At 39.8% G+C, this 247,734-nt stretch overlaps 8 protein-coding genes and 1 long non-coding RNA gene across 16 annotated transcripts; 4 read left to right on the top strand and 5 right to left on the bottom strand.

Annotated features, from left to right (window-relative positions):
* The first annotated feature begins 7,328 nt into the window (after positions 1–7,328).
* LOC137169709 (G-protein coupled receptor 4-like) lies at positions 7,329–13,011 on the top strand. Its single transcript, XM_067573031.1, has 2 exons — positions 7,329–8,363; positions 10,872–13,011. Exon 2 carries the CDS (start codon positions 10,914–10,916, stop codon positions 11,934–11,936), a length of 1,023 nt encoding a protein of 340 aa, XP_067429132.1. The 5' UTR covers positions 7,329–8,363; positions 10,872–10,913; the 3' UTR covers positions 11,937–13,011.
* An 18,087-nt stretch (positions 13,012–31,098) lies between these two features.
* LOC137169265 (kinesin-like protein KIF3C) lies at positions 31,099–60,003 on the bottom strand. Its single transcript, XM_067572338.1, has 8 exons — positions 57,896–60,003; positions 41,864–41,965; positions 41,589–41,711; positions 39,120–39,238; positions 37,566–37,682; positions 37,202–37,310; positions 35,956–36,101; positions 31,099–34,529 (listed from the first exon to the last, which is right to left on the bottom strand). The coding sequence occupies exons 1-8, from the start codon at positions 59,297–59,299 to the stop codon at positions 34,442–34,444; spliced, it is 2,208 nt and encodes a 735-aa protein (XP_067428439.1). The 5' UTR covers positions 59,300–60,003; the 3' UTR covers positions 31,099–34,441.
* Positions 60,004–66,629: 6,626 nt separating this feature from the next.
* Positions 66,630–87,017, top strand: rab10 (RAB10, member RAS oncogene family). The gene is made up of 6 exons (XM_067571737.1): positions 66,630–67,347; positions 75,039–75,099; positions 77,287–77,425; positions 80,411–80,500; positions 84,625–84,726; positions 85,884–87,017. Exons 1-6 carry the CDS (start codon positions 67,221–67,223, stop codon positions 85,968–85,970), a joined length of 606 nt encoding a protein of 201 aa, XP_067427838.1. The 5' UTR covers positions 66,630–67,220; the 3' UTR covers positions 85,971–87,017.
* Positions 87,018–91,576: 4,559 nt separating this feature from the next.
* On the bottom strand, positions 91,577–101,652 carry lats1 (large tumor suppressor kinase 1). 3 transcript variants are annotated; one of them, XM_067571890.1, is made up of 8 exons: positions 101,440–101,652; positions 100,407–100,895; positions 99,996–100,116; positions 97,616–99,075; positions 96,221–96,803; positions 95,045–95,227; positions 94,806–94,912; positions 91,577–94,722 (listed from the first exon to the last, which is right to left on the bottom strand). In XM_067571890.1, the coding sequence occupies exons 2-8, from the start codon at positions 100,758–100,760 to the stop codon at positions 94,210–94,212; spliced, it is 3,321 nt and encodes a 1,106-aa protein (XP_067427991.1). In that variant the 5' UTR covers positions 100,761–100,895; positions 101,440–101,652; the 3' UTR covers positions 91,577–94,209. The 3 variants fall into 3 exon arrangements, with proteins under 3 accessions (XP_067427991.1, XP_067427993.1, XP_067427992.1); XM_067571892.1 differs by having other exon boundaries at positions 99,996–100,113; XM_067571891.1 differs by having other exon boundaries at positions 100,407–100,868.
* Positions 101,653–103,108: 1,456 nt separating this feature from the next.
* nup43 (nucleoporin 43) lies at positions 103,109–108,777 on the bottom strand. 2 transcript variants are annotated; one of them, XM_067572268.1, is made up of 8 exons: positions 108,757–108,777; positions 106,260–106,382; positions 105,542–105,619; positions 104,911–105,073; positions 104,622–104,757; positions 104,362–104,513; positions 104,130–104,246; positions 103,109–103,657 (listed from the first exon to the last, which is right to left on the bottom strand). In XM_067572268.1, exons 2-8 carry the CDS (start codon positions 106,332–106,334, stop codon positions 103,428–103,430), a joined length of 951 nt encoding a protein of 316 aa, XP_067428369.1. In that variant the 5' UTR covers positions 106,335–106,382; positions 108,757–108,777; the 3' UTR covers positions 103,109–103,427. The 2 variants fall into 2 exon arrangements, with proteins under 2 accessions (XP_067428369.1, XP_067428367.1); XM_067572266.1 differs by lacking the exon at positions 108,757–108,777 and adding an exon at positions 107,365–107,603.
* pcmt (protein-L-isoaspartate (D-aspartate) O-methyltransferase) lies at positions 108,201–115,885 on the top strand. Of its 2 annotated transcripts, none has more exons than XM_067572269.1 (8): positions 108,201–108,353; positions 111,753–111,857; positions 111,950–111,981; positions 112,481–112,585; positions 112,750–112,870; positions 113,812–113,897; positions 114,155–114,324; positions 114,901–115,885. In XM_067572269.1, the coding sequence occupies exons 1-8, from the start codon at positions 108,299–108,301 to the stop codon at positions 114,911–114,913; spliced, it is 687 nt and encodes a 228-aa protein (XP_067428370.1). In that variant the 5' UTR covers positions 108,201–108,298; the 3' UTR covers positions 114,914–115,885. The 2 variants fall into 2 exon arrangements, with proteins under 2 accessions (XP_067428370.1, XP_067428371.1); XM_067572270.1 differs by having other exon boundaries at positions 114,155–114,381.
* Positions 115,670–125,095, bottom strand: lrp11 (low density lipoprotein receptor-related protein 11). The gene is made up of 9 exons (XM_067572265.1): positions 124,289–125,095; positions 122,817–122,974; positions 120,943–121,084; positions 120,546–120,671; positions 120,188–120,391; positions 117,900–118,067; positions 117,733–117,789; positions 117,522–117,614; positions 115,670–117,396 (listed from the first exon to the last, which is right to left on the bottom strand). Exons 1-9 carry the CDS (start codon positions 124,842–124,844, stop codon positions 117,242–117,244), a joined length of 1,659 nt encoding a protein of 552 aa, XP_067428366.1. The 5' UTR covers positions 124,845–125,095; the 3' UTR covers positions 115,670–117,241.
* A 1,589-nt stretch (positions 125,096–126,684) lies between these two features.
* map3k5 (mitogen-activated protein kinase kinase kinase 5) lies at positions 126,685–199,270 on the bottom strand. 3 transcript variants are annotated; one of them, XM_067572262.1, is made up of 31 exons: positions 198,246–199,270; positions 184,120–184,259; positions 175,473–175,496; positions 175,147–175,170; positions 170,324–170,517; positions 168,164–168,332; positions 166,542–166,648; positions 159,013–159,183; positions 156,606–156,718; positions 155,131–155,290; positions 154,018–154,171; positions 153,763–153,870; positions 152,279–152,331; positions 150,635–150,730; positions 147,914–147,995; positions 145,888–146,021; positions 143,361–143,488; positions 142,667–142,803; positions 140,429–140,534; positions 138,601–138,758; positions 135,885–136,062; positions 135,045–135,062; positions 134,325–134,502; positions 133,529–133,697; positions 133,222–133,407; positions 132,159–132,264; positions 130,985–131,228; positions 130,710–130,822; positions 129,526–129,647; positions 129,102–129,178; positions 126,685–127,891 (listed from the first exon to the last, which is right to left on the bottom strand). In XM_067572262.1, the coding sequence occupies exons 1-31, from the start codon at positions 198,682–198,684 to the stop codon at positions 127,831–127,833; spliced, it is 4,149 nt and encodes a 1,382-aa protein (XP_067428363.1). In that variant the 5' UTR covers positions 198,685–199,270; the 3' UTR covers positions 126,685–127,830. The 3 variants fall into 3 exon arrangements, with proteins under 3 accessions (XP_067428363.1, XP_067428364.1, XP_067428365.1); XM_067572263.1 differs by lacking the exon at positions 175,147–175,170 and having other exon boundaries at positions 198,246–199,269; XM_067572264.1 differs by lacking the exons at positions 175,147–175,170; positions 175,473–175,496; positions 184,120–184,259; positions 198,246–199,270 and adding an exon at positions 173,437–173,538.
* Positions 140,561–146,039, top strand: LOC137169220 (uncharacterized). 2 transcript variants are annotated; one of them, XR_010924415.1, is made up of 4 exons: positions 140,561–140,703; positions 143,335–143,418; positions 144,814–144,905; positions 145,904–146,039. It is a non-coding gene; the product is annotated as an uncharacterized lncRNA (long non-coding RNA). The 2 variants fall into 2 exon arrangements; XR_010924416.1 differs by lacking the exon at positions 140,561–140,703 and adding an exon at positions 142,802–142,880 and having other exon boundaries at positions 143,339–143,418.
* Positions 199,271–247,734: the final 48,464 nt, after the last annotated feature.

Below are 247,734 nucleotides of genomic sequence, written 5' to 3'. Positions count from 1 at the left end.
TTTAGTTTACCTATAGAAGGGTGCACCCAGTCAAAACAGGAAAATAGTTGAAAAGAACTCAGTGGTTCAAAACCAAAAGAAAAAGTGACAGAAGAAATAACTTGTTGCTAAATTGAAACTGAGAAACTGTGGAATTAAACTATTAACTGCACTTAAAGTATTTTTATTTATTTTGTTTATTTTGTTTATTTCAAAAAAAGATAATACAAGGTACCAGTTTGCAGCTTCTTGTCTCGTGTGGTCATTTAATGTTGCAAATAACCATTTCTGCCTCCTGTCCGAATCTGGTATCCTCTGATTCTGGTCCAACATTATTAAAATCCTTACTAAATAGTAGTGTTAGAAGCCGAGTGCTACACATTACATTAATGTGTTGCTTAGATGTAGTCTTATGGCGTGTATGCAGTTTTTCTTTAAGCTGCAACCCTGGTGGTGTAAAACTGATGTGGGAGCAAATAAAAAATAAATATAAAAACATAATTAAAATCAGTAAGTAGTCTTACTTTCATATCTTATAAGCAAAACAAGTAGGTGCGTAAATCAGTCTGTTTTAGGATATCGGTATACAACAGCACAATGACATGGCTTTGACATTACTTGCAGCCAACAGGATAAAGAATGAGATGAAAAAGACAGGAGGGAGCCCTCCTACACAGGAGTACACTCCTGCTGAGGAGCTGGTTCTCTCCAATAATGACGAATGGAAGGAGTGGAAGGGGGTGTTTCTTCAGACCCTGGTGGAAGTGTCAGCTGTTCCCAACAGGCCACATTTGTACAGGGTATGTGTCAATGAGTCAATGTGAAACTACTGGGTTGCTAATGAAAGACAATTATACAATATACTAATTATTGTGGGAGTAAGTAACTTGTATTTACTTTCTCTACAGTTGATGGGGAGACACTGGTGTTGTTTCAGGTTGGAGCAGACAATGTGAGGTCTCTCTATAAGAGGACTTTAGAGCTTGATATTGACTACAAGAAATATATGATCAAAAAAATGATACTTGAGGTGGAGAAACTGGAGTACGAAAAGAAGGTACTTCAGTAAAGTAATTTATTTCCAGGCATGGGAAACAAACTAAAATGTATTTTTCCTTTTTTCCCGGAACAAGAGAACAAAAGATTAACCTAATTAAAGAAGAATGAATAAAGACTAAATGAAAACACAAAAAAGGCCTGTTTGTGTGTGTTTATGCAAAAAATTGCTGTGTGATGGCCTCTCTCACAGCCCTGCCTGTAGGGTGGTCTAGTATGATGGGGTCCACTACATCAGAGTGTTGTAGGCTGACAGGAGGGATCCTCTCCTTCTGTATGGTGGCTATATGGTGGAGTACAACACAGGCCGAGATGATCCTGCAAGCCTGGTCTGGTGCCACCCTGAGCCCATGTAGGCAAGTGAAGCTGGCCTTCAGTATCCCAAGTGTCATCTCAATCCTGACCCTGGTCTTGGTAAGGGCCGTGTTACGGTAACAAAATTACAAGCATTCACATGGCTGCCACATCGTATTTGCAGCTGTTCTCTTCAAGGACCAAACGGGCCTGATAAACCATAGACATATGCCTATCATGCTTTGTTCTACATGTTATGTGAGTGAAATAATGTGTGTCATTGCTTGTAAAGTAGGTTGCCCTGCACTGACAGCTCTGGAATATGTCTCATTTAACAGAGGAAGACAAAGTGACACAAAAGTTGATCAGATTAAGGTCACAAAATGACCACCTCTTTACTGGAAAGAGGCACACTGCCAAGAAGGCCTGGTTGTGAGTTTACTGATTTATATCTGTTTTCTTCATGCTATTTTGCTCACCAGCACAAGCACCCGCATGGTGTGACAATCAATGCAACATCACACTATCACCATTGTCCACAGACCCACTAAATTTGGGGACATGATAAGCCGTGTGCCAACCAGTGAACAGTGAGGAGTATGTGTACCTCATGTGACCAGCCTTGTGTGTACTTTGATGGCAGGATCCTCATCAGGGCCTCCATTGATGGACGGCCCAGCCTGTAATCAGGCATGAGGTCTTGGCCATCAGAGTACACATCAAGGACTGGCACATGGGGATTTAGTTGCGCATGTATCTGTGCCGTGTCAACCTACAAAATAAAAGAAACTGTGTTACTTCCCACAATTTATCTTAATGGTATAACAACATTTGTCTGAACTACCTGGAACATGAAATGTGTATGACATAGACAACATAAAAACTATTATATGTTGAGGCTATTATGTGTGCTTTCTTTTGTCTACATGGCTGAGATATACTCCACCTTCTGTGTAGGCTTGTGCATGTGATGTATGAATATAACTTACAATGTCATTGTTGTACAGTCTGATGTATGAATATAACTTAAAATACTTGTTTTCAACATTTTAACATTGTTTTTTCACTAACTCCTCAAATAAATCTAAAAATCTTTTAATGTTGGCTTGCCCAGCCTGGAAACGTTCTTCCTCCTTTTGGGCCTCCTCTTTGAGGAAGGCCATTAAAGCCCCCCTGGAGGTCCGTTGTTTTTTGGTGGGTGGGGGACAGGCAGAGGTGGATGGCTCATCATCCGCTTGTGTGATGGTGCCACTACTTGTGCCAGGCTGTACCAAATCTTCTTCTTCCTCCTCCTCACATGCCTAGCTACAAGTAGCGGCCCCAGCTCCAGGGATGATGAGCCACCACTGGAGGCTACGTCAGCCACAGGCTCATGGTCCTGGGGGGGGGTCTTGATGCAGACATGGCAGCCATCAATGGCGCCCACACACCTGGAGAACACTGGACTGTTGGCCAGCCGTGCAAATCCCTGACCAACTTTGTCCATTGCTCCGGCAGTGGGCAGCCTGATGACCTCCTGGCGAAGGGCTGCAATTTTCTCTACTCCAGTGTGCACCAGTCTGCAGACTGTGGACTTGAGGACATGAAAGGCCCCGAACACCACACCGTATGATAAGCCGTGTGCCTCATGTGACCAGCCTTGTGTGTACTTTGATGGCAGGATCCTCATCAGGGCCTCCCATGATGGATGGCCCAGCCTGTAATCAGGCATGAGGTCTTGGCCATCAGAGTACACATCAAGGACTGGCACATGGGGATTTAGTTGCGCATGTATTGATGCCCTGTCAGCCTACAAAAGAAAGGAAACTGTGTTACTTCCCACAATTTTTCTTCATGGTATAACAACATTTGTCTGAACTACCTGGAACATGAAATGTGTATGACATAGACAACATAAAAACTATTATATGTTGAGGCTATTATGTGTGCTTTCTTTTGTCTACATGGCTGAGATATACTCCACCTTTTGTGTAGGCTTGTGCATGCTATGTTTGGCAAAATGCTGTGATGTCTGATTAGACAACCTACAGCTATCAGTGTGTTTGATGTATTTGTGATGTGTTACTTCAAATACTATTAAAGCAATATATTTGTGTGATTATTACCTCTAGTAAAAGTAACGCTGTACACCTCAGGCGTGCTCTCCTGTGTCCCATGCGCTCCTGCTCCTGCTGGAGCATGTCCCATACTGAAATCACTGTGCTAATGACTGTGGTTGTATTTGACATACTTCTTGTAGATCACACAAATTTGGTCGATCATTATCTGACACTTATAAAGGCCTGGTATCTGAAATTCTAAATGAGTTGACAGGATTCAGCTGGCATCACAGCTGATAGTTTGTGAAAACATCTAATTACATTCAGCAGCTGAATTGCTGATAACAGTGATTGGATTAAATGATGCTACTCATCACAGTGACAGAGTGAATGCCATAGCAAGGCAAGGTTAAGGACAATTCAGTCATTGCAGTCAATGGGCAGGTAGCCAATCATTGTGGCAAACAATGACAAGTGACTCAACAACAATGTAAAAGCAAGTACATGTGTACACAGTATCATGAAGGTGGGGGTGGGGGCAACTACAGTGGAAACCGCTTCTAGTGATCAGGATTACAGTGATCAACCACTTATATGGATGAAAAAGCTTGGGACAGAAATATTCCTATACAAATGCTTTTTTAAATAATTTACTTATAGTAATGAAGTAGTCTGCTGCCGTGTTCATTTTGGGTCTTTTAGATGAATAATAACATAACATTAACATAACATTCCGTTAACATTTTTATTATAGCTTGTGTTTTTATTTATGAAATAGCCTATCCTGTTTTTATGACACTTGTGTGGCAGTAGCTATATTTTTCTCTGTATGTGGGCTATAGCCGTTTTTGTGCCTAAAGACAATTCCTCTTAGAATAGACTATATGAAAGCCTTTTAACATTATATTACTCTGGAAAAAAAACTCAGCACAACATATAGGCTTACTAACTTCACACAATAAGGCTGTTTAATAACTGTTCATTTTGCCAAAATGGTCGATAACTGTATAGTAGCTAAACACTGTCAACTATGCAGGAACCCACCTGTTAACATACTGCATCCTTCTTCATATCTGACAGGATTTACCGTTCCAAATATAGTAGTGATTTTCGTAAGTTTGGCAGAAAATTCAGCAGACTTTTCTTTGTTGTGCCATTTTTGGGCACTGCTTTGATATTTTCCTTTCATTCTCTAAGTGTCTCTGACAGCGGTGCCGATGCTGTCACTGAGCTGTATTGATTTGAATTTCCCGCCAATGTATGAATTGGACCAAAAAATTTATGTTCAAAATACAGACAATATCATGACCTGAACCCTACGTTGCAGTAAAAAAAAAGATTCCACAGTCAAGTAGAATTTATTACCAGAGCATATTGTTCAAGAAAATACCAAAGATCGGTTCAAAGTTTTGTTAAAACAATATCTCCAAACATTTCAGGAAACTAATGAAAAATGGTGCAAGAAATAAAATGTAAACCTGTATGAAAGTAGAAATCACTTATATGCAGAGAACAAGTAACATATTTACACACCCTTTTTCTTGGAATTACATGTGTGAAAGTGCAGGATAAATAAATATATAATTTTGGGATGTCATCAGAGAAGCATTTATGTTGATTAAGAATGACTATTTGTATGAAGAAAGAAAAAAATCAAGTTTACTATGAATTCTTGAACAATTGTAGTAGATTTATAATTTGTCTTTGGCTTTAATATCCTGTTGAAAAACAACAATTTAGTTTCTCTTCTGTGCGTACTTCATTTTTAAGTCAATGATATGAGCTGGTGTGCTTGTTGTGTTCACGTGGTTATAGTATGTTGACTGTATGACTGCTGGACACCAGGAAGAATTGCCAGTGATTGTGCCGGTGCTACTGGGGAAGGAAGGAAGGAAAGAAAGAAAGAAAGAAAAAGGTAAGCTGCAGAACTTCAGAAGAAAATGTCTGTAAATTGATGCAGTGCAGATTATTGAGCTGCACAGAGAAGCAGATAATAAAGCAGTTTAGTGCAGCTGTGAGACATCTACAACATGACCAACAGCTCTCATTAACACACTGTACTGAGAAGCAGAGACAAGATCATAAAACACTGAAAAATATCTGGACAGTAAAGACAACTAGCGAAAAGCTTGCATTGGAGACTACAGTAAGCAGACGACAGCTGGTATGAAATGATTTAGGAAAACAGCCACTCGATGAATCCAGTGTTGGTTTGAGCCGTCAGAGGCTAACGACAACTGAGCTAACGGAGACGTGGAGGACAGCTCAGCCACAGAAACACAACCAACACAGTCCTGAAGAACAAGAAAATCTCCCAGGTCACTTCCACTGTTCATGTTGTATCATTACTTTAGCCTCACTGTGTTTTTACAGAGCTTGTTAAGTCTAATTGAGGCAACAAAAATCTGTTTATCTAATCTATTTAATATTTCATACTCTCCATTTTACAATTCATTCTCTCTGTTTAATATTTTGTGCTCTCAGGTTAACAGTTCTCACTCTGTTTAATATTTCATGCTTACTGCTTAACAATTTGTACTCTCCATTTAACATTTTATGCTATGGTTTGGGTCCACTTTCCCTTAGAGGGAAGGGTCACTGCAAATCAATACAAAGTTGTTCTGAGTGATCACCTTTATCCTATGATGAAACATTTCTATCCTGATGGGAGTGGTCTCTTCCAGGATGACACTGCCCCAATTCACAGGGCACGAGGGGTCACTGAATGGTTTGAGTATGAAAATGATGTGAATCATATGCTATGGCCTTCACAGTCACCAGATTTCAACCCAACTGAAAACCTATGGGAGATTTTGGACCGATGTGTAAGACAGCACTCTCCACCACCATCATTAAAACACCAAATGAGGGAATATCTTGTTGGTGGTAGGCGTAAAAATCAGTGGGAAGAATGAGATACTTATCATCATACTTGATCTCAAACGTACAAAGTTTATACTTATGTATATATATTTAATATGTCATAGGATGAAGCGATACTACCCAGATAGCAAAATTGCTGTGGCCCAGATCTGGCCCACACCCGATACTTTCGGCACTTTCATCCGGCCCACATACCGCATGGAATGATGGCACTTGAGCAGTCTGCTCCTGTTTGCCAGATCTGGGCCACAAGCAAGCCATATGTCAACCAAGAACAAACCAGATAAACCAGAACTGGCCCACACCCAGAATACACATAACACATAAGAGCATTGTATCTTTACCAAAAAAGGCCCACATTTCATTTGAGATATTTGGGCCATATTTGCTATTTTACCTGTGGGCCATTTCAGGCTCACATCCATTTTTGTCCGGGCCAGAAGGCGGCCAGCAGTGCCACATCATTGCCTGAAGTGGCCCACTTCCTTATGCTATCTGGGTGTTATGGTCAATTATACAAATACATTATACAAAAATACAAATATACACATTTCAAATATAAAGGAATAGATCAGGTAGGTACTTAAAATCAATTTGAGATGTTACATTAATTTGCATCGAAAGACAATTAACTGTTAATTAGTGAAAAGTTAATTTTGTTAAAGTCATTTAACAATTCAATTATATTCATTATATGTGTCTTTTCTCTGTAGATACGTGGTTGTTGAAGTGTTTCAGGAAATGATCAGTGTGGTCACTGAACTGAAAGTATAACAGTCCTCATGTAGCAGTGGCGGTATACACTACCTTCAAATTAAACTTGTGACAAGGTTTGTGTGAGTGGTCACGTACACAATAGTCAAAGGGTTTTTGTGGTTTAAGTGAGAATGCTGTTGCTAGAAAAAAAAAATCACATGAGCTTGTTATCTTTTCAAAAAAGCATAAAATTTTGTTACTACACATCAACATCATTGGGAATGAAAAAGAGTTCATGTGAAAAGTAACTTTCACAGGGTCCACCATTTTAAAAATATCATGCACACTTCACAACCCTTGAACTTGGAACAATCACAGAAATTCCACCCACAAGTTGTGCTTTTAAAAGTCAACTCCGGACATATGAAAGCTTTCCTTGTAAAGAGTTTGACACAGCAGAGTGAGGTGACTTTAACCTGCCAGGGTGTGATACAACAGTTTTACAATTGACTGCAGTCTTGCTATAAATTTGTGTCTTTAAAAGCAATGTAGTTCGACATTTGTGATGTAGTATCAAATTTACAAGCAGACAACATGACTTAGGTAAGTAGCAGCAGTAGAACATGCCTCCCTTCAGGTTTGAACCTGTAAGCTACACAGAGTATCTTTGCAATAATGAAGATAAAATATCAAGACAGAGAGCACAGAGTTGCACATAAACCTGTAGTAACAGATTTTTTTTACTACTTGCAGCAGCAACAGTAAAGTTGCAGCCAGAAAATCAAAACAGTGAGCTAAAAGATGCTATCAGGCTCTGCATCAACCCTTTTCACACACAAGTAGTTGTGTCCAATCCATTGTTAATATAAAAATACTGATTATAGCTGCTTTAAGAGGTGAAAAAGCTCCATTGTGATGTACATTTACACTATGAAAAGACATGTATCAATGTGAAAGTAAAATTGAGAAATAAAGGTTGAGGTATGTGACGTGCTTTATGGCTGTCTCCCCACAAAGTTTCAACTTCCTTTAAATACAGTGTAATACCGGAAGAATATTCAAGTTATTTCAGCATCTCAGGAGTATAAAATCCTCATTATATCTGCTCCATCACAGTCGAGTGTTTCTCTTCAAACCTTAAATCTACTTCTGCCTTCACCTTTTTTTGTAGTCATCCCTTTCTACTCTCTACTTGCTGATACTTCAACTGTGGCTGTCTTGTCTCTATCTTGTGTAGTAATTGTTTGAGAGCATCATGTGGGATTGTAGTGGTTTGACTTTATATCAGCAGCTGTGAAGAGTCTCTTCTGAAGCTCGTCCTCTGACCCTCCTGGATTGATCTGTGGAATGTGTCTGAAACTCTTCACCCACTGGATAGATTCAAAATCAAGACACACCTCAAACCAAAAACAACAGGTGAGGTCATTAATGATTACATTTCTGGTTGTAAGATTCTGGAAGATTTTGTCTCCAGTGGACTGCTGACAGGGAAAGACGGCATGCTTGAGGCTGTGTGAGTCAGCATTGCAAGAATAATTAGGCTAAAAATGTTGAATCTCTGCAGGGCTGAATGTTTTTCTGCGGCTCTCCCAGCAGTGGTCACTACTACAGGCTGGAGAGTACAACAGAGAACTGCTTAACATGAAGAAAGAGGGAAAATTCACAGGAATGTACTGGTGGACTATGAGATCTCTGAAGCATAGCTTCGCTATTAGGGAGGCAAGCTATGACAGATGGATTTTGGACGTTTGGAAAAAAGGACATTTAGGATGAGATAAAATGAGATAAACTTTAATGTCCCAAAGGAAATTTGTCTTGGGCAAAAGTACTACACAAGTTACAATCAAGTGATACATGACAAAACAGTACATGGACAAAAATATACCTCATTACAAGACAATACATGACAAAATATTTCCTGTACAGAAACATACCTAAATGACAAGAAGACGCAGTGGTGCAGTAGTTTAAAAAAGTGCCGAGCTGAACTACGATCACACAATGCAATAAAAGATCACTAAATATTAGATTCACTAGACAGTTCTGTGGTGCATACATGCAAAAGGTAGTGCACACAGCTGTGATCAAACAGTAAGCAATACATGACCAACATGATCAATGTAATTCAAAAGCGACCACTCAGACACCAGTTGATTACATTCAACTAGAACAGATAAGATATTGCAACATAACCAAAGACCATAACCATCAGATGTTGCATGTAACCCAAGATAACATAAGTGAAACATGGATCACATTGTAAACAATGGATGAAATCTTAAAAATTCATACGACATACTACCTAGACTAAAAACTACAGTGCCTTCCACCTTATAGCACCTCCTTCACTGTACTTGAGGCACTACTAAGGATAAGTTATTGCACATAACCCATGGCAAAAAGTGAGACATTATTCACTTTGTAATAGATAAAATCTAAAATCGTAGAAGATACTACCTAGACTAAAAAACAACTGAGCCTACTTCCTTATTACACCTCCTGCACTGAGCTTGATGCACTACAATCGTGGGGGTTCAGCTGGTTGTTTATTGAGTAGTACAATAGAAGTTGGGACGAAGGAAAGCTTGAAACGGTTACTTTTACATCTGCTAGCTCTATAACGTCTGCCTGAGGGTAATAATTTATAGTCAGGGAATAAGATATGTGAGCCTATGTGCCTGTCTGACCATCGTTCTCTAATAGGATGCAGCACATTCCCTTTCTTGACAGAAATGCTGATGTTTTGCTCTTTTAAAGCCTCAAGGTTGTATAATAACAACCTGGCTTAGTTCAGTTTCTAATATTAGCAAACACATAGTTTGCTCAGATGAACAAAATGAGTAACTGAAGGTTGGATCAGCTGTGTAAAGCAGGCCTGCATTGGGATTATGTGATAAAATGAATTTAAATATTGTTTAATGTGAAAAATAGACAATGATTACTAGGGATGTGCAGATGGTCCAGTATTTGTATTTGTATCTATATTTGTTGAGGCAGCAAAATTATTTATATTTTTATTTGAATAAAAGTGGAAAGAGTCTTAGAAATCCTGTTTTTGTTTTTATTATGCTTTTAATTTTAGAAAATTAAAGTGTTACAATAAGTGTTCATGAATAAACTACCTTAGAAGGGAGGTCACCACATCGGGTCTTGACCTGGAGTCTCCCAGATCATAGATGACTGCGCTGACTACTGAGCTAAAACTTTACTCATTGCAGACAGACCTCTGCCTATTTATAAACCCATAACACAGAGACGGTGTGTAATGTGTCGGGAAGAACATCAAAGGTGATTACTGTTTTGCACTTTTCATTTATTGCCTATTTTTTACAACCTACCTTTGCTGAAAGGGAGCAACAGGTTATGGAGAGTACCTTGAAAGCACTTTGCTTGTGTCAGTAGCTCAGCTTTATCTCTGGGGAACACTCTCAATGCCGGGAGTGATGCTCAAATAAGGAAATGTGCATCATGCAGCAGGTGGATGCGACTCCCCTCGTTTAGAACAGCGGAGCAGAAGACAGAGACTGAGAAAGTAATGTAACTGATCTGCACGCTGGTATTTGACAGGGTTTTTTTTCTTCCCGAAAACAAGTAATTTTTAAAAATATTTGTATGAAACAAATATTCATAAAAAAAAGACTATTTTTTACTAGAGCTGAATAATGTATTTGTATTTGTAATCACCCCTAATGATTACCTTTAGGCTAAAGGAAAGAGGAAATCCCACACTAATTGTAAAAAGCAGCGATAAAAGCATATGACATGAATAGAACAGTCTTCACAGTTATAGGCCCATTGTTAGTAAGAGGAGAAGAACACTTAGTAGCCAGACTAATGACTGAGTAAGCTCATGTCACCTGTGTCACTTTAACTAAAACTGACAAACTGTTCCTATGAAACTATGTGTTTTCTTTACACTTGCAGGTGAATTTCCAATCAGAAAAGTGACAGAAAACTGAAGCAACAATGAATGCCACAAACACATCAAACTCAACTCAGTGTGTTGATATTGGTGCAAGTGCCATTAGTGACCTCCTGATGGCTGTTTACATCCTGGCTTTTATCTTTGGTTTGATCTTCAATGTGCTGATGCTGGGTCCCATTTTTCGAGAAGTGCAGAGGCAAAATGTTATGGGCATCTTCCTGCTAAACCTGTCCCTCTCAGACATGCTTTACCTCTTCACCATACCCCTTTGGATCAGTTATTATCGACAGGACCATCACTGGAACCTAGGTGTTATGAGTTGCGGTTTAGCCGGCTTCATCTACTACTCCAACATGTATATCAGTATCTACCTGCTCTGCTGTATCTCTGTGCACCGCTGTCTGTTGGTCATGTACCCCCACCGCTCCAAAGCCCACTGTACATCATATTACACCTGGACACAGTGCGCTATTGTCCATGTTGTAGTGGTGGTGCTGCACATCGTGGGGCTGATCTATGACAATCTCAAAGATGCCCATGATGAGAAAAACAACAATGACCGTTGTTATGAGACCTATCCCATGCAGAGGCCTGTTGCCTTGTTCAACCTGCTCCGAGTGGGCTTTGGCTTCCTGCTGCCCCTGCTGGTGTTGACTGTCAGCTACTGGAAGATACTAGCAACTGTAGGCCAAAGTCCCGGCCTGAATGCCCAAGCTAAGAGGAAGGTCCGCATGCTGTCTTTTGGGGTAATTGGCATCTTCTCAATTTGCTACGCTCCATATCACATTATCCTGCTCGCACGCTCACTAGTCTTCTACCAGAGTGACAACACCGAACCTGATGGAAGTTACTGCCAGTTTGAACAGAAGATGCATTTCTTCTTCTCATGCACACTGGCACTGTCCAGTCTGAACTGTGTGGTGGACCCTCTGTTGTATGCATTAGTCAGTAATGGAGTCCAAGAGGAGGTGACTCTCTGCTGGAGGAGGAATACAAGGACACAGACAGAGGACTATGCTCTATCTACATATAGCAGAGGACAGCCTAATAGCAATTTAATATGAAAAGTAAGCTGTATATGTGATATGTGGGTAGAAAAATCCACCTGTGCACTTGTATGCATGTGTGTGTGTAGATGTGCATACATATGATTATGCGTAATACTGTCGCTGTACTCATGTCTTCGTCTTTAGTGTTAGCGAGTGAGTAGCTGGATTATTTATATTCCATCAACCCTTCGTATACAGACAATCAGAAACCACATTGCCTCATTTGTCTGTTTTTATCTTCCCTCATATCCTGCACATAGAAGAGGGGGTCAAATGCATCTCAATTATTCAGTTAGGGGGAGCAAAGTTATGGTTTTGCTGTCTCACTTTTTGTCTTTTTAAAAATAAACTTATCATCATACAGTCCCTGCAATCAGGTCATTATATTTCAGCAGCCTATATCAATGATCATTTTTCTATTTTCAGCAACTGACAAACACAAGTATAAAAAAATCTGATGTTTTCCGACCACCCCTTGAGTGGTTTCAGTCCAACCCATCGTGAGAGACAGACAACTTGTTTAGACTTCTCCAAAATACTCTGCTTTAGTCTCAGTTTTAGTCAGATTTTGGTTGGAATTATTTTTAAATATGATGACGCATCACATGTAATGATCCCTCATCCGGTTTCTCTGCGCTGTGCTTTCATTATTATGATTATTCTCTCATTTTCTCATGCAGGGTAAATGAGAGCTGCAAGTTTACTCTAAGGGGAAGTAAAGTCTAGTCCTCAACTACAATGGCCCCTTTAAGTCTTGAGGAGTAAAAAACACCTTCTGAGTTGTGCATTAAAATAGTCCTTGATTTGAGATAATGTAGGTTAAAATGATCTGTTTCTGGAGTTATGATTATTCATTCCTGTTTAATGTTACAACTACATCAGCTAGTGGTGCTAATACCTACCACTAGAACCTGTGTGTGGGATTGGAATTAGATAGTTGTTGTGAGTCCATATTATTTGTGCTTTGTTGCAATAGTTAGACTTTGAAGATGTCTTGTTAGTATTGAGAACAGCAATAGCATCAAAATTGCACAAAAACATGCTTTTCTCCAATGCAAATATTAAAACTGTTATTTCACTCACCTTGTTACATCCTCGTACTTATTTATTTGTTCTTGGGTGATGTCATGATCCTGTCACAGTCTGGCTTTATGTCCCTTGGTTGTCATTCTCCACCAGTCCACCAGTTGCCCTCTGACTTTTTCCCTGTTTGTTTAGACTGGACCAAGTGGGAGAAGGACAGATATGTTGCAGATTATATTAAAGGACCACTTGAGATTTTATTGCATGTTGCATTGAACCTTTGTCCTGACATTTTACTGCCTACTGCTTGATTTGAAGAGCGTACAGGACTGAAGTGAAATCTGAAATACTTTTGCCTTCACCTGGGGCCTGTACTACGAAGCAAGTTCAACATACACGGGATATATTTTTGTTATAACCCTTTTTGTTACTAACCCTGACAACCACAATAACGCTAAGCAGTCACATGATGGTGGTTATCAACTTGGTAAGTCAACCCTGGTTTTCCCAATCTAGCCCTGAGCACGTTCACATAAAAGGGGTGGTGTTTGCAGCATATGACCACTCGCAAACATAGACAAGTCTACTGGCAGCTGAGCAGCATACTTCACAAACGAAGAACAAACAAATATGATAATATTAAACAAATATGAAGAATTAAAACACATCATCCAGGCAAAGAGCAACACAGTTGTAGCTACCAAATGCAGGAAGGACAGCTGGTAAAAAATCACCGACTGCATGAATGTGCAAGTTAGTAGGCTTATAATATCACTGCACCATCATTAGGGCACCAGTAGATCTGACTATAATTACATTTGTTTATTCCATTACATTAATGTGTTGCTTAGATGTAGTCTTATGGCGTGTATGCAGTTTTTCTTTAAGCTGCCACCCTGGTGGTGTAAAACTGATGTGGGAGCAAATAAAAAATAAATATAAAAACATAATTAAAATCAGTAAGTAGTGTTACTTTCATATCTTATAAGCACAACAAGTAGGTGCGTAAATCAGTCTGTTTTAGGATATCGGTATACAACAGCACGATGACATGGCTTTGACATTACTTGCAGCCAACAGGATAAAGAATGAGATGAAAAAGACAGGAGGGAGCCCTCCTACACAGGAGTACACTCCTGCTGAGGAGCTGGTTCTCTCCAATAATGACGGATGGAAGGAGTGGAAGGGGGTGTTTCTTCAGACCCTGGTGGAAGTGTCAGCTGTTCCCAACAGGCCACATTTGTACAGGGTATGTGTCAATGAGTCAATGTGAAACTACTGGGTTGCTAATGAAAGACAATTATACAATATACTAATTATTGTGGGAGTAAGTAACTTGTATTTACTTTCTCTACAGTTGATGGGGAGACACTGGTGTTGTTTCAGGTTGGAGCAGACAATGTGAGGTCTCTCTATAAGAGGACTTTAGAGCTTGATATTGACTACAAGAAATATATGATCAAAAAAGTGATACCCAAGGTGGAGAAACTGGAGTACGAAAAGAAGGTACTTCAGTAAAGTAATTTATTTCCAGGCATGGGATTACAACTAAAATGCATTTTTCCTTTTTTCCCGGAACAAGAGAACAAAAGATTAACCTAATTAAAGAAGAATGAATAAAGACTAAATGAAAACACAAAAAAGGCCTGTTTGTGTGTGTTTATGCAAAAAATTGCTGTGTGATGGCCTCTCTCACAGCCCTGCCTGTAGGGTGGTCTAGTATGATGGGGTCCACTACATCAGAGTGTTGTAGGCTGACACTGTATGGTGGCTATATGGTGGAGTACAACACAGGCCGAGATGATCCTGCAAGCCTGGTCTGGTGCCACCCTGAGCCCATGTAGGCAAGTGAAGCTGGCCTTCAGTATCCCAAGTGTCATCTCAATCCTGACCCTGGTCTTGGTAAGGGCCGTGTTCAATTTTGTGGCCCTGCATCAGAGTTAGGCAGGAGTACCCCCTGTCACCTAGCAGCACTCCACTGAACTGAAGATAAAAAGGAATACTGCCATCAGTATCAGTATCAGTATCATAAAATGCAGTTTAAGGAACATAACCAAATATAATATTCAATGTACAGTTGCCATACCCTGCTCAAACCTGTGGCACAGTGCAGACTCCCTGAAGATACGGGAGTCATGGACTGACCCAGGACACATTGCCTCCACACTGGTGACCATGCAGTGATGGTCACAAGTCATCTGCAAAAGCATTTGAGGGTAAAAAAAACTTCCAACAGATAACAGCATAAAAGTAGCATCCATGTGCATTTGAAAGGACAACATGGTGGAGAGAAAGATAGTCCAACCGTGGTGTGTGAATATTTGCTAAGGGGAATGATGTTTCATTATCCAGGCTGCTGCATTTTCTGCAAACCCTTAGTGTCCATGCAGGCAATGTGCTAGTATGACTGGGTGGGTGGATAGGTAGGTAGGTAGGTGTACTATACTAAATGAAAATAAAATTAAAACAAGTTGAATACAAATTCTAACTTAAGGTAATATATTGCTATTTGCTATTTTGCAAATTTAAAATGTGCATTGTGTATTGCAAATTACCATTGCAAGACTTACCTGAACATTGAGGCTGTGGACTGACTTGGATTCACATAATCAACCTCATTCTCACCCAGACATGCAGAGATGGGAATGTGGGTGCAGTCTATAGCGCCGCTCACTCTGGGGAACCCTATGAAAGGAGTAGGCTGCATTAATATACAACAGTATACGTCATAGGGTCTACATGATCTACAACTTACCTTCTTACAGGGCTCCGGGAACTAGGAAGATGTTGAAGGTGTTGGGTGTGATGAGGTACATGTCTGTGGGGTCTGTGTTCTGTCAAGATAGCTAGCAGCTAAGTTTACAAGAATTTGCCAAAGCCAATAAGTACTCATTGGCCAATAAGTTCTTATTGGCTTTTTACTTGCAATGTTTTTGTTGCACTTACAGTAACAAGCGTAGTTATCAAATATATCTTTCACTTGATCCCATTCATGTGATGATTGATAGTACAAAAAATCTTTAGGATGACAAAGATACAGAACATAGATGTATGTAAATGTTGTATATGTTTCTAGCCTTTAACATGAAACATGATCAGTGGCAGATAGAGATGTCGTCTCACAAATTAATCTTTGGGGTGGGGGTGGCTTCTGTGCTGCTGGTTTAGATTTGGAACACATTTAGCTACTTTTCACTACCTGTAAAGCTAAGTTTGTAGTCTGTGTTAGCGTTATCACTGCTACTAGCTGCCGTTTTTTACTGGAATATGTGTCATATTTTTTTTGTTTAAATATTGCTTTGTGGGATTGACATTCATATTTAAATATTGTTGATAATAAACCTGCATCAAATCCACTGATTGGCGGTACCTTATTGCTGCTTTAACTCTATACGTCCATTTTTGCTGAGCTAAGCAGTGGTAAATTTCACCAGCCACCACTGTTGACATGTCAACATAATTAAGATTTATTCATATTCATTAAACAATACAAACTTATATTTGAGTAAATTTACAATTTGCATATTTTATCTTCATTTGACTCTAAGCTTTTTTAAATCCTCTATGTGTATTTCTTTATATGATATATGAAGTTTATAGACTTATAAACAAAGTTCGGGAACCAAAGACCACGCCTTGTACGCAACTCATTTCCGCACCACAGGGTATTTAAACACACCATATCCGCTCCTCTTCCCTTCGTCTCAGCTTGCAAGCACCCTGTGACACACCAGCATAAACTTAAAAAACTTCTTACTCACATCATGGACCTCGAACTGCTCCTCAACGCCTCGGACGAGGACTTGTTCGAAGTACCGGAGTCCCCCGGCGTCCGATCTTTCCGGCAGCCTCGCCTGCGCTCCTCGGTTTCCCTCATCCCGGCCTCTCGGCCCTCATCATCCGTCGACGACGGTATCGTCGAGCCCTTGATCCCCAGCGGCTCCAGGGGAAGGTCCCGTACTCGGTGTCCGAAGGAAGCTACTCATTCCCGACGCTCACTCCAGCCTCGCTCGAGATCCCGGAGCCCGCCCAAGAGGAGCAGCCACCGCGCGCAGCGCTCTCCTCGCCACCAGCGTACCGACCGCTCCTCGGCCCCAAACATGTCCGAGTGGACCGTCGCTCGCTTAAAGCATTTCCTCAGCCAAAATAACATTCCCTTCCACCGCACCGACAACAAGGCAAGACTGTTTCAATTATACACGAATTCCCTGCAGGACACCACTCTCTCCCGTCCATCTTCCCACGGTCTTCCGGGTTCCCGGCGTCGCGCGCGCGACGACGTCCGTGACGTCACGGCTCGTCGCTCCGCCAGACGCACACCCTCCTCCTCAGCAACCTCAGCCTCTCCAGTACAGTCCGTCTCTAACCCTATGCAGGCCCTCTCTGCTCCACAGCCATTTCCTCCTCCTACTTTCTCTTCAGCCGCACTTACATCCCACGCATATACATCCCACCACCCCAGCATCCCTTCCTACTCTCTGGCACCTATCTCTGCTGCCCCTTCCCTCCCGGCCATCTCAGCCGCTCCTCCACCCGCACCAACCTCGGCAGCCGGTCAGACAGCACAAACAACAGCGGGCCCCAACAGCTCCACGAGTTATACCCAACCTTTTCCCCCCCTTTCTTCTTTTCATCCTCCCTGCCTCCTCCCCTACCCCCCTCCTCCCCACCACCCGCACTCTAGCATTACCTGTACTACAGCACCTGCACCTCCTTATCCAACCGCCTCACACACGGCCAGCCTCGGCCTTTTCCCGGCCCTCGCACCTCCTTCCAGCAGCTACACCCTGGCCACCGCCCAGCCACCAGTGCGCCCCCCAGCATCCGCCCGGCCCTCCCCTGTGTCTCCCACCCTCAGGCAGCAGATTCTAACCGGTAATTACATTGATCTCGCTCAACTCATTCACCCTACATCAATCAATCCTCACATCCCTAGGGAACTGCTCACCTCATTCGGCCTCTTAGAACTTAAACAGCCACTTCCTGCCCGCTCCAAGGACCTCACAGTCGCCGAGTTCACTTTTGCTTTCTCTCTGTATAGGGACATAATTTGTTCAGCCTTCCCCGACCGCAGGTCCGAGCTCGATGATTACTTGTCATTAATTCTCGACCTGGCCTTGCGTTTCGGCGGCAACGGTTTCTATACCTACCATATCCTCTTTGCCTCCCAAGCCGCCGGTCGCCTCCAACAGTTTAACCAGGGCACGTACTGGGGAACACTGGACCACGAGCTATATTGCCGAGTTTTCGCAGCCCGCGCTTCTCTGCACTGCGAAACGTGTGGCGCCCCTTCCCATCCCGCCGCAGCATGCACCCTCTCCGCCCCCCTGCCCCACGCCTCCGTAACAGACAAACGAAGTCCAGCCATGCCATACCACTTGCCATCGGCAGCTCCCCCACCACCCATCACCCCCAAACCTGCCTTAGATCACCCGTCCATCCTCGGCCCCCTCCCCAAAGGCACGGACAGGAGAGGGAGACCTGTCCTCTACCAGGGAGGACGGATGATCTGCAATAACTTCAATGACCTCGGCTGCAGCTCCTCCAGCTGCAAATTCCTCCACACTTGTTCTTTCTGCGGGGGAGCCCACGCCAGAGTCACATGCCCACACAACCCGACAAAGCAACAGCTGTAGTCAGGGCGGACATCACAAGTGCCTTCAAAGTCCTCCCCATCCACCCCGACTACTGGCACCTCTTCAGGGTCTCCTGGAAGGGCGCACACTATTTTGCCGTGCGTCTAAGAGCAGCCCAAAAAAAAAAAAAAAAAAAAAAAAAAAAAAAAAAAAAAAAAAAAAAATAAATTAATTAATTATAAACTCCCGTACGTCATCCACCTACTTGATGACTTCCTCACGGTCACGCCACCATCTTCGCCCCCGTCATACGGTCTCGCCACAATGATTTCCGCATTCACTGATCTTGGCGTTCCCCTATCTCCAGAGAAAACAGAAGGCCCAAGCACATCCTTGGAATTCCTCGGCATCACCCTCAACTCCATTACACTCCAAGCATCTCTGCCCACTGAGAAACTCCACCGCATTTCTCTACTCATTCAAAACTTTCTCACAGCCAACACATGTACCAAACGTCAATTACTCTCTCTGCTGGGCCTTTTCAACTACGCCACCTGCATCATCCCTCAGGGCCGATCCTTCTTGTCACACCCTCTCTCCATAGCCACCGCCGTCCCATCCATCCACGACCACGTCACGCTAGACAGCGCGTGCAAGATGGAACAAAAAATGTGGCACCAGTTCCTCTCTTCCTGGAACGGCATCTCCTTCTTTTACGACGACCACGTCACAGATGCCAATGACATCCAGCTATACACCGACGCCGCCCCTTCAGTCGGCTTTGGCGGTTACTACGGCGGCAGATGGTTCTCCGCCGAATGGCCACCCGACTTCTCTTCCCTGGCCCCTTCCTCCACCATTTCGGAAATGTACCCGATTATCATTGCCGCCATCCTTTGGGGGCATGAGTGGTCCAAAAAGACCATCGCCATCCACTCTGACAACAGTGCCGTTGTCGACATCCTCAACAAAGGCCGGTCACACAATCTGGACATCATGCAGTTCGTGCGCAAGCTCACATTGGTTTCAGCCCAGCACCAGTTCATTATCCGAGCACTCCACATTCCAGGCCACAAAAACGCAATCGCTGATTCACTCTCTCGTTTCCTTTTTCAGAAATTCAGACAACTAGCTCCAGCCTCCAACCCTTTTCCAACTCCAGTCCCACCGTTTTCAGCTACAATCTACAACTGAACCCGCAACTGGAACAACTGGTCACCATTTCCCGGGACAACATCATCAACAGCGTTGCCCCTCGAACACTATCTTCGTACCTCACCGGCTGGAATTCCTTTAAAGCCTTTCACGTCTCCCACGGACTCCCGTTCCCTTCACTGGACATTCTTAACCTCTCCTGCTTCATTACATTCTCCCACACTCAACTCAAGATCAAGTCTTCCACCATACAGACCTACCTCAGCGGAATCAATTTCTTTGTCAAATTGATTTCCGGAGCACCATGCCCAGCCTTGTCCCACTCTCATATTAATATGCTGATCAAAGGTCTCCGAAAGGCGGAACCGCACCCCGCACCAAAACGTTCACCCCTCACGTCGGACCTTCTGGTCCGATGCATTCACACACTCCGCACAGGCTACTCGTCTCCTCACATAGACAAAACCCTAGAGTCCATGTTTTTACTATCCTTTTTTGGCTTCCTACGCTGCTCAGAAATCACAGCTCCTTCCTACTCCTTTGATCCAGCACTACACGCCACATTGTCCGACATCTCTTTCCACTCTTCAGATACACTCATCTACTACCTCAAACGCAGCAAGACCAACCAGTCGGGCCAACCTCAACCCATCTACCTTTTCCGCCTAGATTCATACATAAGTCCTTACGAACCCATCCACGAGTACATCAACACAAGACTAGCCAACCGAGCTTCCTCTCAAGACCCTCTGTTCATCACGGAAACGGGAAGGGTAGCAACACGTTTTTGGTTCCATCACCACATGCGCTCAGTACTCGCCAGATCCGGAATACCCCCAGACCAGTTCTCAGGACACTCTTTCCGCATCGGAGCCGCTTCCACCGCCTCTAGACAAGGCATTCCCGACAACATCATCAAAATCCTCGGCCGTTGGTCATCCCCCGCCTATCATACCTACATCCATCACGACCTGGATAACATTAAGCAATCCCATTCTCGCCTCTCCGGTTGAAGTCTCTTTGGGGGCCTCGTACAGATGCCGGATCATCGAGACAGCACCCCCACCCTGAGTCTCAACCCCCTGTTCCCACTTACCTCCCCGACGTCGACGCCTCTCCTCCTTTCATCTATCACTCTCCTGTCCACTCCCTCCTTCCCCTCTTTCCCGCCTGCTCTTCTTTCTCCCCATCCCTCGACCCTCATCCCATTCGACCCCTACCCCCTCATCCCGCATCCCACGACCTCGACCCTCACCCCCGCATCCTCACACCCCCGACCCTCTCCCTTCCCCCATCCAACCTTCCCTCTCCAACCATCCCTCTAACTATCCTTCCTCCTTTTCACCCTGCCTTCCATCACACTCCCAATAAACCATTAAATCCATATTCTAGAAGGAGTGGTCTTGGTTAGTGAAATGAAGTTTATAGACTTATAAACAAAGTTCGGGAACCAAAGACCACGCCTTGTACGCAACTCATTTCCGCACCACAGGGTATTTAAACACACCATATCCGCTCCTCTTCCCTTCGTCTCAGCTTGCAAGTCCCTCCCACCCGACCCCTCCGCTAACTTTCCTCTCTTCTCTGCTCAAACAGGAACAGGGGGCCTCGTACAGATGCCGGATCATCGAGACAGCACCCCCACCCTGAGTCTCAACCCCCTGTTCCCACTTACCTCCCCGACGTCGACGCCTCTCCTCCTTTCATCTATCACTCTCCTGTCCACTCCCTCCTTCCCCTCTTTCCCGCCTGCTCTTCTTTCTCCCCATCCCTCGACCCTCATCCCATTCGACCCCTACCCCCTCATCCCGCATCCCACGACCTCGACCCTCACCCCCGCATCCTCACACCCCCGACCCTCTCCCTTCCCCCATCCAACCTTCCCTCTCCAACCATCCCTCTAACTATCCTTCCTCCTTTTCACCCTGCCTTCCATCACACTCCCAATAAACCATTAAATCCATATTCTAGAAGGAGTGGTCTTGGTTAGTGAAATGTGTGTGATATATCTTTATGTGTCTTTATATTGTAGTGTGTTTCTTTTTTGTGAAGCTCTTTGAATTGCCTCATTGCTGAAAGGCGCTGCAAAAGTAAAAACTTGCTTTCCTTCCGAATTGGTCATTCGTATGTAGAAATACTGAAATGCAACAGCTCCCGGGCTCCGTAATGATCTCTGAACAGTTTTTTCTTTGTTTGTGATGTTGCTGCAGGTCGTCTGCTTGCTGAGTGAAAACAGGTGAGCATCATTAAACTCTTCAGCTGTAAGTGATTCACTGACTGCTGAAGAAACTGTTCTGATGACGTTCACTTATAGTGGTTTCATTCAACACGTTGAGCTGAAATAAAGGAAACTGATGTTATTTCCACCTCTGGTCTGTTACTGTTGATTTTTCTGTAGTTTGATGTTGTTTTTGTGAAATTTCCTAAGGTTTGTTTCTGTGTCATTTAGTTTGTTAATAAACTCACTTTTTTGCAGAAGCACTTGCTGACAGTTTAACTTTATTCAACATCTCTTACAAAGTTTTCTGCACTTTTTTATGCAGGGCCAAAAACTCCAGAGAACAATGTTAAAAGCAGAAAACAGACATGTTGACTTAATCCTCTTGGATTAAGTCAAGAAACGGCCACCTGCGCTAGTCTAGATTAGTTAGATTGAGGGGGCTATGAAAACCAAGAATGCATCAAGAACAGTTTATAATTGGGTGGATCAGGACAGGAAATGATTATTAGAAGGGCTTTATCACATTTGAAATTATATTTATAAAAACATTATGCAGCCCCCTAAAATGGTAGGTTACCTAAAAACCTATTATTGGGAGTTGCGAGAAAGTTTCAGATCGACAGAAACACAGAGCCCTGTCCCATTAACCATAATAACTATTCTCACTCCTGCCTGTATACACATGGCGCGAGAGGAGAGGGAGAGCCGCTGACAGCAGCATGCATGAGAATACATTACAATAATTGTGTATATTCCAGTTGTCTTTTGCGCAGTGCTGCTGTTGCGCTGTGCTGCTATGTCTGCCTGTGTGCTGTCAGTGTCCTCTTCTCCTTTTGCACCACTACATTATCAGTTATGAATTTGTTTTTCGCTGTGTGAGAAAATGGACATGTGGCATGAGACCATGTGAAAAGTGTCAATTGCTTGTGTCTAACAGTCAATGCGTGAGAGTTGGCAGCCCTGTTTATAGCCACATTACACTTAAAAGACCCGACTCTGATTTGGCTCCTTCGTAAACGTCCCATCTCCACAGCCATATCCTGTCCGATCAGTGAGCTAATATAATGTTAGGCTTGCAAATCGGTTTGGCATTTCGGCAACAGTACAATCCTACTTTTAGCTAATTTAAAGTTTGGCTAGAGTCAGTGGGCTAAGCAGGTTCATTCAACATATGCGAGCCTATCTTTCTCTATGTTCTGTCTTCAGACAGTGATCACAGTCTGAAGATAATGACATGTTTTTCACCTTTGTAAACAGTCAGACTCCTGTGTGGATTGACAGCCAAAGCATGTTGTGGCAGACGATCAGCAACGGGTTCGACTGAACCAACTCAAAATATGGTCCAAAAATTTGATTCTTTTATATTATATTTATTATTATTTTTATTACTTGTTTTTGTCAGTTGTTGAAAATAGTAAAATGATCATTGCTATAGGCTGCTTGAATGTAATCACCTGATTGTGGGGAGTGTGTGGTGATAAGATTATTTTTCAGAAGACAAAAAGTGGGTTATCAAAACTATAACTTTGCACCCCCTAATTGAATAATGGGGATGTATTTGCTCCACTTGCTCCATTGCTCAGGTGCCTATGTGCAGTGTAATAGCAACATGCAGCCTCCTGCAGGAACAGTCAGCACGTTACACGTTACGTCACGTCATCAAAGTGTTGAACTCCAACATTTCTGTGATGAAACAGTGTTGTTAGCAATATATTTACATTCAACACATTATTTATTTGGAAATTTTTAAAATAGTTTTTTGTTTCGCTTTTTTTAAAAACTGGCAGTTTCAGTTTTGACAAGTTGTCGTATTAGAGCTTTCATACGAAACCTAAAAAGAGGCTGTCACCTTGAGCACTTCATTTAATCAGTTATTGCTTGCAGGTTTAACTTGTTTTTTTTCTAATGGTTTGTCAGGTTTTATACCTTGTTCCTGAAGAAACAATATTTAATTTTTTTTTTTTTTTATTGTTTAGTTTGAGCTTTTTATGAACTATGAACAAAAGAATAGAAATAAGTAGTAAATAAAAATCAGAAAGCTAACATTTATGGACATGTCCAAAATTATCCAACTTTTGGGGTTTGGTGTTTGGAACCTTTTCCAAAATTTCTGGAAAAACAGCTCCTCCTAAAGGGGTTAATATGAAGTGGAAGCTTTTTTTTAGGCTTATTTATCTAAATGGAAATATTCTGCATCTCCAACATATGGACACTGGATTAGAGACATTATATATAATGTACAGTTTGATATGATATTCTATGAGGGGATCTACAAAGAAATTCACTGATATTTGGCAACCATTCCTATGTTTTATAGAAAATATGAGAGGTAGGAAGATTGACTACATGTACACTGAACCTCCTCATTTATGTATCAATATTGAATAAGTTCTTTTGTTTTGTTTTTTTGGACCAGTCTGGTTGTTATTTGGGTTTGTCTGTATGTTTTTATGAACTGAACAAAAGAAGAGAAACATCAGATATAAAGATCAGAAAGTTAACATTTATTATGGAACAAGAAAAGGAGGATGGAGGTTGTGGTGGCAGTGGTGCTCTGACATTACAGACCAATATTTACAGTAAGTGCATCGGGGTCAGTTTTTGAACGAGTCCAGCCTCTCCTCTGGGCTCTGTCCTTTGCAGCCGTCACCATCACCATCTCACTCTCAAAGCTCAGTGGGATGGATCCCGTCTGGTCTGGGAAGCTGTTGTGCACAGAGGGGCTCAGGGTTGGCAAGGGGCTGGGCATGCTGGGCTGGGCTGAGGACAGCTCTGGAGGTTCCTCCCACAGGATGTCATTGTCAGGGTTAGGGTCAGAGAGGGAGGGAGGGTTGAGGTGGGGCCCGCCTTGGGCCACAGATGGGGTTTTGGGGAAAGGTGCGAGGTGGGAATATGGGCCCGAGGGGTACCATTTCCCCATGGGGATACTAGACCCCCTCATTGAAAGGGCCATGCACTTCCTCTTCATCCCACATGCTGTCAATAGATTGTAAGATGCTTTCCTTGTGGTCCATTCCTGAAAGAAGTATAATATACACACACCCTTCTATGATGGCTGAAACTCACCAAAGGATTTCAAAGCTCACTGGAGCCTATTTATGTCACCACACTGAAAAGGGAAGACTTGTGGGTAGCCACAGAACCCATTTTCATTCGGATATCTTGAGGTCAGAGGTCAAGGGACACCTTTGAAAATTAAACGCCAGAAATGCCAGTTTTTCCCTTGCCAAAATTTAGTGTTATTTTCTGAGCGTTATTTAGCCCCCTTCCCGACAAGCTATGTTGACATGGTTGGTAACAATGGATTCCTCCCTGGTCATGTAGTTTCATATGATATCAATATCTTCACTGTAACCTTGAAACTGAGCCTGCTAAAGCCTCCGAAAGACAGTGATGTCACCTGCAGACCTGCCAGCAGGCCGGCGACACTTTGGAACATTATTTAGCCCCCTTCCCAACAAGCTTATCATGATATGGTGATGGTGATGGTATGGGTAACAATGGATTCCTTAGGTCGTGTAGGTTCATATAATACCAGTATCTTCACTGTACCTTCAAAACTGAGCCCGCTAGAGCCTCCAAAAGACAGTAACGTCACTCCACGGATACCAGCATCTCCCAGGCAATGGAAGGGATAGTGATGTATTACCAAGGTAATCACAAAGTCCGCCCACATATGATCGGCCCACACGATGTAATCAACTGGTATAAAAAGACTCTGCCCAGGTGGGTATCTGAGGGCAGTGTTAGAACAGTAATTGAATGGCAAAGACAGCACAGAAGACTGGTGGTAGCTACAGAAGAAAAAAAAACTTGCGGTAAGGAGAGAAAAACAAGCACGGGACGGAATAACAGGGTTTCACTTCCGGCAAGTTTCTTAACTGGTTAATTAGGCCTAATCTAACTGATATGTCAACATTATTATCTGTCTTTTGGAGGCTGTAGTGGCTCAGTTTTAAAGGTGAAGTGAAGATGCTGATATCACATAAAACTGCATGGACTGGAATCTATTGGTACCAACCATGTTATGATAGTGTGGCCCGGGAAGAGGTTTGTTGAATGACAACGCCACCCAGGACTCTTATAAGTACGTTTGAACGGGGTGAACAGTAGAAATTACAGAAGGGAAGAAGACTCAAGTTGAATCATTTATTCACAAATTACTCAATCAATATGGATGCACAATGTAAGGTTATTAAAACTACTAATCTAAAATCAAGGCCTTGTATAAAATGATTAAAAAAATACAAAAGATAAAAAGTCTAATAATTATAGGGTGAAGGAATTAAGTCTCTTTTGATACAGAGCTTGCCAGTTTGTTGCTGCGTCCAATTATCCGACCACTCCACAGACAAGCCACCCTCTCCAGTCCAATAGCTCTGTAGATGTGCATCCCTTTCTGCTGCTTCTCCACACTCATGCACCGCTGCTGCTACCTGAAAAGTAGAGAGAAGAAACTGCCAGTGGGGAACCAACGCCTGTTCTTACACCAGTCCTCGCCCACCCCTGTTCCACTGTACTTGCACCTTATCTGGACAGCTTGCCCCAGCTGTGGCCAAGTGAAGATCACAAACTACACTCACACTAGAATTCAACACAATACAATGGACCAGTGAATTTCACCTGAAAAGGTGAAGTAACAATAGGGAGCAAAGCAAGCACTTGGTCTCCAGGACTAAAAATACAGCGCTCAGCTTGACAATCATACAAGTGCTTCATTTTACCCTGAGCTGACACCAGCTTCTCCTTAGCCAGCTCCCCAGCTATTTATAGTCTGTGTCGAAACCCATTAATGTAATCAATCAAGTTTTTAGGAGGTTGCGGTTTCACCCAGTTACCAGACAGTGCAGCCAAAGAACCTCTTCCCGTGTTCCCGTGTGAACACTAATTCATTTGGGCTAAACCCTGTACTCTCCTGTGTCACCTCCCTCGCTGCAAGCATCAACCAGAGCAAACTCTCTTCCTAGTCTTTAACCAACTCTGTGCAGTATGCGCACAGGATGGACTTTAGGGTTTGGTGGAAGCACTCCAACGCCCCCTGACTCTGAGCATGATAAGCCAAGCTTTGATTGTGCTGGACACCTGAGTTGCTTCAATACCTGTGCAAACATATGAGAAGAAAAGTTTGACCCCTGGTCCGACTGAATGACTTTTGGAATGCCAAATATGGATATAAACTGGGAGAGTGCTCGCACTATAGAACTTTTTTATTGTGCGCAGAGGATACGCGACAGGATAACGAGTTCTCTGGCACATAACAGTGAAAAGATCATTTGCACCGGACTTTGAGCGAGGCAGTGGACCCATGCAGTCAACTATCATACATTCAGATGGCTGGCTGACTGCAGGTATGGGACACAGTGGCACAGGTTTTAGTGTCTGGTTAGGTTTGTCAGTCAGCTGGCATGTATGGTAGGTTTTAATAAACGCAACGACATCTCTCTTCATACAAGGCAAAAAAAAAGTCTCAATGTAAGAGTTTGTCACAATCTAATAAAAAAAGTTCCTTGAAATGGGTTGAAACTCTAATAAAATGTGAACATGTATTACCTTATATTTCCAGAAAATGTGATAGAATCATTGAGTGGAAAAGTTCACTCTTGAATTTGAGAATAGTAGTTTGATAAAAAAAAAAAAAAAGAAATGTCAACTCACTGACTTTTACCTGAGCTTTCAACTGCATCTCTTTATAGATCTCATGTTGTCAGACTGATAAAATCATATGTGGAAATTTGTTATTTTCAGTGAGTGTAGAGAAATGAATGTACCACTTTATCTAAAGCAATTGTATATTTTTAACAGATGATGTAATTATGATATCAAATGAACATGTAATCATTATATCCTCTTACCTCATGTGTAATCACATTGGTATTCATGTAGTTCTATGTGAGCATCAACAACATTTGAAGCAGGTGGCATCAAAGGACAAAGATCTGAAATAATCTGAAACTCAGATGTTTTTCTGCTTCTCACTTATTAAAAAAATATTGTAAGGGTAAAATAAGATTAGACTACATTCAATTAGATGAGAGGTTTTGTTAAAATTTTCAGCATGGTCGGTTTGTGCTGAGGTCCACTGACCTAATAAAGGCCCTTATAAACATATTAGTACAAAATTGTTTGTGTGTGTGTGTCCTTTATAACACCAGCAGGTGGAGCTCCAAACTAATCTGTTGGTGTAGAAAGCTTTCGGTTTAATAAAATCTGGCAGCCTTTCCAGAGTCGGGGTGAACCCTGCTTCTGCCAACACATGCTGGATCCGGTCCCCGTGATCCTGAACAAGAAAAGCAGGAACATATAGGTAACAAATAAATGAATGAAAAATTTGATGGATGGATAATATAGTAGGTGTAGGTTGGCTGAAGGCTATGAGACAGCAGGACAGGCTGGTAAGATGTTTCTCAAGATCGATCTGAGGGTTCATCAGATGATGAAAGAATTTGAAAAGAAAGAAAAAAATAAAACAGTTTCACAGTGTTTATTTTTTCTGCCTTTCTGCTCAGATTTGTGGTTTTTCTTGTGACGAACTGGATAGTTTTACCTCTTCGGGCCCCTAAAAATCCTTCAAATTGAATAATCCAATGAGAAAAATCCCCCTTTGGACAAACTGATCACAGCACTTGTACTGAGGGGTCACAAGTAGACAATGCTTCATTTCACGGGGCCATGAGCCAAAAAGGTTGGGAAATACAGATATAAAAATCATTAATGCTCTCCCTCCCTTACTTTTAGACTTTTAGGAGGACACATCTCTTTTACACACTGTGTGACCTGTCATCTATTGCACCAGCTAGGCATGTGTTCACCAATATTTTAGAGAAATCTACATTAAATTTACAGAGAATCTTGTTAATCTGAAGTTAAAACTGTCGCTGAAGGCACATCACAGACAATGTTTTCATTCTCTGTGGCCTAAATCAATTTCTTCTCCCCAGTTTATGTCAGCCTGAGTTAATAATGAACAATAGAGGAGATAAAAGTGGGGCAAACTTGACCAGTTTAACATCACCAGATATAAACAAAATACATACTGCAACTATAGACATAAATCTGCTCAACTAGAGGCAAAAACTAGTGACTAATATGAAAGATAAAGTCATTTTCAGCACATTGTGATCCCCACATTTTTATCCTGTTGCAAGTACTTCACTCTCTTGAAAGATTCTGTATTTTACCAATTAAAATAATGTTACCTTTGAACTGCTACAGAAGCTGCATAATGAGGATTTAGTCTCCTCTTCCAGCAGAGGGCAGCATCAGCTCAGTTAGCAACTCCTGACTATTGGTCTCCATGCTGCTTTGCCACAGTATGGCTAGTTGTAAGACAATACCAACCAATCTTTTTCCCAGCTGGGATGCTCTTCTGTGCGCAGCAGTGCAGCATTCAGTTGCATAATCTGACGAATTAGAGAGGAACAAGGATCCTGCTAGCAGCTGGTGATGAAGATGGGTAATCCAAGAGTAAATAAAAGTTACTAAAAAGGGATAGAAAATGATGGATGTCTAGATAAATTACAGTAAAGAGGGAACAAGGTCATCAATAAAAATGCTCTGTTCAGTGTCACTGAGATGTTTTTGGCCAATAAAAACACACAAACAACTCATTTTAAAGCAAGATTCTACATTGTGGTTATTTTAACAGAACTCACTTTATTTTCTATATTATGTAGTAATTTGTTATCATCTGATGGAAACTTCGAGAATGGCTGAAATGGGTGTGTGTGTGTGTGTGTGTGTGTGTGTGTGTGTGTGTGTGTGTGTGTGTGTGTGTGTGTGTCACCTATGACTCACCACTAGACCTCATTATATGTGAATGTGTTGCACATAAATCACAGACTTCAGTGTAGTGCATCTAAAACATATAAGGTGACTAATCCTGCCTGTGTGTGTATCAGGTCTGCAGGTAAAACGTCTGACAACTGTCTGACTCACAGCTTGAATATTTTTTTTTATTAACGCGACTATGTGTAATATTTAGGAACACTCTGCCTATTTAGATCAGACATCTTAAATCTCTTCTTAAAACACTCTTACAGGAAAGTTTATGAATATTTGTTGCTCTTGCCATTTAATATTTTTATTTAACTTAATTTTATCTCCTGGTGTTTTATGATATCTGTGTTTGTTTTAATTTGCTTCTTTCCTCCTGTAAAGCACTTTGTAAATATAATTAGAAATATTTTATATAAATTAAGTTTATTACTGTAAGTTTATTGTTATAGAATATGACATTTTGGACATTGGTACCCCTCCCTCCAACTTATCCAAAACTGAGATAAATGGGCTGGAAAGCAACAAAATCTTCAAACTTCAGAATAAGCTGAAAGATACTATAGTTACAAAAAATACACAAATAGTAGCTTTATACCCCAACATGACTTAATATTTTAATTTTTAATCTTTTTAATAAAGAGAGTTTAATGTACAGACAGAATGCCAGATACTAACCAGTTACATCTTATTAAATGTAAAGATTTAATGCTTTTCTGTGTAACATTTTGACTGTTGGACAAATGAAACAAGAACTGAATTTGGGTTCTGGGACATTGTTAAAAGCATTTTTTTGGATACTTTGTAGTTTAAACAATGCAATTAATCTATAATGAAAATAACCCTTCCTTGCAGCGCCAGTCTCATTGTGAAGGAATTTTGTGATTATCAAATGGACTTCTTTGTTTCTCACTCTTTTAATTTACCTTCAAATTGTAACATCAATTGATGTGTGTTTTTTATTGCTTGTTTGTATGTATATATAGATTTGATCTCTTTTTTTTTTTTGGTTATTTGGTAGCTATTTTTGATCGTTTTTTAAAGTCAAACTTTTGTAATAACGGTGGTTGCATATATGGAAATCCTTGAGTTGGTCATCACATTATCCTTTTTGTAAAGCCTTACTTGAGATACTGTATTTTGGAGCTAGTCGTACTGTATTTTTGTTTGTGTGGAGCATTTTCTGATTTGTGTGCAGCTGGTCTGTGCTGTATCCTAATAAATGAAATATTATTGCTCTTGAGAACAGCTTCACACATGCCTAGACTAAGTGTACAGTGTATTGATCAGAGGGAATTAAACGTGATTGATCAACCAGCAGGCGCCTGTGACTGTGTCTTTATTGGATTTTTTTAAAATTCAGCCAGACATGAGCTCAGCCCGACTGGCCCACCATGTTACATACATACATATACATACACCCCGCCCCCCCCCCTCCCCTCCCATCCCATCCTTTTACTGGCAGGTTACCATGGAAACAGGCTCAGTTATCCACCTCCTCCACAGTCGTTCCTCACTTCCTGATTGTCTTTGGATCCCTGCATCCATCCATCCCCCCTCTCTCCATCAGCATCCGAGTTCCTCCCTCCTCCCCGCCCCCACAGCCCTCTCATACACACACGCACACGCACACGCACACACACGCGCACGTTTATACAATATTTTACAGACCCTGACACAGAACAGAGATGTACATGGGTGATTTTACTGACTAATATAACAAATATGTCTATACATGAACAATCACATTTTCATCATAATTTGTTCCTAAATTATTCAACCCAATCACGTTCATCCTTTCCTTGCAGCAATGGTCATGAACATTTTGAGGCCATAGAGATTACTGATGCTGCATTACACAGACTGAATGAACAGCAAATTGAGACTCACATTTAAAGGAACAATCTGTCATTATGTAGACAACAATGAAAATCTTTACTGCCTCACGTTTTCGCTTGAACATCAATATTTAAAAATATTTCCAGATCAATGTCCAATATGTTCTTGCATTGCACGTTGTTCCAGAAACACTGAAAATCATTATACTCTTTCATGTGCATGAATCTTTACTTCATTAAAGGTATAGTTGCATGTATTTTAACCTCTATAGAGGTTTTTACAGTACAGACATGAACATTTGGATGAAGCCTCAGAGCATTTCAAGTCACAATTTTCTTCTATAATAAACTGGGTCAATTATGTAGCCAGATACTGCTGACTAAACACACACAGCTTCAGTGTACATCTGCAAATGGCTGATACAGCGGGGGAAGTAGGTTAGTACTGATTTACATTTGTTCAAAACAATGTGTACCACAGGAAGCGTTTGTTTAGCTATTTGTAACCCTTTAAATTAGTTTAAACTACTGTTAGATCATTTTAGTTGGCTACTGTATTTGCTGAGAATAACTGTCAACAGAATATTTTCTGACACAATCTTTAAAGTCTAATATTTTCTGGTTTTAGCTTCTCAAATGTAGGGATTTGCTGCTTTTTTTTTGGTTTTATATTATTATAATCTTTTGGACTGTTTGGACAAAACAAACAATTTGAAGACATTACCTTAAGATCCCAGAATTTCAACCTTTTTTTTTTTTACTATCTATATATTTGACATTTTCTAGATCAAAGGATTGATTGAAAAGAGCAAGTTGCAAGTTTTAGTCAGTAAACCTTAAAATAACCCATAACTGACAGTAAAGTGTCTCAAGTCACCTTCTCAGCAACATGTTTCTAATGTGTTATCAAATACTATCAATGCTATGTTTGGGGTCATGAAACATTTTCTTCACACAAGGGGATATTATCATTGGTCAGGTATTTTAAGAAGACATGTAAATCCACCTAAAATATGTTCTTGTTCTTTCACGCTGGTAAATGTGCTTTGGGCTCTGCTACACCCAGCAGGGGGTTCAGCTGCAACTGGATCTCTGGCATCAATAATACAGTGATAAATTAGTCAGGCTGACCCCCTGTCTGCTCCTCTTAACCTCTGTGAAGTAAAGAAACATGTGACACTAAACTGTACACTGCTGTCTAATCCACAGGTGCACTTCAACCAGTCTGCCTCTGAAAAGATAGATTCAGTTTTTACAGAATTTCTTACCACAACAGCCATTTTGAATTTATGTCATGTCCACATTGATAATATCACAGATGCCACATTTCAACATGTAGTACAAAAACGGTTATTTCTTTGAAGGTATATGGCTTCACATGTTGAGGTAACACACCTGCACTGGCTCACTATAGACACTTGGAAGCAAATGCATACTTATGTATTGAATAATGTTAGTTTTATGGTGTATTTAATACCTACTGTACTGTATGCCCAACCTGAATGTTCAAAAGTAGCTGCTGTGGGAATAAAGTCATCATCCTGACTTCATCATCATCATTCATACTGATAGCTACGGTGGCCCTGAAAGCTCAACGCAGTGCAGTGTAAGAAAACACACGCAAAAGCACAAGCAAATAAACATCTTCATCAACTTGACAACAATAAAAATGCAGAAAAGTGAGAAAACACAACTACATACAGAAACACTGCAAGTCGCACAAAGACAACAGAGATGAGCCCCTTGAGGCAAATTTGTGATATTGGGCTATACAAATAAAATTGACTTGACTTAAGTTATAAGTTAAGTCCAGGGCTCTGCCTTTAACCAATGCATATTGATACAAATAACTAGAGCTGCATCTAATGATTATTTTCATTATTGATTAATCTGACAATTATTTTCTCGATTATTCAAATGAATCATTTGGTCTATAAAATGTCAGAAAATGGTGAAAAATGTTGATCACTGTTTTCCAAAGCCCAAGATGACGTCCTCAAATGTCTTGTTTTGTCCCCACCAACAGTCCACAACCCAAAGATATTCAGTTTACTGTCATAGAGGACTAAATATTCACATTTGACACATTTTGTTGTCGTTTCCAAGGTCCAGAATGAACTTTCACGCTCAATTAGTATCACTGTAACTAAAATCATTTTGAAAATAGTATATGCCTAAGTATCTTTGTTTAAATAAGGTTATTTTAAGGCAGTTCTTTTAAATTAGACATTGTGAAGGGACAGATGATTGATGGGAGATAACAGGTATGATAAAGGTCTTCATTCAGGTTTCAAACTACCTCATCTGACCAACAACAGAACACTTCATATGTTATATTGTTATTTTCCACTGTTCTCAAACCCAAAAGCCCACACAGACATAAACTCTTTGAAGGAATGTACTATGAATTCATTTCTAAGCCATCTATCCCCCTTCTTTTACACAGAAAATAGACCAAACCTGGTCTGCAAAACTCCAAATACATGAAATATGTACACTGATATCTTACAGGGGATTCAAGCAGCTTTCAGCTCCACACTGGTCACAATTAGAAACACAAACAGGCAATCATACAGCCCTGTATGTACAGTACACACACACACACACACACACACACACACACACACACACTGGGCAGTACTGCTCTGCAGCCAGTTGTTTGAATGTTAAAAGGATGATCCGAAGCTCTTGGTCTCATACATGCAGATAAAGTAGGGCGGTCCAATGGGTCTCATCAATATTTGTTCTACAGAGTTTATGAGGTTTGTTAAGTCCTTTAGTTTCCTGTCACGAGATCATGTTCTTGTCGTAATTTCTCAGGAGATGGTCTTGTGTGTTTCGTGTCCCAGCACCAAAAGCGGAAGAAGAAAAGACAAAGAAGAAATCTGGTAAATAAATAACAATAGAAAAAGTATTTGCTGAAGCTTCCACGTTTCACTGTGCCGCTGCAGGTGTGGCAGTGTGGCACGCTGCCAAGGAAACATTGGAAGAGGAGGAAGTGATGGATTTTGGAGTCTGGCACCTGCAAAAGAAAAGAGAAAATTAACATTAAAACATGGATAATGTAAAATCTCTGCCTTTTATATACAACTTAGACGCAGGTTAATAAGATTACCCAGCAGCACTGAGATTACAACCTGCTGAGCAATGAGAGATAAAACTAGGATCAGATTAGGACAGCCGTGAGAGGGTGTGGCTAATCCTGAATAATCCCATTTAGAGATGCACTGACTCTAAACCATTTACACCAGTCAGATACAGGATGAAGAGGAAAAGCAGCTCTTCTCTGTAGATCGACACCCCCAAACCATGACGGCTGAATTTCATTCATAATTACATGTTTTCTAAAGGGTAAAAACTAAAAAAACACTGAAACTGTTCTCATTGACTGATTTGGGAATTTTGAGGCTCATACCAATATCAATATTTGAGAGTTTAAAAAAGAATCTGAAAGCAATAAATCAGCTGACACTGCTTTTTTACACATAACATTTTCTGGCAATAATCTCTCAGATATGGTAATTAAAGAGCTAGAGATATGTAATGAGGCAGGATGTTTGACAGTTGAACAATAAAAGTCACCATTAGAAATTACAGTAACAGTAAATATAAGATGACAAATCATTTTTAAGAGTAAATTTACAAATTATAATGAGAGACATGTCATCCAGCAGCACCTCTCTCATGTTTTAAAATGTATCAAAACACTATCATTCAATCAGTCAATCACATTTTATGTGTACAGCACTTTTCATACAGGGTAGTGCAATTCAAAGTGCTTCACAGATGACTGACAAGCTGATAATAAGACAGAGCAAATGGAAATTGAAATAATCTGAAACTAATGCACACAATAAATTAAAATTATGAATCTATTAAAAAAACAGAAACCAAAAATAGATTTAAACTTGTAACGAATACAATAAAATAAGTGATTAAAATAAAATAAAAAATGTCATCAAGAATTCTAATCAAAGCCAAGTTTAAAGTTTACATTGAAAAATATCAACACTTTCAGCTCCTCTCAGATCCTCAGGCTTTTGCCATAGCGATGGCACTTCTATGTATCAAAAAACCTCAAAAGAGGAGGAGGAGAGTATAAACCCAGTCATGACCAGAGAAAGGAGTGTGAGGTACATGTTTTTTAGCAGTGGCGCGACTCTAACTCGCCAGTGTGTTCTGTGTTTCGTCTACATCAGCTGTATCATCGTTTCGAATTGGTCTTAGTCGTTTTATTTCACTTATTTTTCACTTAAGGAATCTTGAGCTGTCTTCAGGATGTCAAATTTTATATGACTGTATGAGAAATTTCATTCATGATTTACACAACAAAGTTGTTGCCTATCTTGGCCCAAGACACTCTTGAAAAAAGAGATTTTTAATCTCAGTGAAGTTTTCCTAGTTAAATAAAGGTTAAACAAAAATGTGGGACAGCACAAAACACTCACCAGGAGCGAGACTTGCGGACAGCTCTGTCCTTGGTGGGGGAGCTGTCCAGAGAGGGACTTTGGTTCGACTCGGCCTCCGTTGATCGATCCAGAGAGGCAGTGTTTGGAGGAGTCATGTCCAGCTCCAGAAACATGATGTTCTCAGCCTACAAAAACACGCATACACAAAGTGAGCTGTGGTAAATAAAAGTGTATTATCTGGATCAGAATTAATGAATGCTACCTTGCTCTCTAGTGAAGGTTAATTCCATTCAATTCATTACATGGTTCATTAAAATAAAGGTGTTGCACTCACCACGTTTTGTAAAGTAAAACAAATGTGTTAGTCCCATTTTTGTTGTTAGTCCATGTAGTGCTGCAGCTAATGATTATTTTCATCATCAATTAATCTGCGGATTATTTCCTCGATTAATCGTTTTGTCTATAAAATGTCAGAAAAAGCCTCTTATAGAGTCCAAGGTGACGTCTTCAAAAGTCTTGTCTTGTCTGACCAACAGTCTAAGCCCTGTTAGCCCAGCACCAGCAATTAGTTGATGAACACAGCTGAGCATTTAGCAACCATAGAGCGAAGTATTTACCTCATTTATTTACCTTTGTTAAAAGAAGAGTGAATACTGGACTTACAATCATCAGGTGGCCAGAAACACAAATCAGAATGAATGCTAATGCTGCTCACTCCTTGTAGTCTTGGAAGATGGTTCTGTACATTTTTAGCATATCAAGTCTTCAGCGGAAGATCTTTTGACCCTTGAAAGACAGATGTTCAGTGGAGTATAAACACCTCAATACCCCTTTAACTTTTAAGGACTTTGTAAATTGTTACATTACTTTCTTCTATTTATTTATGGTCTTACTATAATTTAAAATACAACTCCTGCGTAGCGCTCTTTCTCACTGCACTTGTACCTGGTCAGCTACTTGAGAATATGTATTATGGCTCTTTTGAGTCACTGTCCTCTAGTGCTTGATTGTCATGCCTTGCTTGCAAGTTGCTTTGGGTAAAAGTGTTTGCCAAATGACAAAATAAATCAAGTAATATCATTGGGACTAAGAGTGTTGAGCTTTTGCCTTGTGGTCAGAACCTCAGAGGACAGTCAGTCATCCTGAGATGTCAGAGCCACAAAATTGCTCAAAATTGTTACTTATTACAGCACTGGACATGAATGTTCAGCCTTTAAAGTGATGACTTGTCAACTTCCCATTCACACACACTCATGCACACACACACACACACACACATCCCTACCCTGTATCTGGAATGAGCCCCCATCGCTATGGCAACCCTGGCGTACTGGCTGATGGGTCGTTTGTATCCAACTGCAGATGTCGGCCTTTTCTTCATCTGCAAGGATTTACTGGATAGAGGATGGGGGAGGGAAAACAAAACACCAATCAGAAATCAATGTTGAAAATGCCAAAAAGCATCGTCATGAAGCTTTAACAAAGATATCTCAGCTTCTACAAAAGAAACAAGATCAGGCTTTGTGTTTCCATTTGAACACTATAAAAGTCTACTTTAAGGCTTCACTGCTTTATGAGCTGGAGGATAACAAGTAAAACAAGAGCAGCAGTGTTCCAATTGTATCTTAACATCTAAAACCCACACTGACCTTTCAGCAGGGACAAGAGGCTGGAACTTCCACTGATCCTCCTCTGGGTCGAACGTCAGTCTGTTCATGATCTTATTCTTCTCTTCTGGAGGGATGAAGTTCTCTATGATCAGATACCTGCACGCACATAACACACATCAATGAGTACGTTTACATGCATTAGTATCCTGGTTTTAGTCTTGATCATTGGGGATATACCTAAATCTGGTTATTTATATCTCTGTTCTGGTTTCTGATTGTCTGCCTTCAGGTGTGTCTTAATTCCTCAACATCTCCGTCACTCATTTCTGTATCGACTGAGTTAAACATGTTTCAAAACTTGAGGTGAAGGTATGCAAAAATGCCACCTCCAAGTCAGAAGCCAGGGCTTCAGCCTGCTCTGAACGCTTCATTCGCAATGCTACCTCTACCTTTCCTCCTGATGATGTCAGATTGTTCACACATGCCCACAAACAGCCGTCCATTCTGTAGTCTGTGTTGCTAAGGTTGTTGCAAAGGTTGTTCCACGGGTTGTTTGCGTTGTTCTATTGCATATTTCAAATCAGATTCAGGCTAGAACATATACGGATGTATTTGAGAAGTTTCAATTCCAACTAAAGAACGAGAAAATTAACTGAGATCCGACTACTACTGCAGAAAGAGTCAGTATAAGATAGTTAAGGAGTTTTTTTTTAAACTGTAAATCATGCAAATATATTCCAGGAGAACCCAAGAATATAAATATAGACCTGGAAATGTGTATGTTACATCCCCTTTAACTAAGTTTCTGGAGTTTGTGGTGTCTAAGCTGTGTCACTGATTGTCACTAGTGTTATTTCTAATAAAGGAGACATTGCTGAATTGTTAAATTTACTGATTAAATAAATATTTCTATATTAAAAATGCATCAAAAGACTACATGTAATGTGAAAGAAGGTGCTCATAATGATGAACTATTAGAATCTTTCAGCTCATTGGTTTGGCTTTATGGACTGCAACTTTACTCTTTGTTTACACTCAGATTGTTGTTTTCAGCAAAAAAAAGCTCTGAGAATCCCGCTGTACGCTACCTGCTCAAAACCAAACGACAGAATTAATGAGCTAAAGAGCCAGATAACTTACTCAGGAGTTAGTGGAGACCAAAACCGAGCTAAAAGGAGAGTGAATATACGTTGAGGGCCAGAAACACCACTCAAAATGAATGTGAATGTCACTCTGTGACTGCTGGATGTGTAAAAAAAACAACTGTTTGCTAACATGTTCAACATATAAACCTTATCAGGTGATAATATGCCAGTGCTGTGTTAACAGCTTGTTCTGCTGCCCTGCAAGTGGTCAAAAAAACAGTTATCATTTAATATCTTAAATAAATAAGATTCATATTGATGTTTTGTATTTGCTATTCAACTTTACAGATTTTATATATTTTTTCAGCTTCTCTCAGTATTTGGAAAAATTAATTTCCTGTGAAGCATGTTCTTATCTGATGCGAGTGTGCACCATGTTTGCTGAAGCATCAGGGCATATTTGCTTATTTTGCTAATTTTTCGGTGATTTGATGTTTGTTGGACTCACTTAAACTTGAGCTCTCTGGTGAGCTCGTTCTGAGTCTGCTCCAGCTCCTGTCGGCTCCTCACATGCTCATCGTTAACGTCCTGGATCTCCGCTTTGATGCACTGGAGCTTGGCATACAACTAGGAAGAGAGAGAGAGAGACAAACAGAGAGGGTGAGAAGGAGAGATGTCGCCCAGTGCAGTGCAGTCGCTCATGAACTGGTCTCCAACTAGCTGCAGCTTGGTTGCCCATAGCAACAGCAATGGAGGCACTGGTGTCTGGAGAAATGGGCAGCCAATAGGAGCACGGCAACACGGCAGCCCTCCCTCCTCTTCCCTCCTGCACTCCTGAGCTTTCACACCGTTCATTCTTTCACGCTGAGCCCAGGGCTGACTGTGCAAGCTTCACACTGTCTTTAAAGTAGGCTAATCCTGACTTTATCCCTGGTCTAGTTACCCTGAAAGATGACACTGCAGTTCAAAAGTTCATTTTCTTGCAACTTGAACTTGAACGAGCCCAGAGTAAATCAAGACAAGAAAATTATGTTCTTCTATCAACATACCAAAAATCCTCAAAATTGGATTTGTTGTTAATAAAATAAATCTGATATTAAAGGAAATTCTATATAAACTTTTGTGCACAAACGCATTTCAAGACACAAATATGCCCCATGACTCTTTCCTTGCATTCAGACTCTGAGCAAATTTCAGAGTCTACTATCAACATGGATGTACTGTTCTCAAAGAAATGCCTCTGAAAAGGTTAAAGCTTGATTTATAGTTGACAAAAGGGGTCAACAGCAGTCACATCATAGATAACTAACTTTGATTCATAGTCCAGCCTTTGATTTCACCCTTTAATAGCACCTCCATAACGCATGTCCTTCTACTGTTATAATGTTGGATGTCTGTGTTAAACATGGACAAAAATCTAAAACGTGAGGTGAACATATGTAAAAAAGCTCCCTGCATGTCAGAAGCCAGAGCTTCAACCTGCTCTGTATGCTCCGTTTGCAATGTTACCTCTACTTCCTGATCACGATGATGTAAGATTGTTCATACAGGCCCACAAACACCCATCTGTTCTCTGGTCTTGCTAAGGTTGTTCTATGTTGTTGTTCATGTTGTCTACTCGCAGGATCAGATTTTTGTGCTCAAACATGGAAAAATGTATTTGAGAAGTTTTCATTTTGAAAGAATGAGAAAAAGAAGTGAAATCCAACTACTGCTGTTTGTCTACGTAGCCGAGGGGCAGCTTCCAGAAGCTGGCCAATCAGAACAGAGTGGGCTCATTGGGAGGGAGGCCTTAAAGAGACAGGAGTTAAACTGCCTGTTTCATACAGAGGCTGAACTGAAGGGCTGCATAAAGAGCCGGTATAAGATAAATAAGGAGTTTTTTCAACTTTAAATCATGCAGAGATATTCCAGTAGAGCCCCAGAATAAAAATACAGACCTGTTAATGTGCATGATACGTCCCCTTTAAGACAGTGCCTCTTCCCAGGCAACATAAGTAGCCTATAAAACAGCACCAAGCTTGGCCAGAAGGTCTGTCTTAATGACAAACTCAGGGAACAACCTTTCTGACTACTGCACCACTGGCTATAACCCCTTAACGCACAACTATAAATCCAGCTTAATAAGTATTCAATGACTATCATTAATTGGACCTTCATTTTGAACATGACAGAACTGCTCATGAAATGCAATGAATTTGGAAAGGAAATCTGACTAATCTCAACACTTAACCACAAAAAATTCAGCAGAAACAAGTTTTTCTCTCAGCCAACAAGCTTGTTGACTGCCAACAAACTGACTAGGTTTCACTGTGTGAAAAGCTCCAATCTTTATTCTCTTTCTTTCAGAGTGGTGGCACCATGCAGTGGGAGAGGGGTGGATGGCACACTTGCCGATTCAGGGCATGAGGGGAGCAGAGATCAACACAGGATCATTAGTCACATTGTCATCCACACTCACACAAAGGGTTGTTTGGGGTTAGTCCTGCTGGCCGGGAAGTGCAACAAACTGGGAGGAGAGAAGTGCTGTGAGAGGCTTTTTTTTAGGGGTTTGCACGGAGGGATGTAGCAGCGAGTTACTGGGAGATCCTGAGCGGTTTGACCAGGAGGGGACAACAGATTGAGAAGGTTAGCATAGAGAGCATGAACAGGCCCAAGACAGAAAGTGATATAGAGGGACAGCAAAGAGAGGGGGACGGCAGGACAAACCTTCAGGTACTGAGATTTAAGTGTGTGTCCGGACGGAGCATGTGTCCGAGGCAGGGGGTCATTAGGATCCAGGTCAGGGGTTCAGGGGTCAAAGGGGTAAAGAGGGATATACTCACATTAGGAACAGAAAAGGAAAGTGTATTTGTGTTTGTGCATTTAAAAATATCTTTCCTTGTACATACGAGCATGCTTACTGTATGTGCATTTGTATGATGTTTTTCTATATTTTTGTACGTAGACGTGTGTACAGTATCTGTAAATATTTTACCTTCTTAAGTTTCTTGGTCTTGGCTTCGACTTCCTGTTGCAGAGAAGTAAAAGTCTCCCTCAGCTCCAGCGTCTCATCGTCCTGGACCATCATCTGCTGCTGAATCTCCCTCTCCCTGCGTGACTGAGAAGATAAATAAAGACCTCGTTTCAGTTCAACAAACTACTTTTCAGCAGAAACTAACAGTAAAACACAACTTACTGTGCATGTAAGAATTTACATCTGATTAGAACATTGCATTGCATTGATGAATATTTACACTCAAACATATTTACCTGCTCAGCAATCTCCTGTCTTTTCATCTCAAGCATTTTCTGCTGTTCATTGGTGTGATCTATAATGTTCTTTCCTCCGACCAGCAGCTTGCTCTCCATTGCCTAAAATACACAAACAATATTTAGATTAATATTTATAAAGACTCTGTATCCTGTCCTTGTAAGAGTTACTGTGTCTGATATAAGCCTCGTGCTGCTGAAGAGTTGATGACCAACACCACAAACATTTACCTGCATCAAAAAGTAATTTACATACAATTTATTTATACCCTACAAGGTGCGGATGATACAAAAGTAATACCAACAGAATCTGACTTTTGAAGAATATAGAATATTTTGAGAAAAAAAAGTTGTAATTTTATGAGACAGAAGTACTTATTTTGTGAAAAAGGTCAATCTATAATTTAATAAATACTTTAAGCACAAAATACAACATTGGTTATTACAAGATAAGAACTGTCGTGTCCATATGAGCTTTAAATGATACTGTATTGACATAAACATGGATTAACAAAAAATGTATGTTTTCAAACTGTAGCTAGCATTAATAATTGACACAATTAAGACCTTAAAACGTGAAGAGAGAACTCTTCAAGGGCACAGAATGACTTGACTTTCTGGCCACTGAAGCTCCTCGAGGTCAAACTGAGTTCATCTGGACGTTTAAGTCTTTGTGAGTGTTTGTGTGTGTTGGGCTGCTGCAGTCAGAGCAGACATTGTGCTGATGAGGCAGATGGAACTGGAAGTGGGCAGCTTAACATCGCCATGATGACACGAGGACACAACAAGCTGAGCTCGGCTGAAACTTAGCAGAGCGTCACTTCAGATGTGAATCACAGTCAATCTTAGACTGGATGCATTGTTACAAACAGCATTTCAGAAGATGAAACGATATTTATCCTTATTGTTAATGTATAAATGTGTAAGTAAGCTGACGTCTAATAACCTATTAACAATAATTAATGGATTTTGGCTCATAAAATAACTAGAAAACTAATTATAATGAATTGTTATCAGGTGACCAGTTGAACATTTTTAAAATCCAACTGGAATAAACTGTTTTTTTTGTGCATTTTTTGAGTTGAAATACATAAAAACATACATTAAATACAAATCTTTAATTGTTTTATCAGATAAACATAGTATAAAGTATATTCTGTAGGCTGTTTGAAAATATTTCCAGTCACAGGAGCTGATTTTTACAATTTCTTCATGTTTGTTTTGTTACAGTAATGTTTGCCAGACTATTACACAGAAACAAAACAGTGACAGGATCCCAGCTGTCAATCATCTCCAGCTGCTGCCGAGCGCTGCTATCTGTAAACAACAACAAACAAGCTACAACAGTGCATGGCCACCCAACCTAACCCTCCTTGTCCCTAAGAGCATGTCTATCTTCATGGGGGTTTAACAACAACAAAGTTTTAAACCTGCTCTCAAACTGTTCTCCTGCTGTTCTGAGAGAATGTGAGCATTTGAGGGTGTGTGAAGGCCTTTACCAGTTTTGACAGGCTCAACGGGACACGCTTCCTTTGTCACGGTTAAAGTCTTTTAGAGGAATGATAAAGCTGACGGACCGCAATGGGAAGAAGCCTGAACAAAATTCAGTGGATTTTGCTCAGTTGGAGTTTCCAAGCAAGCAGCACAGTGTCAAAACTAAAAGCATGTGAACTTGATCATACAGCAAAGAGCAAAGGAAGCACTGCTGCTCGCTCAAATCTCTTCGTCAAAAAACGATTACACTCACAAATCTGTCCCTGTTGTGCATGCACACACATAACCTTTACCTGCAGACTAATCAAATTTACTTTGCTTTTTTCTAATACTAATGATAAAATGTCCTTATTCACACATTTTCTGCACTAAAAGCAGCAACCATGACTGTACGTGGGTCACTGAAGAACAAGACTAATCAAAACCTAGTATGTGGCTGGACTGTGAATGGTCAATGTGTGAAATTGTGACCAATTTATAACAAGGATAGTCAGTGGTTGTGTCTATAATGTGAATATCCTGGATATTAAATGTTAATCTGCAATTTTGTAGTGGTCCCAGTGATATTCGCTGGTAAACTGTACTGAAGTAGCACATCACATGACATGGTTAAGCTACGTTTAAGTAAAAAAAAAAAAAAGAGGGTATAAATGCAGTTGCATGAACAATACTTGCCACTAATATCTTGGGATGATGATTTGAAAAAGAACTTATTTTAATTGTAATTATAATTATTCTTATTATCTGTAAACTCGCCCTGTTCTTTCATCTGTTTCACTCTGTAGATGTCTCTTGTTTTCCTCTCTGCGTTGAGTGATTTGTCAGAGTGATGGTTATTTGTGGTGCTTTAACTGTGCACGCTCCCTCGTGCCTCTATGTGCCTTTTTTCTGCCTGTTTTCTGGTTGGTGATCATGGAGGCTGTGGTGGAAATTGTGAATGAAAGTTTTGACCTAACACTAAACTGATATAACAGCTACATGAGTCACATGTTTTACCTGCAAGACTCGTGTTTTAATGCTGTTGTTCATCGTTTGCGATGTGAAAATGTCAGAGAAATAAAAAGCTTGCATCCTGGTATTAGTTCAGTTATAAAATCCAAACGCACTGCAGAGCATCCTGCAGGCTGCTGACAGCGCTGCCAGCCAAAGAGTCAATAGAGCCAACACTGGACGGTAGAGAGGAGACGCAGAGATGCTGGTATTTAACACCACAGCTGAGAGCATCAGAGCTCAGAGCAGGAAACACAGTCACTCTGCGTCGCTGCTGTCCTCCATCATCTCGCGCTGATTCATTTTGAAAGCAACAGCCAATGGGGAAACTCCAACTCTTGGCCAGCCAACAAATGGTGTAACTTCATCACTCACTCAGGCACTCACTCACTCATGGACAACCGCGATTATAGGGCTGGTCCAGCCAAAAAGTGACTGCACAGAACAAGATATATGATTCTGCAGTGATGCTGTACATTTCAAAACATCCACACACACATCTCCATTGCAGAAACACAATTCATTTCTATTATTATATTACTTATTTTACAGATTACTAATATTGAGACATTTTCTATAATGAAAGAAAAAACTCAGCACAACTGAATATGTGACAGGTGTGGCGGAGAAAAGTGCAACTTGAAAACAGAGAAAATCTCTTGCACACTGTCTCACTTACTGCTGGAATATTTATTACATTTCAGTCTGTTCGACCTTCATCAGATATACAGGCAGCATCACAATCTTCCATATATATATATACACACAGGAGCTGCCTCAATCATCCACAGAGGACCACAGAAATTAGCCTGACTAGTGAGCACCATGAACTCATCATCAGGTTAGTCAGTGAAAAAAGCATTGAAAAGACCAGAAAATAGAGAACGACACAAGGACAAAAATACCAGTAAATCTCACAATACTGTCATACATAAAATATTATACTGTGGCAACATCCATATCACCCCAAACTCTCCAGAGGGCAAAAATAGAAAATGACAAGTAAATATAAAAAGGGCAAAATTACTGATACATCATAAATCCTACAATGTTATGAAACATATTGCAGCAAAAAACTTATTAAACCCAATCTATCAAAAAGTCAAAAAGGTGAAGGTAAACTAAGGATGATGTGCCAATTTATGAAAAATCTTGCAATATTGTCATACACTAAACATTATAGCTACATCCAAGTAGCACCAAACTGTCAAAAAGTCAAAGATGTACAATGGAAAAGTATAAATAAGAACACAAATGCCATTAAAATAATGAGTATGAAGAATAGTGCAGACTTTGTGGATGTTTTTATTTCTATCTTTTAAAATGAAAATATAAGGTGCAGATTTGATTACATGTGCGTGTTAACTCTGTGAATGACTTAATAGAGAATCATTATCATTTCATGCCTCTGGTTACAGCATCTCTGGTTACCGTGGCGATTTAAGGCCACAGGAATCACTGTGATGCAATCTGTCATTATCTAGTTAATGACCAATCCGTGTCCTGAGGGCAAACGTCTAAAGTGAACATGGAGAAGCAGGAATGAGGAACGAGAGATGAGAAACAAGATAGGGAGGGAGAAAAAAAGAAAAACAGAGGAAGAAAATGTGAGAAGAAGGAGAAAAAAAGGGGCCCAAAGAAGGGCAGTCGGGGGCCATGACCATTTTGTGTTGGCCACATTCCAGTCTCAGGACTCCACACAGAAAGACAATCAGGGTTTAAACTGTGAGCAGCCTATATATTCTCTATCACTGTTCACTTGATTATATGAGTGAACACACAAACACACACAAACTCATGCAGAGAGTACAGTGGAGTCCTTCAGAGGGGATGCAGCAGGTCTTTACAGAAAGCCTCTTTGTTTTCAAGCTGTCTTTGTGTTCTGTGTGTGTCTTTGTATCCTGTCATATTCTGTCAGCTTCATTAAAGGGGTGATTCATGTCAGGGATTTTCTCTCTCATGCATCCCATGTCTCCTCCTGATAGCTAGTAGTTAGAGTCACATACAGGCTTTACACTGCAGGCTAGGAATGGTCCGTGGCTTAAATGGACAACTTGACATTTTACATTTCAGATTTTTTTCTGTTTTTGGGACCATTGTGAAAAAATCCTGTAAAAATGCAGTCAATCAAGAAAATAATTGACAGATTAATGGATAATGAAAATAATCCTTAGTTGCAGCCTTAATAAAGGTTAACAAGATCCACAGTGGGTGTCACAGGGTTCATGAAACTGTGCCAAAACCCCCAATTACATCCACTACACAAATGCACCGACATCCAATTAAAATGGAACAATGTTTAAGTTTAGATGTTCAAGTTCCAAGTTGTTCACATGACAGTCGCTGTCCAATTATACTGCATGTGTCCCTCAGATATCCTAAAATCAGTTTGCTACCTTAGTGTGCAAACATTCCTGTCATATAAGGCAACATATATAATGTCTGAGTGTTACGACAGCTATGTACAGCTTTATAGCGGAGAGGATAGATTCACAAATGACTGATGAAGAGTCAAATAAACAATGTTGTTCAAGTTACAAGCCTTCATCATGACTTCACAATTCCTTATTGAAATCCCGTGGTGCTATTAGCTGTAAGCTATGGCCTTGTTTGTGGCTAATTGGGTGCTAACAATTTTGAGTTACCTTTAAAGGGGGCAACCCCTCAGATCAGCCTCTGTCTCAAACAGGCTGTTTTACCTCCCGTCTCTTTAAGGCCCTCCTCCTGATGAGCCCCCTCTGTTCTGATTGGCCCAGAGGCTACGTTGAGAAATAGTAATAGGATTTCACTTTTTTTTTTTTCTTCTTGTTCTTGTTCTTGTTTGAAATGGAAACTACTACTGTTTACCTCATGTTATTGAACTTTGACCATGTTTAACATAGACATCTATATAAATGACAGAAAATCACAAAAAGCCTGATGTCCCTTTTAAGTTTAGGGGTTTTTTTAGCTCCAAGTTGTTCATATGACAGTCATTGTCCAATTACACTGCACATGTCCCTCAGCTGTCCTAAAAACAGTTTGCTACCACTGTGTTGTCCTTGATGACTGTAACTACTGCAGACTTTTAATCATCAAATAAATTCAGTTCAGTTAATCAATCAGAGCCAAATTTCCTCCAAGATCAGTTGAAGCTGCTATTACATGGTTATTTATATCATGTACAATAATACTGTAATTACATATATATATTTCTGTATATATTTCCCAAGCTGCAGAGTCTGTAGCATGATGGCAAAAAAGAGAAACACCCTGGAGCTTGTAGTGTGCCAGCCTGCATATTTGTGTGTGTATGTATAATGTGCCCATAAGTGTGTGCTAAAATTCTTTTGGCTGTGACTGATCCATTTCCTGACGGGAAAGTGAGGAGAGTGGGACGAGTTGCATATTGAGCTAGCTCATCCGCACGGGCCAGCCAATCACAGTGAGGCCAGGGCCTGCTGGGAGCGACCGCGCTATAAATACGATGTGACGACAACAGGTCTCGTGTGTGCAACAGAGAGACAGAAAGCTCGCTGGGAAGAGACAGAGAAAAAGAAGAGGAAGAAAGGGGGAAACAAAAAGACAGAGACAGCAGACACTGAGTATGAACGACAAGAAAAGAGAACAAAGGTCAAGCCTTCTCTGGGAATCTGCTTCACGTCCTGGTCGATGCAAGAAGCACTTAAGGAGCCACGACTCAAAGCCTAAAATCTCATTACCATTCATTCACTGTCAGTTATCTCCTACATCTTCCAAACACATAAGGGAGATACAGTGAGTGACTCGTAATCAGCAGATCACAAGAGACCAGAAACCACAGATCAACCCAGAAAACATCCCTTTATCCTGCCACAACACAACTAGATATTGACATTAAGGCTTTTACTATTATGACTTGTTTTGTTGTGTATCTATTCAAATCAGGGAATACTTCCTTAAAAAAATGTACAGATTTGCATGTGAGAGTGTTCATTTTTTAAATATACTCTTTTATTCTCAGGTATTTGTAAAAAATGTATCTGCTAATGAATTTCTTTACATCATCAGTATTTGGCAGAAAGGTCACATTTGTTGAAATGTATGGATGTAAAGAAAGAAAACACCCGCACATGTTTACTTAGCTTTGAAATCAGATCATCTTTATTGGGAACATAGAGGATGCTGAGTTTGAATTTGAGGTTTTCTTTACATTTGAACATGTCAACCTACTTGTTTTCTTATCTTAACAACTTTCACCTTTTATTCAGGTGTATAAAACATCTATTTTTATATTTGCTCAGGTGGAATACACATAAAACACACTGCTTAGTGTAAGTAGAATACTATTTTTGTTTGGCAGATTTAGGATTTTGTGACTAATTCTACAAGTAAAGATGAATAAAAGGTTTCTGTTTGAGAGGTCAAAACTTTGGCAACAAAAACTAATCTTTATACAAGCTATTTAAAGACCTACAAGAAAAAAATGAATATAAAAACAGAGAACAACGTGATTCAGTTTGTGGCCTTCAGGCTGGACGTGCGTGACCTGTGCTGACATGAGTTTTTCCTTTCTCCACACACTGTGAAAGTAGTTGAAATTGTGTCAGAAATCCCGACTCTGAGGTTTTTTTTTAACTTAATTTGTTCTTGCTGATCTTTAGCAGCTGGTTTAAAAATTGTTTAATTAATTATTCATATGTTTTCATAATCATTTTGTATAATTTATGAAGTTGGAGTAGTTACATTAGCAAAATATTACATCTCCACTCCATCCAAAATTGCTAATTCATTTCCTTGTACATATCAGAGACAGAGCAGGGTGTATTGTTTAAGAAAAGGTTGCGCTGATCCCATGACTGGATGTGGAGTTTGTGAACACACATATAGACATCCTGTACATACATACACACACACACACACACACACACACACACACACACACACACACACACACTGAAACACACAGAGAGTTGATTCATCAATATTTCAGTGATGCAGTCTTCCATGCTGAAAGATGGAGAGCAGTGATGAGCTCTCTTTGTTCATGAGCCTACAAACACACATATGCACGCACGTACACACACACACACACATACACACACACAAACACACAAAGACCTCTCTCCCCTTGTCCAGACTTTTTCCTCCTCTAATTAGACAGGAAGGCAGATACATAAACAGGAAACAGTCATTCTATCCATAAAGCTGTGCATGTATATGTGTGTACGTGTGTGTGTGTGTGTGTGTGTGTGTGTGTGTGTGTGTGTGTGTGTGTGCGTGGCCTTGTGTAAAATACATTCTGCATGCTTAAATGCATGTGTGCAGTATATTGTGGAAAGCCGATATGTACGTCTGTGTGTGTTGTGCTGATGATATCTCCCATGAGGCAATGGGCATTGTTTTTGATGCAGCATCCTCATTGGCTGAACTTCAGCTGGCAGGATGTAGGAAAAAATAACCCTTTAGGACTTTAATGCACGGGCAACATTTTGAGTCAGTGTCGGTTTCCACAAATAAAAACAGACAGAGAAGTGAAATGAGTTCAGGTTATGTGAACATTCATAATGAACATGGTCTGTGCTGATCTAGAAACTGTACATACATACTGTTATGCTTATTAGTTTTTCATCTGAAGGATTCAGTTATCATCCTGCTGCAGGAGCAAGTTTCCCTTATCTGTTTACTAGAGAGGCTGACAATGCAACATCTATGTTAGGCTTCTTACAAAAAGAATCAAAAGAATTGTAACTCAGTGTTTCCCCAAATGCAAACACTATCTGGGCAGTGTGCCGTGAAAGAGTGTTTCATTTTCAGTCTTATTTTATTAGATTCACACTCTAGAGAGCTAGTTATGATAATATCTTTTTCCTGTTCCCACAAATTAAACTTAAAATCCAACAATTTGATCCGCATTTGCATGCACTTCTGCACTGGTGATATTTTTTAAGCAGCAGCTTCACACATATAATTAAAGATGCATAAAATTGCCCTATTTACCCCACTGCTTCTCTGGGAAGTTGTGAAAAAGTATTTCTGGAAACCCAGAAAATGACTAACTGAAGTAGTAAACAAGGCAGACTGAGGAAAAGTAGAATCACAGAAATTTAACAAAGTTTTTATTGGTAAGTAATTAGTTGATTCAACTCTCTAATTACTTACTAATACAAACTGCTATAAATGGGATCACCTCAGATTGCTGATACTTGCAGTAAAAGTAGAAAGACAGAGAGATATACTGAAGGAAGTCAGGATTGAGAAACAAAAAGCTTTATTTCTGCAGATTTTAACAAGATATTTAATGGGGTTCAAAATTCACTTGGACTTGGAAATATCAGATAAGAAATCTAACCACAAGTAGGGCTGCAACTAATGATTATTCTCATTACCGGTTAATTGGTTGATTATGTTCTTGATTAATCAATTAGTTGTTTGGTCTATAAAATGTCAGAAAACGGTGAAAAATGTCGATCACTGTTTCTCAAAGCCTTGTTTAGGAATTTCAAATGTCTTGAAACCAGAAAATATTCACATTTAAGAAGCTGGAATGAGAGAATTTTAGCAATGACTCAGAACGATTAATCGATTGTTAAAATAGATGGCGATTCGACTAATCGACTAATCCTTGCATTTTAGTCATATTATATAATATTCATCTACTTCTAGAGTTTGTCCAGTTATCTATTTTCAAGGTCATGAAAGAACTCTGAACTGCAGCTTTTAAGCCAAGATGGACGTGAAGTGTTGTTTTGTTAACATCAGCATGCTAACATGCATCTTAGTTTAGTGTGTTAGCATGCTAACATTTGCTAATTGGCAATAAACAAGTACCAAGGCTGCAACGATTTAAAATTAATCACCAACCATTCAAGTCATTTTTTAAGAAAAAAATGTCCATAAAAAGGGAAAGGGAGCCTTTCAATGTGAAATGGATGCTTTCTGAGGAAAAGCGCCAAGCTTGAAACATGTTGCAATCCAGAGCAGCTGCTGATAAAAGCCTTTTCTGTATTCTTCATGCCATTTAGTGCCTGAGTATTTCACTGACATACTTGGGCATTTTTTCTTAAAACCACTGGAAAATAGTGGAAACAGACTTCCCAAATTCTTGGTGTTCCAGCTTCTTAAATGTGAACGTTTTATAGTGTCTTTAGACCTCTGTGATAGTAAACTGAGTATCTTTCGGTTGTGGACTGTTGATCAGAACTAAAAAGGACCATTTTATTTGCAGACACCCTGAAAAAAGAAGTGAGGCAAAAAGAAAGACAGATCTCTAAAGTGAGGAAGAGAGACACTAAGAAGAAGGGAGACAGTTCAGTTTTGACCCAGAAATTGGAACTAAGAATAGTCGACTGGAGGGACGGACACAGCAGCCTCCTTATGAGAAGCTGCTGCTCAGCATGAAGTTCACAACAGCAGCTGCACTGATACCTGACTGTTTCATAACAGCATAAACTGGACTGAGGTCAGAGTCACTGTGTAATCTGTGATCTTTTCCAAGCATGCCTTCAGTTACGATGCTCTCGGGAAACACCTCTGAAGCTTAAGAAGGTTCGTTAGACGGATTTTACGATGATCTCAGCCTTAAGATGCTTTCAGGAAGACGATGCCCTGGAGTGTAATGGTGACAAATTATGTGACTCTGTAGACAAACTGTCCTTCAGAAACAAACGATGCAGAAAGGTTGACAGGATACACTAAATTTCTAAACTGCAACGATTATATTGAGTCAGATGAAAGTAAATCCTTGGTAAATTCATAAAAAAAAGAAAAATATCCATCCTCTTTATCACTAACCATTTGCCACTAGCTTCATGTGAACTAACAAGGCCTTTATGGTTACACAAATATGAATCAATGATACTGTAACAGCTGGATGATACATCTGAATTTTTACAGGAAACCTTATAAGCTCACATTCTTCTACTGTAAATCAATTTTCATGGTATAAAAAATTAGAAAATTTGGCTTATTATTGTCTGAAAGCAGCTGAGAGACTCTTGAATGAACAGTTTCATTTTGGCTTTTTGAGAAATCTTGGCAGACAGCCTGGATACTACATTTCCCCTACTCTTCCACAGTTATTAATGAATTAATTCTGATCATGACGTAGACAGTCAGTACTGATAAAAACCACTCAAGTGTTTCCCAGCTTTGTAAGGAGCAAAGAATCAGCACATCAGTTTGACGCAGCTGCTGCTGGCACGTCCGAGTCATCAGCTTTGCCATTTAACGGTCTGTTGTTCACAGCCAAATACGTCAATGTGGAGAAATCTTCACAGTGCATGACATGGAAGCTCAATTATACGAGCTGAGCAGAACATTTTCACACGAAACACTGACTTTGTAGAAAATTAGGGGCAGGCGGCCTCAAGGCTCGAGGCTTGAGCATGGCAGCGGTCATGATTGTGGTTGTGCTGTGCAGTTTCAACAGACAGTTTTTAAAATAAGTGGTTTTCTAACTGAGTTATTGCACTCTTAATTTCCCCTTAAAATTTTGTCACACACCAAAGATAAATGATTTAAATAAAACACCACTCAGCCCTAAAATACACATTTAATATAATCTAATCTAACAGTGTGTGTTTTAGCTGGATTTATGTGCTTGTTTTTCCTGCAGCCTCTCTGTGTGAACCCGTCTCTGCTTTTTGACACATTACAGCAAAAGAGAAACGGTGAAAACAATAACATGACATGGCTACAAAGGTCACACACTTGATCTGACCCTGCGATGTTGTGAATATTTGTGCTGGTATGTTGACCTGCAGAGTCATCGAGATGTCCCACATCTACATTTACTCATGTGGTACTTCCAGCAGTGCAGACAACAGTTGCACCAACATGGAAACACAAGAATCCACAGATGGAGAGCTGTACCTTGGAGGCCAGTTAGCCAACAGCACCCTGCAGGAACACCAGCTGACCCAACGCAGCTTCACAAGGCTGGTTCCTGACCTACTTGCATTTGTATGTGTGTGTGTGTGTGTGTGAGTCAGAGGACTCAGTTTAAGTCTGATATTATCTGTAATTGGTTATTTCTGAGCTTGTTTCCACCTCCCTCTCCATCCCGAGCATCCCTCTCTCTCTCTCTCAGTCTGTCTCTCTGCCTGGCAACCTCTCTGTTATTTGTCAGGAGAGGAGAGAGAAAAATGGAGGCTGCAGGTCGCTGGTGGTGATTGGTGGGCTAATAACAGTCTCAGCCTATCAGAGGAAAGCTGGGCTGGCTGATTGATCTGAGTGGAAATGCTGAAAGATCACATCAGTGATGTCATGGGAACTAATAAGACGGTTAATAATAAATGTGTTTTTGTTTACTGTAAGGCAAGACTTTCATTATAGAATACTGACACTGAAATTTGGCTGTAAACAATGTTTAATATGAAAAATATGCATCAGACTTGATCTTTTTTTTTTCACCATTTCACCCCCATCATATTCTTATGTTTGGTTAGATAACACAGCAATCCAATCCTGTATGTTTTCTAATGACAATGTTGAAGAAGTCTGCTTATAAATCTATTTAAAAATCTGCCAATTATTGATTTGCAGAGACTCAAAATGATCTTCAACACCACTGTTTTTAAAAGAAAAGGATGGTGTTTGTGGGACTGACTCAAAATAGATAACAAGCATATCAGACTTGGTTTTGGTCTTTTCATGGAATCTGTTGAGAACTTAAACTTTAAGCTTTTGCATCTTTTAATAAAACTAATGAACCAGTGTCTTGCATGGCAATCATTGTTTTGAGGGGTATGCAGGTTTCCTTCTAAACAGACTGACGCATCAAAGGCAGGAAATTCTTCTTCTTAATCATCTTCCTACTCGGGGGAAGAGGAGAGGGGGGATTTGCTGATTCTCTGGGCTGACACCACTCAGCAGCCACCCAGTCAGCATCAAACACACAACGCCAAAGACCCTCTGAGACTGTGCTTTTTGATCACAGAAGATTTTTATACGGGTTTAGCACAAAACAGCATTAGGCCCACAGTGCTTTAGAGGACAACGTGACGGGAAGAAATATGAGAAGCCTCACACAGAAATGTCACTCAGTCTGAGGGACACGGGATCAGGGTATACTACATTAGCTCTGTCTCAGGGACTTTCCTAAACCTCATACTTGCACTGAGAAAAAAAAAAAAGCCACATCCTAGAGATGAGCCAACATTTAGAGAACACTTACACTGCTCTTAAAACTGTAAAGTAGGTAGGTACAAATGCAGCATAAGTGCTCTATCATTTTTTTGTGTTGAGTGTATACTGCTGTGTATATTTATTCCATGAAATAAGCTGCAAATACACGACTACTGACAGTCATTTTGGTTCATGCTCTCATCAACTCCATACTTCATACAGGAGATATACATGTAAATATATATGAAACGCCTGCTTGCTTTTTTATTGTTCTTAAATATCATTCTAATGCAGAGTTTTATCTGAAGTAATGCATAACTTTAGAACAATGTTCGTTGCATTGATCACCAATTTCATTATTTTACATCTGACATTTGCCATATTGTGACATACAGTATATCAATATCAGAAAAATACTATTATTAACCATATCATAATATTGATCTTAATTATTTTTCCCAGCCCTACATGGTAGAAATCCATTGTAGAAAAGGGAAACATATCAATTTGTCCACTGACATCTTCAACAGACCAGCAACCAAACATCTATAACCTTTTCTCAGTTGGAAAAACTCTGTCTCTCCCTGTTATTACAATACTTTTGTTGCTATCGCCCTCTCCACCTACACAGACTGTTTATTATCACAGCCGGATGCATCAACTTCACATTTGTCCTCTGAGAGTTGTTAAACCACACTAGTGGTTTTAGGGAAAGTGGAAACACCAAAAATCTAAAGTACAACACTTTGTTGCTTCTAAAATACACAAAAATTAATAACAGAAAAAGAGGCTAGAAGCAGGGATTTTGACCTTCATTTGTTTCTATAGGAGTGACACTGAATACATCTTTTCCCTCCTCTCATATCCTCACCTTAGGGCCTCGGGTTGTTTGCAGGGCTGCAGCTCAGTAAGCTGATCCAGTTGTGTCTCATGTTGGATGGTGCAGGCTGTATCTACAGTATTATAGACTGCAACCCCTCAGTCACTCTGCGCGGATGACTTATTGACTGGATATGCCCGTGAATCAGAGCAAGTAATTAATGCAGCTCTGACTCTGACTGTCTTTGATTGATGACTGTGTGTTGGTGTGTGTGAGCGGGGTGAAGAGAGATTTGACATTTTAAGCTACAGTGACCACAGTTCCCGTCTGGACATTTGAGACACCCAACCAGACTGTGCATAAAGGGCAGCAGTCACAAAAACAAACATAGTATGAAACACACTGGCTCTGGATATCTGGATGTTACAAGTCTTAACATGAAGATTTAAAGGTGAACTCGACCAATTTCACCCATTCAGATTGGCTGTTGGTCATGTTGAGTACTCGTCAGCCTGTGAAAATGGTGGTAAATGTCTTCTGAGGCTCTGGAGAAGCTTTCTAAAGCCTCAGGAAATAACTCTGATAATGTCATTAGGGTTATCTCGGCTACGGCCGTAACAGACAGTCTGTGTTACAAACTGGCTGCATGGAATTTAAAAGACACGTGCATGGATGGAATATTGAAAATATGCTGTCATGATGCATTATAGGAAATGCAGGACGCAGTCGGAGCTTCACCCATTCTCGGAAAAAAGGTCTCAGCCTCTATTGTTTCCATTTTGACCATCCTATGTCTCTTTTGAGTTCCCAAACTTCATGGAAGTGCAAAAATAAATCGCTGGATTTTCTCTTTAAGCTACAATAATCACTGTTCCTGTCTGGAAATGGAAAACATCAAACCAGACTGTAGATAAGGGGCCACAGACAGAAAACACACATAGTACTAAACACACTGGTACTGGTTGTGGATATCAGGATGTTATCAGTCTAATCTTAAAGATCAGCAAAATCATCATTTCTATTTGTTATGATAACATAACTAACCTGGCAACATTTTTATGACAAAGCCGAATAGGGCAGCCTGGTTGTCTAAACCACTATATTTGGAGTAAAGCCAAAAGTGAAGGCAGCTGAAATGTCAGTAATAATCCGTCACTGTACAGAAAAAGCAACAACGCACAACTGCAGCAAGTAAAGTCACAGTTGAACCGTAAAAGTCGGCCTGTGGGCTGTGATGGATGTTTACAACAGACAATTTGGGTAGTAACTGATAGTTGTTGTAGTCATTTCTTTTTTCTCTCTTCCTCTTTTTTCTCTTTGTTTAAAACCTGAATGTCATCAAAATTGTTCAGGGCCAATATATCAACCGGTAAAAGCTTAATACAGACACATCTACACTATACTAGAAAATATGTTGACTGGTAAGTAACAAGAAATCGCAGTGTAGAAAAGCCGAAGATTAGCTTTGATGTCATCCAGAAACTGTGTCTCAGGAGTCCACACTGTACCTTAAAAGTCAAGTATTAGTCAGGCTGTAACACACACACACACACACATATTGAGGTGTAATTAGCCAGCCAGTGTCAGTGTCCATGATATCCTTTAATAACAGGCTCATCAGATTATCACACATGATAATCTCATGGACCTCTAAATCTGACTTACTGGACTGTGTGAATTGTATGTGTGTGTGTGTGTGTGTGTGTGTGTGTGTGTGTGACAGAGAGAGAGAGAAGATAGAGTGAGAGTCTGGTTCACTGACAACATAAAGCTGAAGTTTTCTGCTAATAGTGAAATGCAGATTATCACCATTATTCGATGTTGTGTTGGCTCTTGATTGGCCCCCATGTAAAGTCAAAGCAGAGCATTGCTATGGTAGATTAAAAGTTCACTCTTGACTTTATAAACAATCTGACATTACAGATTGTGAAACATATTTTATGTTTATGGCTTTTATGTGTTGTAAAAACATGTTATAAGTAGTAAACAAAACAAACTCACCACAATGTCCATTAAAGGTCTAAATCTAAATGGACTTTGTGGTGAGTTTGTTTTACAAAATGCTATTACCAAGATCAAGAATGAACTTTTAATCTCAATTTCTAAATCAACATGGACCAGAAGTCCTTCAAATACTCAGAAAAAATGGAAATGTGAAAGTTGAGTGAGATTGTAGTGAGATTGTTTAGACGATTACTCATTAATCTTTGTAGAGCTGCAATGATTAGTTGCTTAGATGATTCATCGTTTTGAGTCATTTTTTTGTGAATATTTCCTGCTTTCTTTTGTCTTCTGTGGTTATAAACTGAGTATCTTTGGGTTGTGGACTGTTGGTCAGAACAAAAGAAGATATTTGAGGATGTCATCTTGGGCTTTGGGAAACAGTCATTTCACCATTTCTGGACATTTTATAGACCAGACGACTTATCAAGAAAGTAATTGTTAGTTGCGCCCCCACATTTTTTTTTTCCATGTCCTAATATCCGATGACCTCTATGATCTCTTAATGTGAACAATGTTGTATTTTGTCTGAATAAATGAAAGAAGGAAGGAAGGAAGGAACAAAGAAAAAAAGATAAATTCATGACACCAGCTCACTTAGCTCCAGGCTACTGACTGGACTCACAGGTTTGATTGCTCACCTTGTATCTGGCGGTCAGCTGCTCAGTGGCTTCCTGCTCCTTCCTCAGATCCCCCATCATCCTCTCTTTCTCCCCCAGAAGCCTCTGCTTCTCATCAGCCAACAGGGAACGATCTCCTCTGATGGCCTCCTTCTCCCTCTCCAGCCGCTGCTCTTCCTGCTTCACATACTCCTCTGCCTCCTTCTCCACCTCCTCCTCACCCTCTGTATCTTCATCCCCATCTCTCTCCCAGCCCTCGCCGTCCACCTGCTCCTTCTTCTGTTGGCTCCTCCACTTCCTGTGGTTGAGCTGGGCCCTGAGGCGAGCGATTTCCCTCTGGAACTCGCGCAGCAGGGCGTCTTTGGGGTCCTCATTGACTTTGGGCTGGTTCTGGATGTTCTTGGCTCGGTTGGCATAGCGGAGGGTGGTGAGGGTCTCGTCGTAGTGCTGGGGCGCTGGGCCTAGAGTGGCCACCATGACAGTCTTGGCATTCCCGCCCAATGAGTCCTGCAAAAGGCGGGTAAGCTTGGAATCCCGGTATGGAACGTGGCTGCTGCGCCCGTCTGCCAACGCTGAGATCACATTCCCCAGAGCTGACAGGGAAAGGTTGATCTTAGCAGCCTCCTTCAGGCGCTCTCCCTGGACGCCTGTCTTGGCCTGACGCTCACTGCCAGCCAGGTCCACCAGGTTGAGGCGACCAACCCGGATGTGTTTCCTCCCATCTGGTCCGGGCTGGCTGCACTCCACCGTGATCAGGAACAAAGCATGGGACCTGGACGAATGTTCATTCATGTCTGTCGCACCAACTGCCCTTGCCTGGTTGCCGACGTTCATCACCTCCTCAATTTCCTTGATGCTCTTGCAGACACATGACGTGAGGTCCTGTACGTACACCCCGGTGTCGGGACTCTCCCTGAGCTCCAGGGCCCGGGCATTGCCATGGTTGGGATCCAGGAGATCCCGGACCTCCTCCCGATAGATCTCAAGGTAGGAAGCCCGCACCAGGTACTGCTTGTCAGACTGTGAGCGGGAAATGTGTGTGAAGATGTGGTCAAAGGCGTTGGGTATCACTCCTCGTTTCTCTGGGTCCATCCACGCTCCCTGCATGGTGTACGTCTTCCCTGTCCCGGTCTGCCCATACGCAAATATGGTACCATTGAACCCTGCGAGCACCGAATCTATCAGCGGCCGAACGCTCTCATCGTACAAGTCTCGCTGTTTGGAGTTTGCATCGTAAACTGCGTCGAATGTGAATGTTTTCTGGGGCTCGCTGGGTGGTGCGCGAGGGTTTCTGAGGATCACCTGTCCCAGCCGCAGGTCCATCTGTATGATGCCCCCTGCAGGCCCGTTGGACTCCTCTTTCCGGTTCAAAGGGCGGCATCGAACTACCACCTTCACTGACTCGCTGCTCTTATTCTTTGACATGACTGGCTTCTGTTTCTTGTTGTAAACAGCAAAATGACAATTTAAAGATCACCAACAAAAAAAGACTGAAAACCTTTATGATGCCTTTAATCACCCTTGAATACTCTGTCAGTTTCAATGTGTCACCACTGCTTTTCTATTCATTAATAAAAAATCGGTAAGGCTTCTTGATCATATCATAAAGGAAAATAACTACAGTTCCTAATAGCATAGGCTCTAACATTTAACAGTGCAAATGTTGAGATACCACTATTCCTAATGGCTAATTGCCTTTTCTTATTGTCTGTTATCTCAGCCTTCAAACAGACAGACGGTCAGCAGCTCTCACGCGTTGCATCGACGCTCCATTGCAGTCCCGATACACGTCCAGATTCATCCGGTGAAAAAAAATTCCACAGTGCCGATGAAAGAGCCATTAAATTCAGATATTTCACTCATGTCCTCTTGGTTTTACACTCCCTGTGGATCCGCTACACACCGCTGTCCGCATCTTTCTGTCCTCCGCTCATAGATGCTCCGATGTGGATTTGCGGCTCTCGGTTCTGTGCGGAGAGAGCTCCCCTCCAGCACACACACATACTGAGATACACACTCACATACACACACAGTCATTCAACCACCACACCCCACATCACTGCGGAGTGGAACAAAGGATCATGGGAAATGGAGTTTCGTCTCACCGGTGAGTTGATCCTTGTCCAAGGCTGCCACCATCTCGTCAACTACACACAATGTTTGTTCAATTAACCAACTTTAATCTGAACATTTGTGTGTTTATGGTTAAAGATAGTTAAACCCCATAACATAGCTTAAGAAGCTTTTTTGTAGCCTATTTTTATATTTATGTTTATTTATATTTATATTTTCATTTATTTTGCCTTTTTTTATTAAGACACGAATGACAGTATCATAGGACAGTAAGGATGTGTGTATGTGTGTGTGTGTGTGTGTATGTATATTGTATGTGTTTTCCCCCCAGAGCCCTCCCATGTTCATCTCTTACCTATTTATTTATATTTTTAGTTATTTTGTCTATATATTCCTTATTGTCCTATGATACTGTCATTCATGTCATATTCAACAAACATAATAATAATAAATAAAAAAAGTGTTACAAAATCAGCACACCTCCCACTACTTGTACCTGTATATATCCATTGTATGTTGTTGTCCATTTGTTGTTTCTATATGCATGTGCCTATTTTTTCACCCACTTGCTTGCACATAATAGTGATATGTTTATGCTTAATTATCTTTGTTTGGCTTTGTTGTCTTGTTTTGTCTGTATCTCCATGTGTATCGTCGTCGTAAATAACCAAAGATAAAAAAGAACAAAAAATTAAACACAATTACATCATATATTCACTTTGAAAAGAAATTAAATTACATAAAATTATATAAATCAACAGACTGCTTCATGATATATAATAAGTGATACATTTCACAAATCTTAATGCAACCAGACTTATTCAAATTCATCTAGATATGTTAATTTAATCCTTCATGGCTCTCCAGTCAAATCCAGACAGGCCTTTAACTATTGACTCAAATTTCTTTGATCCAAGGTTGTTCAGAAAAGGTTCCCATATTTGATAGAACCTAAACGGTTTGTTTCTCAAAGCTGTGCAAACAGCTTCATTCACTCACACATATTACATTTTGAATCCACTGTACAATAGAAGGCCTTTTATGAGTAACCCACCCACATTTGTAAATACAAGAATATTTCTGTAATATTTGACAACTGCATATTTTTTTGCATTTGAAATAGACTGATGAACCATAACAAGAAACAGCAACAATGATGTCATCTTTGGCTGAAACTGAGAATAATGAAACAAAGTCTATTGGTCACTCTGACAGAACATATGGTGCTTTCACTTTAACATGTTATGATTTATTAGCTCTAAAGTCAAATAAATCACAGGTGTTTCTGTGTGCGTGTGTGTGTGTGTGTGTGCGCGCGCGCGTGTGCGTGTGTGGTTTCTAAAAAGGGACATGAAAAACAAAGTGAGAAATCCTTGTACAACACTTAATCTAAAAATAATCTAATTATCATGACAGTATCAGCCAACAAAAACAGCAATAATTATTCTTGCAAAGTAGTAATATACATGTCATTATATTAAGTGGAGTACTTACAATTCACTGGACACACTACAGCCAAAAACCAAAAACTTAATTAGCTTTAATACTTTAACTCAGAAAGAAAAACTCCCCTGCACAACAGTCTTCATGAGATACACTGTGGAGATGGGACATACCACTCTGGGGAGGGTGGAATAGTCCAAGTGGTGCTGGCCTTTCTTAACAGGTGTAAAAGACTAACCTAGACATAACATGTTTGATCTGAATATACAGTACCAGCCAAAAGTTTCAACATTTTCTCATTTAAATGAATGGGAAGATGTGTCCAAACTTTTGACTGGTACTATATGTCAAAGATCAAAGTCTTAAATATTGACAAACCTATATTAAAAAGGGAAATCAATGCATTGAAGATGAGTTTACGGTTCACTAGATTCCTGTGTGTCATTGCATGAGCCCATTAATCAATATTAACCCTCTTACAAAGATGTAGAGGAGGAGTATGATTTAGAGCCAGACATGTCACAGTCACATATTTTAAACTAACAAATGGTTTTCCCCTTATCATCAGTCAGACATCAAAGCTCATTTCCCACCAGTTCTTACACTATTGTGCTCCCGCAGTGGCACAAATTGAGGACAAGGGGGTCAAACACAGAATTAATCATTACTAAACTTATTCAACCATTTTGTCCAAATATGACACAACAGCGCCACCTGGAGAAATAACTTTGGAAAACACTATGACCTGCAGTTGGTCAATGTCACCAAAGGAGGTCAGGAGATTCATGTGAGCAAAGATGTCTAATTGCAGGCATTACGTGGGAGATCACACTGTGGGGTTTTCTGGGTGATTCCCGGTAAAAAATATAAAAATTTCCATATAACCCTCCCCTCCCGTGATGCCTTTCATGTTGTGCATTAATTCTGATTTAGACTTGACTGAACACAAAAAGGAAAGGCTCAGCCACAAGGGGAATTCAGCACAGCACATTATTCTTGTGACGTGAGAGGCCAGGAAAAGACAAACAATATGCCACCTCACCAAGAAGTGTTTAATCTGGCTGCACAAGCAACAGTGTATATGTCTTCTACCGTGTTTGTTAAAGTTTTATGGACCAGAACCAGAAAATTATCCCTATGTGTCCTACTGAAAATCCCTTTGGCTCAAATGCTCATGCTGTCAATTTTTATGAGCCATTCTCAGGGAAGTGCATAGCACCAGTGTGTTACAGTTTAAGGAAGACTTTCCAAGTGTGTGGGTCATGTGGGTTTAAGATAGGATGCTAGGAATATTTCCCTGTCAAAAGAGTAGAATTAGAAAATAATCTTTCGTTTAATAAATCCATTGTTTGGCCTATAAAATTAGAGAAAATAGTACCAAAAAAATGCTCATTAAAGTTTTAAAAAGCCCAAAGTGATGTCTTGTTGTTTTTGACCAACAGTCCAAAACTTAAAGATATTTAGTTCACCATCACATGACACCAAAAAAGCTGAGAATCCTCACAACTTAGAAGCTGGAACTTGGCATTTCTGTTTTAAAAAACGATTAATGTGATCAAAGTAGATGTATGTTTTTCTGTTGATTGACTAATCAACTAATCATTTTAGATTTACTAAGGAATAAAATGTGTTGTTGTTAATTGTGAAAAGCTGCATTTTTTCCAAGCCAAGCATACCTTTGGGGCATCCTAGTGGCCTAGTGGTTAAGATCCATGATTGCAATGTTCCTAGTTTGATTCTTTACGGGGACCTTTGTTACATTTCATTCACCGTCTCTTTCCCCTCTTGTTTCCTGTCACCTCTCAACTCTAAAAAGACAGCAAAATGCCTCCTAAAATACTTAGAAAACACAAGGTCATCTGGTTTACTTGTCAAACAGGTATGTATGTGTGAAGACTTCCCCCCTTAAATGTGCATCACTGCCAGAACAGTGTAGAAATTTGAGTAGTTGCTGGCTGTTTGCAAGAGTTGTGAGATGAACCCTGGGGCCCCATGCAGCAAAATCCAGGAATGCACCCTGATCTGGGAAGATTTCTGTGTTAAGACATGATTTATTAGCATAAGAAAGACTGCTTAACTGTGGAGAAGATGGTGCAGTGATACAGTTAGAATATAAAAACTAAGGTTGTCTTCTTCATTTAGTCAGTAACACCTTAAAGTGCTACGTAAAGAACATTTGAGAGCTTCACAAAAACTATGGCTCTGAATCAGCTTTGTACCATCTGTTTTAGTCTATGCATGGGCTGGTTTATGTTTAGATGGGTGTGCCTTTTCTATGGTCAGTCCATCACTTTGGTCCAGACTGAAAGCATTTTGAAATGAACAATATTTGCATATTCATAGATTTCTGGGTTTTTCAATGGAAGGAGAAGGAAGAGATGTCATTTTAAGGATTTTTAATGAACTTTTTAATGGAAAAAACTCTGCTTTGATTATTCAAAGCAGAGTATTTTTATATGTCTTAAAACCTGTCAGGAGGGGGATCTTTTAAGTCCCCCTTCACTCAAAAATATGTTTTTCATCTTGTTCCTACAGCTGGATGTTTCACTGCTTCACTGTGCAGAATGATCTATGTGCAGAGTTTGACACTAGAGGGCTGTTTTCACATTAATCTGCTGAAAGTGGAAAGTTTCTCTGTGCTCATTAAAAATCTGATTTTAAGTGGTGGAAGAAGTATTCAGATCCTTTACTGAATTAAAAGTATCAATGCAGCAATGTAAAAATACTCCATTACAAATAAAAGTCCAGCATGAAAAATCCTACTACAGTAAAAGCTTGATGTAGTTAAAGAATTGCAGTAAAAGTAGTGGTTTGGTCCCTCTGACTGATATATTATTGTATATGACATCATTAGATTATTAATACTGAAGCATCAGTGTTAGAGCAGCATGTTACTATTGTAGCTGCTGGAGGTGGAGCTAGTTTCAACTACTTTATATACAGTTAGCTGGTTTAGTCAAGTGGTTCCCAACCTAGGGGTCGGGCCCCTCCAAAGGGTTAACTGTTAATCTTTGATTTTTGGTGAAATATTGGATAATTTTAACAGTTATTAATGAAACACTGTGAGACGTTTAGAGGGAAAAATCACTTTTTGATGGAGCTGTGAACAACTCATAGACATCTGAAATGTGACCCCGACTACACACTGCTTTTTGTAAGACGTCAAGAGCCAAAAAGGTTGGAAACCACTGGTTTCATCTTTGACTTTTTTTAATGAGGGAGAGGGAGTAGATGCTTTTCAAGGTGATAATTAAGCTTTTTGTGGAAAAAACCATATCAGACACAAATAATTATTTCAAGCAGAGTATATTTTACATGTCTTAAAGGATGGGTTCACAATTTTTCAAGTCTGTCTTATAAAAACAGTCAGGTGTCCAGATGAACATTGAGACAGGTTTTTCTTACTGTAATCATTTCTCCTGATCATACTGACCATTAGAAGATTCCTTCATAATACACTTACAATGTAAGTGATGGGGATGAAATCAACAGTCCTAGGTTTGAACAAAAATGTGTTTAGAAGTTTATCTGAAGATAATATGAAGCTTCAGGTGTAACAAATGAGTCAAATCAAGTAGATTTCCTTCAACGTTACAGTCTTTTTATTGCCAAAGTTCCTCTTTTTGTTACTATACTTCCACTGCAGCTCAACAGGGAAACACAGTCTGAGGAAACACAAAGAATCAGATTCTGTTTATTAGTCAAGCATGCAAGCATACAAAGAATGTGTCTTGGTGTTTGTTCCCACAAACGCAACATAGGAGAGTAAAAATAGAACAAGAGTAAGGTAATAATAATAATGAAATAAACAAAATAATATTACAACTAAATTGAATAATTAAAATCTATTTACAGAATGGAATAGTAATAGTTTTGGAATGGGATATAAAACTTGTAATATTAACTGTACAAAGTAAATATGGACTGTGCTACAGACAAAGAAATTAAGTGTATAAAATATATGAAGGGGAAAAGAGCAACAATTAAATGTGATGTTATGTTATGTAACAGTGGAGGTTGAACGCAAAGCACAGTGAAAGTGACAAGTGCAGGGATTAAATTAGGGATGTGAAATATAAATTCCAGCTTGGGAACAGAGCAGTTCAGCTAATAAGGCTTCCTGTGAGGGAATTTGATTCTAAAAAGACTGTAAATGTGTCAGATATCTACTTGATATGACTAACTCAGACTGCTGAAGCCTCATTTAAGCTTCAAATCAACTTTTATATGCATTTTTGCACAAAATGACTGTGTGGACACACTGTGAATTTTGGCCCATATCACTTACATTGAAAGCACATTTGAATGGGGATCTTTTAATAGCCAATATGAACAGGAGGAATGATTACAGCGAGGAAAACTTCTTTCAGTGTTCATATGGACACCTGACTGTTGTTTTAAGACAGACTTGAAAAATTGTGAATCTGTCCTTTAATGTCTGGAGGGGATCTTTAAGTAAAGGACCTGAATATTTCTTCAACCACTGTTCTTTACAATGAGCATTCGGGCCTCACAGAGACGCTTGCATGGCTGTATACTCTTAGTCTTGTTCATTCTTTCCTCTGACTTCTTTTTCTTTCTTACTTTGTGTCAAGTCTGTACTCGGCAGTAGAAAGCAGGGCATACTCCACATTCCTAAAGGAGTGTCTGAGAGTCAAACTACTCTGACAGGCGGAAGAAGGAAAGAGTAACACACACACACACACACACGCGCACACACACACACTCACACACACGCACACACACACACACACACACACAAACAAACTCTCAGTGTTTACAGTCATTTAGGGACTTTAGAGGATAAACGTCCTCACAATTTACAAAGCAGAGGATGTGGGGAAACGCCCGTAACAAGCAGAGAAGTACTTATATATGACATCACTTTGCCTGACTCACAGCTGGGATAGTCACCGCATCAAATGCCAGCTTGCCATGAATAACTGAATCACACCCCGGCGGCCTTAGAAAGATCCGCATGAAACCGGCGGCCATGTTGGATCATTCGATACATTTCGTACGGTGAAAGTAATGGGAAAGTTGAGCCAAAATGCCCGAGGAACGTACGCAGTAACGGTTCTGTCAATCTACGGCACGCCCTTTTACCCCTCGTTGTTTGCGAGATTCACCAATCACATCAGAGTGCTGTAAAGATTGACAGCAGTGGCAACCAATTAGAAGGGTCTATTTTGACAGAAGGGGCGGGGGGAAAGGCGTGTCTGTGGATCCAGGGTGTCGCCGCGGTGGCTCCCATTCGAAGGCGACGGCGGTCGTCTATATTTCGGGTTTAATCTGTCCAGAAAAAAAGGCGAAATAACTCCTAACAGTCGGTGAATTTGACACACTTTCACGTTTTTTCCCCATATTCCTCTCGGTCGAGCTGGTGGCGGGGCTCTGGTAATGACGGGGTGTGCCGAGAATTTGAAGTAGCTCGCCGTTAGTTTGAAGAAAGAGTGAGTCGGTAAAAGAGAGAGAGAGAGGAGCCATTTTGTCCCGACTGTGTGGGAGAAAAGAAAGAGTGGAAAAGAGGAATCACACGGGGAGGAGATCCTATTTTTTTGCTTTCTGTTCTCATGCTGTAACGGGGGGAAAACAGTCGGGCTTTGGGAAACATAACTTGTCGGTGTTCGGGCGCGTTATTTGGGGTGGTTTTTATCCGACTAGCTTGCCAAGCTAATCAACAAATCCCAGATTGTTAACTGTTAACAGGCAAGAAAAGCGGGGCGGTTGGTCCGGTTGGCTAAGGAGCTGGCTTTAGACTTCACAAAAGCGTGCTAGGTTATCAATTTTTTTTCTGTATCTGGCTGGGTGAATACAAGCTGTTTTTTCAATGGCGAAGAAGACGTACGACTTGCTGTTCAAGCTGCTTCTGATCGGAGACTCGGGCGTGGGGAAGACCTGTGTGCTGTTCCGCTTCTCTGACGACGCCTTCAACACAACCTTCATCTCCACCATAGGTAAGAGTGGCCAGGGCCCACAGTCGCTGGCTGGATTATGTGTTGTTACGACTGTTTCTTGGGGTTCTTTAACCCCAATAGGAACGAGTTTGACAGCTACCCTGCAGCTGGAAATGGTAGGCAGGATATCAGCATGGACTAGGCCTGCACAGGTTAGCTGTAAGGCTAGTTTGTGCAGCTTTTCGAGCTCCTAACTAAACCCCTCTTCACCCCTGATAGAACTGACTGTGACTTTAATAACATAACATGACTATTATTTTGATTTAGCCTGCCAGTTATGGCAAGTAAAACCAGTTCAGGTGCTAGACGAATTGCTGTCAAGTTGATCCAGTAAGCTAACTAGGCTAGTAGCAGTTCAGGGCCGTGCCATGTAACTGACAGGCTTTTACATCTCATTATCAACACATATGACTGTACGAATGTGCAAAGAACATACTTAATTTTGAATAACAATTAAGTATGGAAAGAAATCTCTGGATGTTAGTCAAGTAAAGCCCCTTAAAAGCAAGAAGTGGAAGAAGTATTTAGATCTTTAATTTACAAAAAAGTTGTAATACCAGAGTATAGAAATGTTTAATTACAAGTAAAAGTCATGCTATGAAAATGTAACTTACATGAACTGGAAGGCTTTTACTTCTCAATTAATTGTTAAGAGCATACTTAATTTTGAATAACAATTAATTATGGAAACAATCCCTGGATGTTAGTTAAGTTTTTCTCAAGGTGATATAGACATCACTCAAGTGAAGCCCAGAAAGCAAGAGGTGGAAGAAGTATGTAGAAATGTTATTTTCATAAAAGTTGCAATACCAGACAATAGAAATGTTTAATTACAAGTTAAAGTCCTGCCTTCAAAATGTGACTTAAAAGTATTATCAACAAAATATACTGAAGTAGAACTGAAATGATAAGTCGATCAAAAGAAAAATAATCAGCAGCAATAATAATCGATTAATCATGTCAGTGATTTTTTTCAAGCAAAAAACACCACAGATCCTCTAGTTCCAGACTTTGAGATGACATGTATATTTTATAACATTATAATTGACTATTTTTGGGTTTTTGGACTATGAGTCAGACAAAAAAGATATGTGAAGATGTTATCTTTGGTTCTGGGAAATTAAAAGACAGTGATTCATGACTTTTTGACATTTTATAGACTTAACTAAACTAATTAATCGATTAGTGAAAAAACATTTGGTAGATAAATTGTTAAGGAAAATAATTGTTAGTTGCAGCCCTAACTTGAAGTATCAAAAGTAAAAGTACTTATCGTATAGAATGACTTGTGTCTGAACTGTCATTACTGATACTGGTGGTGGTGGTGGAGCAATTGTTGCTTTGTCTCATCTAGAGAAAAGGATCATATATTTTAAGAAGTTCATGTGTTTTGTGAGTAAAATCTGAATATGCAGTGTAACTGTAACTGTCAAACAAGTTTAGTAGAGTAAAATGTACCTTGTTTCCCTCTGAAATGTAGTGCAGTTGAAGTATAAAGTAGCATGAAACGGAAAAAAACTACTACAAGTACCTCAAAAGTATTCCTAAGTACAGCGCTGCAGTACATGTGCTTTGTTACTTTCCACCAGTGCTCAGACGAGAACTATAAACAATTCATCATGGTGGCATCATCAGCTTTTTTCCCCCCTCTGTTGTCTACGCATGCGTCCGACATCATGCTCACATGAGTCAAGTGTCAAACTATGTCAAATCCCTGCACGGCTCGAACGAAGGCTCCATTTACTCCTGTTGCTTAAGATCAGTGCTGAGTAATAATGTAATGTTAGACGTGTTTTGCAGGTCCGCATGAACCTGACTGTTGGCAACGCTTCATATCCTTGATCTCCTGATTGAGCTTTAATTTCAAGCCCAGTTCCTAGTAACTCAAGTGTTGACAACTCCTCCTGACTGTATGCCTAAGAACACACAACCATAATGGGCAGCAGTGTTCCCAGTGGCATCCAGGGTAGATTAGATTTGTTGAGGTACAGCAATGAACCAGCCCTCTGTTGTGAAGCTCTCCGTCACACGTATATATTTGTTTATGGTGCACATGTTTTGTCTTGCAATCTAATGTGTGTATGTTGGTGTTCATTTCTTTCTGGGACCCAGTTTTGTCTCTCAGAAATGTAGTCAGAGTCTGTAGAGGGACTTCAGAGAGAACATTATGGTGATTATGTGGTATATTTGAGTTCAGATCATCATATTAGATCTTCTACTTTAGTCAGTTCAGAGGAAAGATTTGTGATGATGGTCAGATGCAGACTGACATTTTCTCCAGCAATTAAAGACCAGCAGTAACCTTTGCTCCTGCTGGGGTGCTTTCCCCTGCCAAGTTGAGTAGTAAGTCAAGTATTTTAGTACTTGTAAGCATTTACAGCAACTGCGGGTGTTATCTATCCTCACTTTAAGAAAAATTTAATTCAACTACACAGTTTTTATCTACTCTAAAGCAAAATTTTAGAAGACGCTTCAAAACACCTGTTTCACATAGCAGTTCATGTTGTGGTTTACAGTCTGTAAGTGATTGACCTTATTTAAGCGAGGCTCACATTGTCACGTCATCACTACTGTAAACTCAGGGGTTTTTTTCTTCGATTCATCCAAAAACTCAAATAAATGTAGGACAAACATTTATAAGTTATTCAGCAAGTTATTTAAAGTATCCAGCTGACAAGAAACAAGCATGATCACAGTGTCTAAACTGATGCTGTACTTGACAGTCGTTGCTATGATATCATTTAGGAAGTGTTCACTTGTGGGGTTTCCACCTGAGCTTGTGTGAATCTGTGACAAGTCAAGAGATACCGGTTTTCTAGCAAGAATTGCAAACATATAATTGTGCTCATGTCGGTAGGTTGGTTAAAGAGTCCCTTAAAGCTACAACACTGTTCTCATTCAGGCACAAGCTTCTTTCTCGTCTTTGTTCTGCTTCTTCTGTATTCAAAACAAAGCAGCGTGCAGCATGATAAGCACTACTGCTTCATAACTTAAACATATGTAAAACATCATCTTTCAGCACATCATATAATCCAAACTTGGAATAGTCAGCAAACTCTGATCGTTGACAACATGAATATGTGAACTTATTCTGTTATTGATTTTTAGATATTGCACTGCCCAAGTTGACATACTGACTGTCAGGGAAGTAAAGAGCCTTTTGTTTTACTTCTTGAAATAGCCGGAGCCTTTTGAGAAGTATGCACTACCTGGCAGTAAAAGGATATTTGATCAATTTATTGTTTGGTGATAATTCATGTAGGTAGGGCTGGGACGGTATTTGTTTTGTTTTTTTTCCTCAATACAGATACCATGAGAAATAAAACATCAAGCCAGGTTTTCTGTTAAAACTGTTAACTATTTGTACTTGCTTAAATAAATACAACTAAAATATACAGAAGAAAAATAAGGTTCAATTAAAAATGCTGTATTGAATTTCACAATGTTTATTAGGAATATCTGCAATATGATGGGTTCATCACTACCATCTCATGTTTCTTGTCCAAGCATTTATAGATTCTTGGCAAAACTATTTGTCTAAATATATAATGACATTTAGTAAACAGTTAACATTCAACAATCATGTAAATGTAGTAAATAACATCACATAAATAAAAAGAAAGGAAATATGTATTCTTACTGTACATGTAATTGTATATTAGGCGTTACTTTAATGTCTGACGTTTATAACACAAACACATTGACGACATCACTGCTGACTAGTTAATACAGATCAATTTGATGCTAGAAACTCAGATTAACTTAGCTAACTGAATGTTATCTTGTAGCTTGTGGAGGATAAAGATGCGTACTGTTTGCACGACTTTATAACTAACTTAAACAACTTGGAGAAACGTGTTACACGCTAGTATCCATACCAGCTTTACATGGGATGTGTGATGACAATAATAGTCCCCCTGAACGTTAATTCCGCGCTACAGAGTTCTGTCACGTGAGTACAGTCACTTTACTTTGCAAACACTATTAACACTAACATATACTGATATAAATTCTCTGTCTGCTACACTCAGAAACTACATATGAGTATGTTGTTGTGTCACACTGGATGTAGCTTTTGGTAATGAACCTGGAGCCGGAGTTGTTGAAACCTGCGTTTTCATGCGTTGGCCACATTCACTCACATGGCTAGTTTTCAAGTGTGCAGCTACACATCGATTGCAAATCTTGCACAGTATATTCTTCTATGCAGCGTCCGCTTTTAAAGCCATCTGACCAGGCACCTGTTTGGGAATTAAATCCTCGTGGGTTTCAGCACTGGTACTCGCCTCGGACTGCATCTCGGCCTTACAGCATGACAACATGAACTGACATAGCCACCATACGTGAATAACGTGGTTTGATACATTACGTTTATTTTTACCTCTCAATCAAATTGTGCCACTTTCTTTCTAAATATATTAAGTTTAGCTTGCTAATTCTGTCGTACAGTTGCTTTTAAAAAATTTTGGCAAACAATTGTGTAATAACCAAATACCATTTGACGAAGGTGTTACAAAAATGCATACCTTCACATGAATCAATACCGGTATGCTTTAAAATCAGGCAGACCGCCCAGCCCTACATGTAGGTATGCAACAAAAAATATTTTCATCATTGATTATTCCTCTGATTATTTTCTTGAGTAATGTTTTAGTTTACAAAATGTCAGAACAGTGAAAAGTGTCCATCACACTTTCTAATGACATCTTCAAATTAAAGATATTCAATTTACTATCACATACAGTAAGATGAAAAGAAAAGCAGCAAACACTCACAACTGAGAAGCTGGAACGAGGTACTTTTTTGTAGTTTTTGACCAGTTTTCTGTAGATTGACTAATTGATTTGTTTCACCTCTAAATATATGGTTAGTGGGCAGTTTCACTTATAATTTACTAAATATGAGCTTAAGGAATATCAACAGAAGTCTCTCAGTGTATGATCTACTTTTGCTTCTCTATGATTAGTGGTTTCATCTCTTTGCTCGGTATTTTGTTGGCTACAATGGTTTTGAATGTTTTGGCACACAACACTGTGGATGCAACAAATAACTAAAGTAAAGTTGTCATAGCACTGTAGAGCAGCGAATACAAAACGTGTAGTCATAACATTGCGAGAATCCATCTGACCAAACAACGTCATAGAGTTTACAAAAAAATGAATACGCTTTACTTTTAGAAAAGGCCATGACGCATAAATCAGGTACAGCCCTTGTTACTCAAGTCTAAACTTGAAAGTCTGAAGGGAACAAGAACTTAAGGGTGAAACAGCAGAACCAGGACATGTGAAACAGGAGTGTGTTCTTCCTCTGACACAGTACTCATACCTTTGGAGACAGAGATGCACAGCTGCTTCTCAAAATACCCCCACCGGAAAACCCCCCTCTCTCATCACTCACTCATCCTCATTTCCAGTGTGTCTCTGTCTCACTCCCCCCCCCCCCCCCCCCCCCTGTGTATCAGAGGTTATGCATATTAAGAGGGCTGAATATGCATAATGTTGCGATCTGAAATCTCTTTCCACAACACATCATGAATTTTAAATGGAAACTGGCGAGATGGCTGCATTGGAATTCATACTTGTGGAAGGAATGGTTCCTCTGGGATTAAAAAGAAAGCCGGCCATAAAGCTTGTACTTTCTGTTTAAGATGTCCAGTTCTACACTGGGCTTTCATGCAAAGTGTGCCCATTTTTTTCCAGTGAAACAGTGAAACATTCGATAAATGTGCGATTGCACAATACACATACTTTCTTGACAACTTGCCAGCGCACCCCACCAGGAAAAAACAGATTGACTCAGTATTTTTACGCCTCACTAGGAACACACAAATATTACGTCATTCCCGATGAGCCTGATTTTTGGGAATTCAACTTTTGGTTGTCGAGAAATTATATCCGCTTTTACTTTACTATCCCAAATATTTAATGCCAGCATTGCAGAATCCTTGCTCGTGTTTTAATGTTTTGGACGTAAAATATCAATGTAGGAATAGCTTATGTCCCGTTTGCAAAACTTCTCCTGCGTCTTTGTCTCTTTTTGTTGCTACCCGACTATATATTTATTTCCCTCCCTCCATCTCTCTTGGGTGTGCATAATATTTAGTGAGTCACACTTTGGCAGCCAGTTGCTTCATTATTCTATGGCCCTGCCCCACCTAGAGCACAGCTGTTTCTGGGACTTTTTAACCAACCACAACTCCTGACCAGAGCTGAACTGATGGCTCAGTATTTAACAGGAAAACACAACTTCATGGCCAAAAGTAAAAACACTGATGAATCAGCCTTTTAAATGTCCCCATATATGGCTTTATGATCATGACTAGAATGAGAATCCTGGGTATTTTACAAAAGGCTTTACAGTAGAGCTGAATCTATTAGTTGATGAGTCGATTTTAGTTTTTGACAGAAAATTAATTGGCACTGTGCAAAGAAGCAAAAAGTTCATTGGTTCCAGCTTCTCAAAGGTGAATAGTTGCAGTTTTTTTAGTCTTTAATTATGGTAAATTCAGTTTTGGATTGTTGGTTGGCCAAAACAAGCAATTGGAAAATGTCACCATTGACTCTGGAAAAACTTTGCAGGACATCTTTTTGCTATTTTCTGGCATTTTTATGGACAAAATGATTAATTACCTTATCAAGATCCTAGAAGATTAAGATAAACAGATTCAGTAGACAAGCCTAACCCTTAATTTGCAGCTCTAATTAGGACTATTTGTTTAAATTTCACTCGCAGCTGGTAGAAGTCAGATGGTCTAAATCTGAAGAATGTTAATAAAAGCAAATAATGGTTTTGTGGTGCCAGAAATCCTGAAGTTCATTAACAGGGTTGCAGTAACATGATTTGCTCGCCTGTTTCGGGAAATAGCAGTTTAAAAAAAAAAAAAAGATTTTAAAGGAGATGACAAGTAAAGTAAAATATTTAAGACAGCAGGCCAAGAAAAACTTGAAGCCAATCAAGAAAACTTCAGTACAGTCAGCGGTGCATCCTTGTATCCAGTATAATCAAGTCCAACCAATACGGAAACTGAAATAAGTTTAAATAAGTCTTGTTTCCACTGCTGAATAGGCTCTTATTTGTAAAATTCAGAAACACGCACACACAGGAAAAACTGAGTCTGTCCTCTCACTGCACCGTCAGTCAGCTCCAACCTAAAAGGGGAAAAAAAAAAAGAAACTAAAGGCTGCAACGTCATACATCACTTATGCACTTAAAATATGCCAGCTTAGCCATTGTTCCAAACTGTCTTAGGTTTTACAGTAATGAGGTTATTACAGTGCATGTAAACATGCTCTCAGTTTTCCTGCCTTAACCTGGTTTTCTCTCAATAACCTGGTTTGTTTGTTTGTGTGTCCATTGTGAGCCAGCTGCTGATCCCACAGCTGTCTGCTGATAGGCTTAAGCTCCTGGCATGACACTGCAGAATCAGGAAGACATAATGTTATTGTCTCTCTGATGGAAACACTTGTCACTTACTTTCCATTTCCTTCTACAAAACGTCTTTCTGTGGCTGGTTCTGATTCTGTATTGTTGGTGTTTCTTGCCGGGTTTCTGTGTTTGCATCTGTGCCAGGGTCTCTGTTCGTAGACCTTCACTTCTCCATTAATCTCTTCCCTATTGTCAGTGCTAGTGGTGCATATATTTTTGATAGATGTTGTGTACGCTTATGCTTACTATGTCTTTTTGTTTTACAGGAATAGACTTCAAGATCAAAACTGTTGAATTACAAGGAAAGAAGATCAAACTACAGATCTGGTGAGTCAATTATCTGTTATGATCCATGTCTTTTTTGTTTGTAAACCCGTGTCAAGGCTCGGTTTGTACTTGTGTCCAAGCAGAAGTGTGCAGGGCTGAAAAATACACTGACAATATAAGAGTCATCTTTCAGTTTAGCCTGTTTGTGCCTTGTTACATCATAGTGAAACATCTGTTTGACATACCTCCCACAAGCCCAGAAATATGCTAGAACAGGAAATGGTCATCAGTCCATCAGGAGGTCTGCTGCAGGGTTATCATTGTAGTCCACAACTGCTGCTTTTCCCCCCAACTGACAGATTTGAACAGCTTCCTTTACAAAATGTTAAACAGTAAGACTGCAACTACCAGTTATTTACATGAGATTAATCTGTCGATTTTTCTCAATTAGTCGATTAATCCTTTAGACAATGACATGTGAATAAAATGTGAAGAAATAGCATTCACAGTTTCTCAAAGGCCATGTTGATGTCTTCAAATTGTTTGTTTTGGCTCAGTAACAGTCTAAAATGTTGAGGTATTACATTAACTGTCATGAATGAAAAGGAAAAACAACAAATCTTCACATTTGAGAAGCTGGAACCATTAAATATTTGGCATTTTTGCTTGAAAAATGATGGAAGCAATTAATCAAAATAATTGCCAATTAATTTTCTGATGATTGACTAATTGACTTATCGTTGCAGCTCTATTAAACACCAATACTTAATCACCTAAACACTGAACTCTAATTCATAGGTGAGATTTGATCAGATTGTATATTGGCCTGCAACTAACATTATCTATTAACCTTTCCAAACAATGTCAGTTAAAAAGTGAGTAACTATATATATATATATATATATATATATATATATATATATATATATATATCTCTGATACTGTCCAGTAGGCCTCTTCTGCGGTCGCTGAATGTATTTCAGTCTCACATTACTTCTTCTTCTCTTCCTGTCCAAGCGCATTATATCTGGATTTTATCTTCACTATGTAGCCAGAGGCGTGGTCATGCTCGCCACTTGAACAAAGCCAGTTAATAACAATGGATTATTTTAAAGATGATATTGAAACAAAAGTTGTTTGAGTTGCTATTGTGCACCTGGTGATTCAGGCCTTCTTCTCTTTTTCTGTATCAGCAGTGATAGATGGATGTTGGCAGGGTTTCCCCAGATAGGAAAATGTCATAGTTGAGGTGCATGCTAGTGTAAATGTGTGAGGGACATGGTTAGCCTGCAGGGGATTTTGATATATGGTCCAGGTTCAATGTGACTTGTAAGGTTTGGCAGGCTTCTCAAGTCAAGTATAGGCTTTATTTCAACTTTTTCCTCTGGGCCTCAAGACAGATTTTCTGATCAGAGTTGTGCTAGTGAGGCATTAAAGGACCAGTGTGTTAGATTTAGGGGGATCTATTTGCAGAAATGAAATATTCATAAGTATGTATTCATTAGTGTATAATCACCTGAAACTAACAATTGTGTTTTTATTGCCTAAGATTGAGTCCTTTATATCTACATAGGGAGCAGGTCCTCTTCCATGGAGCCCGCCATGTTGCACCGCCATATTTTTACAGAACGGACCAACCAAACACTGACTCTAGAGAGGGCCTTTAGTGTTTTTTGTGAGTTTTGTGGCCACTGTAGGTTCTCCTACACGCTTGAAAGGGGAGGGGGAGGGTAGATGCTGCTAGATGCCACTAAATCCTACACACTGGTCCTTTTAAATGATTAGACTTTTTCTACCTCTATTGGTGACCAAAATGATTACATTATAACAACACGACACCTCTTTAGCACACCTTAAGCGGTATAAATAACGTAGTTACACTTTCCTAGTAGAGCTCTACCAGAAGTACAGAGCTAATGTATCTCAGTGCTAAATAATAGAATAGTAGTACTCTTGTTTGCTTTCTGGGCTTGAACATAACTATTGTAGCTGAAATGTGTTGTGATTTGCATGAATGGAAACGAGAAATCTCAGCATCTTATGAAGTAATTGTTGAGTCATTGGTATTGATCAACAACCCCCTCCCTCAACAATACCCTGCAGGTATTTTGTGGCCAATTTCAGCTGTGATGCATTGAAAATCGTTACTGTTGCTGAACCATTTATTGTTTGGGTTCAGGGGTGGAATAAATACAAGAAAACAAAGAAATCCAATATCTGTGTCTTTGTGTGTGTGTGTGTGTGTAGGGACACAGCGGGCCAGGAACGGTTCCACACCATCACCACCTCCTACTACAGAGGAGCCATGGGCATCATGCTGGTCTACGACATCACCAACGCCAAGAGCTTTGAAAACATCAGCAAATGGCTGCGCAACATTGATGAGGTGAGACTAAAACCTTGTCAGTAAGAGATCATGACAGGATTTTTGCAGTTTTTTTGGGAACTTTGTGCTTTTGCATTTCTTGTTTTTCCTCTTAGCCGTAGTGGAAAAAGTGACAAATACTTAAAGGGAATGTAGCCAGTATGGCTAACAATCTGACTGACCTGTCTGCAGTACGTCTGCACTACGCTGCCTGACTTTTAAAACACTGACTTTGTGTGGAAACGATTTGCATCCACACCAATGTTCCAGTTCGTTTTAGTAGTAACCTCTACTCACAGTGAAACACCTGAACTACATAAAACAGATTCATCTTTGCCCTCTTTTCAGTTGACAACCAACAACAAAACAGCCAACAGCTGAGAAGGAGTAGGACAGACAGCCTGGCTTCCCAAATCACTATTTTATGCTCTCAACGTCATCCAACAAAATCAACATCAATACAGGTTGTGGCAGCGGCTGTGCTGTGTCATCGGCTGAATGAACATTTAAAATGAGCGATCACAGAGAAAGTTAGAGAAGACAGAAAGTTGCCGCCTATGCTGGGCAGCTGCAGCCAGATAATCTGCCGAGCCCGTTCAATCTCAGCTCAGTCCCCGCCTACTCTCTGTTATCACTTATGTTGTGTTTAATACAGCCAAATTCACAAAATAGATGGTCTCATTAACCTACTTTTCTGTTTTTGTTGTCAGACAACAAAGCGAGTATATGACATAGTGATTTTATTGTGGGTCATAAACAATATAATAAAAGGTGAATAAATTCACTCTGAAGCTGATGCACTGCGACGATAAAATCATTTTATAATCTCGACGACGTCTGACACAATCAACATCATTCTGACAACGGCTGCGCTGAATATTAAGATATATTGACATTTAAAATGATCACAGAGGAAGCATGGGGCGACTTAAGGTTGTCCTCTTAACTGCCACGCGGACCCTCACTGAGCAGCTTACGTCATCGTTTTACAAAAGCTCAGTTTTGACCGAACACACTGAAGCACCAAGCCGGCAAGGAAGCGTAGCCTCATGTACGCAGCATTTAGTGACGTCAGACTCAGGCCTGATATTCCAAAACGATTTGGTGATTAACTGTAGAGACAAGCTGTCTGTAACATATGGTCACTTTGTCCTGCTGCTGAACCCACCTCTGTAGGAAGTAACCGTGCCTCTTTTACAGCTTCCATCTCGCTGTTGCTTTTATTTCTATGTAGGTGTTTTATACCACTAACTTACTCTTTATCTTAGTGCTTTCTACTGTCTTAATCCTACTAATTGATAGCTCATTATCTATTAACTGTAATACTGTGTTGCTCAGTATGAAGGTGTGGGGGTGTCAAGTGAAGCAGATTTGTTCAAACTGCCTGGCACTGCTTTGGTCTGGTATTCCATCTTGTAATTTTTCTCTCGCCATTGCTGTTAAAGAGCTTCTGGAAAGGAAACACAAACATTTCCTGCAAACTAAGACCTTCCTAATGTCGTACCTCTGTGTGTGAGACTTTGTTGTAGCGTCTACAGAAGCCAAATAGGATGCAGGGATTTCTGTTCCTTGGAGAGTTGTATGAAAACTAGAGCTGGGAATCGCCACTGATTTCCCACATCGATTTGATTCCGATTCACAAGGTCCTGATTTGGTTTTCGATTCGATTCGATATTGATTCAGTGAGGGATATTTCAGTCACAAGACCAATTCTGCTTGGATATGAAAGAGATTCTCAGAGAACTACTGCTGTAAAATGTACAAGGAACCCTCTAATCTGGTGCATTATTAAAAATATTAATGTTAACATTAAGAATTGACCCCAAAGCAGTTACATTAATATACTTTTATTTAACATGACCAACATATTACAGCACTCAACACAATATAGTACAACTCGACAGACTCTACAGTCAGTGATTATTGAATGACTTTAGTGCAGTATATGAACTTAAGATTTGAAATCGAATCTCCAGGCAACCAGTGTAAATAAATACAAACATACCTGATGTAAACATCACTAATAAGTCAGGAAAACATACTTTGTCTGACAAAGCTTTTCCTCCATTTTGCATATTTGCATATGGCTTTGCTTTTGTCCGACTCTTCTCTGTTTTCATAGTTTTTAAATCCGAAATGAATCCAGACATCTCCCTGTAGGCTCGGCGGTGCTGTCAGTGGAGCAGCTCCTGCCATGTTCAACTCGTTGCATAAAGGCTGGCCACACAAGACTAACGGAGTTAAAGCTTCACGCATCCACGGGAAGAGGCATACATTAAAAGATCGATTTTAGGATTTTATGAATCTATATTGGATCATTCAAACGAAGCTTCGTTTAAATCGGATAATCAAATTTTTTGAACCCAGCCCAATTAAAATAGTCTAGATCAGTGGTTTCCAACCTTTTTGACCCCAGGGCCCTTAAAACAAAGCTGTGTTTACTTGGAACCCTGTGTTTACTTCAGCACAGGTTGTTTACGCAAACAAGTTGTAGCCAGTTTAACAAAAAACTGATTCGATTGTGTCATTTCAATATATTTTTAGAGAATTGAAGGGATAAAATAATCCAGAAACATTAAAGTAATAAAGTTACGATGAGAGTAAAGTCTAAAAATCTATTTCTTTTGCAGAAATACTGATGTTTGTATATCCTGTTAATCCTCTCATGACCCCTCAGATTTATCTTGCGGCCCCTTCTGGTCGGGAACCATTGATCTAGATCACTGAGTGCGAAGTGGAGTTGTTGTTACCAACCAGTTCTGGCATTTCTCAGATAGACAAATGCAATCATTTCCAGATGGAAAGTACCATCAACTGAAAAATCTGGAAAGTAACTGACTCACATACTCTCTCACTCAGCCGGCCTGCCCCCTGATGGACATTAGGTGCTTTGAAATGTTTCTAGATAACCTGTTAATAACCTGCGTATGTGTTTCATTGATTGATTGGTTGTTGCAGATATGAAAATGTAATCTAATTCTACTCTTTCTTCTTTATGTATTTCAGCACGCAAATGAGGATGTCGAGAGGATGCTGCTAGGCAACAAGTGTGACATGGAGGACAAGAGGGTCGTACCAAAAGCTAAGGGGGAGCAGGTAAGATGGTGCAGTCCTCTGCAGCTATTTTAACATTGAAAGTTAGAAAACACAATATGAAGTAGTAGGACAGAGCATTAAAGAATGTTGTAATGTATAAATACACTGTATAATGCACGAAGGATAAATGAGGTATTATTGTGAAAATAGTGTGGAAGATTTACTGTATAGTGGCACTTATAAGCTGCTATTTGTCTTAACGTGCCATAAAGGCTTACTGCAGCAACTCAGCTAGCTGACAACTACTCAAACAACATAGTTTGTTGGGACATATGCCGTCTGAATAGAACACCCTCTGGATAAACAATGAAGAATATATCATTTAATTTTGTGTTTTGATGTCAAAATTAAATCTGCTACGTACAATTAATTTCTGAACCGCTGTATGTAGCAGGTACATGGGAATGGTTTGTACTTTGAATTAGTAAGATTTCTAACTAGAAAGTGTAAAGGTTTCAAAAAGGCTGGACAGTAGATTTGCCTTGAGCAAGTCTGTCGACACCAGGCTTCTTGTAGTGGTGGGTAATTGACGAATTTACTTTGTAACTGATTAATCTTTGAAAATAACTAGTGTTGCAAGGTTGCCAAGGGTCTGGAAAGTACTTGAAAGTGCTTGGATTTAAACAAAAAAATTTAAAAAAGTCAAGACCTTGAAAGTGCTTGGATTTACCGAGCAATAAAGAGGTCTTTAAAAGTGCTTGGATTTATCCTACTGGAATCTCTGAGTTTGAGCCTTGTGCGCTCCGACATCTCAGAATTCGTCCGTGATTCCATTTTTATACATCTGGACTGCTGGTTGATACATTTTCTCCGCGTAGGCTACAAGCATACAGCGATTTGGCGCAAGCTATCATCAAGTATGCCAACCACGACTAGCTATCGGGAGAAAATGATGAATGAATGTGTGTGCTCAATGTTGAAATAATTAATTATGCAGTGTGTTCAGATGCTGCGGTCAATACATTGTGTTTTAATTTGGTTTTTTTTTCCGGCTTTATTGCTGAAACACGTATTACCACTCGTCAGCACTGGTAAAAGGAAGCGCAGGGCTTGGATTAAGAGTCCTTGACATGATCACTGCCCACAACATCTTCAGACCTTCCAAACCCCGTTGCGAGTGGTGCAAACGCTGCAGGAGAAGAGGGAAGAGAGCCGGGATTAGAGCTAAGCTAGCCAAGCTAACCCAGTTTGGACCTAAGACTGCTCCTGGCTAATATCTGGTTGCAGGAAAATGGAATGGACGAAATGTGACTCAGCCTGACCAAGCAACAGGAAATCAGAGACTGTTGTGCCCACATCTTTACAGAGACCTGCCTCCATCATAACACCCTGGATCAAGCTATTGCACTTGACTGGCGGACCGGTACTCCGAGCTGACAGAACACAAGCTGAGGGGAGGCGGACTCTGTGTTTACATCAATGCTGCTTGGTGCTCAAACGCAGTCAAAGTTGATGGACAGTATTTCCCAGATGTTGAACTTTTAATGTGAAGATGAAGACCGAATTATCAACACTATCTTGTTGCTGCTGTTTACTTTACTCCAGACGCATATTCAAAAGATGCGCTACAGTATTGTTTCCTTGGTGTATATTGTTTCATTTTGTTTATTTATTTTATTTATTTAATTATTTCTATGTGTTCTATGTGTGTGTAACATGAAGGGACTGTAACTTACATTTCGTTGTGCAACCCTGTGTTGTAAAATGACAAATAAGTTACCTTGACACCTTGATGTTCACACCACAAAATTATAGCCTTTGTTTTGTGTCACATCAGATAGCGTTGTATAGTCTAAAGCTCATGCTCTGTCTTTTGATATTAGCTAGCTTGCTAAGTTTTGAACATAGAAATAACTGTCACTGATGTTGACCCGACTAGTAAGAAGGAATGAAAACAGATGAACAAGGAAGTGGTCATGGCTGAACTGCCAGTGGTAGACTACTCAATTAGATTAAAATGACTTTTGTGTAGTTTACACGTGCCTGATGAACACGCAATTGTGTGAAGCAACATGTCAGAAATGTGAAAATATGAAGGAGTATTCAGGGACAGGATAGCTAGACAAAGGTATGCTGGTTTACAGCAAATTGTGCTGGGTGTTGTTGGTTGTTGGTCATTTGACTCCCAAAAAATTCAACATTGTGCATTGTATGTAGTGTATTCGTGTCTCTGCATCGAGGCTAGGCCCAAAGTGCGTGCCCTCCTCCCTGCCTCCCCCCATCAAATGTAATGGGAGCGCTTTTTTCCCATACTTCCAGCATTGTTCAGCATGCCTGGCAAATGGCAGTTCAGTGACCTGTGGTTGCTCAACCCAAACTACAAATGGCTGCTAGAAGTCCCAAATGATATATACTTGGCAAAATGCAGTGTCAGCAAAAAATATATCAAACTGGAGACTGTAGGCGAATCCTCTCTCAAAAGCCATGTGAAAGGAGAAAAACACAAGCACGCAGAGAGAGGACTTTCATATGGGAAGCTATGCTATATTTTTGGCCAGACCGCAGAGCAGGTCAGCTCTATAAATGCAAAAGTCTGTCAGTGACTGACTGACTGAGTGATGAAGTTACACCACCAATGGTGGACAGACAGACAGACAGACAGACAGACATGCAGTAGATGTCGAACAGTATATACAAAATACGATGACAAAGTTTCTGATACATGTAGATTATAAAATATATGTGAAGAATGTGGATCCAGGAGGACATTGAACAAGTTCAGCTGTCGCCAAGTGGACCTGAGCCATATGACTTCCTCTCCACCATGGAGACCTGGAAGAGGACCGGCCACAGAAAGAGAAAGAAGAAGAGAAACTCACTCAGCTTGGAGGCCTGTGGGAACAGAAACAGAGTTAGAGAAATGCAGCAGTTATTGGAAAGTTTACAGTTTTATTCTCATCGGAATGACAAACATGGACTCTAAATACCAGAGTTAAGAGATTCATCGAGTCTGAGACCGACACACCGAAAAGATCATGGTAACAGGTGTGAGGCCTGAACTAATCAAAGAATAAACACTAATTATAAGTTTAAGCAAAGAAATGAGTTGAAAGTTTGAATTTAAAGGAAAGGCAAACGTCCTCACTCTCCACGTTTTACAGCTGTCAGCACCTCCACACTTGTGACGTCACAAGACCACACAGTGATAAAAGTTGAGCCAGTTAAGTCTGACAATGACAACTTTATATTCTCTGCCTTACAATCAATGAATTGATTATATCAATATATTGTTTTTAAATGTAGTGGCTAGGCAGGCTCCTGAGCTACACTTATGTCCTTTTGTGTCAGCATGTCTTTCATATGTTTTCTGACTTGTGTATTTTTTATTTATTTTTTTTGTCACTGTGGCGACCAAACTAGTTTCCTCTCTGGTGATAAATACGTTGACCTAATTAAGTTTATCAGGTCTCATTTTTCGGGTTAGGCAGAAAATGAAAATTGCGAAGACATGAATCATAAAAAACAGTTGAATCACTGAATCCTGCTGCAAAAACATCTCCAGGTTTTTACAGCAGTGATCCTTTGCTTCTCTTCTCTTTACGTCTTTGGCAGTTTGTTACAAATGTGCCTGAATTCTTGTGTTTCATGTATTTATGAAGTCAAATGTACAACATTTCTTTAGTATTTTAGCAGGATTTTCCATTATCATCCAGTATGAATGCACCAATAGCAGATGGGGAATGTGTGCGTGTTGTCCGTGGTGACCTCTGCGTTGTGTGACATCACTTACTGTGCATGCTGTCTATTAGTGTATAGACTTCGGTCACTTTATGTAATCTCAAGCGTAACGCTGTGCAATTTCAGTCCGAGCAGAGATCTAATCAGCCAGAACAATTGAAAACATCTGTGTGTGTGTGTGTGTGCAGGGCCTCTGAGATCTCTGGCTCATAAGAAGCAAACTAGCAGTGACTAGTCAGTCTGCAGATTTAGCAACATCAGATACAGATCTGCTTACTCATACACACACACTTACCTGACCAGAACGGTGTGTGTGCACACTTGTAGACGCCAGTGATACCTGATCTCTGTTCTGCACAGCCACTTTATTTTTGGATGACCCCTTGTAAACCGTATCCTCACTGGTGGTTCTAACACTCCTGCCTCCCTTTTTTTTTCTCCCACAGATTGCGAGGGAGCATGGCATTAGGTTTTTTGAGACGAGTGCTAAGGCTAACATCAACATCGAGAAGGCTTTCCTCACGTTAGCAGAAGACATCCTCAGAAAGGTGAGTGTGTTTTCTACTGAAGAAAAAAAAAATCCTAAAATGTTCTGGTTCCAGCTTCTTCAGTGTGAATATTCTCTGGTTTCTTTAGTCTTGTGTGACAGTTAACTGAGCTTGTAGTCAGATGCAAATCATTAGTGGGAGTACATCTAATCTGACTGTAATAACCGCACTCTGCACATTCTGCACAAAAATGGTGACATGAAAAGATCAAATCTGTGTGGAGCAATGAGACTAATGTTAATACATAAAACTAGAGCTGCAGCAATTAGTCAGTCAACAGAATATTACATAATTCATTATTCATTTTTTTTAAAAGAAGAAAATCCTAAAATTTTCTGGTTACAGCTTCTTCAATGTGAATATTTCTTCTTCTGTGACAGTAAACTGAATATCTTTGGGTGGTGGATCGAACAAAACAAAGACATTCAAGGTCACATATTGGGAAAATAAATAATTTAGTTGCAGCCCTATACATACAAAACAAACATAATTGCTATAATTCCTTCACATTTTCCATGTTTTTCCATCATTTGAGGGTTTGACTGGCGCTCTTTTAATTCCGTCAGCTCATTGCACCTTCTTCTTCTTCTGCTAAAGTTGAATGACACCAGACAGGAAGATTATATTATGATGAGCTCAACTGCCAATATTCACATAACAGTAGTGGACGGAAACGCATGCATTTGCATTTTCTTTGTGATTATCTGGAAATTTGGTTGAAATTTGCACTTTATCTTTATTGGTTTTAAATTGTGGATGAACAAACACTTCACATAAAAGTTCATTATTATAGCAAATAATTCATAACAGAAATATGATTTTATTGAGATGATGTTTTTTGTGTTGTCATTACCCTTTTTCTTATTTTGTTGTTTGTATTTATTTATATTTAAAAATATCCATTAGAGACTTCTCTGTAAAGTCTGTGCACCTTTATTGCAATAATTCAAGAGCGGCTCCTAAATCCTGTTCAAATTGACATTTCTCTCTCCACACTTGGATGGAAACTTGTCTACAGAGGGAGGAGGGCTTGTTTATTAACAATAAACACACCTCAGGTGACAGAAGAGTCAGTGTATCATGATGTTCCTCTAATCTAAATGTGTGTGTGTGTGTGTGTGTGTGTGTGTGTGTGTGTGTGTTATGTGCACCAACAGACGCCTGTAAAAGAGCCCAACAGTGAAAATGTCGACATCAGCAGCGGAGGAGGAGTCACAGGCTGGAAGAGCAAGTGCTGCAGTTGAACAACTCCTCTGTTTCACTCACACTAACGCACACAAACACACACACACACACACACACACACACATGCACACACACACATATTCTCTCTCTAACTGCTAACTCTAACTCTCTCGCCCTCTAACCTGTTTCATGAGTTTTCTTGCACACTGACACTCTGTCTCTTTATCGGAATAAAACAATAAACCACTTCACACTTCACGTCTAATCCCCCCCTCCCCCACCCACCCACCCACCCACCCCCTCCATATTCTTCCACTCTCCATCTGATCATTTTTATTTCTGATAAAAACAGAAATCCAGTCACGTTTCTTGTCATTTGTTTTAAAAGGTTGTAAAAAAAGAAAAAAAAAAAAGTGTGAAAAGACAAGCTCATATTTTTAATATTTCCTTTGCCTGAGCTCACCTGGTTGGACACCCTCACCCCCCCTCAACCCCGACCCCCCCACCCACAGCACTCACCTTCAGTCAGAGGAAGTCAAAATAAAAGAAAATCAGACAAAAAAGACAAATGTAGGATTAACATTTTGTACACTTAGTGGGGTTTTCTGTTGTCTAACCGTATTTGGTCATTTACAATTTGTTATCAAGTGACAGAGGCGTGGCTAGCTCCTTTTGTATGTGGGGGTTTATTTTGTCCTGTGCCTTATATGGAAGACAGGGGCGGGGCTGTGTGACGGGCGGAGCCACATCCACCCAATGAAATTACAGTTTAATATTCTGTCGGTTCAGGCTCCCGGAGCCGAGCTGAAGCAGAAGCGTTTGAATTTCTCCTCCAGCCAAGAGAACGGCATTATGTCCTGTTTATTGATGTTTTATTTTTATCTGTATGATTTATTTTTTCTTTTTCCCTATTTTGGGTTGAATTTTTTTTTTTTTTTTTTTTTTTTTTTTTTTCTCCTTGCATGCAGATTTCTTTGGGTTGGAAGCGTTTCTGTAACGTTGTGTAACGTTTGCCACTGGGTAACTGTGGGCGGGAGGTACAGAAGTTCTCTTTGGAAATTCAAACAATTTTGCAGATCCATTAAAAATAAGCTTGTTTAAGTTAACTTGTTTGTCCTCAATGCTGTGCAGTGTGTAGTTTCATGTCTCAACTCGTGTCAGATTGTGAAAAAAAGACATCAGTTCGACATCGAGAGGATTTCTTATAAGTGAGATTTTGGAAGTTTGTGACCTGAGGAGGAGGAGGAGGAGAAGGAGGAAACACTGTAAGAGAAGCTGAGACGTGAGAGTGACCCTGTGTGGATTATTTTTAAAAAACTTCCCAGTTAACATGAACATAAAACATGTCTCATCTGATTTCTTTAACTGTCTTTATAGTAGGAGGCTGACGGAGCTTTCCCTGATAAATATTGGTTTTGCACAAGTCCTTGTTTCTCTGAATTTCAATAACGGAGTGCAAAGTTAGCATTACACATAGAGCAAACTGGTCACATTTATGGGAAGGTTGAAATTAATCAGAATTTTCCTTTAACTCAGTTCCTCTTTACAATTTTATTTATCCCTGTAAGTGCAATAATGCAGCAGCTCACCATCCACATCAACAGATACACTCACAGTAGATACGAAAGAAAGCGACATAATGTCAATCACAAAGCTGAAAACAATTCAAGGTTGTTCTTGTTTTTTTAAAATATGTGGAACTTAATAATTATAAATATCTAACCAACAATCTAAAAAGATACACAGGTAATGAAGCCGTACAAGCATAAAAAGCTGGCCTAAAGTGAAACTGTCTTCACAAAAGTGTTGGAATTCACCTTTAAATAAATAAATAAATAAAGCTATAGACCATTGTCGCAGCAGATACTGAAATTGCTCACTTTGCACTATTTAGCTTGTTTGCCATTTTTTAATGTCATCTAAATGTCCATTAAGAATGAGTCTACCCATGAAGGAAGTACAATTGATGGTCATGGAAACTGCCATCATGTGTTGCTGAGTCCTCTACATTGAGCTTCACTATAGTGGAGTAGAGAACTATTTGGATACAGTCCTCTACTTGTCTAAGCAGGAAAATCACAGGTGAAACTAATGAACATTAAACAATAGCTCTGTTCCGTTAACTGTTTTAAACTGCATTAAGGAAGAATTGATAGTAGTGTTGAAGGCTGTTGTCCTTTTAACCAAATTAACTCATAACACTGGCTGAAGTATTTCAGGTGTCTGACTTTATCCACAGTGTAAGTTACAGTGGTGGAGGAAGTACTCAGATCCTTAAGGAAAAGTACCAATACAGTAATGTAAAAATACTCTATTACAAGTAAAAGTATATAAGTATTATCAGCTTGATGTAGTTCAAGTATTGCAGTAAAAGTAGTGGTTTGGTCCCTCTGACTGATATATTATTATATATGACATCATTAGATTATTAATACTGAAGCATCAGTGTTAGAGCAGCATGTTACTGTTGTAGCTGCTGGAGGTGGAGCTAGTTTCAACTACTTTATATACAGTTAGCTAGTTTAGTCCAGTGGTTTCCAAACTAGGGGTCGGGGCCCTCCAAAGGGTCACCAGATAATACACAAATCTGTTTTCAGTTTTTGGACTTTTACTCTAATCTTTGATTTGTGGTGAAATATTGGATCATTTGAACATTTATTGAAATGAAACCATGTGAGAAGTTTAGAGGGAAAAATCACTTTTTGATGAAGCTGTTAACAACTCATAGACATGTGAAATGTGACTCGACTAAACACTGCTTTTTGTAAGATGTCAAAAGCCAAAAAGGTTGGAAACCACTGGTTTCATCTTTAACGATGTGTTGTATTTTAAAATCTTGTTATATTAGCCATTGTGTTAAATCTTCATCTGAAAAGTAACTAAAGCTGTCAGATAAATGTAGTGGAGTAGAAGAATAAAGTAGCATCAAATGGAAATACTCGAGTTAAGTACAAGTACCTCAAAATTGTACTTAAGTACAGTACTTGAGTAAATGTACTTAGTTGCTTTTCACCACTGGTGAATAAATTCAGGTTTGACTGTATAAGACTTAAAATTCAGTGTCAGTATGTAGTCAGTGATGTGGTGGGCTGTTAAAAAACGTCAGTCATCAGTATAACTGAATCAAGTCGTTTCCCCCTCATGAGCAGCAGCACTGTACAGTATTTTACTGACATAAGAGCTGAACAGGTGAGTGTCAACTGAGATTTTTCAATCTTATTTGAAAGATATATTTATATCTTTTCTTACTCAAAGCAGGTTTAGACTAACATGTTCAGGTAGGAGGTTTTCTTTTTAAATTTGCATCACTCTAGTCAGATTTATGAATGCTGGAAGGCAAACTAAGAGAAAAATGAGTCAACTACATCTTGCACAGTTCCATGACAGCCTAGACAAAACTCAAGTAGAAAAGCAACACAGCCTGCCTCAGGAAAATCTTATATTTGCATGAAATTATCTCAAATTACACCTCTTCCTGGATCACAATTACACACTACACTTCAGTGTTTAAAAGGTTGTTTTGTTGTGCTTGAATTACCAGCATTCAGACTAAAATTGCTTATTTTTTGAATGTGGTTCGGGACACTTAAGCTCCACAGTTGCCCATGTCTGGAGAAGAGTTTATAAAAAATACAGTTTAGTGAACAATCTTCTTCTTGTGAATACTAAACACTTAAGTGCATTAATTTCTTGTGTACCAACTCTTAAAATAGTGCATGGTCAACTGTACATATGGATATTTATAGTGTTGGTATTAATATTTACAGGAGGGCAGATGGAACTGGGTCACTCGCTTGTTTTTGTCTTTGGTGCCCTCTGGTGGCTGCAGCCTCATCATCCTCACCAGCCTTCCTCCTTCCTGCCTGTTCCAAGGTTCAGCAGCTTTAATGTTTAAGTTTTGAACAAACTGTTGACTAGTTATTTCCTCTTTATAACAGTTTTTCATGTCAGGCAGAGACTTTAATCCGTATGGAGACTTTAGCTGTTACCCTGGAATTTTGAACCACCAAACTTCCGCAAACTGCGGTGCTTTTTACACAGAAACTGACAAGTAACTGAGTATCAAAGATAAATGTGTATTTTTCCACACAGAAACACACAAAGTACTTTAATATATACCCATGTTCTCACACACAGAGCATCCCTAAAGCTTACATGGTAACTTGTGGAAATCCAAATGTTCTATGAGGTTTAAGTCCTTTAAGGACCGAGACGTTGTCTTGTCTGAACCGTGTGCACTCTGGAGCAGGTTTTCTTCAAGGATCTCTTTGTATTTGGCTGCTATCATCCTTCTCTCAGTTCTGACCAGTCTCCTTGTCCTTCCCATCTCTGCAGAGGACTTCAGCAGCCCTGTTAGAGAGGCCGTTGGGTTCTTGGTCACCTCCCTGACCGAGGCGTTCTTGCCCGGTTACTCAATTTGGCCCGACAGCACAATAAGAGGAGGCCTGGTGGTTCCAAACTTCCTCTATTTCACAATTACTGAGGCCACTGCGCTCCTGGGACCACTCAAAACTTCAGAAATGGTTTTTACCCTTGTCCTGATCTACGCCTTGCCACAATAACATTGCAGAGGTCTCCAGAGGGTTAGGGTTAGGGTTGGACTTGGACTTCCTGGCTTGGGTTTTTGTCCTGAAATGCAGTGTGGGATTGTGGGATCTTACATAGACAGGTGTGCACCTTTCTAAACTGTGTTAAATCAATTCAATTTGCCATAAGTGGACTCCAGTCAAGTTCTAGACACATCTCAAGGATAATTAAAGCAAACAGGAGTCACCTGACCGCAGCAAACGGTCTGAATAATTTGTAAATTAGATTTCACTTCTGATTTCTAATAAATTTGCAATTTCACTTTGTCATTATAGGTTATTGAGTGTATAAATGTATCAATTTAAAACTGAAACTACAACTCTTTAAGTCTCTGAGTGTGCAAAAAGTGAAGGGGTCTTAATACTTCCTGAATCCACTGTACAAAATAATGTTTGAAGACATCACCTTGGACTCTAGGAGGTTTCCACACGCATTTTGTCCACTATTTTTGACATTTTAGACAAACGATTAACCGAGTAGATAAATGTGAGATTAATCAGTAATAAAAATAACTGCTAGTTGCAGCCCTGCTGTAAATGCAGCAGTTAGACAAAATCTGTAGTCAGATGTTAGTCATATTGAAAAAAAGAATACAGCTAAAATGACCTTTTCATCAATTTCAGCTCCAAAATTGTTACTGGGGCTGCAATTAACGATTACTTTCATTATCAATTAATCTGTTGTGATATGGCGCTATATAAATAAAGATTGATTGATTGATTGATTGAATTATTTTGAAAATTGTGAGAAATGTCGATCACTGTTTCCCAAATCCAAAGGTCACGTCCCTAAATGTCTTCTTTTGTCCCAACCAGCAGTCCACAAACCAAAGCCTGAAGGAGAAAATATTAATATTTGAGAAGCTGGAATCAGAGAATTTTGACTTTTTTCCTTAAAAAAATACTCAAAATGAATAGTTGGCAATTAATTCAGTAGTTGGCAATTAATCGTTGCAGCTCTAACTGTCACTTTACCTGTTTTGTGACAAAAACAGGAGCACTTGTTCTGTATATCTGAAACCAGGATGAAACCATCCTTCTGTTTTTATATGATGATACTAACAACACAACACGGTTGGTGTGCATGTAAAACATGTTTTGTTCTTTACATTCTTTATTTATCACACTCTTCCCTGTACCAAACCTCCCAGAGCAACAACGTACACAAAAATAAAATTCTCTCACTTACATGACAACACAAAACCAGTGCAGGACGCCAGTGGTCACCATTAAGTCCATTAACTACATTCAGAGAGCTTTCCTAAACACACAGAAAGTACAGCGGCTTACAAAAATCATCACATGTAACGGAGAGCGCTTCTCTCCACCTGCAAGTCCATTTATCCAGTTTTTACTTTCAGTACACAAAAAACTCAACACATGACAGTCGGCCGTAGTGTTTTCTAAAAGACGGGAAATAAGAAAATAACTCTGAAGGAAGGTCCGTACACACAATGTAGAGCACTTTAGGATGAAGTGGTTAGGAGCCTAAAAGCAAGGCATTTCTTGTTGATAGTGTAAAAGCCAAGAAAAATTAATTTCATGGTCTTGTGAACATTATTTTCTACATAAATTTTCTATTTAGTGCTTTGGTTGAAAGACGAGCTTAAAGTTGGTCTATTTAGAGTCCTGTGAGTTAGTGTTGTGGGTATTTTAGGTGTATGAGAGACAGAAAGTACACAACATATTAACAGAAGGCAGCAGAGGACACTGAAGAGGGCCTGCCCTAAAAAAAAAAAAAAAAAAAATCTGCGACAGGGAAGAGAACAATATTTACATCAACTCTATACAACTTAATTTATAAATACATTTTAGGTATAAATTAGAAAAATAAAACAACAAAAACCTACTGTAGTTCAATCAGCTACTTCTACTCTCATTTTAAAATGCCAGTCTGATTATTTACCCTCTTTATATTTGGTGAAAGATAACAAAAAAATCAAAAAGGCACAGCAATGAATAATTAGAGCAATTTATCCCTGCAAATTTCTAGGAGTCACATCACTAAATCCCCATCGCAACAGACATTAAAATATAAATTAAGACGATTTTCCAATAAATGAAAAGTCCCACACTCAAACAGCATCTACACACTAGCATCACCAGTTACAATTTCTTAAATAAATTAAGGCTTTAAGGGGTTTGCTGCAAGTCGTCAAGGAGTGCACCTTGAGATTTTCTGCTTTCTGTTCCTCTCAGATTTTCAGGCAGCGCACATCGTACAGCAGCGTCTCACGTATGAACTTGTCACGGCTTGATGACCACCAGATCCAGCTGTGTCGCAGTCTCAGTGTCCACTTGAAACATTTTAGAAGCAGAACGTCTGTTCTTCAGCAGCCAAATTCCTGATAATTGTTTGTTAATAGTTTCATGTTTTCAAAGGCGCATTGAAAACATGTTTGTAGCTCATTTAGATGCTTTGTGGCTTCCTCTGTGACTAATTTTAAATGTCAATATAGCCAATCACACTTGGGCTGACACAAATGATTATTTTAATTGGCAATTAATCTGTAGATTAGTTTCTTGATTAATTGTGAAGATAGTGGAAAAACATCAATTATAATTCCCCAAGTTGACGTCTTCTAATTAAATTCAAAACTGCTTGTTTTATCTGACCAACTTTCCAAATCTCAAAAGTTTAATAACATGACGAAGAATAGCATCAAATCCTCCAAGCAGTGATTTTTTACATTTTTTTTTAGCATTTTGCTTTAAAAAAAAAAAAAAAAAAAAGACTGAAACTGTTATGCGAAAAAATAGTTGCAAACTATTTTTCTGTAATCGATAAATCAACTCATCATTCAGCTCTAGATCAGCAGCACAGTTGTTGTAATTAACCAGATGATACCATGATTAAAGAATGTTTTGATCAGCAGCCTGGAAACGCTGCTGGTTAACAGGAAGTAATTATGAGCCATGATGAAATCAGTTTTTGTTTTTTGTTTTTTACTCATTCCATTGTCTGACAACAGAAACAGAAAAATATGTAAATGAGAGCAACTATATAATGAAATTGGCTCTTTCAAAATTAAGAATTTATGATCAAAGAGAGCAGGAGAGGTTGAACGAGATCTTCACCTTTTGGTTTTTTGCTTCTCTCTTCACAGTTTTGAGTCAAAGTTGCTCGTTGCTAATTATTAAATGAATCTCCAACTATTTCCATAACTGATTCATTCTTTAAGAAAAAATGTCCAAATTCTCTGATTCCAACTTCTCAAGAGTGAATATTTTCTGGTTTCTATGAGAGTAAACTGTATATCTCTGGGTTGTGGACTGTTGGTCAGGACAAAACAAGACATTTGAGGACGTCATCTTTTGGAAGCAGTGATCAACATTTTCCACCTTTTTCTGACATTTTATGGACCAAACAACTAATTCATTAATCAATAGTGAAAATAATCACTGGTTGCAGCCCTATGACAAATCAACTATTTCATTACACATTAAATTTAAGTCAACTGCCAATAAATATAGGCATTTATACACAGTCACAAGTTTACTTTATGCTCCAGACGCAAGCTGCTCTGGCAAAAATCAAGCCGGTGTGGCCACGACGTAGCTGGATCTGGTGCTGCAGAGTGCTCTGATTGCTCCTAAAAACATACTTTCCTATGTTGATGGTTTTAAATGCTGTACCGTTTCAACCACCTTCACTCACACAAACACCCTCCACAAACTCGTTATGTACAAGCAGCTAAATGGGCCTCAGATGCTACACATAGACCAGGTCTCGGCCCTGTGCCACCTGACTACCGGCCGCCTCCTGCACCGGGCCCTCCGAGTCTGCCTCGTCTTCGTTGTAACCCTCGTACTCGATGGGTTTGGGGCAGCTGTATGGATGGCCGTTGTCGTCGAAGAAGCGGCGGAAGGTGAACTCGTAGAAGGCGTGTTCGGGGTGCTTGCCGTTGCGGAACCAGCCGTTGAGTGTGTCGTTGAGGTTGTCCTCGCCGTCGCTGTCGCTGCTCCACAGTTTATCTGGATCCACAGGGTCAAAGTTGGAGGTGTCTGTGGAGTGAGCGATGGTGGGGATGTAGGGCGCCACCTGCTGCCGCAGGTCGCTGGAGAAGTCGATGGCCTTGAAGAAAGGGTGAGCTTTGATTTCATCTGTACCGTTCTTGCCGAGGCGGTCCTCGGGGCCGCGGCACAATTTAACGATGAGATCCGACGCCTCCGGGCTGAGCTTGGCTGGCGGGGGAATGTGCAGCGTGCTCTTCCAGTTTATCACCTGGTTTCAACAGAGAGAAAACATCAGAAACAAACAATGAACTCTGTGGATGCATAACATTTCGCTGCAGGTGCCTCACATACCTTCAGCTGCGTTTCCAGGGGTGTGGTCGCCAAGAAGGGAGGCTGTCCAACAACCATCTCATATAAGATGACACCAACACTCCACCAATCACAGAGCTGGGTGTATCCTGGAGAGAATCAGAGACATTTCACATAAACCACACTGCAAACATTGGCTTCAAATATGGATGCCAACTTATAGAACAGCAAACACCTTAAGACCTACTGCTAATACCCTCTTTAATATTGGTCCACTGTACCTGTACGGAGCAGCACTTCTGGTGCGATGTAGTTGGGCGTCCCCACCAGCGAGTGGGCCAAACAGCGCTGGTGCTGTCTGGCCTTCCTCCTCTCCAGAGGCTTCAGACGGTCTGTGCAGCGGCAGTTACCTGGATCTTCCCATTCCTTACTGAAGTCCATGCTGTCCTGCCTCACATGGTCCCCTGGGAACACACACACACCAGCACAACGCTCATTAATTACTATGTTCATACTGATCATAGTGACTGGTCACTGTTCTTACATTTATGATGATCAGCTACACATGATGTCTCACTATGTTTGAAGAGGGGTTCAGAGAACCTGGGTTTTTAAAGGCTGAAACCATGATCATTTTTTAACTGAAATTTCCAACAGTCAAGTATCTAAATGCTGATTCACATTCTGAGAAATTTATTCTTGGCTTAAAACCAGATTACACTTTAAGCAGCTCTGTGAATACTGCCAGCAATTTGAAGTTGGTTTAATTTCTGACAGCTTATTCAAATTGCTTGTTTTATGTGCACAACAGTCCAAAACCCAAAGATATTCAGTTTACTGTCATATATGGCAATGAAGATAATTAAATCCTCCCACTTGAGAATCTGGAACTAGTGGATGTTTGGCATCTGTATCGTATACTCCCTGGTCCCTTTTTGAACATAGAGTCAGTGACCTGCATACCAACTGTGTACTGTTTGACAGATGCCTTCATCAACATAGTACACACACCTCAAGACTTAAATCCTACTTGACACTCTGCTCAACACTGATAAGATTCTGTTTCTCACTCTCTGCTGACAATGTGCCCTCAAAAATTCAGTCAAGACGGTGTTTCTGCTAAGAGAAACTCAGAGGACCAGTACTGAGTCTGGCAGAAATATCATAGCTGAAACGATTAGTTGATTGACAAAATCAATCAGCAAGGATTTTTGATAATCAATTAAACATTTAAGTAATTTTTAAAGCAAAAGTGATCTGGCCACAATGTTTTTATCCTGAAGAAAATAATGTGCTTCCTGCTGAAACTACCACATTATGCTAACGGTAAATTGATTTAGCTCCTTCTTTCCCCTCGGCTATCATTTTAATACAGGATTTTATATGAGGCTTTAGATTAGAGGGTGAATTTTACATTTTTAATGAACTGTAAGAGTTACTGAGAAACTGACACCTACCACTCTGGTAATACTTGGAATCATGCGTCCAGCGGAAACCAGTGCAGAGGCCAAAGTCGGTGAGCTTTATGTGTCCGTCTCTGTCTATGAGGATGTTATCTGGCTTGATGTCCCGGTGAATGAACCCCATCTTGTGGACGCTCTCCACAGCGCAGGTGAGCTCTGCGATGTAGAACTGCGCCAGCTCTTCTTTGAAGATGCCGAGCCGGATGAGAAGGCTCATCATGTCCCCTCCCGGGATGTACTCCATGACGAAGTACAGGTTGTCTCTGTCTTGGAAAGAGTAGTAGAGACGCACCACCCACTCGTTGTCGGCCTCAGCCAGGATGTCCCTCTCAGCCTTGACGTGAGCCACCTGGTTCCTCAGCAGCACGTCCTTCTTACGGAGCGTCTTCATGGCGTACAGCGCTCCTGTGTCCTCTTTTCTGGCCAAGCACACCTCACCGAAGGCTCCGATGCCGAGGGTTTTGATTCGTTTAAACATGGATTTATCCATCTTGGCTCGCTTTAGCCGGATGTAGTTGGACTCTTTCTGGCAGAGCATCATACGCATCTGCTCCTGGGCTTCTGAAGACAAACCCACCTGAGCACAGGAAACATTCAGAAGTGATTCGACACCGCAAATAATCTCAAATCGTCTCAAAAAAAAGCTACACATAAACACACATCGATTCTTGGTTAGATATTAACTGGCGTTAAGAGAAACAACTCATGAAAACCAGTGCAAAATGCATTCGAAATGAACTACAGATGCAAACACATTGTCCAAATATAATTTTAGTTTAAAGAACAATGCACAAGCAGTGTCATGATCAGTGAGATGGAGAACATGGAGTGGCATGCGTTTCCTTCAGCCGTTCAGCCAACATGCTTTCATCAGAAGATGTAATGCATTTAAAATACAAAACACACGTCTCTCAACAACAGCTTACTTGAATAACTGATGTGTGTGGACTATTCTGTGTCACAGGACAGCAGAGATACCTTTACCTTTTTAGACCAGCTGTTAGTGACAGCGAGGAGAGAAAGGAAGAGAAAGAACAGCTGAGAAAAAAATAGAGCAGCTTGAAAAAGACATCTCAGAGACAGATAATACAGTGATGCAGGGATTAAAGCAAGAAAAGATTTGTGAGCCTTAAAAGTTGACCAGGAGGAAATGTGTACAATGTATTGAATTAAGTATTATATGAATTTAAAACTGTTCTATGCCTCAAATCAGGGATGGTGCCTGAGAATTTTAAGCTCTGAGTGATGACAAGATAGTAAAGTGAAAAAAAGTTTGGAAAAGAGGGAAAAGTACTAATTTAAATAGCAATAAGTGAAACTATTTACCTCTAACTGTGGTCAACTCATTAAGAAAATCATTGATTGTGTTTCTGTGGTTTGATTTCTCACCCTTTGCATCTCACTTTCCAGCTGTTTCCTCCTCCGGATCCGCTGTTGATGGTTCTTTAGGATGTTCTCCACATGTTGCTCCATGAAGAACTTGAAAGCCTGGGGGGAGTACAGAGCCACTCTGCCGGACTCTCCTCTCCGCTCCTCGTCTTTCTTGTTACGGCGCACAGGAACGGGCGATGTCGTGATCTGCTTCTTCTCCTTTTCCGTCGCCGCTGTGCTTTCTGGACTTTCCGCCGGCTTGTCTCGTGTGTTGTCTCCGCCGCTGCGCTCCTCTTCAGCAGGCTCCTCCCTGCCTGTGTTGAGCTTATTGACCCCCGGGTCGTACGCTGGGGGGCACGGTGCAGCTTGCTGTTGACGGAGGCGCTTCGGGTAGGGAGGAGGGGGGCCCTGGTAGCTGGGTACTTCTGCTACTACAGGGATCTGAGGAACAGGGGCTGTCGGTTCTGGGTAGGCAGGTGCAGCTGGAGGCGGTGGAGCTTGCTGCATCCATGGAGGGTGTGTGGGAGCGACGGCGGTGTGCAGCTCAGGTTTCTGGACGCGCATGCTTTTAACTGGCTGCAGGATGGGAGCCTGTGTGATGGCGGTGACCGTGGTGGCGGAGGGCTGGGAGCTCGCTGGGTGGGCCTGTCTCCCGTTTAGCTGGTGGTTGTTGAAGGAATTAGAGCGAACCGGCATGTTGTGCTGCCATGATGGGGACAGATCCTGGTTGCTGCTGTTGCCAGAGGAAGATTGAGGCTGGTTGGGGGCCAGTGGGGCTTGGGACCAGGACTGAGGAGGACCCATGTTGTACATGTCAAGGTTGTGACTGTTTCGGTTGGGAACCATCATAGATTGAGGGATGTTTCCACCGTTGACGTAAGATGGAGAGGATGCAGGTCCCCCTGCCTGCATCTGCTGGTCAGTGGGACTGTGCCGGCTACTCTGGTTGACCGGGTAAGGGGGAGGAGGCTGTCTGCTGCCCCCCGCCATGTAGTCTGGCTGAGGGGAGCTATTCTGAGACCAGCTGGATGGAAAGTTGAACTTATTCCCCCCAGTGCTTTGCATTATGATGGGCTGGTGGCCCATAGGCACTGGGCTGATGCCGCGCTGATTCTGAGGGGCCGGAGCCGGGTACCCGTCAGGCCAGGCTCCCTGAGGTACCGGAGAGATGCGGGGCACAAGATATTCCATGTTGCCAGAGTAGCGCTTAGTTGATGCGTTGCTGTCCCAGGATGGAGCGGGAGGCATGGGACCCCGGTTTGGTGGAGGTGTGACGCTGCGCACCTGAGGTGGCAGGGGAGGGTTGACTCTCTGGCTGTTGCCTGGGTGACCCTGTGGGAAGGCGGGAGGCGGGCCGGGGCTGTCTGAGCGGTACATCATCCCATCCACCATGAGGGGGCCGTGTCGAGGAGCCAAAGACTCCTTAGAGCCCTTCCAGCTCGGCCTCCGCAGCACAGACTGCTGCATATGAGAGGAACCTACACACAAAAAAATGTAAACATACAGTCATGTTGAAGTAAAAGGTGGAGTTTATTCATTACAAAGGAAGCCACATTTTGAATTTTTTGACCAAAACCCCAAAATATTTGATCAAAGCAGCTACTACAATGACTGATCACAATTTAAATGTCTGTACAGGTTTGGCCTGTTTAAAACAGGTTCGCACCATAATGACAACAATCAAGACACAACAGTCTTTATGTGTAACAGCAGGATGTGCCAAATACATGAAACAATGTGCATCTATGTTTTAAAGCCTTGTGTTGTAAAATAGGATTAAATACAGATCAACTTTTAAGATACAGCATTATAGTGTTTGAATTCTTCAGTTACAACCCATAGATCATATCCTTAACAGACTGTTCACTATTGTTGGCTTTAACAGGGTTTCAGTTCACCAGTAACAAAAGTTAATCTAAAACTAAAATAAACATGTCTAAGTACGTCTTTTCCATGTTGTTCCCAGATCTCAGCATTTAAACTGGAAAGTACGATGTGCTCAGTTGTTATTAAGTTGTGAAACATGGTTTGTCAGATACACTTGTCTACATCATTTCCTTACATTGTGTTTAGTTTTATAGTAGTTAAACTTAATGAAAAGGTCCACAACAGTTGTCAAAAGATAAAAAAAACATTTGTTGATACTATGGGATTTTCCAACATACTGTAATTAACGCCCGTCCTTGAGTATTATTACCGATAATTATGAATGAAAATCTAAAGCTCCATTCCCGCTCAGCTTCTTCCAACAAAAGATGCAGTGACTCATACTCTTTGTCAGCAGGTACTGTCATCTCTTTAGCATCCTGAACACAATATTATGGCTGAATGAATACACCTGGATTTAAGATAAAAGAGAGGAAAGCAAGCAGTTAATCCAAGTTGACTGTTTTCGTACCTGGGGCTTTCAGGCATGTAGTGTTGGGGTTGGAAACAGCCATCTGTTCCCTCATCGAGTCCTGGTAGGTCACCTTACCCAGGTAGTCTATAGTTGCCCCCATACTACGACTGCTGGTCTGCTTTAAGACAAGAGAGAACATTTATCATTTTGGGGAATCCATGTGTGACAAGATGAAAGTAAGTTTAACATAAGGCTCAGAACAAGTGCCAACTGAGAAACTACTTTTGTGAACTGCTCAGGCTCGTCATTCCACTTTGCATACTTTTCATTTTTAAAATAATTCTCCCATAAACAAAGTGCGCCACACGATTATTTTCCATGACAGAGTTATGTGCAGAATGACATTCCTCCAAAATCCTTGACAACAACAACAACCTCTCTCTGTGACAAATAAAACACTTGTCTCACCTCCTCGAACCCAGCGCACGGTGGCTCCAGCAACATGTGTTTGTTCACTTCGGCTGAGGGGCCTGAAGTGCTGGGCTCATTGGCAAAAGGCATCAGGGACTTGCGGATCTCCTGTAAGGCCTTATGGTAATGGTTTTTGGGGTTGCTGCAGCGCCCCTGTTGCCTCGGGTCCTCAGGGAGCATTTTTCCAGCTCCACCAATGTCCACTTTAGGTGGGTCAGAAGGCTTGGACAGGTTTCGCAGGCTGTTCCGTATTTCCTGCAGCATTTGTTGGCTGTTGCCGCTGTAGTTGCTGGCGGGAAACGTTTTGGGTCTCATCTGTCTGTATCCTTCGGGTTTCTCCCCCCTCTTCATGTAAGAGCATGTATGATGACGATGAAGGGGATGAAGAGGATGACACTCAGTCCAGGGTTGCAGCACAGGGTGGCAGGGGTCTCTGGAGTCTGACTTCACATCTGCATGCTGCTGACACAAGTGTGCAACACCAATCTGTGACGAGAGAGCATTCAAAGAATCTGTCATGTCACCCAACAGGTTGGACAGATGAGATGTAAGCTACTAGAGAATTAACGTACACAAACAGATAAACAAATACTGTATGTGAAGATTATTACTGGTCAGACATTGGTCAATTTTGACAATTAGATTTTTATTTTACTGCTTTGACATTTAGCTTTAAGCTAGATTTGGTCAACTGAACTTTAAGGTAGAGAAACCTGCTGTAAAAAGTAAATTATTCCTTCACAAAACAAGATCCCGTTCACCTGCTAGCGTCGTTAGCACTGCGCGCTAACAGAGCGCTGCTTCAGCGCAAATCCCCGTTTCAAGTGTGCTCACATTTAACATTGTTTGCCACATTTTCCCCAAATATCTCCAACACAGAGCGACCTATGAGCTGCAAACTGGAGTCATCTTAAGTTCACTTTGCATGAAATCAAACGGCGCAGCAGAGCCTCCGCGGCCTGCGTGTTAAAGGCGTCCATTAGCTGCTAAAAGCTAATTCAACAACCGTTAGCTCCGTTAGACAACTTACCAGACTCTGTAGCTGACACTTTCCGCCACTCTTTTCCTATTTTGACAACAAATGAGAGTTCCTTGACCTTTCTCGGCGACAAAGACGCGATTTTAACTTAAAATGTCCTTGTTGTGCCGAGCTGACTGGCTCCTAGTCGTGTTGAATTCCTGGGATGTCTGAATGACAAGTACAACAGAGACAAGCTATACACAAAAGTACCGCAACACACATCCGGTTAATGTTGTTTTCACACTAACAGCTTGACAGTAAATTTCATGGTGGCTCACAGTAACATCTATTTAAAGTAGAGTTGTTAGAGAAAAACTGAAAAGCTTTGTGTCTCCATCATCTAAATACTCTAGTTCAGTTCTTTTAAATGAACTACATTTTGTATTAAAGCAGTCTGGGACCCTCGGCACACGTTTTGATGTCTACCAGTTAAATGAAGGCTTTTTGAAAGATCGAATAACTTTTAGAGGCTTGAGGAGATGAAATACAGTAATTTACAATAAATGAAGCAAATGTTTGAGGAAAGCTTGAAGAAAAGAAAAAAAGAAAATTGTGTGTCAGAAATGTTTTTCTCTGTTGTCCTATTTTGTCCTGTCATCTCAAGACCCCTTAGATTAATCCAAGGACTGCTTGTAAGGGTCCCGTCCCTCAGGTTGGGAACCACCGTATTAAAGGATAGGTTGGGAAAGGATCTTCTAATGGTCAGTGTGAACAGGAGGAATGATTACAGCAAGAAAAAAACTGTTTCAATGTTCATTTGGGCCTCTAAGACAGACTTGAAAAATTGTGAACATGTCCTTTAAGGTCAAGGAGGTTTCATATAAGATACTACATATAATTTATATTGCAAAAACTCTACTTGACAGTTTTAAAATTGTTGATATATGATAGGTATGATTTTTGTGGACTAGTCAAGGTATCTCCTACCTATTCTTTGTATTTATTCAGGATGTTTTGGACTGGTTTAGACACAGGACACTTGGCACTTTCAAAGAACCGAACATTTACGTTTTGTTTTATTTTGAGCACAAGGATTTATTTTAATAAAATGTTTTTCTGACTGTTGAAACATTCCTTTTTGTTTGAAAATTCATTGTACATGAATTTCCACATTTTTGTAAAACATTAAAAAAGGTTTTAAAAGTTTTTAAGAGTTTTGATTCTAAAAAGAAAGAGGCATTCTCTTTTAAATACTGACACATATGAAACAGGCCGTTATAAACATCACTCACCTGTGCTATTACATTATTTTAAAATCCTTTTTCAGCAACCTTCCAAATGTCTTGGATGAAACTGAATAAAAATCCAGCAGGATCTCAGACACACTAAATAATCGAGGTTTCACATTATAACCTTATACATTAGGTTAGAACTTTAACTTTGAAAGCAAGAACGGAAGTGGAACCGGGAGCGGACTATTGTGTGAAGCTTCGAAAAACTTCTCACAAGGTACCCGGATGCAGCTTGTTGTTTGCACGTTTTCCCATCAGCCTTCTCTTCACCCCTGGACCATCCATTCACCTTGTAGCTGCTGAACAACAGAACTTTGAATCCATTAAGACTTTATATTTTTAATTCAGCAGAGGTCATTTGAACTTAAAGTCTTTGACATGATGTTGACAGTGTTGTATCCCTTGAATTTGTAAATCAACAAAACAGTAACTGGATGCATGGGACATTAGGATAAAGGCTTTTTATTCATTTACTTCCAAACTTTTTTGAATGACATCTATACAAAAAGTACTGTTGAGCTGAAATCTGCCCAGAATGATTTACATGAAACTTGATCCATGACGATCCATCAATTCAACCGCAATAGAAGTGCACCAATAAATGTGTATGCAACATTGTTGACAGACGATAAAAAATAAACCAACATGTCAGAACCATACATTTGAACATCAAAAATGCTCAAAAGCATGGCTAAAAAATAAATTGTTTGTTCTGACTGAAATTGAAAACTAATAAACTCTTCATCCACATCTTCTCCAACTCTTCTAAACCGGGACCTGTCTGTTGACAAAAATAGCCTCTCCGTCAGTCCCGCAGACAAGACATTGTCCGAGTACATCTAAGCTGTTGACGGACAGCGTCTGGCTCGGCAGCATGTGAGTCGTCTCCAGACGGCCTTTACTGGAGTCTCCACTGAGCCAGGCATTGATCAGGGACTGGTTCCCTCCAGCTGGAGCCATCGCACTGCGAGACAGCATGCTGTTGTTCCTGCCACCTAGGAAACCAATTTAGAAAAAAATATTTTAGAACATTCTTATAATTACAGAACTATAATTATGTTGGTGAATAGTTTTCTCAGTGTGTTTAAATGCCAGCCTGATAGCTCTTGGTTATCTGTAGCTCTCTAACTGACTCAGTGTTTTCACAGTCGTTCTGACAAACAAAAGATAACAGCTGTGGTTTTATGACTAAGTATGAGACATATAAATATCCTAAGATTAAGACAGAAGACGCAGTATGTGTCATGATTTTGCTGTCATGTAGAGTTGCCAACTCTTGGTAAACTGATGTCTTATGGATTAAGGCACAAACGGCTCTAATTTCATATCCTCTTTATTTGTAAAATGCTGTTTCTTTGCTGCAAGCTTATTATAATGTTTGTCATCTCACTACTGGATGAAATGAATAGTACTCAAGCATCTAAAAACACACATAAACATTGTGTCTTCATTGTAAATCAGTCTTGCCTTGTAAGAAGGAAGGCATGTCTGAAGGTGTGGAAGTCTCCCAGTGCAGCAGTGAACCGTCCTCTGAGCATGTGAACAGATGATCTGGGTTGGTTGGGTGGAAGTGGACTTCCCACACTGTAAATAAATAACAAAGCATTATAAGTAAAATATACCTTTCCATATATCTCCTCTTCACAATTTTAAATTTAACACTGGTTAATTAATTAATACAATTGAAATAAAAACTTACTTTCAGCACAGTGAGCCTCCATAAGTGAGAAGGGTGTGTTGCCTTGTCTCACATCCCAGACACAGAGCATACCGTCCTGGCCTCCTGTGGCCACGATGTGCTGTTGGTTAGGATGTCTGTCCACGCAGTGCAGAGGAACTCTATCCCCTGACCTGAAACAAAAACAATTTATTAGAATTTGTTATAATAAAATGACTCAGGAAAAAAAGCAGATAAGATTTTCTTTTTCCTTTTTTTGCTTAGAACTGAGGAGATCTTACAGGGAGAGAATCTGGGACGGCGCGTTGCTTTGTTGTCTGAAATCCCACAGCTTAAGTTGGCCGATGGAGTTCACCGTCAAGATCTCTGTTGTTCTCAGGTAAGTCACAGCATGAATCGTGCTGCTATCTGCGTTCTCTAGCGGTGATTACACAGTCCGATAACACGTGTTAGTCACATTACACTCCTTTAAGTCATTCCACGGGTGTATCACATGCTAACAATTGTAATTCTTTGTGTATTGTAATGCGACGAGATGGGCTGGCAACAGCTGCTTAACCTCAGTCATACCTATGACTCGAATGACTCCTTCCTGATCGGCTCTGAAGACGATGATCTTGCCATCTTCACCCACTGTAACGATCTCTGGGCTGCTGCACACAACACCAGTACAGGGAGCGTTGTCACAGGGGTAACGATGTGCTCTTGCCCAGTGTTGAGAGACTGATATTGTCTGCAGTAGAGAGAAGACATAGGAAAACAGATGATTTACCTCACCAAAAGCATGCTACATATCCAGTTAAACAGTTTGTCCAACATTCTCTACCTTGAACCGCATCATATTTGTGTCGCCATAGTCAGGTCTGCTGGTCTGTCTTTAGTCAAATTCCCTTGTTAACCAGGAGTTTATAAAGTCATAAATAACATACCATATATAAAAATATCCAGAGGACATGAGTCATACTACAATTATTTGTAAGTCTTATGTATGTATGTAAAAAATCAGTTTGTAGAATTATGTACCTGAAGCACAGAATGAAAACAGGAGATAACATACAAAAGTCTGTTGTGAATGGTTGTAGTATGGGGTGTCCTCATGTTATAGGCTCATTATGAAATTCCTCCTGCATAAACCAGATCTGGATAAGCTCTCTGTAATGGATATTGTGTATTTGAAAGATAAGACTTGTCCAGTATGTACCTGACTGTTTTGGTGGTGGCGGAAGATGGTGACTGCTCCAGTTGATGATGCTGTGACGATTCTGTCTTGGTCCAGAAACTGTAAAATATAACAGAACAGAAGTACAATTAGTCCTGGACTCCTGGCACATTAAAAAAAATAAAACTAAACAAAACAAACAAACAAACGTATTCATCACAGGAAGCAACACTGGTTATACCAGTGTATATTTCTATCTAGCTCAAGGTGACTTTCCAAAATCCAAAAATATTCAGTTTACTATCATGTATGACACACACACATTCTCAAAAGTCTCAAATTCTCACACTTGAGAAGCTGCAACAACTGAATATTTTGCTTAGAAAATTACTAACACAATTTTACAGTTATCAGAATAGTTGCAGAATTTTCTGTTGATATACTAATCAATTAATCGACTAATCATTGCAGCTCTAATCACTTTTTATGCATAATCCTGTTATTCTGACACATCGATGTAAGGTAATGTGCATTTAAGTTTTTCTGTGCAACAAATACAATGACAGTGACAAATTCTTTATTATTTTGCACTTAATAATAATGTCATCTTGTTTCTTTTAATAAGACCAAGATAATTAATTGCTGACAAGTGCTCCTTTCAAGTCACAATAAACAGCTGAAGTGTTCTGTCATATTCATAAGCTGTTGTACCCATTATAAGTGGATAAATTAGGTACATTGGTCTCCATGAGTGACTTACTTGAAGATCCAGAACATCTCCGTCATGCTTGTGTTCACATAAAAGCTGTGGTTCTCCTTCAAATCCATCTTCCATACCAGAAACTCCATGATTCCCAATGGACCAAAAGGAAATCTTGTTGTCCTGCAATAAACACAAACTTGGATCATTAAAAGTCCAATTTGAGCTAATAACTAATGATCATAATATGAAGCAAAGAGGAAAAGACAACCAGAATTTGATCTAATTGATAGTTTGGTGACAGAAGTCTAATCAGTTGTCATGGTAACCACTGGTGGATCCTTTACTTAGGTAAAAGTACCAATACAGCAATGTAAGAATTCTCCATTACAAGTAAAAGTCCTGCATGAAAAAGTACATAAGTATTATGAGCTTGATGTATTTAAAGTATTGCAGTAAAAGTAGTTGTTTGGTTCCTCTGACTGATATGTATGTAGTCCAGTGGTTCCCAACTTAGGGGTCGGGCCCCTCCAAAGGGTCATCAGATAAATCTGAGGGGTCGTAAGATGATTAATGGGAGAGGAAAGAAAAAACAGTTTTTGGACTTTTTCTCTAATCTTTGATTTTTGGTGAAATATTGGATCATTTGAACATTTATTGAAATGAGACCATGTGAGAAGTTTAGAGGGAAAAATCATTATTTGGTGGAGCTGTTCACAACTCATACACATCTGAAATGTGACCCCGACTACACACTGCTTTTTGTAAGACGTCAAAGGCCAAAAAGTTTGGAAACCACTGGTTTCATCTTTAGCATTGTGTTCGTTATATTATCCATTGTGTCAAATCTTCATCTGAAAAGTAACTAAAGCTGCCAAATAAATGTAGTGGAGTAGAAAGTTCAATATTTCCCTCTAAAATGTAACTTAGTGGAGTGTAAGTATAAAGTAAGTTAGCATAAAATGGAAATACTCAAGTAAAGTACAAGTTCTTCAAAGCTGTACGTTACTTAAGTACAGTGTTTGAGTAATGTATTTAATAACTTTCTACCACTGACCGAAAGGACACCCTACATGTCTACAGTCATGCTCTGACAGTTACAATATGTATAAGTACGCCAATTAGCAAAATCATAAAAAATAAGATATTAATATTAACTGCCAACCTCGTTGTCCCACGAGCCTGTCGCAAAGATATCTGGTTGCTGCAAAGACGAATACGATACTGGCCGCCATCTCGTTTTGCTGATTTTCTGGGACACGTATTTAGCATTTACACACTCCATGGAGACAGAAAGAGTTTCTCCTACTTTAAATTAAATAAACGATTACTGGTACTAGCTTAGCATTCATGGACAACACCGCAGTGTACGCGCCTGCTACTTCGTACGTAACTACGGTGGCCCAATAAGGTCAAACAACCAGATCAACCGAACTTTTCGCTATGGGATTAAATTTGTGTCAAAATAATTGGACAACTTCCTAAGAATCAAACCAAAAAAAATTAAATTGAAAGTGAAAATGATCTCAATTGCAAATTTACAATAAAACTACGCATGAGCAAAACATTTGATTACAAAATTCTCCACTTTTCTCTCATTGATCTGGATTTCTCTTTAGTGGTCCCCCTTTTTCCATTGCTGTTTCTGTGCTCAGACTGTATAAGACCTTAATATACAGTGTATGGTTCAAACCCACTTGGGAAAAAACCTGGTTCTGATAATGATTATTAACACTCATTTAATCCCATACACTCACATTTACTACTAACAAGTGTCGCACTCCACCTAGCGGCCACCGCCTCCGCTACTGCGGCAAATCTGATTATCTACTCAGTGAGCAATGTGGCTTTTGCCTGTGCAATAAACCTTGGTTGAGGCGTATATATATAAATATATCCATTATTTATAAAATGCCACTATTCTAGATCAGGGTGTGTGTTTGACAGGCAGCCCTGCAGTGAAATCATTGTGGATGTCTGGTGACGTATCCGCCGCTTCGCCGCCTGCGCTGGAGGTTGTCAGCTTCATCGGCAAAACAGTTGGCGCAGGCGCGGCACTGACAGCTGCTGTCTACTTACTCCGCAAAGTCTGTCTAATAATGGCCTGGAAATCCGGAGGAGCCAGTCACGCAGAGCTTGTCAACAACCTCCGCAGTAAGTCCATTTGTTTTGTAAAGGAGCAGCACCGACTCCCTCAGCGACAGGTCGCCAGAAAACGGTTAAATTTGGCGGCTGCGGTTGACGGTGGAGCGACAGCTAGCTGGTTGCTAAGATATGTGACATGTTGCTGTTGACCTAGCCTCTCTCCTCTCTCCACCCCTTTCCCAAACCACGTTTACGCTGTTGTTACAGATGCATGCCTCGGTCGTTGCAGAAGATAATGCATCATTTAAGACACAATTTACCTTTCTATTGTGTAGGTTTGTGCAGCTAAACTTATGTGATGGGTTAGCTTAGCCTGCTAGCTCTATGTGCGTCATTCGCGACGTTTAGCTAGCATTAGCAGCCTTGCTAAGTGCCCTGCCCACATTCATTTAAGGCTATCTCTATAACTTACTGTCCACTCTGCTTCTACGGGAATGACACTGACAGCTGGAAATATGCGGCTTTTCTATAGCGCCTTTGTCAGTGATTGATTGAAAACGACAGCATGCTGCAGCATGCGGTCAGTTAATTCTAGTGACTGTGGATGCACAAAAAAGGAGCAATGACTCAGTGTGCCACCCTGCTAGGCGGCTGGTATCTGGTACCAAGTCCACTATCATCAATGCCACATGCTTTAATCTGCAGTCACATGGTAATGTGGTAAGGAGGGGAATTCAGAAAGGATAATTTCAAAAATGTCCAAGTATATTTTAAAAACGACAGTCAGGTGTCTATATGAACACTGAAAGAGGTTTTCCCCGCTGTAATAATTCCTCCTGTTCATACTGACTATTATAAGATCCCCTTCAAATGTGCTTTCAATGTAAGTGATGGGGGCCAAAATCCATTTTGTGCAAAAATGCATTTCAAAGTCTATCTGAAGCTTATATGAGGCTTCAGCAGTCTGAGATAGTCATATCAAGTGGATGAGCTGTGAGTTGCGGTGGAAGTAAAGTAACAAAAAGAGGGACTTTGGCACTAAAAAGACTGTAACAATTAAATATATCTACTTGATTTGACTCATTTGGATGCTGAAGCTTCATATTAGCTTCAGATAAACTTTTAAATACATTTTTGCACAGAAGGAGGACTGTGCATTTTGCTTCCATCTCTTACACTGTGAGTGCATTATGAAGGGATCCTCTGTTGTTCAGTATGAACAGGAGGAATGATTACAGCAAGAAAAACCTGTTTCAATGTTCATTTGGGCTCCTGACAGTTGTTTTAAGACATACTTGAAAAAATGTGAACCTGTCATTGATAGTGTACAACATGCAAGCTATGATCTAACAGATAAAATGTTTCTACCTTGCATGAAGCTAAATTATATCAATATGATATCTGCAGGCTTGAGTATGCAAGCCCACTTTCAATATAAAGTATCTACTGGGTCTATTTATATTCTGTGCAGTCTGATGTAGCATTGCAACAGACAGTTTGGCTGCAGGCATTTTGCCTGAAGCTGTATGGTTTTGGGACAGTGACCAGTCTGTCATGCTCTGTTTTCTTTGAAAGGAAAGGATAATCAGCATATTCTCTTGTCTTAATCTACCTTGGTAGGAGGTATGGTTGTATATTTTAGATTTGAGATTCCGCACATGAGTTTATTATTGATCATATGTTGCAATCCTGCAGGCGGAAATAGGAAATTGATTTAGTACTTTAGAAATGTGAAACCAGCTCCTCAGTATGCAAAGCTCTACAATGTAGGATAATGAAATCCTGGAAATCAGCAAGAACAAGTGAACTAATGTTTCACTGTGGGTCAAAATGCAGAATCATCCACTTTAGATTTCTACAAATTAAACAAATTTCTGTCTAACATTGGTACAAGTACACATTTTCTATATTCTGTCTTCTTTAATTGGCATCTGTGTAGGTGTTAAATAAAGTTAAATATCCTATTTAAATGTATCTATTTTACATGGTTCTTCCTAATTAAACTTTGTTCTGGACATTGACCCATTTACATGAATAGCTTAAATCTAACCCTGAGTTTGCATAAGCTGGATTTAAGCAGGTCACACTCAGGATGCATGCTAATTCACCACCTTCTCATTGTCTCTGTCCTCTTGACCATGACTCAGGACTGGTCAGCACAGGAAGTAATAGTTCATTCAATTTCTATTCCTCATCAACTCTTAAAGACAGTTTTTAAAATTTCAGCAGTTCCTAGTTTTGTGTTGCAGGAATATTAAACGTGTTTCTAAATTATACACCGAGTAGGTCTGAAGTCTAGAAGCAGCATAAAGTTTGATTGCTTATCCTAGGGCTCGCAAAGACAACTTTGTATTCTGAGTATCATTCTGGATAGGATGAAAACAGCCTAAAATCTGCCAGAACAGGTTATCTTAAATTTCAGAAATCACTAGTAGGTGTCCACCTGGCAGCTTGTATGGTTTATTTGTAATGTATCCTAAAGTGGTGCATAGCTGTGAGGGTGAGGGGAGTCGGTAATGAGAGCAGCGCCGGCTGTTGTTGGCTTTTCCTGCGTTTGGCACCAGCTGCTGCTGGAACCTGTTATGAGGGATTATTCCGAAGACATAAACAATTCTTTTGGGAGATTTTTTTTAGTGTCTTCTGTTCTGCCACGTCTGTGAGCTTTTACACTTTTTGTGCAGTTTATTTAGGTGGTCGTCTGTAGACCAACTCATGGCAATAACATATGTTTGGCACAACCTGTATGTATGCTGCAGTCTTGATTTCATCCTGCATTCTTCTCTGATTTGTCATTTTTCATACTGGGCATATTGTAATTTGCAACGTCATTTTCTTACTAATATGTTTTTATATTTTTCATTCTTTTTTTGTCTCTGCATTCTCCCCTGTTTACTCCCTGCTAACACACCATAATTTATATAAATACATACTCTGAATTTTTTAAAAATGAGTACATGCCATAGGAGTGGGTGATATGGATAAAAAACCTTTGTCATTTTATATTGCAGTATTTATATGTATTGTAATGAAGTACAATTTCCGTAAAATCAATTGAAGAACTGTAAATAACCAGACAGGAATGTTTTTTTTTTTACATCACATAGATGTAAAAATCAAAATTTTGACATAAAGCAGTTCTGGTCATTGATTTGGAAAATTTCCCACAACAGTCTATCTAACACACCTGGAGATATTAAAAAGAAAACCACCAGCAGTCTGATAATATCTCTGCTACCTGACATTTTCATTGTTATGATCATATGCCAGACCCCTAACGTACCAGAAATTGGTGATGTTATGACTAATACCCCTGTATTTACTCTATTCTTGCCTGGATGTTATTTTTCCTTCATGCCCTTTGTCACTGTTTGCTTCTGATGTGAGATTATGTAATGTATTCCTGCTCTGTGTTTGTACTTGCGCATGTTTCCGTAATACAAAGTGACACGAACTCTTTTGCACCCTCAGAAAATGGCATTATTAAGTCCGACAAGGTCTATGAAGTCATGCTGGCCACAGACCGAGCCCATTTCTCTAGGTGTAACCCTTACATGGACTCGCCGCAGTCAATAGGTATGTCTGTCATCATTCACGTATCGCAGCACAGTCTGAAATCCCAATACAGCCCCAACTAACCAGATCTGTGCCTCTCTTTTAACCAAAAGGCTATCAAGCAACCATCAGTGCTCCACACATGGTATGACTTTTAAGACTCTTTAACATGTTTCTGCACCTTGTGAATCTCAACTTTCAACAGTATTTTGTAAACCTTCCTCCCATTATTCCACCATTCAGTAGATAACAAAAGAGAAACATGCCAGATTATCTATTCAAAACTGAACCGTATCACTTATTTTTTTAGTGTATTACATTGACAGTTAACCAAATCTAAGCATTTGCATATTTTTATTGAATTTTTAGCATGTTAGCTTCGTCAACTTCGTCAAATATTTGGCTGTCAGGAGTGTCAACAAACTGAAAAATGATAAGAACATAACTTTATGACGGTAACAGACACAAAGAGACGAGTAGGGATGTTTGTCCAGCTGTGGATGACAAACAGATGTCCTGAGTGGTCTTTACTTTGTGGTAGTGAGTGTGATGCAATATAAATGTTGACTGATGGGTCGTAATGCAGTTTCCTTGTTGATGCCCCCCTCCCTCCCCGCCCCCCCCACCTTCATCCACCCACCCAGCACGCCTACGCCCTGGAGCTTCTACATGACCAGCTGTATGAGGGAGCAAAGGCCCTGGACGTCGGCTCCGGCAGTGGAATTCTGTCCGTTTGCTTCGCACGAATGGTGAGCCACACATGACGGGTAAACACATACCATTTCTCTTTGGTGGCATTCTGATAGATTAGACGAACTGTCAGCAAGTCAACATGGAAGTTAGATAAAAATGCGTTTGATGTCGTGTTATTCTTGTACGAACTGATCACCATCCTTCCCTCTGTGCTTTACAGGTAGGACCTAAAGGGAAAGTTATAGGCATTGATCACATCAAAGAGCTGGTAGACGATTCTATAAATAATGTGAAGAAAGACGACCCCAGTTTGATAACATCGGGCCGAGTCACACTAACAGGTAAGACTTGTAGTGTCCGTTTTATTCTATTGTCAGACATTTAAATGGGACAGTTTAATGTTTGTTAGTCCTTTCAGTCCTCTCTTCAGAAGTGATCTAAGCATACAGTAGCTCAGCAGACAGCAGTGCAACACTAAATAATTGAGCAGTGAGAACCTACTTTCACCTGCTCTGCAGGAGGGCAGTAGTGCTGATACAACCAGGCTGTGAAGAAAAGCACTTCTTTTTTTGTCATAGTTTTAAAAAATGACAGCTTCAATGCTTACACAGCCTGTTAGTAGGGGGGGGGGTAAATTTAAAATGTGTGATTTATATTGGTAATTAAACAACAAACTAGGCAAAAACAGTAAAAAGCAATCACTCCTAACGAATCAGAAGAGTAGAAAACAATACAACACAGTAGCATGACATAAAAGATTGTCTACAGACTGAAAGGATGTAGGCTGACACCACAGCTTGTTGTGCCTGCAATACACAACCTTCCTGACATCAAAAAGTCAAATCAGAAGAAGAGCTCCTGTGGTTTTTTGGGGGGTTTTTTGGCTGATGGCAGACTACATAAGCTATTTTAAGACATCAGTAGTAGATTTGGGAGTTAGCAGATGCGTTCTGTACTTTTATCTGAGAACAAAACAAGACGCCATCCTCAAAATATTGCTACATTATTGGTATCAAGGGGCTGAGCGAATATATTGTGAGACGTGTTTTCATCAGTGTCACCCAGCTTCATACGTTTGGTAACATGTGATGAGTATTTTTGACATTTCTTAGACTAAATGATGAATAAATTAATTTTTAAAAAATGATGGACAAATTAGTACAGTCAGATACAGCTTCAGATAAGTGTTGTCACAGCACAACAAGGTTTAAATAAGTATGTGACAGCTTGGTGAGGGTGTCCATCAGTGTTGATGCAGCCTGTGTGTGTGTGTGTGTTTCAGTGGGAGACGGGCGGATGGGCTACACAGAGGAGGCGCCTTATGATGCCATCCATGTTGGCGCAGCAGCACCCACCGTCCCCCAAGCTGTAAGTCTCAACAGCAGCGATGTGAACACTTTAAAATCTGGTGATCAAGGTCACATTTTGCTGATTAAGTTTAAGACAAGTCGTAGAATACCAACGCAAAAATAAAAGTAATGCAATTTTGAGTTTCGGACAAAACAACAATTATACTGGCTTGAAATAGCAGTGCTTGGGATGTCTTTCTAAAACCATCATGGTGAAGGCAAGTTAATTGTATTATCATGTTATTGACCCACGACATGACCCTGCGTCTCTCCCAGCTTCTGGACCAGCTGAAGCCCGGCGGCCGGCTGATTCTGCCCGTGGGCCCGGCGGGGGGGAACCAGATGCTGGAACAGTACGACAAGATGGAGGACGGCAGCACCAAAATGAAGCCCTTGATGGGGGTGATTTATGTGCCTTTAACAGACAGAGACAAGCAGTGGTCCAGGTGGAAGTGACTTCCTTCTCTCCCTCCTCCCCCTCTCTCCTTCTCACAGTGGCAAAGGTGAAACGGTGTGGCTTGGAGCAGGCAATGGATCACAAGGGGCTGCATTTTGCTGCTTGTTGACATTTTTTGCTTCGTCCATACCATACCAGCTAGCTGCACGTTTTTTTTCATCCTTTTTTTAACTCCATAGTTAAAAAACTGGTTCAATAAAACCTGCTTGACTAATTGATTTTGCAGTGATAGTTGTTTTGGAACCCAAACATGAACTGAAATAGCATCAGTGTTAAAGATTATGCTTGGTTTCAGAGAGCATGATTATTTTGTCAATCTGGACACCCATTAAACACTAAAACACAACGTCCTGGCTATTACTTGTTTGATCTTCTACTCTGTGAGATGTAGAAAAACACCAATAACTGTTTGGATTGTATCATGATTAAGTTTTCTTTAACATTTTGCATGTGATTCTAACTTTTAACCTTGTGTTTGCATGACAGGAGGATGGTTGTCTAACTTGTATCCGGCTCTCTTTTTTCTTCTTCTTTTCTAACATTCATGATTTCTGTTTTCTTGCAGGGATGAACTTTGAAGAGGAAGACTGTCCATAAATCCACCTTTAAGTTTGAACCTGGAGAAAACTCGGACGGGGTCAAACAGCCCTTGACATTTCATTCAAAGCATAACAAAAACATGCTCTTTTTGTTTAAGTCTAACTATGGACTAGAGTTTCACGTTGATGACAGCCCAGAAGGGTTGGGATGAAAGACTGCTTGAAGCTCAGCACAGAAATATTGGAGAAGGCTTTTTGTTTTTGTTTTCAGGCCTGCATCTTTTGGTTGTGTATTCTTTTTAAATGCTGGATTTTAGGATTTTAGTTTTTTTTTTTTTTTTTTTTTTTTTTGTGGTTTCATCATTTGAATTGCAATCAGTCATTTTTACAGTATTACATTTCAGCAGCATCAAAGCTGAATGTAGGAAGAACGCTGGACTACAACGAGGAAAGCCTGAGCCTTTTAGATAACTCACCTAGCTACAGTGTGTGTGTGTGTGGATCATCTAACTGTAGACTTGTCTGCTAACATATGAGCTTTTCCCCCCCGCCAGCAGTAGTAGGAACACACTAATAGGCAACAATGGCTGATGTAACTCGCACACGTTTGATGTGCAGCACTCTTAGGTCATTCTACACATAGAGTAAGCAATGCATTGAATCATATTGGCAATGCCTACACTCCAAAGAGAGCGGAGCACTAATTACACCAACACACACACGTGCACATACAGGGCCGTGCTTTCCCCTCAGTGATGTGTTGCTTTCTGCCGCTGCCAGTTTTTCCATTAACAATTTGTGCAGGCTCTTCTGGTGACTGACACTAAATGGGATAGTCACTGCTTTGCCAAAATAAACTACAACATATGAAGCAAATGAATGTCTGTTTTCTTGAAAAAAAACCACATAAAATTAAAAAGCACATTTAATTTTGGGATCTAAGTGATGGATGATATTTGGCTTTCACAGTTTCTGGAATGGCAAATGAAAATAAAGAGATGCTTATGTTTTTGTCTGCCTTTTGTTATTGAATGTTTTGTGTGCAGAAGATATTCTATAATGTAGTCGTAGAGGCAGGCTGGGACGAGTATGGGATGAGAAATGCTGAGGTCAGGAGTCCACATTCCTGCAACACAACCCCACCCGCATGAGAAATTTGTGACTAGTCACCAAAAATAGTTGCAACATTTTCTGATAACTTCATTATTTTCAATTAATTTGCTTTTCACTGCTATGAATATAATTCTAGTGAAGAAATACAAACTTGATCATTATTACTGTCTAAATATAGTAACTAAAAATATGACAATAAAAAAACTGTAATTGTAGAGAACATACTCTTCAGTTTTTAAAATTCCCATATTCCTAGAAACAAGTTAATGTCCTCAATAGTGGTTATGTTTTGTGCTATAGATGTGGGATAAGGTAAATCATTGCAATTTTATAAATCACTGTCAAGCAATCACACCAACTTTACATATATATATATATATATATATAATAAACTTTAATACCTCACATAAAAGACAGCACTTTGAGGGAATACATCTGCGCAAACATACTCCACATACATATGCTTAATAAAGAGAAATAAGCAACAGAATCAGGCAGGAGCAGGATCTGACCAATAGAGTTTGCTATGGCTTCATATTTTTATAGGACAATTTAAGAAGAGCTTGTTGCTGAATCCTATTCAGCAAAAAAATAACCACTGGCATAGAGAAGTGCACTATAACGCACTCCACTACATCTGTGTCCTCAGTTCAGTTTCATTCAAGGTAAAGTCTAGAGCACAAATGTGACACATCAGTGCCACTCAGTGGCAGAAATACAGTATATTTCTGTGCCGCTCTAGTCAGAAAAAATTCACACTACTTGAGATAGAAATATATCAAAATGACCAATACTGGAGGAATAAAAGTAATTTTAATAAAAGGGACAGAAGAGCTTCTTGTAGTATCCCATGGAAAAAGCGTTTGATAAAACAATATACTAGACAGCCGTATGTCAGTGTTGAACTGGGAATGTGGAATCTTTCATCATGGATTCACAATCAGATTTTCTTAAGACAACATAAATATGAACTCACAAGCATCTGAATATGTGTAACTGGCTTTGAAGGCAGCGTCTCAGCAGCAGCAGCAGATTGGGGAGGTTCAGCATGGACGTGTTGAGAAACGTTTACGATAGCAGAGAGTTTCCAACCTGATATGAAATAAATTAAGAGACACCAGGCTGCAGGAAAGACAGAGTGCAAATTGAAGAAGTCCTGGTTCAGGCTCTGGTGACAACGCCCTATTCTGACCTGTGAACGAGAATTTTCTGAGATCTTGGTGCTCTTTTTATTTGCTGCTCCTCTCTGAGTGGCTACAGGTACATGCCGTTGATGAGGTAATCTGACTCCTCGGTGGTTAGGGGTCGGGCTTTTTTCAGCTTGTGGCGAACAAGTCTGAGCCGACAGCCGATCATGAGCAGCAGCAGAGCGGTGATGATTAGGCCGAGTGCCAGTGGAAGGATCGCACCTGGAGGAGGAAAAAGAGGTGATAATGGAGTTTTAGGAAGATGACAAGTGGAGCCAAATATGACACAATAACCACAAAAAGAGGTCATATGGAGGTTGATATGAAACTTTCATGTTAAGTCTTACCTGACTCCGGGGCTGGATGTCCTTCCATCGCTGAAAACGGTTTGGAGATGGGGACGTCACTCTCTGCTTGGCTCTGAGAGACTTTAGGAGCAGCTTCAACAAAAGTACGAATACAACTTAGAGTTGGAAATAGTCAACTGTCAACACTGTATTACTGATACGTCAAGGAAGAATTTCTTTCAAGTTTTATTAAAATTCATCGCAGCTTTACCTATTTCAGTCGGCTTGGTGATGGGAGGAGCGACAGTTGCTGGTTTGAAAGCCGGTTCTGGAAGATTAAAAATTACTATTTTTAAGACGAGTTTTATGTTGTTGCAGCTACAAAATTAGGTTAAAAAAAAAGAAAAAAAAAGAATTGGACAAGAAGTATCTTCTCACTTTTCTGTATACATTCACTGACACAATCCGATTCCTGGAGGAAGTTGTTATGGTTGCCCTGGCAACCACCATACAGAAAGTGTTTGCATTCCCCTGCAACCCGGTCATAATACCAGCGTGGGAAGGTGCCTTTACAAGGTCCTACGACTGGAGCCGCAGCACACGGATCTACAGCAACAGAGAGAAGGAGCCAGACATAATCAACTGATATTACATGTATTGATCTATGATGAAAACTGATTTACAACAATTTCGATAAACAAATAATAATTATCAAGCAAAAAATGACAAACATTTGAGGATCTACTGCCCACATTTACTATCTCTAATTGAACAATCTGTGTTTTGGACTGAAGACGTTACTATGGGTGATGGGAAACTGTGATGAGAATCTTTCACTTTTTGGGATATTTTATAAACTTAACGATTCATCGATTAATTAAACATATTGAAAAGCCAAGAAATAAATTAACAATGAAAATAATTAGATAAAGCTGCACTAAATCATATTGTTATATTAACAATAAAAAAAAAATACTGTACAATGTGAAAATGGCAGCTTGTAGTGAAAACCCCACAGAGAATTATCACTCAACTCTACGGAGTGTTTTAGCTTCTTTCAGCTCGCTGTTTTGGTTTTACAAACCACAACTTGGCTGTTTTGATTCACTCTCACAGCTCTCATCAACTTTGTTCCCACCCTGTGCAGGCAGTTGTTTTTTGAAACAGCTACAACAAACTGACTGATCATTAGCCGTCCAGCGCTAAAGTTAGCAACTAGCTGGTGAACATTGTGGAACATTTAGCAGCTTAGAAGCCAGATATTTGTTGGTGGAGACCAAAGCTGGACTACAAAAAGAGATTTAATATTACACTAACATTCACCAGGTAGTAAAAAACACGACTCCAAATGAATGCTAGTCTTACTGCATGTCTAATTTATTTTGTATACATTACTTCACCTATATAACATATACATATGTAACTATAGTTACAGCTACCAGAACCATTACTTCTGCACATAGTTTGCTTTTCTATTTTTTACAACCCACAAGTCAGGTCATGTATATATAACATATATACATATTATATAAATATTGTAATGTTTATAATGTATATAGATTGAATTCAATTTACTTGACTTTTTATTTTGTTTGTATTCATTGCGCCTAGCTCTTAACTATTTCCTTGTTTTCTGCTCTGCTGTAACGTGAATTTCCTCTCTGAGGATCAATAAAGTCTTATCTTAACGCACTCAACATATCAACTTTGTAAAGTGATAATATCTCAGTGTTGTGTTTACAGCTTGTTGTGTTGTCTCCAAGTAAAAAAAATGGATTAATGGTTTATGATGCAATAAGATAAACTTAATTGATCCCACAGGGAAAGTGAAGTTGCAGCTCTAGCGGAGTATCAGTGGTAAAAGATTCCCATCAATAACAAACCCACAAACAACAGACTGCAAAGGTCAAAGTATTTCTGAAACCTTTCTTTTGACTTCTCCTCTCTCTCTCTGTCTCTCTCTCTCTCTCTCCTAAACAAAGGTATCCATCTAAGTTTGCCAAGCATTTGGACACGGGACTAAGCATTTTGAAATGAAGAAAAGACTCCTGAGAATGCACCTTACCCCAAGTAATACCCACGGTGAGGTGGCAATGGGGGAAGAAGCCCTTTTGGTCTGTCTCAGCCTGATTCAGGGATCAGATGGCAGCAGGGACAGAGGTGCTTTGTTCCAGCACTCAGAGGAGACGCAGCATAGAGCTGTTTTCCCAGGGAATGTAGAGTGGCCCTGTGGCTTCGCCAGCATTTTAGCTCAGTACTATGACTCAATGGCTTCCTACAGGGGCTCCATCTGCTTCTATGTCAAAACACGTACTAAAACCCTCTCTGCCTCTTTACAAAGGGATACTGCACTAATGACACAGTAATGGAGGATCATATTGTTAAAGATTCCCTCTAGAAATGCTTTATGACATATAAAAATACTGTTTGAATAACAATTTGTCTTTTCAATAAAAAAAAGTTAGATTACTTTGTTAAAAATTCTGCACATACATCAATTTGCACAGTGAAGGAATACATTTTTGTGAAATGTGTGAAGGGAGGCTTTTAAGCAAAAATGTGAACAGGTACAGCTAAAATAAAAGAAACGCTTGTAGATTCTCATCCTATTATGTGTGTGGAATCACCACTCAACCATGTGTTTGTATTATCACACTCTAGAGCAACATTTTCAGGTGTCTTTGTGTAGTTATTTATTGCCCTTCAATTTCAGAGTATATTGCTACCTTGACTGGCTGAGGCCTCCTGCTGACTGGGACTTTGTGCAGGAGTGGCTTTGGCCCTATCTTGAGGTGGTATGATGTTCTCCATGGTCTTCCTGGGCCCAGCCTGGAGCATGGAGCCATCGGCAGCTTCCTCTGTCTGAGCCACAGGCAGATGAGGGCTGGGTAGATCAGCAGTGTGAGTCACTGACTTCCGGCTGTTGTCAACTAGAGAGAAAAACAAGGAAGTAATGGGCAGGTACATATATATATTATTCTCATGCAAAATGCATGTGCATAGAACTTTATAAAAGACATTTAGCAGGTGCATTGCTGAAAACAAAACATGCCATTTCAATTGTAAGCAAGAATAATTTCTTACAGTTAGGACAGAAGTCTTCATCAGAGCGGTCTGGACAGTGTTGCTTCCCGTCGCAGGCGTAAGTGATGTCAATACAGCAACCGTCATCACACTTGAACTGGTAGTTTGAACAGTGACCTGTACACACTGTGGACACAGACAAGCACGGCTACACATCTTGCACTGTGACCTCAAAAACTCAGTGAACGTACCATGATTAATGCTACAATTTAATTCTAACTGACTGAAATAGCAACTCTGGATACTTTTCATCAAAGAAAGTCCAGCATACAGAAGGTGCAATACTTCACACATGCACCTCAACACACCGAGGCCTTAACTTAACATGAACAAATTAATATAAAGGAGCTTAAAACAAAAGACTGCATCAAATATGTGGTTTTGGTGAGGGCATCACCTTCTGCCTGGTGTTTTGGTGCCAGCACGGTAACAGAGACGTTGTCGGAGCTCTTCTGACCAGCTGTGTCAGTAACAGTCATCTGGAAGGTGTAGACACCCTCCTGGAGACTGCTGATCTTCAGCAGCCCTGGATGAGTCACCTTCAGCACACACACACACACACACACACACACACACATACACCCACACACACACAAAAGGGTAAATGATGGGCACCAGTTCTGTTATCAACTTTGATTTAATAGCACAAGCACAGATTGAGATTTTTATTTTTGTATTTTCTTCTTTATTTATCATAAACATGCAAAGAGGATGAAGTGGCACAATAAGATACATAATCCCATTATAGCATCAGCTTCAGTTTTTAAAACTTTACTGCCTTGGGGAAGTTTTTTTTTGTAATTAACATAACAACTTCAATCAGTTCACCCACATCATGAAAATAGTTATTTCCCTGCTTACGCCTATTAATGTGCAGCCATGCAGACAAGATTTATCCTCTGCTAAAACTTCTGTCTCCACCGCAATATAATGGAGGTCAAAGGAATTTTCTTTGTGGTGCTCAAAGCGTAAGAAAAATACATTTGAAATATGAAATCTTTGTTCACAGTATATGTAACTTTATATCACAATATTGATGTATATCAATATATAATACACTTTCAGGAAAATTCATTGATGAATTGGTAATGGATAAAATACAGGCAGAAAGGACTTTTGGCAAAGTATACTTGCAATGTCAAAGTACTTTTTCTCATTGATACATAAATCTGATAAAAAGCCAATATTGCCATAAAACAGTCCAGATCACTGATTTACATCATTGCTCATTATGGCAAATATATCCAGGGATGTTAAAGGTAGAGCTGCAGCAGTTAATCAATAGAAAATTAATCGCCAACTGTTTTGGTAATTGAATAATCGTTTTCAGTGATTTTCTAAAAAAAAATGCCAAAATTCTCTGGTTCCAGATTCTTAAATACAAATATTGTCTGGTTTCTTGAGTCTTCTATGACAGTAAACTGAACATCTTTGAGTTGTGGACTGTTGGTTGAGACAAACAACATTTGAGGACGATTTGAGGGCTTTAGGAAACTGTGATCACAATTTTTCACCTTTTATTGACATTTTAAAGACCAAACAACTAATCACTTAATGAGAAAATCATCAACTGATTAATCAATAATGACAATAATTGTTAGTTGCAGCCCTAGTTAAAGGGATACTTACCATTGTATGAATGGTATGGCAAAAATCTCCAACCCTTATATTCAAGACTGAACAGCAACATATCTCTGGCTCACTATATCTCAGTGACTCACAGTCATTCACAGACCTGCTGTAAAGTGTTTTCTATTGAAGGTAGAAAATAGTGAAACTTCAGATGAAAGTGACATAAAAAGCAGGACCTTTTTGTGTTAGAAGCTTCACATGTTTCCTCTAAGGCTATGAATAGAGGGCAGGCTGCTGTCCTTGAGGCACATTTGGACGTAATAAAATCTTATCTCAGTTGAAACAGCAAAGTATTATGCAGCTCTGGACACAAGCCACCCTGTTGACTTAACTAATGCACACACACAAATGCAATTCGTCCGTGAGGACGATTAGTGACTCTCTTCATACTGCAAATGCAAATATTAGAATCATCTGATCCCCCAAAGTAGATAATAGAGTTATTCCTGTGTGTTCTCTTTAATTCACTCCTTGTTTCCTTCTGTGTACAGTGCAGCTCATTGGAACAGACCAGAGCAATATTTTCAACTTTCACTCTCACTTGGAGCTCTCAAATTAAACTTTAGAGTATTTGTCACTTCACTGTAAGACGGCTTGGCTAATAGGGTTCACTGAACAGACTATGTATGAAACACAGACCTTCATATTGATGGCTGTGTCCCCCTTGACAAGAGTCCATTCATAGTTGTTGATCCCAACGTCGTCCACACTGTCCCGGCCGTCCAGCACGGCCCAGTCAGTGGGCAGCTGGATCACCACATCCTGTCCAGCGTCACTGCGGGGGGGCTCATCCCCATCTGCAAAATCAAACAGGAAATCCCTGGTTATATGGAAGATGTGTGATAATCTAATACATGCCTTACTTATTACAATTTTACCCTTTTCGTCACTTGACACATTAATATTTGTTTTATTCCACTGCTGGTTAAGAAATAAAATGTGTTCTTATTACTGTATTGTTGCAGTAAGATTATTAAAAATAGAGATATCTTTATTATTTTTCTGGGAATATTGTACTTGTTATTTCAGTATTTGTGTAATTGCACTAGAATAGCCACTTTTCTTGCTTTTATGAAATCATTAGTAAATGAATAGAGGAGATACTGAGGTCATAAAAACACCTGCTACAGGTCTCAGTGTCCGGATCTATCTTTGCAAGGCCAGAACCAAAAAGGCAAATCATTAACCTGCCCTGCCTGCTTTATCAAGATAAGAAGCAGTTGCTAGTGACTCGCCCAAACCTGCTGACATATAGAACTGTTAGAAAGCTGATATAAAACTTATTATACTGTCTTGATGATCTTTTTCAAACATCTCATCCCTTTTATTAGAGAGATTAAACTGAGACTGCACAAGGAGAGTTTTCTTACGGGTAATAAAGTTTTATGTTCCAACCTTCGACTAAACATTAGGAAAAAAACAAGCAGAAATTACTTTCAGGGCATTAAACAATACCTCACCCTCCTCCTGTCTCTTCTATAAATACATAGAGGAAATATTTCCGGTATGGCCTTATACAGTAAACAAAGGTATATATCAGTGATTGTGATGAATTATAATATGGCAGCTCTATCCTTTGTTATTATAAGAACAATAACATGGGAATGAATAATTAAATAACCTTCCAGTAACCAACATGAGTCAATTCATATTCATATACTTCACTCATTCTCCATTACAAACAAATGTTAAGTGATTGCTTCTCTATATAATATGCATGTTGATAAATCATGGAATATTGAAACATTTACTTACACTTACACTTGATATTTAATATTAATTTAAGCTTTAAATGAAGAACTACATGGCAAAATGTTACTTAAGAGGATAAATACATTGTAACTTTTACTTTGGGTAAATTTGATTAGTGTGATTAGCAGTGTAATATTTGGCCGTGCACTTAACCAGCATGTTTACTTGGTTATTTATCACCATTTAATTAAGCTTTATGTTGGGCCCATAGGGAAGACTGTTCACTGTAATCCAGGCAGTTTTTAAAATAATGCAAACATACAGACGAACAGTGAGTTATATACAACACGGACATTTGACTACGTAATGATCAATCATATTGGCTGATAATTTTATTATTAAATGTATCCGGCCTTCACCTTGTGTATCATCCTCATCAGGGAGCCCTTCCCCGGGCCTCCGGATGGAGGAAACAGGGAGGTGCCCCTGCGTGGTGTTTGGAGTCCGGCTGTATGTGGTGAAGCCCTGCTGTGGAGCGAAGGAGCAAACGTTTTTATTCCTGTAGGTGCAGTTGAACAGGTAGCAGTTGAGACTTTCCCCGGGCTGCCTCAGGTCCTCCTGGACCACCGCCACGGTGCAGTGAGGCTGCGAGCAGCAGGCGTGCAGACAGTCCTTCCAGGTGTACACCCTGTCCGGAGCCAGCAGGAAGGTGGCCCCGTGCTCGATGGAGGCCTTGGCCCGGATGATGCGCTCTCCGACGGCGTTGTAGTCGCCCACACAGGAGTCACTCACATCGCCTACCCTGTATGCCTGGTCCTGCTGGAGCTGCTTGCGGAATTCCTCCAAGAGCTCCTCCACCCCTGTTATTTTGGATTTTAGGTCGGATATCGGTGAGGTCCGAGTGTCGATACGTTGCACCGCGCACAGCAGCACAGCACAGGCGAGCAGCCGCCGGTGATGCTGAAGCAGAGCCATGTTGTTTACGCAGTGAAACGGCGTCTCCTTCTGCCTCCGGCTGGTCTCCGACGCATGAGGGTCCTCACAGCAGAAACGGCCTCCCTACATGAAATATAATAAATATGATACTCATGTAAAACACGACAGCTTACTTAATATTCGTCTGTAAATATTAAGCTGAGCGGGTGTCGGTTTGTCCTCTGACGATGCTAAAAATCCGTCGTTGTCATGGTGAGGAGGAGACCGCCGCGAGACCTGAACGTTTGGCTGCTTGGCAGAAACCACTGACGTCATATGATGAATAAATATGGCAGGCGGAAAGGCAAGTGCACCTGTAGCTGTTTCTGTCTATAGTCTGTTTGCATTACATAAACACTGCAGGCTACACTGAACGGCTGCATTTTAAAACGTTGAAAACACACATTAACGTAAGGGAGACTGGGAATAATGGTAACATATTTATCATTAAAATGTACATTTTGTATATGTTTATTATTGTGCTGTAATATTTTATTGAAAGAGAAAAGTATCTTATTTTGTTTTTTGTTTATGAACTGAAAATGAAAATCATGTCACCTAAACATATGTTAAGAACAGTATTAACATGTGAGTCCATTTTTAATACATTTTATTTTAAAAAATGATGCAAATGGGTGACAAATGAAAGGAAAAAACTGAATAAAGTGGAGAAACTGTTTCTGTACAGTCTGTAAGGGTTTTGATGAGTCTGAAAATGACGTGAATCATATGTTATGGCCTTTGCAGTAAGAGTGGAAAGAAACAGCCTATACTGTATTTAAGTACAACTTTGAGGTACTTGTACTTTACTTGAGTATTTCCATTTTACGTTACTTTATACTTCCACTCCACTACATTTCAGAGGGAAATATTGTACTTTTACTCCACTACATTTATTTAACAGCTTTAGTTACTTTTCAGATGAAGATTTGACACAATGGATAATAAAACAAGCTTTTAAATACAATACATCGTTAAAGATGAAACCAGTGGTTTCCAAACTTTTTGGCTTTTGACGTCTTACATAAAGCAGTGTGTAGTCGGGGTCACATTTCAGATGTCTATGAGTTGTTAACAGCTCCACCAAATAGTGATTTTTCCCTCTAAACTTCTCACATGGTTTCATTTCAATAAATGTTCAAATGATCCAATATTTCACCAAAAATCAAAGATTAGAGAAAAAGTGACTGAAACTGAAAACAGATTTGTGTATCAGAACATTGTTTTGTCTTCTTTTCTCTCCCATTAATCATCTCATGACCCTTCAGATTTATCTGGTGACCCTTTGGAGGGGCCCGACCCCTAGGTTGGGAACCACTGGACTAAACTAGCTAACTGTATATAAAGTAGTTCAAACCAGCTCCACCTCCAGCAGCTACAACAGTAACATGCTGCTCTAACACTGATGCTTCAGTATTAATAATCTAATGATGTCATATATAATAATATATCAGTCAGAGGCACCAAACCACTACTTTTACTGCAATACTTTAACTACAACAAGGTGATAATACTTATGTACTTTTACTGTAGGATTTTTCATGCTGGACATACTTTTTATGGTGTATTTTAATACTATAGACTATATTGTATTACTATATTGGTACTTTTACTTTTGTAAAGGATCTTAATACCTCTTCCACCACAGCTGGGGGCTTCCAGATGGAAAGACTAGTTGTTTTTGTTGGTTTTTCCTTGGATGTGTCATCCATGTTTATTTCTATATTAGTAGATATTTTATAAACTAATACCTGGCTATACCAACCCATTCTTTCAGGAATTTTCTACCTTTTCTATTCTAATTTATTACAGTCATACGCAACAAAACATCTCTCAGACATTTCTTTCACAGTTTCAAGATGAAAAGTTTTATTTAACAATATGACACAAAAATCTTGAATCATTTCAGATATGAAACAATACGGACACACTGCTCATGATTATTCTCCCTATTTCTGACATCATGGTTTAAAATAAAAAAGGTCAAGGCTTCCGTATGAAATTTGTTTGTATTTGTATTTTGTATTTTCATTTTCAACATACATCTGATTGAATGATCATATCAACACAAGCAAGATAAACAAAATTTAGTCAGTGTACAACAATATAAATGGAGCAAATGATCTGATGTAAAATTAATTAATAAATGAATATTATCTCCTATGATTTGTGACACTGGAAAATGACACAATACTATACAATTCATTTTCACGTGTTCGTTATAGACTTAGTCCAATCCACATGGAGGCTATTTATTATGTTTATCTATGTATTTTTAAAAGTACATAAATGTCATTCACATATAATTCTATGACACAATATTTACATATTTCTGAAAAATAAAAATGTAGATTCGTATTATAAAAGGAAATGTGAAAAAAAGCATAGACAATTTAAATAAGTCTCAGGACAGATAAAAAATAACAGGGCATGCATTGACATCCTTCAGATTCCCATAACAATTAAATTAAAAATATATTTAAATAGAGTAGTGATAAGATACCTACAATAAAAACATTAGTACAGATGTAAGAACAAAACTTTCTTTTTCTTTTTGATGTAGTATTTTGTATCTCAGGCTTGTATTAGAAAACGGTCAGTCTCCAGTTTTGTAAACGTTACATCTTGTAAAGACAGGAGAAAAGGTTTTGACACTTTTCAAGATTTCAAAGCTGGGCTTGACTTTTCTCACTACTTGTCATTTTTAACGCACCTGTAACAAAAAGCGGTGTCATGTCCATCACGCATAACAAAACTAGTGGCACTTCTCAGTGATTCGTGCTTTCAAAATGACCTTTTTCGCCAAAATCCTTATTTTTTGGTCGAGGAGTTTCTTGCGTGGTTGGAAAGCTGCTCAACACACATGGCAAACACAGGTTCTTCTCCTAAAAGTCTTGCTCTTATAAATACTGAGGTAAAGAGGAGAATACTGAGTTGTTGGGACAAAGGCCCTGGCTTCTCTGAGTGGTTGTCCTCAGGTCAGGCTTCAGGTTGGCTTCTGTCTGTAGTCTGTGATGGCCTTCCATAGTTTACACAGGATTCCACCTCTGACCAGGACAGAAAAACAAACAAAAATAGAGAAGACTGTTAGAGTGTAATATACAACCTTCAGAAACCAGTAACCTTTAGAAATCACACTGTATCTCCTGTAATTCACCTTTTCAAGTACTTAAAGGGGATGTATAATTCACATTTTCAGGTCCATATTTATATTCTGGGGCTCTGCTGATGTATCTTTGCATGATTTATAGTTAAAAAAACTCCTTATTCATCTTATACTGGTTCTTTACACAGGCCCTCAGTTCAGCCTCTGTTTGAAACAGGCTGTTTTACTTCCTGTCTTTTTAAGGCCCCCCTCTGTTCTGATTGGTTAGCTTCCAGAAGTTGCCCCTCGGCAGACTTCCTGAATTTGATCCGAAATATGTGAGTGGACAACATGAACCCGTGGAACAAACTTAGCAACAAAGGCTATCAGCAGATGGCCGTTGCACGAACAATCTGATGTCATCACGAGGAGGAAGTAGAGATAACAAAGCAGTTAGAGCAGGTTAAAGCCCTGGCTTATGCAAGGATAATTTTACATACATTCACGTCATGTTTTAGGCCTTTGACCATGTTTAACATAGACATCCATCATCATAACAGTATGAAAATAATTGGTAGCATTTGTCAATTAATGGGTGAAGCGAAATTTTTACAACATCCACTCAACATATCACCTTAAGTTACAAACTGAGTCTTCTACATAAAAGAGAGTTTAAATCATACTAATTTAGATACTGTGGATTCAGCCTATTTCGACTGTAAAATGGTAACCTGGATCTATTTGGAAACTTTCAGAACCAGAAACTGCCTAAATTCAGAGATACAAATGTGGTGAGGAAAGCTTCAGCTCACAGATATGTAATCAATGATGATCCTGATTCAGCTTGATCAGTTATCCACCTGAATATTCCTATTAACACCACCTACACAATTTCTGTAGGCAATTAATTAATCAGATATTAGCTCTTGCTACCACAAGGGGTCATTGTACTGCAAGGCTGCCAAGCACAACTTTAAAGTGAGAACAGGAAAATAAATCAATGACGACTCACGTTATGCAACAGATAGTTGTCACAGCTTCACTTCCATGTTTCTGTTATTCAAAGTGCTTTTCAGCTTAGAGTGTCAGCAAGTATTTTGTGACTACTTATTGAACACAGAAGTGAAACTGTTACCAATCCTGTTAAAAAGACAAAAAACCTGGTGTATTACCTCAGGCTTAAACTCTTCAGATCATCTCTTGTTACATCGTGGAGGATGTCGTTCAGTGTATACTCCTCATTGAGTATCTAAAGAAACAAAATAAATCAAATAAGTACTTAGAACACATATATTTTACACCAGCTGGACTTAATAATCATACATGACATTCAAGAAACTGTAGAATGCGTTTTACATTATTCTATTGTGTGGTTTCAGCTAGTTATAAATGGACTTTTTAATGTTGTTTGGATGCCATATTGAAATCCTTCGTTTTATTCACTGAGGGAAAACAGTCTTAGAGAGACAAACACAAACTCTAATATCTCAAACATATGAGCGTGTTCTATATAAGTGGGTCCTTTCACTGTGCAATTATGAGCAATTAGCAAATTAAGACAAGGTCCTGCACCAGCAGGTAAAAGCAGAGACTCACCCTGTCTATGGAGTCCTGGTCAGCACCGTAAAGCCTCAGCCAGCTGCTCAGCTCTGGGTCTTCATGTCCCGCTGCAGGTTGACTCGTCTGTCCCTCCTGGCTGCTTGATGACGTGGAGATGTCTGCCGTAGAAGATAGTTAACAGACAGTAAGAAGCATGCACACATAAATATACAAATATATGCATGCATGTACATTCAAACATTCGTAAATATATGTAACTTATCTATAAATCTCATCATTTTGTCCAAATAATAATTATTTCATGGTTATATCACACAAATTAAGATAGTGTCCAAAACTCTGCAACAGAGCCGGACCAATACAATCCATTGGCTCATTACAAATACATTGGTACTGGTGTATATGTGGGCAATATGCAATTCGTAAAATGCAACAATAAAAATATTATGGGCTATTTTCAGGTGTATAAAAATGTGTATGTAAATATTTAAGGATATGTATTTTTTTATATGTATCATTCACAATAATTTAATTTGCAGTGATGTTTACTGTTACAGTTGATAAAACATTCTGTGGTTCACCTGTAAAATATCCTGCTGCATACATATTTTAATCATAATTCTTTGATAACCAAATTTGAAAGATCCTTGCCAAAAAAATGCTTATTTAAAAATCTAAATTTCACAAGGTTATCAGGTTTTTATTACTCTATTAAATCCAGAATCTGCCAGGCTCTACTTTACAACACTGAGGACCAAAGCAGGTGTCGCCAGTATGATCCTTTAAAAAGGTACAGAAAAAACATTTTCTCATTCAGAAAAGCCACTATCATCACAGCTTATCATCACATCAGCAAGTCAGGATGGTGTTTACATGTAATCTCAGATCAGATTAGTGATTTACTTTTAGAATTAACAAACACAATTTGCACCTCCAGTAGGTGATGAGACTGCTGTTTTTTACGAGCTCTTTTCCAAACCAGATTCATGTCACAACTTGATTTGCATAAATTACTCAGCGAGTCAGATACAATCTTTTCTCTGCACCGTTAATCATGTGCTGTATGAAGTGTAACAAGCATTTTGATGTATTTATTACTGAACAGCCCACTGGATGGTAAGTGGAGTGTACTCATTGAGCCATAAACATAAACACAGAGTATTATTGTACAGAGTATTAGTAATGGTAGTAGTAGCAGTGAATTAGATGAATGTACGTACCTGCAGTCTCAGATCGTAGCCTCAGTAGTCTGATCTCCTGCTCTCTCTCCTCCAGCACTTGTTGGAGGATGGCCTGGTACTCTCTCTCCTTCTCCAGCAGCTGTTCCAGCAGTCTGGAGTCAAACAAGCAGGAGGATTTATTTATTTAAGGAGATTTTTATTAACAGAAACTGAATAATGAATAAAGTGACTAATAATACATAAAAGCTGACAATTAAAGATCTTTGCTTGATTAGTGGTTGATGTATCTAATCACAGTAGATGTTCATGGCTACCTATTGGTCTCCAGCTTCATCCTGCCAAGCTCCATGCTCATAGAGCGCTGTGCATTATGGGACTCGTGCGAGACGGTGGAACTGAGAGTGCTGACTCCTGACGTGGCCACCGTGTCGTCGTGAGCAGCGACAGGAGGTGCCCGGCTCTGGTTGGTGGAGTTTCTCTCAGGCTCAACGTCATCATCGACGTCCTCCTGGTCGGCCGCGTCGCTTTCTGAGGCCAGGCTGAAGTGAGGCGTCAGCTCTGTGCACAGACACAACTCGTCACCTCAATACACAACCCATAATATAAAAAAACATTTTTGATGTTATTGCCTTAAATTTGTGTTTTTAATAATTGCAGCCAAGAAATGTACTGAGTAGGATGTTTTAAAGTTGAAAAATGAACATGTCACTACTTTCTAGCGAACAAACTATGGAATTGGCTCATATTTACACCAATACCAGTATATTTGCAATGAGCTAATTAACAGAAAATTGACAATATAGATAATTTATTGATTGTTTAGTCATTTGAAGTGCAAAATCTGAAATCTTTCACTGGTTCCACCTTCTCAAAGGCAATATGAGTTACTTCAGACATCATAATATCATGAGGAAGTGACATACGAAAGCATCTACAACGAAATGTGGTTTTCAGAAGCCAAATGAAATGAAACGAGCAAGCAAAACCATTTTAGAATTTGTCCAAAAAACATAATTTTGACCAAAATAACAGTCAATTGATAGTGCAGAGATTAACAGTGGTGGTTTAATTTCTGGTGCAAAATATATTCATCAAAATGTAAATATTTATCTTAAACATTTATGCAAGATTCTGCAGAAACATGCAAACTGACAGATTCAGCTGCACATCGGTCGTGGAAAGACTACTGTGGAGCTGCATCTACTTCTCCTTTCTCTTTTGAGCTACAGTAATGCTAGTACCCTCAACATACTTATTGTTAACATGAACTGCTCATCTCCTGTGCTCACATGGATGATTTTGGCATCATAGTTAACATTTCCAATCCTCCCAAAACCCCCTTTCCCTTTAACAAAAAGCTGTGATTACACCGTCTTCCAGGTCAAACTGTGACTCCAGCTCCTGTATTCATCAGACAGTCAGTGATGCCCTAAGGGACCCATGATAACTTATTTAGAGGTACCCTGCTCGAGACACTGATGATATTACCTGGCACCAGGATTGTGATGGCGGTCTGCACAGCTTTGCGGATGATGTTGTCCAGGGCGAACATCCAGTGAGGCTTGATGTTGTGGTTTCGCAGCACCTTGTTTACCTGGAGATACGAAGATTTTGATGGTCAGAAACATGCATTCGTTGTATTTTCATGCTGTATTTATTTCACATTATTGGCGTATTTCATATTTTTTAAATTGACTTATTCATCCATTTTGGTTTACAAATTTTTTTATTCTCAAAACTCTAGTTAAAATGGTTCATACTCCCCCTCTACTCTGAATTATATTTTATTTTATTCTTTCTTTGTCACAGCTGCACATACCAGATTCACCAGATGTTTTATATTTCACTCTTAATTACTGTGCTTGTGAAGTCATGCACTACAAACCACACTATGAATCCTCCCTGCTGAGTGTCTCTCTCTCCCTCTCCTCTACTCTAAAGTTGCCCTGATGACCAACAGGAGGCATCAGAGCTTCATCTCCCTGCACGATTACGCAACACCCCTAACAAATATGAAAACAACCACTTGCTCTTGTGTCATTACATCTGCATAACTGCATTTCTGAGGGGCAGAGATTTTTAACAGAATGTGCAATTAGTCCTGACAGATTCCCCCTTTATAAACCCACTTCAAGTTCACAAGTTATCTGTCTGATCTTTGTACTGGAGGAGCAGCAACAAGGCAGCCTGCTGTTGTCTACAGCTCCTGTAAAATGACAACAATTATACTGAAGTGTTCAGAGCTCCTGGTTCCTGCAGAGGCTAAGAGCATCTCTGCCTACAAATGGAGGATAGATAATAGACAAGAAATCACAAGTAAAGGCGCAGTAGAGTAGAAAATGAGCAGCCTGTGAGGAGAATTACTGCAATAAATAAAGTCTCAAAATAACAGTTTGGATTGTTTGGGGCTTGGGTTTCATATTTCTAATATTTTGATCAATAATTCATAACCTCAACGCCATTAATTGTGAGATGAAATGTATGTAGGATTTGTCATAATGCATAATTTTAGGTGTTTTTTTCTGCACATTTCTTCGTGTTTGCTACTTACAGCATCTTGGAAGCCGAACAGCACAACCTGCAGCTGACTGATGGCAGTGCTGTCAAAGTCCAGCTCCAGCTTGAGTTGGGACAGCGTGTTGGAGATGATTTTCCTGTCAGCCATGCGAACAAATTCGCCCAGACTGACCACGAGAGTGGAGATATGCTGAGGCTTCAGCTTCGTTTCCTCAGAACCCTGGAAGGTAAAGGGTGAGGGGAAGAGGAGAAGCTGAGGTCTGTATGAGGGTTTTACATTTGACACTGTAGAAGTGTACATTTGTTTATCTGCCTGATTGTATCTGTCCATCATAACCAACCTGTGTGAGGGCCTCAATCAGGTTGGCCACCACCTTGTCCTTGTCCTCAGTGAGGATGTGGTGCAGGGTGGCTCGCCTCTCGCTGTCCTTCCGCAGCATAAAGAAGCCTGAATCCTTCTCATCGGGAGATGGAGGAGCACTGTGGTCTTCAAAGTTTTCCACTGGAATGCTGAAAATAAAATAAAATCAAAGATGCAGATTCACAGACAGTTTGAATTCAAGTGAATACAGAAAAGTGAATATAAAGTTCAGAATATATGTAAAATGTTTCAATTTCAGTGCTCACAATTCAGTGTTGCTTAGATAATTTGCAGCCTATTCTACATATAAAAATAAAAAATAAAATATAGGTACAGTCTGTGTGTGTGCTATAACTAATTTTGTCCAAATTTAGTCAAAAATTAAAGTTAAATCTTAAATCTTCTCCTTTTAAACTAATAATCAAAGTTCATCGACATACTAGTTTATGACAGCGTAATGCAAAAATTGCAAAACAACTGTGTGGTCAGAAAAACAATTAATATGTTTTATTTGAGCATTTTCACACCAAAATATTCCATAAAAACACATGTATCCAGTGTTTCCTCTGAAATGTTGCCTCCCAAGCTGCATTTATACCATCTTGGGACATTATTTGCATTAGAATCAATTCAGCTTAGCATTTATCAATGCTACAACCATCAGCTAACCAACATAACTATATCATGTCAATCTAAGGTGAAGCAAAAATGATGAAACGACTGCTATGATCTCATTCACAGCAACAAAGAAAATGTGTAGGTTCCACTTGTCTAACCTAAGGAAGAGGGACCTGGGCCCCTTGACATCCCTCTCGCTGTAGCACTTGACGCTGGGCTTGAAGATGAAGGGGTTGGCGTTGAGGTCGTTGTCAGGGGATACGGAGCCGTACTCACTGCTGCTGCTGGTGTCCTCCACCACCACCGGAACCGGCAGGGAGATACTGCGGAGGTACTCTGAGAGAACCAACATAAGAGAAAATAAAACCTTAAAAAGGTGCTTGTTGCATAATTCAGACATGAATAATCTTCCGTGTTGCTTTATAGGACATTTTTTCTCTGCAAATCAGGAAGATCTGCTCTTTTATTGCAAAGAGAGCTAAAGCTTACAAGAGTTTCTGGTAATGGCAGAGGTTGAAAGGAATGAAAGTGCTGATGGAAAATGTGCTTCCTTTTCATAAAAGACTAAAAGGGAAACTTCAAACCTGATTTCACATCCTCAAACTGATGCCAAAGAAGGGAGCAGAAAATTACAGCCATTGTGTATAAATGATGAAACAGGGCTTATAAAGACATCCCAGCATTTGGACAGAAGTCATGTTGTGCCAATGTCTATTTTGAGTTCTTGGAAAGGGCAGAGTCGTATGAGACAGGTGGCAGAAACAGAAAAAAACCCTGTAGCCTAGATACTCTTCAGGAAAGCAGGCAGATGTTTCATGAAAACGACATCAAGTCCCCCTAGTGGTAAATATGTTGTAGAAGAAAACAAAGTAACTCACCTGACCCTGGAGACAGAGCTGGAGGGGTAGAGAAACATAAAATATGTGTCAGCAGTTATCAGAACATGATTTCTATGTAAGACAGATAGAATAACATTCCCAAGTAGGCAGTGAGGCACAAGCTTTTAAGATTTTTTTCACATCTGTTGTTCTGGTGTCAGCAATCGTGTTAATGTCACCGTTGTTGGGCGGAAACTCTATACAAAAACCCGAGAATATTCTGAAATCAAGACGATGGCTATTAAAGGTGTGCTCATACTTTTTAGGAGAAAAAAACAGATACTGTTCAGGTACATTTAAAGACACAACACACAACAGCCATAATACACGGTGACATTTTTAGGATTCAAGTAACATCGGCTATCAAACTCCTGTTTCCTTGAACTCAGTTTCATTGTGACTGGTTGATCAAGGCCATTTGCATTAGTATAAAGATGTTGAACATTTCTCAACTCTCTGTCCGCTTTGCTTTAAAGGAAGAGTGACATTTGGGGAAGTATGCTAAATACATGTTTTCTTGCAGAGAGTGCAGAGAGAGGATTGATACCACTCTAAGCTATTGGTATTGATCTTCATATCTAACTAATAAAAGCAAAACAAGTTTCCCAAAATTTCAAACTATTCCTTTAACTTATTTCCTGATGTTTGTGTTTGCTTTCTTATACCTTTTCTTGTTCAGTTAATACTGATACTTTCATTTTATGTGAACCCCAGGAAACCTACAGCAACCACTGCACGCAAGCCAATGATGAGCCAAATTAAGAATAAAGCAGAAAAACATCAACAAAGTCTTCTCAACTATTAACACAAACCTGCTGAACCAAACTGAACTGAACTCACCTGTGAAGTTACCCTTATTCTTCTTCTTACGGCTGGTGACGGTGAGGAACTCGTCCGTGAGAAGGTCGAAGGCGGTGGCTCGACGGTCCGGGTCGGGCTCAAAGCAGCGCAGGATGAAGGCCTTGGCCTCCAGCGACATGGACTCTGGGATCTCTGGATGGATCTTAAACATGCCCACCTGCAGAAAAAAGGGGCTTTTAAATACATTTTTGCACAGGAGGAGGACTGTGGATTTTGGCCCCCATCACTTCCATTGTAAGTGCATTATGAAGGAATCTTGCAATGATCAGTATGAACAGGAGGAATGATTACAGCAAGAAAAACCTGTTTCAACGTTCATTCGGGCTCCTGACTGTTGTTTTAAGACAGACTTGAAAAATTGTGAACCCATCATTGAAGTTCAAAGTGAAGTTTGGCTATGAGACTGTGCATCAAGCCTGGCTGTAGCTTCAGGCAACAGTTGGGAGCAATAACGATCAAAGTTCAAGCGTGAGACTCATGACAATGAGAATGCTAGAAATTCCCATCGTTGCTGTTGAGGAATGTTGACTTAAGATTAACAGAGAGATGCCCCTCCCTTGAGACATTCCACGAGGATGAGTGAAGAGTATATAAAGACTGTTACTAGTTTGGAAAACTTAATATAGCAAGTGCAGACATAACATGAGATCCCTTTTAGAGATGAAGACAATGTGATTACCTGCATATTCTACAATAGCTGTCCAGAAACTGGGAGGACATCCCAGTTTCTGTTTATCATTTGTGTGTTTTGTTTACTCTAAGGTATATTCAGCACTGTAACATACAGTAAGCCTCCCTGTTTAAACGACCTTTATTTAAATTACATTGTATGGAAAAATCCATGATTCGGAGCTTTGAGAGGAGTGCTATAATGCTTTCCAGACAACCCTTAAAGATCTTCACTGTCCGTAATGGGCTACACATGGCTAAGAACAATATTCGATTGGTGTGCAGCACTTTACGTTTCCATCCAAAGCAAACACACACACAGTAAATTGAGATTCCAAACAAAGACACATGCACATAGAAACTGGAAAAAATTGCATGAAGGATTCTGTGAAGGTTCCACTCAATGAGCTACACACGCTTGTTTGTGTTCAAACAAATGTTCGTGTACACACAATATTTGGAGTGTCTACTGGGGATGATCGTGTTACAGCTCGCAGGGTTTCCTAATGTTAAGGGAACAAATATCCATTGTGTTAGGATGAATTGTAAATCCTAATAATAAATAAAATAAACTAAATAAACTAAGGTGGTGACACAATACAGGTGCAAACTGCTAATTCAAAGGTTTTTTTCCCATAAAAAACATAACATAATGACATAAAAAGGGGAACTGATAAGTGCAAACACCTTGCTGATTATTTCATTTGATGGAAAATTTCTAATGAATTTAGAGGGAAAGCAACTAACAAATTACATAGTGAGCATAAGACAATAAATGAACTGAAGACAGTACATTTTAATGGTCCAGACTGGTGGAAAATACATTACAATTGCTACTATTAACAGATTTTCCATATTTTTCATACATTAGTCCAAAAGTGGGTCAGTTTGAAGTTTGATAAAAGTTGGTGGTGCTATCATGGAGGTCTAATGGAAAAGCAGCTGTGCACAAATAGTATCTTTAATCAAGAAAAAAAGACATCAACTAGACTGAGGTGCTGTTAGTGTTAGTGTCATGCTAACATGGTGGTAACAAGATAACACTGTCATAAGGCAGCGTTTCTGTCTTGTCTTACCTCCTGCTTAAAATCACTAAAGATGAACACTGTTTTTTGATATGTGTGCAACCATCTACTATCTGTTATCATGTGACTGAAGTTCCACACTTTGGACATGTGATGAAAACTGAACCAGCTTCTTGAGCAAAGTTCATTTACAGATAATTCTAATATTAGCTCCTGCTGGATGGTAATGTAGCTGGATATGACCATCATTAGGGGTCTATAATGGGAAAAAAAGATTACATAGTATATCAGTTGAAATAACACAGAAAAGGAGAAAATCAAAGAATAATTACAAAAGAGGAAAGCAAAAAAAAAATAAAAAAAATCCTTACACAATGTAGGAAAATATTTTTCCATTATAATTTATTATACCTACTAATCATAGCATGACTTTTGATAAAAAGTTCTAACAATTCAAATAATCAACAGATCTTGCATGACTTCCAGTTTATCATTTCTGTCAACTGGACTGAGCATTTAATATAATGTCAGAGATTTGTTAAACTAACTGTTTGATCTTCCTTAGAAATCTAAAAAGGAGAAGCATTTAGTTTGTCATCAACCTCGTGGTAGAACAAGTCAGAACTTAATTCAGTTTCCAATGCAGTTTATTATTGGTGCGTTGCAAAACAAGATAAACAAGATGTCCTGGCTTTTGAAGTTCATGCACAAATCAGATATAATAACCGCAGGAATGTGTTGGTAAACTCTTGATAGTCAGTTGGACAACTTAATAGTTAACTTCGTCTAGAAAATTGTGATTTGTATATCTGTATATATATATATATTTGTATATAAAATATCTTGTATATCAGCTCTAAAACTAAACTCAACACATCCTCTGTTGAAATGGCAGAATAGCTGTAGGCTATTGGCCTAAACTTTCTGGAAGATGCCTGATAAAAAAAAAAATAAAAAAAAAACACATTACCCAGTGGGATGATGGGATCTGTGTCTCTCACCTTGAACATGGCAGCCTGTGGTTCCCCCAGTTCATAGAAAGGTGGTTTCCCAGTTGCCATCTCTATGATGGTGCAGCCCAGAGACCAGATGTCTGCTGGCTTGCCATAGCCCCGAGGACCTTTGTCTATAATCTCAGGAGCCATGTACTGTAGTGTGCCTGAAAAAACAATAAAAACAGCATAATAATAAAAGTAAAATGTATGTAGATATGTAGACAGATAGCTGATGGCGTTATCAGATATATTCATATATCAGATATATTAGAATCTGCATATGTCAATTTATTGTTTAATGGTTTTTGGCAGCTCCTAGGTTGTCTTTAAGGTGTCATGCTTTATATGATTTTGATAAGATTTAATTCTGATCTTGATGACACTGTTGAAAAATAAATTTGTTTTTCCTCCCTGATCAAATAAGAAGAGTTAAAGAGCCAATCAAATAAATAAGTAAACAAATGAATGAATTAATGAATGAGTAAATGACTGACTGTGACTGTCAGAAATGAGCAGGAAAGTAAACTTTAACTTATCTTTCTTACATGCTGTCTACATGTGTCAATAAAAGAGACAAAAGTGCTTCAAACGTTCCCTCTGCTTCAGACAACATAAAGGAACTTTTGCTATTTGTGGCCAACTGTTTTTATAACTGTTCCAGGTTTAATACTAAGGAAGAAATAAGAGTTGTAGATTAACTTTCTTATTTGAGACAAGCTATAGCAGCTGTGTCTACAAAATAATATTTAACTGTACTTGAATATATTTTCAAAGTGACAAATATCATGTGACCTTGAACCTGATGATTTTTTTCAGTATGTCGTTTATATTCTTGATTAATTGATTAGTTGTTTGGTTTATAAAATGTCAGAAAACTGTTTCCCAAAGTCCAAGGTGACGTCCACAAATATCTTGTTTTGTTCTGACCAACCATCAGGAACCCAAAGATATTCAGTTAATCATCATAGAGGACTAAAGAAACCAGAAAATATTCACATTTGAGAATCTGGAATTGTTTTCTGAAAAAAAGACTCAAAATGATGAATCATTTATCAAAATAGTTGCAACAGCATATAAAAGAACCTCGGCTAAATGCCCAAAATAACTTGCATTAAGCCTAATTATTCTAATTATTCATTACCTCTGTCCTGAGGTGATGACACAGTTTTTCAAATAACCAGTCAGGTTACAAAAGCTTTGATCGGGCTTATGGCCTTGTGTGAGCAACAGCATGTTGTTAGTTAATCTCAGCTCAGTCCAAAGTAATATTTTCAGCTCCTCACTGAAAGGACTCTTTTGTTCTAATAATAGCCTGCTGCGTATTTGCTGCTTTTAAAAGCCTGTGAATTGAGCTAAAAACAGGCAGTGACACATTTATAGCAGACCTGGGCTATAAAAAGGAGTAGCCCAGTTTCCTGAAAGAGCTCCACCATTCAGGGTAAGTCCCTGTCTGCTCCAATCGGCTGCCAGATCGTCTAATCCAAGAGGTCAAACTGAGCTGTAACTGGCCGCTGTGGTGGGGGACTTCACACGGACACTAACCTGCCTGATGTGGCTGCAGATTCATGCCAAACCCAGTGTCTCTGAATAGTAACAGTCAGCTATTCTCAGTAATATCACTTACTGGTCAAAGAGCTGAGACTGAATTACTGCTCTGAAACGGTGACCGCCAAAGTTTACAGTTATCTGTATGGGGTTACCTCACTGCTCAGTTTCTTGTTCTTTCATAAAAAAAGCATGTTTTGTGGGTTTTCAGGAACTTAACACACATCTCACACATTCTTTGAGGGGTTCGTGCAAACACGTAGATGGGAGTAAATCAACCAGTGTGTACCTGTGAAAGTCTCAGTGCAGGGGTTGATCCCGGCCAACCTCTTAGATGTGCCAAAATCTGATATCTTCAGGACGCCACTGTAGGTGTTGATGAGAACATTATCTCCCTGCAGATTGAAAAGACATCTGTTATTAAGCTACACCCATTTGACTTGCGAAAATTCCAAGGCAATGATGGCGCTGAGATAACATGAGGTGCCTGTAGATCTTTGAAAACAACAAACAGCAGGTTACAACACACCGTGTGGGAGGACGACGGCTTCCCGCCAAAACAAGGTGATTAACATTTCTGTGCTGCTAATGACGCTTATATGACCGCCTTGTGAAATCAAGCGGAAGGCAGAGGTGTGTTGTGGACACATGAGTAAAAGGCTGCTGACCCTAATGACTCTCTGTGATGGGAGTCTTATCACTGTTGGTTTGTCACAACTGAGATAACAAATAGAGCCTTTTATTTAAGAAAAAAAGGGGAAGTTAGGATTACTGTTGTAGCCAAAGAGCTGTAAGGAAAATGCTGAAATGTTGTGAGCAGCTGGGATGCTCTCGAAAGGCATTTGCACCAAATCAAATTTACTGTGCATGCAGAGTCACAAGGAAGGAGTTTTCAGTGAGCAAACACTGAAGCAGATTCAACTCAAACCGTCAATAATTTTATCCTGAAACTTCATCTTGTTTCCAAAGAATCTAAAAAATGTTCCAGACTTGAGATTCTTTACTGCGTGTGTCTGTGTATGACTGTGTTTGTGGTTTTTGTGTCTGCAAACTCATTAATATCTTCGAGAGCATTTTTTCTTTCACTGTTGCATTTTCTTGTATTTTATTTAATCATGTACATGTTTCCTGTTTCTGTACGTATTGGGTTCACAATTTTTCAAGAATGTGTTAAAACAACAGTCAGGAGCCCAAATGAACACTGAAATATATTTTTCTTGCTATAATCATTCCTCCTGTTCATACTGATCATTAGAAGATCCCTTCATGATGGCCAAAATCCACAGTCCTCCTTCTGTGCAAAGATGTATTTAAAAGTTTATCTGAAGCTAATATAAAGCTTCAGTCGTCCAAATGAGTCAAATCAAGTAGATATCTCTCAACGTTACGTCTTTTCAGTGCCAAAGTCCCTCTTTTTGTTACTATACTTCCACTGCAGCTCAACAGGGAAACACTTAGAGGAAACACAAAGAGGGAATTTGATGCTAAAAAGACTGTAAATGTGTCAGATATCCACCTCATATGACTAACTCAGACTGCTGAGGCCTCATATAAGCTTCAGATTAAATATTCATTCTCATTCATTATCATCATTATGTGTACAGCATTATGCTGCATTATACTGCGTTGTATTTTTATTGCACATATATTATTCTCACACATTATCATTATTATCATAATGTGTACAGCTTATTTTTGCATTTTATGTTTTTTCAAATTTTCCTGTATTGTGTTGCTTGTTGACTGTGCTACGCTATGTGCCTCTGCAAATTGCCCCTGAGGGACAAATAAAGTGTTGAATTGAATTGAATTTAAATGCATTATTGCACAAAATGACTGTATGGACACACTGTGGATTTTGGCCTCCATCACTTACATTGAAAGCACATTTGAAGGAGATCTTTTAATAGCCAGTATGAACAGGAGGAATGATTACAGCAAGGAAAACCTCTTTCAGTGCTCATATGGACACTTGACTGTTGTCTAAAGACAGACTTGAAAAACTATTGAACCTGTCCTTCAAATGAAAGCAGATAGTGTTTACTTGTAATCCCTTTGCCTCATAAACCTCTCGTAGCTGTCATAGTGGAAGTGCAATCTTCTTCTCTTTAGTTTTTGCAGTGCACCTACCAGAGATCACCTGTCAATCTTCTGTCATCTTTTCTCCTGGATTTTCATGTTAATGTACCTTGAGTTTCTGTAAGTGGTGCATTCTTACTTCTCTGTTCACCCATAGTAGCTCTCACTGTTCATGCTAACTACCCATTTCTTCAACAAAATGCAAATATTAAATGCATTATCTCCTGTGCACCAGAGATTTTTTTCTAGGAAAGACCTTCTAGACAACTCTACAGTCAGTGTTAACATTTTCATGAACAATCTTGAAGGTGGATGACTACAGTATTGTGGTATTCAATGATAATGACAAGAACCCTATAACTTTATGAAAGTTAGCCTGCAAAAAGATAATGATGGCAGGAAGATGATAAGAAGAACTTTAATTGTGCAATAACCTTTGTTCAGTTACCTTGATGTCTCGGTGTGCTATCTGATTATCATGCAGGTATTTGAGTCCCTCCAGGATCTGCCGTGTGTAGAAGCCGATGGTGGGCTCGTTGTTTTTCAGGGGTCCCCACTTGGACCTCAGCAGTGCAGACAGACTCCCTGGACGCAACGGGACAAAGTGCAACAACAATCAATACACTCAGTCTGACCTGAGATTAGCACCACAGTTCTGATTAGTCTGCAATTCAGAGTCAGTATGCAGTGCTCTTCTACCTCACTACTGCTGCAGAGAAGGTTTTAGTGAAGATTTTGACAAAATATTAAGAGTAAATATTGGTTTTATTGTGCTTGGACTGATTTTATGGTTTTGGAACTATAAAGAGCAAAGACTGTTCACTGACATGGAAGAAGAGTGTTTATTTTTGTAGACTAACTTTTAATTATTCTTGTAAAAGACGTACGACACAACAACATCTACAGTATGTCACAGTATATTCTGCATTACAGATATTTCCAGAATTCAGATGTATTAATTTTAGAAAACAAAATCTTCACTAACAACTTTCTAAAACTGAGCTATAGCATGATTTTAAATTGATGTATTTAGAAAAACACAAAAAAATAACTAATAAAAACTAATCCATGAGTTTGTGCAATAAAAACTATCCAATCATTTCATCCTCCTAACAGTCAGACCGTGACGTCAGGTGTCTCACCTCCAGGCACCTGCTCCATGAAGATCTTGATGAAGCCGTTCTCGCTGATGGAGCCGAGGTACTGGACGATGTTCTTGTGCTTCAGGTGCTTGTGGAGGGCGATCTCCTCGTGGAGGGGCTGAGAGTACCTGACATGAAAACAAAAACAAGACATGAAAACACTGTTCTAGTCTACAGCAGACAGGAACACATGACAATGAGATGCTTTCAGTCCAACAAAACTGGTTTCAAACTGTATATGGATAAAGTTAAAGTACACAACACTGAAGGAGGTGAATCACTAAAGAACTTAGTAAATACTAAATAACAGACAATATATAGTTTTCTCTTTTTATCATCTCTATACATACAGTTCTTTGTGGTTCTTTATCTCCCTTTTGTGAGTTTCTGAAGGCTTGGAATTGAAACTTCCTGTTAAGTTTGTTAGAATGATTAATTTGACAAAGATAAGAGATCCCAATTTTATTGGAGAATGTACTAAAAATTGTAGATTTCTTGATTTCACATTTGGAGTAGACACTTGCAGAATGTTAGACATTAGAACATGACATTACCTATTGCATTATTTACATCAAACTACATAATTATTAGAAGTAAACTAAAAAAGTAAGCTTTAACTTTGTAGTCTACCAACTACCACATTACACAGAAAATGATATTAAAGCTGCACTAACATTCAAACAGAAATCTAGATTATGGCTGCAACTAATGATTATTTTCATTATCAATTCATCTACTCATTATTTTCTGGATTTTAATTGTTTGGTCTAAAAAATGTCAGCAAAACACAAGTCCCCGAGCCCAAGGTAGCATTTTTGTTATTTTGTGCGACCAACTGTCCAAAACCTAGGTATTCGGTTCACCATCATCAAGGATGAAGAAAACCAGAAATTATTCACATTTGGGAGGCGGGAACAGTGATTAATTGTTAAGAAATGATTTAAATGATTAATTGGTTATCAAAATAATTGATTTTCTGTCTAGTGACTGATCAACTCATCGTTTCAGCTCTAACCTAGATCAAAAACTAACTAAATAAAATAAATCTTAAACTATAATAACCTGAGAAATGACTGAAGAAACTGTAACTGTGCCTTTTCTTTATGGTGACATGGATGTACATGTAGGTCGGGTACAAACACCAGACTGTGAACCAAAAACCTAAAGAATAAACCCCAAAAACAAAAGACTAAACGAGGAAAACACTGAAACTGAATCTACCATAACAACAGTTACCCTTGAACAGTGAAAGAATGCCTGCCAGCGATTCAGCTCCCTGTATGAATCACATCCTCTCTCTCTCTCTCTCTCTCTCTCTCTCTCCCTCTCTCTCTCTTTCTCTCTCTCTCTCTCTCTCTCTCTCTCTCTCTCTCTCTCTCTCTCTCTCTCTCTCTCTCTCAAGATTTCAATCCACTCCTGAATTATTTACCAAAATTCTCAACTCTCTTTGCAGCCGAGCACTCTGCTGACTTGCTGATGTGATGAGTGGAAAAAAGTGTGGCAGTGGAATCATCTAGTCTCTGAGAGTCTTGCAGTATGAGATGAGTAAGTGGAACTATGCAGAGACAGTGGTGGGAATATGAGGTGGAAAGGGTGGGAGGAAGTCTGCCTTCACGGCTCTCCACTAACCAGTCACTCGACTCGTGGATACCAGCCCAGTGAAAGCCAGAAACCACCAGGGACACTGCTGATCTGTGCTTCACGCTCTCGGTTGGAGGAAAGCCGCACTTTTCTTAATGATGATAAATAACAGAGCTGAACAGGAGGAGGCATTAACAGCTGAGACACCTGTTAACATTCAGGCTGTAATTTAATCATAAAAGTGTAAAATTTGTCTTGAGAGCAGTTTCCCATCAAAAGAGGTTATCCACTTCTGAACATGAATGTGTGTTATGGCAGCCTGCCAATTACATTATGAAATGTTTTCTGTGCAAATACAACATTTGGGTATGATGAAAGAGGAAAAGACGATGTGTCACTGAAAGTATTAGGATTCATTCATAGATAGTTGCATGAAATCTGGCCAATAGTTTTCAAGAGAATTTGTCAGCGATCAATGACCCAGTTCCAAGATCCACCCTAAAGCCCGAAGCACTGAACCCTCACAGACTTAAAAAAACGTGAGCCAAACGTCACCAGTGACATCAGTGTAAGTGTTTAAGTGGAAAAGGGTGTGTGAGGATTTGACTGGTGATTTTCTACATTTTTCTTATTGTCATCAAATCACATGCAGAGCCAAACCAACAATGAACTCATCCTGTATCCAAAGCCTGATATATCATATTCCTCTGTGCCGTAAACCTCCGTTGTTGTCCAAAAGCTTTGTTAGCTTGTTGCTACATATCACAACCTCTTGACTTTGCACAGAAGTTCTTTGAGAAATTAATAATATAGACTGAAAACATGACATTGTTTGATAGCGAGGTGAACAATACAGAAAAAAGACACTTGTAAGTATCATCACATGACTGAACAAATAAGGTAAAAATCCTCACAAAAATGTTTCTCCTGTGTGTCTTTGTCTCACCTGCTGTCTCTCTCAGGAATCTCTTTGATGGCCAGGCGGACCTGGTTGCTGAGGTCTCGGCCCGCGTACACCACTCCAAATGTGCCTTTTCCCAGAACCACCTTCTCTCCGTGCTCATCGTACTCATAGTCGTACTGTGGAGACAAAGGCAGTAAAGTGATACAGGGATGGTTATAAAGGTATGATTGGGACTAAAAGTCAGGATATCTCGGCTGCTTCGATTTTGACCGTTCTTTTTAAAAATCTCTCTGTAGCAAGTCTCTGATCATTATGAAAGCGCAATATTAAAATTGTGGCATATGCCTTTAAGTCATTAAGTTATCTGAGTTGCTGCATTTTTATTCAATTAAAAAATAGTTTTGGTCTTATTATGTTACTGAAATCCAGCTACAGTATATAAGTATTTCTCAACCTGAATAAATCTGCACATTATCAATTAATTACAATGTAAACACTAAAGAAAGCATGGCATTATTGTTCCTTAGCCTTCAAACATTTCAGAATAATCATCAACCTGCAAATTGTAAGTTAATGCATCTACTTCCTGCTTTTCTTTAAACTGGATCGTATCATTTTTCACCATTCTTTGTAAGGATTCAAACACTTTCCTTCTACTTTTCTGGCATATTTGTGTTGGACAAATCTAACAAATTAGTGCCTTTTTTTCCCTGCCAGACAATCAATAATCTCATTCCTCTTTTGTTAATTAACTTCAGTGGATGGTCTGTTCTTTGTTATCAGATTACTTAAACCTGTCACATCGATTCCTCTTGGAGAGAGAGACCTAATTAATTAACTTTTCTGTCTGAAACAAGTGATTAGTGTTTACAGGAAACAGACTTAGGTTTTAGGACAGATTATGTTGTAAAGGCACATTTGAGGCTGGAGACAAACAGACCGTGAATTTAGGCTTGTGTTGGACAAATACAGTTATTAAATGAGCTCTGAGAGAAACCTGTTAGACATTTGATCTTTGCCATGCGGCTGAGTCAAAGAGGGTGTGGCAGCATTACAGGCAATTAGCTTGTGTTTTCCCGAGGCTCTGCTGGAGAGACAGGTGAATGCAGCAGCAGGTGTCTGTTCTGTACTGTCAAAGCTTTACAAAGCACACAACCAAAAATCCAGGTCTTATCCCAGCAGGTTGCTGTTTATTTCTGTGTGTTTGTAGCTGAGTTTCAGTCCAAGTCATTATAATGCAAAATGTGATGAACTAGAGTAGAAAAACAAGATGGAAAAAGTGATCAAACAACTTCATATGAGCCTGAGGGAGACATTCTGCAAAAAAAAAAAAGTGAATACAATGCATCGACATAATGATGTCATTGCAGTTGAATATGTTACATTTCTTTGCCTTTTGTCGTTTATTAGAAGCATGAAAAATAGTTAGCTGGCACTTGTCTGTTAAAAGATGGTTTTCTGGTAGACGCATCATTTCAAGTCCTTTTGATGGAAACCCCTACATTGCATCATATTTCCTGTGACATTTCAAAAGAAAAATGCACAGCAGAAGCACAACAGGATGTAACAATACAATGTACAAAAACAAACAAATAGTAAATATTTTATTGGCAGGAAAAGTTATGGATTTAGCCAAATCTGTGCTGGAGGAAAATCCAGTTGAGAAAGTGTTTATAGATGCAGGAAATGTCATTTTTACCATGTAAAGCGATTCAAAAAATGCCCTGTATCTTAAGGGAATATAGTATTATTTACACATGTATATGAGGCTTTACTGCATTCAAAAAAAGCTTTATTAAATAAAATATATGGGCATAAAAGTAGTGGAACTGTGGGCCTGAGTTCAGATATTTGGGTTGTTGTTGAGATTGGTGGTTGGTTGGTGGTGGAAATGCACCACTAGCTCTGGTGCAGGTTGAACCCGTGACTGAACTTGAAGATGGAATTTTAGATCAATTTAAAGCTTCAAACAAAACTCTACAATATGTAAATATAACTTATGTTTATAAGTCTAAAAAGCCTTTCTGGGCCAATCAGAGAGTGAGAATCCAGTCTCCAGCTGACTCACCTCTAAGCCGTCGGTGTCACAGTCTCCCTCCTCCGGACCTTTCCAGGCCTCCTCTGTTATGCTGTTGACCAGATCACAGAATCTGCCAAAGAGAAGCCCGGTCAGTCCAAAATACAGATGACTTTGAATTCATGTAGCTGAGTATAGGTATGTAAAACTGTGTTTTTATAAAATAAATAAAATTAATAATCTTAAACTTGATATTGAAAACATTTAAAAAAGGACCATACCAGTTGTTTTGCATGTTGTAGGTAATTTACAACTAAAAAAATCCTCCTACATTATGTTTTATATTACAACAAATTTAAGTTTAACAAATGTGGATGTACTTTGTCTATTGTGCAAAGGATCCATTGACTTTCTTCATTCATTTCCAATCTATTAGCACATTTTTGAAACTTGAGTTGTGTTATCAATCACATAGAGAACAAAATCTTCATTATTTTTTAGCTAAAGCAACTTCACAGTAGTAAAGTGTTTACTGTGCCGACATTTCAAATCAAACTAAAACACAAACACATTGCTATGATACTTTAATGGAACCAGTCCTCGAGTCCTGACAACTGCAGTATAAATATCTCCCTGTCTTTAAAATATTGCAAAAAATAATCATGGCTCGAGTATCAGCCTTACATTTTTTATCCAGAGTGAATCACATAGATCCATTTAAAGTACAGAAGCTGCTCATGTAGCTTGAGAGCCATTTAGTACATATTGTGACTGAGTGACAGTATTTGGCTGCTGGTCTTATCTAGGAGGGGTTGCAGTATGTTTACATGCACACCTCCCACACATAAACATACAAATAATGACCTCTACCACCCGCACACAAGCTGTGAATTAGCACGTTGCCTCGTCATGCTGTCACACATGGCACGCCTGCAGGTGCTCCGCGATACACGTGTGCTTGTGCATGTGCACATGCCGATCACGCATATGCACGAGCTATATCAGACTGGATCTCTTCCTCTTCCTCGACCCCTTTTTGTCTATATCTTCCTTCCTTCCTTCTCACCACATCCCACTGTCGCTGCTTTTCTCTGTATCATAAGGAGAGCAGGCATGACAACAGCAGGCATGACTCACTGACTCTCACCCTCCAGATAATAGAACTGCAAGTGCTCGGGAGCCTCTGATGTGAGACTCACAAGTCTGAACACTCAGCGCTTCACTGAGCAGCCAGCGAGGAACACAACGGTGTCGAAATTGAACAAGGTGTGTTTGTGGCGACAGGGATCTGTGAAATTTCCCACCTGACTACTGAGCTAACATGAGTGCCTGAACTAGGGAGGGGTGCAACTACAGAAGAGATAAACTCACTTGGACAGGAAACAGTTTATAGTCTTTGTAGGTCGACATAAAGGTTTTACGATCACAGTAATTATCAAACTGATGTTCCAATGAGGGCAGGTTTAAAGAAATACAACTGGGGCTGCAACTAACGATTATTTTCATTATAGATTAATCTGTCGATTGTTTTCTCGATTAATTGATTAGTTGTTTGGTCTATAAAATATCATAAATAACTACTTACTATTTAAATTACTAATCGTTTATCAGTTATAAGTTGTGAAAAATCTCTTTGGCTTGTGTTTATCCTTTCTATTTGGTAAGAATGGAGTTGCAAATGTTTGGTGATCCATTAATAAATGCTTAATAAGTTTTTAATAAATGAATTTTGATCCAGAGATGAGAGTTTTCACGACCTGTCAACGAAAAGTTGTTCTTATTAACAGCTTATAACTGATCAATAATGCCTTAGTAAATGATTGTTAACCATTAATAAAGTGTTACCGTAATATTTGACTTACAGTAACACAACTGGAGGTCTTAATTTAACTTCCCACTTATGTGACCGAACAGAACAACAACCTTTAATAAGGTTTTTTAGGTCTTCTGGAAAAAGAGGTAATTTGTAGGTAGTGTATGTAAAAATCCGGTATATAACCCATTTTTCCCTGTTAATGTAATCATTATTACATTATTGGATTTGATAACTCAATTAGTAAAGTAGCTGTTTTAGCCACATTTTTGTTTTTTACTAAAACATCTTCACAAGTATTGGATGAACTGTCATGAACTTTTGGTCCACACACATTTAATGTCCCTCTCAGGATGAATCTTTATCACTCTGGTGACCCTCTCACTTCCCATCTATTTCAATACTTTGGTTTATGACCAAACACCTGCAAAACTAATCACATTCCCATCAGCCTCAGCAGTACTTTCTGTTTAGTGCTAATCAGCAAATGTTAGCATGCTAGCACGCTAAACTAAGACGGTAAAAAAGATAAAGATAACTTTCTAAACTTCACCATGTTAGTTTTGTATTTGTGAGCATGTTAGCATGGTTACATTAGCATTTAGCTCAAAGCACAGCTGTTTAGTTTATCCATTAACAATTATAACTTATTTTATTTATTTTTTATTATGCAATATATAAAATAATTATTATAACAATAACCACAGAAGATTTCCAGCATTATATTCAAATCTCCTTTTTCAGAGTGCCATAGTTAAAATTGTGAAATGGTGACAGTTTCACTGGTTCATAAAACCCAATGATATATAATTCAAAGTAATGGGGAGAAGGTGTTAAGCAATTCTTATCACATCAAGAGAAGATTTATGGTGTAGTCGCAATTATTATTAACTAACTGATTTTAACAAAGCACTTCAGCTTAATGATGTCAAACCAACACAGAGAGATTGAGAACAGACCTTTTACAATGCATCTCTGTACAGAAGTAGATCTGGAAGTCCTCTGCATTGTGAAGGACGTAGAGGAAGGCACTGCGCTCGTCAAACTTGGAGATGCTGAGGAGAGACGGTCCACAGTTAGTCACACAGTAATCCCATGAGAGCAGATGTGACTCACAGAATGAATGAAGCCTTTCACTGGACTCATGACATCAGCCATCCCATCTCTGCTTTGAAATAAAAGACTGCTTGTCACTGCATATGCACGGCCACTCCATCAAAACATAAACCCTAGCAGAACATGCCAACAACAATACATCTTCCTGATATATACATTATGTAGTATGAGTATGAGTGCGAGCTGCAGCAGTGATATCCAGTAGAAAAGCAGAAAACCTGCGATTTGTAAAGAAAAAAGAAGTTTTGAAAACTGTCAAATGAAATGAGTTTTAATTTTAGCACAAAAGGTTGAGAAGCTTCAATTCAACAACTAAATGTAAACTTTCATCCACCGGGGATGCTCATCCAATTCTTAACTAGTGTGCCAAGGCCAGAGCTGGAGCCAAGCCAGATAGCCAAGCGCCTGTATGTGTGGTCGTATTGTTGCTTGCAGCGCTGCTATTGTGTCCCGCTGTCTGTCTGCAGGCTGAGTGGGCACACAGAATGAGTCGTTCCCTAGCAACATGTGAGTACAGCCCTCCACTTCTCTGAGCTGACACTGAATTCCTCTGAGGGCCGTGGAAAAGGAGGCTCAGAGCAAGACATCATAAAAGCTGTCTGTGGTATTAATGGAGCACTCTGGCACAGTTAGGAGCTGTGAGAGGTGAAATGGTGGTAATGTACATGTCTGAAATCTTCCTGCTGTGATGTTACTTACATCTGTACATTGTATGCGTTGAATAAAATGCTTTTAGCAGAGCTTTGGTGCACGTTTAGATACATCTGCACACACACACAACACATTACATGTGTCCTTTACATATATGAATATTAAACATAAACATTTACAGTTAGCAGCAAATCCACAAATCTCTTCTTGTTTTTTATGTGTTACATAATGTATTTAAATGTTTCATTTATTTCAATATTGCCATAAATTCTTCTTTAACAAAGCTTATACATTTTCAGTTTTTGTTGACATTGTCAGAAAGGTGATAATTCTACTATATGTTTATTTTTGAGGTCGTAGTGGGTGGTGCTGGTGGTGTAATGGAGTGCATTATATTAAAAAGTGTTCCTAATATTTTTTCCGCACCATTAACATACATGAGGGGGGCAAAATATTAGGAAATGCAAATGTATCCTGAAGGAGACCGAAACATTGAGTATCATTGGAGTTATGCGTGTGCTGCTTTTTCCACTTGTTACCAATATTAATGCTAAATCAATGAAAATGACATAATTTAATGTCTTATAATTTTAATGTTAATCCTTGATACTTGTCCAATGGGCTGCAAACTGGTGAAAAACTGACTTCTTTTTTTCTTTATGGTAGAAATGATTCAGTACATTTGTCAGGTAAACGGTAACTTTGAGAGAGTTTTTTCCAGTCCGCCATCTCCACTGATAAATTTAAACCAATCGCCCTCTGGAGACAGGTGTGAGGTCATTGTCACATCACTCAGCTGTAATACGAGTGTGTCAGTGAAGACGGCCGCCACTGACCTGACACCTCGTACAGACGTGGCACTGAAGTTCCACTCATGAATCCCCTTTTGCTGCAGGACAGATCAAAACAAATAACATCATTACAGCTTTTGGGAGATGATACATCAATGCGTCCCCTGTGGGATATAACATGCTGACTGACAGCAGCATTAGAACGTTGGTAACATCATCTAAAATATGCTGATTGATCATTACAGTAATAAAAAGTCATTAGTGGTTTTTATTTTATTAGCTAGAGGAAATGAATGAACTAAACTAAATGAAAATATGAAGCTGATGTAGCAGGTTCACTCAGATCAATTCATGGAAAGCAAACCACTTCTCTTTACATGCTGTGTGGGTAAGCAATAATGCACTACAGTATGAGAAGATAATCAATAATGCAGAGACACAGAACTTCACGACAGGATCTAACCAAAGATCATAAAACAGGAAAACTGAAAATCATCAACAATTTTACAACTAGCAATTGCAGTGAGCATCTTTGGTTTAACCATTTACCTAACATAAAGCATCAGTATTGTTGCTATGGTAACATGCAGCTGATAAAGGCTGAGTGCTGATTCAGAGCCGTATTTAACCTGTAAAAACTGAGGTGTACCAGTACATGATTTTAAAAGACACTGCCATACACTTACTGTAATACATATTTGAAGTAACCTTATATATTATATATCATTCCTATTTATCACTGTGAATTATATTATTCTATATCCTATAGTTCCAATCCCATTTTACTATTATTATTATTTCCTATATGTATACTTCACTTTTGTCACTTAAACTCCTACTTCACTTTAGTTACTGTACTACATACATGTTATAATGTCACTTGTTATATCATACCATTCCTATATTTATTACTGTATATTCTATTATCCTTTGCCTATTAAGGCTAAGCAATAAGAGGAACTGTTGGGAATCAGTCTTGCACATACAAGTCATTATTGCACATTAAGCACATGTATGCACTAAACTGCTTATAGCTTCTAATTTCAATTAGTTGTGCAGTATGTTCTCCAGTCTTTGAATGTGTATATAGATTTAATTTAACTTGGGTGCATGGGTAGTTTTCCCCATTTTTATATTTTTATCCCTGCTTGTTCTATCCTTTATGTAGCTCCTATACCTGGTCTGTTTATTTTCTTCTGCTGCTGTATTACTGAAGATCAGTAAAGTGTTATCTTATCTTATATCAAACCATACTGCTGTATCCAAATTGAGACAGGTAGTGTGAGAACTTTAAGTAACAGAGAGAAACTATGAATTATTGAGTGGGAAACTCATGAATGATTGTTTGGATGTTTTACAATTGCACATTTGGTTTATGATGATTATTACTAAAATAACTAGAGGAAGAATATTTCAACTGTAAAGTACAAAACAAAATTTGGAGGAAAATTGAACAAACGAAGAAAGAAAAAGCGGAATCGGGGAGTCAAAGTTGTTGAACAACATATTTTACTGCGTCAGACACCCACCTTGTCATCAGGAGCAACATGCCAGATAGACACTGTGTTGTCATCCACGTCTTTGTTTATGGACAAATATGAAGGCTGGTACACTTTAGTGGGCTCCAATATCAACACCTGGGGAAGAGATGAAACTTGTGTTGTATAATTTGTTTACCTTTTGTTTAGCCAATTAAAGTTTGCTGAGCATGCATGATGCTTTTCTGCAAAGCCCACACTTTGTGTTGAACCTGTATGGGGGTTAACTCAGCTGGAGTCACTTACAGGGAATCGCACGGAGGAGACGTCTTTTTTTGTTGCCTCCACCAGAAAGTCCATCCAGAAGTCCACCAGCTCCTGTTTGGGGGCCGGCTGGTCCATGCCAGGCTTCTTGAACTGCTGGTAGATCAAGATGGTCTCCACCAGAGAGCACAGATACCTGAAGTCAACCAGAGAGACAAAGAAATAAAACAACCATTTACCCACTGCGCTCTGAGAAAAACAACATCCAAATCTCTATTTAACTTAATGTCAGGCTTCCAAAAAAAGGCAGATAATTATCTGGTAGATAATTTGCATGTGTATTAAATTATTTTAAACACAAAAGATCAGAAAAACAAACAATACCATAAGATTGTGTTTCCATGCTGGGTAACATTTGTCTTTGTGGCATTAATGGAAACTTAAAGAGTTTTCACAGCACTAACACAAATAAAGAACAGCAGGGTCTCATGCACTGCAAATACGAGCTGCAGATAGTTTACTGTACTCCTCCACATGCCGTAGATCTGACGCAGTCTCATAAAATCTTGTGGAATGAATATAAACTCTGTAACTATGTCTTGCAGACAATTAAGACTTTGTTCTTCCACCATGAAATGGTTACGTGAGAGTAGCACGGATTAGAAGATCATTTTTGTTATGTTTAACCTGGGCCATCATCCTTTGCCATAACAAATATATAAACACCAGTAACCCCACATTTGCAGGTTAGGTTATGGTTTTGGTTTAGTCAAGGAATGGTAGAAACATGGTAGAAATCTTTCAACATTTAGTAAGTTTCTAGATGTTTCTACTGTTGACAAAAAGCATTTTTTTCATTTTTCTGTCCACAGAGCTATTTCCATTGTAACCCATTTTAACTACTAGTATATCCATTCAATTCATGTAAAGAGAGAGGTGCTGTTCAAATGAGCAAAGTGAGTTCCTTGTGATATTTTCTGTTCTGCATGCAAAATACACCAAATGCTTGCACAATAGCCACAGATGGCCACTGTGGTTTCAAGGGAAAGCAGAGCACACTCCAGATCGCAATGATACAGGCGCATTTGGGGATGGATGTGGTCTAAATGTGTTTTTCGGCATGATAATCTGAGAACAGTTTATCTGTGTTCTCACCAGATGGGGGCTTTGAGTTTGAAGAGTTTCTCTGAGGCCTGAATGACCCTGGTGTTGTCGCAGGCCAAGATGCTGGCGCCCAGGAAGAAACCCACATCCCAGTAGCTCTGCAGCTTGTCCAAGCTGCCTTTTTTACCCAGCAGGCTGCTCAGTTTCACTCCTGGAAAACAACAAGACAATATGATAAGGAATTTCACACAATGGGAGGAAGATTTTTCTATTGTTGTTATTTCCCTTTGGGCTATTGCCAGCAGGATTTTAGGCAGACAACATTGCGAAAAGGGTTCAGAGCATTATCATACTCTAGTCTACATCGATATACCAAAACATGCAGAGCTTTATGATTTGCAACTATATTCTTTAAGAGATGAAAGGTAATTGTGATAATGATCTTTGCCTTTGCGGAGGGAAGGTGCTGCTACGTGTTCTGCTGCAGACACCAACCGTTTTGGAGAGGCAGGTGGGAGTGGTGGGGATAAGGGTGGTGGTGAGCAGGGTCTAGAGGGATGGAGGGTGGGGCTAATTTGGGGAACTGCAAGCTGATTCCCAGAACTGCCTGCTCTGTTTCCCACATTCCTAAGCTCCTCTGAGCCTCAGATTTCAGGGCAAAAGCAGAAGATTGGGAACAAAGGCTTAACTGCATGCTTGGTTACAAAACAGGAGGAAATATTAGTGTATATAACCAGATTTTTAATTATTAAACCTGCATTTTAGTCACTTCTGGGTAGCACAACAAATTGTAAACACTCACATAATATCACTTTATGGAATTAATATGGTGCACTTTTGCCTATTTACACATCCTGCAGACACGCAGCAACATTAGCATTCATTTGTAGTTATGTTTCCTGTCACCTGATGAATGTAAGTACAATATTCACTCTGCTTTTAGCTCTGTTTTTAGTCTCCACCAGCATAGACATCTGTCTCTTTAGCTAAATGCTCCATTGTGTTCTCCAGCTAGAAGCTAACTTTGTCTGCTGTTTGGTGCTGGGCAGGTAGTGCACAGTAGGTTTTGCAATGCCGCCAGCTTCATCTGGAAAATTAGTTTAATGATAGAGTGAACCAAAACGGTAAAGCTGCAGGCTGTGACAACCAAAACAATGAGCTGAAAGACACTAAAATGCTCTGCAGTGCTGAGGGAAGCTGCAGAGTCAGGTGATAATTTCCTGTGGGTTTGTCACAACAAGTGACACCTGCAGAATTATACATAATCATGTTTTCTTTGTAAAAAAAAAAAAAAGATTAGTGCAGCTTTAATCTGTGTAGATTTCCTGTATGGTTGCAAGTCATAAAATACAAGCTTTCTTTCTGTAAACTGGTCAAATTGTGACCTAGATAAATATAACTGATCACAAAGGACAGCTGCAGAACGAGGACAGAGAGGAGTCAGTGGTTAGTCAGCAGGCTCAATAGACTCAAATGAAAAGCAGCATAATCAGGTCAAAATGCACATATATCTAGCGTCCACTCACCGACTTTGCGAAGCTCGAAAGACGTATCAAACTGGTGCCCAGCTGCCAGGAGAAGAACAGCATAGTTGATACCGGAGTGTAGTGTTGGCTCTGACTCAAACCCCTTTTTAAACCTGAAAGGAGAAGGAAGAAAAAAAGACTCTAATAAACACTTTTCCTCCAAGAAACGCGTCACTCCAAATCCCCGGCATCTTTTGAGAAAACGGATGGATTCATGGGGCTCTGCCAGCTTCCTGAGACACTTCAAGTTAGAAAAAACAATTACAGCCATATTGAGTTGGGGCCACAGAACGGCAAACTGCATCTCTGAGTACCTTCGCAAAACAAGAAATTTCATTTATTTAATGAGTAATCTGTTCTGCTGAGGGAAGGAGTGTGAATGTTATTAGGAGCCTCTGCCAAGTTGTGACATGGAACTGAAAATAACAGCCAGATGGGAGCTTGATTATGGAAGCAGCATATTCAATCAACAAAGATGAGATCTTAAAAGCAATTTCCAGAAGGCGGCAATCAACAGCCTCGTGTTATTATTATTGCTCTGTTATTCAGTCAACTTCTGTCAGCTCCTGTTAGCCTTTATGTGCTCGCATGACAGCCATACATAAGGAGATGGAGGATTTAAGAGTTAAAACTTTCTTTATGTACATACAGTCAACTTGATCTGCCTTCAGAATAGCCTGAATTCCTTAATTTTTCAAGATCTGGATTCCACGAGGTGCTGGAAACACCTCATATGCATCTGGCTCTGTGCTGACTCAGTGTCACGGAGATCCTACAGGTTTTTCAGCAGTTCAACTCATGTTGTGAACGTCCAGCTCAATCACATCTCAAAGGTCTCTTCAAAGTTTAGATTTGGACTGAACTCTGGAAAGTCACTGTCTAGTAAGAAATTTTCTTGGAAACATGTTGAGACAATGACGAAATTATCCTGTGAGCAGATTCCCAAAATGCTGTATAAATAAAGTTTGTTATGATTATATAAATTATATATATTCAGTGATCATTTTCTTTCAAAGTCACTTACAGTAGCTCAGCTTTTAAGTTATGTTTTCCTTACATCGTTTCTCAAAATCATGCTCTACTACAATACAGCGGTGCAACTGTTTCAACTAGAATTTCATACTGTAGTTGAGGGAGGGGAAGTGATGCAGCACCTAAAGTTACAGAGGCTCAGGTATTTGCTTTGTGGCTCCCCTGAAAAAAATAAGAGAAATTATGGCAGATCTTTCTGAATTGTGCTACCACTGGACTCTAAACTCTATCCACTGAAGGAGAAACTATAATGATCATTATACTGTAAATAAACACATCACAATGTAATACTCATATTAATATTTGAAGCCACTTATTTACAAAAGGTTTTACTGTATGAATAGGTTACCATTTCATATATGCTCATTTCTCCGCTGGAGATATGGAACTTATAAAACACGTTCTGCAGACCGGCTTCAGGCGCAGGTTACTCTCCTGAGTGCTTTCAGAGAACTCATTAAGGGCAGGATTAATATTAGTTATGTATGCTTTAGCATTGTTGCTCTTGAATAATACGTTAATGTTTTATTTTTTGTGTCTGTTTTTATGTTGTAAACTCATCCACATATATATAATTCCCCATGTTCAGCATGACAACGACCCAAAACATACAGTCAGAGTCATAAAGAACTATCTTCAGCAACACAAGGAACAAGGAGTCCTGCAACAGATGTTATGGCCCCAACAGAGCCCTGAACCCTTCTAAGAACTGCATTAAAAGTAATATTAAGGAGTGGTTCATTTTCCAAGAAAAATGTTTCCAACTTGCTGCTTTTGCACAAATTTAAAGTCATCCACTTTAGGAATAAAAAGATTGAGCTTCTTGAAAGAGGCAGTAGTTAGACATTGAAATGTAATTCAAAAGCTTGATTGGCAGTAAGAGGTCTGAGAATATTACCATACCACTTCTTCATCTTCCCACCTGCAGCCTATATTGCTTACACAAGGAATAAATGAGCCATGAATTCAAGCTTTTAACACTACCATTAGCATTTTCCATCAGAATCTCATACCAAGACCATATTATTTTAATCATTGCATTTGTGAAACCTCTGCTTTAAGGTGTAATTTGAGATGACTGATGTACTGAGCTGTCATTTGCAGACTTGTGGCCTGCCTGTTCCCTTGAATGAGACTTGTAATTGCCCTCAAGAGCAAAGGTTTTGACTTCAGGATGATTAGGAAGATGATTAAGAAGACTTTATTCATGGCACCATTCATGGTAATCTCTTAATTCTGCGGTGCTGCAATCCAATGAGTCACTTTAAAATCATCTATCATGAATCTTGCCCTCCGAAACATCTAATCTAACAATATTTATGTGTGACTCAGTGTCTGGAAAGGCCCACACTGACATCCTGCCCGGCTCTCTCACCAGTGTGTGCCGCTGTCTCTGCTCTGTGTGTCAGTAAAGTGAGACTCCAGGAACATGTCCTTATAGATCCGTCCCACCAGGCAGTAGATGTCCGAGGCCACCTGCTCCTCGCCCTCCACCAGGGGCAGCATGATGTCCAGAGCCTTCTGTCTGTCGCCTGGCAGGTTCCTCCTAGACTCACACACATACACAAAAACATGACAAAAGCACACAGACACAGCATGCAAAGTCAGTCAGGAAGGAGTTAAACTGCATGCTGATCATTTTAAACTTGAGTGAGAATTTCCCCTCTATAGCTTTGAGCAGAAATCTATCCATGCTTTTGTAAATATCTCTTTTCATCCACTACTTACAGGAGGAAAACTGTCCCGGGTATTTGTGACCGTAACACTCTTAATATTAAAGGGGCACTTAACTAATTTTACAGGTCAAAGTCAATTAACTAGAAATCTACTACTCAGTCTGTAGCAGTTGCATAAATTATATTGTCTTCAGTGGCTCTGGAGGGAGCTGAAAAGATGCTGTGGAGTTGCATTATGGGAAGTATCAAAATTACTGTTATTTAACATGGTGCTATTATGTAATTATGCATTTACAACATCAGAGATTCTTTTTAAATGAGTGCACAAATATCATTGACACTGGCTCCTAAAGAGAGTGTTGCATTATTGGTTCTTTGTAGCCTAATGGTGTGTTCACACCGAAGCCAATTTTTCACGCGGCGAGAACACATACAAAGTCAATGCAAAGACGTGAATAGATGCAAATGGCAACACGAATGATGCGAATTTCGCGTATTCGCATTGCGAATACCTGTATATTTACTGGTGGGAGGAGTTTATTTTTTAGACTTTTGGGATTAATAACAGATTTATCTTCACCTGAGTCACACACCTCTCTCTCTCAGCTGCTGTCATCAATAATAAACATCTTAAATGCCTGCGAGTTTATATAATTTTAAAAAGTTACACTGTATATAGATATCTGTGTGTATAAACATGTCGCTGCCGTATTTATGCCTTTAGATGACGTTATTTTGGCAACCTATTGATTTGTTTATTGCAATTAAATCACAGCACAATCTAAGTTTATTTTGGGTTCAAAAGATCTATTTTTCACTTTAAGATCTATAAGTACAGTAAATCAACGGATTTTTGGGGGGAGTTTTGTATGACGGGTTAATTCAGTTTATCACAGCAAAACAAACTGAGAAGAGTTGATAATGTATCTCAGTGTTTACAGATAAGTGTCAGTATGACTGTTGTTAGCAGGAGGACTGAGCTGTCATGATGGCTGAGCTTCAGTAACATCACTGTGCTGGCTCCCATTGTCCAGGTGAGAACTAGTCGGTGCCTGCTGTCGCTTGCTGTCTGTGTGGGGCGAATACACAAACACAAATGATCCCTCACTCAAACTCACACGAGTAACACTAGGCTAGAGAGTGTCTGTAAATCATTTATCATTTATAGTGTGTTTATTAGAATTAGTCAGCCTTAAAACTGTTTTGTTACCCCAGTTTAAACTACAAAATGTCTGTAAGGTCATGTAAGGTTTTTCTGCTGCAGGGGAAAAAAATGTGAATGAAAACAAGTTCAAAGTGTCTTCCGATGTCTTTACTACAGAAATGGATTGCGGACTGATCCGTTAAGCAGACAAGAATTACTGCTGTCATAGATGATGAGGAGCTCAAAAAGACAAAAATATAGTCTGTATAGTGTATGACTGCCTCTTTTAAGTCCCCAAAGACTACATCAGTTACATTTAGTAGGAACCTTGAACATCAGCATTCATCAGAATCAAAGATAGAAATGAGAGTAAAAATGCCTCATGAAAATGAAACAATCAGCTCTTTCAAAAGAACTGAAATGTCATGTTAAAGGGCAGTGTTTCACAGTCTGTTCAACTAATTATAATTGGCCACGCAAACACACCTTCTGATTACTTTCTATTTTTGAATAATTACACATAAACTAGAGGAGTTTCTATGAAATTCCTATGTAAAGGGTGTGTACAGTCACCACAGTTTCACCCAAGATTAGTGTCACCAATTCAACATCCAACCAACTGTGAAATACGGTCACAATCTCCCCTTCTGTTCCTGAGTTACGGTGTTGAATAACGGCCAGAAAAGTGTTTTTGCAGAACACTATGATGTCACAGTGAAGTTGACCTTTGACCTTTTGGATATAAAATGTCATCACGTCATCATTTTATCCTATTAGACATTCGTGTGAAACTTTGTCATAATTAGTGTATGATTTCTTGAGTTATGGCTTAAAATATGTTTTATCAGGTCACAGTGACCTTTGACCACCAAAATCTTATCAGTTCATCCTTGAGTCCAAGTGGACGTTTGTGCCAAATTTGAAGAAATTCCCTCCAGCCATTCCTGAGATATCACGTTCACGGGAAAGGGACGAACGGACAACCTGAAAACATAATGTCTCCGGTCACGACTGTCACCTGCGCCGAGGCATAACAAGTTTCTCAAGTAATCACAGTCAGTGTTGATGCTAAGCTTGAAGCAAAAATATTAAAATGCTGCAAGCAAAACATCAAAAATACAACACATATAACATAATTAATGTGTGTGTGTGTTAGTGATATGAACGGAGTGGTTCAGGCAGGGTGTGTGTGAATGTAGAGTACGTGTTTGAGCATTTAATGATGTGTATGTGATTGTTTGTGTAGCTCGGGAACGGTTGTACAGCTATCCTTATGGGACAGTGATACTTGGCACAGAGGAGGCCATTAGGACTCCATCTTAAATTACTGAGGTTACTGAGTTCATTAAAAGAATTGCCGCTTTTATTAAGCACAGTGAGCCTCCAACTGTACTCGTTCAGGTACTGAAGTTTCCGTCGTAACTAACCTGTGAGGATGTAAGTGAGGCTCTGCAATGAATAACCCATTCAAAAACAACAAACAGGGAAGACGGACTGTAGCCTCAGCTGTTAATCTGTTGAGTTACATGAATGTCTGTTCATGAAAGCTTTTAGATTTCCTGTTCTGATCGCTGTGTCTAGTGGTGATGTATTTCAGGCTTCCGCTTTGTGAAATGAAACAGTCAAACACAAATAGACCTGCGATCAGGTATATCCGTGCTCCTGACACAACTTGGAGCGACCAGCAAGTTGAGAGAATTTCCTAAAAGGGCTTAAAAAGGTGCCTTAACACATATTTGTTTATATAATTGGGCAGCCTCATAGTATTTTTCTGTATACTGATTTGTTATACACTGAGAAAAGAAACACATACCTAACAGAACATAATATTAGGTGCATAATTTAATGTGATTATGAAATAATGTGATCAGGGATTACATAAAAGTTATGAGTTATATACTGAAAGTAACAACTAAAGAAGAAAATACTGGAGAGAGATCCTTAAACAAACTCCTTCAACATACTTGTCTTCACAGAAAACATGAGGTATTAATATCAAGGAAGGTCCCTAAGAGCTTAAGGAAAATCTGTTTCCTCATTATGCAAATTCATGCAGCAAGTGGCTTCAAAATCTTCCCAGAACAACCACTACACTGTGGAAATATTTATTCTTGAAGTATGAAATGTCGATCAGGCTTTGTTCTTATGTTGCTGAACGTTTCATGACACAGACTTCAGGGAGAAATGACTGGTGTCAACCTCCAACGTTTATTCTCACACAGGCACAATGTGTGATAGTCATGAAAAAATAAAAATCCCGATAAACATAACGTGACTGCTCTCCAGAGTGAGAAGGTTAAATAAAACATATGAGCTGACAGCTATTACCATGGAGACCGTCCAGAGGGAAGAAAAGAGTGCTCAGGGAGACGAGATCTGCTCTCTCCTCATGCATCTCTCTTTCTTCTCTTCCAGAGTGCTGATGGGTGTTTGGATGGAGGAGATTCTTCCCTCGCTCCTGTCAGACTACCTGCAGCGAGTGAGCCCGGTGCAACAGGCCCCCCCCGAGCGGCGTTCAACACTCACATGCCAGACGCTGCCCTGCTGCAGACACGAGGCTTAAAGCCAATTAGTTGACACACTTCAGCCTGGCAGATTGATTTAGAAGCAGGGCACCCACTTCAGATCAATCATCAAGCCTTTCTTAAGGCTGAGAGTGGAGTGGAAAATTCATTCAAAGATTTTCCTTATAATTTTATAGTACAGTCCATTACAACCTACGACTGACATTTGACAGATCTGGCTTTTTGAGTCAGTTGTATATCAGTGACTTGTATTAAAGCTTCAATATAGTTATTTCTCCAGGAAAATGTCAAAGAAGTTTTATTTGGTTCCTTTCGAGACGGATTCTTATCAGGGTGGAAAAATTCTGAAAAAGCATGTAGACTATAGACTTAACGGACCATTAGGATAATATGGATACAATCCCCTATTACTATTACGTATTTGTAATCTTATAGTAAAATATTGGAACCCCCCCGTCACCCCTTTCTGACATCAGATATAGGTTGAGTTGTGTCCGACAAATTCTGTATCTTTCCGAAACCGACGATCCAACATCTACACCAGCCGGGGTCTGAACTTCTCTATTTAGCTCTGTGTTTTCATTCTCGACAAAACCATTTTCACTTTTCATGTGAACAACCGACACGAACAAACAACACTATGAAAGCCTTCCAGAAGAGACAGTCTAAAAATGTGTAACATATTTTAACGATGTCGCACCTCCCTCCTTTCTACAGTATGACTGCTAGCTTCCGCTTCGAGTCCATGTTCAGAACAGCTGCTGTCTAAACACTTTGGATTTCTGAGGTGGTACAAATCAGATCTTACCAAGCGTAAACCGATTCTTATACACCATTTACACCTGGTATTAACATGCAATCTGCATCCAGATAACTTATCTAGATAAGGGAAAATGCATGTTAATGCAAGGTGTAAATGCATGCAAAACTCATTGGGATCACATTTGAAGGTGGTTGGGCTCGTACTGTGATTGACTCTCAGCAAAGTGTAATGTAATCTGTACAGTGTGACCACATTCATAAGAAAAAAATCCCCCCAGCAAGTTGAAAGGTCACTTATTAGTAAAAAGAAGAGTAGTAGGGGTGGCTTAAAGTCTTCACTCGCAAAAAGTAAATGACACCCAGCCACAGCTTTGCTTCACATGACCTCAGATGCGTCATGTTCGTTGACAAGTCCACCAGTCCCGCCTACCTAATTTGCATATTGAGATCTGTATCAATGTAGGCACAATTGAGATAGATAACAAGCAATTAATACCAGGTGTAAATGCAAAGACCCATAGATCAGACGTCATTATGCAGATAATTCAGATCAAATGTTAATACTAGGTGTAAATGGGGTTGTAGTCTAATCTAGTGTATAAAATACCTGACAAATTAATAAACTTTTCATCACACTGATGCAAAAATCTTGCTAAAATCTTACTGTATATTGCCACAACATTGTCCACAATAACCCACTACACCCAGAAATATTAATGGGGATATCTACCACAAAATAAACTTTAAAGGATGGCAAAATCTCAGAAATAAAACCAATTTAAGTCATCAAAGTTCGAATTCTCCTGTATTTCCGATCAAAATGTTGCTTTAATTTGGGTCCCTGAGAAGAGGGACCTAAGAGCCCTGATACACCAGTGCTAATCAATTACGCAATAAATATGTGATAAAAACAGGAACATAACCATCATGTTATAATCAGATGTGCACAAAATTGAAGAACTATTGTGTTATTTAGTATATAAAATTATCTTTTGCCTCACACACCACAAAAAGGAAAAAAAAGATAACACAGTTACACCGCAGATTACAATCTGTCCAAAAGAGCACATCACATAACCGTCACACGCAGCAGCTAGTGTAGTTATAGTGACTCATGAAGCTTTGTTGAACTGGTCAGCTGTGAGGGACATAAGAAACCTCCTACAGGTGTCATGAGGTGTCGTTCTGAGCCTGAGGAGAGCATCCCAAAATCACGATGGAGAGAGTGTCTTCTGTCATTAACACTTACCACATGAAAATGTCTCACAAAATGTCTCAGTGTGGTGCCTCGAGCTTGCAAACACAATATCACATCCTGGTAATGAGCCAGTCAGTAACAGTGAACACACGGGCATCTTGGCACCCGGCAGCAACATTTTCCAATTGCTGCCAAATTAAAGAACAGCACGCTTTTTATTGCTGTTTGAGGCAGTCGCACCACGAAAACCACAGGAAGTTTACAAGCAAAGCAGCTGGTGAGAAACAAGCAGTCAAAACCTCCTGCGTTGTACATCTGTCTTTTTCCCGAGCAGACACACATGCAACTAATATTATCGCTGCTGCTGCTGCTGCTTGGGAGCCTATAGCTTGAGCACACTGCTGCTTGAAACCCCAAATTATGTGATTTTTTTTTTTTTTTAACGATTTAATTGGAGTTTAAGAAAATTTTCCCACACTTGTTGGTTAAGAAAATCTTTTCAAAAGCCAACACATAAACATAAAATACAGTACCTTAAACACGGTTGACGTCAGGGGTAAATGATGTTGACAAAAATCAAATATACTTTTTTTTACTGAATATCTTAATACTGACAGTAATTCTAGGAGTGACTATCGGATAACAAAATATACCATACTTACACTAAAGGCATCAATTAACTGAAATGTAGCTTTTAGGACAAAAAACAACCAACAAACAAACTTTAACTTTAACCAATAACCCAAACCCCAAGTCAGGATCTAGTCTCATATAATAATAAAACATTATGTATGCAAGTGATAATACCATCAACATGTCCTGAAATATAAAATGACAAAAAATAATCAGGATGAGATGGAGGAAAAGAATGTCTCCATCGAGTTCGTATTTTCTATATCAGAAGTGCGTTATTGCTCTTTAACCTTTGCTGCTTACAGATACCCTGAGGAGTTCTGGTTCACTAGTAGCGCTGTGAAGCACCTGTTTTCAAGAGTGGATCCCTCTTTGTTTGCATCATGCACATGCATGTAGACGCACCTGCAAGCGCAATTTACATCCTGCTTTCAGTTTCACATTATTCCACTGATGGATAATTGGTGGCAGTAATACAAAGGTAAGATAGAATTAGACTGCTACCAAGCAAACATGGATTTAAATGATGCACAATTTAAAATATTTTTAAAATTTGCATTGCAGATGTTTTAAGAGGAAGGAAATGCATCGAACATTTTTATTAGACATCAAAGATACATGCAATGTTATTATTTGGTAGAACAGCATCAAGCAGATGTATTGCTTCTATGGTTGCTTGCAGTTTGATATTGTGTGCTGATTTTGATCAATGGTTTGAACTATTGACTGGATGTTTGTTTGAGATGTAGTGTTTTTTCCTCTGCAGTGGCATAAATAGATGTAGCGCCCAGCTCTAGTTGACATTTTAAACTAGAGATAGTTGTTTTCTTAACGTGAATATGAGAGTAAAGGAGAAAGATGAAATGACTATGAACTCATACAGGATGTGCATGTTGACTTGTATCTGTCTTGTCTGCTGTATGATGTGTTACTGTTTCATGCATGCTGTCTGACTCGCCATCTTACCGATTCAGTGCAAAGGCGTAATGGAACTTCACATGCGGATGAGCCACAGGGTCAAAGGTCGGAAGCTTCTCCAGAGTCTCCACCAGCTTCACGACGGACTCATAATCCTAGATGACAAGTAAAGATCACACTAGTGAGCTGCTGCTGCACTCATGATCATTGCTAAGCATTGTAGGACATATGTTGACATGAGTCTCCTAACCAGCGTCCTCCAAAAATAAACTCAAACTCATCAAGGTATTGAGAGTTTCTGATGTCCTTTAATTCATTCTGTCTGAGACTCATGTGTCTGCTTAACACCAAAAGTACTTCAATAATTGACTGTCCCCTTCATCACATTTTTGTTGCTCTACTAGCCTACATAGTCACTATACCCAAAGCATGCTGAATAATTCAGCACGTCCTCAATGCTTGTTGTTCTCATCAATGATTCATGAGGCCGAGCGCTGCCTATGGTGAGTGGGAGGATGTGGACAGTGAGTGACATTGTAATGCAGAGACTTAAGAGCGTAAAGAGAGGTAGAGGCAGATTTAAGACAAGTGGTCCAAAAGCTTCGCCTAGAGCTCTCTACAGGCGGTCTGCGATGGACCCAGTTTGAGAAAACACAACTAGCAAAGGGATGACAGATTGATGTTGAGGCAGTGACCTTTCTCTAACTTGTACAGAAGCTTCCTCTGCCAAGGTCAGGGACTTCAGCACACACACACACCCGGATCATCTGTACTAAGCTGACTGGGGATCAGTGGTTTGTTGAATATCTGATTCCCCCTTACAATTTACTCTCGGAACTTTGTGGGTTGGCAAGCTGAAAGTTTTTGCAGTCTCTCTGCGAGGATTCATGTTCTTAGGATGTAAAACTGGGGTCATAATGCAGTTTGAACCTTGAGTTGAGAATCTTTTATTTATTCATGCAGGTGGAAAACAGCTAAGCAATTCTGTGCAAATATATAGTTTTTTATGTCATGATTATAATTTTCTTTATGTTTTTTATGAGATGTTACTGTTGGTCTCACAAAGTCAAATAAAGATATTAATAGAAAATAACCACCAGGTTAATCAGTGATGAAAATAATTGTTAGTTATAGCCCTACTGCTTTATTAACAGGGTGTGTCCTATTCCTTTTTCCTCCCTCCACTGAAATCTTTAAGCACCTGCAGTATAAGTTGTTTTTTTTATGTATAGCGTATGTGCAGAGATGGTTTCTTCTGTTTGTCAAAGTTTAAACCTGCAACCCTTTGATTTAAGATCTCTCTGATCTCCAGATCTCCATTCAACCTTATCTATTTGCAGATAACCAGTAGGAAGCATCGGATTAAAAGGATGTGCTGCCTCTGTGGTGGCAGGAAAACTACGGGAGCGGTTTGAAGTGCAAAGTGAAATTTCTTTATGACACCGAACAAGGGAGTCTAACTGGAGTTAAAATCTTGTTTCTGGAAAAGGCAAATATTACAGTGAGTGGAAACCACTTCCAACACGTGTATTCTTTTCATTAAAACAACAGGAAGGACCAACATTATCACTGGCATCTAACCAGCAACAACCAGTTGTTTCCATAATGGTTTAATTATGCAAAGGCAGCACACCTAATTTGACAATGGTTTGGTTTAGACCTTTGGTTACCTGGATATCCCTGTACGTCAGCAGCAGGTTGATGACAATGTCGACTGAAAGGCACTCCACGTTGTCCAGCCGCTGTTGAATTCGGCTCAGCTCGGTAGCCAGCTCCATGCCAGTGTACAGCTCCCGAGCTTTACGGATCTCATTCAGAATCGTCTCTCGAAAATACTGGCTGTGAGAGAAAAACCACGAGAAAAAACTATGTTTGCATCGTCTTTATGATAAAGTAATACATCTAAAAGCCACCTCAGTTCCCTTTATTTAAAGTTATGTAATTACTGTATAATCCTTCCTGTGACTTAAGCAACAACTTCCATTAGAAAAAAATCTAATCAACCACAACCTTACCAAATTGTTTTTGGTAAGTTTCTCCTTGAGGGGAAATTCTAACATGATTGGAGTTTTAATTAATTTACTTACTGCATTCCCTACTAAATTTAGTGGTTTTTTTCGCTTGTATTCCATGTTTTTCATATGAATCATTTGATATATGTTGTTTAAATATTGCAGTAAATATAGCCGGAAGTACATAGCAACAACTAACTCAAGCTTGGTTTGTTGGCTGTGGAGTTAATTTGAAATTAAAGGGGACATACTATGTTTTTTGCAATTTTGTTACATATACTGTTATGATGTTGAATATCTATGCTAAACTTGGTCAACTATAGTTTGTTGCATGGTTTGTTGACATAGCCTTCGGAGCCGCTGAAAGTCTCCCGAGGGGCAGCTTAAAAGAGCTGGCCTTAAAGAGACAGGAGATAAAACGGCCTGTTTCAGACAGAGGCTGAACTGAGGGGCTTCATAAAAGGCCAGTATAACGAGTTTTTATAGTGTAAATCATGCAAAGATATTTCAGTAGAGCCCCAGAATATGATTATAGACCTGGAAATATGCAAAATATGTCCCCCTTTAGTGTTTACATCAACTTGGAATTAATATATTGACACCGACTGATATCTTATTCTCATTTAGAAGGCCAATGTCAGCCAAATGTTGTACAACAGCAAACAAATATTGGTCTAATGAAGTAATTATTTGATAATGAACACTGTTAGTTCATAGAACAGATATGGGGAAGCCTAGTCAGACTGTCTAGGCAGGTGGTGCTTTCATAAGGTAGAATACATTTAACATATAGTCAGCAGGTTATTATAAATAGCAGTCATGCTCCTTCACACAATGTACAGTATGTGTTCCTGTACCAGGGATAGCTGAGCTGAAATCTCTCTGCTGTGTTCACTGGTTTTAACTTCATGGATGCTGGTCTCCTGGAGACAAATGCTTCATCAAAGTGCACGTTTTTCTTCTCTGCCTGTAAAACCTGAGTCACTATTTCTGGAGCCGAGCTAGAACTAACTGGCTGCTGCTTCTCCCATTGGCAGCAAAGCCTGAGATATTACCCCAGCAACTGAGGTGGTGTAAATGATTTTTTGTTGTTTTATTTTTTTTAAAAATGTAGATCACCACGCAAGTCAAAGTTCTACATAAAAATAATTACAGAAAGTAAAAAAATAGGAAGAGTGGGATAATAAAAGAAAAGGGCTGTTCTGATGAATAAAAAAAGTCACATTGCTGCTCGAACATGAACACCTGCAAGCTAAATTTTGCTCCACAGGAAGACGAAATCACACTCCCTTGGCTTCTTCCTCATTTGTGATGTACCTAATTTATTTTTCTTAGTTTATCTGCACCTCAGCTTGCATTTATACAATAAAAGAACTTCTTGTTAGTAGGAATAGCTTAAGTGTTTCCTTTAGTAGTTACCAGAAAATTTAAGGTCATGAAGATTTTGATGATTGTAATAATTACCTTCCCATCCCTCATGACTATTAATCTCAAAAACAGAATGTTTGCAGTTTGTTTAGCATCCCTTTGCACGTGAATGACGTCTTATACTTCACATTTTATATTTTTAATCTTCTACTGTACTGTAAGTTCCTCCTTTATTGTATAGATTCCTGTGGTTCCTATACAGATGACAGTAAACATGAACTTGAACATGGCTTTAATGGTCTAAATGGTGAATAGATTCAGTTGAGACTTTTATGATCTCTGACGGGACATTACAGCATCCAGTAAAAAGAAAAACTATATGAAAATATATTTAAGAAAAGCAGAATCTCTAGTCCAGTCCACCCACTGTCTGCTCCTTTCTGTACTTACTGGGAGTTGGCCTGCGACACTTTGAGCAGCTGAATGAAGCGGTCCAGCAGGGGCATGCAGATTGGCCCCAGCAGCATCTCGAAGCTGGGTTGCATCAGCTCAGTCAGGCCCTTCATCAGGCTGCTCTCACAGCAGTACACCTTGTTGTGTGGCGTCACCATGTACGGGATGAAGGTGTAGTTGGCTGAGCATGTCTGTAGGCAGAAGAGACGCAGTTTTGGTCAAAATAACTATCAGTATATTTGGGCATCAGTGAATGTCTCCTATGAAGTTATTTAAAAGCAGCTCTATCAAGGTTGTAGTTTGTCTTAGAGGATATTGCTGGTGATTTTCTATATTTTTCTTGTTGTCAACAAATCTCATGTGCAGATATTACTTTTTAATAACAGCGATCATGTTTTCAGTCTTCGGAGAGTTTAATGAGCTTCGTTAGCTTGTTGTGCTTCACATCACGACCTCTTGACTTTGTACTAAAGTTCTTTACAATGTACAATGTGGTGCAAAGTCAAGAGGTTGTGATATGTCCTAAAACTAGCAATGAAACACAGAACAGTGTTCCAGCGCATGCACAGTGGCCGCTGCCTTACAAGACACTACTCTCTGGAGACTGAAAACGTGACTGCTGTTATTTGTCTTTGGAGCTGTTTCTCTGCTGCATTCAGCCAGTGCAGCAGTGTGGCTCACTGATGTGTTTTTGAGTTTTTGGACAACAGAGGTCTATGACACAGAGGAATAAGATATATCAGGCTTTGAAAACACACACAATACTTGTAAATAGATCAATTTGTTGTTGGTTTGGCTGTTGCACATGAGATTTGTTGACAATAAGAAAAATATAGAAAATCTGCAGTTAGATCCTTTAATAACTAAACACAGACTCTTTCATACAGTACATACGAACCTGTAGTTTAGCAAACTTTCAGTAAACAATTATCTAAATGATGTAACTTTAACTCTGACTTCATAGACACTCTACAGTAAAACATTACATCGTATACATGGGGAGGAAGCAGACTGCCTGGAGGAAGTCTGAGCTGTTTCCCCTGTTTCAGACAGTTTCAGGTAATACACACGTGAGGCTTCATCTCTGATCTGTGTCTATGCAGACAATAGTGTTTGCAGCGTTGTTTTCACTGAACCAGTCTAAACAGGCAACAGCTGGGAGGAGAAATGTGCATCAGTGGTGACAGAGCCATTAGGAGCTGCTTTCTTACAACTGTAAACACTTACACCACTGCATTTACAAATTCCACTTGTTCATGCAGCCTGGTATTTATGAAAATCAGCTCCAGCAGAAACAGAAGCTCACCTGGTGCAGAGCGCTACCCTGTTATTTGCTGCAGCTGTGGCATTCAGGAATAATTTGGTTTTACGTGCGTTTCTGTTTCAGCAGCACTCGTAGCACTAAAACAGTCCTTTTCTTTATTTACTTAGCTCTAATTCTTCACATCTGTGTTTTGTCTGGAGGTAGATTTCTGTACTCGGTATCTGTATTTGTTTTAACTTCACATTATTCTCCAGAAGTGGTCGTGATGCTTCTGCTGCGGTGGTCTACCACTGCTGAATAAACTAAGAGGAAACACGTGCGTCTGGTGTTTACAGACAGCGGTGAGAGAAAGAAAGGCAGGAAATCCACTATTGATATCCTCAAGAAACATTTGAAGTCTTTTAAAGGAGAGCTATTCCCAGAATGTCAGATGTGTATTGAGACACAACATGAGAGCATCTGAAGGCGGTTGGGCTGCTACCCAGCTGCATCCTGACAGCTTTAATATTCCATAATGGTTTCAGCTTTTCAGCAGCGTCTTCTGAGAAAACACACTGCTGCTCTCACTACCAACAGAAAAAGGAAGTGAAAGGAAGGTGTGGCATTGAAGCAATGAAAGGCTATAACTACTTCCTACTGTGCAACGGTGGCTCATGACATCACCGGTTGCTGCAGTGGCGGTGCATGCCTTTCAAAAATAAACCTGTGACCTCTGTTACTATTAGGTGTGACCAGACAGGTTGCAAAATCCTGATGCTATATTTAGCTCCTCTGTGTGTGTGTGTGTGTGTGTGTGTATGTGTGTGTGTGATTCATGCCGTCATGAGAAACACACAACAGACTTCGCCAGCGGCTGCAGGACATTTGAGGCAAACCTCTACTAGTTGCTTACAGGTGACAAGTTTCTGAGCTACACATGAAACACATGCGACAGCACCGGCACACGGGGAATCTGCTGAATGTGGCTGGGAATGAGTCAGTTATTCAGCCAGTGAGTCATCTGGTCTATTAGCCTTGCTCAAGGTCCATCTGCCCGTTTGCAGTTACAGCAGGGTTGTATTGGAGCTGCATGCCTACTCACTCACCTTCACAGAGACAACACGTACACCCACACCCATACACACACACACACACACACACACACACGGCTAACCACAACTTGATGTTAGCATTTAATTTATATGACTGTTCCAGCAGTCATTAACCCACTGAGGAAGCAGTCGTGACTAATAACCACCCATGATCTCTTCCACACAGTCCTAAAGCTCTGAGATTTTGTACACGTGGGTTGAGATATAGATTTGAACTAAGGCAGTGGGTAGCTACAGTGAGTGAATTTACACCAACACAGAGGAGGTAATGTGGATGCAATTATAGTAATTGGATATACACCAACAGAGGCTAATTACCTGGGTTTCCACTATCATGTTGGGTAGTTAAATCCACTTAAAAACAATTAGCATTGCATGCTTTTGTAACAGCAGAGTAGAATCAAGTAAACTTGCACCTGCAGTGTAGTTTAAAGCTGACGGAAATTAAATGCATTTTTATCAGCACAGGGGGTAGTTAAAGAGCAACTGAGCATTCACTAAATCCCTTCCTTCAACAGTCTAAGCACAGTTTAGCAACCGAAAGAAAGCACAGCAGGCTGGTCAAGCTTTGGATTTCTCCACATGTTGAAGTGGTGTGTATAAGGCTGTAGAAAGAGCGGTACTTGGTATCTAAAGAGTTTGGAGGATAATGTCAATTTTTTAGCTTTTCCTAAAGCGAACGCATGAGAGCAAAATTGTGAGGAATGGATTAACAAAGTGTTTATCTGCTAGTTTCTTCCCTATATTAACCTTACCGAGTGTTACTTTCGAAGCCAAGGAGCACATCATTAGCACTACAGGTTAAGTTGACTAGCACATCCACTAGTATTTCCTCACCGTGTGGAGGCTGGTCCTGGATGCTTTAAGAGTTTAGGGTGATGTTAGCGGCTCTGGCCTGCTCTTTGTTAAAATTTGGGTACAGTTACGCTTCAGCAACCGCTTCAAGCTAACGTAACCTGAAATAGTGCTATGTGTACCAAATACATCAGTTAGTCCTCATCCTAAAAACCTGCTCTCTTAACGTTAAAAATAAAAACATAGCTTGAACATAAAAACATGTATGTAAGCTAATAGTCAAATATGATTTTTCCTAATACCTTCGGTCTTTTAAGCACTATACCATGAATGTAGGGTACAGGTTTCTTGTTTTAAAATGTGTCAGCTGGAAACATTCAAAATACATTTTCAACCAACTCACCGAGCTAACGTTAGCTTAATTAGCTAGCTAGAGCTAATAAAGTCCGCTAGTGACAGTCACATTTCAGCCAAAAGAATTGACAGACGCCGGCTAGAAATGAGAAGCTTGATTTTTTTTAACTTCTCTGTGAAGATAAGGACAGTTTGTTTCAAAAATGACTAAACATTTAGTGTTATCACTGTAAACTGCATGTGTGCCGTGCAAGAACAAAAAGCTTAAATACACGGGACGAGCTTTAGTGAACGTAAAACGTGATTAAAATTATATAAAAATTTTGTTAATCTTAGCACATACTGGAAAAAACAGCAACAATGCCATCAAAGGGGATGTAAAATGAGAAAAAATGATCAAAAACTCTGCCGACATTGCTCTTTAAGTGCACTTACACAGTGTTAAGAGCACATGCACACATTGCAGAGGGCAGTTAAGTGCACTAATACAGGCAAGAAAGATGGAGAACAAAGACAGTAAGTGCACATAAGGGAGATCAGTAAGCTCACTCTCTCATACTGTGAGTGATAATCAGCTCACCTCACACAGTAAGAGTCAGAGTACGTTTCATGCAGCACAGGGCTGCCTCCTTCCACTCTGAAAAGCCACTTAGGAGAGTTAAGCCTGGAAAATCTGCTCCTGAACGTGGACTCTTGAACAACAGTCAGCCTGCTTCTGCTTTAATCACACTTTACTCTACTGTTGAATTCATTTATTTTTCAATTAGTCAATCAATAGAAATTTAATTAACAATTTTGATAAGCCATTAATCGCTTAAGGTCACTTATGAAGTAAAAATGCCAAATATTTCCTGCTCCCAGCTTCTAAAATGTGACCATGTGCTGCTTTATGTCACTATCAATGAATTCTTTTGAGTTTTGGTCTCATGGTCGGACGAAACAAGCTATTTGAAGACATTACCTTGGGCTCAGGGAAATTGTAATGAACAATTTTGTCATCATTTTGTGATACATAATGACAACATCATTGACTAGTGGTGCAACACTCACAAAAGAATAAACACTGGATCTTAAATTTGTAGATTATAAACATGGCAGGCTATACGGGACATTTGTTTTGGCTTTGCTAGAAATATGTGTGTATTAATACCCAATGTGTTTCAGAAGGTCAGTGTGAATATGATTCAAACTATATTAGGATGTGTTAGTAAAGAACAGGATTTCCTTAGCTTTAAGGCAGGACGTTATTTGAATGCTGCAGTTTTTGCAAGTCAAATTTTCAAAATGCTTTATGCAGATCATGCTCGTGCACTCACTGTAACCAATGAAGCAGCTGTCATCTGAGAAAAAAAAACATCTTGAAAACCAGCATTCACACTGAAGAGAAAATGCTTTCATGTTACATTTCTGTGAAACCAAACATTTATCACTACGACTAAAGAAAAGCCAGCTGCAGAGGAGAAAACCTTTACAGCACCGAGAAGAGAAACATGAGGTGTTAGACACTGTGCTCTCTGCAAGTTGTAAAAAAGCATATTCTTTGCACCACATAATATGTGTGATGTGTGAGCAATGGGTGAGTAATGTGTGAGAAAGGCAAAGGCGAGAGGGAAAAAAAAAAAAGATCGCTTTGTGTACTTACAGTGTTCTTCTGGCAAATTATCTCCTGAAAGAAGAGAACAGAAAAATACATTTAAAGATTCGAGAGGAACATTTTCTCCTAGGGCCAATTCTAGTGTTGGACACCGAGTTACTGAATAAAACAACGCTATATATAGTAGTTGCTTGTTAGGACTACTTGTCCAATATCTGATGAATACTACTGATAAAAAGATGAGACACAAGCTGATGTAAACAATTCAGAATACAAAATATTCTGACCAAATTTTGCAGACGTTTTATGAGGGAGAAAAGGCATTCGACATGTTTGTTAAGCCTCATGGTTTGTTTATTATGAAAACTCTGCAGTGTACCTTTAACTGTCCATGTCAAGCAAGAATAAAATATTAAATATTAAAAATTTGCACATTCAAAACCTCAAAAGCACAAAAAAAATAGCTGTCTGGCTAACTTCCTGTGTAATCAAAGTACCTTAAGGCCTCAGTACGCCTCAAACAAAGAGCTTGTCAGATTGAGTCCTTTTAAAGAGACAATTCAACAATCACAAACATTTTACACAGAGACTGGCCAGGTATGAGAAGGTGTGACAGTGGGTCTGGTCTAAAATTCTCTAACAAAATGTCTTTTTTCATTTTAACACTTGAAATATTTCTGTCAATTTTCGTATCTACAATCAAAGCCTTCGATGAGAAACTGTCCAAACATCTGTGCCGTTTTCCCATTTGTACAGATCATAGCATTAAACAGCAGGCTTTATGCCCTGCCTTCAAGTATTGCCATTCAGGACAGGCAAAAAAAGGTTCACAATTTTTCAAGTCTGCACTCAAATGAAGATTGAAACTATTTTTGGTTGCTGAATTTGTTTCTCCTGTTATTATTGGCCAGTAAGAGATCCCTTCTTGACATACTTCCAACGTAAGTGATGGAACCAGTTTGTTCAAATGTTTATCTGAAATTAATATGGATAAGTGGGTATCTTATCTTTTTCGTTTGAAATTCACTGTGTTTCCTTGGATGGTGTTTCCTTGTTGAGCAGTGCAGGGATAGTACCAAAAAGAGCAAAATTTGTACTAAAAAGACTAAAAAACTAAAAACTCTGGAGTATATTGACTTGATTTGATTAAGTCAGACAGATGAAGCCGTATACTATCTTCAAATAATATTTAAACACATTTTTGCACAGAAGGAGGATTGTGGATTTTGTCCCCCATCACTTCCATTGAACGTGCATTATGAAGGGATCTTCTAATGGCCAGTATAAACAGGAGGAATGATTACAGCAAGCTAAAGCTATTCAAATGTTCATATGGGCACTGACTGTTGTTTTAAGACACACTTGAAAAATGTAAACCTGTCCTTTAAGACGGGGTCAGATGATATGACCTTAGTCTTAAAGTCAATATTCTGCAACTGGAAGTGGGTTCTTTTTGTCAAACGTTAACATGTATTTTAACAATCCAGTAAACAGTTGACATGTCTTTAAAATTAGCTTAAGAGCTGCCTCAATTTTTCCATTTCATAACTCCGGGATAATATCAGTTGCCAGTGATAACATACTGCACATGCGCCACATTCTGTATATTTTCTAACCAGACACACAGAAATGATTTGTCCTACATTTCTCTCATCACACACTAATGTGATCAATGGGCTGAGCTACTAAAGAAGAGTAGTCATTTTACATTACTGTGTGTACATTGCATGGCACAAAACATTACTAATATCTGCTGCTCCCTGAGGGATAACAAGGCAATAATGGATGCTTGCAGAACATCAATACTACATTAGATTGAGTTTGTTGTAGTAGTGCTGTGTTGACTTTTAGGATGCGTTGCAATCTGAATCAATAAGAGTGATTTCCTCGAAAGAAATCTAAAACATGTATCCGCACAAGTAGGTGAAGAAAATCTTACACTTTTATCCTTTAAATCATGTGCAAATAAACTGCATAGCTTGTAGAGTGAGACTCTCTTATCAGAAGAAAGAAAGGCCGCTGTGAAAAGAAGCATGACTGGCCCAGGCACACTGACAACACAATGGCCTCTTTAGGTCTCGGTGTATTTTTAAAAAGAGCACCAGTATTTAGAGAAAAGCACTGACGTCTAAAAGAGCAGCCTTTGAAACAATTTAGCGGCTTGATAGAGATCAGAGGAAACCGCCAGAGAGAAATGGTCTTTTCAGGCAAGGTGAGGTGCAGCCGGGCGGCCGCACAGTCAGCCAGGCGGGCGGGCACCACCAAAAAACCACAGGAAGGAATAAAAAAACCCTGGCACAGTAAGTTTGCGTTAGAGCAAGACCTTAAGCAATTTTCACATTATAAAAAAGCTGAAATAGTTGAGTTGAAAATGTGCATTAGCTTTTTATGTCATGTTTATCTTGACTTCTGCGTTAACCTGCACTGGGGACAAACAAACCTCTCCTGACAGGCTGTACTATATGCTGACTATACAGTGGATCACTGTCGCCTCTCACTACACAAACTACCTAAAATAAAGACTCCAGTGTTCCTCTGCTACAAGTCGCCTACAGCAGGAGTTTTTTTAATGTGTTCAGCTTGGGCCTCAGATTGTGTGAACTACGCCTTGTCTGGTACACGGCTACAAGACTCACACTGTTGTAAAATGCTGACTCGGGCAAAACTGGTCTGTAACAGTCTGTTTCATGTGGATACAGTTTTGTTACTCTACATCGTAAACTGCTATGACACACTAGTGATTCAACTTACAGTCAATGCGCTTCATGGTTTTACATAACGTTGTACATGAATGCATCATCTCACTGCTTACATTCTCTGGATCATATAATAGAGCACAGAGATTCACGACGAGCTGTAAGGCCCTCACTCATCACTCCACACCGTATGCTCAAGTTGGTTAGCCCTCGTTGATTTCTCAAAGACTCCTCCGTTGGCATTATTTTATTTATAAAACCATTCTTGGGATATTACCAGTATATCTATGTGTGTACATGAAAAGGAAATTTGCAAACAAATATGCTTTTCACTCACAGAGCATCTTTTTCCTGACTGTACCCAACGTTCAAATAGAGTTTGGTTTATGCTACTCCCTATACTTGGAATCTTCTGCAAAATGAGTAAATTACAGTCACTGGTTTCTCTGAGCAGATTTAAAGCTTTGCTGCAAGAACTCTGTGCATCATCAACTATCTGCCAATATCAGGGTCAGGGTTATTAATATAGTGTATCGTGTAGTATAGCAGGGTTTAAACCAGTGTATTGCAAGCCCAGTGGCCAGGCCTGAGTTGGAAAAAAAAGTATTTTAAGATGTTTCCTAAACTAAAATGTGTTATACAAGTAGCATAGCTCCTTTGAGGAATAGCTCAGTGCATAGCGAGTGTGTGGTTGAGAAAGAGAGCGTGTGTGCGTGACGGTGAGGCTGCAGTGACACTGGTCTGCAGTGCACACAGATGCGGGGACGAGCAAGAGGACAACTGCCAGTTAGAACCAGAACCAGAGCAACCCACGTGCCATCCCGAGAGAGACACACTGAGAGCAGAGGGTTTCTGCTGAAAACAAGCACTGAGACCTGGGGGGACATGAGAGCAGCTGCTCGCTAACAGCTACGTGTCTTTACAGCACAGAGCAGGAAGGAGGACAGACATCTCACTCCACTACTCTGTGCTGTAACTCTGCTGACACAGAGCAGACACTTTCAGTCTATATAAAATAACACGCTTAGTAATTTACAAATTAGAGTTTTTTATTTGACGTGGATGCTGATATGCAAAAATGAACTAAATGAAAATGAACACCTAACACGGTAACACGTTTTGCTCAGCCTGCCGGCTCTGCCCCTTGTAGAATATTTGTCCTTTTTGCCCAAAAGAACTACTTAATTAATCAAAATAGTTGCCAATCAAAGATCAGTTAATTGATGATTAATTTTAGTTCTAGATTTAACTCTACTAGCTGCTAACAAAGTCAAGAATCCTTCTTTGTACTCTTAAAGCTGAATTTCTGTCAAAGAAATAAATTATAAAAGTGCTTCATTATGGCTATCACTATATGCAGCTTCTCACTAAAGTCTGGTGTGTGTTTTTTTCTGGTTTTATAATATCATTGCTCAGTAGGTGTGCATCAAGACTAAAGTACACACTGACAAAATCAAACGCCACTAGTCAAGTGTTATCAACTCTCAGGAGTGTTGTTGTGAGCACAAAGCACAGATGAGAACTTATTACTCCTCTCTACTCTCCAGGCAGAATAAGACTCGCTTGTGTCTTGCCCTTTTTTTTTTTTTTTTTTTATGTGCACGGCGTTGGGCTGTGTTCCTTATTCATCACCTATATTAGCCCTGCCCTGTGACAGCAAACATTATCGTTGGCTCACTCTTACTCCTTATTCCAAAATTACCCCACCCAAGTCATCAGTGTATTTTAAAAGCTGTCTGAACATACAGAGTAGTTGTATTACGGTGTTGCCTTTTAATGGCCTGTTTGCATTATAATCTTGTTCAGATATAATATTGATGGCGTCTCCTGCCAGCAGACAAATCAGACAAGCTTATCTTTTATTCATCAGCCAACTTGTGCCGTCTGGATGTTGACACCGAGTTGAACCTTGTGTGCATAAAGTAAGAGCACTGACGAAGCTGGGCAACCTTTATTCCCTGCTCAGGATTATTAGGGTTTGCAGTAAGATTAGACTTGGTGTACGAGGTGTTTGACTTTCATAAACTTCAACAAATCAGATATAATGTCATATTATTCTAGCACAAGCCTATCAGTCTTGGTTTGGACTTTAAGTGACACATGAGATGTCCGGGCATTCAGGATTGCGACGATATCACTGATAGAAATGCGTCATAGATATGGAAGTAACAAGTGCTTGTTAAGCAGAGGTTGGTCTAAGTGAGGATTAAGGTGTACTTTCCCTCTCCGCCTTATACGTCAGGAAAGTGAAACCTAACTTGCACTCAATCAGGGAGCGGGCATCCTGATGTGAAGATGCTGGTCACTCATCCGGACAACAAAACCCTCTTGATATTCTGCATCACTGCCCAGAGCCACAGAGCTTAAAATCCCTAATATCCTGTCCTCTGCCTACTTGGCTGTAATGACAATGTGAGGCTGTTTTCCATAGCTTGTGTTGAAGGAAGGGGTTGATGATGAACCTCTGAGGCCAGCAATAAGCACCTGCTTCCTGGTTGAATTTGCATGTGCTGATTATGAGTGTGAAGAGCTGCATGGCCCCTTGTCATGGACAAAAGCTCTCCACTGCTACAGCCAGTCAGTCTCTGATAGGCTCGTCTCTGCGGGGTGGTGTTGGCATGCAGCCACACAGCCTCAGAATTAAATTGTCTGTTTGATGTTAACTGTGTCTTTAAATGGTGAGCATTCACACGGTTGCTCAGTGATTTGTTCTGTTGCATGGCATGTGGTGGTAGAAGCTTTGATTACATTTGTGTGGTGATCCGCTCCTTCAGTGCTTAGATAAGCTATTTTTCACTCATTTGGTGTTCCATTCAAATTATGTGACATAGCTCCGATGTGAACATAGCTAGCTAGTAAGAAAAAGCTCCATTAATTGATTTTGTTGGCCACTTAGTTGCAGCTGAACAAGCTGTAAACACCATATTGACATATTGTCACCTTATTAAGTTGTCATGGCTAACATGTTAGCCTATTTATACATCCAGGAGACAGTGAGCAACATTAGCATTCATTTGGTGTTGTGTTTCTGGCCACCTGACGTCCAATTTTCACTTTCTTTTTAGCTCTGGCTTGGTCTCTTCCAGCTCCTAAGGGAAATATCTGGCCTTTCAGCTGCTAAATGCTCCATGATATTCATCACCTCACTGCTAACTGTGTCTGTCTGTTGTTCAGTGCTAGGAAGGTAGCATACAGTGGGTTTATCAGAGCTTTTTCACTAAAAATGGCTGACCGCTGGTGTTGAAAACGCTGATGAAGTAGTGAGACTGAACCAAAAAGTTAAGTTGCAGGCTGTAAAATGGGAAAGTAAAATGAAAACGATAAGCTAAAAGACACTAAAATGCTTTGCAGAGGTGAGGAGGATGCAGAGTTGGGTGATAATTAGCTGTTGGTTTGTCACTACAAGCAACTTTTTCACATTACACATAGTTATTTGATCCATTGCTAACATACAAATATTGTTTAAATAAATAAAGTAAATAAAAGTAAATAAACTATTTTGGGGCAAGTACAAGTCACGTCTCAGGTCAAGATGCAAATTGAAATGGCTAAGTATTTGAAGATTTTCCGAAAATATTTACCTAGCAAAGAGAATTTCCTCTCAAAGTATAGGGTTATTAATTCCACATTCATGGGACAGTGTATGGCTATGCTAGACTATGCTTTTATTTTATCTGGACACTTACCAAGTCAAAACCTGAGAATTGATTGTCTTTGCTTTCAAGTCTCAAAACAAGCCAAGTTTTTAGAGTCTCAAGTCCTCATTTCTGTCGCTTAAATCTGACTCAAGTCTTTAGTTCTATATTATATCCATATTCGTTTTTTTTACTCCCTAATATTGGTACCAGCATTGGCCCCAAAAATCCAGTATTGGTCGGGTTCTAGTCAGAGTAGATCAACCCATCATCTGGGTTGTTTTCAGTGCGCAGAAGTGCTTACATTGCCCCATTGTCTTGAGACGACTGAGATGAATGTTTGAAATGACCCATCAGGGAGAAGAGATTCGGTCAGCTGGACTCAGAATATCTGCTCTGAAAGCTCCATGAAATGTGTTTGTTGACACAGAGAGGTGGATAGTTGGAAACAGATGAAAACGCAGGGTGCAGTGTTATCTCTGTGAGCTCCTCTGTCATTACTGGAACGTGGCCACTGGGCTGATTTGTTTTTGTTGTTATCAGTGGCTCGTGGTGGCCTCAGGGACAGCATGCCCTGCCTCATGTGTAACGCTGTCATGCTTATTCTACAAGCTGATTTGGGTATTAAATGCCACATACCATCCTAAGTGCATCTACTTAAGTGCAAGAGTTAAGGAATTTCAGGCTCTTGGCAGGGTCACAGTATGGTATTAGTCTGCTATGGATCAACAACACACCTACGAATGAGCTCTTTGGTAGCACAGCTGTCTGTTATGCTAGTGAGCCTGGATTCTTGGTTCAAGGCTGGGAACTCTCCGCCCCTTCACCAGAAGCTTTAGTTCCTGCTGGCATGACTGACACTTGGCAATATTTACTCCTATTGACCTATTGATCCAGCTCATATGTTTCAGTCCAGCTGGAGTCAGTGTGGTATTGAGTGTATTTGTGTTCAGTGACAGTTGAAAGGCAAGTCAAACCACCTTCTGTTCTGCTTTTCTAGAGTGCACTTCTGAATTAGCTCCACTTGTCTCTCTGACACTAAAATCTATAGCTGACTACAGACTCATCATTTTGTAACTGCGGTATAAGCTGCTTTGAAAGTCTCCTGTAACTACATATAGTTTGTAATATTGATACTCTCATGACGTGGTTTTATATCCGCCTGTTAACCCCTGACCTTCAGCTGTGCCTCGGTCTCCCAAAAAAATAAAGACAAGTTGATGTTGGCTCTAATGACAGGGTTTCCCCCAGGAAGTTGTTTTACAGAGATGATAAACCACTGAGACTCTGATGCATCTCATCTTGTGATACATTTGCTGTATGAAACAGAGCCTCTGACATTTTTTCTTAAAGGTCATGGTTTATTTAGTAAAGGTGTATCATTTTTTTTATGATGTCAGGGTTATCACCATGGCTTAACACCTCCACAAAGAGTGCACAATCATCTACATTTGTACATGTTTAGAAATTGACTCTGTATCATTAAATACAACTGTTCCTGATAAAATTAGGCAATTAATCAATTAGTTGATCGACAGAAAATTAATCGGCAACTGTTCTGATAATCAAATAATCATTTTAGTCATTTTTAAAGCAAAAATGCCGACATTTGCTGGTTCCAGCTTTTGTTTAGATTTGATGGTTTTCTTTGACTTCTGTGATAGTAAACTGAATGGCTTTTTGTTTTGGACTGTTGGTCGGACAAAACAAGACATTTGAAGACATGAACTTGGGCTGTGGGAAGTTATAAAGAGCATTTTAACTGAAAAAATATTCTGCAGATTAGTGGATAATGAAAATAATTGTTAGTTGCAGCTCTAGATAAAATAGCAAAAATGTTCCAAAATGCACTGTCTTGCAATAATAAGCCTTTAGAAAAGCTTAGATGAACCTGTTCATTGTCTCATATCTTAATACCTTCATATAACTTTCCTCACACTTTATTAAAACCTGTTGAGAATTTTTTTTTGTATTCCAGTGAATAAACAAAGCAAAACCTGGCTTATCAGAAGTTAAGAAGCACCACATACAGAAACTCAAAATCCCTCAAATGAAAAATAAACAACAAAGACAAAACAGTTGAAGTGCAGAAACAGCACTGAAGACTTTTTTTTGGTCATCCACAACTAAATGAAGCCATCATTCACTTCCTCAACATATTTCCTAAATGCATCTCCTTCTACCAAATTATTGATGCATTTACACTGTGTGCCGCTCTCACCAAATTACATTTCTGTCAATCTCGTGTCCTAAATAGAGCCTTTAATCACCACCCTTGTGAACCACAGTGGTTGTTTGTTTCATGCGTTTAGTAAAGTGGTGAGGACAGGATTGTCCTGGATTCTGTTGGTGATGACGGCTTACCTGCAGGGACTGGACGGAGTCGGAGTTAGTGTCGCAGTACAGGATGATGTTGTTGGCCATGCTGAAACTCTCTCTGACTCCCAAGTGGTAGAAGAGCGAGGGCTGGCGGAAGGCGTCAGTCATCTCCACCACAGCTATGTCTGATGGTGAGAGGCAGGTAAAGGTGTTATTTTAGGTTTCAGGGTAGCTGTGACCACAACACGTGGCAGGGTTTGTGATTTTTTTCCTACTAAGCCCTCAACATACTTTGGTGCATTCAACACTTCTGTTATAACTGCATGCATATATCCTGTATCATTTTAAAAAATCCTATGCTTTTGAAGCCCAGTAGTAATAAAGATAAATCATCTGGACAGAAGTTTTTGGACACCCTAATATTAAACCCATGCCTGAAGCCATGGGCATCAATTTACTATGACAGAAACATCCATTCTCCTGGGAACATTTTCCACAAGATTTTAAAACCTGGCTGCAGGGAGTTGCTCCCATTCAGCAGCAAGAGCATAAGTGAGGTTGGCCTCTGATGTTTGGTAATTAGGCCTGCATGGCTCACTGTCAGGGTTTCAAATTCACCCCAAAGGAGTTAGATGAATTTGAGGTCAGAGCTTAGTAAAGGCCAGTCAAGTTCTTCTACACCACACTAAAACAACAACAACAAAAAACCCTAAATCATTTCTTATCTGACCTTGCTTTGTGCACACAGACAATGTCACATTGAAACAGTAAAGGGTTGTCTTCCCTTAATTGGAACTAAGGGGTCTGGACCAAAAGCACAGAAAGGTATATGTAGTGTAAATTTTGATTCAGAAGATCTTTAAATTTGACAATTTTCAAGCCTAAAATGCTAAATATTACCCCTGAATGTAGTTACAGATTAGTTAGTTTTAGTTTCAAAAACCTTTTAGATCATGGGAGCCTAAAGCTCTTACCTGAAACTGAGGACAACAACAACAACGACACCAGCAATGTGTTGTCTGCTTCAGTAATAGTATTGCTGGAGTGCAATCTGTTCAGTATACATAAACCAGTGTAGTAAGGCTCAGATAATACAGTACAATCACATACTGATTATATGGACAACTGATGGATCAATTATAGTAAATCTTTTAAGCATTCATCAGATAAAAAGCTCTTTCTTGTGTTTTATATCATTGTGAACTTAACACCATTTACATGTTAAAGATAAAATAAGAAATCTGAAAACATTTCTTTGGGCATTGGGATCTGGCGAGGCCCATTTGTCATTATGAATGATCGATAAAAATACTAATTTCTAACTAATTTTCAGTAATTACAACTGTCTAAATGAACATACAGTATAACAAATAGATAATATATTATGTAAAACCTACATGAGGTGAATGCCACTAATTGATGATATCTGGTTTTCTATGGAAGCATCTTCTAAATTGTGAGGATTTGTTGTTTTTTTGGTTTTATATGATAGTAAACTGAATATCTTTGAGTTTTGTACTGTTGGTCTGACAAAACAAACTATTTGTGTGTATTTTTTACTGCATTTTCTGTGAAAAAAAGACTAATTGACAAAATACTCAACAGATTTGTAGATAATGAAAACAATGTTTAGTTGCAGCCCTATCTGTATCTGTATCTTGGTGTTGAGTGGGTTCATATTATGTTCTCACATCTAATAAAACGCATTGCAAACTGAACAAAAGAGGAAATGCTTCACACTTCAAATAAAGCATTCTCGACATGCTTTGTTTAAATGCACCCCAAATAAAATGTCACACTTCACCAGTAATGACATGGTATATTAAAAATGTGTTTTGTATTCTGCCAGTAGCGTCAGGATCGGCTTCTTGTCACATTAAGAACAATGATCTTGAATTTCCTTAGACAAACCGCACAGAATTTGGGAACGTCACACTGTGATTTTGCCTGATTCAACAGCAGAGCATGCAAATGTTTTAGGAGAGCATTCAGATGTCGTGATTGCTTGCAATGCAACAGTGGAGATGAGTGCATGCCAGTATAACAGTAGACCTGCCAATATAGCTTTGACAGAAGGCTGCATAAAGAGCCAGAAGCAAAGAAAAATTAAGACCCTCTTTTAAACAGGCCCTGCCACCAGATCAGATGTGTTCACCTCAGCTCTTGTTGCGCTCAATGAAATAACCTCAAACACCAGGCTGAGATAGGCAAATTGCAAAAAACAAGGGCAAAACATGCATAATGATGCCCTGATAATCCTGCTACACCTCCTACAGCTGAACCTGCTTCTCTTGACCAAAATTGATTCCCTCGCCTACTGCTCAAAGCAGAGGAGGCAAAATAATTCAATACTCTCTCACACTGTTTAGCTTTCAGCAGCACTCAGCCTGCTGCTGCAGGTTCCTCACGCCCAGCGGTGCCTCTGAGGGCGAGAGGGAGGGAGGGGAGAAAGGTAAGGGTGATGAGCAGCTCGGAGAGTCGAGAGCTGCGTGAATTCAGTGGGGATTGTTCTGGTGTCTACTGGCTCCTCTTTATAGATCCTTCTCAGCCCTCTACTCTGTGCTTCCACCAGTTCCACGTGCACATTTCAGAGGGGGGGGGGGGATCTGCTCAATATTATAACGGCAGCAGAATCTAAATGGCACTGGAGACTGTTCAAGTGTATATGGATTATTTCAGCAACTCAAAGTGTCTTTTGCTCCTGAGCTCGGAGCCAAACGGAGAGCATATATATGGACACAAAAGAAATCTATTTTAATGAGTGTGGGCTATTGAGAAATGTAAACAGTCATTCCCAACAGCCTTGAGCTATAAACAACACTGAGACAGTGTGAGCCATTTACACTACACATCCCCAAAGATTGCTGGTGTGAATGCAGACGTGCAGATGAACATAACTTTATAGTTCACCTTTGTGAATTTTTACTTGCAACTGACTGATATTTTCATTATTGATTACTCTGTAGATTTGAAAATGCAGAATAATTCCTGATTTTGGCAACACATATCTGTGATTAAATATTTTAAACTCAAGGTTCATTTACCATTTTTTTTCTGGGGCTGTATCTCACAGCCTAGAAGATAGATAAAGATGCTGCATACATGAAAAAAAACATATTCGTATTGTCAGCAAAACTCAAGTTCTCTACAAATATGTACAACATATTTTAACAAGTTGCATATTTACTGCCACAGGAGTAACTGTCATGTCTTGTTTGGCATTGCTGATAGCTAGTTCTTTGTTTTTTTTTAAACCTTACGTTATTTCCCAATATACCACTATTATACTCTTCTCACCGGGCTGCAGCTTATTTCATATAATCTGTTTCAGCAGGACAAGAGAGGAATAAAGTGTTTGCATGTGTAGGTATGTGCACCTACTTTTGCCAAATAACACTTCATATTTGTGAAAATGACAACACAGAGCAATGCTAAAAGCTCTGCAATTACACTGGTGAAAGCAGTGTTTACACAGGTCACTCAGAGGCCAGCTGTGTAAGCCTGCAGCTTTATTGTGAGGCCCCCTGCGTGACTATGAGTATGTATGAACAGGTACTGTAGGTAAATTAAGCACTTTTTATAATCAATTACATAACAGCTACTCATAAGATGTTGTAACCATGGAGACTCGGGGCCCTATTTTAACCGTGCAAGTGCAACGACAAGCACAAGGTGGTAGGTCTTAGGTGCACAGACTGCGTGGGCATCTCCATGCATACCTGCTATTTTGGTTTATCTACGTGCCGCAGGCAACATGGAAAACAGCTGGGTGAAGGTGACTATAGATCAACAGGTGTGGTGATTATTAAATACTCTCTTAGACAGTCACATTACTGCTCTCATAGCTCTGAAACAGCTGAGCCAATCACAGTTAAACGTGATCATAACAGCTCAACAAACAGAAAGCTTTTCTTCAGGAAATGTTTGGGTGGTTCAGAGCGTCACAACATGAACACACATCACCATAAATCTGCAGCCAAAAACAGATGGAGTAGTTGTTTTTTTTTTCATCAGTTAGTTACTATGATAATGATAGAAAATAAAGAAATTGATTTGGTGAAGCCTTTTATATGATTATATCGGACTGACGCTATTTCAGCAATGATTTTAATGTATCTCACCTTGTACATGGTCACATAGTTCAGTAATTAATGTTACACAACAGCGTTTGCACTGCAATGTGTTTCAAAGATAAAACATGAGACGTTACTTTTACTAAAAAGAAAGTTGTAAAAGAGGCCTTGATGAGCCCTGCTAACCTGATGTCTCCTTCATAAAAAAGTAGAATATTGAGTTATAACCGACCAGTCTGATGTGTGTAGAGGTGTGTGTGCTTATACTGTAACAGCCTGGTGACATCAGGTGATTACATGAAGGTAAACAGAGTGAACGGCCGTGCTCTGACATGCTCTCAGGGGCTGTGGATTTACATATCAGTACTGCTGCCTTCAGATGCTGCAGGGTTTTAATGAACTGAAGGAGAAGCTTTTCATACAGTATAAAGCAGCTGTGGACAGCAGATACTGTAAGAATCACCCACATTCACTTATAGATCAATACAGACGCTTTAACCACATTAAATGTTATTTTCTGTGCCGATTTTGGTTGGAGAGTGTTTCATTGAAATAAATTATTTATGATAGATGTGGTTCTGAGATGTCTGTTTTCAGTGCAATGTCCAATTTCCACCAAAATACAACAATTGTCTTTGTGCTACTTCATTTGAATGAACCTCCCACCTGAACACCCTGCACTCTGCGCTGGTCACCAAAACACCACACGGGCATGCAAAGCGAGTTTCAAGGTCAGCAAAATACCAAACTTTCAGAGTGGTGCTTGTGCTGGTCGTTACGCCTCCACGAAAATATGACCCATAGTGAGGAAACTGCTGAAAGTTATGTAAGTGACACCATCAATATGTAGCCACTGAGGTTTTTCCCTTTATCACTAATGGAGAAAGAGGGAATGAAGCTCGTGTTAGTGGAGCAGAGTGCAGCGAGAAGATTTCCCTGGAGCTTGGTCTGCACCGAGGACACAACAAGAGTGGAATTACTGTCTTCAAGGTCCACTGAAAAAATTTCCCAATCTCAAAAAGTCTTTTTAAAGGGACCTTAGAGAGAATAATGTCCAAATTTCCAGGAACAGCAGAGGTTGGTTGTTGTGTTGTGGCCGATGCATGATGATGTTCTACGGATGATGTTTCACTACTGTCAGGTTGAAGTGACATGCAGGATAAAAGAGTGTTACTGTTACTAGTAGTAACACTATCACTAACATTTTACTCATCACAGTATACTGTGACTATACTCATGACTTGTTCCAAAGGACTTAAAAACAGCTCCGCATGACAACATCTTGGTTTTCCTGGATGAAGTGCATAAATTGAAGATGTTTTTCGGGGGAAAAGCTGGTTGTCTTCACCGTACATTAATTATGCAAACTTTTTAAGATGAAGCGTTTCATCAACTCGTCCTTGAAATGTAAAAAATTAAAGAAACCAGTGGTGCAGCAGTCGCAGGTAAAAACAAAGTGGTGCATGTTTGTCCCGCAGGGAGACTCCATTACTCATGAGGGATGACATTTTTACTGCTGCTGTTTTGTTTCTTGACCATGCTAACTGTTTCGTTACCACACTTTCAATGAACAAAAGAAAGGGTAACAAGAAAATACAAACCAAAAATAAACACATAAACGGGGTGGGGTAGAGGGTGGGGTAGGGGGTGGGGGAGGCTTTGAACCAGACAAACATCTTGACGCACGTGTCACTGACAACTGAAAGCAGACTGGGAATTGTCTCTTGAAGTCAAACATCTATGATAAATTCCACATCATGTAAGGTCAAAAAGCCACATAAAGTGTAAACAGCCAGTCGGGGCATTTTCCCAAAAAAATACAACCCTGGGAATGGAAGAAAAGCACCATACATGTCTCTCAACTGAGCCTTTCTTTCTACAAATACATCTCTTCTCCCAGTGGACAGTATGGGAAATACTAGACAATGGTTATTCAGTTTAGATGCCCTGCCCAGCAAAGATTAATGCCCTCTTTATTTTTAGACACAAATGTACTCAAAAGAAAACGACTCCAAGCCTTGAAAACACCATGATGCAGGAAACGAGACCAACCTGCCAGTCGCACCGCTCTCCTGGCAGACTGGTCCCTTTTTTTTTTTTTTACCTCTGCTCCACTTTGTTGCCTTTTCACACACACAGAGATATTTCACAAACTGCAGTGCCCCAGCCCCGAGGGGGAAAAGAGCTGAGAACAGAATGTCAATTCATCTACAGCTGACAAACACTGGGAGAAGCCCGTGCTGCTGTGCTGGCTGCCCTGACATGCCTTCTTGATTTACTTCCTGCTTGCTTAAAGCAGAATGCACTGCAACAAGAGGGAATTGTTGTTATGATAAGTAAACAATATTTCGACCTTATCTCGATTGCTTCATGTGATTGGATTGAGGAACAGTTGGGCTTTTTCTGCAAAATGCTACACTGAAATAAAGCGGCTTAAGGCAGAAATTACTGTACCTGTAACAGCCTGAAAATCACAAAGTGGTATAGATAAGAGAAACAGAAACACCACATACCAGCATGGTTGATAAAAATCTCTGTACAGGGTTTCTTGGTATTTTTAACCAGTTCCTCCAAAATGTATTGTTACCGTTGTTTTGAAGATGTCACTGTAGAAGTTGCCTGCTGTGGTTTTGATGGATTAATGACCTTCAGTTAAGTATACTTAGAGTTAATATATGTAAATTTATATGCACAAACACCACAAAGTGAATGACCACATTATAGTAATCATTAGATGGAAGGAAATATGATTTGCAGTCGCTTCCCCAAAATAACCACCAGACTTTACATCATCTGTTAGAAAGTTTGGTTAAAGTCCCGAAGGGTGTGTGGCAGCCTACAGACGAGCATCTTAACACATTCTCTATAATGTGTAGCTTATATCGTAACATGAAACAGTTTTTCTGTTGCTTCCCCCCAAAAGATTTTTCACTTTCCCACAACCACCCATGCTTCACTTTCATCAAACATGCAGTTTTGCATCCACTTCACTCTGTGACCTTTGCGGTGGATGAGCAGGATCAAAGCACTGAAACAAACAAGACTAAAGCTGCATAACAGAAATGACTAATATATCATAATGCTGTTAACCAGAGCCCTATTGCGGTTATTGTTATTTTAATAGATAGTGTAGTGTGCATGTAAACACCCAGACTTTACAAAGGCCAGAAATGCAGGAAATGGTATCACAGCCTCTCCTACTATCGTTTTCATGAATTCACAACTGAATATAAGTCACTACTCTTGTTTGTTTGTTTTTTTTGCACATGACAGTTCCAGATTTACTTTCTCCAGCTGATACAACAGAATTATGGTACTGATCTTTGTGGTAGGTAGAGCCACTCACTGGCACCTTATCATCATACCACCATTGGCTTGAGTTAGCTCTCTCACCCTCCACTGGTTTCTAGAGACGCTGGCTGCTGGCTCCTGCTGCCTTTCACCTAAAATGAACCTCTGATAAGGGGTTGAAAGGGAGCTTTGATTCACCGCTTCTGCTCCAACTCTTGTCGTTTTTCTGAGGAGCTTCTTACCCTAGGGTTTATTTAAGTCTATACTCTGCTTACAACATGTTCAGCTTATATGTAGAATACGCTCTCACAATAACTGACAACTTGATGATGAAATACTACATTTAGGGATGTTGGGGATTGCTGTTATTAATCTTAAGTGTTAGTGTTATTAATGTGACATGTAAAGATGTCAAAACAAAAGCTTTGAGTGACAGACAGTGAGTTAAAGAGATTTACCGCTGACTTATTTCAGTTGTAATGTGGATTTCCCAACAATAATGAATGGCTTGCTTCCGATTTTGACTCCACTCTATACTTCCTGTTGAGAAATAGAGTGAAAAACATGCACTTGTGAGTCTGACTGCAGCCTACCTCTCCCACTGAGGTGAGGGGGATTTTCCCTAGACACTGGTGAGAAGCCTGTGGGATAATTCCTTTTGACCTTGTGCTCTTTAACCTCTGACGAGCAGCCAAACATACAGAGTAAACAGGAGGGAGAATAAACAACTTAACAGAGGGCCAGCTGATGGGATTTCAGAGCCGCGGCCTCCCAGTCGGGAAGCTGAGTGTGCAATCTTATGCTGGTGAATCCCGAGACACTCCCAATGAGGCACTGTAAGCTGACTAAGCAATGTTGACACTGGACATAGTGGGACCTCACCCACTGTGCAAGGATTACATCTGTGTCCTCTTTGTATCTACTGTTCAGATTGTATGAGTTTCACTTAGAAAAGATTTTAAACTAAAGCCACACCATTGAAGATACATTACTATTTAAATCTAATATTGAGGTAATGGTACAAATGTAGCCTCTTTTGGTAAATTCACAAAATTTATATTCTTTTGCAAGACTTAACAGCTCCATGTTGTTTTCATACTGAGAGCTGTCCAGTAAAGGCCAGTACATTTCAGTGGTATTACCACAATCTGTGGATTCACTCGAAGGGGCAACTTCAATCTGTGTGAATTGTTCTAGTCAAGTTCAACTTTGGTGAACTCAAACATGTATATTAGCACTGTTGACCAATAAGCCTTCCTGACAGCGTGGACCTCTGGGAAAAACAGAACCACCCAGAGTCCAACCAGTGTTGCCAAATGAGTGACTTTCTCACTAGATTTGGCAACTTTTAAGACCTTGTCAGCGACTTTTTATGGGCACACCAATCATCAGCCAGACAGAGACGTGAATGTGCGTACTTAACAACCAATCAATACCCATTGTTTGACTTTAACTTCTTCTCCTTTGTTTTTTTTAATGCACAGTTTACAATAGTGAGTTTTTTCCAGTATTTCTTTACTTTCATTATATATGTGGTTATGCCATGATGTCACAGATATGCAAATTAGCAGATGATTTCATCTAGCGACATCTAGCAACTGTTCGAGCAGGCTTTAGCTACACTGTTTCATTTAATTATCAAGACAAAATACAAAACATTCTCTAATTTCCAGCATCTCAAATGTAACTGCTTTTGATATCAGTATTATTTGACCATTTTTGGATTTTGGACTTTAATCACACTATGGAAACTTGGGGGTATTTTGCACCATGTTATGACACTTTATGGGCTTTACAATTGACTGATTGATTTAATACTGATTTAATTGAATTGCTTAGAGGTTTCTCAGCAGTGGTAGGGAGAAGAAAACACTAATTAACTTTCACCAGTAGTACTTTCCCAGTCAGTCTGAGGATTCAAACCATTTCAAATCGGCCTCCACAATGATGGAAATTTAATGTCTGAACAGTTGAAGGCCACTGCAGACATTTACAGATATGAGGTATCTGTGAAAAAATGTGTTTACGTTGCATTTTCTTGATGTAGCGGCTAGTGTGCTTTCGAAATCTTTCAGATTCACATCAGAGCTCAAGAATGTGCTCCTCTCAGCCTTCCCAATATTACAACAAAAAGTAGAAACACAAGTGGACTGCCTAAAAACAATTTGTGGTCTGTATCTGTGTTGCCGGCAGAGCGGTTAGTGGTGGAGTTGAGCTCTCAGCACAAAACAAGAGGTAAGCAAACACTGCAGGAAAGCGGCTTTCAAAGTGCTGAGATTGTTCAAAAAGCCATTGTGCTTCCTTTAAATTACACAGTAATTCAGCATAATCATCAACTGGAGTGATAAAGCTCTGCATACCACAGTTATGACCCAACACCCAAACCTGCCAACACAGGTGGGACAGCAAAAGTCAATACAATCCCTGGTAAATACTAGATTCAGCTGCTGCATTTTTGCAAAGGGAATTCAGCCCCTGTAGAGAATCTCTGCCATATAAAATTACATGCATTGAGTAAAAATCATTCATTTTTATATGTTAGCAACCATCAGGTATTTCTTTTTCATATTTCAGTAGAAAGAAATCATTTGTTGGTTGAACGTGTAGAAGCAACAGAGTGTCAATTTTCTTACCACTGTCTTTTTCAGTCTAATATTAACTTCTTCATAGCTGTTTCCTGTTCAGGAAGAAGGTTTATTTTGACCTAATCTCTCTCTGACGTCTTCTCAGTGTTGTTTTTCACTCGATACAGGAGTTGCATTAGTGTTGGCTGGGGGCAGTTAGCTCGGCAATTATCATGTCAGTCGAACTAACGTCATTTGAAACATCCATTACACCCTTTTCATTGTCTCTGTACACCTTACTTCAAGTCAATTCATTGTCTCGAGCACGAGAGGCTTAATGATAAACTTATTCTAAAACCTATAAGGTGAAAAACATCTATGAAGCAATTTGGGCTGCAACTGATGACTATTTTCATTATCGATTAATCAGAAAAAATAGAGAAAAATGCCTGCTATAATTTCTTAGAGCCCAAAATGACTTCTTCAAATGACATGTTTTGTCCAAAATCCAAAGCTATTCAGTTTACTATCATTTATGACATAAAAAGCTTCAAATCTTCACTTCTGAGAAGCTGCAACCAGCAAATTTTTGGCATTTTTCCTTTAAAAAAATGACAATTTACAAAAACGATTACTTGATAATCAAAATTTTTGCTAATTAATCTTCTACCAATCCATTAATTGACTTATTATTGCAAGTCTAGAAGAAATACTTCCAGTGTAAGTTCTTCCTTTGATTTATTTTATTTCAATCAGTCGATTTACAACTTTTATCTACATTTGCGCCATATTTGTTTGGATTCTTTAAAAATATATTTCTAGATTTTGACTCTGTCACCATTTGATGAAATTCCCATTTTTACTTCCACCTATAAAGTCTCTCTCAGAGTAAGAGGAACAACACACGTTTAGAGGCGGATGATGATTCAAAGATCTGGAATAAAACTTCTGAGGAAAAAATATGGTGGGTCATTCTTGTTGGCAACAGTTTACGTCTCTGTCCAACATTTCCTGTGTATCATGTCCTGAAGGCTCGACAGTCAGCGCCTGCCATTTCCCAGCCCCATGTTCTCATTGTCCACAGTATCATGTAGGCGAGGACAGTTAGGATAGTTGTGAACAGCTTCTTCATTGTATTTGAATCTAACAAACCATTTTTCCAAATAACAGGGACCCAACAAGCTGCCGTCTGGCTCTGAGCTCATTGTTTAAAGGTTTTTGTTGTCTGGCCTTCATCGCTGGTACACACTTGTGCAGGAAGGGGATCAGGCAGTGTGTGTTTGAACAGATACAGCGTATTTCTAGGAAAATGCCTCTGACCTCCCATGTGAATTATGAGAAAATTCCACAGTAGTTCAGAGGAAGAGAAGCAAATGAAAAAAAAGAGAACTTGATGTGTTTGTATAACTAATAATGTGATGTTGTGATAAGAAACAAGCCTGCTGTGCGCTGAGTAGACTACACAGCTGCCTGGTTTCACAATTATCATGACGGGCTCTGATGGCTTGATGCGGGTAAAACTTGTTTGATTTACTGTATTTTAAAGTACTATTATCAGCCTATTTCTTGATTCAGCTCTTATAAGAGGAATTTTGAATTTGCTTTTACTCTACCATAACTACATCTTCAACCGACTTTTGAATTTAGGACATAAATGATAATCACTTCATCATCATCACAGAGTTGTGAAGTGAGTGAAGTTATTAGGTGCCACTAATTCTGGAAGTAGAAGTCTAGGGCTGCAACTAACAATTATTTTCATTATCGATTAGTAGATTAGTCATTTGGTCAATAAAATATCAGAAAATGGTGAAAAGGGTCGAGTGTCTAGTTTCCCAAAGCCCAAGATACAACCTAAAGCTGTGTTCAGACAGATTGCAAAGTGAATTTTGGCCTTGCGTTAATCGCGTGAGTTTGACCGTGGGATGATTTGTGTTTATTCGCTCCAAACAGCCAAAATACACTACTGTATATTAACTGTAGGCTAGCTAGCAACAGAAGGCTCCGACTGTATCTGTGAGAGTGTTTCTGTGTGTTTATGTTCGGTTCAGCCTCTGAATGAACTCATAACTCACCAGGGACTCTGGTTCTTTCTGATATTTCCCTCCAGTCTCTCTCCCTTTTCCCAACTCCTCTCTGTATGTTCATGAAGTACAGTCATAAAGGACTTTTTTCAGTTGAAACATTTTCAACTCACTCAAACACGCATTTGTGTCAATTCACTTGCCTAGGGTGAATTTGAACCTGCTTTCATCTTTGCATTGACTTCGTATGTAATCGTGCTGTGTGAATAATTCTTTCTTCTTTTCTTTATTGATCATACTAACGTTTCAGTCCCTTTTGATGGACCTTCATCAAAAGTATTTTAAAGGTGCAAGGTGCACTATGTAACATTTGGCCACCTGCACCAAACAAATAGGGGGCAGCATATCACCAGAAATAGTCCGCCCCCACCACCCACCCTTCCTCTTCCTCCCAAACGCATCACCCCTCATCATCAATCATATCAAAATGCTATTAGAGCCAGCGGTAATTTACCAAAGAGTTGCACAGATCAGTTCGTTGGATCATGCAGCTGAGATCCACCCAGTGGATGCAGCAGTGCATCTCCCGACAACAGCAGCGCTAATTTCCAAATAGGCGTTATTTGGATAAACTGATCACATACTGGGACTCTAAATGGTTACTTTCTCGCCTGAAAAAATATTAAAACTCAATTAAGTGAAATATTAGCAGTGAAACAGCCTGGCTCAGAATCTCCGCCAGTGCTGGCCAGTTGCTTGGGGAACCAAATTTTTTTCCTAGGATGATGAAACCATGACCCGCCCTACTCTGCCTCTGACTGGCTAGTACTCATTGTCTTTGTTGGTTGGGTTGGTTACGTTTAGGCATGAGGAATGAGATTGGTTAAGGTAAGAACATCAGGGTAAGCCGATCAGACGCAGAGTAGGACGGGTCATGACTTTGCCATCCTAGGAAAAAAAATATCGCACTCAGGGCAGCAATACTTCTTCATCTTCTCATGTTGGACGGAGGGCAGACTGGATGCTACAGTGACTCACTATTGTCCCTGAGGTAGAATGTGGTATTACAAGACAGGACAGGACAAGGCTAGCTGGTTAGCACGCTAACTTTAGTAGATATCTCTGAAACACAATACATAGATGTCTTTGACATAACGGCAAAATTGTTATTTCTTTACATTCTCTTGATTATTGCAGTTAATTTTTTAATGTTTTAAACTAAAATTCTAGCCAAATTTACATAGTGCACCTTTAAGACCATAATCATTTTTGCTATAATATTGTTGCTGCAATATCTGCTGAACAATCCTGACACCAAATATCTCAGAGAAATGCAAACATCAGCTGCTGTTAGTGGCTCCTCAACACGTTGGCCAGCTCTGTGCATTACAGCTGTTTTTTATTTAACCAAAATCTCTGAAGGGTCTGCTTTCCAAAGAGAGTTTTTTTTCAGTGTTTATAACGTAACTGAACATTTCCATCAGGATTATAAGCCAACTACTACAAATACAGTACGAATAAGAGGGGGAAAGTACTTTCAGTCAGTCAGAGGGTTCAAGTTCGTTCCTCTCCTTGCAGATTCCAGTGGAAAGTCCAGCCTCATGGCTCAACCCACGACACTCCGGCACAATACTGGAGGCGCACAATGGAAGAGGGAAACTATGCGTGGGGGGAAAGTATAACAATCAACCCCACATTTGTGGAGCAAATTATACAACCCCAATGATGCTTATGGCTCAGGGAATTCCAGCTTTTACTAACAAACTACAGCGTGGTAATAACAAAGCTGCGGTCTCAAGCCCTGACATGCAAAGCTGAGTGTTGTGTTTAGGGAGCCCAGAGCAACCTGTCCTGCAGGCAAACAGTTTCCAAGAATGAGGTGATGCCGCAAAACCGTGACCTTTGACCCCCTGCAACTAGTGTGTGACAAAGTGCTGCATTCCAGTGCCATGCCATCATGAAGTAATCGCACTTCAGGGGTGACTGACTTGCACTAAACACTATTGATCTTATAGTTTAATCATTATAATGGAGAGCAAAGATTAAGTTAAACCCTATGAAATGCATTTAGAGGATTGATTTAAAACAGGCAGCGTTTAGGATCAAGATTTCCAACAGGTTGACACTTTGGCAAAATGACATCCTGCTAGTCATGGCTTGACAGAAGCAGCTTTGGATGCATTTGTGAAGGTTTTAAAGGCTTCCTTCACTTGACTCACCTGCGTTGTAGAAGCTGTCTAGCACCGTGGTCTCCCCAAAGTCCAGTTTCCCAAAGTTCACCGTCTCCAGCTTGCTGCCCACCGTATCACAGGCGTCCTTCAGACACTGCAGGGCCACGCTCTCCGCGTTATTCTGCTGGCTCGCCTCGCCATTCACCACATAAGCTACCGTCACCGGCCTGTTTTTGCATGACTTCCCCGTGGACAGCAAGCCACCGCCGTCCATCGGGCAGCTCCCGGCGGTCGGGCTGAGCCCCCCGCCTCCGAGCACCGAGTCCTGCCAGAAAGTCCCGGCTGCTGGGATAACAGAGGTGCCACCGCCACCTCCACAACCACCACCGCCGCTGCTGCTGGTGCTTTCACCGCCGAGGCTCTCTCTGCCAGGACAAGCACCAAAGCAAGGCACCTGTAAAGAGATGCCGTCCTGGTCTTGACTCATTTTGTTTCAAGTGTCACTCACTGTCTTCAAGTGTGGGTTGTGATGAGAGGTCTCCACCAGAGCTCCATGGAGAGCCAGCGTTACGCACGGCGGTTACCCATGGAGCCTCTGCACAAGCACGACGTGCAACCTCGCTCCGTTTCAACACAGGTAAACAGTCTGCAAGAGGCGATGGTGCAGCTCCACATCATGCTGCATGTTTGCTGTCGATTGCAAGCTTAGGATAAACCCGATAACGCTGATGGACAACACACGGTGGCCGAAGTCACGACACTGTTCCGAATGCAAATGAAAAAACACGCACACAGGAGGAAAAGCCACCAAATCCGCACATTCCTTCTCAGCTCTCACAACAAATCCACATACTTCCCAAAGTTGTGCAAGACCGCCGGTGTCAGAGGAGCAACGCCCGCAGGAATCGGGAATGTCACCGAGTGGAAGTTAAGCGCAGTTAAAGTCTCGATTCAGTAGCACGACTTGACATCTCTGTAAGGAGAAAGTACACTGAACACGCACCGAAGCTGTTTTCATATGCAGTCAGACCCTGCCCTGTTTCCACTCTTATCTCCCAGTCCAGACTCACGCACTGGGCGGAGAGACAACAAAGGCAGTCTGGGGAAAGCTGGGCGGAGACATGATGACCATATGTGGAGCTCTGAAAAGGAGCAGTTCACTACAAACAGTACGACCAAAAAACTAATTCAGCCATATTTCATGTCATAATTCAACACGTCCAATCTGCTCTGCTATCAATTAGTCGAAATTAAAAAAAGGTTAGGTCTCAAATTTATCATCTGATATAATAAACACGTTGGCAAAGGAAAGTAAGGAAACTTTCAAGCCCCCTTTCTAAACATTAATCTCCATAATGATTGCAGAGTTTTTTGTTCGGGGCAGTGAGCTGGAAGCGTGTCATAATGTTGCAAACTAATTGCATTGCTTGGTCTATTAATCTTATGTGATCCAAATGGATTAGCAAGTAAATTTGGACGGAGATAATCATTATTTGGCTGCTAGCCAGTCAACATGCTTCTAGACAGTAGATTCTGGTTGTTTAATTCTCTTTGACAAATGTTGGAGTTCACTGCTTATCTAATCAACACATGAAGAAGCTGTTGTCCTCTACATGAATTATTTACGTGTAACCAAACATGCCCTTTGTTTCCCGTCATAAGGAGGACCTCTTGTGGTAAGATCTTCATATTACAGCTGCATGAAGGGTGAAAACAAGAATAAATTGATATATGCTGTATAGGGGAATATATCAAATTGTATTCTCTCTTGGTGTCTTTATATACAAAGATATTCTAAACATACAGCACATAGTGTGTAGTTTCATCTGGTGCACAAGCCTTTATCAAGAAATTTCACAACACATTTATGGGGAGGTGTTATTTTATAATGTGTGTGCTAATTTCAAGTAAGACCAGTTCTACTAGGAGGCAATCTTTTTCCATCTTTCATTGCTGGAAGTGGTCCAGTATTACTGAGGCAATAGCTGTAATTTGAACAGATCAACACTATACCTGTAGCTGTGTGAGGGCATAGAAAATCATTTTAATTGGATCGTGTATGTTTTCAGTGCTCTCGGAGAAACCACATGGGAACCTGAGTAGGATATGATTCTTTCAGATCTATGAAAAATCTCAGACTGTAATCACAAATATCACATTGAATATAAATCCCTGCTTTAGTGTGGTGAGGACTGACTAAGATCTGCAGTTTTGTTTGATACCACAGGCATTAAATATGAAATTAACAGTCGTCTTTTTTCTCATATACATGTAGTTTCCCCTCATGCATGTTGTAAATACCTGTGCGTTACTGTAAAAACATTTTGATAATAAAAAAACAACATAAAATATTAAAATAATTTTCAAAACACCTGTCTTTACTGGCTGTAGTGCCACCTTGCTGCAGTGTGGCACCTTTGCCAGACTACAGATTTAAGCCATCAGTTGCAATAGCAGTTAATAACTTTAAGCAGGCAGTCACTTAAGGTTTCGAGATGCAAAACTATAACTCCAGTGGGTTCGGGTTTTTTTTACATTTTGAGAGAGAGAATAGGTTTGTGTGGACCCTGTGTTCCACCAGGGAAGATTGTGGAACTGAGAGCAGAATTAAAATTTCTTTTCTTGTTTGAAAAACCTCAATTTAACCCTGTTAATTACATCACCGCTGACATACACAATCACAAATGACATACGCAACCATAATGAAGTCTAAAAACATCAGAAAAAAGCAGTATATGTATGATGTCTATGCTTTTTTTAAAAAATGTTAAAAAAAAAAAAGAAGAAAAAAAAGAGTTCAAATATAACCTTTTTAAAGTTTGAATGAGACCTCTAGCTTAAATGATACATTCATAATTTTTCAAGTCTGTATTAAAACAACAGTCAGGTGCCCATATGAACAGTGAAAGAGGTTTTCCTCGCTGTAATCATTCCTCCTGTTCATACCGGCTATTAAAAAATCCCTTTCAAATGTACTTTCAATGTAAGTGATGGAGGCCAAAATCACAGTGTGTCCACACAGTCATTTTGTGCAAAAATGCATTTAGAAGTTGATGTGAAGCTTATACGATACTTCAGCAGTCTGAGTTAGTCATATCAAGTGGATATCTGACACATTTACAGTCTTTTTAGCATCAAATTCTCTTTGTGTTTCCTCAGACAGTGTTTCCCTGTTGAGCTGCAGTGGAAGTATAGTAACAAAAAGAGGGACTTTGGCACTAAAAAGACTGTAAAGTTGAAAGATATCTACTTGATTTGACTCATTTGGACTGAAACTTAATGTTAGTTTCAGATGAACTTTTAAATACATTTTTGCACAGAAGGAGGACTGTGGATTTTGTCCACTACCACTTAAGTGCATTATGAAGGATCTTGTAATGGTCAGAATGAACAAGAGGAATGATTACAGCAAGAAAAGCCTGTTTCAATGTTCATTTGGGCTCCTGACTGTTTTTATAAGACAGACTTGAAAAATTGGAGACCTGTCCTTAAAAATACGTAGATGTTTGGGAAGTGCAAAAATCGGTTTAACCCAGTTGGAAAATTATACTTCCATATCCCAACAAGAAAAAAAGAAGTTAAATATATAGTTATTAGAGCCAAAAAATCATAAGTAGCATGTCTTAAAGGAGCTGCATATTTTAAATGATTAAGATTGAAGATTTTTCTTAATACTTTGTCCACTGGGTGACATTGGCGTTAAAGCTGGAATGCGGGACTTTTGTCTTCCCCCTCTGGCAGTGAGAGTCATTACAAAAACACTGTTGATGTGTGTACGTCATAGGCTCCACTGTAGCCTACTCCGTTATTACTGTTGTGGCTGTAAAACGGTGGATAAATTGTTTTCAGGGTCACACAGCCCCTACAAAATGATTTGTTTCACTATCAGAATTTGATCCATTCGGTCCGATAACATTTGGAAAATCTAGAAGAGTCACACGATGAAATTATTTTATGCCCATTCAAGTTAGCGGAGAGCTAACAGGAAGTTACCCACCTAGGCTGGCGGAAGTCTGCATTCATCTGGCCAGTGTGGGAATGCCAAACCTGACACCAGATTAAAAACTCCATATACTGTGAAATACAGAGTGATTTACCTGGCAGTAATAGGCTTAATCAACACTGTGTGAACTCGTTTTGCAAAAGCTTGAATGTAACAGACATCCATTATATGTAAAAGTTCTGCACTGCAGGTTTAAATTTGATATTTTAAGTCATATTTTTCTCTTTGTTGCTTTAATTGAATATTACTAGTGGCATATTAACTCAGTTTGACAATTATTTGCAGTAAAAGAGGGAAAATGTCTCAGCTATAGTGTCAAATTAACTCATTTTTAATAATGAATGATTAATAGTGCAAACTAGTGACATTCTCATCAGCTCAGTTTTCATACCCTTGAGGAAGGCACTCACCTCTCTGCTGCTGTACTGGAGCTGCTCAGTGGCAACAAGCAGACTGGACACACACACATAAAAGTGTACCAGAACAATTTTAATTTTAAGTCAAAACATCCTCTGATTGAATGAAAGTTAAAAAAAAAAAGACAATAAATTGATACATATAGCAGAGTGCCTTTTCACTTTTCTGCCACTAGATGTCCCACATTAACCACACATTCATCGATTAATTTTTCAGTCAACAGCTCCCAGAGAAAATGCTGCCAAACCAAACACATCCACAGGGCTGTGTTATTCCTCTGTCTTTAAACACATCTGGCTCTTCTTCATCATGTAGCTGTGGGCCAATTACAGATCACACCCAACTGTTTATGCATCACACTCACATCAAGAGGTGTGAATGCTGAGGTTAGATTACTGTAAATCAAATTTTAAGGTATTGAATACAATGAACATTTTACTCATTAATTTCTCTCTTTATTCTTGCTCTTTATCTCTCTTTCTCTCATTCATTCACATGCACACACAAACCTCCATGTGTCTGACATACACTGATGAAAGAAAGAAATGCAACGCTCGCTGACAGATTGAGAATTTAACCATTATTGTATTAATAAAAAAAAATAAGACACCAGAACAATAGGAAAACAAAAAAAATACGACAATAAAAGGAAAACACCATCTATAACCACTAACAGTCGTCTTGCCTCTTCCAGCTGACGCTGCTCAACACATCTGGCACACAGAGCTGCTGAGCTGCTGATCCTCTGCATCCTGCAGATGAGCAGAAAGTTTCTGCACACTGGCAGACAGGCAGAGTTTCTCCTGATGCTGTGACACAGAGCTCCTCATATTTAAGGTATAACAGAATGACATGAATACCAACAAGTATTGATTTTATGATCTTCATAGTTTTGTCAAGTCCAGTCTTTTTTTAAAATTTATATAACCCAATATCACAAATCTACCTCAAGGGGCTTTATAATGTCTACGGTCTCTGTCCTTAAAGACCTTTGAATCATAATTGGCCATAATTACTTGTGGTGAAGTATCCAGAGTCTTTACTTAGTACAAGTATCAATACTACAATGTAAAGATATTTGTTTACAAGTAAAAATCCAGCATTCAAAATAGTACGGAAGTCCTATCAACAAAATGTACAGTGCTTAAAGTAGAAAAAGTAATCATGTAAATCTTAATGCAAAATGTCCCATGTCATCATTATGTAAGTATATGTTATATTATTGTGTTGTTATTACTGATGCATAAATGTGTAAGCAGCATTTTAATGTTGTAGGAGCTCGTTTGAATTATTTTAACTTCTGTTACATAGTTTGATATATAAAAAATATCACTATTATAAACTGATGATATGGTTTGTATGTAAATGTATTCATCTATAAAGTAACCAAAGTAAATAAAATTAAAATAAAAAATTAAAACTAGTAGCTAACATCATTCTCTTACTGCTCTCAGGTTTTGATGCATACAGTTAAAATGTTCGCTTTTATGTTTTGTCTGAAGTTTTATCAGTTTTTATACCCTGGTTCTGATTAAATAATATTTCATTTTAAAAGTATTTTTGGAATATTTTGGAATGATAATTATTGCTATTTGATACATGTGGTAGAGTAAAAGGTGCAATATTTGAAATGTAGTGAGGAAATCTCCACACTCAGTTGTCATGGAGATTGCTCAGGTGTCATTATGGGACCTTAGAAATGACCTTTGGTCACTTGATAAAACATGGTTTAAATTCTCTTTCTTTCCTCTCTTTCTATTTCTCCATAACACGGAATATTGATGACTAAATAAGCAACAATTAAATTTAAAATTAAGGGACAACTGTCTTATTTATTTGTTAATTTATGATCAGAGTTTAACACTCAAAACTGCTAATCTGCCTCATGGGGTTTTCAGACACAACGCGACAACGGCGCCACTGCACTCTGTACCTCGTTACTCTGTGTTGGTGTGATTTAGTCAGATTGGATTGACAGTGTTGTCTCCATGGCAATGAAAGCAAACAAACAAACAACTCAGCAACTATCATCACATTCTGATTCTTGTGATGCTAAATTCTGATTGGTGCTTGGAAATATGTGTCATCACCTGTTTACACTATTTAGATCTGGAGACACCTTGAGCAATTTTACATAATTTAAAGAAATGAAGACGAATTAAAATAGTCATTTTAGTTACAGTTTTAATATGATAATTGATATTTTGAGTTCATAGAGCAAAATTAGCCTTGATTTGGAGTCATGTTTCTAATGTCCTTTTTTTCTGTTTTGGTCTCCACCATCTCCTGAGGGAAATATGTTGCTCTTTGGCTGCTAAATGCTCAACTTTCTTCACAAGCCAGTCATTAACTATCTGTCTGATGTTTGGTGCTGGACAAGTAGTGGGATTATACGATGAAGACAGCTGGCGGCTGCAACTGGAAACGACGTTGATGAGAGTGCAGAGAGTGAACCACAACAGTAAAATTGCAGGCTGTAAAAACAAAATAATCTGAAAAACACTGAAATGCTTCGTAGAGCGATCCCATTCACATTGCATGTAGTCATTTGACAATTCAGTCATAAAAACATTGATTAGTGCAGCTTTAAAGAGCAGCCTTGGAACTCCAGTGGTTTACCTTACTGCAGTGATGTGGACGTGTACTCCAGGGCGTGTCAGTACACTGTGACATCACTGGGTGTAGTCAGAGGTGCAACAGACTTGAAAAGTTCAAGCAGAGGGCAGTAAAACCCGCTTTTGAGCATGGTATTAAGTCACTCTTTAATCATTAGCTGATTAGGCATTGTTCCAACTGGATGTTGTTAGATAAAAGAGCACATAATGACCTTTCTCATAAATGTCAAGCCGCTGTGCCAAATTGCATTACTCAGTCAGGAAAATCTTTTTCTTCTTTATACCATCAGAATGTATAACATATCTAATAAAATGTAAATGTATGCACATCTGATAGTAGAATTAGATACAAACAACCATCATAGTGGAGTCATGGGTCAAGTTTTGAATGTAGTTAACCATCAATAAGCAGTCCATGCTGCACCCTGCAAATAAAGCTTTCCATTCTGCTCTGCCACAGACCATGAAATAGTCACTCAGCCCTGAAATGGAGAGAATCACTCACACGGAGAAACAGCGAGAAGTTCAGTTAGTTCTGCGGTGCAGGTAGGAGATAGATACTTGGAGGCACAGACTTATTGCAGCCCTCCATAGATATCTGCCAAAGTCTACACAAACATTAGAGGGAAACGGGGAAACAAAATTACAGAAATCTGCTAAGTTTGACAAATGGCAGACCCAGCTTTGCCACTAGCTATTAGCCTGTAATGATTAATAAGTGAGAAAATAATTGCACTTCATTGAGATTGATGACGCCCCATTTAACCTCCACACTCATCCTGGCTGCGCCACAGAGCACTGAGATGAGCCTCGGACACACTGCTGCTCTGCCGGCCTCATTGGTATCACACACACACATAGATAGATACACACACAGACACACACACACATACACACACACACAGGGTCTGTAATGATCCTACGGGGCATTTTTTAAAAGCCTTGCAGCACTCTGATCATAAGTTCATTGTTAGTAAGTAAAAAAACAATGATCTCAGCGCTAGGAGGCCTCTGGGAATCTCTCACTCCACCAATATAGAAGCATTTAAGTCAAACACCATGGGGAATTAATGACAGTGAAGTCACCATTAACTCCCATGCTAACGAGTTTGTGAGCTTTGGCCCTCTTATTAGACACATCTCACGTGTGTGTTTGCTTGTAGTGGGGAATCTTGTAGATCTGAAACACACACTGTAAACGTGTCTGAATGTGATTTTCATGGGTAAAAATGCAAACAAAACGGCAGCGATCAGGCGAGGCGCTGGGAGTGCCGTGGCGCCTTATCCTCTCAGTCTGCAAAGAGACGTGGCCAAGGTTATTAAAGAAGGATGTAGCAGAGCAAGATGGCCGCTGTTGTGACCAGAGGCGGTGTGGAGAGATAAATGGTTGACCCAGCCTGGTGTCAGGTTAGGATTGATGCCACTATCAGCCCCACTGCTTTCCCAATGATTTTCTCAAATCTCTGATAGAGTGTGTTATCTAGTTACTGGCATGAGGGCAAGGGCCTGCAGGCACAGAGAAGGTCAATCTATGAGGACAATCTTTGTTGGACTAAATGAGAAAAAAGACCTCACAAAAAAGAATAAAAAGCAGCTGCTAGGTCTCTGGGATAAGATAAGCCAAATTACTTCTCTTTAGTAGGACAGGCCTCGGGCAAAACATCAAAAAAATAAATAAATAAATTAAGTGAGGCAGCTGTTGTGCTCTCTAACTTCAATGTTGTAGATTTCACCTGGAACCTCGGCTTCCTTGAACTAATGTTGATTCAGTGGCAGCAGCTCCTTGAGGAATGGGCTGGGCGAGTGTGTGTTTGTCTGCTGTTTAATCTGCATTAATAAATCTCCTCAACAGGAGAAAAACAGGAATTTCCAGAATAAATAATACAAGTCAGCGACGCAAACTGCCTTCTTCCATAATCTCACTCTATCAACCTCTCGCTCTTTTCAAAACTGGGGGGAAAGAGTTTGACTAATAGGTTCTAATTTACCGGCCGAGGTCCTGATCAATAATTCTGTGTCAATAATGATGAAGAGGTCTGTGTGAGGGGAAATGATTCCACTCATTGTCTGAGAAAAATGAAGGTGTGGACATCACCTCGGGCTGCGGGCAGATGTCCACAGGTGCTCGGTTAGTATGATGGTCGAGTCGATGAGCAGGAAGACAAATAACACACAGATAGACACACATATAAAGAGCACAGTGTGTTTTCCCATGTGGTGCATAGGATCAAAACTTTAAAAAGAGGTTCACACACACACACACACACACACACGTTCTTAATGGATGTATTTTTCACCACACGTTCACTGATGTTTCAGTCGAAAGGCCTATCTCATGACAATCTCATTTTGAAAGCAGTTCTGACAGAAATATTGACCAAACTGCTATAAATGGAGGGAAATATCTGTTTGTTTATGATCCAGAAAATTGCCAAAAATGGTTTTGAGAAAATAAATAGTCCGTTTTGGATCCCCTCTGATATGGTGTGGAAATATAATACAGCTTATCTGCATGTATATGGCAGAGGAAAGATGAATACATGTGTCAAACGAGTTAGTACATTATGCAAAAAGTGAATTTTATCATCACAACATTATAATAATAGAAAAATCACTATGAGTTAATCATCTAACCTGAATCTTGTCATAACATTTGAGTCATTTGGTTTCAGTTAGGTACCATATGCACTTCCATGTTTCAGTATCTTGGTCAGAAAAGATGAGAGAGCAGACCTGTGGTGGATTCATCCGACTCAGAATTACAGTCTGTAGTTACAAGCTTGATATCAAAAACGTCTCTTCTCAAGCTGCGGTGAGCCACAGTTTAATGCCTTGATCTGTCAGTCAAAGATAAATGTTACTGACTCCAAACAACATGAGTTCAGGGAGTTTCTGAAAGCAGTCTAAATATTTTGACACAAGCTTTCAGTAGAACACCAGTCACAGCAGACCCAGAGCTCAGACTGTGGGCAACACACAGAGAGGAGCTGGAAACAGATAGTTTTCAATTCATTACATTAAAATGGAAATATAATAATAACAAAACAACAAAACATGACCAATCTAACAAGCCAAATCTATGTAAATTATTATCTTGCATACATTGCTGTCAATGAAGGGATGAAACAATAATGTTTAATTGTTGTTAACTGACACCTGGATTGTACAGAAGGGGATGCAACTGATAAGGTTCTCCTAGTTTTCATGATCTGTGATGAACTGAATTTTTATCAGCAGTTTGTGATGTATTTTGTGTTTTAATGGGGCTGTGACACATTTGAATCTGTTTTTTCCTTATGTTTGAGTAATTATCCTCATATCATATTCGCTGAAAGGCTTGTGCTGATTTAGGTCGCTACATTACAGTCAATGGAGCCCCACTGCTGCATGAAGAACTGCACAACCTGCACTTTGATTGGTCAAGAGAGCTGAGACAAACGGGTGAGAAAGGGGTTAGACACACCTATATGCAGTAGGTAGGCACAGTTGACTGATTAGGGGAGAGAGAGGGGTGGTCTTGTTCCTGAACCTTAGTTATAATACCTTCATTTCAAGATGAATAACACCACAAAGGATTTTGAAAGTCTAGAAGTGGTCACCTTTCTTACGTTAACTCACTTTCCTCTTGACAGATGCTTGCTCTTTCCATGGCAGTTTGTAGTGACGAGGAGGTTCACGCACCTTCTCATCACTACAATTTGCAGGCGACCGATGACTCGTCCTACCGGCACTGTGAGGCAGGAAATCTCAATTCAAACTCTCCTCCTGTATGGTCCTTCGGTGGTGGTACGAATTGCCAACTTTGATCAACAGAATCCCTTTCGGTCTTCAAGAATCATGTGGGAAGACCTACCTCCTCCGAGAGTACTTACTCATATAATATGCTTTTTCTCCATCTCTCGATCCTTCTCAGGCTCTCTCGCTCAAAAAATAAAAAACAATTGTTTTCTGCTATATTTTACTTCAAACACCTGCCTTGTGGAACTTGTGTCAGGTAGAACGTGGAAATGAATGTCACTTATTCTCAATGGCTTCTCCTTGATCTCTTGTTGCTTGGATTGTACCTCATTTGTACTTTGCTTTGAACAAAAGCGCCTGCCAAATGAATAAATGTAAATGATAGCATGCAGTCTGAAGAGTATAAACCTTAAAAATGTGAAAAACAGCCAATTTTTTTTCATTCAACAATCTTGCGTACAGGGAGAAATCCACCAAAGATGAAGCCAGATGACACACCAGTTCCTCTCCATTAATAGTAAGCCTTCACTTGCAAGTAGATCAGAATGCAATAAAGCCACAAAACATGTGTTTTGAGTTACAGTAGCAGCATGACACTGCTTCTCAGCTGGAAAACCTCTCACTCTGTCATTGTTATTTAGGCCTAGTCAACACGCACACAGGTATTTTTGATCCTGTCTACACAAGCAATGTTTTAAGAAACACCATTAATGGGCTGTCAGAGCATGCCAAACCAACAGGCGGTGATATAACCCTAACCCTAAAGCCATGTTGGCCAATCAGAAGCCTGAAAAAAAGCTATTTCCGGTAGGCTATCTGCAATGTAGCAGTGACCTCCGTGGTGCACTCTGATGCCTCTGTTCCTCAATATAGGGTGAGAGTAACTGTACATTCATGTGTAAACCAAGTGGCAATCTCCGGGGCTGAAAAATGAAGCCAATGCGGAAGTGCCAAAAACCTGCATTCTATCTAATGGCCATCAGGGGGCGACTCCACTGGCTGCAAAAAGAAGTCCGATCGTATGGAGGTCTATGAGAGAATTACACTAGTTCTCTCTTGATTTATTACCTTAGTAAACATTTTCCTAATGAGTTTATGGTCTCAATTGCTAGTTTCAAGTCTTCTGCAATACAGTATGATGTTGATTTTGTAAATTATGGCTCAATTTAGAGTAAAAATCTTGAAAACTGAAGCCAAAACGTCTCGATTGTCCCCTGGTGGCTGGCTGCAGTATAGGTCGTAAGTCACGCCCCCTCCATGTTAGTAAATGGGACATGAGCCAAACTAAAAAATCAAAGTACACGTCAAACAAATTTTTCTCAAAGATGGTTTCTGTCATTTCAGGTAATTCTTATCATGCTGATGTTTGTTTAAGTGCTCATTTTTCTTGTAAGTTTGTTTTTAATTAGTTATTTGACGATATAGAAAGGGGGTCGGACGTCATGATTGATAGCGGTGACAGCCGCTCTCAAACCTCCGTCAGGCAGTGGGACGGCTGAGGGGGCGTGTTCCGCGGGCCGTCATCCCGCCGCCCGACTCTACTGCGCAGACTCTGGCTCTAAATGACGTCACACAAACAAGATGGCAGCTCCCGTGAAGGAGATATTATGGCTTCACTTTTGCATAGCGGTAGGAAGTGGCGACGCGTCGTCCATATTTACACGCAGTCTATGAACGTAACCATTGCGTATGAGCGTAGCTGTTGCTATTTCACAGTGTGTTTTCAGTTCACTTAAGTTAGTTGTAACATTGTGGTCGCCTAAAAAAGTCTTGTTCAGCGCTTGGTTGTAATAAAACACCCATCAATGAGTCGGATGTTAAGTCTTTCTGGTGAGTACATTTTGTTTTAACGGTTTTAGGCCCGTTTTTCGCTAGCGAAAATTAGCACTAGCATTAGCATTATCACTGTTAGCCATGGATTGTAAATGCAACGTGCTAACCAAGCTAGCAGCTAGCGCTATGGTCAGCTCCACCCTGTCGTTCAAATATGGTCACTTTTGGCTCCAAAAATCAAACATGGCGACGGTCAAATCGCTACACTCAAGGCTTCAAAACGGCAGTTCGCAAATCCGTCCATATTTTTACAGTCTTTGGTCTAAGCATATAAAAAGTCCTGTTTGCAAGGTTATAACCAGCACTATTTTGGCAACGTCTGCTATTGCACGAAATGTTGCCTCATGTCAACAAAGGAAATAATGGCACACACTCTGACGCCACAAGCCAAAAAGTCAGAAAAGGGAGTTTCTGAACATCTTCACAGTGGAAGAAGTTTTCCAAAAGATCTGTTGTCAGTAACCTAAAAGACAGTTTGCGTGTGGATGAAAGGCCAAAATGCAAAGAAAAAGCTGTTTTCAAAAATACCCCTGTGCGTGTGGACTAAGCTTTACTTTGATAAAATGTCAGCCTCATCCCTGGGAATCATTGAAAGCCATTCATTAGTAATTTGAATTTACTAATTGACAGCTAAGTAGGTTGAGAGAGAGTATGTACACCAAACCCCACCCTCCTTCCCCCCACAAAGTAAGTCTTGTGCAGTATAACATGTTCAGACAATGTGAGTTTGGCCTCTGACCCCTCTAACCCATCCTTCCTCCCAGCCGGCTGCTCCTCTGGATTGAGCAGGGGTGTGTTTCCTGACCAGACCTGAACAGTTTGAACATTGCGCTCTAAGTGGATTGGGTTCCTGTCAGAGCTGAGCGTTTGGACATTGATAAATTTCCTCCTGTGTGGGATCGATAACTCTCACCTTTCAGCCCAGGGCTCCTTCAGAGTGGGACGTCATAATTACTCTGTCAAACTAAATGCCTGTCTGTGTGACTGACGACTGTGTGTGTGTGTGTGTGTGTGTGTGAGAGAGAGACTGTTGGAGTTTCGGTCCACGTGTGTGCAAAGCAGTTCAAGGTTTTTATGTGAATGTGGGATTGTGTGTGTTGGGCTGTATGCATGGAGATTTATGGATTATGTTTGTACATGTAGGCTTGTAGCTTGTGTGTGTGTGTGTGTGTGTGTGTGTGTGTGTGGGCCCAGGTGATGTTTCGTTGGCTGAGCTGGACTTGTGACTGGCAGTGATTGACAGCTGGGCAGCCCGCCTCCTCCTTTCTCCTCCCACGGCGCTTTTTGATGCCTGTCATATTGGCCAATCAGCGAAGTGATCTGACAGCTGTCCTGACACTCACACACACTCACACACACACACACACACACACACACACACACATTCACAGTTGCATAAAGATTGTACACAGACAGGCCTAATTTTAATCTTAACCCTAACAAAATTCCTAACCTCAAATTAGCAAATGTGCAGAAAAATATCCTAAATTTGGAAGATTTTCCTCATTTTTATAACAAGTTAAAATATGTCTTATAAAGCTAACACATTTACACTTCAGGACCAGACCAAAGCGCGGTGTTTACTCACAGATTAGCAGCGACGATTAGCTCCAAAAACAACACGGTGGGGATGACAGGAGCCCCTCATGTCGATCACGTTAACTGAATTAACATATGCGTGGTTCCTTTCAGCTGGTTCCTCACATCCGTTATTTGTCCAGATGTAATGATGATTTATTTATTCTGTTTCAGGGAAGGCGGGGAATTGCCTCCATCTGCTCCATCAGACATCGTTGCTTCGCTGCATGCAGCCTTCCTCCAGGTTAGTGTGGGTTCATGCGGGCATTTTGCTGCATATGTGCTTGTGTGTGCACACATAAAAGTGTGTGTTTTCATGTCTTTATGTAGGGGAGTCTTTCTTTATAAGGACGTGTGTGTGTTCTTATGCGTGTGTACCTATAAATCAAAGTTTCTGCATATATACCTGTGTGTGTGTGTGTGTGTACGTGTTTGTGTAACTGTTCTGTACATACTTATTAGATTTGTATGTATGTGTGTGTGTGTGTGTGTGTGTCACAGAAACCATGTGGTGCTGCTGTCGGTAAAAGAGGCAGCCTGTGGAATTAAAAGTGAATGAAGCGAAGATGAGCGAGGCTGCCTGCTCCTCATAACGCTGCCACAATAATAATAATAATAATAATCAGGGCAATAATAACCTCAGCGCTCATTTAGACATCAATACTAATCACTCTCATTTGGAGGACAATAATAATAATCAGGCTCATTTAGAGTGCCGTTTCTCCACAGAGGCTTTCACTGCCTTTGGGGTTGGTTGGTGCTTAACCTAATGATAATAGTCATGATTCATGGCTCAACTCTCCCTCCCTGCATGTTGCTGCGCTCCGCATGAACATAGGAGGTGTGTGTGTGTGGGGGGGGGGGGGGGGGGTGAGAGAGAAAGACATTGTGAGGGAGGGAATATGTTGTGATAGACACGAGCTTGTACTTCTTTTGTGCTTTTTAAAACACTGGATTTTCTCTTCTCCTCCCCCTTGTGAGAACTTGACATTGACTCATTAACCTCTAAATGTAATGAGATATTCTGGTTCAGGTTCTCTTTCTGTAGTTTTGTCCATCATTATGATCACATGTCATTAAACAACCAACGGTAAACAAACTTATTTAGAAGAGACAGTTAAATTATTGTCACACTGTCCATTGTAAATATCCTTCCAGTGCACTCAGTTTTGGGTTTCACTCTAAATAAAGTGGTTTAGATAATCTGGCTAAACTGTTGGTTTATTTACAACCTGTTTCACCTTTCATGAATGAAACCTCTGTCAGACGACTTTTAAGCCAAGTCGCCCTGTTCAAGGATTTCAGCAGTTCAGCTTTATCATATCACAACCAATAGAAATGATGTCCAAACATATCATTAATCTGGTGACTGCTGCCTGCAACGTACGGAGTAGTTATTCCCACGGTGTACCAGCAGAGTACGTACCGATACATACATGTAGGTACAAGGGAAGAAGATGTAAAGTTATAGAATAAGGGGATCATAAACTTAAAAATTTATACTGCAGGTACTTTTTAACTAATGGGAAGCTATTTTAATGCATTATGAGGTGCATTATGACAGATGGAACAACAATCAGGTGTCTAGGGAGGACTTTAAAGAGAGCTACCCACAGTATAAATTATTTTTAAATTCCCATATTGGTCCACATTAATTCCCCAACTTCACATCCTTTTCCCTTGTACCTACATGTAGGAATCAGTATGTACTGTACACTGTTACAAAGATTACACTGTAAATTTGGAATAATAGGCTTTATGTTAAGGGCTGTAATCTAAATTAAAATCTACATTAATCTTAAACAAAAGTAATTCTAAAAGTGTATAAAGACAGAACACAAAGTGCATTTTAGAGATGACTGCACTGAAGATAATGCAAAGATGCAAGTGGACGTCAGGAAGAAGAAAATGTTTCAATTTGAGTAAAAAATTCACACTTTTGAAGCTATGTTACTCCAATGCATGAGTATAGTGAAAAAAGAAAGAAAGAAAGGAGAGTGGTCTGGAGCAAAATAACAGAAATATGTGGAGTTCCTGGTGAGTTCTGAGATTAGCTAGCTAGCCAGCTACAGCTAACATCTGTACAGTCAGTGTTTGGGGCAGCAAAAACACTCCAGCAGTCAAATTTGCTTCGCATTCTGTCTGAACTCACCTTAATTGCAACCAAAATCTGCATATTGCTGCAAGAGGTTTGAATTTTGAGGTCGCCACTATGCTACAATGACAGAAGCAGAAGCACTTTTGTGTTAATGTGATCATCTTTGTGAGCATCTCTGTTCTCCTGCAAAGATTTGTTTCTTGGTCTACCTGATCACAATCAAATAGCCAAGGGTGCAGGTTAATACCACAGGATTTTAGGTTTTGCAGTGACACTCTCTCAACCCTTTACAGCACTATATGGTCATCTTCAAGACATGAAAACATTCTCCTCTCTCTCTGATGTATTGCGTGCCGGCACATGGGACAGTCAGGCACTAATGTAATTCCTCGCGAGTGGTGCTCATCTCATCTGGGCTCTCCAGCTTTGAACTCTTGGCTCGGCGGCTTTTCAGAACGAGACAGAAAATGGGGACAGAGGGAGAGAATTGTCCGGCACTGATTCGCTGTAAAAAACTTGGACAGAAGATCATTTCAGCGCCGCTCGGGAAGATCAAAAGCTCGGCTGACAGGGAGCGGGCGAGAGGGGAGATGGTATCGCTGGGCTCTCATTTCATTCACAGACGAGTGTGAAATGACTTCATCTGTTGTGTGGACTCACACTAGACACCATAATACACTACTGTACCCTGACCCTCCTTTCCCTCTCGCTCTCTCCTGCACGCTGGCAGCTACAGGCCAGAAAACCACTGCAGCTTTGTCCTAATAATACATCTGTAAGGTATTGCTTTGTGTATCTATTCGCCACACTGTAAGCTTTTACCTACATTGACATTAAGAATTTTAAAAGAGCCAGATTGTTTAGCGCTAATTGCATTGTGATAATCTCTTGAATAACACCAGTCGAGCTTAGGTCTGGTGTTAATTGGCTGTTTATAGCAGCTGGAGATTTCCACCCTTGGAATAAGTCTAAAGGGGGAATATGTGTATGCTAATAAAAAAGATCAGACCTCAAGTCCAGGCCTACAGTAGCGAGTTTCAGGCCCGGCGGTGCACATCGTTACCACTCTGCCTGCTGCACTTAAAACAGGCAGAAAAAGCGGCAATTTGCTCAAACTTCAGAGCCTTAAACACTTGAATAATTTAGCGCTGAATATTATAAATCCGCTTGATTATTTCAGGAACAACAACAAACGGGTTTTAACACCACAGCTCTCCGGCGTTGCTGCTAATGGAGATCGCACCACGCTTCGCAGGCACACACTCAAAGGAGGACAGCAGTGAAAAAGAGAGGGAAGCATAATGAGATAATAAGAGTCGACTTAACACAAGGATTTTTCCCCTCTTTCTTCTTCTTCCTTCATCCCTCGTCTTCATTTCCTCCTTCATTAAAAGAGGAGTCCGGCACGGAACCAGGCTGTAATGTCGTGTGTCAGCCATGAGAGCTTTCTTCCTCTATCTCTGTCTCTTCTCTGTCTCTCTTTTTTTTTCTCCCTCCCTCCTCCTGTCTTCCTCCTCCTCTCTCCCTTGAACACCCTGTTTAGCTGTTTAAGCCGATGACACCGAGAATATTGCATGTTGAAAGGCCGTTTCACCACACACACACATACACTGACTCACACACACTCTTGCCCAGAGCGAAAGCCCCCAGGCAGTCTCTTTCCCGCTAGCCAGGGGCGATCATTCTGCCTCTATGATACTTTAACTGTGGGATGTCAGGAAACATTAGGCCTTTAAAAACACAGCTACGATGCAGTGCACACACACACTGACAACACACACACACACACAGACTCAACTGTAGTCCCATCCAGTTTCCTCCAAGGCCAGAATACTTATGCAATACTCGTGTGAAGAAAAACTTAGTTTTAAATGTTATTTTTTGCAATAAATGGCTATTATTCATTTATTCTTTATCATTCTTTTCTGTTCCTTTCTAATCATATTTTCTTTGGGACTTTTAATGTATTAAAAGTATCAATGTTTTATGATGCTTTCTGACTGGAGGTCATAGCTGACCTGACTTTTATTAACCTTTTGAGTCACGACGTACACCTTCAATGTAAGACAAGCCTGGAAATCACTCCAGTAGTTCAGAAGGTTTAACACTGGATCGTCTCTTGGATATCAAATGTGCAGGTATGACATGTGGGTCTCCTAAAGAAACATCCTGTTTTTTTTCTCTACCTGTAGGTGAGCATAACACAAAGTTTTTCCAGCTTAGCCGTAGCAAAAGCAGCCACAAGAGCTCAGCTGGAAACAGCTTAAAAATAGTGTCTAATGAGGCAAAGACATAAAAGCCTCAAATGACTTTTAAACAATTGGAACGCAACTCTCAGAAGCAGTTATCTGGAAGTCTAAATGAAGATGAACATTAAAATTTATGATCACAGTAAATCCCATACAACTTCACATGGCTGAGGCAGCTTGTACCCTGCAGGTTGACCTGGATGCTCATTATTTTTTCATTTACGGTGGGTCATGACCCGACAAGCTCCACTGAGAAGCTATGCAGTTTAAATGCAGTTTAAATGAAGCCCAGGAAGGTATTTTAAGTTGTTGTTCCTGTTAAAAAGAAATTATTTTAAGATATGTGTTTTCTTTACTTTAGTTGTTTAATTAAAAAAAAAAAACTGCTCCTAAACAGCTGAGTAGTGGGTACGTGGGTTGGTTTTAGTAACACAAGTTAATAGTGCATTTCTTGGGGACTATTTTCAGCTGTAGATTGATTTGCATCAGTGAGTATTTCTGGCAGTGGAAGGGTGTATGTGGGATTGACTAAAAATAAACCCATGTTTACTGTTCCTTCATTATGATGAACGTAGGCACTGTAGTTTATTTTGAGCCATTTTCAAGCAACAACAGAAGCTAATTGATGCGAAAATGAAATCTATCAGGCTTTGGATACACAGACAGTACATGTCAGTTGAATTCATTGTTGGTTTTGGCCTTTTTATGTTAGCGGTAAGGAAAACATAGAATATAACCAGCTTTAACCTTTAAAGCTGAGCACTTGTATCCAGAATTTCACAATGACTTTGATAGTGAATATAATATAATGTTATGCTAACTTGTAATGGAGCTACTACTTACCACAACTAAGGGCATTTTCAAACTTATAGTTTGTTTGCTCTGGTCTGAATCAGTAGATGAGTTGTAGTAGTAGTAGTAGTAGTAGTAGTAGTAGTAGTAGTAGTAGTAGTAGTAGTAGTAGTAGTAGTAGTAGTAGTATTTTCCCCTTCGTTTGGTTTCTTTTTACACAGAGCAAAATCTAAGCGAACCAAACTGCACCACTACAAGCTTCATCAATCTGCTCATTGGTCAGATGTGTCTGGGGCGGGACCAAAAACATAAACATAGGAAGAAGGTCCTGAAGACGGTCCTTTGGCCAAATACAACATTCTTCGTTGCTCTAGTACAGGTTGGACCTCAATAAATTCTCTGGCTAGTTGCTAGCAATGGTTCAATCATCTGCATCCCAGTATGCAAAGCGTACCTGGCTATGGGAGCTGTGTAGCTCAAACTTGCAGATTATGTCTAGTAGTTGTGTCAAATCATGTTCACTACCACGTTCCCACCACAAATAACCTGCTCCGGAGTTTGTTTGAGACTGGACCCAGACCTCTTCCTGTAAAGGGTATCCCCATCTGAGTACGATCGACAGACCTGCCCAAACAAATTGTACCAAAGCGCAGGTCTGAAAACATTCTAAGATAACGTCCAAAATACTGGATTCTTTGCAGCTGTACGTTTTGCAGTCTTTAAAATGATGTGTATGGCAGTGGTGATCTAAGATGCATACCAGTGTGCAGCAACGTTCCTGGTTTGAATCCAGCCAGGAAACTCATCCCCCTCCCTTTTCACATTTCCTGTCTGCTTCTCTGCTGATCAGATAAAGGCAAAAATGCCATTTAAAAAAAAAAAAGATTCCAGCCATTTTATTTTATTTGTTACCGTCTTTTCATAGATGTCCATTGAGTCCATATCCACGGGTGTTAGATGATCAGTTAAGATGTGTGTCTGTTATTATCTGGTATTATGAATGACTCCAACATGTCCCATCTCTCTCTCCCTCTCAGTCCTAGAGCCTCTGAGAACCGCAAAGCGTAGACTGAATGCTTCAGAGTTTTAATAATAAAACATCTGACATCAGGATTTAGAGGGCTCTGCACTGGAATACTTCCTGTATCCTTGCAATAACTCCTGTATTTTCCTTCAAATTCAGACGGAGATCTGTTTGTGAGCCGAGACACAATCAGAGAGAGAGTTTGCGGAACTCCTCGCAGATATTAGCATTTAATGAAATGCACATTTTTTTCATTTAGTTTTGAAACGTTTCTAAATCTGGGGAAATACTGGGATGACCCATGTTTTGATATGCTCTTTATTAGTTTGTTTTCTTTTCATTCATTCTCTTTTCTCCTCTTAAGTTTTCAATCTGTCCACTTTGAGCCGTGCGTGCCAAGCTGCTGTGAGGACAGGCTGTGTTTGTAGTGTGTGAATTTGTGGTCAATGGTCAGAGCCTGAATACTACCACAACTCTTGCTACACCTGTTACATCATATTCCAGCTTGGTCTCCTAAATTTTGGATATTTCAGTGATAAATAATGTCAATATGTTTTTAAATGTATTGTTAATAGTTTTGTATTATTAGACTGAAGAAAAAAGATCTTTGGAATAATTTATTGTGTCAGAGGCTTGTATAGCATTAGCTGGCAGGCTACTGGCATTACACCATATAGAACAGAAACAATGCAAACTGCTGTAGCTACAAGTTGTGGAGAGACAGTGTGTCACTAACAATGATTTTGAAGGACAATGATCAAATCAGCGTCTAACGGCCCCAAAAGGACATTTTCAGGTATTTTTACATGCCGTTGAATGTGCTGCAACCGAGCAGCTAATTAGCCATCTAGCCTGCTAACTGATGTCAGTGGTGCTCTTTTCCCTGGTGAATGTTTTTTGGTGGCTCGTTTAATAATAAGTTATATAAGAAGGAGACTAGCAGAAACGCTAATGTGGATTGTTGTCCAGAGTCTGTGGCTCTTGTGTTGTGTAGCCGGATGCTATCAGGTTCAGTGTGACCGTCTGCAATTTAAAGAGCAGATATTTAGGCTGTAGTAGACTCAAATGTTTAGATTTTGTTGGTGAAGTTTCAGTTTCTGTGGGTAGTTTTCTGTATATGTTCATAACTACCTATTTCTACTCCAAATTATCAAGAGTTTTCTATATTTTTCTTACTGTCAACAAATCTCATGTGCAGAGCCAAACCAATGATGAATTGATCTATGTACAAGCATTGTGTGTATATTTAAAGCCTGATATCTTGTATTATGTCCTGTATACCTCCATTGATGTCTAAGAACTATTAAAAACATGTCATTGTGCTACAACATTAGACTAGGTGACAAGCAGTTGTGAAAAAGACTGAAAACATGATTAATGTTATTAGTCTTTGGAGCTGTTTCTAAACAAACTACTGTGCCTAAACTCTTCACAAGGAACATGTGACCCAGTGTGATGATGTGGCTGATTTTTTGGACAACAACAGAGGTCTACGGCTCATCCTCTTGATGTGAAGATGATGAGCACATAAAATGCCTTCCTATTTGTTGAATATGTGACTCACTTCTCACTTTTCTCAAGTCGGTTTGTTTTTCAGGGTCTGCACACTACACCTAATAACGTCAAACAAACTTTAAAATAATTAAAAGTCCTTCTAATGATCGCAAGTTGTGTTTCTGTCTCATGACTTCAAAAAAGAGAACATTTTATGTATTTGCAGCTGGCAGCAAAGCTAAAAGTTTCCTCCAACATTTTCTATTTTAACTTTGTTGAAAACCACATATTAACACACACATAGACACACCAAGGAAGGTCCAGTGTGTGTGTGTGTGTGTGTATGTTTGGCCGCGGGCCCACATGGTGTTAATTGGATAATGAGGTACAATGACAAATCCCTGTTGCGACAATAAGGTGCTGCTGTCCAGGTTTAATATCACAGGTCCCGGTGTAATGCTGTTTGGACACACACACACATGCACGCGCACACGCACACATACACACACATACACACACAGGTGTCTGTCGCTCCACTTTGGAATCTAATCTGGCAGCAAGCGGCTTCCTCCTAGCAGCCAATCGGAGGCAGCCATTGGTGCCCCAACATCCAATCAATTATCTCTAATTCTCACTAGGCTCTCCTCTCCTCTCCTCCCCTCCCCTCCCCTCACCTCCTTTCTTTCCTCTCTTCTTCTTGTTTCTCCACATTTCCTCTCCTCTCCTCCTGTCCTTTTCTTTTTTCTCTCCTCTTCTTCTCTTTTCCTTTCTTCATATTCTCTTTTCCTCTTGTTTCTCTCTTCTCCTCTCTTCTCATTACCTCCCCCTTTCCTTTCTTTTCATTTCATCTCCTCTCCACTCCTTGTTTTTACTCTTCATCCTCTTTTCTGTCTTGATCTCACTTTTCCTCTCCTCCCCTTGTTCCTCCTCTTCTCTCCTACTTTCTACCTGTTTTCCATCTTGCATCCCTCACCTTTCCTTCCTTTCATCCCTTCATTCCACATTTTCTCTCATTGTTTCCTTTCCCTTACCTCTTCACTCCTCTCCTCCCCTCTTTCCTTTACTTTTCTCTCCTTATTCCTCTTCTCTCCTTGTTTCCTTTTCTTTCTTTCTTTCTTTCTTTCTTTCTCTTTTTCAAATTACCTCCCCTCTTCTCTTGTTTCTTTTATCCTTTTCTCATTTTCTTTTTTCTTTCTTTTCTTTCTTTTCTTTCCTTTACTTGCTTCCTTTCCCTTTTATTCCCATTTCCTCTTCTCTTCTCTTGTTTCTCTAATACTTGTTCCTCCTCATCCCCCTTTCCTTTTCTTTTTTTCTATCCTAACCTCATTGCTCTTTAATAGTTTCCTTTTTTCTTTTTCATTTTTCCCCTCAAACCATTCTTCTCATTTCCTTTCCTTCATTCTACTTGTTTCTCCTCTCCTCCACTCTTACTCCTTCCTTTTCTCTTCATTCCTCCTCATTTCCTGCTTTGTCCTCTCATCAACCCCTCTTTTTCCTTTTTCATTCATTTTTCTCCCCATTCCTCTTCTCTCCTTGTTTCTTTTCCTTTTCCTCTCCTTTTCCTCTTCACTCCTCCCATCTTCTCCTTTCCTTTCCTCATTCCTCTTCTTATTTCCTTTCCTTTTAAAATAATTTTTCATTTCCTGTCCTTGTTTCTCCCCTTCCCTCCTCTCGTCCTTTCCTTTTGTTTCCTGTATTCTCCTCATTCCTCTTCACCTTTCCTTGTTTTCTTTACTTTTCTTTTTCTCTCCTTTCCTCTCTTTCCCTTGTTTCCCCTTCCTTCCTTCCGTTATTCTTTCTCTCCTCATCTTCTTGACTAGCTTCCTTTCCTTTTCCTCTTCTCACCTTTCCGTTTTCCTCTTCCCATTCTGCTCTTTTCCTTCCCTTTCTTCTACTTGCGTCTACTCTCATCCCCTCTTTTACTTTGCTCTCATACATCTTCTCTCCTTATTCCTCATCACCTCCCCCTTTCCTTTCTTTTTATTTCCTCTTCTCTCCTCCCCTTGTTTCTCCTCCCCTTCATCCTCTTTTCTCTTCTTTTCTCCTCTCCTCTCCTCTCCTCTCCTCTCCTCTCCTCTCCTCTCCTCTCCTCTCCTCTCCTCTCCTCTCTCGTCAAGCCATAACTGGGAGGATGATGGGCCATAATTCATAGGGATCCGGGCCGCCCCAGACGTGCTCACATTAATTGGATGTCCATATTAAATGGAAAATGAGAGCGGCGCTGAGGGAAAAAGTGAATGACTGACTCTCTTGGCTGCTATTGACCTATGAGGAAGAGACGCTGCCCTTTTCCCCAGCGCTCTCCCTCGCCCAGTTTTCTCTGCACCCGTCAGCGTGATGGATCTCAAAGCATTCATTTTCTGACCCCTCACCTGGAAGCAGATTAAGCGCTCTGATTCAATAGGGCCGTTAATGGGGGCGCCAAAAGTTTATGAGGATTTCTGGAAAAGGCCAGGGAAATTAGATTGTAAGCTAACAGATTTATTGCTCTGTTTCAACACATTGTAAAAAGATTATAGGACCTCGAGGCAGGTTGGAGGGACCGAGGGGCCACAGTGTGTCTCTCGGTGTGAAGGAGAGGTATAGGAGAGAGAGACAGACTCCTGCTCTCACATATTCCAGCTATTCTACACTGACAGGGCAAAGACAAGCATGTCAGTCAGCAGAGGAAAAGCTCATGTCTGACCGTAACCTGAAGGGCAGATGTTTAGACAGCATGGTGAGCACTCCTCAGCTGGAATCCTGCTACAGGTGATGTGATGTGGAGTGATGTTGTTGTCGGCAACACTGCTCTGATCCGCTGCCTCTTTTCCTTTTACACCTTTTCGCCTCTTTTTTTTTGTCGTGATGTAACTGTTTTGTGTACGCAATGATGTAGCAGCTCTTAAAGGGGATTTATCATGCACATTTCCAGATCTGTATTCATATTCTGGAGCTCTACTTGACTCTCTTTGCATAATTTACAGTTCAGAAAACTCCTTATTTATCTAGCTCCTGTCTCTGTTCTGATTGGTCAGCTTCCAGAAGCTGCTCCTCGGCAGACTTCAACGATTCAGGAGGCTGCGTAAACAAAGAGTAGTTCTTTTCTCAAAATGGAAACTTCTCAAATACATCTGTATGTGTTTGAGCTGAAATCTGATCTGAAGTATATGAGGGGACAACGTGAACAACCCATGGAACAACCTTAGCAACAAAGGCTATGGAACAGACGGCCGTTTGTGGGCGTGTGCGAATAATCTGATGTCATCACGAGAAGGAAGTAGAGGTAACTTTGTGTTCAGAGCAGGCTGAAACCCTGGCTTTTGAAATGCAGGGAGCATTTTACATATATTCATACATAGAAATCCAACATCATAACACTATAAAAAAAAAAAAAGAAAATCACAAAAAGTATGATATGTCCCCTTTAAAAAGGCCAAAGACCCAAACTATCTGATCATCCAAAGGCAGGTGTGGCGAACAAAAAATACATCAATGCACACAAACACAAACACCAAATTGAAGAAAGAAAGATGCAATGACAGCATATCATTATCATGGTTATTTATTCTTAAATTGCAGGTACATGGCTACTTTTGACTAAGTGAGACTTCTGTCACCATTTTTCAAATGCTTGTTCAATTTTTGGTACAATGTTGTTTCTCTCCTGCTGGCTAACTCAGTACCTTTGGGAAACTCCTGGTCCACATTAGGTGCGAAGTGATCAGAAGCTTTGAAATGCAACAACAAAATTCGGCACATCAGGAAGAAAGGTTTGCTTTGGTCTTCATTACCAGCGCCGAAAAAGTCCCTCAACTCTAGTGAAAATGTTCTGTGGGCATCTACCATGATGGTGAAATCATCTGGGTAAGATGCTGCAAAACACCATGGCAACAAACTTAATTTCTTCACTTTAGTGACATGCAGCGGTATGTGATTGGTCTGTGAGGTGTGTGATCTTGTAAGTAAAGAAAGTGGATGGTGTGCACATTCAACCTCAGTTGGATACAGATCCTGCACATAAAACAGTGCACAAAGGAAAAGGAGAGGTTGTCCGCATGTGTGAAGAGAAGAACCACATACAGTATATACGAGCTGCATGTTGGTCAGCTCATCCTAAGGTATCTCTTATATAAATAAAATAATCCAGAAAACATGCTGATGATGAACAGATGTTGAAAGTGCATGTTCTGCAAAATCAGGGCTTTAGGTATCATTCTGATAATTTAAACTTGAAACACTTCAGAGATATTTCAATATTAATTTCTGCTTGTTTTGTTGTTGCTCAAATGCTTTCTTTGTGTAATTCTATTTTACAGGATCACATCAATTTTAGCAATTTTTGAAGTTTTGTTTTAAAGGTTTTCTCTCCTTCTACATCAAATTGTCTCTACTTGATAATATGATGCATTCATTTACAGTGAGCAGTGTTTTTGAGCGAGCAGGCTCGGGCAAAGATTTTTCAACCATTGTGTGGACATTTATTACATTGTGTGCAATAACAGCAACAACCAAAACCTCTCACAACAAATTCTCCTTTTTTAATTTAATGGCAAGTGGCAACTAAAGCAGGCTTGTAAGTGCAAGGAAACTGTTGAACATATGCTGATTGGTTGTAGGATGTTCAGTGGAGAAATAGAAAGACTGAAGGACATGGTGGTAGATATGGGAAGGGAGTGGAGTATCAAAGCTCTGTTAGAGATAGGGGACAAACAAATACTGATTCAAAAAACAGGTTTAATATCCAGAATATAACTTCAACACCTACTGTACCACAACACTCTGGTACAGTAGATGGCGGCGTGCACCTTTAACATTGGTTTGTAATCAGCCAGTAAAACCAAAGAAGAAGAAGAAGTTAGCATGCATGATCACCACTCAGCACCCATTCTACCAGTAACTAATTTGATCAGACTAAACCAACAGTGAATGATCTCACTTTATGCAGACACAGAAACACGCAATCTGGCCTAAGAAATATTTACACCTTTCACAGTTTAGTCCACAAATCACCAAACACTTACAGAACAAAACATCTCTGTAACCACCAATTTCAGGAAAACACCCAAAGCCGACATATTATGACCCCCACCCCTGACTGCTCCTCAAACATGGTGGAACCAAGGAAACTATAAAAAAAAAGGAAGGGTCATTACATCATAATACCAACGTTGTAATGCTCTGCTTGGTGGCAGTTCTATTGAAGCCTTTGGGAGATGCATGGAGAAGCACACTAAAACCCCACACATCTACGTCATATACCTTATAAATGCCTCTACCAAATGAAGGAACACACTTCAGAGAATACTGACTGATTTTTCCCAAATGTGCACATTCGTTTATTTGCTGTTGGTCTCCAAACAGTATCCAAGGATGATTATAGGCATACCTTACAGGGTGCATGGTGAGTCAAATTAAAATGCTCACCATGGCAAATTAAAAAAAAGTTGCAAGTGAAGTGTCGCTTGAAAATATTGATGTTTAGGATAAATAAATATTGTAAACAAAATCTGTATTCTTCATTCCTTCTCTCTTCCTTATATTTTGATCCAGAGGCTGCTTTACAATGATTGACAGGGCTAATAATAACTAATGTTACGGGAATACCATGTATTCAAATGAGACATTTACAAACCTCATTTGATTATTAATCGTGCATTGATAGGCTATAGACTAAACCTTAGCTATAAAACAACAAAGGCATACATTTCATTTCATGGTTATCAGAAACGTTCAACAACAAACTTGGTCATCAGAAAATAATGCATCGTAATTATGAATGAAGCACCTGGGCTGTAATTCCATTTGTCTGGTGCCCGGCTCTCAGCCTGGTCACCACATCAAAAACTGTAGATTACGTTACATAATGTTAGCTAACAGGCCCAGAGTTAATTCAGTTAGGGTATTATCACAGTTTAGCTAACTTCCTAACGCTATTAACCTCAGTCACAATGCACACACATTAATCTAGCATAACATTAGCGTAACTTGCATGCAAATAAATTATTGAAGCCGCAGGATTATTCGCTGCAATACTGCAAGTGGCCACTGGGAAAAAAATTGTGTGCAAGGCTGTGTGGTGGCGCCAAATCCAGCTTTTACAATGCATCCATGATTCACCACTACGCTAACTTCACTGAGAGCTTTCAAGTGTGGCACCAATGCGTTATCACATGCTACACAGTGACGTAATGAGCCTTCCTTGTTTTATAGTTTCCTCGGATGGAACCAGGAAGTATAAGAGACATGAGCTCCCCAGTTGACTCTTTTTCCTGAGCACCAGAAACCGCTGAGTAACAAGGTAGGAATACTCTATACTGCAAGAGTGTTAGCAGTGGTGGCATAGAAAGAAAGGAAAAGTGTGAGGATTGTAAGTGCAAGGAAAATGTGGAGCGTTTACTGAGTTCAGTGTTGAGAGACGATGAATTAAAGGAGGGGTTCACAATTTTTCAATTTGCGATATTTCTTCCCTGAAATAAATGGAAAAGTGTGCTCATAGCGCTTGGTGTGCAATCAAACAATACTCCTTTATGTTTCATGCTTTGAGTTGAACTGACACAACATACAGGCTGACAAATCCTCCAAGCATTAATACACATATACAACACCAGAGTGTAACTGAAGTGTCAGCTAAAAGTCTGCTGTTTGCTTACACATCCTAACTTCTCATCCAACATTCAATGCTTAAAAAGGCCTCTGCTGGAAACGAAACCCGCCGAGGGGTGAAAAAAAAAAAAAACGTTTTCATGATGCCGGTAATGATGAGCTGAGACGCTAACACAAACAGATACCCCGTGTGTTGGGTAATCGACTCAGGAGTAATGTAAAATTCTGTCATGCGTGTTAGTTTGGCTGTTGGTGGGGGACCTACATGCATGGCTCAGAGTTAAGATTTACTCACCAGGGCTGAACTGTCTCAGTGGGCTGAGCTCCAGAGTTTGGGTTTAACCCTCTGATGTCTGCTGTTGAGTTGCACACCAGTGCCTCAGGAACTCTTTCTGTAGTAAATTAATTTACATTTGGAGGATTTTCTAAAGATGCTGGCTTCCTGTGGAGCCAGGGAGATCAAAGTGTCTCATTCTGTGTGTTTGATGATGTTTGATGTTTGCTTTGAGTGTGAATGTTGCTGACTTTTTGCTGTCTTTTTCTCTACACAGCGGGAGGTGCTCTTTCCTGCCTTTCGCTTTCTGCCCTTCCTCGCCCAAATTCGGTAAGTTGCATTTTACTTTTTTCCGGCTCCGATTCAGATTCCCTTTGCTGACATATTCTTAATCACCTCATACCTACCCAACAAGCACTTGATGGAGGATGATGCAGGAGGAGGCCGAGTTCAATTCTACCCCAAAGCAGAAAAAAAATCTTTGCATTACACCATAATGGATCAGTAAAAATCCAGCTTCAGGCACTTCTGAACTAACATCAGATATATTTGGTTTCTGATTTCACACAATGATGCTGATTAGTCTGAATTGTTATTTAGATTTTGACTTCATTATTCAGCACAACTTTTTAGCTGACGTAGCTGTCCTGTCAAAGAAATTTTCAGTTGACACAGAAGCCGTAGTCATGGTGATTTAATGATTATATTTGTAATTTCAACAACTTGTATACCTACCTCTGTCTCATGCACACGTCATATTTTTATGTTGCCATTTTTCCGGCTCTGGTACAGGAAGTTGACGTAATCCTGCTTACAAAACTCTGATTGTCTTGTGTTTTTCCAATTGGGGTAACAGCTGTCAATGAGGTGCATCACCCTGTCCTCTGGCTAACCCTGATTTGCATGTAGCCTGGGAAAACCAAGGCTGATTGCAATCATAATCTGGCTAATGGAGATGCTTATATGTGGCTAAGTGTGCAAGCAAATAACAAAAGCATACTGGCATATGGATTTTATCACGACACTCGAAATGACAAATATTAATGGGGCTTAAAGTAATGGTTTGTTGTTGCGCTTAAGCAGTTTTTTCTTTTTCTTTTATTGGCTATGATTCTGTTGTATTACCATACTGTAGTTGCTGTCAGTTACACAAAAAAAAATCTCTGATTTCCCTGATTAGTTGGATTACTGTTTTGTAATGAGCTATCATGTTTGACACCTTCAGTATTCTGATAAATTCACTCATTTACTGGCAATATACGTTTTCAGAATAGATCAAATAGTTATTATCCTGAAATATTTAAAGCTAATCAGAGACTTTGTGAAGCAGATGAATTGTAATACAAAAATGCAATTTTTGGCCTGTGACTGAAAATGGTAATCAAGGCTGGGCACCAGAAAACTGCACATTTTGAGGAAAAGCATAAACTAAAGTGACAATGTTATCAGCATGATCTTGCAAGTGCTTTATATCTCAGATTTTTGTCATTTTCGCTCTCATGGGGACGAGAAAAACTGATTTTACCAAAAAAGATGACTTAAGTACAGTTACAACATTTTCAACATTATGTCGTCATCAGGTAACATTCATCATGTGACCATATAGTGACTTCACCTGATTCAACCCAGGTGTGGATCCCAGGTCGAGCCAATCAATTACCTGATATCATGTTGGGATGTTCTTACACAACTTTAAAACACTCTGATGATGATTGACAGCTTGTACATCACCTGATGTTTCATGATAGCAGGGCTAAGCTGCTGAAATGTAAAATGACCATAAATGGGAAATTAAACAACTCCTACAATTCCCCCAAAAAACCACATTTGGCAAAGACAGAGTTGTCCCCTGGCAGCTGTGATGTGTCGACAGTGTTGAGCACATGTGATGGGAAAGCGCTTCGTGATGAGCGTTATCCTGCGTCTGTCTCGTGTGCGGCAGGCTGAGGGGCAGAACGACCTGATGAAAACGAATCTGTGTGATTGCTGTGAAACCTTTTATTGCCTGTTCATTCAAATTCCATTATTGCAGAGGATGCGTATGTTTGTGTGTCTATTTGCATGTGTTCAACGTGTGTGTGTGTGTTGATAGTATGCAAACAATTACCAGAATCCCCCCTGACTCTTCCTATATATGAGTCCCTCAGGCTACAGCGAGCCTCTGGGCACTTTGTGAGGCCCCCTACGCCCACTCTATTATATATATATATATGTGTGTGTGTGTGTGTGTTTAGAAGCAGCCATTGTTGTTAATCTGATTTGGTTAAATGTCCCCGAGGCATATACAAAGCAGAACCGCCTCACCTTTAACCTCCTCCTCCTCATCACAATTTTCCCCTCTCTCACAGATAACAATCCCCAACCATTTCACTTATTTGAAGAGGCTAATCAGTTTAAATACTTTGATACACAGATATTATTTTGGGGCAATGTAGTGTGTGAAAGTAAGCGTTGTGTGCCAGTATTCTCTTTTCTCATCATGCGGTTGTATCACAAGGACTTGAACCCAGTGTCATTACTTCTTAAACATTTCATGTTAAAGATAATAGTCCCATCTCAGTCCAGTCAGTGTTGACTCAGTGTCTTTATATCGTTTCATGTTGAAGATACATAGACATGAAAAGTTATATATGAACATAATAATAATTTAATCTTGAAATGGAATTAGACATACAGTATTTTAATTACCTAAAATACAGTTATACCACAAACATTCATTCCAGCCATTGATACAACTAGTTCACTAAACAATCGCACCACAAGGTCCATTTAGTAGTTGTTCTGGAGCTTTCCAATATATCACTCCTCTTCAGCAGATGGAGTTTGCAGTTGTCACAGAAGTATAGAGTGGAATTTAAAAATTCTCATTATGTTGGCTTAAAAGTTAAAGTCCATGACAAGTGGACAAACTCCATCTGCTGAGGAGGATTCTGTGACGATTGAAAGCTCCAGGACAGCTACTAAATGGACCTTGTGGTGAGATTGTTTTCTCAACTTTTTAGAAGTTCAAGAATAAATTTTCAATCTCAATTTCTATACTGTCAGTAGTTTTAAGATGGTGTACATCCAGTTCTTAAGTAAATATAAACATTTTATATTCATCTATTAAAAAATCAATACTGTAATTTCCATTAATTTAAAAAAAAAACTGGTTTCTCCACAGTAGGAGGTTTATTTAAGTCTTTGATTGTGACAAACCTGTCTTCTAAAAATATATTTTTATGTACTAGCAAATGGTTTTGCTTATGTTTTGTATTACTGTGTCAGTTGTGTTCACTGGTAACATTTTTTCAGTCCATTAAATGCTACTATTGCCTATTTTCTCCCATGTGTGCTTAATTTCAGGCTTTTTGGTTTTGGCTAAATACAGAAAATTTTAACTTATTGTGTCTGGTGTCACTGGTGACTTTCAAAATGTATTTGCTGTTGCAAATGAATAAATAAACATTATTAGACAGTTCTTTGTAATGAAATAAGTCAGTAGCACAGTGTGTTATGTGCTTTTCCTATAGGTTCCACTATGGAGCACAGAGATACGTTCACTGTGGTTAAAAAAAGTTTACTGCAATACTATGATGTGATTTTTATTGTATAAAGCTTCTTAAAGCATACCCATTACTTAAAATACTTTTCCTAATACATTGTTTTTACAGACATTTAAGTTGTGTGCTTGCATCCTGTAAGCTTTTCCAGGATTCTCTCAGAAAAGATGAGTTTAACATTTTTGCTTTGTAAAAAAACAGCTGAAGAACTGAGTACAGCAAATTATTAAGTGGTTTAAAGTTTATTGAATAATTATTTGTTATCTCACTGTGTGCTTGTAATTTGATTGCAGTAAATTTTTACCATTGATGGCTCATGCACAAGTACAAATGATAAAATAATAGGACAATAATAATAATAATAATAATCCAGCAATACACAGATATAAAAACAACATTTATTCTTATTAAAGTGTTGTGGATTGCGCGTACCATCCAGATTCCCAGACTGTCCCATGTTTGCTTTATTCACATTGTCAGTGGATTGAAAACATTTTAGTCTTTCACTTTAAAATCTGTCATGTGAGCTTCTGACAGGCAGACTGACAGTGTTGAGCAGCTGCTGCAGACACATGTTTAACATGCACTTTGAGGCTTGTAGACATTTGACGTCAGCTCTGTAGACATTTCTCTGAGCGGAGATGTCGGTCTTGTTGGTTTAGCCTCATTATCCCACATCGAACATTGTTCCAGTCAGACGAGTGTTTGTGTGTTTACTCCTCGCCGCTTTTCTCTCCACAATCTGAACTGTGATATTCAGCTGACCTCAAAGCTGACAATCGCCCATTTCGTCTTTTCCCCTTTTCTCTCCCTCCTGCACCCATCTCACCCCGTGCCTCCCCCTCCCTTCTACCTGGGGCAAAGTCTTATGTAAAACACATTTATTTTTAATGGATTTTTTAATGAATTTTTTAGCTGCCTATTAATAATGCCATTAGTGGTGGCAGAGCGGCGTCAGACAGCAGCCCGGCCTGCTAATCCTGCCCCCCAGCCCTGGCAAACGCAACTAATCCAGGCCCCTGCTTCGGCTCCAAGTAGGCCTCACACACACACACACACACACACACACACACACACACACACACACACACACACACACACAGTATACTAAGTATGTGCAAACACGTACTGTATGTAAAACACACTGCCCCACACACATGAGAATGTTGGTTAATCCTCACGGTGTGTGTATGTGTGTGTGTGTGTGTGTTCAAACAGTCGCTCTGCTTCACCATTATTTCTTTCTGGCTGTCTTTTCACACGCCCCCCCCCCCCCCAACCTCCTCCTCTTCTTCTTCTTCTTCACACGCTCACAGTCCTCTTTTAATCCATCTGTCGTTCCTTCTCTCCTCCCTCCCGCATTCACGTCCTCTCATCTATCCTTTGCCTCCCACCTTATTTCTCCCTTTTTCAAGCACTCCCCTCCCCTTCCATCTTGACCTCCTCCCTCCTTTTTTTTTTTTTTTTTTTTCTGTTCGTCTTCGCCTCCCTCCTCAACCGCCTTTCTTCTTCTTCTCCCCTGGGCACCCAGCAGGCCTGGCCTTGGTGCTCGACTCCTCACGGAGGCTCCTTACCTGAGGCCCTTAGTGTGCACACACACACACACACATAAACACACACCCACACACACATCTGTGGGATGCTACAAAAAGTCAGCGTAGAGCAGCGAAAATAGTGAGCCGCGGCTTAAATCCTTAATAGAATTTGAGCCCGGCTCAGAGAGCGCAGGAGAAAAGGTGTTAATTACTGCTGGTTTTAATGCTAATTAAATGTTTCAATTAATGGCGTGTTTGTTGCCAAAATGTGTGTCAGTAATTGACGAACGGCAATAAGGTGTGTGAAGGCATTAAAGAAAGAGACAAAGAGAGAAAGAGAGAGCGCTCTACCTCCTAGATGTGCCAGAGCCCGGAGCGGTGCAGCATGGGAAATTTCATTCATGAGGTGGAAGAAAAGAGCTGGAACAGATTCAATACAGCTGTTTTCCATAAAACCGTTCATGGCCTCCATCAAATATAGTGTTTCTGTCTGGGCTGTGCTGATGGACTGTTGGTGTATGTTGGTGCCTGGTCTGAAGGCACAAAGGATGTTTGACAGCAGAACAATATACATAAGTAGAAAAAAATACTGTTTTATTTATTTATTTATTTTATAGCAATAGTGCAACTTATTGGTAGGAGATAAAAAAAGCCTCATGACTAAATCTCTGCTTATTTAATATCTGAAAGATGTGTAAAGTTCATCATGTTCGTTTACTGGTTATTTTCACCTAAAAATATTTGGATTTGATTTGTATAGGAGCAGATTGGTTTGGTTTATAACCCCTACACACCTGGATGTTCATTCTTGCAAGATGCACTCTAGTTTATATTAAATGAGGTCCTCTTGTGATATTGACGGCTCAGAAAACAGAAAGTGAAGATGTAACTGGTAAGAAAAGGCAAGTGGGCTGCTGATAAGGCATCAAAGTTCCTCTAAGTAAGATAAAAAACATTAAATGGTTAAACCAGTGTTTGAGCTCCACATGGTATCTGTGCATGTTTGATTCTCTCTTTCAAAATAAAATATGAAAATTAGCCCACATACCAAGTATGATGGATATGACTTAAGTGAAATGTAAGATGAAATGATCAGTGCTATGATGTTGTAAATATGGTCCTTTAATTAACCAGACTTTGTGTACAACAGGTGCTCAAACCAACTAAAAGTGCATACAATATCTCTAAAGCGACACAAAAAAGTTAGAAAAAAGTTAATCTCATGTTTATCACGAACATGCTAATAAATATGGCTACATGAGATATATGTGCCTGCTTTTTCATTCAAGTTACAGTAGTTCATAAGAAAATGAGAATTACACATCGATGATTCCCTTGATGCAGTGTGGTGAACTTTGGAGACTTTTCACTCCTGGACTCACATGAATGACCCGGGCTGCATGAATAGACTCGCTGCCTTTCAGGCCCGCTCATCTGGAAAAACAGGAGACAGAAGAGGATAGAGGGGAGGAAGGAGGAGAAATGCCTGCTCCAGATGTCAGAGAGGAGACCAACTTCTTTGCAGTGTTTTTTTTGCATACAGTGCTACAAAAATCTCTTAGAAAAAAAAAACTCCTCTCTGTAACAATATCGAGAGTCATTAAAATATTCAGCTGGATCCACCTGTACCACAACGAACCACTTGTTGCTTAGCCTGTGGCCTTTCCAACAGATTACATATTCATTTGTGAGCAAGATTTTGAGATATCCTGCAGACACACAAACAAACAGGACTGAACAGACCCAGGTATTTAATAGGTTGGTGGGTCGCTTTATCTTGTAAAGCAAAACCTTTCACGAAGAGTTTTGTCTTGTGTGTTTTGGCTTGAAAAGTCCAAATTTAAGATGGAATTAGAGTTGAACTCCAAAAGCAAACATCAACTGAACTTAACTCGCAATCTTCAGTTGTCTATCACTACTGTATACAGCCTAAGAATGAAATAATGCTATTAAAACGAAAAACATACTTCATTTTCCTCCATCACTATGGAGCAGGCTGGTGTTGGTTGTCATGTTGTCAGTGTGTTGAGACGACAGGTGTGTGTGTGTGTGTGTGTGTGTGCGCTGCCCTACGGTGATACACCGCAGACACAGACAGTCCATCACGCTGAATTATAACCTCACCGAGGAGCCAGTGACGCACTCACAACTGCTTTGTGTTCACTTTTTATATTCTGCTGTGTGCAAGTGTGCTTTTGCATGTGCATACTATACATGAGTGTGTACATGTGAGTGTGTGTCACACTTGCTGCACACTGATATGAATTCCATCTGACTTGGTATGCAAATCAAAAGACTGTAGGTAGGGTAGTGCTAATCGCCCGGTGGCTTTTTGGGCAGTGTGTGTGTGTGTGTGTGTGTGTGTGTGTGTGAGTGTGAGAACGAGTTCGTGCACATGTATGTGTGTGTGTCCTAAGGCTTTTGGGATAAGGATGTGAAATTCCAGATCAGCGTTTCGGAGCTGAAGCCCGTAGGCTCCTGTCAATCCTGCTGACACGCACACACACACTTACACACACACACATTCACACACACACATGCTCACACACGTCTCTCTGTGAGTTTTTGGTTCAGATTAGCATAATTAAGTCATTTGTTGTGGTTGGGGCTGATAAAATCATTGAATTATTCAATACCAACAATATCGCAGGATAGATAAATCTGTATGTGTGTGTGTGTGTGTGTAAATGTTTGTTCGCATGTGTATGCAGGTGTTACTGTGCTCCCCAACACCTCCTCTCCATCACCCACAATGCACTGCAATGGCAATGATCCGGCGGGCCTAATCAATTGCTCCTCCACCCAGCATCACAACAATCCATCACACAAACGCACACATTAATTTGTTGCCATGGCGGCAACATTGCAGTTGTTGTAACACTGTACATTATGCTCTAAAGGCTTCCAAAATGTAGAATTAATCTGTTTAAATCACATTTGTTTCCACACTTGTGCACACCGCTCATCTACTGTACGTGGAAACAAAGCAGCGAGCACCGCTTTGTGTTGCTGCCATGAATTAGCGTCAGCATCTTCTGCATGTCTGAAAGCAGCCAGAAAGTTTTTTTTTTTTTTTTTTCTCTTCTGAACACCGACAGCAAAACAAAATGGATTGTGGGGAAGGAGGAGGGTGGTGGTGGTAAAAGTACTTTGAAGTACAGCAGTTGTGCGCTAAGGACAATAGGAAGAGTTTGATGAGAGTGGAGAAATGCTGTAATTGTGGGGGTGTGGGGGTGGTACGGTGAAAATGAAACAATGTTCACAGTGTGAAATTACAACTCTGTGCAGAGGAGGTGTGGGCTTTGTGTACATGTCGTTTGGGAACATGGAATGAGATTGAACCGTTTGGTGCTCCGAGTTAAAGTTCGGAGTTTGTTTTAAAGCAGTTTTCATCATCTTCCTCTTTACTCATCAGGTTTAAGTGACTGTTTTTTATTTCAACTCTGCAAAAAGTTGAGATTCAAATTCAGAACACTGAAATCAAACAAGACAACTATCCCTTTGACTCAACGTTTTTACATTATAATGCAGATTTCAGGTTTTCTTGGCAAACAGTTATTGCTGGGAATGAGATTAAAGGGTAAGACGTTTTCTATTTCATTCTCATTATAAAACAAATCCCATGAAATGCACAAAACCAACAGCACAGCAGTCTGCCTCTCAACTTTCTGACTTCCTTACCCTGTTTGTGCCCCAAGCCCATTCCTAAAGGCATACTGTAGATCTTTAAAAATGGGTCACAAATGAGTAGTATCGATCTTCTCATTTAACTCGGAAACGAAACGAATAAGCCTATTTCCCAAATGTTTTCAATAATTTTTACTTCACTTGTCTTATGTTCTATTTTGAGTAAAAAAATCAGAAGCAAAAAGGGAGAAATTTATATTTTACATTCTCTGATTTCATGGTTTTCCTAGTATTACATTATTTTGATTAAATTCTGTTCCGCCATTAGCTAATGTAAGCTTGATTGCGATACAGCAAATCACATTTCGAATAAAGGCAATAACGTCGTGTTAAATCACAAGCAGAGCAGATGGTCACACTGAGCCTGATAGCATCCTGCTACACAAGAGCCAGACTCTGAACAACCCACATTAGCTTGTCTAACTTATAAACATGGACACACGTCTTGTCCACCAAACAAACATTCACCAAGGAAAAGTGCACCGCTAACAGTTAGCAGGCTAGATAGCTAATTAGCTGCTCTTGCTTTGCTCTTCAAAATCCCTGTTAGTGACACTCTGTCTCTCCATGACATGTGGACGACAGTTTGTTTAGTTTGTCTGACCTGTATGGTCTTAACACCAGTAGCCTATCAGCTAAAGTCAATCAATTATAATAATAATATATTATTTATAATATATATTTTTCCAAAGACCTTTTTTCTTCATTGTAATAATACAAAACTATGAACCATACATTTAAATTTCATGTTGACATTATTTTGACTGCAAAGAACGATGATTAGATGTTCAGTTGGACTGTAAATGTTGATATAATTGCCAAGCAATCAAGATGATGAGCGGGAAGACAGTCAGCCTCTCTACTTGCTTGTACGACTTTATACTGTATGTCTGCATCAAATTGCATTACAGCATAAAGAAATAAGAAGGTGTTGTTTTGCCATATATAAAACAGCTTAAGCTTTAATATGGTGAATGAAGATGGAATTTAAGGAAGGTGTAAAAATCTTCAGTGAAGCTAAAGAGAAAACCTCAAAAACACATACCAATAATCAACAATGGTTATTGGAAATGTGCAAAGGTCTTAATTTTGAGAAAATATTTCTTCTCACAGCACCACAGGTGTGAAATACGCACTTAACTGAATGAAACAGAGAGCTGAAATTTGTACAATTTAAATATGGACAATGTGGATTTGACAATCCATGGTTATTTTAACCATTATATCTTCTTGCTTAATAATTATACATATAATACCTTTCAATTTGTACACTGCCCTTGGTTTTGTGTTCCCGATCACATCCCTGCACCTTGCTTTAAGCTGAGGTAAGATTGAGCTCTCTGGCAGAGAGGTAAATAAGGAGGGTGATTAAGGGGAATGAGGCGCGAGCCCTCGTTATGTTTGCGTCGTCTTTCTTTCTAATCAACATTAGTTCAGAGTCATTATTCCTCCGAAGCAATTGAAGCCTCCACACACTCATAACCTCATCCATTACTCTCTGCCGCCAAGCAGGAGGGAAGAGACCAGAGGAGGAGATGGAGGAGGGGGGGAGATAGGATGAGACAAGAAGAACAGGGAAGTATCTTTGAGGGCAAAATTAAAACAATCAAATGTTTTATCTGCCATTTTTTTATGTGAAAACAATAAAGATACAAAAAAATAATGATGGAGCAGAGGCGGGTTCTATCGTTAGCATTTTAAACACATTTTTGTATAAGATGATGCAAATTATGTGTTCTTTGACATAAAAAAACATGTGTTTTAGAAGTAAGAGCTTTAAAAGCAATGATATTATTACTTTTCTATTCTGTCAATCGATGTTGACCACGTCCTCTAAACTAACTCAAAGACAAACTGGATGTCATTTCCTTCCAAAACAAAACCATATGAGGGTTTTCTTGTTTGATCAGGAGGACATTGTTTACCTCACAAAACCATTGCAAATGACATTACATTTTTATCTGCCTATGCTATGAATTAAAAGCTGCACTAATAACATTTTTATGTCAACAACTGATGAAATGAATTATTGGATGAAACTTATCACAGGACTCTCACTCATCAATCTCATTTTGAACAGCAGCTAGTGTTTTCAGTTGTTTTCAGTGCAAAGGCTCTGATGAGCTATCCGTATGCTACCTGTTAAGCACCAAACAGCAGATAAACATAGTGGAGTATTTAGCGGCTAAAGAACCAGATATTTCCTTGAGGAGATGGTGGAGACCAAAGCAGAGCTAAAAGAGAGTGGATACAGTATTTCACTTACATTAATCAGTCGACTCCAGTTAAATGTTTTGATTGCTCCGTGTCTGCTTTATGTGTGATTATGGAAAAGTTTGCTAACACACTGTCCATAATCATTTTATAAGGTGATATCTCAGTGTTTTATTTGGAGTTTGTTGCACTGCCCTGAAGTGTCCCAAAAATGCAGTAAATGCAGGTACAAGTTTGTTGTGTTTGGGCACATAAATTACTTGGTTATGGTTAGAGAAAGATAGCAATAATAGTTGAAAGGAACCAACGTTGACATACATGGCTGACCCATCAATCCACCATGACTTAGCCAATTGTTTTAGGCATTTGAAAAAATGACTGACGACTTTTTTAAAAAAAAATTGAAACTGATCACTAATCCTGTTTGTCCTACTTGTAAACACACTTTTTTGCAAGCATTTTTTAAAAATGAAAAAAGCAGCAATGAACACATCAGGACGTTGCTTTGACAGTCTGAAGAGGTGAAATCAGAAGTTCACACTTGCCTGTAGCCGTGTTTGATCCTGTGAGGGAGGGAGAAAAGGAGGAAAGGTGAATGACAGAGGGATAGAAGCAGGGCGAATAATGTTATGGTGAAAGAGGAAAATATGGACACAGAGCATGAAGGAGAAAAGAGGTGCATGATGAAAAAGTTGAGAATTAGACATCCTCCTGTGTGTGAAATCTGGAGGTCAAGAACACCAAAATGTATTTTAGTTGAACACTGTAGCCTATGTTTGTCTGTCTGATATCTGTCTGTCTTATTCTACTCTGAATCTCCTCTCTCACAGCTCTGGATTTGAAATCTGAATATCAAATCACATGGAATCAGCCATCCAATCAGAGCAGCTGGCGGTCGGTGGTGGAATTGCAGGCACACATACACACAGATAAATGGAAAAATAAAACACTGTTGTGAGCTGCCACTTTAAGGAAACAGTAACAGTAAAGTAAAAAAAAAAAAAAAAAAAAAAAAAACTTTAGCAGCAAAAACTAATAATTGCAAAGCAGCCAATTAAATTGTGCGGGAGAGATGAAACCGCTCATATTTCCCCTGGTAATTTCATGCTCTAAACTCGCTTCCGTGCGCACATAAAAAGAGGAGAGAAAATATCATTTCAGAAGCTGACAGAACTCATTGTTCGTGGAATTTTAAATTCAAAAAAGTTAATAAAGGCGAGTGCGAGATGAAGGGAATTTGCATTTCTCAGATTAACAGCATGTAGAGCAGCGGCGGCGCGCGCAGCCTCGGGTCATCATTTAAGAAACCTTTGCATATTTTATTTAAGAGTGGCCCGGTTTGGAGCGTAATAAGACAGACAGATAATGATTAGAAGGTCGGGCCTGCAGGGCACAGCCGGGCTGGGCGCTGTAACGCTCTAATACCCAACACACACACAAAGCACACACACACACACACGCACACAAAGCACAGCACAGCCTGTGCCGGCTCCTCTAATTGGCTGCTGATGGTTTATGAAATGTTTTCCAAAGGTTTTATTATTGTTGTTGTTGTTGCTTTTATTGCTTTCATTATTTTAATGGAGGTTTCGGCTCGTGAGCTCCAGTTTAGCTCAAAGCCACCTGGTTCTGCTAACATGCTCCTTTTTAATCAACGTATAAAACCCAAAATGGTCCGGAGATGTTGGATCATGGCTACATGCTAATATAGCTACACATACAGCTCCACCAGTCATAGCGCATCAGTGGACCAAGCAGAAATGTTCACTGGCAGGGTGGGAAACACAGCTGAAACAACAATCAAGTCATGTGATGTTGAAATTCCTTCTTTAAAACAAAATGGTAATCAGATTATTTCACACATCATAAAGACAAGTGACACTGAACCTCTCTCATGTAATTACAAGTTTAATTTACGTCCCATTCATCCATTCAATTGCAAAAGGAAAGCTACTTAAATTATGTACCAGAGATCAAGAAGTCCATGTTTTTTAATTTGACTGGTGATTGAATGATTGATGCCTTTGGCAGATTTATTATTATTATCATTATTTTATTTTTATTATTAAGTCTATGTGTGACCTGCTACACCAGCCTTACAAACCACACTACTATATATTTTGCAAGTTGTTTTTTTTTTTTTTTTTTTTTTTTTACATCAAATTGATTGAGATCAGTAGAAAATGTGTTGGACCACATGTGTTGGAGAAAACTATGAGAAAGATAACAACAAGATAACGATCTGACTTGGCATCTCTGGGAACTCCTGGAAGATGTTATTATGATAAGCCAGATTTTCTAGTTGCAAAGTCTATCTTTTGCTTCAGATATTTTGATTTTGGTGCATAGTTTATAAGAAATTAGACATTAGAATTACAATAGCCACAAAGTGTGAAAACCAGAAGCAAAGACTAAAAAGTGGTACGTTCGTTAAATCGACTGAAAGAAAGAGCTGAGTGAACCTGACAATTTTTATATTGTACAATAAAGTTCTCTAGAAATTACAGTTCATCTGTCTCAATCAAATTTATTCATTGCCTCTCCAGACCACAGCAAGAGAAAGTAGTGAGTTGGCAACTAAACTTGTAAACCAAAGATTGATGGTTGCTGCAATGTTGGTATTTTTTGGAACCGAGCCTGGAGCAAAGGTGGAGCAGTGAACCCTTTTTGTGGCTCCAGAGAGATAAAGTCTGACAAATTGCTTCAAGTGATGTCACTTGACTGAAGACAACAGTGCATATAAAATAATTCAAGGGGCTGCGGCGATGGGGGGGTGTGGTGTTTAAGGTACCGGTGAGACAATGAAATAAGATCCAGGAAGTTCAGTCGGAACTGCAGATTGATGTATGTGAAGGCTTATCGGGCACCAAAACACCACACAGCGGTTTGTAATACTCAGACAGGATTTTACAACTCGTGGCGGCAACTATTTCATCTTTTGTCATGACGAACACGAGGTTAACAGCAGAAACAAAGTTCATGTTAATCACCAGGCATTTGCACTTGTATCTATGCGCATGGCCGACGCAGCAGCTTGTCGGATTGACATTCCGTTGCAGCGAAAGTTGAACCAGGTTCAGCTTTTTCCGGAACAACCCTGTGTTGTTTTGCCACAGCTCTCTGCGCCGGCGTCAACACACTGAGTCTAGTCAAATGCAGAGCTAACATAGGTCTGAACGCTGACTAAAACACCTGAATCTTTACAATTGAGTGAAGTGCGTCGAATTGCATTGTGTGTAACGTAGGCGGCAGGTTTTGATAGGGGAGAAGAATGCGTGGAATTAAAAAAAATGAGTTTCTTTTGCATCGTTGTTGATCCTTTTTTAAAACTGCCCATCATGAGTCTGACAATATTAAGAGTGCACTACTAAATTCGAGTGCTCTTTTAATAGCAGGAAGTGAAATCAGCAGTCTGTAACTCTACCTCCAACTCCACCACACATGTTGATGAACCCTTTGGCATCTCACATTCATCAAACAATACATCTTCTCTTATTGAACTAAACTATCACTAACTATTATTATTAAAAGGCTTGAATTTTCACATTTTGCAGCATAATATTTCAGTTTCTCCAGCAGTAAAAAAAAAAAACAACTACACAGCATAGTCGAGACACCTTTGTTCTGCTGTTGGCAGCTGTAACATCTGGAGACAAGATGATAAGGCAGTCAGAGCTCTGTTAACACTACAATAACCTCTACTGTATCTGCAACGCAAAATCATCAATTAAGAATCATTTCACTGGTGAAGCCTTGGACATGAAACAGTAGAGATTGTTCTTTTTACTGTCTATCTGCAGTTGTAAATCAATTCATCTTTTTGATCTCTCTCACTCAGTAGTATACAACAGAGGTGTGAGTGTGTGTGTGTGTGTGTGTGTGTTTTTCCATGCCCCTGAGGGTGTCAGTACAATGATAGTATCTCGCAGGCCCCTCCATGGGTTTGAGGCCTTATTATCAGAGAAGGTAAAGTAATTTCTCAGCTAGACCAATGTTCCACACATGTTCCTCCTCTAAATGTGTATGTGTGTGTTTTTTTTTGTGTGTGCACACATCAAAGCAGTACTGAGAGATGAGCCAGATAGTATTTCTCTGATTAATTTAGTCATTTGGGATACTCTGTTAACTGGATTACATTCAGATGTGTTGATATGGCCACATGGCCCTAGGATCTGTGTGTGTGTGTGTGTGTGTGTGTGTGTGTGTGTGTGTGTGTGTGTGTGTGTGTGTGTGTGTGTGTGTGTGTGTGTGTATTCATGTTCGTGCACATATGCGTGCATTTAACAATTATCGAGAAGCTGTGTTTCATTCCACTTGTGAGGTCCAGAAATCCTACAGTGACACATGAAAATACTGACTGATGTAGGAGGGTGCTGCTTTCAGTCCCTAAGAGGTTAACTGACTTACCTGTTACAGTAAGAGATGAAAGAGTCATCAAGCTTTATGGAGAATATGAAGACTGACCTTTTATAGGAATAGTCCCACATTCTGGGAAATGCGTGTAGGTGCGCAGCTGCTTTGCAGGTTTTTACTGGAAGCCATTGTGAAACTGTGAAAACAGTATTGAACAAGAAATTCAATGATGGTGATTAAAGGTCAGAAAAAAAATACCATAAACAACAGTCAAAGCAAAGTTATTGTAAAAATGAATTAGTACATTAAATAGAAAACTGATTCACCAAAGTGTAGACTAGCTGTCAAATTAGTTGCTTCTAGCAACAAAATGTTAAATTGAAACCAGCTGCTGTTGGCAGAATAATGTTTATTTGTTCTCTTGGCGAGTGTTAGATGAGTAGACTGACACTACTTTCATGTGTGTTAAGTATGTAGCCTACCAGCACCTCCTAAACTCACTAAGATGTTGGATCTTGTTTGTTTAATCCATTTTAAAACAGATAAAAACAACAATTCGTAGTATTATGGGGAGTTCAAATCATGAGTTAGTGAGGCTGGCAGTTTCCACCTCCTTCCAGCTTTTATACATACTAAGCTAAGCTAATGCTTCCTGACAATAGCTCTGTACTTAATGCACAGACATGAGAGTCTTCCCATCTAACTCTTGCAAGAAGTGTATTTCCCAAAATGTTGACCAGTTAGTTGTTATATAATATAGACTGTCAGGGTCGGTGCCAGAGCGTAAGGAATGGATGGACACTCAACTTTGACAAGGGGGCATTTTGTTCATCTCACATAGCTTTTATTAAGTGTATCATGAACATTATCATGTTTCATGAAAGAAATAAACTATGACAGAGAGGCGGATGTACATACTGTCATTTATGCACGCAGGCGCACATGCACTCACACACATGCTGCTACATCCATAAAACCAGAGTTTGTAAACTAAGATGCACAGGGGGAAATCCATTAAATGTTTTGCATGTAATACAATAATGCAAGAGGTAATTCTATATTACGAATAAATCTATACATTGGGCACCACCCTCACAATTATACAACAATATGCATGCTCATCCAGAAACATAGTCACAATTACAAAAGTGCAAACATTACCACTCTTAAATAGCACAGTGTACAAAGCAGGAGACATTTCCCCAAGCTGCGTAAGTGGATTTTGAACTCACCACAGAACAGCTGGAGAATCTCCTCAACACAACTTCTTTCCATTTGTTTCTCAATCTTCAAGTGAGATCATGCTCAAAAGCATCACCTTGGCAACCAAAAGTACAAGGTTTGTTTTGGTGCTTGTGTTGTGGGAGAGAGGCTACTCTGCATTGCGAGAGAATGCTGGCGCACACTGGCTGCTGCTCCTCTTTGCTAAACAAACAATTGAGCGTGAACTTTACTGTTTGTGTTATTAACCCATGTTAATCACACAAGCATTTGCTTGAGCTTTTTATGCTTTTCCATTTTCTGTCTGTGTGTTTTGATCGCTCCCTGAGTTGGAATATGTTCTATCGAACTGACAGACTTTGGATTAATCAAAGTAAAGTACTGCCTGTCTTCTCTACTGGGATTTGTGCACCATAGATTATTCAATGTAAAGTGCTTCCTACCTACTCTACTGGGATCCCTTTTCTCCAGAGGACAGAGGCTGTCTCTTCCTCCAGCCTGCCAGCTCAGATGTGCCACAAAGCCACGTTTGACTCCCATGCACTCTCCATCAGCATGGAGGTCACCCAGAGCTGCACTGTCACTGATGGACTCTGGTGACTTGGGTTTTTCTTCAACTGGAGCCTTCTGTCATGTTTGCTGTAATGACCTCCACTGTGTGACTAACTGTGGAGTTACCAACGCTGCCATTCTGCCCAAACAACACAACTGCTTTAATTATGATGTCCTACACTACCACACAGCTACGGAGTTTACACAGCTTCCTAATTAGGGGTTTTTAACCTGCTGCCAAGAGTTTGGGATTGTAAGAAACAGACCTCATTACATCCATAGAGGCTTGTGCCATGGTTTCAATGTGGACTACAGAAGCAAAAGAAACTTGGGCACCATTGTTGAAAACATCACAAGACTACCCTATACCAGGCAAGATGCAAAATATGGAGTAGATCACAGTGTGTTGCAGAGTTTGCAGAGTTCAGCTCAGCTCAGTTCAGCCTCCTGCCACCATGGAACTATTTAACATACAATCTCTTACTGATAAATTCGTCCTCATACATGGTCACATCTTGGACAAAGGGCTTGATTTCATGTGCCCCAACTGAAACCTGGCATAAACCAGGGGACTACTCTGTACTTAATGAGGCCTGCCCTCCTGGAAAAGCCTGCAGCTCTGGCCGTGGTGATGATTTAGCAATCATACACTGAGCTGAACTGAAACTGTCTCCCCTGCCAATGCCCGATCTTTCTTCTATTGCATGCCTTGCTCTAAAATGTAAACCTCCATACTCCATGACAGTGCTTCTCATCTACTGCCCTCCCAAACCAAACTCATCTTTCCTCCATGAGATCAAGCCCCCAGGAAGAGCGCTGGTCTTTGAAGCCAATTTAACATAGTGGCCAAACCGTGTAATTACAACATCACGTGAAGCTATTGGGGCCAAAAAGACTTTTTCCCATAGACTAACATTGTGAAAGAGACATCTGTAAATCAGTGGATAAAATTTTTTTTAGCGTCACAACCCCACGAAATGACTCATGTCACTATCAGAATTTGATCGATTTGGTCTGATCACATTTCGTAGGATTGAATCATTTTATCCCCATTCAAGTTAGCTGGAGGGCTAAACTGGAAGTTAGTGGCCTTGGCTGGTGGAAGTCTCTACTGAGCATGCTCCATGGACACATTGGGCCCATAAAGTGTGTGCTGTATATATTCATCCGGGGATTTTTTTTACAGCGGGATGGCTTTTTTGGCTTCATGTGCCACTGAGCAACATTAATAGGAATGAACGGGGCCCCGCCTTCAACATTGTATCCAGTTCTCTTTATACATCCATGCCTGAGATACACAACCTCCTCACCTCACTCTGCTCCATGTCAACCAACATTGTCATTGTTGGTGATATCAATATACATGTAGAGAACCCCTCCTGTCATTTTGCAGAGGAGTTCCTGAGTCTGATTGAGTGTCTTAGACTGAAGCAGCATGTTGATGTCCCTACTCAGACCAAGGGGCACACACTTGACCTAGTCATCACTGACTCTGCCCCCAGACCTTTTCCCATAGACTTACATTGTGAAAGAAACATCTGTAAATCAGTGGATACATTTTTTTGAGCGTCACAACCACCGCGAAATAACCTATGATCTGGTTATATCTGACCACAAGGCAGTCTCAATGGATTTGACATTCCTGTCACCCCCTACTAAACCTAAGCATCAAATGCATTTGACACTTTGGATCACTCTATCAGAGCGCCTCCACACCACCATTGGATTCTCAGACTCTGCACTAAGTGGTATCAGGACTGTCTTTCCAGTAGGACTGAGTATTCCTTACTGGGACGATGCAGGTCTAGATTGCTCCCTGTCACCTTTTATTTGTATAGCCCAGTATCACAAATCACAAATTTGCCTCAGGTATTTTTAATGTCTTTTCATTGCTATGCTGATGATACCCAGCTGTACATCATAACTGCCCCAAACCCTTCTGCAGCCATGTCACGCCTCAGCACGTATCTTGAGGAAATAAAGGACTGGATGAGCACAAATTTCCTCCAGTTAAACAGCAGCAAAACTGAAGCTCTTCTTGTTGGCACTCCACATCAATCTAGATGTTAGGTTTGACCCTCAGCTGACATTTGATGACCAAATAAGACATCTATGCAAAACCTCTTTCTACCATCTCAAAAACATCTCTAAACTCTGCCCCTCTCTGACCCTGTCAGATGCAGAGAAACTTGTCTATGCCTTTATCTCCTCAAGACTGGACTACTGCAATTTGCTCTTCACAGGGATCCCTGGCAGGAGCATCCAGAAGCTCTGGTACATTCAGAACAGCACTGCCAGCATCCTGATGAGAATGTGAAAACATGAACATACAACAATTCTGTTTTCATAGCACTGGCTCCCCATCTCCTTCAGAACTGTCTACTCACATACAAATCCATCAACGGACATCCACCTCTAGTTTGAGTTTTTCACCTCTGTAATGTGTGACAACAGTGAGTTTATGGAAAAAGTTGTACCGTAGAGAGCGTTGCATATATTGAAGAAGTCACTGATGGCTTGCTCTGCCGACAATACGTGGACAACAACATGATGCAATTGACTGTCAGGCAGTGGACATAAGGCACCTCACAGCCAGGTTTGTCTTGCAAAAGCCGCTGGACACCTGCATGCTTTCCTGACATCACCGAGGTGCCATCGTACACCTGACTTAAAATCTTGATGGGACTCAGACCTGCCTTGTCCAATTTGGACAGAGTAATGTTGGTAATGGACTGTGCATCACCTGAGTCTGTGGTGGCCATCACAAACAGCCGTTCTCTTATTTCCAATTTTTCTTCATCGACAAAACAAATAACTATTGAGACATTTTCTTTTCCAGTAGGATCTACTTTGATCGTGAACCATGAATCCCCAATTTCTTTCACAATTGCTTTGGTCACAACATTTCTCATTATGCATATAGGCTAATTTTGCATCTCATGACTTGTGTATGTGGCGTTTCGGGGAATCGACTTTACAATTTGGGCCAACTAATATCTTTCCATATGTTGAAGTCAAATAAGGATAGAAAAAGCCTGCTTCTGACATATCACCAAATGCATCTAATTTACCCCATAAAGGCATCAATAATGCTAGCTGATTTTTCTGGAACTGATCTGCATTAACTAGCGTTGAGGTTTGTTTCCCTTACTCTATATGCTGCTCTCTTTCTTTCCACTGACTGACACAGGCCTAATGTTCCTTGGAAGTCAAAGTCTGTTAAGTCCCTTATTAGCCTCCACTGCCTGTTTCTAGTCAGTGAAGCCTTTCCTAGTGAAAGCTGGATCTACAAAGATAACAGAAAGCAGCATCCCGCTTGATGGAATAGTCAAGCCACTCTCGATTGTGATGACATGAATGACCTCTTTTTAGTTCCAAAGAGACGAGAGGGGTACTAAATCATTGGGGCAAATGTCAGTGTCCATCAGCTGCTTCACCCCAACAACATCAGTATACTCACTGTGTTACCTCCATCGCTGCAGCTTGTCTGTGTGTTAGGATTAGGTGCAGTAACTGAGCTAATATTAGCCGAATCATTAGCTTGAGCTTGTTTGTCACTGCCATGACTTAATGTCGATGTGGGTGCTATTCCAAACCACTTTCTTATGTCCATATTAATTGAATGATGGCTAAGTTTTGCACATTGCTTCAGCAAGTTAGCTTTGTTTACCGCCAAGAAAATGTCTATGTAACTATATGTTCAACGTTGTAATATAATTGATTGGCTGGTCAT

Source organism: Thunnus thynnus, chromosome 18 (assembly GCF_963924715.1).
Source record: "Thunnus thynnus chromosome 18, fThuThy2.1, whole genome shotgun sequence".
NCBI classification, from domain to species: domain Eukaryota; kingdom Metazoa; phylum Chordata; class Actinopteri; order Scombriformes; family Scombridae; genus Thunnus; species Thunnus thynnus.
The sequence above is the reverse complement of the archived record's forward strand: the minus strand, read 5'-3'. Positions and strand labels throughout refer to the sequence as shown.

Bases quoted from the DNA above. Each gene is read 5' to 3' on its own strand.
- LOC137169709 (XM_067573031.1), top strand. From the start codon at position 10,914: ATGAATGCCACAAACACATCAAACTCAACTCAGTGTGTTGATATTGGT.
- LOC137169265 (XM_067572338.1), bottom strand. From the start codon at position 59,299: ATGTCAAAGAATAAGAGCAGCGAGTCAGTGAAGGTGGTAGTTCGATGC. The intron at 41,712-41,863 runs GTAAATATGTTT...TTATCTTCTCAG, and splicing joins GACAGGAGATTGCTGAGCAG to TCACGCAGGGAGAGGGAGAT. The intron at 37,683-39,119 runs GTGAGTCCAACA...ATGTGCGTGCAG, and splicing joins ACCAGAGAGCTCAAGTTTAA to GTATCTGATCATAGAGAACT.
- rab10 (XM_067571737.1), top strand. From the start codon at position 67,221: ATGGCGAAGAAGACGTACGACTTGCTGTTCAAGCTGCTTCTGATCGGA. The intron at 67,348-75,038 runs GTAAGAGTGGCC...TTTGTTTTACAG, and splicing joins AACCTTCATCTCCACCATAG to GAATAGACTTCAAGATCAAA. The intron at 80,501-84,624 runs GTAAGATGGTGC...TTTCTCCCACAG, and splicing joins CAAAAGCTAAGGGGGAGCAG to ATTGCGAGGGAGCATGGCAT.
- lats1 (XM_067571890.1), bottom strand. From the start codon at position 100,760: ATGAAGAGGGGGGAGAAACCCGAAGGATACAGACAGATGAGACCCAAA. The intron at 100,117-100,406 runs GTGAGACAAGTG...CTTGTCTTAAAG, and splicing joins CGTGCGCTGGGTTCGAGGAG to CAGACCAGCAGTCGTAGTAT. The intron at 94,723-94,805 runs GTATGTGAGGCA...TGTTGAAACCAG, and splicing joins CCCTGGAAACGCAGCTGAAG to GTGATAAACTGGAAGAGCAC.
- nup43 (XM_067572266.1), bottom strand. From the start codon at position 107,484: ATGGAGTGTGTAAATGCTAAATACGTGTCCCAGAAAATCAGCAAAACG. The intron at 105,620-106,259 runs GTAAGTCACTCA...TATATTTTACAG, and splicing joins GAGATGTTCTGGATCTTCAA to TTTCTGGACCAAGACAGAAT. The intron at 105,074-105,541 runs GTACATACTGGA...TCTCTACTGCAG, and splicing joins GCCACCACCAAAACAGTCAG to ACAATATCAGTCTCTCAACA.
- pcmt (XM_067572269.1), top strand. From the start codon at position 108,299: ATGGCCTGGAAATCCGGAGGAGCCAGTCACGCAGAGCTTGTCAACAAC. The intron at 108,354-111,752 runs GTAAGTCCATTT...TTGCACCCTCAG, and splicing joins GCTTGTCAACAACCTCCGCA to AAAATGGCATTATTAAGTCC. The intron at 113,898-114,154 runs GTAAGTCTCAAC...CGTCTCTCCCAG, and splicing joins CACCCACCGTCCCCCAAGCT to CTTCTGGACCAGCTGAAGCC.
- lrp11 (XM_067572265.1), bottom strand. From the start codon at position 124,844: ATGGCTCTGCTTCAGCATCACCGGCGGCTGCTCGCCTGTGCTGTGCTG. The intron at 122,975-124,288 runs GTGAAGGCCGGA...TTGATTTTGCAG, and splicing joins TGATGAGGATGATACACAAG to ATGGGGATGAGCCCCCCCGC. The intron at 121,085-122,816 runs GTCTGTGTTTCA...TGTGTGCTGAAG, and splicing joins ACACAGCCATCAATATGAAG to GTGACTCATCCAGGGCTGCT.
- map3k5 (XM_067572262.1), bottom strand. From the start codon at position 198,684: ATGAGTCAAGACCAGGACGGCATCTCTTTACAGGTGCCTTGCTTTGGT. The intron at 184,260-198,245 runs GTGAGTCAAGTG...TCTCACCATCAG, and splicing joins AGACAGCTTCTACAACGCAG to ACATAGCTGTGGTGGAGATG. The intron at 143,489-145,887 runs GTGAGACAAAGA...TTTTCATGTCAG, and splicing joins ATTCCTGAGAGAGACAGCAG to GTACTCTCAGCCCCTCCACG.